The sequence below is a fragment of the Bos indicus genome, chromosome 13 (assembly GCF_029378745.1).
Source record: "Bos indicus isolate NIAB-ARS_2022 breed Sahiwal x Tharparkar chromosome 13, NIAB-ARS_B.indTharparkar_mat_pri_1.0, whole genome shotgun sequence".
Lineage (NCBI taxonomy): Eukaryota > Metazoa > Chordata > Mammalia > Artiodactyla > Bovidae > Bos > Bos indicus.
The window spans coordinates 60,790,847-61,079,204 of NC_091772.1; the positions used below are offsets into that span (position 1 = coordinate 60,790,847).

Here is a 288,358-nt window from a genome sequence, read left to right on the forward strand (position 1 = left end):
AAGCATCCCCGGAATTCTCCTTAGCCTCTCCCCATTCTCTTGTTCATTAATTGAATGTTTTTATTAGCATCTGTTATACCTGTGAGGGGGCTTCCCTGGTGGCTCAGTGGTAAAGAATCTGTTGCAGGAAGGGGGACTGCTTTCAGGGCCCGAAGCTGGGCTCTTGTCTAACATTCGGAAATGAATTGTCTGAGGAGACACATGTGCTGACAAGGCAAGAGATTTTCTTGGGAATAGGGCATCCTGGTGGAGAGCAGCAGGGTAAAGGAACCCAGGAGAACTGCCCCACCATGTGGTTCGTAGTCTTGGGTTTTATGGTGATGGGATTAGTTTCCGGGTCGTCTTTAGCCAGTCATTCTGACTCAGAGTCCTTCCTGGTGGTGCACACCTTGCTTAGCCAAGACGGATGCCAACGAGAAAGATTCTGGGAGGTGGTTGGATATGTGGTGTCTCGTTTTGACTTTTCCCGAACTCTTCTTGCTGGTGGCTTATTAGTTCCGTGTTCCTTACCAGGACCTCCTAACAACTCATGCAAATGTTTACTATGGTGCCCAGCCAGGGTGGGCTGTTTCAGTCAGTGTGCTTCCCCTAACAAATCTGCCTGCAAGGCAGGAGCCATAGGAGACGTGGGTTCGATCCCTGGGTCGGGAAGATCCCCTGGAGGGGGGCATGGCAACCCACTCCAGTATTCTTGCCTGGAGAATCCTATGGACAGAGGAGCTTGGAGGGTTGCAGAGTCAGACACTACTCAAGTGACTTAGCACGCAAGCATACCTATGAGGGGAAACTGAGACAGCAAATTTGAACTGTTTCTGGTTTTGCAACAAGTTTATATTGGGTGTCCATGTGAAAGGGGCTCCCTGTCAACTACAAATTGGCAATTGCCATCTGACTTTACAAGGATTAAGTCATATGCTGCTGTAGCTGACCCATCCCCTGAAAGGAGTTCAGTGTGGAGAGCAGAAATGAGGGACTCTGTGCTCAGGGGACAGCCTGGCAGAACAGGTCTTCAGATAGTTATTTCCCCCAATTTATAAAATGCCATGTAAAGACAGTTCATAGTTGCTTACTTCTTAGTTTTACTAAAATTTTCTGGAAGAGTTTAAGCAGGAAAAGTTTAGCAGGATAGGTTTAGTTTGCTGTGCTGTGCTTAGTCGCTCAGTCATGTCTGACTCTTTGTGACCCTGTGGACTGTGGTCAACCAGGCTTCTCTGTCCATGGGGATTCTCCAGGAAAAAATATTGCAGTGGGTTGTCATGCCCTTCTCCAGGGGTTCTTCCCAACTGAGGGATCCACCCCAGGTCTCTTGTACTGCAGGTGGATTCTTTACTCACTGAGCCACCAGGGAAGCCCCTAGGTTTAGTTTAGCTCGTCTCTAAACTTTTGGTAGAATTCGCCTGTGAAGCCATCTGGCCCTGGGCTTTGTTTGTTGGAAGATTTTTTGTTACAGTTTTGATATAAAATGAATTATGAGAATAGTAATTTAGGAGCTGTGTTTTTGGTTTGGACGGTGGAGTGGAATAGTATATTTGGGTTGAGAGGTCCCACAGCTCACTACAGAAAGGGTAGCAGAGTTTGCCACCCCAAAATATATCTCTTTGACAGAAGGATTACTTTAGGTTAATTGTTTTTAAGAAAGCATCAGACATATGAAAAGCTCTGAAAACTAAGAAGTTACCCTTTTGTAAGAGATATTTACAATTCTAAGGGAAATTTTAAGGGTATTTCCCGTCCCAGCTTTAATTACCTTTTAGAAGTAGCTCATACATATAAAGTGTACATGACATAAACAAACCAGAGATCTCATGGCTTTAGTAAAAGCTTAGATATGAACCAGGTATCACAATATTGATATAAACTTACTAGTTAATAAACAGTCGCAATATCTTAAAGTTGCTTGCTCAGATGATTAAGGCTTACTATCTGTAACAGGGAAACCTGGCAGGCTGAAGTCCACGGGGTCGCAAAGAGTGGGGCACAGCCCAGCAACTAAAGAACAATCATCTGTAATGTTTTGCAGTGGGAACAGTCTCAGTAATTTAGGTTTAAAATTGCCACTTTTTTCCCCCTTTGGTCTTTCAGGTCTTGCCTGCTTAATTGGGCTTAGTCTAGGTCCTCGTGGCCTATATTCATACTCTGGTTTAGACATTTGTGAGACAAAGGCAGTTGCTTAGTTTTTCAAATAGTTTTGCTGCCTAAAGTTACTAAAATCAGTGGCAAGATTTTTATCAAACTGAAATGTACTTTATGAAGTTCTATGTTTTATAACTTTAGAGCTTTAATTTATCACATCTTCAAAGGTTTGTATAAGTCATTTAGCAAAGATCTTTCTGAGTTTATAAATTAAATCAAAGCAAAATCATTATTTTTATTTTATGAGCCCCTGTATGTTAATTCTCAGTTTTTACTTATTTTGTATGGCTCAGGTTTCCTCAGTACTTTTAGTTAATATTTCCTCAATGCAATTGATATGCCTTATTTATCCCACAATATAATTAAATAAGAGCTGTAAAATTCCACCAACTTTTTCCATACCTTTAGTTTTCATAAGGAACTGATCAACAAGCTTTGGTCTTAGGGGAGCATTTAGAAGGCTTTTTCTTTTTGTTCCCTGTCTATTTTACTTTACTTTTATATAAAAGGCCCTGGGATCCCCAGAGTTGGGTAGAGTTGAGGAAGTCAGGCCTTTTGGCCTAACTGTCCCAAAATAATTGGTAGGATATCTCAGTGTAAATTTTTATAGTCCCTTAAATATATAAACTTAAACTGGGGTAATAGAACAGACTTGGTTAGTTTTTATTGTTGGGGACCAGTAGGGTGTCCCTCATGGCTCATTAGCTTTGGGTAGTGTAGTAATATCGAATCGTTTAATCACATAAATGTCTATTTATCCCATTCTAAGTAATCATCCAAAGAATTTTTTATTCATTTTAGGTAATGCCTTAAAAAAATTTTTTTTACCTCGTTGAAATAATAGCTAGACTTTTTTTCCCCCTCCAAGTTGTTTGTTGATATTCTTAATGCTCTTATTAGCATCTGTAAGGCCCATTGAGGGGAAAACCACAATGAGCTTCCTAAATCAATTTTTCTTCCTCAAGAAAAGTTCTTCAGTTAATTTGACTTTTATAGGTACCAACAAAACAGTTGTTTGCAACGAGAGCACTCTAGATTTAATAACTTGTTAGTTTCTCTAATTTTTAAAGACTGTATCATTTTACCACCAATAAATATCTCCACAGAGTTGCCAACGATTAAAAATGCAAAAAGACTTCTTATAGGCTAACACGGACAAACAGAACAACCTAGGAAGGTCAGATACATCTCAAAGACACAGAGACATCTGAGCTTTCCCCTAGAAGGCCTTGTTTAAGGTTTTACCGAGCCAGCTTTTAATTTTTAACTGCATACGCATTAAAGAGCCCCCTCAATATTTAGGGCGAGATTTAATCTCTCCCAGTTGTTACCTACAGAGTCCAAGCTCACTCTGCTCCCCGAACGATAGGCCAATGGACCCCAGAGACAAGGTGTCGAGGCAAGGAAGAGACTTTAATCGGGGAGCTGGCAAAATGAGAAGATGGCAGGCTAGAGCCTCAAAATTACCACCTTATTGGGGTCTGGATGCCAGGTTCTTTTATAGATCAGAAAGAAGCAATGAGGAACTAAAGTCAAAAGGCAGAATAGAGAGGGAGATGCAGTGGGGAACTAAAGTGAAAGGGTCTTCAGTCCTGCAAAACATCTCCAAGGAAATGGCCAGCCTTTGGAAGGGGGTGTGTTGATCTCTTCTATTCACAGGTTGGTAGGGACAAACTATCCCTCCATGAGATGAACAAAGGCACTTCAGTTTACAGTCAAGCAGAGGGGCAGGGTCCTTCAGGCAAGCCACTGAGTATGATTATAATAATAAAAGCAAGTCAAAGAAGCAGTTTCCAACAGGGAGTCAGAATTGGTTTCCTCCCTGTAACACAGTTAACTAGGTACTCACAAGTTCTGTCTTATGTCTTTCTACAAGGGAGCCACCGAGGTGTCTTCCAACCCAGCCTGGGGTATTTCTTGGTAACTTCCAACCAAGCCCCACCCAGTATCCAGACCTTGGGTGGATATATCTACCAGTGCCAGATATCTTTCAGCCAGGTCTCTCTTCAGTACTTTAATGGGAGGGAGCAGGTACCTGTTATACCTCATCAAATTAAAAATTCAAGATCTCAACTGTCAGGCGAGTGTATGCTCCTCGGTTCTGTCTCATCACAACAAAGATTTGGAGTGACGGACATTAAAGCCCTCGGCACGTCACAGCTCTTGGGTCTTGGACAGACCGTGTTATAGCTCTCAGGTCTCGAACAGACCGTGTTATAGCTCTTAAACAAATCAGTGTTACAGCTCTGTGTTACAGCTCTATTTTACTTAGAAAATATCAGGAAAATCCATCCTCGAGTTGTGAGGGCATGCTGACCCAAAGAGAAGCGCGTCCCTGCGCACTCGGGGCATGAGGGGGAGGTGGGGATGAAAGAAAGAGAGAGACAGATCCCCGGCCCTTTGGCTCCTCTTTTTATATGTATTTTTCCTCCCCCTGGGCCTGTCCTATGTAAATTGGGCTAGCCAGGAGTGCTTCTACCTGAGGTCCTCACTCCGGTCCTCGGACCTTCCTTTGTTCTATTTTCCTGGGCTTTTCCCTTCCTTGTCTTTTAGCCACCGCGCCATTCTGGACTCCTGTTTCCTATTCTAACTACCTAACATCAACCAATATGGGAGATCCTAGAACAAGGAGAGACTTACTCAAATCCATTTGGAACTCCCAAGGAAGCAGATGGGCACAAGGGGCCTTTGCTGGTACAATGGCTCTGGTTTCTTGTAAAGTTGAGACAGAGGAGAAAAATCTACTCTGGGTCCCTTCAGTTCAGTCACTAAGTTGTATATGACTCTTTGTGACCCCATGGACCGCTGGACCGCTGGACCGCAGGCTTCCCTATCACCAGCTCCCAGAGGTTGTTCAAACTCATGTTCATCAAGTCAGTGATGCCATCCAAACATCTCATCCTCTGTCATCCCCTTCTCCTCCTGCCTTCAGTCTTTCCCAGCATCAGGTTCTTTTCCAGTGAGTCAGTTCTTCGCATCAGGTGGCCAAAGTTTTAGAGTTTCAGCCTCAGCATCAGTCCTTCCAATGAATATGCAGGACTGATTTCCTTTAGGATAGACTGGTTGGATCTCCTTGCAGTCCAAGGGACTCTCAAGAGTCTTCTCCAACACCTCAGTTCAAAAACATCAATTCTTCGGCACTCAGCTTTCTTTATAGTCCAACTCTCACATCTATACATGACTACTGGAAAAACCATAGCCTTGACTGGATGGACCTATGTTGGCAAAGTAATGTCTCTGCTTTTTAATATGCTGTCTAGCTTGGTCATAGCTTTTCTTCCAAGAAGCAAGCATCTTTGAATTTCATGGCTGCAGTCACCATCTGCAGTGATTTTGGAGCCCCCCAAAATTAAGTCTGTCACTGTTTCCACTGTTTCCCCATCGATTTTCCATGCAGTGATGGGACCGAATGCCATGATCTTAGTTTTCTGAATGTTGAATTTTAAGCCAAATTTTTCACTCTCCTCTTTCCCTTTTATCAAGAGTCTCTTTAGTTCTTCTTCGCTTTCTGCCATCAGAGTGGTGTCATCTACATATCTGAGATTATTGATATTTCTCCTGGCAATCTTGATTCCAGCTTGTGCTTCATCCAGTCCAGCATTTCTCATGATGTACTCTGTATGTAAGTTAAATAAGCAGGATGACAGTATATAGCCTTGATGTACTCCTCTCCCGATTTGGAAGCAGTCTGTTGTTCCGTGTCCAGTTCTAACTGTTGCTTCTTGATCTACATACAGATTTCTCAGGTGGCAGATAAGGTGATCTGGTGTTCCCATCTCTTTCAGAATTTTCCACAGTTTGTTGTGATCCACACTATCAAAGGTGGTGGCATAGTCAATGAAGCAGAAATAGATGTTTTTCTGGAACTCTCTTGCTTTTTTGATGATCCAGCGGATTTTGGCAATTTGATCTCTGGGTCCTATGCCTTTTCTAAAACCAGTTTAAATATCTGGAAGTTCACTGTTCACGTACTGTTGAAGCCTGGCTTGGAGAATTTTGAGCATTACTTTACTAGCGTGTGAGATGAGTGCAATTGTGTGGTAGTTTGAGCATTCTTTGGCATTACCTTTCTTTGGGATTGGAATGAAAACTGACCTTTTCCAGTCCTGTGGCCACTGCTGTGTTTTCCAGATTTGCTGGCATATTGAGTACAGCACGTTCACAGCATCATCCTTTAGGATTTGAAATAGCTCAAATGGAATTCCATCACCTCCACTAGCTTTGTTTGTAGTGATGCTTTCTAAGGCCCACTTGACTTCGCATTCCAGGATGTCTGGCTCTAGGTGAGTGATCACATCATTGTGATTATCTGGATTGTGAAGATCTTTTTTGTATAGTTCTTTGTATTCTTGCCACCTCTTCTTAACATCTTCTGCTTCTGTTAGGTCCATAGGATTTCTGTCCTTTGTTGAGCCCATCTTTGAAAGAAATGTTCCCTTGGGATCTCTAATTTTCTTGAAGAGATTTCTAGTCTTTCCCATTCTATTGCTTTCTTCTATTTCTTTGCATTGGTCACTGAGGAAGGCTTTCTTCTCTCCTTGCTATTCTTTGGAACTCTGCATTCAAATGGGTAAATCTTTTCTCCTTTGCCTTTCACTTCTCTTCTATTCACAGCTATTTGTAAGGCCTCATCAGAAAACCATTTTGCCTTTTTGCATTTCTTTTTCTTGGGTATGGTCTTGATCCCTGCCTCCTGTACAATGTCATGAACCTCCATCCATAGTTCTTCAGGCACTCTATCTATCAAACCTAATCCCTTGAATCTATTTCTCACTTCCACTGTACAATCGTAAGGGATTTGATTTAGGTCATACCTAAATGGTCTAGTGGTTTTCCCTACTGTCTTCAATTTAAATCTGAATTTGACAATAAGGAGTTCATGGTCTGAGCCACTGTCAGCTCCTGGTCCTGTTTTTGCTAACTGTATAGAGCTTCTCCGTCTTTGGCTGCAAAGAATATAATCCATCTGATTTCGGTATTGACCATCCAGTGATGTCCATGTGTAGAGTCTTCTCTTGTGTTGATGGAAAAGAGTGTTTGTTTATTGATATGGCAGGACATATTTTCATTTCACACTGACAACATTAAGTGCTGGCAAGGATGTGAAGCAAATGGAAATCTCACCCATTGCTGGTGTTGACCTAAAACTGTTAGAGGAAACACTGACTGAAACCAACCACTCTGGCCATGCAAGATAGTAGCCACTTGCATGAATTACCTTCGAAAGGAGGTGCTGGTAAAGAATGAAGAACTAACAAGCTACCGCCAAGCAGAAAAATTCGGGATAGGTCAAAAGGAGAGAGGAGTCTCCAGTCCATTTGTCCTACCAACCTCCCAGAATCCTCTCTGGAATCCATCTTGGCTGAGCCATGCACACAACCAGAAAGGAGCCTAAGTCAGAGTGATCGGCCAGAGACAACCTGGAAATCAATCCAATTACCATAAAACTCAAGGCTGCAAGCCTCATGGGCGGAGTAGTTCCCCTGAGTTCCCTTACTCTGCTGCTCTCAGCCTGGGCATCCCTTCCCAATAAAGTCTCTTGCTTTGTCAACATGTGTGTCTTCTCAGACTATTCATTTCCAAGTGTTAGACAAGAGCCCACTCTTGGGCCCTGGAAGGGATCCTCCTTCCTGCAACAAAACAATAAAACAGCCAGTTGTTTTACAAGTAAAATGGGTTTATTCAGGAACAGCAAAGAATCACAATGTGAGATGCATAAATCTATTGTAAACCACAGGCAAGTCCAGAGAGCAAAAGTAGAGAAAACGTTCTTTTACAGAGAAGAAGGGGGAGTTGAGAGAGGCTGTTAAAACCAGTTTGTGGGAGTAAACTGGGCACTGAAAGGCCACTGAAAAGCGTAGTGGCTTTTTCATTGGCTGAATAGTGACAGTTTTGTCATTGGTAAGGCTATAGGCAGGCAAGGAGAAATTCTTTCCTTTTCCTGCTGGGCAGTAAAGTAGTAACGTATTAACTTTCTTCTTGTTGATAATGCAATTAACCTTGAGTGGTCGAGTATGAGAGCTCCCCCTTCTGACCTCTCAACTCCATTTTGCAAGATGTTTCCATTGATTAATTTTCAGGGGGTGGCAATGGAAAATGCTGCAGTCACTCTGGAAAAGGGTTTTCAGTTTCCTTTAACGTTAAACATACCTTTACCATAGAACCTAGCAGTCTTACACCTGGGTATTTACCTTAGTAAAATGGAAACTTTTAATAACACAAAAATCTATAAGCAAATGTTTATAGCAACTTTACTTGTGTTAGTCAAAAAACTGCAAACAAACCAAATGTCCTTCAGTGAGTGAAAGGATAAAAAACCAGTATTAAATGTCTAGAATACAATACTATTTAGCAGTAAAAAGGAACGTATTATTGATATTAATATATTTGGGAAATTTGGATGAATCTTAAAGCCATGTTAAATGAGAGAAGTCAGCCTCAAACATTCCATTTTTGTGATATTTTCAGATAAGGCAAAACTACAGGCAAAATAGATCACTGGTTGCCAGGAGTTATGGTGCAATTAGAGTTTGAATACAAAGTGGTATGTTTCAGAGCAATGAAACAATGTCCTGTTTGTGGTGATGGTTGCATGAATCTAAAGATGTTAAAATTCATAGAACTGTACACTGAAAGGAAAAACAGCCAAATTTACTCCATGATATTAATAAATTATGAACTTCCCTGATGGCTCAGATGGTAAGGAATCCAAGAGAATCTGCCTGCAATGTGGGAGACCTGGGTTCAATCCCTGTGTTGGGAAGATTCCTTGGAGAAGGGAACAGCTACCCACTCCGGTATTCTGGCCTGGAGAATTCCATGGACCATACAGTCTACGGGGTTGCAAAGAGTTGGACATGACTGAATGACTTTCACTTCACTTTTTATAATAAATTATAGAAAGTAAATAATTGCATCATCCTATACTTATTGTTCTTCAGCATCCTTTTAAAAATTTAACATGTCTAAGAGCTCACTTCATATTGAAAAATATAGATCTCCATTATTTTTTTCTAATTTTACATAACTTTTTATATATGAACATACAGTGGTTTAGTTAAACCCTTTTGATGGACCCTATTGAGGCTTCCATCATAGCTCAGTTGGTAAAGAATCTGCCTGCAGTGCAGGAGACCCAGGTTCTATCCCTGGGTCGGGGAAGATCTCCTGGAGAAAGAAATGGCAACCCACTCCAGTATCCTTGTCTGGAAAATCCCATAGACAGAGGAGCCTGGTGGGCTGCAGTCCATGGAGTCGCAGAGTCTGGCACGACTGAGCAACTAATACTTCCTATTGATGAACACGTATTTTACTTTTTCTATCTTTTCTTTTTACAAACAAAATGGGAGAGATTATTTCAAATATCTGCTACTTCAAATAGCTCTTCTGTTTGTGGTTATGCTATCAATTCAATACACACTTTACCTGTTTATATTAGGTAAAATGTTTAAATAATTTCTAAGTCAAATCTTCAAAACAGGATATATTCAGAGAAGTCTAGCTTCTTTTAAAAACCTCTCCTCGAGGGTGTGGAGAAAAGGGAACCCTCTTACACTGTTGGTGGGAATGCAAACTAGTACAGCCACTATGGAGAACAGTGTGGAGATTCCTTAAAAAAACTGGAAATAGAACTGCCTTATGATCCAGCAATCCCACTGCTGGGCATACACACTGAGGAAACAAGAAGGGAAAGAGACACGTGTACCCCAATGTTCATCGCAGCACTGTTTATAATAGCCAGGACATGGAAGCAACCTAGATGCCCGTCAGCAGATGAATGGATAAGAAAGCTGGGGTACATATACACAATGGAGTATTACTCAGCCATTAAAAAGAATACATTTGAATCAGTTCTAATGAGGTGGATGAAACTGGAGCCTATTATACAGAGTGAAGTAAGCCAGAAAGAAAAACACCAATACGGTATACTAATGCATATATATGGAATTTAGAAAAATGCTAACAATAACCCTGTGTACGAGACAGCAAAAGAGACACTGATGTATAGAACAGTCTTATGGACTCTGTGGAAGAGGGAGAGGGTGGGAAGATTTGGGAGAATGGCATTGAAACATGTATAATATCATGTATGAAACGAGTCGCCAGTCCAGGTTCGATGCACGATACTGGATGCTTGGGGCTAGTGCACTGGGATGACCCAGAGGGTTGGTATGGGGAGGGAGGAGGGAGGAGGGTTCAGGATGGGGAACACATGTATACCTGTGGCGGATTCATTTTGATATTTGGCAAAACTAATACAATTTGTAAAGTTTAAAAATAAAATAAAATAAAAATAGAAAAAAATAAAATAAATAAAAACCTCTCCTCTTTCTCATTTCTTCCTCTTTCCATAGATGGGCACTTAAAAATTTTCCTTCCATTTAAAAACAGATGTACCTAGTGCTTTTGTTTCTGTCTCCCCTCCCCTCCATCACTCTCTTCTCAATATGGAGAATTTCAGGTTACTTAAGGTTACTGAAGTGAGGAGCAAGATAGCAGCAAAAGCCAGAGGCAAGAACTTCTTGCCTGAAGGATGGGGACATGCCTGGGGAGAGTGCAGTGGGGTGGATAGGACAGAGCTACTTGTGTTACTTGCCTGGAGCTCCAGTATTTATTAAGACTTCAGATGAGATCTGAAGTTGGGCAGTGGGCAGATGATAAAGCAGAAAGCTCTGCCATCAGGTCACAGATTTGGTTAGACTGTCTAACTGGCTACTGGGTAAATTTACTGAGTACTCATAGAACATCTAGAAGATTAGCTCCCAGTCCTTGAAAATACGCCTTCTAGCTACTTGGCAAAGGTGAAGCAAAACAGGGACAGCTCTGTACTGTTCCTGTGACTTTAACTTGATACAATATACTTTAGAGAGCAGTTTGTTGATAAACATCCAATCTCCAAAGCAAAATTAAACAGAACAAAACTATGACAAACCTAGACAACATATTAGAAAGCAGAGACATCACTTTGCTGACAAATTTAAAGAAACAACTACCATACAGCTTTTATTTTCTAAATCTTCAAGTTAAAAGCATATACTGTCTTGAAGTTGTCTTTCTGATTGTGAATGCTTACCATAGATTTGCTGCAATAATCTTAACATAAAATCTTTTGTCAGCTAGATAGCCGATTGCAGCTGTTCCAAAAGCAATGATAATCACTGTCCTTTCAACTCCTAGTGCTTCCCAGGTGGCTCAGTGGTAAAGAACCCACCTGCCAACACAGGAGATGCAGGCGACATGGGTTCAATCCCTGGGTTGGGAAGATCCCCTAGAAGAGGAAACGGCAACTCACTCCAGTATTCTTGCCTGGAAAAATCCCATGGACAGAGGAGCCTGGCAGGGTACAGTCCATGGGGTTGCAAAGAGTAGGACATGACTGAGCACAATTTAACCCATATGCTGGAATTTGAAGTCAAACTCCAATTGCTGTCACTTGCAAAGTGTGTGTGCAGGGCACTGAGCACAAAGGGACTCCTTTATTTTCACTCTAAAACAGCAACTTTTGGTATTTATTAGTAAATTCAAACCCAGTTTGTGTGTAAAAATTCAAATTGTCTGACAATTATTAAACAATTATTCCATGCTTATTGCCTTTTACTATGCATTCTGTGGCTTTTATTCTCAGAGTTAACAATAAAACAGTCGCATCTTACTATGAAAGTGAATGAAAAGTGAAAGTCATTCATCTCTACACATCTTACTGTAACTTTATATAAACTGATATCTTTGATTTAAGTATACAAATTCTACTAAGGATGCTCAATTTTCCTTATTGACAAACCCAGAATGAAGGCAGAGAGGCTTGGAGTCTTTTAAGAGGCATCTGTTGTTCCTACCTTTAATTTTTACCCAGAGCTCAGCAAGAAGGAGGAAAAGGATATCATCTCTCTCTTACTCTTTTCAGTATTTATTTTTATGTATTTATTTGGCTGTGCTGGGTCTCAGTTACAGCATTTGGGATCTTTGATCTTGGCTGCAGCATGCGGGACATTTAGCTGTGGCATATGAACACTTAGTTGTAGCATGTGGGATCTAGTTCTCGAATCAGAGACTGAACCAGGGCTGCCTGCTTTGGGAGTGCAGAATCTTAGTCACTGGGCCATTAAGGAAGTCCCAATACCATCTCTTTATGACTCACTGGTCTGCTTGGGCTGCTATAACAAAATACCATAGGTTGGGTGGCTTTAACAACAGAGATGGATTTTCTCATAGTTCTAGAGGCTGGAAATTTAAGCCACATGGGACTGTCGAGCACTTGAAATATGACTAGTATGATGAAATATGCTGTAACAGTAATATACATAAGAAATTTCAAAGACGTACCAAGAAAAGGCAAATATTTCAAATAATTTTTACATTAATTGCATATTGAAATGTCAAGGCTTTGAACTTACTGCATTAAACAAAATGTATTATTAACATTCAATTCACCTATTTATTTTTACCTTTTTAATGCGGCTACTTGAAAATTAAAAATTACCTCCATGGTTTGCATTTGTGGTTTGTAGCCTGTATCCACTGGAAGCAGCACTTTACCTGTTGTCCCTTCAGGAATCTGGTTGAAAATGCCTTGGATCAGAGACAGAAGTCATATCTTCCCCCTCTGCCCGCCCCATATTTTTATCTTAAGTGGCCTCATGAATTTCTTCTGTGGAGAAGGTAAACTTGGTCTCCCCACCTTGTATGGGCCTTTCTATGGGAAAAAAAAAAAATCTATGGAAAAAGAAAATATGTCTGCTGTTTCCATTCCTATCACCCCAAGAAAAGCACATAATATGAGAACCATAAATTTTTGTTGCAGAGGCTTACTTTGGCTCTTTGACGGGTTAAATTCAACACAGTCAGCATTTCTGTTGCTCACTTTCTCCTGAGCATGTAAACTAGAATTCTCTTACTTTCTAGCTCTGTCTCCTCTGTGAGGCTCCTGTGAGAAAGATAAAATTATATAAACTGTGGGTGCTTGAACAGTGTTTATTGAATGACTGATAACAGAGGAAACAGTTCTGTCTCAGTTTATAGATAGAATAGATAAAGAGGAACTTGGTGTTTTAAGGGAGAGACCCGAATCCCTGCTCATCGGCTTCTCCAGCTCCAGTTATGCTGTCGGAAGTATATACGATGGAGGTGGTGCTGGTGGTGGGGAGTCAGTGCCTAAATCTCTTCTTTTTCTGGTAGAAGTAGCAGTGTGTATTATCTTCCCTGAGTTCACGGGGTTGGTGGTGGCAGAGTTCACAATGGTGGCATTTGGGATGATGATGGTGTTGATCTTGGCAAAAGCACTGGCACTTTTGATTTTGGGCAGAACAGATAAATTATGATGTTCGGTCTGCATCATGACACTAAAATTCTTGGTAATTTTTAGCACTTCCTGAGAGTCCTCTTTAAGCATATGGAGCATTTCATTTTGTATGTAGTTTTTTATCAGTTGAACCACTTTTGCTCTAATACAACATGTTTTCTTTTTGCATTTATCTAACTCTTTTTCATCCATGTTGCAGTGCTCTTTGCATCTCCCCAAACCCATTAGGCATCTTCTCAAGCCAAAGTATTCTGCACAAATAAAACAGAAAACAGTGCTAAGGTTAATAACTAGATGTGATATTAAAATTGGTAGAGCGAGAGGAATAGAGTCAGAGTGAATTTGTTAATGCTAAATTTAAAGTACAGTGGTTAGGGACGTTGATGGAGGCAACAGGCAGGCCAAGAGCGTCTTTGTACATCTCTGAAATCCAAAATAAATCTCTAGTCTTGTCTCATTGAATAATTAAAACCTTAAGAAGAAAAGGAAACTCATTTGCTTCAGGGTTAAGATTTTAGATCTCCAATATATAACATCTTAGACACTTGTTGAGTGTTATTATCTCTTCCCAGGATCCTAGGAAATACAGAGAAGAGTAAAATCTCTCATAAAAGTAACCCAAGGAAGAGTTTCAAAAGAGAATCAACTAGACTGTTCAGAAGTTCTGGCTTCTTGCCAAACTCAGTGGTCTACGACCTCACCCTCCTCAACAATCACTTGACCTGTGGTTCTTGCAGCATGGTGTTCTATCATTTTCGTCCTCTCTGGACACTGTGTCCGTCAGAGATCTTACTTATTAGCGTAGCCTTAACCTCATCTCTATGAAGATAATTCCTGCATTGTTATCTCTATCTCTAAATCCCCTGCTTAGTGTAGTATCTCATCTTCATCTGTTGAATGTTTTTCCATCCTAATGGTTCATCTATTTTTTTTTTCCAAATCCAGAAGCTTCTCCTTCACTCAACAATTCAACAGATTTTCCATAAAATACAAGAGATTTATGTAGCACCTACTGTTCACAGGCATTTTAATATTGTTTCTCACCAGAGGAAACACAGTAAAATATTGTATTTTAAGCAGCTACACTGATTAACCTTATCTTATGTGGGATTTGAGACTCAAATTTGACTTTACCGGAGATGACACAACCATACTTACTTATTTATAACCCTTTTCTTAGGGTCCCAAGATAAAAAAATTAGACACATCTTTGACTACTCTTTTACTTTCCCTTCCTTGACCCATTGCCCATTTAAAATCTGGAAGATTCTTGTATTCTGAAACAAGTCTCAATGCTTCTGTCTCCATTGCAGAAAACAGTGGCCAAACTTCTGACTTAGCCATTTGCCCTGATGTGTCCCTAGAGGCTCTTGTGGATAATTTGGGGGTTTCCAGTAAAACAAAGGCTGAGAAAAGGAATGAAACTCTGTAGAAGTCTGAAAAAGTTGAGATGGAGAACATAGACCTGTTCACTGAATCCTGAGAGTAGATTTTTTTTCTTGAGCGTAATTTTGAGGTCTTCCTTCTTGTTACACTGAAATATAAACTGATCAAACCTTTTACCTAGAGATAGTTTAAATTAGAAATAGAGCAAAAATGGGGTAGACTTGGCCTGAATCCCAGGTGATAGCTATGTAGGGGGCAAGGAGGCAGTTTTATATACTGAATAATTTCTGAGTTCACAAACAATACCCTACTTCCTTTGTAGCTCCATGTGTATCCCCATCAGACACAGTCTGGGTTTGGAGCCTGTGGGACTATGTGACGGATAGTGAATGACTGATGCAATATAAACTTTTCAGCTGTATCTTTGGGCATCTCATTTTCAGTGTCTCTTTGGGTTTCCGTTATCAAGGACTGCCAAATCTCTGCTTCCTCCAACCACTCCCTCTTAGACCCAGGATTTCACATTACCTGTGTTCACCTGCCACTGTAGCATGAGGCTGGCAAAGATAGGGAAAAGGAGCTTCATGGCTGGAAGCTTCTCTTCTTCCAAGAGAAGAAGCCTTGGATCTGGGTTCATATTCTTGAGCTCCAGCCTTTATTGGCATCTTCATGGCCTTAGGCTCTGAGCAGTCAAGTGCAGCCAAAGCTCACGGCAATTGTGTTTTCTATGATTCTGTTTGAGAATCAGTTCAGTTTGGTTCAGTTGCTCAGTTGTGTCCGACTCTTTGTGACCCCATGAACTGAAGCATGCCAGGCTTCCTTGTCCATCACCATTTCCTGGAGCTTGCTCAAACTCATGTCCACTGAGTCGGTGATGCCTCCCAACCATCTCATCCTCTGTCGTCCCCTTCTCCTGCCTTAAATCTTTCCCAGCATCAGGGTCTTTTCCAATGAATCAGCCCATCAGCTGTGGCCAAAGTATTGGAGCTTCAACTTCAGCATCAGTCCTTCCAATGAATGACTACCTGAATACCTCATTGAAGAAATTTCCTGTTCTTAATCCTGGGGGGAATTATAAGACACATAAGACATGAAAGAAAACACAAGCTCTTTACATTTCTTCCTCCTTTTTTTTTTTTTTTTCATTTCTTCCTCTTAAGATTTATTTAGGGTATCTGCTTTACCCTTTGTGAGCCTAGAGTTAGGCCTGAGGCATTTAATGTATGAGAATCAGAAGAACAGAGCTTGTATAGCCATAGACTCCTGGAGGATAGAGACTTTGTCTTTTCTGTACTGTTTTCTCCGTGGGTGCCAAATTAACATGAGAACTCAATACATGTTTGTTGAATGAGTTTGTGGGAAGCAGTTCTTGGCATAACTTTAGCTTCTTAAAAAAAAATGAAATGTAATTAACATATAACATTATATTAGTGTCAAGTAGAAGTGAAGATGTTAGTTGCTCAGCCATGTCTGCCTCTTCGTGACCCCATGGACTGTAGCCCACCAGGCTCCTCTGTCTGTGGAATTTCCCAGGTAAGAACACCGGAGTGGTTTGCCATTTCCTTCTCTAGGGGATCTTCCTGACCCAGGGATCAAACCCAGATCTCCTGCAGATTCTTTACTGTCTGACCACCAGGGAATGATTTGATATCTGTATATATCCTCAGAAGTGGAATTGCTGGACTGTATGGTAGTTCTATTTTTAACTTTTTGAGGTACTTCTATATTATTTCTATAGCGACTGAACCAATTTACGTTTCCACCAACAGTGTACATAGATTCCCTTTTCTCCTTGCCGTCTTCATCCTTGCCAACACCTATCTTGTTTTCTTGGTGATAGATATTCTAACCGATGTGAGGTGATATCTCATTGTGCTTTTGATTTGCATTTTCCTAGTGATTAGTGATGTTGAATGCCTTTTCATGTACCTGTTGGCCATCTGTATGTCTTCTTTGGAAAAATGTCTATTCAGATCCTCTGCCCATTTTTTAATCAATCTTTTTTTTTGGCATTGAATTGTCGACTTTACACATGAACATCACCAAATGGTCAGTACCGAAATCAGATTGATTACGCCCTTTGTAGCTGAAGATGGAGAAGCTGTACACAGTCAGCAAAAACAAGACCTGGAGCTGACTGTGGCTCAGATCATCAGCTTCTCATAGCAAAATTCAGGCTTCTTAATAAATAGTGGTCCAATATTTCTACAAGTATTCAGCTGGTTAGAATATTTTCTTTTTTTACACTTCTTTTTGGAACTTGATCCATTATTTTTCGCTGAAATATTTCAGAGTGAAAGTCGCTCAGTCGTGTCTGACTCTTTGCAACCCCACGGGATTCTCCAGGCCAGAATACTGCAGTGGGTAACCTTTCCCTTCTCCATGGGATCTTCCCAACCCAGGGATTGAAACCAGGTCTCCCACATTGCAGGTGGATTCCTTACCAGCTGAGCCACAATGCAGGTAAATTATAAATATAATATTCCATTTCTATACATTCTAGTAAATATTTTTTTGAAAAAAGGGTTATTTTCCAACATAGCCAACACAATATCATCACACTAGGCAAAATTAATAAAATTTCCATAATATTTAACAATTACTACTCAGTCTATTTTCAAATATCTTTAATTATTCCAAAACTTTTTTTAAAACAACTGATTTGTTCACACTAAAATTCACTCCAGGACCAGTCAATTTGAAGCTTTCTCTAAGTTAACATCAAATTTGCTTGACATGGGTGTGTCAAGAAGTGATTTTTTTTCTTTTTTTCTTTTGGCTGTGCAACATGGCTTTTGAGATCTTATTAAATAGTTCCCCAACCAGGGATTGAACCCAGGCCCTCAGCAGCGAAAGTTCTGAGTCCTAACCACTGGACCCCTGGGGAATTCTCTGATGTGATTTTTAATCTTGGAAGATACTGTGCACATGCATTTTTTTTTTTTTTTGAGAGTTGCCCACACAGGGTAAAAACTGTAACAGGCTCTACTTCCTTTTGAATTTTTAAGATTTTCCTTGATACTAGAGAATTCTTTGGCCAGTCTTTTGAAGTCTCTAGATGTACATGAGTCTTACAGAACAATTATGAAAGTGTGATGTTTGTCATTTCCTAGGAGTTCTCTTAAAGTTTTGAAACTCATGGTATTTGGATACCTAGTAGGAAAATTTGCTTTGTCCACTAGGTGACACTTGAAATCTGGAATGCCTGAATTTAACATGAATGGAAGTCAATGAAAACCAGAACTTAGCCATTCATGGAGCTTATGATTGAAGAAAAGGGGAAAAATGCATGACTGCAATGGATTTTTCAAAGTCTGCAGAAATATCAAATGGAGTATTTTAACTGGGAAAAATGCCTAATATCCTTTATTGCCTCTTAGTCTGATATGATGGGTAGATTAAGAACACAATTTTGACTAACCTGAAATTTTATCCATAATTTATGAAGTTTATTAATTTTATTGCTCCAAACATTTTCTAATTTGTTGTTGCTCAGTCGCTCGGTCATGTCTGACTCTTTGCAACCCCATGAACTGCAGCATGCTAGGCTTCCCTGTCCTTCACTGTCTCCTGGAGTTTGCACAAACTCATGTCCATTGAATTGGTGATGCCACCCAACTATCTCATCCACTGTCGTCCCTTTATCCTCCTACTTTCAATCTTTCCCAGCATTAGAGTCTTTTCTAATGAGTCGGGTCTTCGCATCAGGTGGCTGAAGTATTGCAGCTTCAGCTTCAGTCCATCCAATGAATATTCAGGGTTGATTTTCTTTAGGATTGACAGGTTTGATCTCTTTGCTATCCAAGGGACTCTCAAGAGTCTTCTCCAACACCACAGTTCCAAAGCATCAATTCTTCAGCACTTAGCTTTCTTTATGGTCCAACTCTCACATCTGTACATGACGACTGGAAATACCATAGCTTTGACTAGATGGACCTTTGTTGGCAAAGTGATGTCTCTGCTTTTTAATATGATGTCTAGGTTTGTTATAGCTTGTCTTCCAAGGAGCAAGCATCTTTTAATTTCATGCAGTCACCATCTGCAGTGATTTTGGGGCCCAAGAAAATAAGATTTGTCACTGTTACCATTTCCCACCCACCCCCCCATCTATTTGCCATGAAGTGGTGGGACAAGAGGTCATAATCTTTGTTTTTTGAATGTTGAGTTTTAAGCCAGCTTTTTCACTCTCCTCTTTCACCTTCATCAAAAGGTGAAACTAAAGAGGCTCTTTAGTTCCTCTTAGGCTTCAGCCATTAGGGTATGTCATCTGCATGTCTGAAGTTGTTGATATTTCTCCTGGCAACCTTGATTCCAGCTTGAGGTTCATCTAACCTGGCATTTTGCATGATATACTCTGCATACAAGTTAAATAAGCAGGGTGACAATATACAGCCTTGATGTATTCTTTTCCCAATTTGAAACCAGTCTGATGTTCCATGTCTGGTTCTAACTGTTGCTTCTTGACCTGCATACAGGTTTTGAAGGAGGCAGGTAAGGTGGTCTGGTATTCCTATCTCTTTTCCACAGTTTGTTGTGATCCACACAGTCAAAGGCTTTAGTGTAGTCAATGAAGCAGAAACAGATGTTTTCCCTTGCTTTTTCTAGGGTCCAACAGATGTTGGCAATTTGATTTCTGGTTCCTCTGCCTTTTCTAAATCCAGCTTGTACCTGTAACTATTGTTTTATACTTAAAAAATCAGGAGTAACTCTAACTGAGCTAAGTATTTTGTTGAGCCTGTCCTATGTACACAATTTTCCCTAAATGGATAGCTTTTCAAGATAACATATTTACACTAACATTATGTATTAAAAAATAATTTAATATTTTTGACTGTGTTAGATCTTTGTGCTGTGTGGACTTCCTCTAGTTGCAGAGGTTGGGGGCCACTCTCTAGGTGTGATGTGCGAGCTTCTCATCGCAATGGCTTCTCTTGTCGTGGAGCACGAGTTCTAGAGGCACACGGGCCTAGCGGCCCCATGGCATGTGTAACCTTCCCTGATCAGGCATTGAACATGTGTCCCCTGCACTGGCAGGAGGATTCTTAACCACTGGACCCCCAAGGAAGTAGGGAAATTATTTTTATAGAGAAAATATTTTCTTCATTTTCACCTATACCACATGAAGGTATATGTGGTCCGTCTGGAATTACAAGCTTTCCTCTCTTGTATCCAGCTGTAATTTGGCCTAGAGATAACTCTGATGTCTCTGGAGTGTCTTATCAAAGAATGAAATGTATCTCTGGTTTAGATTTTAAAACCTTAGGAAACTCTCCAGAAAGATCCCGAAACTGAGTTATCACAGAATTTATTTTCTAGACTAGAAGATATTGATTATCCTCTGTGAATAGAGTCTCAGTTCAGGTTTGGAAACTTGTGAAAAATATTGTCCTTTCTGACAATACATGTTTTTTTTTACTATCACTTGGACCAGTCATGAAGCTTTTCTAGGTCATTGTAAGGAATGTTGACATTTTGGTATGAAATTTAATGTTCTATTAATTTCTTATTGCTGCTGTTACAAGTTACAAAAGAAAATTAGCAGCTTAAAGCAACACAAGTTTATCATCTTATTGTTGTGAAGGTTATAAATCCCAAATGAATCTCACTGGATTTAAAAGCAAGATGTCAGCAGGGCTGTATTCCCTTTGGGGAGCCTAGGAGAAACTCTTTCTTTGTTTTTCCAGCTTCTAAAGGATTGAATATTTGGACTCATGGGCCTTTCCTCCATCTTCAAATCTAGTCAGGTGACATTGTCAAACTTTTCCTGACACTGATTGTCCTACCTCCCCAGTGATTCTTGTTATTATACTGGACCCATCCAGATAATCTAAGACAATCTCCTTATTTTAAGGTCAGCTGATTAGCAGCCATAATACCATCTACAGCCTTAATTCTCCCTTGCCATGTAACATCATGTATTCATGGGTTCTGGGTTTTAGAATGTGAACATCTTTAGGGGAGCATTATTCCACCTACCTTAAATATCAATATCAACACACTTTGATTTTTCTACACTTAGAACTGGCTCAAAATTGTACATATAACTTATTTGTTTTTACTGCTGTAAATTTTTTATTGTTGATATTTGTTTTAAATATTGTTTTAAATATTGTTAAAAATAAACAATATTTAATTGAGCTTAACTTGGGTTTCGATATATGGAGGCTGAAACATGAAGGCATCTGACATATCACTTGTTGATTGACAGGTCTGCTTTCTTCATGTTTTTATTTAACTAGAGTCCAAAATACAGAATTATTTAGAGAAACTAACCCTGGGCATAGCCTACCTGTCATGGACCTGTATGTGATTTTCTCTTCAAATCATACTATAAACAAAGTTAATCTAAGTCACCCAAGACTAATCTATGATCTTTCTCTTTACTCTGGCAACTTTCATCAGCCAGTAAATGTCAGGCAGACATGGGCAGACACACACACACCCCCCTCATCTCATTTTGAGAAAATTCGTACTTTGTTACGCTATGGAATTCTGCATCAAGGCCAAGGTGCTATCTTTTCTATTTTAGATCCACCTATCATGGTATTACTTAACTATCAATACATAAGAAAAACAAATCAAACCTTTGATTCATTTTGATTTAATGAAATAACCTGAAACCCACTGTAGCGTGGAGACAAAACCATGACATTGTGTATTTAAAATAGTTTAATCCTTCAATAGCTCTGGATGAAAGGAGAACAATAGTTAAATGGGGTGTGTGTGTGCACAGTCACTTCAGTCGTGTCCGACTCTGTGTGACCCTATGGACTAGAGCCTGCCAGCCTCCTCTGTGTGCACAGTCACTTCAGTCGTGTCCGACTCTGTGTGACCCTATGGACTAGAGCCTGCCAGCCTCCTCTGTTTGGAAAGATAACATCTTAAGTAGGATTCAGAGAATATCTCTGAGTAATGAAACACATTAAAGGTCATTTATAAGTAAGGTATTAAAAGCAATTTGTACTGCTACGGATTACAATGGGAGCTACAGTAAATGTGAATGGGTGATTTTTTTTAACTGATCATGACTAGAAAGCAACGTTTCATTATCCATTCCAGCCTACTCAAAGGGAAAGTCTATTGTTTAGCCACAAAGGACCTTGAAAATGAGGAGACTATGGGCTTTTTGTGCCTAGCCAAGATTGCATAAAGCCTCTTGGATATTAAAGAGTTGACACAGCTGAACAGATCAACAGACTTAGAAATCTGTTGAAGTAGGTAGGTGATACCATTTTCAGGAAATAGTAATGTCATCTTTGGAAATCATAAATGTTAATTCTCTCAATACAGATTTTTCTCTAAAGATAGGTTCCTCTCTGAGTTGTGAGTAGGATATAAGGAGACGGATGGGGGAAGGATGTCCTGCCAAGTGCATTACCAATAAATTTCGTGAACAAAGCAACATCTTGTATTTGAATGTTTTGTCTTCAGTCTTCCAAAGATTGACTCAAAGAAGGCAGCCAGCGAGATAGGTTGGCATAGGTTAGCACAATGGCTAAGACCTTTACTTTAAGGTTTATGCAGACCTGTGTTATCCTAGCTCATTCCTCACTACTTGTGTGACACTGGCCACATTACCAATTCCCTAAATTGTGGCTTAACAACTTTAAAAAGAGATGTTAATATTAATTCCTACTTCATAGTGTTCTTGCAAGGATAAAAGTAAGTAATGCACATAAAATGCATTTGTCATCCAGTAGACCCAGATTGGGGCTTCCCATATGGCACTAGTGGTAAAGAGCCTGTCTGCCAATGCAGGAGATGAGGGTTTGATCCCTGGGTAGGGAAGATCCCCTGGAGGAAGAAATGGCACCCCAGTCCAGTATTCTTGCCTGGAGAATCCCATGGATGGAGGAGCCTGGTGGGCTAGTGTTCTTAGGTTGGTCCTTCAGAGTTGGTCACGACTGAAGCAACTTAGCATGTGTGCATGCAGACACACACTAAGAGGTTGTGGACTTCTCAAACCCTCCAGGGACTTCTCTGAAGTCCAGGGTTTAAGGTTCTGTGCTCCCAATAAAGCGGCATGGGTTCCATCCCTGGTCAGGGAACTAAGATCCCACATGCCGTGTGATATAGCCAGAAAAAAAAAAAGAGGTGGAGCTGAGAAATGAGCTGAGACCAAGTGGGATACCAATGGGGCAAGTGCAAATCTGGTGGGGCCATTGGTCAATTCTCACTGCTCATTTTGACATATGAGCAATATTTGACAATCTTTCCTCCCTGACAAACTTAATTCACTCTGGTTACTGGTAAACATAATAAGCGATGTGCTGTGCTTAGTCGCTCAGTCACGTTCAACCTTTTGTGACCCCATGGACTGTAGCCCACCAGGCTCCTCTGTCCATGTGGATTTTCCAGGCAAGAATACTGGAGTGGGTAGCCATGCCCTCCTCCAGGGGATCTTCCCAACCCAGGGATTGAACTGGGGTCTCCTGCATTGCAGGTAGATTCTTTCCCAGCTGAGCTACCAGGGAAAACCATACTAAGCTATATGTAATACTTATTCTTAACCCTGATCCTAACTTTGTGCTATTATACTAGTTTAATCATCTTCAACATATATTTATATCACCTTCACAAATTTCAAAATTCTTCCAGGTAATGTTATAGAAAGATATTTGGATGGGCCCTAATTACTATAAATTCAAGCTTCTGGTGTCCACAAATTATAAAACAAGGTAAGCAACTTTCTTTAGGAAATTTCTAAAATAACTTTATTACTATCTTGGGGGTATTTTATTTAGCAATAATTTTTAAGTACTTTGAAATCATCTTGTAATTATATACTGAAAATATAGTGTGAGTTTTGTGCTGTGTATTGAGAACTCCAAACTGAACTAGACCAGTGACCTGCCTTTAAGGGGTTCATGTGCGTGCATGCTCAGTAGCACAGTTGTGTCTGACTCTGCAATTCCATGGACTGTAGTCCTCTGTCCATGGGATTTTCCTGGCAAGAATACTAGAGTGGGTTGCCATGCCCTCCTTCAGGGGCTCTTCCCTACCCAAGGATCAAACCCGAATCTCCTGCATTGCAGGTGGATTCTTTACTGTCCAGCCACTGAGGAAGCCCCTAAAGTGGCTTGTATTCATAGATTATTGCAAATAATTGGAACATGACATGGTGTGACCAGCAACAAAAATATTTACAAAACACAGTGGTGGCACAAAAAGGGAGTTTGCAGCTCTATTTCATTGGGCTAGGGAAACTTTCACAGATGTAGAGATAATTGCACTTGGTTTTAAAGGAAAATTAGGAGCTCAACAGGGACAATTAGGTAGATGAGATAGGGTAATATTTATAAAGAGAGATTTAAATGTGCTGGAATCAAATATCAACAATCTCAGATATGCAGATGATACCACTCCTAATGGCAGAAAGTGAAGAGGAATTTAAAGAGCCTCTTGATGAGGGTGAGAGAGGATAATGAGATAGCTGGCTTGCAACTCAACATTTAAAATACTAAGATCATGGCATATAGTCTCATCACTTCATGGCAAATAGATGGTGAAAAAGTGGAAACAGTGGCAGATTTTATTTTCTTGGGCTCCAAAATCACTGCAGATGGTGACTGCAGCCACAAATTTAAAAGATGCTTGCCTCTTGGAAGAAAAACTATGACAAACCTAGACAGCATATTAGAAAGCAGGGACATCACTTTGCTGACAAAGGTCTGCATAGTCAAAGCTGTGATTTTTCCAGTAGTCATGTACAGATGTGAGAGTTGGACCAGAAAGAAGGCTGAGTTGCTGAAGAATTGATGCTTTTGAACTATGGTGTTGGAGAAGACTCTTGAAAGTCCCTTGGACAGCAAGGAAATCAAACCAGTCAATTCTAAAGGAAATCAACCCTGACTATTCATTAGAAGGACTGATGCTGAAGCTGAAGCTCCAATACTTTGGCCACTTGATGTGAAGAGCTGATTCACTGTAAAAGACCCTGATGCTGGAGAAAATTGAGGGCAGGAGAAAAAGGGAGTGACGGAGGATGAGATGGTTGGATGGTATCACTGACTCAATGGACATGAGTTTGAGTAAACTTCAGGAGAGAGTGAAGGACAGACAAGCCTGGCGTGCTGCAGTTCATGGGGTTACAAAGAGTAGGACACAACTTAGCAACTGAACAACAACAGGTTATGGAAGTAACAAGTTGAGTAGGGGCACCAACACTAATTTGGCAGAAATGTAGCTGGTTCCATAAAATAAAAGCCCAAGAGAGGAGAGTGGGAACCAGTTCAGAGTGAGTTGAACACCATACTAATGAGACTTGATCTTTGAAAGATTTTAGTTGTGGAATTGAGTCTTGTTGTTGTTTTAGTCGCTAAGTTGTGTCTGACTTTTTTGGGACCCCATGGACTATAGCCCACCAGACTCCTCTGTCCTTCAGATTTCCCAGGCAAGAATACTGGAGTGGGTTTCCATTTCCTTCTCCAGGGGATCTTCCTGACCCAGGAATCGAATCCACATCTCCTGCATTGGCAAGTGTTTTGTTTTTTTTTCCCCAACCACTGATCCACCAGGGAAGCCCTGGAATTGAGCTTTACTGGATGGGTAAGACATTATGGGAAACTGAAATAACATCAATTCATCTAGTCAAGCCTAAACGCAATCTTTCTCTTAGAGAATTTTCTGAAAGTTTCATACATTAAAAAAATTATTCCCTGGTGGTCCAATGGTTAAGAACCCACCTGCCAATGCAGGGGACACGGGTTTGATCCCGGCTCCAGGAAGATTCCACATAAACCATGGGGCAACTAAGCTTGTGTGCTGCAACTACTGAGCCTGTGCCCTATGGTCCTTGTGCCAAAACTACTGAAGCCGTCACGCTCTAAAGCCTGTGCTCCACAACGAGAGAAGCCATCACAATGTGAATCCTGTGCACCGCAACTAGAAAGCATCACCCCTCACCGCAACTAGAAAAAGCCTGCAAGCAGCAATGAAGACCCAGCACAGCCAAAAACAAAGGAATGAATAAAATTATTATTGCACATGCTTGTGTTTCCCTGAATTCGTTAATGATTCAACTTTCCAGATGAATTACCTTTGTGAGTGAAAGGTGGTACCAGTTGGATGGGACATTGGAAGAGAAGGAATGAACTAGGACTGACCCACACAAACCAAGATGTGTAGCCAACCCACTTCGACCCAAGTGGGCTGATGGCCCAGGTGGAGAAATCACTGTTCTTGTTCTCTGGCAGCTCATATCCTGAGGAAGGGGGAGTAAATGTGATGTGATGAAACATTTGGTGACTGTGAACTCCATATTTGGGAATGAAAGTGGGGGTGGACTTGAATTTCATCTTCTTCCATGTGGGTTAAAATGAGAGCTCAGAATGCTCATAGCATCCAAAGCCGTGTCTCATCTTGAAAGACTCTCTGTGGTTGTGTGACACAGATCACTGGACAAAGAAATTCTGCTGCCTAGTTGTCTTGGGAGGTCTGTAAACATGAAGCTGTTTCTGATCCTCATTATCCTGCTGTTTGAGGTATCTGAAGGTAACTTGTCCAAATGCACCATGAAATTCGAGGAAATATTACTATTCACAGGACTAAGGGCAGGGCCTTCAAGATAGTTGATATCTTGCTGAGATCATCTAAAGGACCCACTGCCCTGGGTGCCTGACTTGAGTCTGTCTTAGAAGACAGGTTCCAGGAAGGTAAGAAATTGGGGCTGAACTCTCAGAAGTCCTCTCCTTCCATCATCTAGCATTACCTTTACAATGGTGAACAGTTTTCACCCAGGAATCTGGCCATCTCTTTTTCCATTTAAATTCATTTTCAGCCTATATTACAACAGTAATGTGAACAGTAGAAGCTGTGGAGTCCTGTAGATGTGAGGTTAAAATACATCTTCCTCATTGCCTAGTTGTATGACATGAGCTAATTATTCCCTTTGGAAATCAGTTTTCTCATCTATCACGTAAGGATAATGACTCAGTTCCACAATGATTGTACTTATGCAAGATTACATGAGTTTACTGAAGTGCAGCACCGAAGTCATGGTGGGGGCTCTGACCATGAGAATTCTCTTCCTTGTTGTAGGAAGGTAGGTTGTCTCTTTGTGGCCCTATAAATGTCCTTTTAACCTTCAAAGATGATCCTGGTTGTGGAATTTAGAATATGGAGAATCGTATCTTTGTTTTCATCTTTATAAGGGCAAAGAAAGAATTGGAAAAGGAGCTTTATAACCTCCGTGCAATACTCTGAATAGGTGACAATTTGAATGTGTGGGAAAACAGGCAAACATGGAATTGAGTTTGATCTGTGGACAACATATTTATCTGAGATCAAAAGGAGGATGGGAAGAGAGACAGCAAGAGTGAGCAAGCAAGAGAGAGAAAGAGAGAGAGAAGGAGAAGAGAGTGGATAGGAGGAGCCAAGTTGTGAAAAGAATGAAGGAAGGAGTTTTCAATAGCAATATGCTGAGACCCATGAAGTATCAGTCAAGGGAGACTTCTGCTGCCCATATCAATGAGTGTGAAACGTAACGACACTGTTAACTTTAAAAGTTCTATCTGTGATGTTCTTTTAAAGGTTAGTTTGACTCTGAATTGTGCCCTGGTGACAAGTTGATACTATCTAGGGCTGACGGGGTGCTGACTCTGAACGTTGGCTAGGAACCTGGGATTTTACATGTCTGAATTTGGGATGAGTGTCAAGGAGGAGACTCTGAGTTTTCTCTCATCATAAGGTTCACTTTGGGACCACAGGAGGCCATAGCTTGTGGGGAACCACATAACTCTTCTTCTCTGCCTCAGGAACTAATCTGGTTCATTGCTGTTTCCTGTGCACAGACTCAGCGCGGTCCAGAAAATGCTTTAGTACCATAGCAGGTTACTGCAAGAAGAAATGCATGTTGGGGGAAATATATGACAAACCATGTACAAAAGGAAAACTATGTTGCATCAATGAAAGCAAAAAGAAAACACATCAGCAAGCCGTACAACAACCTGAACCTGCAAGCAAGCCTGATCTGAAGCTGGACTATGTTATCTTACCCACTGTCACACTTGGCACAATTCCACAATAAACCAAGTGCTGTTCCACTGGTCTCCTCTCTTCTTCTTAAATCAAAAGGGCCACCTAATCCGATGGGGAGGGGCAAGAAATTGATGTACTTCTTTTGTGAACTTGATTTTCCACGTAATAAAGTCTTATACTTTCCCCTGGATTTATTTGTTCATGTATTCGCTCATTTCTTTCAACCCTCCAAACTTAAATGAATATTTTTCATGTTTTGGGCCTTATGCTAGCAACGTGGCTGATACAGATATGAAGTGAAGATATTGGTAGAAGTGGCAGTTAGTCCCTCCATTTTCTATGTGAGGTAGTATTTCATAGCATTTCGAGTATTACTGCTCTTTTTAATGAAATTTCTTAGGTCTAAACAGATCTGAATGTCTTAACTTTGTGTGTTTGGGAATGAATACTGAGTTTGACTAGCAACCAAAAATTTATTAGGAAAAGGCAAGACGTTTGAATATTTTCACAAATAGTTTTTGGGGCAGGAGTAATGGGCAGTGATAACAGCTAATGATAATTCCAATACACCATCTGAAGCTCGTTTAATGTTCATGTTCCATCTCCCTTTTTAGTAGCAATTTGAACATCCAGTTGACACAACTGGGAAAATATTACTCTTAGGATCTCTGAAAGAATTTCATAGTCTGTTAGTTTCCATAGTGTGAAATTTATAAACTTTTAGCTATTTGGATGAATGACGTCTGCAGTTCTAATGGAAAATACTGTGACTATAGTTGACAGTACTGTACTGTATAATTGAAGTTTGCTGACAGTGGAACATGTATTCTCACCAAAACAAACAAAAGAACATGAAGGTGATGGATATATTAACTAACTAGGCAGGAGATTCTTTTCATAAGGTGTACATATATCAAATCATCACAATGTATACTTTAAATGTCTTGCAATTTTATGTCAATTATACCTCAATAAAGCTGAAATTAAAAACTTTTAAAAAGGAGTGAAATTTAAAGCCTTATAAATTGAGAAGGACATATTTAAAAAGCTCTTCATGAACTAGGTAAAATTTTTAGTAAGTCATGCTTTCTAAATGAACAGAACTGAACCTTTTGTGGTGACATCCATTGATGTTGCTTGGTTGAAGTATTAGTCATAAGTAGCTTTCATGAAGCTAACATTTACTCATCTTGGATAAAGAAATCAATGAGCCTTATCTCTCCATGTGCGTGCATGCTAAGTCACTTCAGTCGTGTCCAACTCTTTGCAACTCAATGGAATCTTCTGTCCATGGGATTCTCCAGGCAAGAAGGATGGAGTGAGTTTCTGTGCCCTCCTCCAGGTGATCTTCTTGATCCAGGGATTGAACCTGTGTCTCTTATGAGTCCTGTACTGGCAGGTGGGTTTTGTTTTGTTTTGTTTTTTAGCCACTAGTGCCCCCCGTATACTGTCACTCTGCTTATTTAACTTACATGCAGAGTTCATCATGTGAAATGCCAAGCTGGATGAATTAAGATTGCCGGAAGAAATATCAACAAACTCAGATATGCAGATGATACCACCCTACTGGCACAAAGCAAAGAGGAACTGAAGAACCTCCTCATGAAACCAAAAGAGGAGAGTGAAAAAGCTGGCTTAAAACTCAACGTTCAAAAGACTAAGGTCATGACATCTGGTCACATCACTTCATGGCAAATAGATGGGGGAAAATGGAAACAGTGACAGATTTTATTTCCTTGGGTTCCAAAGTCACTGCAGATGGTGATTGCTGCCATGAAATTAAAAGATGCTTGCTCCTTGGAAGAAAAGCTATGACAAACCTAGATGGTGTGTTCAAAAGCAGAGACAGCACTTTGCTGACAAATGTCCATATGGTCAAAGCTATGGTCTTTCCAGTAGTCATGTACAGATGTGAGAGTTGGACCAGAAAGAAGGTTGAGTTGCTGAAGAATTGATGCTTTTGAACTGTGGTGTTGGAGAAGACTCTTGAGAGTCCCTTGGACAGCAAGGAAATCAAACCAGTCACTCCTAAAGGAAATCAACTCTGACTATTCATTAGAAGGACTGATGCTGAAGCTGAAGCTCCAGTACTTTGTGTGATCCTATGGACTGTAGCCTCCTAGGCTCCTCTGTCCATGGGATTCTCCAGGCAAGAATACTGGAGTGGGTTGCCATGTCCTCCTCCAGGGGATCTTCTCAACCCAGGGATCGACCTGGGTCTCCTGCATTGCAGGCAGATACTTTACCATCTGAGCCAGTAGGGAAGCCATACTTAACATTTACCTACCTGTTAGAAAATATGGATGTGCATTTATTGTAATGTTATACAAGTATGCAGTATACTATTGTATAGGTACAATATCACACAGGTCTTTACAACTGATTCATATTATTCAACTGAAACTTTATGCCTATTGTTTAGTAACTCATTTACCCTCTCCTCAGCTCTTTTTAGGGCTTCCCTAGTAGCTCAGCTGGTAAAGAATCCACCTGTAATGTGGGAGACCTGGGTTCGATCCCTGGGTTGGGAAGATTCCCTGGAGGAGGACATGGCAACTCATCCAGTATTCTTGCCTGGAGAATCCCCCTGGACAGAGGAGCCTGGCGAGCTACAGTCCATGAAGTCACAAAGAGTTGGACAAGACTGAGTGACTAAGCATAGCACAAAGCAGTATTACTGTATTTGTCATTACAATTAATTGAGAAAATTTCATGGTCAGTATTTGTCCCTATGCTGTGCTATGCTATGCTAAGTCACTTCAGTCGTGTCCGACTCTGTGTGACCCCATAGACGGCAGCCCACCAGGCTCCCCCGTCCCTGGGATTCTCCAGGCAAGAACACTGGAGTGGGTTGCCATTTCCTTCTCCAATGCATGAAAGTGAAAAGTGAAAGTGAAGTCGCCCAGTTGTGCCCGACTCTCAGCAACCCCACGGACTGCAGCCTACCAGGCTCCTCCGTCCATGGGATTTTCCAGGCAAGAGTACTGGAGTGGGGTGCCATTGCCTTCTCCATTTGTCCCTATAGTCTTTATGTAATCTAGGTTCTATTTATGTACTCTTATCTAAGAAAAGTGAGAAGGTTTTTAATATAATAATAAACATATACTATCTGCTACAAATTTGGATATTGTTAGTGCTTTGTAGAGAGGGGAATTATAGCTTTAAAATTCTCATGTATGGAATGAAGAAAGACTAAAAATAAAAGAGATAAACACTCATCTAACAATGTTAGGGAAAAAGGGCATATTAAAATTAAAAAAGTAGAAATAAGACATTGTATTTCACACAGGTAAAATGTAGTGAGGTGGATGAACCTAGAGTCTCTTATACAAAGTGAAGAAGTCAGAAAGAGAAAAACAAGTATCATCTATTAATGTATATATACGGAATCTAGAAAAATAGTGCTGATGAACCTAGTAGAGCATGGACTTGTGGACACAGAGGGGTGAGGTGAAGGTAAGATTAACTCAGGAAGTAGCATTGACATGTACACTGTCATGTGTAAAGTAGATAGATGGTGGGAAGTTGTTATGAAACATAGGGAGCCCAGCCTGGCGCTCTGTGACGACCGGGACGGGTGGGATGAGGGGAGGGGAGGGAGGGTCAAGACGGAGGGATTTTATACCTATATATACACATGTATAATTATGACTGATTTGTGTTGCTTTATGGCAGAAGCAAACACAGTATTTTAAAACAATTTTACACCAAATAAAAAATAAAAAACAGGTGATTTTATTGCGTGTGAAGTTGTTTGAAAAACAAGTGAAAGTAAGAACATAAGTAAAGACTTTGAAGAAGTGGAAACTCAACTAAAGTTAATGAAGAGCATTTGTTTAATAAGTGAACAGTGAGACGTGAGAAAAGCAAAGACATAAACAAAGGTCACACAGCAGACGTCAACCAGAATGTATCTTACAGATGTGAAAAAGACGAAGAAAACATTGCAAGTTGTTTTAGGCAAATACATTTGAAAATCTTAAAAACCAGGAAAAACAACAAAGCAAAAATACAAAAGCTGACTGAAAGAAATAGAAAATGGGAATTATCCTTTAAGTCATCAAGAAACAACCTATAATTTATACACTTCCTATACAGAGTTGAATCTTAGTTGATTCTATGAAATTATGAGAGGCCCTTAGACAAGTAGGAAAAGAGAGACTACTGTCAGATTGATTTTGTGTTTAGTGTTTTAATTGAAATACACTTGTAATTTTAGACCAACTTTCTATTTATAGAAAATTAATGCAAAGACAGTATAGGGTTTTCCCTGTTGTTAGCATCTTACACACCCCTGATGCATTTGTCACAGTTAAGTACATTGACTAAGCTCTGTTCTTATAACTTCAATAGTTTTTCTTTAACATTTTTTTCTTGTTTTAGGAGACCACACAGGATATCACATTACCTTTAGTTGTCTGTCTCCTTGATCCTCCTCTGATCTGTTACAGTTTCTCAGAAATTTTTTGTTTTTGATGAATTTCACAAGACAGCAAAGGTGAAAGCCTTTTTCATCACATCATATGTTCACGCTGTCATGCTTTTCCCATAAAACCTACAGCGTGATTTCATTAGGTTTACCCACTGTAAAGTGACTTTTTGCTGCTTTTCATTCTCTACACTTTGGAAGCAACTCACTAAAAACAGCCCATATTCAAGGGAGAGGGAGGTGAAGCTCCACCTCCTCAGGGAGGAAGTATTTATATTAATTACTTGGAATTCTTCTGTACAGAAAAATCTGTTTCTTCTCGTCTATTTATTCATACCAGTGTGAACTCATGGATGTTAACTTCTGCATTGTATTTATAATCCAATGTTATGTTATTTATTTTATTACTCAAATTGTCCCAATTTTGGTCATTTAAAACTCTTTCAAAGTGACTCTATGTCCCATTTACATGCCTCATCCTTCTGATTTTTATAGCATGTCCTTACTTTCTGGCACTACAAAATACTTTGGGGGCATCTTGTATACTCTGTGCTCCAGTCCTAGAATAGGAGAGAAGAGAATAATTGAGAGAACATATACCACAGATTCATGATGGATATTACAGCGGTGAAATAAGAAACAAAACTGGAAAATAGTGTGGAAAGGAGTTGGAAAGGAAATTTTTTGTGTTCAATTCAGTTCAGTCGCTCAGTCATGTCCGACTCTTTGTGACCCTGTGAACCACAGCACACCAGGCTTCCCTATCCATCACCAACTGCTGGAGTCTACCCAAACCCATGTCCATCGAGTCAGTGATGCCATTCAACCATCTCATCCTCTGTCGTCCCCTTCTCCTGCCCTCAATCTTTCCCAGCATCAGGGTCTTTTTAAATGAGTCAGCCCTTCACATCAGATGGCCAGAGTATTGGAGTTTCAGCATCAACATCAGTCCTTCCAATGAACACCCAGGACTGATCTCCTTTAGGATGGACTGGTTGGGTCTCCTTGCAGTCCAAAGGATTCTCAAGAGTCTTCTCCAATACCACAGTTCAAAAGCATCAATTCTTTGGCTCTCAGCTTCCTTTATAGTCCAACTCTCTCATCCATACATAACTACTCGTGTTACTCTTATCCAAAATGTATATCTTTAAGAATTAGGTGGAATGTATAAATGGATTGTCATTATGTCATTTTGCATATCGAGACAGCGGTAGGTCTCATACAACAGTGCAATTCAGACCAGTTCCTAGGTCCTTTACATTTCCTCCAAACTCATTAAGGGCCCCAGTCACAGAAAGGATGCATTACTAGTGGTAACACATTAAACAACGACAACAACAAAGAAAATAAAATCTTTAGTCTTGCAGTTACGTACTTGTGTCTGTCTCCTCCTTATATAGTGAGCTCCATAATAGTGGAATCTTGCTCATTTCCATCTTCCCAGTTCATTGCTTTTACACACTAAAGAAACTAGACGTACCCATAGTTCAACTTTGGGTACTCTATTCTTAAACCAAACAAAGTGCACGTATATTCTCCTAAAATGTCCTGTCCTTTCTAATTTCCTTCTATTTGTTGATTTCATGTTGTTCACTCAAATTACCTTCTTTACTAACACTCAGATGTTGAAATCCTACATATTTCACAAGGCACCACTTTAATCCTAAATTCACTCACCAATTCTCTTGAATACTCAGCTTCATATTTCTTCTCCTGAATTACATGTCTACTTGTCTCCTTCCAGTCTTCCATGTTATAGATTTTTTAGTGTATCCATTATATCTCCCTTTCAAGGGTAGGTTCTCTGTTGCCCTTATCAATTCATAATTTGATATATTGAGTTTTTAATCTCTGGTTAAAGAACAATGAGTCAGAAAACTGGCAATGAGCTTTATTAGACTGTTTTTTAAGGTCATTATGGGGATCTAGGAACAAGAAAGGAGAGGATGTGGACAACTGCATCTTAGATCAATGGAATAGGTTGAGAAACGAACAGGAAATTGTGTTTGATTTATGTAGGCTTTCTGTGGGAGTGTGTAGAATTCTGTTCAATTAAATAATCTTGAGAAAAAGTAAGTGCCAATGTCCTTAGCTTTGGACGAGGTGGTCTGGTGATTTTTTTACGTTCTTCCAGTTCCACAATACTGATGCAACAATATCTTCCATTTTCACATAGTACTTCACGTACTTCTGTTGTTCTGCATATTTTCCTGCAGTATCCGTGTATATGTTGATTCCAGCATCTCTTAAGTTGTTCGGTTACTGTGCACATTAAGAACAATAGGCCAAGGTCAGAGTTTGAGACAAAAGGCAATTTTGGTCATGGGGAAGACAGGGGATGTTTGTAAGGATAAGGTATATGGGAGACTCACAGAGCATATATCAGTAATGTCCCACAGATATTACCCTCCAAGAGGGTGAACCTTAATGTTTATGTCTAGCTGATCACTCATATTTTGTTCCTCTAGATTTCAGGGCTTCCACCCAACATCTGATGGACTTCACCAAGAGCAGTGGGTCTCATTTACAGAAATAAAGAAGTGGAATCCTTGAGTTCAGGCCATGGAACTATGCTATGCTCCATTTGAGAACCTCAGTAAATCTGCCTCTATTTGAATGCTTCTAAAGTACTACTTCCTGGAGGAGGAAATGGCAACCCACTCCAATATGCTTGCCTGGAGAATCCCATGGACAGAGGAACCTGGCAAGCTGCAGTCCATAAGAAGAGTCTGACATGACTGAAGTGACTTAACAGTAACATAGCAGTGTACCGCTTCTTTACCACTGCTCAGAATACAATCATTTCTTACTATGTATTTATGTCTGACTCAGACTCTGCTCTTGGTTCATACTTGCTACAATGATAAAGAATGACTTTTTTTGGTCCAGTCACATGTTTTCCCCCCTCAACATTCTTCCTCCCCTGTTGCTTCTCAGTATTGTACATTTTTATCAATGCATATCTTCCTTTGGCTTCTACGTCATCACAATAATTTTAGATTTGTTTTATTCCTCCATGACTCCCCATTTTCTTTCTAATTCCAGAGGAAGGAATTCCTCCAGACCTTTGCTCACCATGATATGTCTTCTATCCTTCAGTGATCCTAAATATTTTCAATAATCTAAGAGTTTAGGATGTTCATATTTTGGCTTCAGGGCTTGTCCTATCCTCTGGGTACTAACCCCAGAGAATGAAGGCTGAGAACAAAGATGCTGCCTCCAAAACCAAGTTCTAGAGTTCCTTTGACTGTTAGAAATTTAAGGGGCTAGAAGTAGGCCATTCTTACTCTATGCTGCTGCTGCTGCTGCTGCTGCTAAGTCGCTTCAGTCGTGTCCGACTCTGTGCGACCCCAGAGACGGCAGCCCACCAGGCTCCCCCATCCCTGGGATTCTCCAGGCAAGAATACTGGAGTGGGTTGCCATTTCCTTCTCCAATGCATAAAAGTGAAAAGTGAAAGTGAAGTCGCTCAGTCGAGTCCAACTCTTAGTGACTCCATGGACTGCAGCCTACCAGGCTCCTCTGTCCATGGGATTTTCCAGGCAAGCGTACGGGAGTGGGGTGCCATTGCCTTCTCCATTCTTACTCTGTAATAACAAGCAAATACAAGAGATCTGGTTGTGAAAGAGGAAAGGAAGCTAATTTTTAAATTTTTAAATTTTAAATTTAATAAAAGCATATGCCAAGCCTTATGCTGGATGTTTTATCACTTAATAAATTCCCCATGAACCAAAGGGCTTCCCTGGTAGCTCAGTCGGTAAAGAGCCTGCCTGCAATGCAGGAGACCTGAGTTTGATCCCTGGGTCAGGGAGATCTTCCAGAAGAGGAAATGGCAACCTACTCTAGTATTCTTGCCTGGAGAATCCCAAGGACAGAAGAGCCTGGTGGGCTATAGTCCATGGGGGTCTGAGAGACTAAACCTACCTACCATGAACGAGGTGTCATTATCTCCACAAATGGGGAAACTAAGGCTCTGTGAGTCTTCACCTTTTATCCAAAGTTGATAAAGTAGTAGATGTTGAAGGCATGTTTCTTAAGACGGAATCCAAAGTTTCTTCTTCTTCCACTATTCACACACGCTAGTATAATGTTGATAGATTAAAATATATGTATACAGTATCAGAGTGGAAGAAAATAAGGCTGGGTGCTAGAATAAAAACTCTGTATCCTAAGAAATAAGGGTATTCCCAGTTATTGGTCTTATGTCTTTCTGTAGTGAGTCTTTCTCAGAGGAAATTATGATCTCTTTTTAGCTCTATGAATACTCCTTTTAAGAATAGTACCATAGTAGAAGCACTCAGGAAGAGGGAATTTTTGATGATATTTGATAGACTTCAGCCATTCCTAGGGCCTTATCTTTTCCTACTGTGAGTTATAAAATTTCAAGAACTCAAGTTCTTGAAAGTACTCTATCCATTATTGATTTGAGTGAGCCCCTGGAAAGCAGCTACGCTCACCACTATACCACCAATGTGGTTTGAGTGAGCCCCTGAAAATCTCTGGATTACCTGTGAACTTCTGGAACAGCAGAATTGCAATGATCAGGAGGAGCCTCATGGCCAAGCTTCCAGAGGAAGTGACAACCAGGTCTCTTGGTCCACTATGTCACCTTCCTCAGAGACTTAGATTCTTATACAATGAACCAGAACAGATGGTATGATATGAAGTGTGCCCCCAAATTTCTGAATTGCGGATTTTGCAACATGTGGGCAGACACAGGAAATTTGGTTACTCACTTAACCCACACATGGGATTCAGAGAAACAGTGTGTTCCATCTCATCACACCTGATGCCATTCTGTAGGCTGTAGACTGCTGGTGAGAAAAGTCTGTGCTTTCTCTACTTTGGCTGTCTGCCTAGATAGACAGGTAGACCTATACTTACTTCTAAGAATGAATAAAGACATAAAATAAATGAAGCCTATTCTGTTGACTGCATTCATCTAAGTCTCTGACTATTGTGTCTAACACTTTAGCCAGTCCAAATGGTAGCCAATTTTTATCCCTATATCCTAGCTAAATTTAGTTACTCACAGACAAGCAATATGGGCTTCCCAGGTGGCTCAATGATAAAGAATCCACCTGCCAACGCAGATGCAGGAGATGCGGGTTTGATCCCTGGGTCAGGAAGATCCCCTGGAGCAGGAAATGGTAACCCATTGCAGTAATTTTGCCTGGAAAAATCCCATGGACAGAGAGCTGTAGCCTGGAGGGCTACAGTCCATGCTGTCACAAAGAGTCGGACACAATTTAGCGACAGAACATGCAGCATGACAAGCAATATACAATGATGGAAGAAAAAAAAGAATGACTACAATAAAATTTTCATTTAGGAACAGTAAAAATGGGGAGAAAATACAGAGATAACATAGCATAATGAATATATCATCTTGATGGACCATAATGGCAAAAGTTTCGTTCCTGCAAGTGTAGAGAATTCTTTAGTTAGTTTCTATCTTTCTGTTCTATTTTCTGGGGAGACTTCCCTGTCCATTGATCTCTGTGGAGGTATCTTGGAGGAGGTTGGGAGAGAATTCTTCTGGGGATTGTTCTACTTTAACAACACATTTCTTATTAATGCAGGTTTAGGAAACTATGTGAATGATTTTGTTATTCAGGCTTTGACTTCTATGACATTAAAACTCTTAGGAAAGATTAGCAGAAAGTTAACAGACTTTCCTTTCAATTGCTTTCAGTCATTTTCATGTCTAAGACCAACTCAGAAATCTTTTTGAATCATGGCAGCTCATTTTAGATCCCAATCAGGACACTAATATCATCTATGGAATAAGCTTTTGGAGATTATACTGTTTCTACCACCCCTAACAGTTTCTCACTCTGGCTCTGGCTGTGAGCAGATACAATATAATAGCTTCTGGACAGTGTAGATGAACTAGCTGAGATTGATTACCATTAATTTAAGCAGTTTCAACACATTCTTCTGTGTAATACCCCCAACAACACTTGTCTATCTAAACGCAGAAATGTACACAACAGATAGTTGGGTCAATACAGGTTTGTAGTGGGCCCAAGGACTCAAACGACTAAAAGAAGAGGAACAAAAGAGTTCTAGTTATTAGCTAAAGAGTTATTGAAGTAAATCATGGACTCTATTCTAGATAGGGAGAGAATATAAAGAGGGAGGGGCTGAAAAATGATCTTTGAGATTTGAAGGTGAAAGAGATTATTTATATTAATAAAATATACTGCCTCTACAATGGGGAGAACATTCTATATCTAACCTATGTTGTCTTATTCACCAACTTTTTGATTAGAAAACTCATATCCCTTTGTCCCACAGGTAACATTAAATGAGCATCTTAGAAAAAATGATGTCTCTTTACTCTCACTTCAATAATGTGTGTGTGTGTGCTTGCATGTGTAAATGCACATATGTCCGTCTAGTCAAGGCTATGGTTTTTCCAGTGGTCATGTATGGATGTGAGAGTTGGACTGTGAAGAAAGCTGAGCGCCGAAGAATTGATGCTTTTGAACTGTGGTGTTGGAGAAGACTCTTGAGAGTGCCTTGGACTGCAAGGAGATCCAACCAGTCCATTCTAAAGGAGATCAGTCCTGGGTGTTCTTTGGAAGGAATGATGCTAAAGCTGAAACTCCAATACTTTGGCCACCTCATTCGAAGAGTTGACTCATTGGAAAAGACCCTGATGCTGGGAGGGATTGGGGGCAGGAGGAGAAGGGGACGACAGAGGATGAGATGGCTGGGTGGCATCACCGACTCGATGGATGTGAGTTTGAGTGAACTCCAGGAGTTGGTGATGGACAGGGAGGCCTGGTGTGCTGCAATTCATGATGTTGCAAAGAGTCGGACACGACTGAGCGACTGAACTGAACTGAACTGATGTGTATATCTCAGAGAAGGCGATGGCATCCCACTCTAGTACTCTTGCCTGGAAAATCCCATGGACAGAGGAGCCTGGTAGGCTGCAGTCCATGGGGTCTCGAAGAGTCGGACACGACCGAGTGACTTCACTTTCACTTTTCACTTTCATGCACTGGAGAAGGAAATGGCAACCCACTCCAATGTTCTTGCCTGGAGAATCCCAGGGATGGGGGAGCCTGGTGGGCTGCCGTCTCTGGGGTCGCACAGAGTCGGACATGACTGAAGTGACTTAGCAGCAGCAGCAGCATCTATTCTAGTCCCTGCTGCCAGACAGTTTGTGTGCCTGGAAAATCTCCTAGTTGATCCCATAAAGTAGGGAGTAGTTGTTCCCATGAGTGAGGTAGAAGAATAAAGAAGATGACGTTTCTTAAACAGGAAGACATCACTGCTGCTGCTGCTGCTGCTAAGTCGCTTCAGTCGTGTCTGACTCTGTGAGACCCCATAGACGGCAGCCCACCAGGCTCCCCCATCCCTGGGATTCTCCAGGCAAGAACACTGGAGTGGGTTGCCATTTCCTTCTCCAATGCATGAAAGTGAAAAGTGAAAGTGAAGTCGCTCGGTCATGTCCGACTCTTAGCGACCCCATGGACTGCAGCCTACCAGGCTCCAGGCAAGAGTACTGGAGTGGGGTGCCATAAAGAGGAAGACATCACTAATCAGTACTAAATCTAAAGACCTTAAAGCCCAATGGGGGTTTTAAAAGTACAGGTTGTTTCAATATACTACTTAAAAAAGGACATGAGTGTAATAAATTTCTGGATAACTCATCCACCAAGCTCTACTGAATTAGGAGTTAAGAGAGCACATTTGATTGTTTAAGTGGGTCAGCCAGGAAGCATGTTTGAAGTTTTGTTTTGTTTTTCTTCTTATGTCAATTAAAATAGTATTTAAAGATAGTTTTATTGTGTAACATACATTATTAACAAGAATCTGGAAATATAAAGACAAAGAGAAGAAAGAAAACAACTAGCACCATTACTACTATCTAAAGAAAACACCCGGGAATATATTGTATACCATTCTAAATTTTTCTTTAGTTGAACTAAAATTGCTTTATTGTTTAACCTAAATATCAGTTTATGGGATTTTCCTGATTAATAGGAAAGATGCAATAAAACTGTCTCAACCTTCCACCAACTGCCTGACTTTTGAAAGCCTCTGCTAGTTTCAGACCTCTGCTAGTTCCAGAGATGTTTACATTGTCAGGGATACACTGGCCTTCAGAATTCTCTGTCTTCATATGTTAACTCTGATGTGCACTATATCCACCCTCCTTGATGTAAAGTTCTTTAACTTCTAGCAAAAATAAAATCACACATACTAAGCATTTTGGAATTTAGCAGAATTTATACAAGACTTTGGGAAGAAGAGCTACTGAGAAGATGATTACTTGGCTGGAGAAGGCAGTGGCACCCCACTCCGGTACTCTTGCCTGGAAAATCCCACAGTCGGAGGAGCCTGGTAGGCTGCAGTCCATGGGGTCTCGAAGAGTCGGACATGACTGAGTGACTTCACTTTCACTTTTCACTTTCATGCACTGGAGAAGGAAATGGCAACCGACTCCAGTGTTCTTGCCTGAAGAATCCCAGGGACGGGGGAGCCTGATGGGCTGCCATCTCTGGGGTCGCACAGCGTCGGGCACGACTGAAGCGACTTAGCAGCAGCAACATAAATAACTTTCTATAGGATGGAAGACATGATTGAACTTCTTTTTTTTAACCTGACAACTTTATTGTTATTTTTTAATTAAAAATTTTTATGAAGCTCGCTTTTTCTTTCCTTCCTTCCTTCCTCTCTCTCTTCCGCCCTTCCTCCCTCTTTCTTTCCTTCCTTCCTTCTTATTGAAGTATAGTTGATTACAGGATTATATTAGTTTCAGGTGTTCAACAGTTCAAAAAATTATTGAGATTTTTTTACATTACAAAATGATCACTGTGATAAGTTTCATTACCATTTGTCGCCAAAATTATTACCATACTATTCCCTAGAATGTACGTTACATCACTTATTTATAACAGGAAGTTTGTACCTCTTAATCTCCCTCATCAATTTCTCTAATCACCCCAGCCCTCTCCCCTTTGGGAACCACTAATTCATTTTCTATATCTGAGTCTGTTCCTGTTCTGTTTGTTCATTTGTTTTGCTTTTTTAGATTCCACATATGAGTGAAATAATATATCTTTCTCTGTCTGATTCTTATTATGACCGAGGAATATTCCTTTGCCTAGATATACCACATCTTCTTTATCCATCCATTTATTGATGAACACTTACGTTGCTTCCATATTATGGCTATTGTAAGTAATATTGCAAATAATGCTATAAATAACAAACTTGAGGTGCATATATGTTTTCAAATTAGTGGGTGTTTTTCCTTTTAAAAATGCCCAGAAGTGGAATTGCTGGATTGTATGGTAATTTGGTTTTTAATTTTTTGAGAAATCTCCATACTGTTTTTCATAGTGGTTACACTAGTTTACATTCCCACCAACAGTGTACAAGGGTTCCCTTTTCTCCATATCTTCACCAATACTCGTTACTTTTTGTCTGTTTGGTAATCTTTCTGACATCTGGTATCTGGTTGTGGTTTTTTTTTTAAGATTTTTAAAAAAAATTAATTTATTTATTTTAATTGGAGGCTAATTACTTTACAATATCGTGGTGGTTTTTGCCATACATCAACATGAGTCAGCCATGGGTGTACATGTGTCTCCCTGTCCTGAACCCCACTCCCACCTCCCTATATACCCCATTCCTCCCCATCGCTTGTTGTGGTTTTGATCTGCATTTCCCTGATGCTTTGATGTTGAATGTCTTTTCTTGTGTCTATTTGTCATCTGTACTTTTTTTTTGGAAAAATGTCTATTTAGGTCCTCTGCCCCTTTTTAAATCAGGTTATTAGTTTTTGTTGTTGTTGTTGAGTTGTATGATTTCTTTATATATTTTGAATATTAATCATATTAGATACATGATTTGCAAATATCTTCTCCCATTGGGTAGATTGTCTTTTCATTTTGTTACAGTTTGCTGTGTAGGAGTTTTTTAGTTTGATGTAATCTCATCTGTTTATTTTTACTTTTGTTTCTCTTGCCTGATGAGACATATCCAGAAAGTACTGCCAAGACCAACATCAAAGACAGTACTGCCTATATTTTCCTACGACCCAGGCTTTTCCCTGGACACCCTTAGCTGTGTCATACTAGCCCCCTCAGAGTATCTTCATAGCAGTCAATCTTGGTCCTCTCCCTGGGGTCCAACCTCCGAGGCCTGAATTTTATAGTTTTAGGTTTTACATTCAAGTCTTCAATCCATTTTGAGTACCTTTTTAAAATACGGTGTGTGATAGTGTTTCTACAGTTTATAATTTTTTTCATATGACTATCCAGTTTCCCCAATACCATTTGTTGAAAACACTATTCTTTCTGCACTGTATGTTCTATTCTCCTTTGTCATAAATAAATTGTCCATATATTCATGTGTTTATTCCTGGGATATCAACTCTGTTCCATTGATTTATGTGTCTGGTTTTCTTTTTCTGCCAATACTGTGCTGTTTTGATTATTAGAACTTTGTGATAAAGGAGTTTTAAAACAGGGAGTGGGATACCTTCAGCTTTGTTCTTTTTTTCAGGATTGCTTTGGCTGGCATATACATTTTAGAATTTTTCATCTATTTTTGTGAAAAATGTCCTTGGGATTTTGTTAGGGATTGCACTGAACCTGTAGATTGCTTTAGTTACTGTGGACATTTTAATAAGGTTAACTCTTACAATCCATAAGCATGGGATATGTTGTCTGTGTAGTTCTCACTCCATTCAGACTGAGAGAACTCACTTAGGGTGCTTGTGAAGGCAGGGTCCTATGTTCTGCAAGCACTCAGAGTTACAGGGTTCCTGGCATAGTGATCTCTTGCCTCTCTGGTGGACCCAGACTTTTCCCTGGACTCTCTCAGCTGTGTCATACTAGCCCCCTCAGAGTATCTTCATAGCAGTCAATCTCGGTCCTCTCCCTGGGGTCCAACCCCCGAAGCCTGAGCCTCAGCAGCCAGCCTCTACTTGGTGCGAAGAGCTTGCAAGCCACTTCTTGGCTGGGAAGTGCTGTTTGGCAATGATCCCTGTGCTGAATTCTCTCCACTTTACCACCTGATCACCTGTTGCTGCCTTCCCCTCTGAGGCTCTGAAGCTCCCCCCTGACCCCGTCCATGATCCGCATATGCTCCCTCCTTGGGGCACAGGTCCTTGTCTTGAAATGCTTTGTCTCTTTTTAAGATCTTTCTCTTCTGCCCTACCTCATTCTGAGGAGACTGGCTTGCCTTTTGGAAATCTGGGGTCTTCTGGCAGTGTTCTGAAGATGTTCTAAAGGAGCTGTCCCACAGTGCAGATGGATTTTTGATGTATTTGTTGTCGGGGTGGGGGAGGTGAACTCCCTGTCTTATTCCTCTGCCATCTTGAAAGTCTTTCCCATTGTATTACTTTCTATAATATATTTTACAAATACAAATAACCTATAGTTGTTTTTTTTTTCTGCATTAAGTCTGTGTTGCCATATGTGTGCTTCTTTAGTTAAGGCACATGGGCTTAGTAGTTGGGGTGTGTGGGCTTAGTTGCCCCCAAGCATGTGGGATCTTAGTTCTCCAACCAGAGGTCAAACCCACTTCCCCTTCCTTCTGCAGTAATCATACTTGAGAACTATGTGGCTATGCAGAATTTCAAGGTAAACCTTTGAGGATATCTTCAGAATTGGCATGAAATGGCTTAGAGATGTTGTACCTTGAAAGCAGGCAGAGATGCCTTCAATATGTGATTGTGTTTGTGAAAGATTCTCTTCCTCCATGAATCTCAGACTTTTCATATTTTAAATGGGAATAATATATCTCACTAGTATAAGTCTTAGAATTCCATGGGTGCAGGAGACCATGGTGTTCTATATGTCTTAACTATTTTAGTTTTCAGAGTGATTTTAGGATAGGTGTATGGTTATATCTGTATTACTAGTCCAAAAATTGAGGCAGGTGTTACATGATGAGTAAAAGCAATGTGAGCAAACCTAGATATAATCCTGCTGCTGCTGCTAAGTCACTTCAGTCGTGTCCGACTCTGTGCAACCCCATAGACAGCAGCCCACCAGGCTCCCCCATCCCTGGGATTCTCTAGGCAAGAACACTGGAGTGGGTTGCCATTTCCTTCTTCAGTGCATGAAAATGAAATGTGAAAGTGAAGTCGCTCAGTCGTGTCCGACTCTTCGTAACCCCATGGACTGCAGCCTACCAGGCTCCTCCTACCATGGGATTTTCCAGGCAAGAGTACTGGAGTGGGGTGCCATTGCCTCCTCCGAGATATAATCCTGCTGCTGATGCTGCTAAGTCGCTTCAGTCGTGTCTGACTCTGTGTGACCCCATAGACGGCAGCCCACCAGGCTCCCCTGTCCCTGGGATTCTCCAGGCAAGAATACTGGAGTGGGTTGCCACCTCCTTCTCCAATGCATGAAGGTGAAAAGTGAAAGTGAAGTTGCTCAGTCCTGTCCGACTCTGAGCGACTCCATGGACTGCAGCCTACCGGGCTCCTCCATCCATGGGATTTTCCAGGCAAGAGTAATGGAGTGGTGTGCCATCGCCTTCTCCGGATATAATCCTAGATATATTTTATTTCAGTTTATTCAGCTTTAATCATGTTATCATAGTTATTATAAAATGCCCTTGTTTAGATTGTATATCAACATGCTTGGCATGTTTTGAGTTCTCCTACTATGAAGACACATTTTCTCCCTCAAACGCTAAAGCAGTTAAAGATTATTTACCACCTTATTTCAAGCATGAGATGAAGAGGGAATGGACCGAGGGCATGAGACAGGAGTTTCATGTTGCAGCTCTAAGATTACATTCCTCCTCTGTAATCTCAGTGATCACAGCTCTGTGAGGTTGTCAAGGTAGTGATCAAGGTGATTATTGAGGAGAAAGCACAGTGAGTTCTACCACAAGCCTTTAAACCCCATCTGGCTGTTCAAAGAGACTCTATGAGCCTAACTTCTGTCACATTTTTCTCTGCATAGTAATAAACTTTCCCTCCAGGTGAAACATGGCTTATAATCACCCATAAGGTCCAGTGGGCAGGGCCCTCAGGCAACGTGTCTTTCTGTTCACCCAGGAATCAGCAACCTGCTACAGCTATGTCCCTATAATGTGAGTAAATTTGAAGATACTACTCTGCTGCTAAGTCACTTCAGTCGTGTCCGACTCTGTGCAACCCCATAGACGGCAGCCCACCAGGCTCCCCCATCCCTGGGATTCTCCAGGCAAGAACACTGGAGTGGGTTGCCATTTCCTTCTCCAATGCATGAAGATGAAAAGTGAAAGTGAAGTCGCTCAGTCGTGTCCGACCCTCAGTGACCCCACGGACTGCAGCCCACCAGGCTCCTCCATCCCTGGGATTTTCCGGGCAAGAGTACTGGAGTGGGGTGCCATTGCCTTCTCCTAGATACTACTCTAGCCACCTTCAAAGTACTCTGAGGAGGAGTAAATGTTTCAAGTTTGTAAACCGAGGCTCAAGGATGGAAAATCATTTGTCCATAGTCCAAGACTGAATACACTCATGGTGGCAACATGAAAGACCTAAATATATGTCTGAGCATAAAATTCATTATTTTTTCTACTATCCTTCTCTGCTACAATGACCTGCCTCTTGTCCTCCCACTTTTCAGAGTGAGTTCAAGACTTCTAGCTACTTATGAGTATAAAAGACCATGATGTTCTACTAATTGGGACAATTCATCTCTCAAATATCTTTTACTAGATAATGACATATCATAGATTTATCTCTTGAAGGAGGCAGAGGCCTGTTTCCTGGTGACAAGAATAAATGAAGGTGGTGTTTCATTCTGATTACCTTGTCTGACTTGTCTGTGCAGAAGTCTTATGAGAAAAGTCCTATGGCTAAATACAAGTGCCTATCCCAGTATTTAAGTTACAGTACAGAGCTCTTGATCTCCCTTCTGTCCTAAGTTGGCAATTTATGTGAATGTAGATTCTCAAGGAGAGAAGAGAATTGCATAATATCAAAGTTCTCTTAGTAGACAATTGAGTCTGCCTCAGTTTAATAGCTACAAATCAGTATTATTTTTTTTCTCTAAAGTGAGGTCACAATACCTACATCCTAAATTTTTCATGGGAAATCCAATTAGAAAGTAAATAAGAAAGCACTCTACAGAAATGATTTTGTATGATTACCCACTTCAAAAGTATGTAGCAAATGCCTTCAATCTGTAGGAGAAGGCCGTCAATTGTTCCATATTATGGAACAGTGGTTCTCCTAGTGTGGTCCTTTGGTCACCAACATCAGCATCACCTGGGAACTTGTGAGTAGTGCTAAGTCTCGGGCTCCATCACAGAATTAGAAACTGGAAGTGAGGATCATAAATTTGTGTTTCAGCATGCCCTACAGATATGTCTGATGCCTTTTAAAGTTTGATAATTACTGGTAAGGCAGCTTGTGGGCCTATGGACTGGGAACTGTTTTCAAGGATGACACCATTTCTGTCCATCAGTCAGACAGAATGAGTGTTTTATACTAATTTGTGCCTGGCTTCTGTCTTATTTGCATCCCTACCATGGAATTGTTGGTGCTACAGAGATGTGATGCCCTTCCAAACAGGGCTGAGCTCAGGGATAGTGGGAAGGGAGGTATAGTAAAAAGACTGACACCAAAATAAGGCCCTTTGCTTTAATAAATCGGGGATCCTAGGTCAGGAGACAGAGGCTGAAATGTTCAAGCAATGCCTGTTGTAGATCCTCCTGTAGCTGCAGATGTCATACTACTACCACCAGGAGGAACGGTTTTAGAACAGCCATTATCCAGAATACAGCATAATTTTTCTTTGCTGCACATCCCGGTAGGAGGATTTATCACTCTCTCTCCATTTCTGCATGTGCTTCTGCAATTTCCAGTTTTGTTTGCACACTTTCTCACATACCAATTACCTGCATAAAGGAATTATATAGATTGTTTAAGCCAGGGATCTATCACAAAAAGATTAAAATAACAATCAGTTCAGTTCAGTCGCTCAGTCGTGTCTGTTTCTTTGTGACCCTATGGACTGCAGCTCGCCAGGCTTCCTTGTCCTTCATCCTCTCCTGGAGCTTCCTCAAACTCATGTCCATCGAGTTGGTGATGCTATCCAATCATCTCATCCTCTGTTGCCCCCTTCTCCTCCTGCCTTCAGTCTTTCCCAGCATCAGGGTCTTTTCCAATGAGTCAGTTCTTTGCATCAGGTGGACAAAGTATTGGAGCTTCAGCTTCAGCATCAGTCCTTCCCATGAATATTTGGGACTGATTTCCTTTAGGATTGACTGGTTTGATCTTCTTGCAGAGTCTTTTCCAACACCACAGTTTGAAAGCATAGTTCTTTGAACTTTGATTATTCAAGGCCCTTAAGTTGTTTTATTATATTTTTCCAAAATAAAGTCCTGTTCTGAGAGTTAAATCGGATTTTATAAATATGTATATGTAGAGTTTTAAATATGTAAATTATGAGCCTTTAAGAGATAAAATTCTGCATACACAAACTCACCAGGTGTCTATTTCCCTTTATTTTAAATGGAAAATATATAACACATTATTACTCATGAATACAAAACCTCTAACCAGTTTCATAAGATGTACCTAAACACACATAAACACCTAAATAGAAGTAAAAAAGCCATAATTTTAAAATAAGAAATGCTCAGATTATTGCTATAATGCTTCTATTTATTACCCTAACCTACATGGATTTTGTTAATGTTCAGTGAGATTTTAAAAATATCTTTACATGTTTCTGAGGCCCTACAAACTGTATATGAAATATAACTCTAGAGTTGCCCTGTATATTGTCTTCTTAAATATAAATGTAAAAATTTCACATATATCTATATATAGACATCTATATATCTATATAATATTAAGACATAAATATATTCTGTAAATTTCAGGGAATAAAAAACCAAATATATTCATTAGGAAGGCATTCTGTAGGATGTTCCTGTATATTTTTACACATTATATACATATATAAAAATTGTCTCATCACAAGGTATAACACCGAGAAGGCGCTGAAGAGACAGTTGAATCATTTCTTTCCTTACTCTATAAATTAGTTGTCATTCCTATACTCAATCAACAAGTACATAATGCATGCCTAAGTCTTCCCTGGTGGCTCAGCTGGTAAAGAATTCACCTGCAATGTGGAAGACCTGGGTTTGATCCCTGGGTTGGGAAGATCCCCTGGAGAAGGAAAAGGCTACCCACTCCAGTATTCTGGCCTGGAGAATTCCGTGGACTGTATAGTCCATGGGGTCGCAAAGAGTCGAAAACAACTGAGTGACTTTCCTTTTCACTTTCACCATGTCAAGAACTTGGCAATATGATGAGAATAAAATAATGAACAGGAAGACAAGGTCAAGAAGCTTATATTAGAGAGGGTGAGAAAGAAAATAAACAAGCACATTAATAAACAAAATAACTACAGATTGTGGTAAGTGCAGCAAGTGAAAACAATAATGCTGTGTAATAGAGGGTAAATGAATAGAGTAATCATTTTTGAGTGCTATTGCTGCTACCATTATCTCTTAATTGCTGCTTCATCTTCCTCTGAGAATTAAATGAGATTCTCATGAATGATATTTACATACATACATTTATACCCATAGACGTACAGATGCATGCATGGGCCTCTCATGCCTAAAATCAGAATTCTGCGTACAGTCACTAAGGAAACTATACCACAAGAAATGACATTCAAACCCAGAGGTAAAGGATCAAAAGTTTCCACCTATATGAAGAGCTAGAAGAAGAGTATTTAAAGAAGAAATAACAAATGTGAAAGCCATGGGCCAGGTAAGAACTTGATATTTCTGAGAAACAGAAAGATTGCTTGACTTCTTTGTTTTCATGATTTTTCTTACTCTGTCTCCTCTTTTTATCTTGTGTATTCTGCAGTGTCTTTCCATAACGGTCCTTGGCCTTAAGCTTCCTCTCTAGCCATTCTCTCTGTGATCCCCTTCTGTCTCACTCTCCCAAACATCTCCATGGAAATGTTTTTCTTTAGCTTTCTTCAGCTAGGACTTGCGGATGGAGACCTCTGAACAAGGCTCCTTCCTTTCCATCCCGATTTTCTTTGGGCCCTGATGTTTGTCGATTCTTCCTTCCAAATGTCCTAAGAGTTGCCTTTCTAACGCCTTCAGATTTTGGATTAGACTTGCATACTTTTACAGAATAATTCTGAATTGCTTGTGTTTGTCTGTTAATAGAAAGGGAACTGAGGAATTTTCTTAGGGCTGTTTGTTTAGAAAGAGGACACCATGCAACCATGTATTGTACATAATCAAAATCCCACAGACAGAGGGAGAAAGCATGCAATCTAAACCCAGAATTTCAAGGATTCCATAAATCTGAACCATCTTCTGAGAAACCGTCATACTGTTACTAATTTTCTCTGTCATCAATTTGAATAGTTCAGCAAAAATCTAGAGAACGTAAAGCACTATCTCTAGAGGCAGGCTGTAGAGTTATACAACTTTCTACCTTCTAGTAAATTCTACCTCAGAAAAGTCAGTTTCTCACTCTATGTCATAATTAAAATGTGGGGCTGAGTCCAGTGTAAAACCCAGAATGAAAAACCAGTGGTGGAGCTTCCGTGGTGGTCCAGCAGTTAAGAATCTGCTGGTTCCCTCTCTAGTTCCGGAAGATCCCACATGTCATGGAGCAAGGAAGCCTGTGCACCAAGCTCTGAGCCAGTGCTCTAGAGCCTGTGAGCCGCAACCACTGAGCCCACGCACTGCAGCTACTGAAACCTGAGCGCCTAGAGCCTGTGCTCTGTAACGAGAGAAGCCACTGCAAAAAGAACCCCACACATAGCAATAGAGAGTAGCCCCTGCTTGCCACAACTAGAGCAAGCCCACAGGCAGCAACAAAGACCCACCACAGTCAAAATAATAATAATAAATAAATAAATCTTAAAAAACCAGCGGTAAACATGAATGAACAAACTCTTCTCAACATGAAGGAAAACTTCCGAAGATAATAGGAGAATGCAAAAAAGTACCAATAGATTCCATGTGAAAATAAAAAACTTGTTCCTTACAGAAATCAATAAAAATTTTTTAAGAAATAATCAGTATATTGCTAAATATTTGGAAGAAATATGAAATAGAAATACTGAAAATACCCATACACTAGTAAGATTACATACTAGTTTCCTAGGACTCATTTAGATACCTTTTGATCAAGCAATGGAACTTCTAAAATTTACCCATATAACCAGAGAATCTCACAATGATATGTTAACAGCATCACCTATAATAGTGACACATTGGAAAAAAATAATCCAAATGACAAACAATAAGGGATTCTCCAAGTTAATATTGGTACAGAAATATGACAAAATAATAGGCTTCTACTACCAATTGTACTTTCAAGAAATATTTAAAGATCTGTGAAAATTTCCCTGATAAAAAACATCAAGTTAAAAAAGGGCAGGTTCTAAACTTATACATCAGTTGGTCTCAGTTTTTAAAATTTAAGCAATGAAGAAATGGTGGCATTTATCTCTAAAATGCCCTCAGTGTTCTTAATTTTGTAAATATAAACTCTAGAACTTAGCAAGAAGAAATGTTCACACAAATAGAACTACAATCAGACATACAATTTCCAACAGTCTTGAATTCTTTCCCCATATTCACTCAGAATATTTTTCTTCCCTTTTCCACGTTATATTCCTATAGATATTTAGGAGTGAATTTCCCTGTTCTAATCAAATCCAGAGCAACAAAAAAAAAAAAAAAGAGAGAGAGAGAGAGAGCAGTCTTCTTTATAAGACCAAGAAAATTGAGAGAAGTAATATTACAGAATTGTAACTTTGGGAGGTTGTCATACAAAATGAAGTGAGACTGGGCTGGACCGAACTGGCCTTAGTGATAGAATAAAGGGAAGTTTGGAATGTTAGTCTTTGGAGGCAACTTGACAGGTTTCATCCTTCCCTCCTTCAGCTTCCATTACAGACACTATTCTATCATGAGAGTCTTGAGGTCTCTTATAATAGAGGTGTTCCGAAGAAGTAAGGCAAATTTCAGCCCACCTCCCCCTGACAGTGGAAGCCCTGCCTCACTCCCATGGATGTTTGGTAATAGGGACTCCACATGCAGGACCCTGGTTCAGACTAACATTTCTACTTCCCCAAGATTCAAACAGAATCTGTTTTACCTGAGACCAACTGGACCAGAAGGATAAAGAGTATAAGAGTGAACAATAGAGACTTCATTGCTTCTGAAAGACAGTAGGCAGTGGGTGCTATGGAATCCAGAACACTCTATATAGTGTGACTCTGAACACGGGTCTTAATTGTCCTCCCAAGGTGGGGTTGGGCTCAACCAGTGTACCAGAAGGATATAGGATATTGTGCCAAACATAACCTCAGTCCATTGGCCAGCAGCTCTAATTGAGGCATCACTATTCAAGAGTCCTGTTCTAGGCATGCCTTGGGGGAAAGAGAAAGACTCAGAAGAGAAGGTGCACTCGCTGCTGAAATGTGTGACAGGAGAGAAAGACACAGGAAGAATTTACGCAGATACCCTAAGGCTGGGTACCCCTATCTGTTTTGTTTTGTTTTGTTTTGTTTTGTTTACAGTTTCCTGTGTTGTTTCTGCCCGAGTATTTACTTTAGCACATTGTGACAATCTTGTCATCTGTCTCTCTCCCCAAAATGCAATGTGTTTTTGAACACTGACTACATATTATTATTTCCTGTATATTAGTTCTGGGCAATAGAGAAGTATCTAAGTCGTTCCCTGAATGATGAAAAGTTGATATTTTGTTGATAATCTGGAAATTTATGAAGTGTTTTATTTTTTAAAGAAAGAAACAATACTCAAAGATTATATGCTAAGATTTCTTTAAATCCCCACTTGGGTCTGGCAACAGAGCATCATAAATTGAAGTGCATCCATATGATATAATGCTGTGTATGTCGTAACATGAGTGCAGCAGGTTTTCTCTCTGTATTTCTGGATGAAAAAGCAATACTGGAGAACATGCATAGTCACGATTCAATTTATGTGAAAACGTTATGCGAAAAAGTATGCATTGTATTCGTAAATGCTTTAACTAGAGTGCAAAGCAGATATTCTAATAATAGTTGTTTTCTGACTGAGTTTAAGGCAGGCGTTTAAAGAGGATTTTATTTGTGTTGGAATTTTTTTAGGAGCGGGGGTTGCCCAGTGGATTGTGACTGGAAGACATAAAGTCCTAGAGATTTTATTCTTCTTGTGGTTTTTATTTTTCCTTTTAAAAATTACTGAGATGTAATTGGTGTACAGTTGAACTGAATTATTTAAAGTGTACAATTTGATGAGTTTAACAAATTATACACTCTTAAATCAACACCAGAATCAACATAATACATCCATTCATCCTCAAAAGTTTCATTATGTCCCTTAGATATTCACCCCTTCCTCTACCTTTTTCTCTTCTCAGCTCCATGACACCCAGTCCCCTCTGATCTACTCTCTGTCTTGTTTACTTTTTCTAGACTATTGTATAAATGAAGTCATACAGTATGCATCTTTTCCTGCCTGGATTCTTTCATCCAAGGTAATCTTTTTGAGATTAATTTTCACCATCGTGTGTATCAATAGGTCTTTCCTTTTTATTGTTAATATTCCTTTTTATAGCAATTTTATAACCATGTTTGCCATCTCTTAGTGGACGTTTTGATTGTTTCCAGCTCCTAGCTGTTGCAAATAAAGCTACTAGTGATCATTTTTGTGTAAGTTGTTCAGTGGACAAATGCTTTTATTTCTTTTTGGTAAATACCTAGATGTGGAATGACTGACTCACTGGTAGGTACATATTTCACTTGCTAAAATACCAAATTGTTTTCCAAAAGCTGTGCTAATTTACATTCCCACCAAAAGTATATGAGGATTCATTTTTCATCAACACTTGGCACACGTAGTTTCTTTCTTCTTCTTCTTTTTTAATTTTAGCCATTTAGTGGGTATGTAGTTAGTGATGAAAATATTTACTAGGTTTTCATGTAATGTTTATCATCTACATATCTTCCTTGGTGAATTCTGTTTATATCTTTTCCCCAAATTTTGCTTAGGTTTTAATTCTCATTATTATTGAATTCTAAGTGTCCTGTTTATTTTAGATAGAAGAATTTTGTTGGGTTATATAATATGTAAATAGTTTTTCCCAGTCTGTGACTTGTATTATCATTTTCACATCAGTACTATATTTTGATAATTATTTTTATTTTGATGAAATCCAATTTATTAATTTTTAATTTTATAGTTTTGTCCCTTTTTGTGTTATAGTTATGAAATTGTTGCTAAACCCGAGGTCACATACATTATCTAGATTTTCAGAAGAAAACTTTAGAAAGAAGTTTTTTCTCTTTCTTTTAAATCACCGTTCAGTTTTTGAGTTAATTTTTAAAAGATGTGAGGTAGGAATCAGGAATCTTTATTTTTTCATTTATGACTATCCGATTGTCTCAGTGTAATTGCTGATAATAGTATCCTTTTCCTATTGAATGTGTGGGTCTGTTTCTGTACTCTCTATTCTGATGTATATACACATATCTACCTATCATCTCTATTAAAAAGCCATCATAATTTCTTTATTATTATAGCTTTTGGGGATCTAGTGCTTCTATGATATTTTTCACATTTAAATATTTGATCCCAGGACTTCCTTAGTGGTCCAGTGGCTAAGACTCCGTGCTTCCAGTGCAGGGGGGCCGGGTTCTATCTCTGATCAGGGATCTAGATTCCCACATGCTACGACTAAGAGTTTGCATGCCGCAACTAAAGATCTCACGTGTTGCAACTAAGACCCGGTGCAGCCAAATAAAATAAAATAAATTTATTTTTTAAAAGTACAGGGAGAATAGTAGGAATTGAGCTATTCTGTTTCTTCCTCCTACCTCCTCTCCCTCACAAAATTTATTACGTAAACATTTAATCCAATTGAACTTTTTGTACATAGGATATAAGGTATGGATCAAAATTTATTGATTTTCCATTAAGTGTTTTTCAACCAAATCCATTCACTTAATATGCCATCTTGGTCATTTATTAGATTCCCATGTACATTTGGGTCTGTTTCTTGACTCTCTCATCTATTCTCATGATTCTACTTTTCTATTCCTAAACCAACAGCAGCTCATTATTTATGATTTTTACATGCAGAACTTTTGACTTTTTAATCTAAACTTATTTGATTTCTTCTATTTAAATATTTAACACATCTTTAAAAAAATTATTTTATTGTGGTAAGAATGTGCTGTGCTAAGTCACTTCAATTGTGTCAGACTGCAATCCTATGGACTGTAGCCTCCTAGGCTCTTCTGTCCATGGGATTCTCCAGGCAAGAGTACTGGAGTGGGTTGCCATTTCCTTCTACAGGGGATCTTCTCAACCCAGGGATTGAACCCAGGTATCCTGCATTGCAGGCAGATTCTTTACCATCTGAGCTACTAGGGAAGCCATACTTAGCATTTATCTACCCTGTTAGCAAATATGTGTGTGTACTTATTATATTGTTACAAAAGTGTACAGTATAATATAGCACAGGTACAATGTCATACAGACGATCTTTACAACTGATTCATCTTACTTAACTGAAACTTTACGCCTACGATAAGTAATGCCCCATTTACTTACCCTCTCCGCAGCTCTTTTGAGGGCTTCCCTGGTAGCTCAGCTAGTAAAGAATCTGTCTGCAAAAGCAGGAGACCCCAGTTTGATTCCTGGGTCAGGAAGTTCCCCTGGAGAAGGGATAGGCTACCCACTCCCATATTCTTGGATTTCTCTGGTGGCTCAGACCATAAAGAATCCACCTGCAATGCTGGGAACCTGGGTTTGATCCCTGGGTTGGGAAGATCCCCTGGAGGAGGGCATGGCAACTCACTCCAGTATTTTTGCTTATAGAATCCCCATCGACAGAGGAGCCAGGTGGACTCACTCACTCACTCAGTATGACAATCTCTAGGTCCATGCATGTTGTTGCAATTAGCATTATTTCATTCTTTTCTATCGATGAGTAATATTCTATTGTATATATGTACCACTTCTTTATCCATTCCTCTGGTGATGGACATTTAGGTTAGTTCCATGTTCTGGCTATTGTAAATAGTACTGTAATGAACATTGGGATATATGTATCTTTCTGAATTACGTGTTTTTCTCCCCCCAGGTATATGCCCAGGAGTGGGATTGTAGGATGGTATGGCAGCTTTATTTTTAGTTTTTTAAGGAAACCCCATACTGTTTTCCATAGGACCCGTACCAGTTTATTTTCCCACCAACAGTGTAGGAGGGTTTCTTTTTCTTCACACCTTCTCCGGCATTTATTGTTTGCAGATTTTTTGACAATGGCCTTTCTGATCAATGTGAGGTGATGCCTCACTGTAGTTTTAGTTTGTCTTCCTCTAATAATTAGAGCATATTTTCATGTGCTTTTTGGTCATCTGTATGTCTTTGATGTTCCTGCAGTGTTGGCCGTGATTTGTTTCCTAAAGACTCCATGAAACATTTGCATTTCCAAAAGCCACATGCGACTGTCTTGTCTTCATAATCAGCTATTACTCTGTTTGGAAAATCAATGTTTTTCTTTTTATGAGTTGGGAGGGGGATGGAAGTGGGGGAGATGTATTAATAACAACAGGTCCTTGTATGTGTAGCTGCATAGATGGTTTTTCCCCCCTGACTTCTGTGTGGAACAAAAAAATAAGAATTATCGAAGCTGTATTCTTTTATTTCCTCCTCTTAAAATCTTTTAGGATTTTTTTTGGAGGTGTTGTTTTCTCCAGAATAAATGCATTATTTTAGAAAAAAAAAAAGAAATGTCTATTTAGATCTTCCACTCATTAAAAAAAATTATATATATATTTATTTATTTAAAAAAATTTTTTAATTGATTTATTTTAATTGGAAGCTAATAACTTTACAATATTGTGGTGGTTTTTGCCATATATTGACATGAATCAGCCACGGGTGTACATGTGTCCTGAACCCCGCTTCTACCTCCCTCCCCATCCCATCCCTCTGGGTTGTCCCAGAGCACCGACTTTGAGTGCCCTGTTTTATGCATTGAACCTGGACTGGTCATCTATTTCACATACATGTTTAAATGCTATTCTCTCAAATCATCCCACCCTTGCCTTCTCCCACAGAGTCCAAAAGTCTGTTCTTTATCTCTGTGTCTGTTTTGCTGTCTCACATATAGGCTCATTGTTACCATCTTTCTAATTTCCATATATACACGTTAATATACTGTATTGGTGTTTTTCTTTCTGATTTACTTCACTCTGTAATAGGCTCCAGTTTCATCCACCTCATTAGAACTGATTCAAATGCGTTCTTTTTAATAGCTGAGTAATATTCCATTGTGTATATGTACCACAGCTTTCTTAACAATTCATCTGCCAATGGACATCTAGGTTGCTTCCGTGTCCTAACTATTGTAAACAGTGCTGCGATGAACACAGGGGTACATGTCTCTTTCAATTCTGGTTTCCTCAGTGTGTATGCCCAGCAGTGGGATTGCTGGGTTGTATGGCAGTTCTAGTTCCAGTTTTTTAAGGAATCTCCACACTATTCTCCATAGTGGTTGTACTAGTTTGCACTCCCACCAACAGTATAAGAAAGTTCCCTTTTCTCCACACCCTCTCCAACATTTATTGTTTGTAGACTTTTGAATAGCAGCCATTGTGACCAGTGTGAGAGGGTACCTCATTGTGGTTTTGATTTGCATTTCTCTGATAAAGAGTGATGTTGAGCATCTTTTCATGTGTGTTAGCCATCTGTAGGTCTTCTTTGGAGAAATGTTTGTTTAGTTCTTGGCCCATTTTTTGATTGGGTCATTTATTTTTCTGGCATTGAGCTGCATGAGCTGCTTGTATATTTTTGAGATTAATTCTTTGTCAGTTGCTTCATTTACTATTATTTTCTCCCATTCTGAAGACTGTCTTTTCTCCTTGCTTATAGTTTCCTTCATTGTGCAAAAGCTTTTAAGTTTAATTAGGTCCCGTTTGTTTATTTTTGCTTTTATTTCCATTACTCTGGGAGGTGGGTCATAGAGGATCTTGCTGTGATTTATATTAGAGTGTTTTGCCTATATTTTCCTCTAGGAGTTTTGTAGTTTCTGGTCTTATATTTAGATCTTTAATCCATTTTGAGTTTATTTTTGTGTATGGTATTATAAAGTGTTCTAGTTTCATTCTTTTTCAGGTGGTTGACCAGTTTTCCCAGCACCACTTGTTAAAGAGATTGCCTTTTCTCCATTGTATATTTTTGCCTCCTTTGTCAAAGATAAGGTGTCCATAGGTGTGTGGATTTATCTCTGGGTTTTCTATTTTGGTCCATTGATCTATATTTCTGTCTTCGTGCCAGTACCATACAGTCTTAATGACAGTAGCTTTGTAGTATAGTCTGAAGTCAGGCAGGCTGGTTCCTCCAGTTCCACTCTCCTTTCTCAAGATTGCTTTGGCTATTCAAGGTTTTTTGTATTTCCATACAAATTTTTTTTCATATTTCCATACAAATGGTGAAATTATTCATTCTAGTTTTGTGATGCTTCCTCCTTGGAAGGAAAGTTATGATCAACCTAGATAGCATATTAAAAAGCAGTGACATTACTTTGCCAACAAAGGTCCATCTAGTCAAGGCTATGGTTTTTTCCAGTGGTCCTGTATGGATGTGAGAGTTGAACTGTGAAGAAAGCTGAGCACCAAAGAATTGATGCTTTTGAATTGTGTTGTTGGAGAAGACTCTTGCGAGTCCCTTGGACTTCAAGGAGATCCAACCAGTCCATCCTAAAGGAGACCAGTCCTGGGTGTTCATTGGAAGGACTGATGCTGAGGCTGAAACTCCAATACTTTGGCCACCTCATGTGAAGAGCTGACTCACTGGAAAAGACCCTGATGCTGGGAGGGATTGGGGGCAGGAGGAGAAGGGGACGACAGAGGATGAGATGGCTGGATGGCATCACTGACTCAAAGGACGTGAGTCTGAGTGAACTCCGGGAGTTGGTGATGGACAGGGAGGCCTGGTGTGCTGCGATTCATGGGGTCACAAAGAGTTGGACACAATTGAGCGACTGAACTGAACTGAATAATGAGTGATTTGAGCATTTTTTTGTGTGTTTATCGGCTATCTGTATGTCTTCTTTGGACAAATGTCTGTTTAGGTCTTCTACCAATTTTTGATTGGGCTGTTTGTTTTTCTGATATTGAGCTATATGAGCTGCTTATGTATTTTGTAGATTAATCCTTTGTTATTTGCTTTGTTTGCAAATATTTTCTCCCACTCTGAGGGTTGTCTTTTCATCTTGTTAATGGTTTCCTTTACTTAAGCTTTTAAGTTTAATTAGGTCTTATTTGTTTATTTTTATTTTCATTACTCTAGGAGATGGGTCAAAAAGGATGTTGCCTAATTTATGTCAGAGTGTTCTGCCTATGTTTTCCTCTAAGATTTTTATAGTGTTTGTCCTCACATTTAAGTCTTTAATCCATTTTGAGTTTATTTCTATGTATGGTGTTAGGGAGTGCTCTAATTTCATTCTTTTACATGCAGCTGTCCAGTGTTCCCAGCACAATTGTTGAAGTTTTTCTCTTGTTTAATCTTGCCTCCTTTGTCATAGATTTATCTTTGTGTTTCTATTCTGTTGCACTGATCTATATTTTTATTTTTGTGCTAGTACCATACTATTCTCATGACTGTAGCTTTGTAGTACAGTCTGAATTTAAGGAGCCTGATTCTTCCATTTCCCTTTTTCTATCTCAAGGTTACCTTGGTTATTCAGGAACTTTTGTTTTTCCAAACAAACTTTATTGGTTTTTTTTGCTCTAGTTCTGGGAAAAATGCCATTGATAATTTGTAGAGATTGCACTGAATCTATAGATTGCTTTGGGTAGTACAGTTATTTTGATAATGTTGATTCCTCCAATCCACGAACATGGTATCTCTCTTGACCTGCCTGTTGATTTCTTTTATCAGTGTCTTATAGTTTTTTGAGTATAGCTCTTTTTCCTTCTTAGGAGGCTTATTCTCAGATATTTTATTCTTTGTGATTCACTGATAAATGGATTTGTTTCTTTAATTTCTCTTTCTGATCTTTGTTTGTGTATAAGAATGCAAGAAACTTTTGTATATTTCTGTGTATCTTCTGTGTATTTCTGTGTATTCCTGCAACTTTACTGTATTCATTGGTGAACTCTAGTACTTTTCTGATAGTATTTTTAGAATCTTCTATGTATTAGTCATCTGTAAACAGTGACAGTTTTACTTTTTATTATCCTATTTGGATTCCTTTTTTTCCTATTTCTTCTCTAATTGTCATTGCTAGGAGTTGTGAAACTATGTTAAATGAAAGTGGAGAGACTGGACATCATTTTTTTGTATTTTTAGATAGTATTTTTAGAATCTTCTATGTTAAATGAAAGTGGAGAGACTGGACATCATTTTTTTGTATTTTTAGATAGTATTTTTAGAATCTTCTATGTATTAGTCATCTGTAAACAGTGATAGTTTTACTTTTTATTATCCTATTTGGATTCTTTTTTTTTCTATTTCTTCTCTAATTGTCATTGCTAGGAGTTGTGAAACTATGTTAAATGAAAGTGGAGAGACTGGACATCATTTTTTTGTGTCTGATTTTGGAGGAAATGCTGTCAGTTTTTCACTGTTGAGAATGTTTGCTTTGGGTTTGTTGTATATGACCTACATTATGTTGAGGTAAGTTCCCTCTCTGCTTACTTACTGGAGAGTTTTGTTTTGTTTTTATCATAAATGAGTATTATATTTTGTAAAAAACTTTTTCTGCAGCTATTGAAATGATCATATGGTTTGTATTCTCCAGTTTGTTATGTGATGTATCACATGATTTGATTTGCATATATTGAAAAATACTTATATCCATGGGATAAATCTCACTTGATCATGGTGTTTGATGCATTTAATGTGTTTTTGGACTAGATTTACTAGCATTTTGTTGAGGGCTTTTGTATCTATATTCATTTGTTTTATTGGCTTGTAATTTTCTCTTATAATATTTTTGTCTGGTTTTGGTATCACAGTAATGGTGGCCTCATAGAATGTGCTTTGGAGTGGTTCTTTCTCTGCAATTTTTTGAAAGAGTTTCAAAACGATAGATTTTAACTTTTCTCTAAATGTTTGATAGAGTTCCCCTGTGAAGCCATCTGGTCCTGGACTTTTGTTTGTTGGAAGTTTCTTAATCTCAGTTTAAATTTCAGGACTCAGGATTCATCTGTTTGTAGTTTCTTTTTCTTCCTGGTTCAATCTTGGAAGGCTGTACCTTTTTAAGAATTTGTCCATTTCTTCCAGGTTGTCTACTTTATTGATGTTTTGTTGCTTGTAGTAGACTTTTATGATCCTTTGTATTTCTATGGTGTCCATTGTAACTTCTTTTTTATTTCTAATATTATTGATTTGAGTCCTTTCCTTTTTTTTCTTAATGAGTCTGGCTAAAGAGTTATCAATTTTGGTTTATGTTCTCAAAGAACCAGCTTTCAATTTCATTGATTTTTTCCTATTGCTTTCTGTGTTTCTACTTCATTTATTTCTGCTCTGATCTTTGTGATTTCTTTCTTTCTACTAACTTGGGTTTTTATTGGTCTTCTTTAGTTGCTTTAAATATAAGGTTAGATTGTTTTGCCTTCTCATACTGTCCATGGGGTTCTCCAGGCAGGAATACAAGAGTGGGTTGTCATTTCCTTTTCTGGTGAACCACGTTTTGTCAGAATTCTTCATTATGACCTGTCCATTTTGGGTGACCCTGCACAGCATGGCTCATGGTTCATAGCTTCACTGAGTTATGCAAGCCCCTTGGCTATGACAAGGATGTGATCCATGAAGGGGAAGATCAGTTTTCATTCCAATTCCAAAGAAGGGCAATGCCACAGAATGCTCAAGCTACAATACAGTTGCACTCATTTCACATCCTAGCAAGGTTTTGCTCAAAATCCTTCAAGCTAGGCTTTAGCGTTATGTGAACAGAGAGCTTCCAGATGTACAAGCTGCGTTTTAGAGGCAGAAGAACCAGAGATCAGATTGCCAACATTTGTTGGATCACGGACAAAGCAAGGGAGTTACAGAAAAACATCTACTTCTGCTTTGTTAACTATGCTAAATCCTTTGACTGTGTGGATCACAAAAAACTGGAAAATTCTTAAAGAGATGGGAATACCAGACCACCTTCCCTGTCTCCTGAGATACCTGCTTGTGAGTAAGAAGCAACAATTGGAACTTGTCATGGAACAAGTTCCAAAATTGATTGTTTCAAAATTGGGAAAGGAGTACAAGGTTGTATATTGTCTCCTTGCTCTTTAATTTATATGCAGAGTACATCATGTGAAATGCTGGGCTGGATGAATCACAAGCTAGAATCAAGATTGCCAGGAGAAATATTAACAACCTCAGATATGCATATGATACCATTCTAATGGCAGAAAGTAAAGAAGAAATAAAGAGCCTCTTGATGAAGGTGAAGGAAGAGAGTGAAAAAGCTGGCTTCAAATTCAACATTCAAAAAATGGAGTTCATGATATCCAGTCCCGTCACTTCATGGCAAATAGAAGGCAAAAAAGTAGAAGCAATGACAGATTTTATTTTCTTGGGCACCAAAATCACTGTGGAGGGTGACTGCCACCATGAAATTAAAAGACCCTTGCTCCTTGGAAGGATAGTTTTGACAAACCTAGATAGCATATTAAAAAGCTGAGACATTAGTTTCCTGGCAAAGGTCTGTATAGTCAAGGCTATGGTTTTTCCATATAGCAGTCACATATGGATGTGAGAGTTGGACCATGAAGAAGGCTGAGCACTGAAAAATTGATGCTTTTGAACTGTGGTGTTGGAGAAGACTCTTGAGAGTCCCTTGGACTGAAAGAAGATCAAACCAATCAATCCTAAAGGAAATCAACACTGAATATTCATTGGAAGGACTGATGCTGAAGCTGAAGCTCAAATACCTTGGCCACTTGATGTGAAGCGACGACTCATTGGAAAAGACCCTGATGCTGGGAAAGATTGAATGCAGGAGAAGAGGACAATGGAGGATGAGATGTTTGGATGGCATCACCGACTCAATGGACATGAGTTTGAGCCAGCTCTGGGAGATGGTGACGGACAGGGAAGCCTGGTGTGCTGCAGTCCATGGGGTTGCAAAGAGTTGGACGTGACTGAGGGACTGAACAACAACAATATATATAATAAAATAATGCCATTTGCAACAACAGAGGGATCCAGAGAATATTTTTACTTAGTGAAGTAAGTCAAACAGAGAGTAATAAATATCATATCTTCTATATATGAAGCCTAAAAATAATACAAAAGAATATACATACAAAACAGAAAGAGACTCATGTATGTAGAAAACAAACATGATTATCAAAGTGAAGAGGGGAGAAGGGACAAATCAAGAGTATAGAATTAACAAACTACTATATATAAAATAGATAAGTTCAAAGATATACTGTATAGAACAGGGAATTGTATTCAATATTTTGTAACAACTTGTGATGAAATATAATCTGGAAAAAATAACAATACTTTGCTGTACACCTAGAGTACATAGTATTACATATTAACTACTATAATTTTTATTACTCAGCCATTAAAAAGAATACATTTGAATCAGTTCTAATGAGGTGGATGAAACTGGAGCCTATTATAGAGAGTGAAGTAAGCCAGAAGGAAAAACACCAATACAGTATACTAACGCATATATATGGAATTTAGAAAGATGGTAACAATAACCCTGTGTACGAGACAGCAAAAGAAACACTGATGTATAGAACAGTCTTATGGACTCTGTGGGAGAGGGAGAGGGTGGGAAGATATGGGAGAATGGCATTGAAACATGTAAAATATCATGTATGAAATGAGATGCCAGTCCAGGTTCGATGCACGATACTGGATGCTTGGGGCTAGTGCACTGGGATGACCCAGAGGGATGGTATGGGGAGGGAGGAGGGAGGCGGGTTCAGGATGGGGTACACATGTATACCTGTGGTGGATTCATTTTGATATTTGGCAAAACTAATACAATATTGTAAAGTTTAAAAATAAAATAAAATTTAAAAAAAAATAAAAAAAAATAGATTGAAAAAGAAAAGTTCCTGAAACAGCAATAAGTATACATTTTTAGGAACTAACTTACTTTTGGGCATGAATTGAATCTGCCTCAAAGAATGAGGGAAATAAAATAAGATTGACATCTGAAATGCATGTTATGTCTGAATAATGTCAGAGAAACACTATTAAGCAAGGCGTTGTCTCTGCTGCTACTGCTGCTGCTAAGTCGCTTCAAACCCAGAGATAATGAAATAATTGTAACAATATTCCTCCATAATAATATCTTTATTTTATTTATTGGCTGTACCATGTGGCATGCAGAATCTTAGTTCCCTGACCAGGGTTGAAATCCATGCTGCCTGCGGTGGAATTGAGGGGTATTAGCCACTGGACCACCAGAGAAGTCCCCGTAATTATCTGTTTTATATGGGCAAGTACCATTTCTGTTGGGAAAGCATAGTTAAGATTTCTTCAATTCTTACTAATTTGTTCTGTAGACGAAACTAAATTGTATTATGATCTACTGTGAAGTGGTGTAACACTGGCATTGTTAATAATATTCAATTATCTTATTGATTAAATCATGAGATAATATTGATATTGATGATCAAATATATTGAGGAGTAGAGTTAAAACCTCCTGGGAATAAATTAGCAGTGTAATTTCACTCACCTGAGGGAAAACTGGATTTAGTTAACCATTGGCTAGTTTCTATGCTAAATAGTTCTGTACAAATTTATCATAAAGTAAAAGTCATAGATGAAGAGGGAATAAAGTAATAAATTAGTACAAAAATATGAAAATTTATGTAATGGATTTACAGAGTGATTGTTTGCTTCTTGAAGTTCATCCCTAACCCACGTTAGCTTCTCTGTGTTAGGAATATCCGTGCAAGTGTGCGAAGTCACTTTAATCGTGTCAGACTCTTTTCGACCCCACTGGACTGTAGCCCACCAAGCTCCTCTGTCCATGGGATTCTTCAGGCAAAAAGTGGAGTGGGTTTCCATTTTCTTCTCCAGGGGATCAAATTCCCGACCCAGGGATCAAATCCCCATCTCTTTCGTCTCCTGCATTGGCAGGTGGGCTCTTTACCACTAGTGCCACCTGGGAAGCCCGTATCCTGTTGTTATTTTTATGCTCATTAGGTAACTGTTAACCTAATTGTGGATGCTCACAGAATCAGGATCGTTTTTCTGTAAGAGGGCCTGCATAAAGGGCCATGGTTGTGAACTATGAACTAAATAACTAACTCAACACATTTGTGATTGCCCAAGCCTACACATTTCAAAAGCCATCAGAACTGGTCCAAAACCAGAATCGCAAATAATTTTTGAGCTCTTAGAATATCCTGCCTGAGAAAATGTCTCTGTAGAACTGTGACTTGGGCCATGCCGATCACATGATATATATTAATAATAAATACTTAATTTTATAAGACTAGGGCTTTTAAGCTAAGCTGTATCTGTATGAACACTAGAAGAAGGGTTTGAAGACTGAGTAGCTAATTTCACTCACATGAATGCTCCAAGCCTATGTAACTGATCCCCAGTAAAAACCCTGGACACCAAGGCTCTAGTGAGCTTCCTTGTCTGGGAGCACCGTACATGTGTTACCACACATTATGACTGGGAGAATAAGGCTATGTCCATGTGACTTCACTAAGAATCTCATACCTAGTTTCTCCTAGATGCATTCCATATCTTTTTCCTTTGCTGATTTTGGCCTGTACTCTTTAAATGTAATAAATTGCACACATGAGCTTATATAGATCTAATGAGTCCTGGTGAATCATCAAACCTGACAGGCGATGGGAACTATTCAAAACAACTAGATACATGTATCAATGGAATAGAATTGAGAGTCTGGAAATGAATCTTAATGCTATGTCAACTGATTTTCTATATTTTCAAAACAATTAAATGAAGAAATAATCATCTTTTTAACAAACAGAATTGAGGAAACTAGAGAACCATATATAAAGGACCAGATTTAGATTCTTATGTGATATCATACAAAAATTAAAATGGATCAAAGAGGTAAATGTAAGAGTTAAAATTAAAAGTTATCAGAAGAAAATGCAAGAGCAAATCTTCATGATCTTGAGTTTAGCAATGATTTTTTAGATATGACACCAAAAGCAACAGAAAAAAAAATGAAAGATCATCAAAATTTAAAACTTGTATTTTAAAAGTTACCATCAATAAAATGAAAAGGAAACCTTGAGAATGGAGGATGTATAAATATAAAATATGTCTAATGTCCCAGATCACATGTCTAACAAGTATAACTCAAGAGATAGAGTATTTCAGACTATAACTGGAATCTATGCAAAAGGGAAACAAATGCAAATACTGTGTTTCTAACATTTTATATGAAGTTAGCAGCAATTTGGAGGCCAATTCCCATTTAGAGAACTGATGGATCATTAAGCTACAGGGCATCCTAAACAGCAATGATGAAAAGCAAGCAAAAGCTATCACGCTGCACAATGGTGAATGCCTACAATCATGGAAAAAGAATATAGAGAAACATTTTAAAAAACATAATGATCAGGGTAATAAACAAACATCATCAGTCTGCACCAGGTGATGCATGAAGCCTGTTTTGAATTTTGAAGGTTAAGTGTTTTCTAAAACAATTTAAATTGAGACATAAAATATTCTATAATAAACTCATATACTAAGATGATATGATTACAGGTGTGTTATAAAAATCGACATGTAAAAATATTACAGATTTTCTTTTCAATTCAATCTGAATGCATAGAATCTGTTATTCACAATAATCCATTTAATAAATATGCAAAAATAGTCTCCTTAACAATTAGAAATATTACACAGTTTTTCCTTTTTAAACTTTAAGTTTGTTTATATTCTGCCATACCCATAACATTAGAATTTAATGCAATATATATTTTTTGAAAGTCTATTATTATTAATTCTATCATATTTCTCTGCAAAAAATGAATATATATTATACTTTTTATTGTGAAATCTGTTTAAATATAAAGCTGTAAATCTTTCACAACATATTCAAGGTTGAGTTGCTAGTGCAATATTTGGAACAAAATTGTTTAGAACCATATGCATGTGAAAAATAATTATTAACCTGTATGTTTTACTATAAATACATCCTTTTAGTAAATAGTGTTTACCGTCTATTAGTTTATGTGCTGTTGTTTAGTTTCAAACTCCTGTCTGACTCTTTTGCAACTTCATGGACTGTAGCCTGACAGGCTCCTCTGTCCACAAAATTTCATAGGTAAGAACACTGGAGAGGTTGGCATTTCTTCTCCTGGGGATCCTCCTGACACAGGGATTGAACTATGTCTCCTGCATTGACAGAAGCATTCATTCCCACTGAGCCACCTGGGAAGTCCTAGTTTATGTGTAGATAGACATATTATTTTTTATTGATAAAATGAAGGTCAGTACCAAATTCATTCTCAGTTTTCATTTTTAAACATGTAATCAATGAGCAACCTTATTCAATCAAAAAGTAAATATGAAGATTGAAAGATTACATGTCAGATATATAAATGATAGATATGCAGAGAGAGATAGAGAGGGAGAAATGTAGTTCTTTCAAGTCCTTACAATTTACAAATTCCATTGTAAGCTATTACCAAAACTTATTTACAAAGATCTATCAACCACCAGCTGATTTGCTTTGCTGTCCCTGCTTTGATAAACAGGAATTGAAAGTCACTTGATTTTCCAAAGGATTTATTGTCCAAAGTCTGTGATTACTTAGTTTCTGAATAACAGCACCAATCTTTCAGTTATCCACTGATTTGATACCTGCAGGTTTTTCCACGATGAACAATCCATGCTTGTTAGAAAAAAAGGGATGTGAGGTAAGTTTTCTTTCAAGAGTGAAAGAAGAGGAATTTAGAAAGTGGAGATAGAAGAGCCTGTTAAGAACGCTCTGAGTATCACAAGACATTAAAAAACTGAGGGTCAAAACACTATTTCCCTTAAATTATCAATATGAATATGTTTGAAAAAATGTTATATCCAGTATCCAAGATTGATGATTACTACTTTGTATTGTCCGGCCTTCTCATATTTGTTGAGATGATTACATGAACAGCAAATGCTCAAGTTTTTACTGAGCATCCACCATGCACAAGGCACTGGTCTACCAGCTTGGGACACAGTCAGGAACCAGAGCACGGGATAAGGACTCTGTGTACATTAGACTGGTGGTGACAGGCTATATGTACACAACTAATGAAATAATGCAGAAGGACAGCAAAGAAATCTACAAAATATTTCAAAGAGTTCAGGCGATAGGAAGAAGATGATGCAAAGTAGAGTGAGGAGTGGTCTTATGGATTGTTTCTAAGGAGGTGACATTTAAAGGAAAGGCATAGAAGAAGAATACTCTAAGCTAAGGCAGAGTGGTGGCCTCAGGATGTCTTCGTAGTGAAAGAATGCCTCTGTGAATTTGGCATGTGACCTGTGTGATGAGGTGTTTACCATACAAAAGAAATGGAGAAGAGCAACTCAGGTCAAGGTACACTAGAAAGAAGGTGATCAAGTTGCCCAGGCTTGCTAAAGACTTTCTTAGTCTCGGTACTCTAACTCCCATGTTCTGGGAAGACCCTCAGTCCCAGGCAAAGTACGATATTTGTCAGCCTAACAGGAGGCCCAAGAGCTATTGCAATATGAGGTCTACTTAAGGGTCAGTGGCCTGAGGCTGAATACCTCTTCTATAGCTAGGATCCCTGGCAACTTGACCCAGACAAACTAAAAAGAATTAGAGAGTAAACCTTCTTGATTCTGAGACCTTTAGGCATCTGAGACTGTGGCTCTCAGTAACACCCCAGCCGTAGGCCAGCATATGAATAATTAATCAACCTTGGAGTGAATAACTGCTTCTCCGTGATATCAGAGAGTAAAGTGGCAGAACCACCAGTGCATGGCAGAACCACCAGTGCATGACAGAGGCAGATGAAGCAGAGGCACCCTACACGTGATCAGTGTTCATGGACAAAACGGACATCTGGAGAGGCACTCAATGAAACGACCGCGGTTGGAGGGTTTTTTTTTTTTTAATTTTATTTTATTTTTAAACTTTACAATATTGTATTAGTTTTGCCAAATATCGAAATGAATCTACCACAGGTTTTGAGTAAATATCTAAGTGGAAAGAGCATTGGAAAGAAGCAGAATTTGTGATGTAGTTCTTAATTTAATAGGATGTGCTCTGAAGGCAAGTCCTATTTGCTCCTCTATCTAGCTAAACGTTTGTGGTGAATGAGTTTCTGACCATAACTAGGTTTGTTTCAGGTTGAAGTATTAAACAAAATTTGGCCTCATACAGGAAGCTTGGGGCTGGTACACTGGGATGACCCAGAGGGATGGTATGGGGAGGGAGGTGGGAGGGGGGTTTAGGATTGGGAACATGTGTACACCCATGGTGGATTCATGTTGATGTATGGCAAAACCAATCAACATTGTAAAGTAATTAGACTCTAATTAAAATAAATAAATTTAATTAAAGAATAATAAAGTCAGCATTTACAAAAATGGTGGGAACCGAGAGATAAGAAAGGGAGGACTTATCTGAAACCTTTTATGTGAATTCATAGGTTCTTCACATATGATATTAGTGTTTCAGGTATTATATCAAAATTTCTGTGTCTGCTTTTGAGGCAGCTCAAAACCGTGACATTTATTTGTTTATTTATTAGGGAAAAAGGTACAGACACACATATATCACCAAAGACCAGATATTATCACATATATATTAGTAGAGCAGATGAAAACAGAAAAAGAACTTAAGCCAAATATGAAGAATCCCTATATCCTCTATACATTTATCTTTATACATGTTGACTTGTAAGGTAACTCTTCGTTCTTGCCTTCGCAGTAGCATTATGTTCATCTCTAGTCATCCAATCCCTGATTGAACTTCCCCTAGTAAAATAACATCAGTAGAATTGTCTCCTGGCAATTAGTCCCAAGGCTTATATAAATATCCTGTCTCAGGGTCATCAGAAAATGTTGTATCCTCAATGCTCTCATGAGTAGGTGTCGAAACCTAGGAAGAATCTCTCTGGGAAGATCTGGCCCTAATTGCTGTGCTTTCTTGAGTCATTTCAATTGTGAATGAATCATCCATCCCAGATACAGGGGTAAAGGGAATATCATCCCGTGTAATGAATTCAGCAGTTACATCTTCCAGTAATGTGGGGTGGATTGGCCACTGAGTGTATGGATCATCACTGGTTAGTGGAATGCAGCATGATAGCTTGTTCATACAAAGGAGTTTGTACCTTTCGATATGGAAGCATCGTTTTCTGCAGTGTCCTATATTATTCTTCCAGCATCTTTCAACAAACCAGCCAGCTACAGTGAATAAACATACAGTTAATTTTTAAACTCTAGCAACAAGATGACAAACCCTAACTCAAAAATTTGACAACCACTACTGCTACCATCTAAAGTGTTAGTTGCTCAGTTGTGTCCAACACTTTGCAACCCCATGGACTGTAGCCCGCCAGGCTCCCCTGTCCATGGGATTTCCCAGGCAAGAATACTGGAGTGGGTTGCCATTTCCTTCTCTAGGGGATCTTCCTGAGACAGGGATCAAACCTGGATCTCCTGCATTACAGGATCTCCTGCATTACAGGAAGATTCTTTACCATTTAAAGGCATATGAGGAGGCAGGAGAGAGCCTAGAGAAGAAGGGAAGAGAAAGACAAAGAGACAGAGAGGATAGATATAAGTAAAGCTGATACTTAAGCCATGGCAAGGCAAAAATGATGAAAGGAGGCAACAGGGTATACAGAAGGCAAAGAGTATTTCTGGAAAGGACCAGCAAATCCTCAGTCCCAATATTGAGAAACAGTATAGTGTCTTTAAGGTAAGAGAAGACTCTAGAGTCTGTTGTATAATGTGCAAAGAGCAAAAGGGCATGAGACGAAATGAACTTGAAGTAGTGATGCCATCCCCTAGTTGCTTTAGATTATTATTAAGCATTTTGATTTATTTGAAACCATCATATGAGCTAATTTAACCTATGTTTTAGGTAATTAGGATTTCACATGGAAATTGGATAAGGGAAAAGAAGGAAAAGAATCTGGGAAACAAGTTAGGGGCTTTGACCAGGTAAAACATGATGGCGGGGACTTCCCTGTTTGTCCAACGGCTAAGAATCTGAGCTCCCAATGCAGGGGGCCTTGGTTTGATCCCTAGGCAGGGAACTAGATCCCCTGAGCCACAACTAAGAGTTGGCATGCCACAGCTGAGGATCCTGTATATTGCAACTAGAAATCCCGCATGCTGAAACAAAGATTGAAGACCTCGTGTACTGCAACTAAGATATGTCACAGGCAAATAAATAAATAAACATTTTTTAAAAACTTGATGGTGGCTGGAACTGGGGCTGTGAGAGTTGTAGAAGAAGAGGATGGATTTAAGACACTGATTATTTGAATATAAGGTCAGAGGATTATGCAGCAATCCAAGTAAATTATTACACTTCTGAGTTGATTTGGAGAGTTGCACTACCTGCCATTCATAGAATAGTAAACTGTGGAAAGAACAAGATTTGAAGGGATGAGGAAAAGATGGCTACAAGTATTCGTTTTGGGGCATATAACACGTTATACCTTAGATGTCCAAACAGCAGTGGGGAAATACCTATGGTAATTCAGTAAACAAGTTTGGACTCCAGATGTAAACTGTGGGGTCATTGCTTACCAAGGGTATTTATAATTAAAGTTAGAGTTAAAGTGAGTGTTGGATAAATATGAGACAAAAAGGGAGACCATAATTAAATTTTGGTGAATGTCAATAATAAGAGCTCAGAAAGGAGGAAAAAATACAGGAGAAACAGCCAGAAACATTGAAGCAAAACAGGAGAATGAGGCACTAGAGAATCAGATTAGCTTCCCCAAAAGAAACCTTGGGGAAAATTGTGAGTGTTGTATAACAAATGAGTTTAGAGGCAATTCACACCACCATGCCACACCTTTATTAGTTTGGAAATGTGGAAGTTAGGGAAGTAAAATGGCCTAAAAAAGGTGAGTGGTACAGTTAGTTACCCATTTGGTTGACTAGAGCATGATCCTATGGGGAACTCTGGCAGCAAGTGTATGGCTAGGACAAAGCTATCATTCTTGAGGGACAGAGGAGCTGGAATATTTTTTCCACCATCCTGCCTGCCAATAGTTGACAGATGATCCTAGACTGAACTGATAATTCCCTGGCATTTCTGGACTGCTTCCTACAGGGTTGATTTGCAAGCAATCAACCGTACTTTGAGGATACTGCTAGTGCAAGTCAGACTGGTGTGCAGGAAAACGGCAAATGCCAAAGGGACACAAGGAAAGTTGTATCAGGTACGACTAGATTGTGAAACCGTGGAAAATGTTTCCTAAAGGAAAATGCTTGTTGGTGAATGTGTGTTGGCAAAACATGTGTTGGCACACTTTGCTGGCAAATACTGCTAATAAGGCAGGTGCCTCTATTGTATTTAACATGATGAGTGTCACCAGTAATCTTCAGAGTGGTAGGAAATGGAGAAACAGAAGTAAAGTGATTGACATGTGAATGAGAGAAGACGTGAAAGTGGTACCTGGAGACCAAACTCTTAGGAAGTTTAGCTATGAGGAAGAGCAGAAAAGTACTGGGAGGACAATATGGAGTCCAGGGAGCATTTTTCTTCTTTTGAGTACTGGGAAGTAAGAGAGTACATTTGCAAGTATTAAGAAGAAACAAGGAGAAAGAGAGAAATTAACATAGAAGAGGGAAAAGAGACAAAAGTGTCTTTAAGGTAAGAGAAGACTCTAGAGTCTGTAGTGTAATGTGCAAAGAGCACATTGATTAGGTGACCAGGATCAGGTTCATATATAGTGTTTGACTGATTTGGAGAAAGCATACTTCCTCAGCTATGTCAAAAGGAAAAGAGAAGATGGGTGCAAAGCCATACTAATGTTGACTAAAAACACACAACTTAAAAGTTGAGAGTTATGTTTTATGTAGCAGAAAGTTTCAGGACTTAAGCCCAGGAGGCAGCATCTCAACTAACCCTGAAGGAACTGCTCCAAGAAGGCAAAGCAGCTAGCCAGATTATACAGAAGTTTTCCAATAAAGGGCAGGTAGTCAGAACATCAAAAGATTATTGTGAATTAAAGAAAAATCAGACATTTCAAGTTAAGGAAGTTATTGTTTTTCTATGCATGGGGAGATGCAAGAGTTCGGACTCACTGAAATCATTCCTTTGATATCCACTTCACCTATCTGGGGCCAATTATTCTGTGTTTTTACATCCTGAGTTTCCTCAGCACTCACCATGGGGAGTGGCTGCAGTCTAATGACTGCTAAATGGCAGATATTTTTCCTGAGTTCCATCAGGGCTCACCATCCATGGTGGCTGCAATTGCTGATAATTGTGGCATCCTTTGTTTACTGATATGGCAGGAAATTTTCCAGTTGTCACTGGTATGAGTGTTGGCAATGGTAAAAATAAAAGTGCTATTTGAGTTTTCAAAATCTTGAGATGTGGGATAAAGTCCTAAGACGGGGTAGGAGGGAGACACAGACAGGAGTGGAGCAGGAAAATAGAAGAGAAAGAATGTCAGTGCAAAATAGTGGTTAAGAAAGAAGAACGATGAGCTCAGGCAAGAAATAAAGTAGCCTTTCTAAGAAGCATCATAATTTATTGCAGGGAGGATGCGGATCTAAAGTGAAACTAGTCTGTTCCATTTATTAAGCAACTGCATGACCATCTTTCTCAGCAAACTACCCGAGAAGCACCCATGTTGATGTATTCTAGGAAACAACTAATGCAAAGGCTGTATGTTGGAGGAAGATAATGATGTGTGAGGAAGGTCAAGTAATTCTCAAAACAACTTTTCAATTTAATTTGGTAAAGTATGAAAAGTACTGTTTGTGGGTTGAGATAGAGAGAAAGAGAGATCATGATGAAAATTTGGCTCCTATTTCCTCCCCTGGTACATGTTGGTATTATGCCACTTCTCCAGTGATTCATTATTCTCTTCAATTCTTTCCCCTTGGTAAAATTTTCTGTAAGTTTCAAGGGTAACCATTCCACCTCCTTCATCCTGGACAAAGTCTAACATTGCTTCCACATTCCTCACGTCTACAAAGATTATTTCACCATGTGTCTTTTCCTACATGGTGTCCATCCTTGGAATCCGTGTCCTCTTAGCAGTATTTCTCTTCTGCTCCCAAACTTGTTAAATCATCTTGCTCTGTCAATTCTGCTTCACTCTTGCCTCTCACTTAATGCTCACTGCTACTCTTCAACTGTTACCTCCAGAGTTAAAATTCGTGTACAGCCCCTCAGTCAAGAGAGGTTTGAGCTCTAATTATGTAACAGACTATATTCTAGGCACTTGGGATATATTTGTAAATCAAGCAGACAAAATCACATGGCACTTACTCTCTGGAAGGGGAAACGGACAAAAAACAAGTATCCTGTATGTGAGAGGATGATAAATGGTTCTCAGAAATAAGAAAGAATAGATTGAAGTGGCATCTATTTGGCCTGTCATAGGAGTAGATGACAGTTCCTTCAATAGCAGTCAGCATAGGTCTTGATAGAAGGTGACAAGACACAATGACTTTAAGATGGTGAAGGAATTAGCCATGCCAGTATACGGGGCAAGCCCATATATTTGGATCTGCTAGGATATATGCCTGGAAAGTCCCATGGATGGAAGAGCCTGGAAGGCTGCAGTCCATGGGGTCGCTGAGCGTTGGACACGACTGAGCGACTTCCCTTTCACTTTTCACTTTCATGCATTGGAGAAGGAAATGGCAACCCACTCCAGTGTTCTTGCCTGGAGAATCCCAGGGACGGGGGAGCCTGGTGGGCTGCCGCCTATGGGGTCGCACAGAGTCAGACACGACTGAAGCGACTTAGCAGCAGCAGCAGGATATACAACTAATTGGTTAGATTACTTCATTGATTGATTCAGAGATTCTGAAAGAGAAGACTGAAGAGCTGTTATTCTAGGGTAGGAAAGACCTCTTTCTTAAACTTATATAAGCCTACTATTTGCTTGAAACTTTTTAATCAATTGAAAATATTATTTTTAACCAAAGTAGATGTTTCCAAAATAGCATTATTAAAAAAGAAGGCATAAGCTCATTCATTAGTGATCAGTTAGCAGAAGTTCCCTATTGATCATTTATCTTTTTAGTCTTAACTTATCCCCACTTCTAACTTAAATTTGTGTTATCTTTCTCATGACAGCTTTGCCAGTTCTACAAATAGTGTGATGAACTTGTTCACCTTGCCTCAGAAGGCCTCCTTTGAAAGCACGTTCATGACAAAAAAGAATTCTAGATGGTGGTAAGAGTTGGACTAACAGGACACAACTATAAAATAGGTGCAGCAATGAAATTGTTAAAATAGAAGGAAAGTGAAGTTGAGTTAACAATGGTTAGTTATAGACAAAGAAATAGAGGGCTACTCAGAAGACTGGGGAAATTCCTGCCTTTGGAGAAATGTTTCAGAAGTCACCCCAGATTAATAGTTGCCTGAGTCATGCTGTGCAGGGCCACCCAGGACAGGTCATAGTGAAGACTTCTGACAAAACATGGTCCAGTGAAAAAGGAAATAGCAACCCATTCCAGTATTCTTGTCTGGAGAACCCCATGGACAATATGAAGAATCATTGTTTGGAAAAGATGCTGGGGAAGGTTGAAAGCAAAAGGAGAACAGGGCAGCAGAGGTTGAGATGGTTAGACAGCATCACTGACTCAGTGGACATGAATTTGAGCAAACTCTGGGAGATAGTGGCGGACAGGGGAGCCTGGCAGCCTGGCGTGCTACAGTCCACGGGGGTCACAAAAGGTCAAACACAACTTAATGACAGAACAACCACAGCAGATTCTTAGAGAGTAGGACATGGAGTTGTTATCAGGAAAGCACTTCCACTGCTCTTTTTTGGCCCAAAGCTCTTCCTATGGACCCTCTTTCTCCCTCAAGACACCTGGGAACTCAGGGTCAACAACTCATGTTAGTTGCATCTTCTCTGCACTGTAGGGTTCCATTACCTTTGGTCACCAGGGTTAGTAACCCACATAGCATGAAGGTCAGCATCAGGAGATTCATGGCTTCTGGGAGAGAGGAAGGCCTGTGTCCTGAGGAGTGCAGAGCACTTTGCACAGCTAGGACTCTGAGTGGTTACCTTTACTGGCCTATCATGGGTGATGAACCAGAGAGGGGGAGAATGCCATGCCACCCAGAACACAAGATGATTAACTTGCACCATTGAGTATGCATGACAAAGTAATGCTTTGTTCTAGAAACTGTAAGAGGAAACTGAGACCTTATGACATGAGCCATAATCCTGGGGATTGTGGAAGTTCTGATGGAAAGAAACAATTCCCCCCAATGTCCTCTTAACCCTGGATGGGGCCCATTACTTTTCTCTCTGTATACAATACTGTGTATATATCCAAGTAGCAGAATGCTATATCAAGATCCAACTTGTTTCAAACCTACAGCTCATGACAGCTCATGACATCCAGTAGATTATCATCCTTTCCATCCAAGTCACCCCCATCCTTTTGTATTAATTTTTGTTTAAGTTGTGAAGTTTAGTTTGAATGGATTTTTTAAAAACTATGGATAGCCAATTTTTGCAGTAACCATTTGTTGAAGTACTATCCTTGCTTCTGGAGTAGGAAATGGCAGCCCAATCTCATATTCCATGGATAGTGGAGCCTGGCAGGTCCATTGGGTGGCAGAGAGTTTGACACAATGGAGGGACTGAGCACATCCTTCCTCCATTGAATTGCTTTGGCAAGTTTGTCAAAATTTAGCTGGCTATAGTTGGTACTCTATTCTGTTCCATGGATTATGTACTTCTTCCTCTGCCAATACAACACATTCTTGACTACTGTTGCTGTATAATATGTCTTGAGATAGTACAGTGATTCCTCCTGTTTTATTCTGCTCTCTAAAAATTGTTGTAGCTACCCCAGTTCCTCTGCCTTTCAATAACAATTTTAGAAGAGTCTTGTGGCTATCTACAAAAGATCTTACTGGGATTATGATAGCAACTGAATTACAGGTTTGTTTTAGCTTGGGGAGAAATGACTTGCCTACTATGTTGAGTCTTTCAATCGATGGGCATGGGTGTTCATACCATTTCATTTAAGTCTTTTTTTAAAATATATCTTTCATCAGCATCTTGTTGTTTTAAGTATAAGCCCTAATTTTTTTCAAGGTCCACTTAATTATTGTAATTTACAAGTGATTTTTATGATTTTATATTTTTGCTTTCAATTCTTATTTTCTATGACCACAAAAATCTTGCTCAGATTTTGATAGATATTTCGTTAAGCCTATAGATCAATGTTATGTCTTCCAGTCCATGACCACAGTATGATTTGCTGCACATTTGGGTCTTCTTTGATTCTTCCACCAGAACTTTTGTGATTTTCGGCATATGGATACTAAGCATGTGTTGTTAAGTGTATGCCTAAGGATTTCATTTCCTCTGGGAGTGGCTAGAGTTAGTATTGCTTTAAAATTTCCATTTCCACATGTTTGTTTCCACTGTATAGAAGTGTGGTTTACTTCTGTGCCTTAGTCTTTTATTCTGCAACTCATCTGAACTTGTTTGTCAATTTTTGTGGGCTTACTGATGAAAATTAAGTTATCAATCAAGTTAAGAAGAAAACATAGTTTTATTCAAGCTAAACTGAGGATTATAACCTGGGAGATAGACTCTCCTCTCAGCAGCTCTGAAAACTGTTCTACCTTCTAGACGTCAAGGATGCAGTCATATCGAGTTGTGAGACAAAGGATCATACATCAAAATGAAACATTGACCTTTTGCATATAATTCACCAAAGATACATGTAGATAGCAAGCAGTGAGTTGTTCCGATCCCTTACAGAGTTGGGAAAGAATGTTAATCAAATAAGTAACATTCCTAGCATCAGAAAAAATAAAAGAAACTGTTCTTTGTGGTTGGGCAGGCATTTCCCTGTTTGAGGTCTGGTTAATGTATAATGCACATTGCCCACCAAAGTGGGAGAGAGGAGGCCCAAACAAACAGAGAGAGAGAGAACTTGAAGTTTAAATTTTCTTATCCTGCCTTAAATATACATTTTATTTCATCAGGTGGGTTGGAGGGAGGATTTGTGGGTGTGTGTGTAGATAATCATGTCATCTGCAAACAGAGACAGCTCTTTATTCTTTTTCATTCTGTATGCCTTTTATTACTTGCTTTCTTGCAACAACTACAACTTCCATTAGTCTTAAGGTGAAAGCATTCAGTCTTAGACCATTAAATATGAGGGATTTTTTCTGTAGATGCTCTTTATCAAATTGAGGTAATTCCCTTTTCTTCCTAACTTGCTGATGATTTGTACCATGATTTGGTGGATTTTGTAAATTGCCTTTTCTACAACAATTGGTATCCACCTATTATTTTAATTATTTCCCTGTTGAAATGGTGGGTTACAATGACTTATTTTGGAATATTAAACCAGTCTTGCATACTTGAAATAAATTCGTCCTGGTCCTGGTGTATAATTATTTCTGTACATTGCTGGATTCTATTTGCTAACATTTTGCTGAGGTATTTGAGCTATCAGTCTGTAGTTTTCCTTTCTCATAATGTCTTTCTCTGGTTTTAGCATTAGGAGAAATGCTGACATCACAAAATGAGAACTGGTTAATTTCTTCTAAGTTGTAAAATTTATGAGTGAAAAGTTTCTTATAGTATTCCCTTTTAATCTTATTTAATACCTATAAGATTGTAATGTTATCCTTTGCTTCAGTGTTATTGTTGATTTGAGAATTCTTTCTTTTTATCTTTATCAACTTTGAAATTAGATTTAGCAATTTTTATAGTTTTTGGATAAGAACCTTTATGGTTTTTTTCCTGCTCTTATCTTTATTCTGTCCTTTCTTTTGCTTTACTTTGGGTTTGTTTTACTCTTTTTTTTTCTAGTTTGAAGTAGGATCTTGGATGATTGAGATCTTGCCTCTTTTATCACTTTAGATGCAGCCCACATACCGTGATAGATTGTGCTTTACTTTTCATTCATTCACTTCAGATATATCTGGGCTTCCCTTGTGGCTCAGCTGGTAAAGAATCCATCTGCAATGAGGGAGACCTGGGTTTGATCTCTGGGTTGGGAAGATCCCTGGAGAAGAGAAAGGCTACCCACTCCAGTACTCTGGCCTGGAGACTTTCATAGACTGTATATTCCATGGGGTCTCAAAGAGTCGGACACGACTGAGTGACTTTCACCGTGTGTAGTGTGTGTGTGTGTGTGTGTGTGTATTACTGGCATCACGAGGGCTCAGATCTGCCAGGTTATTGTTGTGGTCCGGGCGCAGGTTGGAAAAGAATTTCCAGACATGAGACAAAATGGGAGGGAAATAAAGTTTATTAAAGTGGGAGACACTGTTAGAACAGTGGGCCAGCTCAAGGGAGAACTGATGTTGAATAGGGGTCTTTAGTCCACTTTTATACCCAGGTACAAGGAGTGGGATCAGGGTCTTGCGGGTCATTTGCTGATTGGATGAGCCATGTATACTGGGTGGGGGGAGAGTAGGGCACAAATGCCTTCTCCCTATGGGGTAGGAGGGGAGACAGGTTATATTGCTCAGGAGGACCTGAAATCCGTTAATAGTTACAACATGGGGGAGGGGAGGACGATAAGGGTCTGGTTTCTCCATTCCTGTATTCCAAGACCATCTTTGGTTTTATCTGCTCTTTTGCCCTTGGGTCACCATAGTTATTATTTGTTTTCTTTCTTCCTTTTATTTTTTATTTCCCTGTTTTTCTTTTCTTGCTCATTTGCTAGTTAATTGAGGTTTTTAAGGATCTTGATTTATTTTACAGTGCTTTTAGTATTTCATTTTGTATAGCTGTCTTAGTGTTTGTTTTAGGTATTTGAAGACACATATGTAACTTACCATCACCTACTGGTACACACATTTTGCCACTTCATGTGAACTGTAAAAATTTTACTTCTATTTAGGTCTCTATTATCCCTTCGCCTTTAAAATACTATTGTTTTAAATACTTCCTCTACACACATTGAACACTATATTTAATGGTATTATGATTTTTAAGCATCAGATTGATAGTTTATGGTGAATGATGTCAGATTCAGATTTGAGATCTCTGAAGATTTAGCTTTGGGACCAGAGACCAGGCTTGACCACTCAGGGCTCTTGTGTGGCAGAAATTTTATTACAATGAAAAGGGACAGAGAAATCTTCTGACACAGACATCAGAAAGGGGCAGAGAATATCCCACTTGCTAGTCTTAGCAAGACAGCCATATACTTTTTTAATTAGTTACTACAATAAATCCAAAGACCCATGGACTCCAGCATGCCAGGCCTTCCTGTGCATCACCAACTCCTGGAGTTTACTCACACTCGTGTCCATTGAGTCAGTGATGCCATCCAACCATCTCCTCCTCTGTCATCCCCTTCTCCTGTGGCCTTCAATCTTTCCCAGCATCAGGGTCTTTTCAAATGAGTCAGCTCTTCACATGAGGTGGCCAAAGTATTGGAGTTTCAACATCAGCATCAGTCCTTCCAATGAACATTCAGGACTGATCTCCTTTAGGATGGACTGGTTGGATCTTCTTGCAGTCCAAGGGACTCTCAAGAGTTCTCCAACACCACAGTTCAAAAGCATCAATTCTTTGGTGCTCAGCTTTCTTTATAGTCCAACTGTCACATCCATACATGACTACTGGAAAAACCATAGCCTTGACTAGATGGACCTATGTTGGCAAAGTAATGTCTCTGCTTTTTAATATGCTGTCTAGCTTGGTCATAGTTTTTCTTCCAAGAAGCAAGTGTCTTTGAATTTCATGGCTGCAGTCACCATCTGCAGTGATTTTGGAGCCCCCAAAAATAAAGTATGCCACTGTTTCCATTGTTTCCCCATCTATTTCCCATGAAGTGATGGGACCGAATGCCATGATCTTAGTGTTCTGAATGTTGAATTTTAAGCCAAATTTTTCACTCTCCTCTTTCCCTTTCATCAAGAGTCTGTTTAGTTCTTCTTCGCTTTCTGCCATCAGAGTGGTGTCATCTGCATATCTGAGATTATTGATATTTCTCCTGGCAATCTTGATTCCAGCTTGTGCTTCATCCAGTCCAGCATTTCTCATGATGTACTCTGCATAAGTTAAATAAGCAGGGTGACAGTATACAGCCTTGATGTACTCCTCTCCTGATTTGGAAGCAGTCTGTTGTTCCGTGTCCAGTTCTAACTGTTGCTTCTTGACCTGCACACAGATTTCTCAGGTGGCAGGTAAGGTGCTCTGGTGTTCCCATCTCTTTAAGAATTTCCCACAGTTTGTTGTGATCCACACTATCAAAGGCGTTGGCGTAGTCAATAAAGCAGGAATAGATATTTTTCTGGAACTCTTGCATTTTCGATGATTCAACGGATGTTGACAATTTGATCTCTGGGTCCTATGCCTTTTCTAAAACCAGCTTGAACATCTGGAAGTTCACTGTTCATGTACTGTTGAAGCCTGGCTTGGAGAATTTTGAGCATTACTTTACTAGCTTTTGAACTGTGGTGTTGGAGAAGACTCCTGAGAGTCCCTTGGACTGCAAGGAGATCCAACCAGTCCATCCTAAAGGAGATCAGTCCCGGGTGTTCATTGGAAGGACTGATGCTGAGGTTGAAACTCCAATACTTTGGCCACCTCATGCGAAGAGCTGACTCATTGGAAAAGACCCTCATGCTGGGAGGGATTGGGGACAGGAGAAGAAGGGGACGACAGAGGACGAGATAGCAGGATGGCATCACCGACTCGATGCACATGAGTTTGAGTGAACTCCGGGAGTTGGTGATGGACAGGGAGGCCTGGCGTGCTGCAATTCATGATGTTGCAAAGAGTCAGACATAACTGAGCAACTGAACTGAACTGAACTTACTAGCATGTGAGATGAGTGTAATTGTGTGGTAGTTTGGACATTCTTTGGCATTGCCTTTCTTTGTGATTGGAATGAAAATTGACCCTTTCCAGTCCTGTGGCCACTACTGAGTTTTCCAAATTTGCTGGCATATTGAGTGCAGCACTTTCACAGCATCATCCTATAGGATTTGAAATAGCTCAACTGGAATTACATCACTTCCACTAACTTTGTTTGTAGTGATGGTTCCTAAGGCCCGCTTGACTTCACATTCTAGGATGTCTGGCTCTAGGTGAGTGATCACACCATCATGATTATCTGGGTCATGAAGATCTTTTTAATATAGTTCTTCTGTGTATTCTTGCCACCTCTTCTTAATATCTTCTGCTTCTGTTAGATCCATACCATTTCTGTCCTTTATCAAGCCCATCTTTGCATGAAATCTTCCCTTGGTATCTCTAATTTTCTTGAAGAGATCTCTAGTCTTTCCCATTCTGTTGTTTTCCTCTGTTTCTTTGCATTGATCACTGAGGAACGCTTTCTTATCTTTCCTTGCTATTCTTTGGAACTCTGCATTCAAATGGGTATATCTTTTATTTTCTCCTTTGCTTTTGGCTTCTCTTCTTTTCACAGCTATTTGTAAGGCCTCCTCAGACAGTCATTTTGCCTTTTTGCATTTCTTTTTCTTGGGGATCTTGATTCCTGCCTCCTGTACAATATCATGAACCTCTGTCCATAGTTCTTCAGGTACGCTGTCTATCAAATCTAATCCCTTGAATCTATTTCTCACTTCCACTGTATAATCGTAAGGGATTTGATTTAGGTCATACCTGAATGGTCTAGTGGTTTTCCCTACTTTCTTGAATTTAAGTCTGAATTTGGCAATAAGGAGTTCATGATCTGAGTCACAGTCAGCTCACAGTCTTGTTTTTGTTGGCTGTGTAGAGCTTCTCCATCTTTGGCTGCAAAGAATATAATCAATCTGATTTTGGTATTGACCATTCAGTGATGTCCATGTGTAGAGTCTTCTCCTCTGTTGTTGGAAAGGGTGTTTGCTATGACCAGTGTGTTCTCTTGGCAAAATTCTATTAGCCTTTGCCCTGCTTAATTCTGCACTCCAAGGCCAAATTTGCCTGTTATTCCAGGCATCTCTTGACTTCCTACTTTTGCATTTCAGTCCCCTATAATGAAGAAGACATCTCTTTTGGGTGTTAGTTTTAGAAGGTCTTATGGGTCTTTATAGAACCATTCAACTTCAGCTTCTTCAGCATTACTGGTGGGGGCATAGACTTGGATTACTGTGGTATTGAATGGTTTGCCTTGGAAACCAACAGAGATCATTCTGTCATTTTTGAGATCGCATCCAAGTACTGCATTTTGGACTCTTTTGTTGACCATGATGGCTACTCTATTTCTTCTAAGGGAAGCTTGCCCACAGTAGTAGATATAATGGTCTTTGAGTTAAATTCACCCATTTCAGTCCATTTTAGTTCACTGATTCCTAAAATGTCTACATTCATTCTTGCCATCTCCTGTTTGACCACTTCCAATTTGCCTTGATTCATGGATCTAACATTCCAGGTTCCTATGCAATATTGCTCTTTACAGCATCAGGCTTTGCTTCCTTCACCAGTCACATCCACACTGGGTATTGTTTTTGCTTTGGCTCTGTCTCTTCATTCTTTCTGGAGTTATTTCTCCACTGATCTCCAGTAGCATATTGGGCAGCTACCGACCTGGGGAGTTCATTTTTCAGTGTTCTATCTTTTTGCCTTTTCATACTGTTCATGGGGTTCTCAAGGCAAAAATACTGGAAGTGGCTTGCCATTCCCTTCTCCAGTGGACCACATTTTGTCAGAACTCTCCATCATGACCCTTCCATCTTGGGTGACTCTACACAGCATGGGTCATAGTTTCATTGAGTTAGACAAGGCTGTGGTCCATGTGATCAGATTGGTTAGTTTTCTGTGATTGTGGTTTTCAGTCTGTCTGCCCTCTGATGGAGAAGGATAAGAGGCTTATGGAAGCTTCCTGATGGTAGAGACTGCCTGAGGGGGAAACTGGGTCTTGTTCTGATGGGCGGGGTCATGCTCAGTAAATCTTAAATCCAATTTTCTGTTGATGAGTCTACTATAATCCTTAGTGCAGAGTTTAAACAGAGTTTTTTGTGTGTGTAATCATCAGTTCCAGGATTAAAGAAAAAAATGTTTTATGTGACTAAGACCAAGGAATGTAGAGAGGAAAAAAAAGATGTTTGTCCTTTTCTCCTCCTTGAGAATTCCAGACCCCATCTCCTCTTCAAGAGCCCCAGACCCCTCTCTCCTCCTTGGGGATCCTGGACATCTTATTAACCTACCTAGAAATTGACTCTCTCAAAACATTATATAAGAAATTCATGAGAAGGATAGCATATTATAGCTACCTTAATTTTACTCATACTGATCATCTTCTTTCCTTTCTTAAGGTAGGTACCTATTTCTTAATCATTACCTTTCTCATTAGAGAACTTCCTTTGAAGACTGATTTGCCAACAACAAATTGTCTTTGTTTTCCTTTGTGTGAGAATATCTTTCTTTTCTCTTCATTCCTGAGGGATATTTTCGTTAGATTTTGCAGAATTTGTAGTTGACTCCTCTTTTCTTTCAATATTTTTTAAATGTTGTGCTTTTTGTTTTTATTTTTGTTTTGGCCTACATGGTTTAAAAGGCAAAATACATATCTCTTAAATGATCAAACTGTCATTTGAAATTTGTAATCAAATGTAAATAATGATTTGCTTCTCTGCCTGCTTTAAACATTTTGTTCCTTGTCTTCAGATTTCAGAAGTTTAATTGGAATGTATCTTGGTGTGGATTTCTTTGGTTTTAATCCATTTGTAGTTTACTCAGCTTCTTGAATCTGTAGGTTTATATCTTTCATCACACTGGGAGTATTTCCTGAAATACTTTTTCAGTCCAACTCTTTCTTACCCACTCCTTCTTGACTATAATGATTCAAATATTAGCTCTTTTGTTAATATTCCACTGGACAACATTCACAGAGAGGCACATTTTTTTCCCTGTCCTAAGTTGGAATATTTTGTAGCACTCACCTGGAGTATGTGTGAAAACAAAGGAAACCCAGGAAACTCAACCCTGTGTAGTTTTTCAAGTCCTGGGGAGTATCTGAAGTCCACTTTCTTCTCCCCGCCTTTCAGACTATTGTGATGCCTGGTTGTTGTATTAAGTCCAAAAATGTTGGATGAGAGGAAGGAATGGGATACTCCAGTTTAGTGGACTTGGAAGTCAATTTTATTTATTTACTTAAAAAAAATTTTATTTTATATTGGAGTATAGTTGATTAACAATGTTGTGGTAGTTTCAGGTGGATAGCAGATGGACTCAGCCCTATATATACATGTATCCATTCTCCTTCGAACTCCCCTCTCATCCAGACTGTGTTATAACATTGAGCAGTATTCCCTGTGCTATACAATAGGACCTTATTGGTTATCTATTTTAAATATAGCAGTGTGTACATGTCAATCCCAAATTCCATATCTCTTCCCCCCATTCTTCCCCTGCTGCCAACCATAAGTTCATTCTCTGAGTCTGTGAGTCTGTTTCAGTTTCATAAATAAGTCCACTTGTATCATTTCTTTTTAGATTCTTCATGTTAGGGATGTCATATGATGTTTCTCCTTCTCTGACTTACTTCACTCAGCATGACAATCTCTGGATCCATCCATGTTGCTGCAAATGGCATGATTTCATCCTTTGTAATGGCTGAGTAATATTTCATTATATATATGTACCACATCTTCTTTATTCCTCTGTCAGTGAATACTTAGGCTGCTCCCACGTCCTGGCTATTGTAAACAGTGCTGCAGTGGGCTGCATGTATCCTTTTGGACCATGTTTTTCTCTGGGTATATGCCCAGGAGTGGGATTACAGGGTCATATTGTAGCTCTATTTTTAGGTTGTTTTTTTTTTAAACAACCTATACTGTTCTCCACTGTGGCTGCACCAATTTACATTCCCAACAATACTGTAGGAGAGTCCCCTTCTCTCCACACCCCCTCTAGCATTTATTTTTTTGGATTTTTTTTGATGATAGCCATTTTGAGTGGTGTGAGGTGATATCTCATTGTAGTTTTGCACTTCTCTAATAATTAGCCATGTTGAACATCTTTTCATGTGCCTTTTGGCCATCTGTATGTCTTCTTTGGAGAATGTGTATTTAAATTTTCTACCCATTTTTTTATTGTATTGTTTGTTTTGATACTATTAAGCATCATGAGCTGTTTGTAAATTTTGGAGACTAATCCCTTGTTGGTCACATCATTTTCAAATATGTTCTCCCAATCTGCGGGGTTTTTGTTTATTGTTTGCTTTGCTGTGCAAAAGCTTTTGCATTTAAGTAGGTTCCAGTTGTTTATTTCTGTTTTTATTTCCATTATTGTGGGAGATGGATCAAAAAAGATATTGCTGTAATTTATGTCAGAGAGTGTTCTGTCTATATTTTCCTCTAGGAGTCTTATAGTGTTCAGTCTCACATTTAGATCTCTAATGCATTTTGAGCTTACCTTTGTGTATGGTGTTAGAGAATGATCTAATTTCATCTTTTTTACATGCAGCTGTCCAGTTTTCCCAAACCCATGCACCTATGATCACCTAACCTATAACAAGAGGGAATACTAAACAATGTTGGAAAGATAGTGTCTTCAATTTTATTTATTTACTTTTGTTTTGCTTTTTCCTACTACACTCTTAATGGTCACCTTCAATTGGAGAACTCGGTTTTCTACATATATCTTTAAATTTCTCTCTATCTTTGTTTCGTATTTTGTCCACTGATTCAGTCAACATTAGTGACACTTGTCACTTGTCAACAGAGTTCTTCTATTTGGCCCATCTCTAGCTGCTCCATTTGTGGATCGTGACTGGAACACACAGTTCTTCCCTGAGCACTGTGATAATACACAAAACTCGTGGTATGCCTGCAAGCTATCAGCTTAATTAGATCTTGAAGTTCGAAGAAAGGGATCATTACGTCGGCCCTCCAGGGTGTCCCACCTTTCTTGGAGAACTGAGTGTACTGCCTGAAATCTGCTGAGGAGTGAGTGTTCTCTGGGCATTTGTACTTATTTGCTTCTTATTACATCATATCATGTCTGAATCATAGTTAAGGTGCAGCCATATGTCCACATAAACAACTTTTCCAAACTTTGCTAACATACAGTGGTGGAATAGGATGTTATTATGGTCAGTGAGATTAAGCAGAATATTTTTGGTGGAGTATCTGATAAGATATTTTAAAAGGGAGGGGCCAAAGATTCAAGCTACATGTACCCATTACCTTCTGCTGTGTGACTTCATTGTCCATGAAACATGATCATAGGCCTGGTGGCAATGCAGCCATCTTGTAACTATGGAGCAAGGGCATATACTAGGAATTGTGAAAAGAGGAGATACATTGCCAGGTGCCCAGTGTCATTGTGAAGCTCTTACAGCCTCCCTTGCCTTTATGTCATATGAGAAGACAAAAACCCTAATTTGTATGATATCTTTTTTGCATGATTTTTTTCACAATATAGCCTATTGTATTTTCTAACCAGCAGGTCGTGTGTTAGACACTGAAAGAAATGAATTAGAAATTGAGGAATATAGTCCTTTCTTAATGGTATAGACATGTAGTTTTCCTCCTTATTTTTCATTCTCTTTATGTCTCCAGATAGATATGAGAAGTAATCAATTATATCAGGGTATCTTGACTTAAAGCTCCAATGACTGGAGAAAAATTACCTGCTAACTATCAGAAGGGTGAAATCTTCAAATTTCAATTTGAAAAACAAACACACAAAATTCCCAAAATACAAATTAGATATGGAAGTCTATCTGGGGTACATTTCTTGAGGTTGTAGTTTTAGATTTTAATATACTTATGTTTTAACTTCACAAGACCATAAACTATTTCTTTTTTTCCTCAGTACTCTACCTTCCAGTACAGGAAGAGAGTAGGTGCTCCATAAATATTTGTTAAAAGAATAAATACAGTAGTATATCCATTATTACCTATGCAAACAGCCACATATACACACACGTGCTAAGTTGCTTCAGTTGTGTCCGACTCTTTGCATCCCTATGGACCGTAGCCCGCCAGGCTCCTCTGCCCATGGGATTCTCCAGTCAAGAATATTGGAGTGGGTTGCCATTCCCTTCTTCAGAGGATCTTCCCTATCCAGGGATCGAACCCAAGTCTCCTGCAGCTTCTGGACTGCAGGTAGATTCTTTACCACTGAGCCACTGGGGATTGAATTCAGCAATATATGAAAAGAATTAAAACCATGACCAGGTTGGATTTACTGCAGGAGGAAAGAGGATTAAGTATTTGAAAATCATAACTATCACCCATCAAATCAACATGGTAAAGGAGAAAAATCATGACCATTTCAAGAGATGCATAAATAGCACTTGAAGAAGTACCATATGCATTTATGACAAAGACTTTCAGAAAACTTAGAGTTGGAGAAAACTTTCTTGACTTCATAAAAAAAGCATTTACAAAATACCTATAACTAGCTTCATGCTTGATGGTAAAAGAATGAATGCCTCAAAGATCACAAAAATGCAAGGGTATTCACTCTCATTACTCTTATATAGCATATTCTGAACATTCTACCCAGCACAACAAGACAAGAGGAGGAAATAGAAGTCATGTAGACTGGAAAGTAAGGAAGAAAATTGTCCCATTTGTAGTTGATAGGATAGCCTACAGAGAAAAGATGAAAGAATTTGCAAAAATCTTACCAGAAAAAATACGTGATTTAAGCAAGGATCGGGATACAAGATCAACATATAAAAAATGAATTGTATTGCTATACACTAACTAGTGGCCTTCAAGGTAGTTCTGTGGAAAAGAATCTGAATGTCCATGCAGGAGAAATAAGAGACACAGGTTGGATCCCTGGGTCAGCAAGATCCTATGGAGGAGGGCATGGCAATCCATTCCAGTATTTTTACCTGGAGAATCCCATGGACAGAGGAGTCTGGTGGGCTACGAGTCCATAGAGTCACAAAGAGCTGGACATGACTAAAGCAACTTAGCATGCATGCACACACTTAATAACAAGCAGGGTATGTGGACACTGAAAGCAAGGGTATAAAATCATAAAAATCACTTAGGTGTACACTGAAAAAAAATTAGGGCTTATACTTAACAAGATACTGATGAAAGATATATGAAGAAGACTTAACTGAAGTGGCATGGGCACCCATGTCCTTTGATTGGAAGACTCAATATAGTAGACAAGTCACTTCTCTCCAAGTTAAAACACAGCTTTAACTGTTATCATAATCCCAGGAAGATCTTTTGTAGATATACACAAGAATCTTCTAAAATTGTTATTGAAAGGCAGAGGAACTGGGGTAGCTGTAACAGTTTTTAGAAAGCAGAATAAAACAGGAAGAATCACTGTACTATCTCAAGACATATTATACAGCAACAGTAGTCAAGAATGTGTTGTATTGGCAGAGGAAGAAGTACATAATCCATGGAATGGAATAGAGTACCAACTATAGCCAACTAAATTTTGATAAACCTGCCAAAGCAATTCAGTGGAGGAAGGATGTGCTCAGTTGCTCAGTCATGTTGGACTCTCTGCGACCCCGTAGACTGCAACCTGCCAGGCTCCTCTCTCCATGGAATATGGGATTGTGTTGCCATTTCCTACTCCAGGAGCAAGGATAGTACTTCAACAAATAGTTACTGCAAAAACTGGATATCCATAGTTAAAAAAATCCATTCAAACTAAACTTCACAACTTAAAATTTAATACAATAGGATGGGAGAGATCACTTGGATGGAAAGGACAATAATATACTGGATGTCATGAGCTGTCATAAGATGTTGGTTAGAAACAAGTTGGATCTTGATATAGCGTTCTGCTCTGTTGGGTATATACACAGTATTGCATACAGAGAGAAAAGTAATGAGCCCCATCCAGGGTTAAGAGGACATTGGGGGGAATTGTTTCTTCCCATCAGAACTTCCACATTCCCAGGATTATGACTCATGTCATAAGGCCTCAGTTTCCTCTTGCAGTTTCTAGAACAAAGCATTACTTTGTCATGCATACTCAATGGTGCAAGTTAATCATCTTGTGTTCTGGGTGGCATGGCATTCTCCCCCTCTCTGGTTCATCACCCATGATAGGCCAGTAAAGGTGATCACTCAGAGTCCTAGCTGTGCAAAGTGCTCTGCACTCCTCAGGACACAGGCCTTCCTCTCTCCCAGAAGCCATGAATCTCTTGATGCTGACCTTCATGCTATGTGGGTTACTAACCCTGGTGACCAAAGGTAATGGAACCCTACAGTGCAGAGAAGATGCAACTAACATAAGTTGTTGACCCTGAGTTCCCAGGTGTCTTGAGGGAGAAAGAGGGTCCATAGGAAGAGCTTTGGGCCAAAAAAGAGCAGTGAAAGTGCTTTCCTGATAACAACTCCATGTCCTACTCTCTAAGAATCTGCTGTGGTTGTTCTGTCATTAAGTTGTGTTTGACGTTTTGTGACCTCCATGGACTGTAGCATGCCAGGATGCCAGGCTGCCAGGCTCCCCTGTCTGCCACTATCTCCCAGAGTTTGCTCAAATTCATGTCCACTGAGTCAGTGATGCTGTCTAACCATCCCAGCCTCTGCTGCCCCGTTCTCCTTTTGCTTTCAACCTTTCCCAGCATCAGAGTCTTTTCCAATCAATGGCTCTTCATACTGTCCATGGGGTTCTCCAGACAAGAATACTGGAATGGGTTGCTATTTCCTTTTTCACTGGACCATGTTTTGTCAGAAGTCTTCACTATGACCTGTCCTGGGTGGCCCTGCACAGCATGACTCAGGCAACTATTAATCTGGGGTGACTTCTGAAACATTTCTCCAAAGGCAGGAATTTCCCCAGTCTTCTGAGTAGCCCTCTATTTCTTTGTCTATAACTAACCATTGTTAACTCAACTTCACTTTGCTTCTATTTTAACAATTTCATTGCTGCACCTATTTTATAGTTGTGTCCTGTTAGTCCAACTCTTACCACCATCTAGAATTCTTTTTTTTTTTTTTTGCCTTTTTTTTATTTTAAAACTTTACAATATTGTATTGGTTTTGCCATATATCAACATGAATCCACCACATGTATACACGTGTTCCCCATCCTGAACCCTCCTCCCTCCTCCCTCCCCGTACCATCCCTCTGGGTCGTCCCAGTGCACCAGCCCCAAGCATCCAGTATCGTGCATCGAACCTGGACTGGCGACTCGTTTCATATATGATATTATACGTGTTTCAATGCCATTCTCCCAAATCATCCCACCCTCTCCCTCTGCCACAGAGTCCAAAAGAATTCTTTTTTGTTGTGAAAGGGTTTTCAAGGGAGGCCCTCATTTGTTTATGTTCTGAGGCAAGGTGGACAAGTTCAGCACGCTGTTTGTAGTTGGCAGACCTGTCATGAGAAGGATAACACAAATTTAAGTTAGAAGTGGAGATAAGTTAAGACAGTAAAAAGATGAGTGATCAATAGGGACCTTCTGCTAACTGATCAGTAATGAATGAGCTTACTCCTTCTTTTTAATAATGCTACTTTGGAAACATATCTACTTTGATTGGAAGTATTAAAAATAATATTTTCAATTGATTAAAAAGTTTCAAGCAATCAATAGGTTTATATAAGTTTAAGAAAGAGGTCTTTCCTACCCTAGGTTAACAGCTCTTCAGTCTTCTCTTTCAGAATCACTGAATCAATCAATGAAGTAATCTAATAAATTAGTTGTGTATCCTAGCAGATGCAAAATTTATATGTCTCATGTTTTTAAAAACACAATATAAATTAATCATATGGATTCTTCTGCAATGTACCAGCATTGTATCTCAGAGACTTATCAGTGCATGAACCTACTTCATTATTTTTAATTTATACACCGAATATATGGCTGGGGTTGTAAACTTCCTTTCTTTTTAAAAAATGTTCTGCCATCTTTTATTTATGTTTTCCTTTATCCAATGCATACTTTTTTGGAATGATAGAATAATAATAATAGAATAGAATATTCCTATTTTTGTACTTGGAGTCTAATCATTTTACAGTGTTGTGTTACTTTCTGCTATACATCAATGTGAATCAGCTATAGATATACATATATATCCTTTCTTCTGAGCCTCCCTCACACTCTCCATCTCATCCATCACAGAGCAAAGACCTGGGCTCCCTTTGTTATACAACAGCTGAAAACCAGTCTTTAATTATTAGAACAATTTGGCAAAGAAAATTAGTAAGCAAATGCACGTCTTTCCACTTATGGCAATGCACAGACACACACATACTGAGAAGACCGTCAAACAACTGACCAAACAGGTTACACTCCTCCTCACTCTTATCACTTGCGTGTGAGAATGTCCGTCCCCAAACACTGATCACTCCATTTTTATCACATTCTTTCATATATTTCAATGAGTGAAACTGTTCTCTCACTTTTGTTTAAATTCATCACACTTTACTTGCAAAATGTTTGGACATTCGTTCATTCATTCCATTGTATTTCTGAATTCTTTCTTAGTAATTTTTAAGAGTTCTTTATGTACTAAGAAAATGGACTAAAAATTCGGAGATGTTATATCTCATTTAGAAAAGTATTCCCTTCCTTGAAATGGACATGAATGTGCCTATGAGTCTATATCTCGATTCGCATGGAGACAGTGAGGTAAAGAATTACCATCTTCACTCAATTCTGATTATGAACTACTAGCTGAAATTTTGGAAAGTTTTGAAATAATAAAGAAGGAGCAATATGGTTTTGCCTTATTGCTCTCTCTGAGATTCCTGGATACCATGTGGGGAAAATGTATATCATCCCTTTAAATTTTCTATTACATTATGAGTATTTTCTCATATATTAAGTATTCTCTAAAAACTGAATTTTTTATTACTACATAGAATTTCATGTAATTGGTGCTCTGTATCTTTTTAAAATCCACTTTCATAGTTTGACATTTATGCCCTTTTTATTTTTACTAAGTATGTTTATGTTTTATATACAAGTATATTCTTTATAATCATTCATAGACGTAAACCATTCAACATAATATTCCTAGAAATACAACTTATTCCTGTCTACTTAGTGCACTGTCAATTTATGAACATTGCAAACTTTTAGATAAAAGAAAATATTTACGTTTATAATATTTTCCATTATTTGACTATGAAGAAATCAACTTCAAATCAAACTTAAAATATATACATATATTTATTAAGTATTTTGATTTTTCTACAAAGCATGTGGTTCTGCTTGTTTCTCTCTTTTATGTTGAGGATGGTAGTTTTTCCTGCTGATTTGTAGATTTTCCACTTATAAGTTCTATTTTGCAACCAATTTAAAATTTTGAGTGTATTTTGTGTTTTACAGTGAGGCTGCATCTGAGGGTTTGTAAAGAAACTTTTTACCAAGCCAAACTGTCCATCAGTGGACTACTTTTAATAGCTATATTTAAGTTAATGCTATCTGATTCTGTATCTGTTTTTTTTCTTACAGGAGAATTCACACATGGTTCAATGTTTTGACAAGATGGCTTATTGTGCCTGTATTAGCGTCATTGTTATTCATATTTTAGATGAATGATTTTGAAATATTGGTGATGAAGGTCACAAATCCTAATGACATAATAATTCCAGGCTGAGAAACTTTGAAATAAATAACTGCTGTAATTATATACATATATATATACATACATACATATACAATGTTTACCAAGTTATAAGATTATTCCCAGTCATCATCATTGTATTGCTTAAGCCATATTCTTGGAATTATCTTTGATATTCTAAGCTGTGAAATCCATCTCTATCAGGAAATCTATTACATCTACCTGCAAATTATGCCTAGAATCAACCCATCTCACCACCTGCAGTGTTACCACTCTGATTCAAGCCACTGTCTTCTCTCATCCATTGCTGCCGTGGATTCCTCACAGGTCTCTGTCCTGCTATTGCCTCCTGCAGTCTTCAGTCAAGAAAACGTAGGGTGTGATCTGCTCACATAGAAGTCAGACTCTGTGCCTCTTCTGTTCAAATCTCTGCAGTGACCCCCTCTTCTCTCAGAACAAGGTATAGCCAGGGTCCTTACAGTGGCCCACCAGATAGATCCTCCATGGTCTGATGCTTATGACTTCTCTCACCTCATCTCCCACTACTCTAGTTACATTGACCTCAAGACCTTTCCTCTAACATGCCAGGCTTGCTCAACCCACAGAGTCCTGTTTGTTTCCTCTGCTTATAATGGGCTTGCCCCATATACTGGCATGGCTAATTCCTTCACCATCTTAAAGTTATTGTTTTTTGTCACCGTCTGTCAAGACCTATGCCAACTGCTATTGAAGAAACTGTCATCTACCCCTATGACACACCAAATAGGTTCCACTTCAATCTATTCTTTCTTATTTCTGAAAACCACTTATCATCCTCTCACATACAGGATACTTTGTTTCTTTATTGTCTGTTTCCCTTGCTAAAAAGTCTGCCTTGTGTTTTTGTCTGCTTGGTGCACAAATATATCCCAAATGTCTAGAATAGAGTCTGTACCATAGTTAGGGCTCAAACTTCTCTTGAATGAGGGGCTGTACACAAATTCCAACTCTGGAGGGAATAGTTGAAAAGGAGTAGTGAGGAATGAAGTGAGAAGCAAGAGTGAAGAAGAGTGGACAGAACAAGATGGTTTAACAAGTTTGGGAATGGAAGCGAAATGCTGAGAGGACACAGGTTTCAAGGATGGACACTCTGGAGGAAAAGACACATGGCGAAGTAATCTTTATAGAAGTGAGGAATGTGGAAGCAGTGTTAGACTTTGTCCAGCAAAAACAAAGTAAAGTAATAAAAAAGATGGAATGGTTACCTTTGAAATCTACAGGAAATTTTACCAAGGGAAAAGAATTGGAGCCAGTAAAAATAATTAACAAAATATGAAAAAATCACTGGAGAAATGATATCCTGGTGGAGGAAATAGGAGCCAAATTTTCACTGTGCTCTCTTTCTCTATCTCAACCCACAAATGGTACTTTTCTTACTTTATCAAATAAAATCCAAAAAAGGTTGTGTTGAGAATTATTTGACCTTCCTCATACATCATTGTCTTCCTCCAACATACAGCTTTTGCACTACTTGTTTCCTAGAATACACCGACATTGGTGTTTCTTGGGCAGTTTGCTGAGAAAGATGGTCATGTAGTTGCTTGATAAATGGAACAGACTAGTTTCACTTTGGCTTCCCTAGTAGCTCAGTTGGTAGGGAATCCGCTTGCAATGCAGGAGACCCCCACTGGATTTCTTGGTGGGGAAGATCCCCTGGAGAAGGGATAGACTACCTATTCTAGTATTCTTGGGTTTCCCTGGTGGCTCAGCTGGTAAAGAATCTGTCTGCATATCCTCACCCTCCAATGAATTTTGATGCTTCTTAGAAAGCCTACTATATTGCTTGTCTGAGCCGATCATTCTTTCTTAACTATTTTGCACTGACATTCTTTCTCTTCAATTTTCCTGCTCCACTCCTGTCTGTGTCTCCCTCCTACCCCATCTTAGGACTTTATCCCACATCTCAAGGTTTTAAGAATTCAAATAACACTTTTATTTTTACCATTGCCAACACTCATACCAGTGAGAATTGGAAAATTCCCTGCCATATAAGTAAATAAACGATGCCACAATCATCAGCAATTGCAGCCACCATGATGGTGAGCCCTGATGGAACTCAGGAAGAATATCTGCCATTTAACAGTCATTAGACTGCAGCCACTCCCCATAATGAGCACTGGGGAAACTCGAGATGTAAAAACCCAGAAGAACTGGCCCCAGATAGGTGAAATGGATATCAAAGGAATGATTTCAGTGAGTCCAGACTCATGCCTCTTCCCATGCATAGAAAAATAACAACTTCCTTGAGATATCTGGTTTTCCTTTAATTTGCAATAATCTTTTGATGTTCTGACTACCTAGCCTTTGTTGGAAAACTTCTGTAAAACCAGCCTCCCTGCCTTGCCTTCCTGGAGCAGTTCCCTTGGGGCTACTTGAGATGCTGCTCCCTGGACTTAAGTCCTGAAACTTTCTACCACATAAAACATAACTCAACTTTTATGTGTTGTGTATTTTTAAAGTTAATGTGCAGTATGGCTTTGCATCCATCTTCTCTTTTCCTCTTGACATAGCTGAGGTAGTGTGCCTTCTCCAAATCAGCCAAGTATTATATGTGGTCTTGATCTTTGTCACCTAATCAAGGACTATACCCTTCCTTTTCCCCTCATTTCTCTCTTCTGCTTTAATCTCCCATTTTCTACTACTTTTTTTCTTAATATTTATGGATGTGTTCTGTTATTTCCTAATCTTCACAACAAACCTGAAAAACCCTCTCTTGACTTTATATTGACCTCCAAGTACTTATCTATTTCTCTGTTCTTTCTCACAGTTAAACTTCCTAATAGTTTGGTCTCCAGGTTCTACTTTTACTTCTCTCATTCACATGTCAATCACTTTACTTCTGTTTCTCCATTTCCTGCTGTTACTGAAAGAGTGTGTGTGGTGTCCAGCTGCTCGCCGCTCAAAAGCCAGGTTGGTGGAAAGGAAAGCTTGCTTTATTTCAGGTGCCAGCAACTGGAGGGGAAGGTAGCAGACATCTGTCCAAAGGCTGACTACCCACCCTCTCCCCACACAAGCAAGGTGGGCACGAACTTTTATAGACAGAAGTGGGGGATGGCTGCATGCAGAAACAACACTGTCATCTCTAATAGTCATGTTCAAACTCGTCATCAGTGGTCTGGCCAGCATCATCATGTTTGTTTTAGGTACAGTTAATCTTCAGTCCCAGGGTCCATTTTTTCCTGTTTCTTTGAGACCAGTTCTAAGAATTGTGGCAGCTCACATCATGGGTACAGTCTGGTCATCATATAATTAACTTCTCCACCTGGTGTTTTATTATATATAAGACAACTCACAGGATATGGCCTAGACTATTATCTTTTAGCCCTTGAGAAAGAACTAAAGGTCCTTGACTATGCTTAATGATTACATTATTATTATTTAGTCTCCTTTGGCTGTTTTCCTTTGTTTCTGCATATCTCACTTCTCTGATTAAACTTATTCTTTGACTAAAGTTTTCCATGGACAAAAGGCAGGCAGAGGACATGGGTGGTGGAGGCAAGGACCATAGTGTCCTGCTTCATTTCACTACCACTCTGAAGATTGCCAGTAATGCTCATTGTGTTAAATACAATAGAGACATCTGACTTATCTTGCTCAACCTCACAGCAGTATTTACCTACAAATGTCCATGTGTTCTTTTAGGAAACATTTTCCTCACTTCCATAATCTAGTCATACTTGATACAACATTTCTTGTGTCACTGTGGCATTTGCCATTTTCATGCACACCAGCCTGATTTCACCATCAGTACCTCAAAGCATGGTTGATTGCTTGCAAATCAGCCCTATAGTGGGCATTTCAGAAATGTCATGGAATTTTCAGCTCACTCTGGGATCATCTATTAACTACTGGCTGGCAGAGTGGTGGGAAGAAATATTCCAGCTCCTCTGACCCTCAAGAATGATAGTTTTGCCCTAGCCATACATTTGTTGCCAGAGTTCCATGTAGGATTAAGCTCTAGTCAACCACAGTGGTAATTAATTGTATAACTCACCTTTCTTTTTATTTTTGCTGTTTTAATTCCTTAACTTCCCCATTTCCAAACTGATTTTAGGAATGGGGTCAGGGGTGGGGGGAGCGGAGTTGTGCTGAATGCCTCTTAATTAATTATTATATACATCATTCACAATTTTTCCCAAGGTCTTTTTTTGGGTATGCTAATCTAATTCTCTAGGGCCTCATTCTCCTGTTCTGCTCCAATTTATCTGGCTGTGCCTTCTGAACATTTTACTCTTATCTGAGCCTTCAATATTGACACTAATCAGAATTTAATCATGGTCCTCTTTTATGTCATATTATTCCAACATGCACTACACTTAATCTATAACTGTAGCTTTACATACTGGCCATAAGCAATGATTTCAAAACTTACAACTGAAGTGTAAACTTCTCTACTGAGTTGCTACAGTTATATCCCACTGCCCTTTGTACTTCTGAGCTATATTGTGTTGTTGTTATTGTTTAATCACTGTTTGTCCAGCTTGTTTTCAAACCCACAGACTGTAGCCCGCCAGGCTCCTCTGTCTATGGGATTTCCCAGGCAAGAATCCTGAAGTGGGTTGCTGCCGGGAGCCGGTGTGAGGAGCTCCGCCTGTAGCAAAGGTCATGAGGAAGGAGGCTCGGCATACGCAAAGGCAGGATCGAGCCTCAGGAGTCCCCCTGGAAATTCTCGAGCATCTACCCCCAAAACCAGAGTCTGCCTACTTTCTGCTTTGTGCTGTCACCTACACCTCTGACTTTACAGGGGGCTGTCCCCCACTACCTCTCTCTGAAAAAAAGAGTTAACTTATAGCTCCAGTTAATAAAGTTCCTGGGTGTGATAGTGTTTCAACCTACAAACTCCTTTGGAAGTCCTCTAGCCTGCTTGAATAGGTTTTTCCGGCCACATGTGATTGCTCAGAGCCTCCCAACTGTGACAGGCATGAGATGTTCTAAACTGTCTAAATACAGATTCCTTTGAGCAGTTAAAAGATTGATTAGAAATTGTATTGGTGAAGGGTTTTTCACTTCTTAGGCCAATGTTTGCTGCTAAGTCTCCATATCCCTTACCTGCTGTGTCCCTGGCAGTGTATTGATTAATATAATTGGTGTAAGTAGTAGCTTTAATGTTTGTAACCTGGGACCCTTGAGTTAATTCTTTTTCTTGTTATAGCCCACCACACCTTTGCCCTATAGGAATGCAACTTTATCTAATGCTTTTGGAGGGTGGCACCTGACTAATCACCTTTAGAGAAAAATAAGTTTTCTGAAACTTATTCTTAAAATGTTAAGAGGCCTCCGAGCCAGAAGATGATGCAAATCACCTAAACTTTTGCATATGATAAGTTTGCAGGAAGAAGGCCTGGCTTACTGCATGTCTCTACCCCTTCCCCCATTATCCTCTATGCATAACTTAAGGTATAAAAACTACTTTGGAAAATAAAATGCGGGCCTTGTTCACCGAAACTTGGTCTCCCCATGTCGTTCTTTCTCTCACCTTCTGGCTGAATTATCCAGCCTCTTTTCTCCACTAAATTTTCTCACTGAGCTATCCTTATTTAACCACTCTTTATATCTTTAATTAACATTTAAATAAGCTGTTGTTTCCTGATCGCCAATGCCATCTCCCCTTCGAAACCCCTGACTCCACCAGGGCTGGACCCTGGCAGGTTGTCATTTCCTTCTCCAGAGAATCTTCCCAACCCAGGGATAAAACTCATGTCTCCTGCATTGGCAGGCAGATTCTTTACCACTGAGCCACCAGAGAAAGCCCGTATTGTGTTAAATGTCCCAAAACAAATACTTGTAACCACCTTTTGCTCCTCCCTCCAACTCATATTCTTTCCTCAATTTACTATGCTATGAATGGCAAGCATCAAGAATCTCCCCTATATCTACTAAAAAATGTAGTAATGTACTTGGATTTCTCCATCTTCCATTTACCTTTTTATTCAAAGAATCAGTGTCTGAAATCTGTCCTCTTCATTCCACAGTTCTCACAGCTTCAGTTTCAGCTGCCATCAAGTTTTATCTGTCTGAACATGTTTCCCAAATTCTATTCTTCCTTTTCTCTTAACTAATTTCTGTGTGTTATCCTAGCTAACAGTCTAAAATTTAAAGTAAATTAGAACATATGATGGTTTGAAATAAATGAAAATGCTTCAAAATGGCCTGTAGGGACTAGGTGATGGGATTGCTACTTTAAGTTCATTTCGTCTCCTCTGCTCCTTGCACGTTATATTTCAGATTCTCAATACCTTAAAGACACTATGCTGTTTTTTAATACTGGGGCTGAGTATATGCTGGTCCTTTTGGAGAAGGAAATGGCAACCTTCTCTGTTATTCTTGCCTGGAAAATCCCATGGACAGAGGAACCCAGGGTCACAAAGAGTAGAACATGACTGAATTGACTTAGCATGCATTCTAAAACACTCTTTGGCTCCTGTGTAATCCTGTCATCTCTTTTCATCTTTCTTGCCTTCCATGGCTTAAATATCAGCTTTACATATGTGTCCTCTGTCTTATTTTCTTTCCCCTCCTTTTCTTTCCTTCTCCAGACTCTCTCCTGCCTCCTTCCCCTCCTTCACTCTGTCCCTCTTCCCACCCATAGCAATTTCCTTAATGGCACATGTCACAGTTTTTACTATAAAGTTTTAGCTTTCTTCTTTGTCTCTCCAAATGGCTTGTAGTATTTTTATCATATTATTTTAGATGGCAATAGTAGTGGTTGTCAAATTTTTGAATTGCTGTTTGTAATCTTTTGCTAGAATTTAAAAATTGACTGCTTGTTTTTTTTCCCTGCAGCTGGCTGGTTTGTTGAAAGATGTTGGAAGAATGATATAGGATACTGTAGAAAACGATGTTTACTTCTTGAAAGGTACAAATTACTTTGTGTGAACAAGCAATCATGCTGCATTCCCCTAAGAAGTTATGATCCGTACACTCAATGGCCAATCCATCGTACCTTCTTCAAAGATCTAAATGTTGAATATATTACTCATGATGATTTTCCTTTTTCCCCCGATTCTGGGTTTACTGATGAGGTAACAGTTAAAGCAACTATGACTCAAGAAAGCAGAGTAACTGGGGCCACTGCTTCCCAGAGAGATTCTTCCTAGACTTTGACACCTACTCCTGAGAGCACTAAGGATACAACGTTTTCTGATGAGCCTGAGACAGCAGATCTATATAAGTGCTGGGACTAATATGCAGGGAGCCAATTCTACTGATATTATTTTACGGGGGACAGTTCTATCGGGGATCGGATGCCATAGAGACGGACTTATTGCAACTGCCAAGGCAAGAATGAAGAGAGTAACCTTATAATTAGAACTATATAAAGATAAGTGTATAGAAGATACAAAGATTCTTCATATTGGGCTTAAATTCTTTTCCTGTTTTCCTCTGATATACTAATGTATATGTGCTAATATTGGGTTTCAAGTGATATTTGTGTGTCTGAATATTTTTCCACAATAAATAAATAAATAAAACAAACGTCACAGTTTTGAGTTGCCTCAATAGTTGAGACAGAAAATTTGATTTTATTAACACCTGAAACCCCACTATCATATATGAAGAACCTATGCAGTCACATAAAAATTTCCAAACAAGTTTTCCCTTCCTTGTCCCTACCAACATTTTTTGTAAGTGTTGACTTTAAACCCCTGTTTGTATCACGAGGTCGAATTTTGTTTAATGCTTCAACCAGAAACAAATCCAGTTATAGTTAGAAACTACCACACCCACCACAAACACTTATTTAACTAGACAGAGACGCAAGTCAGACATGCCTTGAGAACACATCCTATTAAGAACTACGTCACAAGTTCTACTTATCTTTCCAACGTTCTTTCCACTCAAATGTCTACTCAAAACCTCCAACTGTGGTTGTCTCATTGCGTGCGTGTCCAGATGTCCATTTTGTCCATGAATACTGATCACCTGTAGGGTGCCTATGCTTCATTTGCCTCTGTCATGCACGTGCTGTTTGTACAGCAACAAGTGGTTCTGCAACTTTACTCTCTGATATCACAAAGGAGCAGCTATTCACTCCAAGTTGATTGATTAGTCATGTGCTGAGCTATGGTTGGGGTGTTACTGAGAGCCACAGTCTCAGATGCCTAAAGGTCTCAGAATCAAGAAGGTTTACTCTCTAATTCTTTTTAGTTTGTCTGGGTCAAGTTGCCAGGGATCCTAGCTATAGAAGAGGTATTCGGCCTCAGGCCACTGACCCTTAAGTAGACCTCATATTGCAATAGCTCTTGGGCCTCCTGTTAGGCTGACAAATATCCTACTTTGCCTGGGACTGAGGGTCTTCCCAGAACATGAGAGTTAGAGTACCAAGACTAAGAAAGTCTTTAGCAAGCCTGGGCAAGTTGATCACCTTCTTTCTAGTGTACTACCTTGGCCCGAGTTGCTCTTCTCCATTTCTTTTGTATGGCAAACACCCCATCACACAGGTCACATATCAACTTCACAGAGGCAGTCGTTCACTATGAAGACATCCTGAGGCCACCACTCTGCCTCAGCCTAGAGTATTCTTCTTCTATGCCTTTCCCTTAAATGTCACCTCCTTAGAAATAATCCACTCCTCACTCTACTTTGCATCATCTTCTTCCTGTCGCCTGAACTCTTTGAAATATTTTGTAGATTTCTTTGCTGTCCTTCTGCATTATTTCATTAGTTATGTACATATAGCCTGTCATCAGCACTCTAATGTACACAGAGTCCTTATCCCATGCTCTGGTTCCTGACTGTGTCCCAAGTTGGTGGACCAGTGCCTTGTGCAAGGTGGATGCTCAGTGAAAACTTGAGCACTTGCTGTTCCTGTAATCATCTCAACAAATATGAGAAGGCTGGACAATACAAAGTAGTAATCATCAATCTTGGATATTGGATATAACATTTTTTCAAACATATTCATATTGATAATTTAAGGGAAATAGTTTTTTGACCCTCAGTTTTTTAATGTGTTGTGATACTCAAACCATTCTTAACATGTTCTTCTTTTCTATCTCCACTTTCTAAATTTCTCTCACTCTTGAATGAAAATTTACCCCTCTCCCCTTTTTTTCTGACAATCGTGGATTATTCAGAGTGGAAAAACCTGCAGGTATCAAATGTGGATAATTGAAAGATTGGTGCTGGTGTTCAGAAAGTAAGTAATCATAGACTTTGGACAACAAATCCTTTGGAAATTCAAGTGATTTTCAATTCTTGTTTCCCAAAGCAGGGACAGCAGAGTAAATCAGCTGGTGTTTGATAGATCTTTGTAGATAAACTTTAGTGATAGCTTACGATGGGATTTTTGGTGAGAATTGGACTATAAAGAAAGCTGAATGCAGAAGAATTGATGTTTTTGAACTGTGGTGTTGGAGAAGACTCTTGAGAGTCCCTTGGACTGCAAGGAGATCCAACCAGTCCATCCTAAAGGAGGTCAGTCCTGGGTGTTCATTGGAAGGACTGATGCTAAAGCTGAAACTCCAATACTTTGGCCACCTGATGCAAAGAGCTGACTCATTGGAAAAGACACTGATGCTGGGAAAGATTGAGGGCAGGAGGCAAAGGGGAAGACAGAGGATAAGATGGTTGGATGGCATCACAGATTCTCTGGATATGGGTTTGGGTGGACTCCAGGAGTTAGTGATGGACAGGGAAGCCTGGTGTGCTGCAGTTCATGGGGTTGCAAAGAGTTGGATGTGACTGAGCGACTGAACTGAACTGAACTGAAATGAACTGCATTTCTCTCTCTTTGTGTGTATGTATCACTTATATATCTGACACCTAATCTTTCAACCTTCATATTTACTTTTGATTGAATAAGGTCTCTTGGTAATTCCATTTTTAAAAATAAAAAGTGGGAAGACAGTTGATACTGACCTTCATCTCATTAGTAAAAGTAATATTTATCTATGTATATATAAACTAATATAAAGAAAGCACTATCTATTTACTAAGAGGATGCCTCTAAGTAAAATAAAAAAGTTTTCTTCATCAATAATTGTTTTTCACATTTTATAATACATTCATGTGGTTCTAATCAGTTTTGTTCCAAGTATTACAACAACGGTTCAATCTTGAAGTGTTAAAATATTTATAACTTTATATTTACACAGATTTCACAATAAAAATTATGCTTTGTTGCAGAGAAATATGATAGAATTATCAATATAGACTTTCAAAAATAAAAATTTATTATATTAAGTTCTAATTTTATGGGTATGGTAGAATAAAAATAAGCTACTGGAATTAAAGTTTAAAGAGGAAAATGATGAAATATCTCTATTAGTAATGAAATATTTCTAATATTTCTGTTACTGTAAATGTAACAGTGGTTTCAGACAATGAATTTTAAATCATTATAACTAGGCTCAAACACATCTTTATTCATCAAAATAGGAACCATCATAATCAACACAATTTTGACAATGAGAAATAAGTTTGTTTATTCCTGTAGCATAAAAATCGATGCTTCTGGATTCAACGAACTCTTGGAAAGCATTTTCTGCATCCTGCTGGTTGTGGGAACATTTTCCCTGCAAAAAGTTGTTGAGATGCTTGAAGAAGTGGTAGTTGGTTGGCAATAGGTCAGATGAATATGGTTGATGAAGCAAAACCTCATTCAAACTAGTTCATTCAACTTTTGAAGCATTGGTCATGTGACATGCTGTTGGGCATTATGGCAGAGAAACATTGGGCCCTCCAGTTGACCAATGCTGGCTGCAGTAGTTGCAGTTTTCTGTTCAGCTCATCAATTTGCTGAGCATACTTCTTAGATGTAATGGTTTCACTGGAATTTAGAAAGCTGTAGTGGATCAGACTGGCAGCAGACCACCAAACAGTGACCATGACCTTTTCTTGGTGCAAGTTTGGCTTTGGGAAGTGCTTTGGAGCTTCTCCTAGGTCCAACCACTGAACTAATTGTATAAAATCCACTTTTCATCACACCTCACAATCTGATCAAGAAATGATTCATTGTTGTTGTGTAGAATAAGAGAAGATAACCCTTTAAAATGACAGTCTTCTTGATTTGCGGTCATCTCATGAGGCACCCTCTTGCAACCCAAGATGGGCGGGTCATGGTGGAGAGATTTGACAGAATGTGGTCCACTGGAGAAGGGAATGGCAAACCACTTCAGTATTCTTGCCTTGAGAACCTCATGAACAGTATGAAGAGGTAAAATGATAGGATACTGAAAGAGAAACTCCCCAGGTCAGTAGGTGCCCAATAGGCTACTGGAGATCAGTGGAGAAATAACTCCAGAAAGAATGAAGGGATGGAGCCAAAGCAAAAAGAATATCCAGCTGTGGATGTGACTGGTGATAGAAGCAAGGTCCGATGCTATAAAGAGCAATATTGCATAGGAACCTGGAATGTCAGGTCCATGAATCAAGGCAAATTAGAAGTGGTCAAACAAGAGATGGCAAGAGTGAATGTCGACATTCTAGGAATCAGCAAACTGAAAGGGACTGGAATGGGTGAATTTAACTCATATGACCATTATATCTACTACTGCGAGCAGGAATCCCTCAGAAGAAATGGAGTGGCCATCATGGTCAACAGAAGAGTCTGAAATGCAGTACTTGGATGCAATCTCAAAAACGACAGAATGATCTCTGTTGGTTTCCAAGGCAAACCATTCAATATCACAGTAATCCAAGTCTATGCCCCAACCAGTAATGTTGAAGAAGCTGAAGTTGAACGGTTCTATGAAGACCTACAAGACCTTTTAGAACTAACACCCAAAAGAGATGTCCTTTTCATTATAGGGGACTGGAATACAAAAGTAGGAAGTCAAGAAACACCTGGAGTAACAGGCAAATTTGGCCTTGGAATAATGAATGAAACAGGGCAAAGACTAATAGAGTTTTGCCAAGAAAATGCACTGGTCATAACAAACACCCTCTTCCAACAACACAAGAGAAGACTCTATACATGGACATCACCAGATGGTCAACACCGAAATCAGATTGATTATATTCTTTGCAGCCAAAGATGGAGAAGCTCTATACAGTCAGCAAAAACAAGACCAGGAGCTGACTGTGGCTCAGACCATGAACTCCTTATTGCCAAATTCAGACTTAAATTGAAGAAAGTACGGAAAACCACTAGATCATTCAGGTATGACCTAAATCAAATCCCTTATGATTATACAGTGGAAGTGAGAAATAGATTTAAGGGCCTAGATCTGATAGATAGAGTGCCTGATGAACTATGGAATGAGGTTCGTGACATTGTACAGGAGACAGGGATCAAGACCATCCCCATGGAAAAGAAATGCAAAAAAGCAAAATGGCTGTCTGGGGAGGCCTTACAAATAGCTGTGAAAAGAAGAGAAGCCAAAAGCAAAGGACAGAAGGAAAGATATAAACATCTGAATGCAGAGTTCCAAAGAATAGCAAGAAGAGATAAGAAAGCCTTCTTCAGCGATCAATGCAAAGAAATAGAGGAAAACAACAGAATGGGAAAGACTAAAGATCTCTTCAAGAAAATCAGAGATACCAAAGGAACATTTCATGCAAAGATGGGCTTGATAAAGGACAGAAATGGTATGGACCTAACAGAAGCAGAAGATATTAAGAAGAGATGGCAAGAATACACAGAAGAACTGTACAAAAAAGATCTTCACGACCCAGATAATCACGATGGTGTGATCACTCACCTAGAGCCAGACATCCTGGAATGTGAAGTCAAGTGGGCCTTAGAAAACATCACTATGAACAAAGCTAGTGGAGGTGATGGAATTCCAGTTGAGCTATTCCAAATCCTGAAAGATGATGCTGTGAAAGTGCTGCACTCAATATGCTAGCAAATTTGGAAAACTCAGCAGTGACCACAGGACTGGAAAAGGTCAGTTTTCATTCCAATCCCAAAGAAAGGCAATGCCAAAGAATGCTAAAACTACTGCACAATTGCATTCATCTCACATGCTAGTAAAGTAATGCTCAAAATTCTCCAAGCCAGGCTTCAGCAGTACGTGAACCATGAACTTTCCGATGTTCAAGCTGGTTTTAGAAAAGGCAGAGGAACCAGAGATCAAATTGCCAACATCCACTGGATCATAGAAAAAGCAAGAGAGTTCCAGAAAAATATCTATTTCTGCTTTATTGACTATGCCAAAGCCTTTGACTGTGTGGATCACAAGAAACTGTGGAAAATTCTGAAAGAGATGGGAATACCAGACCACCTGATCTGCCTCTTGAGAAATTTGTATGCAGGTCAGGAAGCAACAGTTAGAACTGGACATAGAACAACATACTGGTTCCAAATAGGAAAAGGAGTTCATCAAGGCTGTATATTGTCACCCTGTTTATTTAACTTATATGCAGAGTACATCATGAGAAACGCTGGGCTAGAAGAAACACAAGCTGGAATCAAGATTGCTGGGAGAAATATCAATAACCTCAGATATGCAGATGACACCATCCTTATGGCAGAAAGTGAAGAGGAACTCAAAGCCTCTTGATGAAAGTGCAAGAAGAGAGTGAAAAAGTTGGCTTAAAGCTCAACATTCAGAAAATGAAGATCATGGCATCTGGTGCCATCACTTCATGGGAAATAGATGGGGAAACAGTGGAAACAGTGTCAGACTTTATTTTTCTGGGCTCCAAAATCACTGCAGATGGTGACTGCAGCCATGAAATTAAAAGACACTTACTCCTTGGAAGGAAAGTTATGACCAGCCTAGATAGCATATTAAAAAGCAGAGACATTACTTTGCCAACAAAGGTCTGTCTAGTCAAGGCTATGGTTTTTCCAGTGGTCATGTATGGATGTGAGAGTTGGACTGTGAAGAAGGCTGAGCACCAAAGAATTGATGTTTTTGAACTGTGGTGTTGGAGGAGACTCTTGAGAGTCCCTTGGACTGCAAGGAGATCCAACCAGTCCATTCTGAAGGAGATCAGCCCTGGGATTTCTTTGGAAGGAATGATGCTAAAGGTGAAACTCCAGTACTTTGGCCACCTCATACGAAGAGTTGACTCATTGGAAAAGACTCTGATGCTGGGAGGGATTGGGGGCAAGAGGAGAAGGGGACGACAGAGGATGAGATGGCTGGATGGCATCACTGACTCGATGGACGTGAGTGTGAGTGAACTCCGGGAGTTGGTGATGGACAGGAAGGCCTGGCGTTCTGCGATTCATGGGGTCACAAAGAGTCGGACATGACTGAGCGACTGATCTGATCTGAATGATTGTTAAGTGAGTGATTCTTTGCATATTCACTAAATGGATTATTGTCAATAACAAATTCTATGCATTCATATTAAATTGCAATTTTACATGTCAATTTTTATAGCACACCAGTATTCATAGCATCTTACTATATAAGTTTACAATGAAATATTTTGTGTTAGAAAAAACACATGCTCAAAATTGTAAAAAATTCAAGTTACTCTTCATACACTACATGGTGCAGACTGATGGTGGTTTTTCCACTACTCTGATCATTATGTCTTTCTAAAATTCCTATATATTCCTTTTCCTTTATTATAGACTTTCACTATCAGGCAGCATGCTAGCTTTTGCTTTCTTTTTATCATTGCTGCTCAGGGTCCCCTGTAACTTAATAGTCCATCAATTCTCTAAATGAGAATTGACCTCCAAATTGCTGCTAACTTCTTATAAAATGTTAGAAAGATAGTATTCGCATTTGCTTCATTTTTGCATAGGTTCCAGCTCCAGTCTGAAATACCCCATCTCTTGAGTTATGCTTGTTAGATATATGATTTGATGTGTTAGACACTTTATATTTATCTTTTAAAGTAGAAGTTTTACATTTTGATGAACTTTCTTTTTTGTTGCTTTTGCTTTTGGTGTCGTGTCTAAAAACTTCTCGTGATTCAAGATCATGAAGGTTTACTCTTGTGTTTTCATCTTAAGAGATTTTAGTTTTAACTCTGACACTTATCTCTTTGATCCATTTTAATTTAATTTTGCGTGATCTAACATAGGAGTCTAAATTTTGTCTTTTGCATGTGGTCTTCCAATTTTCTCAATTCTATTTGTTAAAAAGATGATTGTTTCTTCATTGAATTGTCTGGAAACCCTCATAAAAAAGTCAGTTGACACAAGAATTAAGATTCATTTCTAGACTCTCAATTCTATTCCATTGTTACATATGTCTAGCTGTTTTGGATGATCCCCATGACCTGTCAGGTTTGATCACTTACCAGAAGGACCTGGATAAGCTCACGTGCACAATTTATTACATTTAAAGAATAAAGACTGAAATTAGCAAAAGAAAAAGATAAATGAGCCTAGAAAAAACCAGATATGAGATTCCTAGTACAGTCATATGGATGCAGCTTAATTCTCTCAGCCATAATGTGTGATAACAAGTGCACAGTGCTGCCAGCCAAGGAAGCTCACTGGAACCTCGGTGTCCAGGTTTTTATTGGAAATCAATCATGTAAGCATAGAGCACTCACATGAATGAACTTAGCTTCATAATCTTCAAGCTCTGCTTTTAGAGTTCTGATACACCTTAGCCTAAAAGCATAGAAACCAGGTATTCATCATGTATCATATGGTCAGCATAAGATACCTGGCAAGGCTCAAGTCTCAGGTAAGCAAAGACCACTTTCTCAGGCAGGATGTTTTAAGGGTTCAGAGGTTATTTACCACATGCTTGTCATGGACCAATTCTGATGACTTTTACGATGGGTAGATTTGGGCAACCACAAGTCATAGAAACAGAGAGTAGAGAGTGGTTACCAGGGTCTGTGTGAAGGAGAAAATGAGGAAATGTTGGCCAGTGGCACAAAATTTCAGTTATGTAAGATGAGTAAGTGCTGAAGATCTATTATGCAACAATGTTTCTATAGTGAACAGCATTATATATTTCAAATTTGTGAGAAAGAGATCTTGTTATCACCACAAAAAAGAAAAAATTAACTGTATGAGGGAATGAATAAAAAAAAAGAAAAGGATTAGGAGAAAAACTACAGACTGAAAGATATTATTTGCAAACAAGTATCCAACAAAACCTCCTATACAGAGTTTGTAGCATTTAGAAAATGGAGAAAGGAAGAGACATCTCACCAAAGATGATTTGTGGAGGGCAAATAAGTACACAAAAGGATGTTTGACATCTCTAGCAGTTAGGAAAATGCAATTTTAGACCAGGATGAGGTAGTACTACATATCTGGATCAGCTAGAATTAAAAACCATGACAGTAGCACATGCGGATGAGGGAGACTGACTCCCTCACACCTTGCTGCTAAGAATTTATAATAACCAAAATCTAGAAACAACCAAAATGTTCTATAATATGTTAATGGTGAAATAAACTGCAGTATATCCATAAGATGGAATACTGTGCAGCAATAAAAGGCACAAACTATTGCTATAAACAGTGATCTCAAAAGTCATATACTGTATGATTCCACTTACAGAACATTCTCAAAAGCAACAAAATTAGAACGATGGAGAACAAATTGTTTATTGCAGAGGTTAGGAATTCTAAGGAAGTATGGGGTCACACAGAGTCTGACACGACTGAAGTGACTTAGCATAGCATAGCATAGGGGGTGGAATGTTACTATAAAGGGGCAGTACAAGGAATATTTCTGTGTTGATTGAATAGTTTTGTATACTGATTGCTTGCACTAATCAACACATATGATAAAATGAGGTTGAAATATACATGTATATTGTAGCCATGTCAGTTTCCTTGTTTTGATATTGTATGATAATTATTCAAAATGCTACATTTGGAGAAACTGGATTTCTCCAATTTGAAGTATATTAACAATGCTGTTAACTATAGAAACACTGTTGTACAATAGATCTTCAGTACTTATTCATCTTGCAAAACTAAAATTTTGTGCCACTGGCCGACATTTCCTCATTTCCTTCTCCACACAGACCCTGGTAATCATGCTCTGCTCTGTTTCTGTGAGTAACCACTGTCTACTCTCTGTTTCGATGACTTGTTGCCCAAATCTACCCATTGTAAAAGTCATCAGAATTGGTCTATGACAGTTCAGTTCAGTCGCTCAGTCGTGTCCGACTCTTTGCGACCCCATGAATCGCAGCACGCCAGGCCTCCTTGTCCATCACCAACTCCCAGAGTTTACTCAAACTCATGTCCATTGAGTCGGTGATGCCATCCAGCCATCTCATCCTTTGTCGTCCCCTTCTCCTCCTATCCCCAATCCCTCCCAGCATCAGGGTCTTTTCCAATGAGTCAACTCTTTGCATGAGGTGGCCAAAGTATTGGAGTTTCAGCTTCAACACCACTCCTTCCAATGAACACCCAGGACTGGTCTCCTTTAGAATGGACTGTTTGGATCTCCTTGCAGACCAAGGGACTTGCAAGAGTCTTCTCCAACACCACAGTTCAAAAGCATCAATTCTTTGGCACTCAGCTTTCTTCCCAGTCCAACTCCCACATCCATACATGACCATTGGAAAAACCATAGCCTTGACTAGACAGACCTTTGTTGGCAAAGTAATTTCTCTGCTTTTTAATATGCTGTCTAGGTTGGGCATAACTTTCCTTCCAAAGAGTAAGCGTCTTTTAATTTCATGGCTGAAATCACCATCTGCAGTGATTTTAGAGCCCCCCAAAATAAAGTCTGACACTGTTTCCACTGTTTCCCCATCTATTTCCCATGAAGTGATGGGACCGGATGCCATGATCTTCATTTTCTGAATGTTGAGCTTTAAGCCAACTTTTTCACTCTCTTCTTGCACTTTCATCAAGAGGCTTTTGAGTTCCTCCTCACTTTCTGCCATGAGGGTGGTGTCATCTGCATATCTGAGGTTAATGATATTTCTCCCGGCAATCTTGATTCCAGCTTGTGCTTCTCCCAGTGTTTCTCATGATGTACTCTGCATATAAGTTAAATAGGCAGGGTGACAATATACAGCCTTGACATACTCCTTTTCCTATTTGGAACCAGTCTATGACAAGCATGTGGTAAATAACCTCTGAACCCTTAAAATATCCTGCCCAGAAAAGTGTCTTTGCAGAAATACAGGATTTCTTTACTGTCTTTGCAACTTCCTGTCAATCTATAGCAATTCCAAAGTAGAAATTTAATGAAGTAAATAAATAAAAACATAAAGCCTGAAGATTTATGTATTTGGTGAGACAATATTCTCTGTTGTCAAGAGCTGTGGATTTAGAGTCAGATAGACTAAAGTCCCATTCCTGACTCCATGGCTTACCAGCTGTGTGGCCTTCAGAAAGTCAACTGACCTCTTTAGGCTTTGGTTTTCTCTTTCAAAGAATGTTCTTTATCTATTTTGTAGCCCAAACTTTAGCTTTCTATATGTTATCTTACAATTTTTTTTGCCTTATTGTCTACAGAATGTAGAATTATTTACTTCATATTTCTGTAGAAACCAACAGACCTTTTTCTTAAATCTATATTTGATCACATACTAAGTGATGTTATCTGTAAAATTACCAGGTCAAGTTCTAGTGATTTTTTTCTAAAATGAGTATTAAAATTAAAATTATGTAAAACACATACTGCCAGTACATGGGCAGTGACACATTCAAAAAACACTTATTTAGCCCAAATACATTACTCGGAGAAATTAAAAGACATTTTCATCATTTTCCTGGAGAAAAGTAAAAGTGAAGTCGCTCAGTCATGTCCGGCTCTTTGGGACCCCATGGACTGTAGCCTGCCAGGCTCCTCTGTTCAGTGATATTTTATAGGCAAAGAGACAAAAACAAACTTTCAGATTTGAATGACCTCTCAAAATGTAAGTCACAATTCCCTATCACATATCAAATAAATTACAAGGTCTTTAGTAGATTCCTGTATGATCTGACATACTATAGCTTTGCCTGCCTTTATCATTCTCGCTTTTGTTTATTCCCTCACTCACTCTTGTACTCCAGGCACACTGAATTTTTGCTCTTCTTAAAACACCCAGTACCTCCCTTCCTTAGAGTCTTTGTTCTTGGTGTTCTCTCTGCCTGGAAGATTCTGATTCATGCGGCTCTCTTCCCCAGTGCAGGCAGTTTTCTTCTCTATGTCTCTTCCTCTGAGAGCCCTCCCCTGGATAACCTGTTCAAAGCAGACACACACACAGTGTATATCATGTTATTCTCTATCTCTAACTCTGGTTTGTTTTTCTTTATCGTACTTGTCACCATCTTGTATTATATGTTTGTTGTCTCTCTCCCCAAACAGAGTGGCAGAACATTGCTCTCTTCTCCTCTTAGACACTGTGCCTAGTAAACAGATCCATATTCAGCTGATCAGTATACCAGTCTTCCCTAGATAATCTGAGAGAAGAGATCATGCTGACTCAGATTGCAGCATTTGGACACTAGGAACCACCACTTCTCCCAGACTGTCCAACTATTTCTAGATGGTTTCAATCATCAGAGATCTTTCCAGTTAGTTTAAACCTGCTGCTGCTCCCCCGCAATTTCCACCCAAGACTTTGAGTTCTGCCCTCTAGGCTTGCACAGAACATGCCTTTTCAGAAGATAACAACTATAACTCTCTTCAACCCATTACTGCTTTTCAGGTTGAACAGATATCTTCTTCCTTTGTTACTTGGGCATTGATCCCCTGGGATATAGGAAGAACATATGCTCTGCGGACAGGTAAACTGGATCTAAATCCATAGCTCAATCTAAGCACTGAAAAAGTGAAGAGTGAAATTGTTAGTTGCTCAGTCATGTCTGACCTTTGCAACCCCATAGGCTGTAGCCCACCAGGCTCCTTTGTCCATGGAATACTCCAGGCAAGAATACTGGAGTGGATAGCCATTCCCTTCTCCAGGGTATCTTCTCCATCCAGGGATTGAACCCAGGTCTCCCATATTGCAGGCAGATTCCTTACCATCTGAGCCACCACAGAAGCTACCTGAACAAACTCCATCTACTTTTAGGGATTCTGTGAGGATTCTAACAGGTCATGGATTAAAGTTCTTTTCACAGTCATAGACAGCGAGAGTTCAATGGATGGCTTCATGCTCACTGCTTTCCTGGAGAACATGCCATCTGGATATAAAGGGGAAACAGACTTCCTGAGCCCCATCAGGCTGTTCCTAATACCTGCCAACTGCACAGAGACTATACTAGAAGAACACTGGATCCATCAAAAGTTGTAAAATAACCATAAGGCACACCAAGGACTCAAAAAAGAAAATCCAGTGGACTCACAGGCAGACTTCCTGACAGAGACTCCTTGGAAATACCTTCTTTGTTGGTCTCTACTCAGGGCCAGAGTCCAAGAAAGGCCCAGAAGCAGTTAACGTCAAGGATTTGGAGTAGGAAATAAGGAGGAAAATGCCGAATTACGAAGTCCTGGACCATGAGTGGGTTATAAGAGCCCTCAGTTTTTTCTTTCTTGCCCATAGTGTACCCTAGGCAATTCTCTTCCACTTAGTGGATGTACATTTTCTTAGCTGAGAAATGCCAATTTTAAGATCTATCAGTGTGCATGTATGCTCAGTTGCTTCAGCTGTGTCTGACTCTTTGCAACTCAACATATGGATTGTAGCCTGCCAGGCTCCCCTGTCCATGGGATTCTTCAGCCAAGAATACTGGAGTGGGTTGCCATTCCCTTTTCCAGGGGATCTTCCTGATACAGGGATCGAACCTGGGTCTCCTGTATTGCAGGTGAATTCTTTACTGCTGAGCTGCCAGGGAAGTCCTAAGATCTTTCAGGCTACAAGTGAATACTATAATGAATTTATCCATTCATTGTTTTCAACAAATGATCACTGTACAGTCTGGACAAACAGAAATCACAACCAGTCCCTACTTTTAGGGTTCTCACTGTCTGTTAAAACTTGCCAGTGCTATCCAATAAAGATGAATTAGAAAAATACTTAGTGCCAACTGATTCCACTTCTTCAGGAAAAAAAAAAAAAAAAGGAAGCAGAGAGGCTGTGAAAATGTAAGGGAGGAGGCTCAACTATTCAAGTAAAGGAGTGGGAAAGGCTTCTTGGAAAGCAGGTCCATTGTCTCCACAATGCCTCAGTCTTTTGTAGGACTTATATGTCCTCTGCTAATGCCTTCCACCTTCCCAGATGGTGTCTAGAGAAGGACTCTGAACACTGGATGATCAACTGGCACTGTTGACTTATAGGCTGATGTCCGGGTAGTGGAACATGCTGTCCTTGTCTGATTTATTGTCCATGACTTAGCTGTACCCAAGTCAATAAAACACAGAGTGAAAATTGACTTTCCTTAGCACATTCAGTATGCTGCTGGATCATTCCTCATCCCTCTCAGGACATATTAAAATCTTGTTCCTGGCTGTAGCTGTCCTTGTGGTCCTGGATCAGGCTTCCCCAGGTAACAAGACCATGAAGAGGAGGGAAAAGGGAGTAAGAATGGGTCCAACTCATAGAACCATTGGAAAACTAAATCTGTGTGGGAGTGAGGACAGGGATGGCTTAGATCCAGTGAAAAGCCATATAATGAATATGCCCTATGATAAGGACAATCTGTCACCTCGACTATGATGGTTCTTCTCATTAGGGAACCTGGCAAATATCAATAGAGGCCAATGTTTCTTGAATGAAGTCCCTTCCATGTGCAAAACCAACCCCCAAATCCCTAATGTCCTTAATATCCTTATCCCAAATGTCAACAGGTTCGTATCTTAGGTATCTATCACTTTTATACCACCTCTTGCAGTAATCAGTCCTTTTCCTTTGTCTCTCCACTGTTGTTTGGCTTTGAATGCTCATTTGAATCAATCAGAGGAGGCGTCTTACTCTTGTCTTAGTGTGTATAGTATAAATTTTGTAGGTCGATGTTGAATGTCTACAGATTTGTAAAATAAGCTCAAGGTGTGGAGCTTAGACTAGGACAGAAGATCCTGGATTCTGGATTGAATATGGCCAAAGCACTCTAATAGTAGTACAACAGACTTTATGGTCAAGTGGTGAATGACTTTCTAACAAAAAAAGTTTTATTCTTGGGCTTCCAAGGGATTCTAAAGTTTATGATTTTAATCTCATGATTTCTCTTTTGGTCATTGCTATTGGAAGTTGCATCCTCTCTTGAATCAGCTTTTCAAACTGAAAGTGTTTGTCAACCACTCAGTTATTGTAGAAGCAAAAGCAGATAATCATGGGCTAGCCCTAAGTTGATATTTCTCCCCGCAATCTTGATTCCAGCTTGTGCTTCATCCAGCCCAGCATTTCACATGATGTACTCTGCATATAAGTTAAATAAGCAGGGTGACAATATACAGCCTTGACCTACTCCTTTCCTGATTTGGAACCTGTCTGTTGTTCCATGTCCAGTCCTAATGTTGCTTCTTGACCTGCATACAGATTTCTCAAGAGGCAGGTCAGATGGTCTGGTATTCCCATCTCTTTAAGAATTTTCCACAGTTTGTTGTGACCCACACTATCAAAGGCTTTGGCATAGTTAATAAAGTAGAAGTAGATGTTTTCTGGAACTCTCTTGCTTTTTCAATGATCCAACGGATATTGGCAATTTGATCTCTGGTTCCTCTGCCTTTTCTAAATTCAGCTTGAACACCTGGAAGTTCATGGTTCACATACTGTTGAAGCCTGGCTTGGAGAATTTTGAGCAATTACTTTGCTAGCATGTGAGATGAGTGCAATTGTGCAGTAGTTTGAACACTCTTTGGCATTGTCTTTCTTTGGAATTGGAATGAAAACTGACCTTTTCCAGTCCTGTGGCCACTGCTGAGTTTTCCAAATTTGCTGGCATATTGAGTGCAGCTTTTGAACTGTGGTATTGGAGAAGACTCTTAAGAGTCCCTTGGATGGCAGGGAGATCCAACCAGTCAATCCTTAAGGAAAGTCCTGAATCTTCATTGGAAGGGCTGATGCTAAAGCTGTAACTCCAATACTTTGGCCACCTGATGCAAAGAACTGACTCATTTGAAAAGACCCTAATGCTGGGAAAGATTGAAGGCAGGAGGAGAAGGGAATGAGAGAAGATGAGATGGTTGGATGGCATCACTGACTCGATGGACATGAGTTTGAGTAAGCTCTAGGAGTTGGTGATTGACAAGGAAGCCTGGCATGCTGTAGTCCATGGGGTGGCAAAGAGTCGGACACGACTGAGCGACTGAACAGAACCGAACTGAACTGAATCCTGAGTTGGCTTCTGCCTGCTTAAACTCTGGTGAAGGCAATTAGAATAGACGAGGGAGTATAGTCATCCCGATCCTAATTTTTTTCCAGTCCAAATGTTCTAGTGAGAAAGAAATAATTCAGAGTTATCTCCTAATAGAGGAGTTTGGGAGAAAAAAAAGTAGAGGTAATCATAATTTGAAACAAGATACTATGATCTCTCAACTGAACTTAATGTGCTGAGGAAGCTGAGTCTATACTCTGTGTTCCATTGACCTATGTAAAGCTTAGAAGAACTGTTTTCTGATCATCCACATAAACTGGTCGTTCAGTGCTCAATGTACTGCTCTAGACATCATCTAAGACATGAACCTAAAAGTGTCTGGCACATGATAGGCGCTCAACAAAATCGCTGTTGAGTGAATAATGAATGGAGAGAAGAAGAAGAAGAAGAAGAAGAAAAAAACAGTTAATTGAAGGCACAGTTTCATTCCTTGACAAATATCTAGATTTGGGGAAAATGAGGAACTAGTGTTGATGATACTGAAAAATGACAGAGATAGAAATATCCTAAGCATAAAAATAAAGTCCAATAAAAGCTTGATAGTCCCAAGGATGCCATTACATTTCAATATTTCATTGTAACCATTACTGCTACAATTACCAATGTGTAATCGTATACCAATTAGTATAATAGTCTTTACTTTTTCATGTATGTGCTTATTCATCTCTTTGTTTATTTTGATAGATGGATGGACCAGAAAGTGTGGTTATGGAACTGGCAATTGCAGGAAACATTGCAAAAAAAGTGAGAAGAAGAAAGAAAAATGTGGGTTAAGAAAGCTTTGCTGCATCCCTATAAAGCATAAATCATCAAAACTTGTCAGAAAAGAAGAGACAACATATAGGGTTATGGCAAGTACCACTAAGTATGAATTTATGACTTGTGACAAGAGGATTTTGGCAGCATTTTAATGAGGCAGTAAGATGGGTATCCAGGTCACCTACATGGTCCTTAGATCCTTAGTATCTAAGGAGATTGGGTCCTTACATGATCCATTAAAAATATATATGCTCATTCTAGGTAAGATGGGTATCCAGGTCACCTACATGGTCCTTAGATCCTTAGTATCTAAGGAGACTGGGTCCTTACATGATCCATTAAAAATATATATGCTCATTCTAGCTATCATTTGTTTCTATAGCCTAACATTCCCTAGGCTGTCACAGGATATTACTGGAAATCAGTTCTCATGGTAAACCAGTTTTATAGAATCTGAATCTTGAATTCCTAAGCCTCTGACCAAGTGCTATAGGTCTCTGAATGTGGAAGTGTTCCAGGTTAAGGCAAATTTCACCTTGATCACACATCCTTATCTAATGTCTCATCCTGGATTGTTGAGATAGGCCAGTGTGATCCAGAAGTCTTATGCCTCTTTGTGAAAGTGTTAGTTGTTCAGTCGTGTCTGACTCTTTGTGACCCCACTGACTGTAGCTGGCCAGTCTCCTCTGTCTATGGAATTCTCCAGGAAAGAACATTGGAGTGGGTAGACATTCCCTTCTCCAGGGCATCTTCCCGACCCAGAGATCAAATCCAGGTATCCTGCACTGCAGGAAGATTCATTACTCTCTGAGCCACCAGGGAAGCTCGAAGTTTAGCCTAAGGCTCTGTCTCATTGTCTCTCTCTTGGAATTTGTCCCTTACTCCAACCCCCTAATCACACTTGGCTGTCAACAGACTGGAATGCCCTCTGCACAAGAGATAACTACTCAGGCCCCAACCAAGTGGAAGGGGAAAATAGTAAAAAAAAAACAAGCAAACAAACAAAAAAAGAAAAAGAAAACTAATTAAACAACACCAACCAAAATTCCTCAAAATTTACTGAGAACAACAGTGTGCAAGAGCTTGTCCTAAACATTTTACTGTATGACCTCAACTTGCCCTAACAATAGCTCCATGAAGTAAGAAGTAGTGTTGTGTCCTTTGGCCAGAAGAGGAAACTAAGTCACAGACAGTTTAAGTGACTTGCTCCAAGTGGCACAAAAAAGTAGTTTAGTAGCAAGACTTTGAACCCATGATACCTGAACTCAGACATTATGCTTCCTCAAGATGGAAAAATCTTTGCTGCAGTAAGGAAAGCTTCCCTTTCCTCTTTCCACTCAGAATCTACTTCATTAATATGGAAGGTGTCATGAAAGGAAGAGCTTTGTGAGCCTCCTCTGATTAAAGGGGCTTCCCTGATGGCTCACTTGGTAAAGAATCCACCTGCAATGCAGGACACCCCAGTTCGATTACTGGGTCAGGAAGATCCGCTGGAGAAGGGATAGGATACCCACGCCAGTATTCTTGGGCTTCCCTTGTGGCTCAGCTGGAAAAGGATCTGCCTGCAATGCAGGAAACCTGGGTTCAATCCCTGGGTTGGGAAGATCCCCTCAAGAAGGGGAAGGCTACGCACTCCAGTATTCTGTCCTGGAGAATTCCATGGACTGTATAGTCCGTGGAGTCCCAAAGAGTTGGACATGACTGAGAAACTTTCACTTCACTCACTTTGTGGTCAAAATGTGCAACAAACCCAACCCTAAATGGTATGTGAGCCTACATGCTTAGTTGCTCAGTTGTGTCTGACTCTTTGCAACCCCATGGCCTGTAGACCACTAGGCTCCTCTGTTCATGGGATTCTCCAGGCAAAAATACTGGAATGAGTTGCCATTTCCTCCTTCAGGGGATCTTCCCAACCCAGAGATTGAAGCAGAGTCTCCTGAGTCTCCTGCTTTGGCAGGCAGGTTCTTTACCACTGAGCAACCTGGGAAGCCCCAAAATGGTATATCCAGACACAAATAGAAATAATTTCCAGTTGCAGTAAATGAGGAAGTTGTCCCTATGTATAGGCAGTCTTAGTTTGGAGGCCAATGTCAGTCAGTTCTAGAGCTGAAAATTATCCCTAGCCTCTGTTGACAGTAATTATCTGGAGAATGCAGTCTGAAGACACGGTACATCAATCACCAAATAATGGCAGCTTCTAATCCTTCAACTCATTTCTCAGAGTAATTTCACTTCAATTCTCTCATTTTCTCCCGCTCTAATAGTATAACACTGATGTCTCAAACCTTAAAGGATGTGCTTGTGATATCTGGGGAGTGGCTTAGTGACTGGATCTCAGATTACTCAGGCACAATGATTCCAATAAACACTTCAATTCTAACCCAGGTTACACCAATGGTTGCAGATAATACAAGCTACCTGTTCTTGAACTAAGAGTTTTTATTCATTTTTTGACAAGAGAAATTATGCCCACAAGTAGACCCAGGAGTCTTAGAGAGTTACATTAAACATGACTCCATATCCACAGTCCCAAAGAAATGAAAAGGTTGTGGGGAAATGCAAGTGTGTTAAGTCGCCTTACTACTCACTTTGTTCATCCCCCAAATGGATTTATTTGATTATATCATCCCAACCCAGGAATTGAACCCAGGTCTCCTGTGGCTCAGATGGTAAAGAATCTGCCTGCAATGCAAGAGACCTGGGTTTGACGCCTGGGTCGGAAAGATCTCCTGGGGAAGGGAATGGCAACTCACTCCAGTAGTCTTGCCTGGAGAATCCCATGAACAATGGAGCCTGGTGGGCGACAGTTCATAGGGTCACAAAGAGTGGGACACGACTGAGTGATTAATACTTTCACTGTCTTTCAAACTTTATATGCCTTTCAACTCTTAAAGCCTTCTTCACTCTTTAAATTATGATGAAAATCCATTCTTTACTCCTGACTTCAAAAGAGGCATCTTAGAGAGCAAAGACATAAAGCATGAAAAGAGACTGAGAAACAGAAAAGTGCTCTCAACAAAAGTTCTCAAACCGTAATCCTAAAATACATCTTAGATATCTCCTTCTTCCTCACTGCTCCCCACCCCTCCTCATCATGTCAGCCACAAAGACCTTCCAAGTCTGCCTCCATAGTGCCTGTTCTCTATCCCTGCCACTGCTATTCTAATTCAGTCGTCATTTTTCCTTGACCGTTGTCATGGGCCAAATCCTGTCCCCTCATAATTCATATGTTGAAGTCCTAATCCCCAGTACCTCAGAATGGGACCGCATTTGGAGATGAGATAAACAGGTAATTTAAAGAGCTAATTAAGTTAAAATGAGATCCTTAGGCCGAGTCCTGGGCCTTCCCTCATAGCTCAGTTGGTAAAGAATCTGCCTGCAGTGCAGGAGACCTGGGTTTGATTCCTGGGTAGGGAAGATCCCCTGGAGAAGGAAATGGCAACCCACTCCAGTATTCTTGCCTGGAGAATCCCATGGACAGAGGAACATGCAGGCTACATGGCCTTGGGGGTCACAAGAGTCAGACACTACTTAGCAACTAAACCACCACAGGCCAAGTTCTAATCCAAATGAATGGCATTTTTATAAGAAGAGGAGATTAGGAAACAGACACACCAGAGAAGGAAAACCATGAAAAGATACAGAAAGGAAATTCAGTACAGTTCAGCCACTCAGTCGTGTCTGACTCTTTGTGACCCCATGGACTGCAGCATGCCAGGCTTCCCTGTCCTTCACCATCTCCCAGAGCTTGCTCAAGCTCATGTCCTTCAAGTCAGTGATGCCATCCAACCATCTCGTCCTCTGTGGTCCCTTTCTCCTCCTGCCTTCAATCTTTCCCAGAGTCAGGGTCTTTTCCAATGAGTCAGTTCTTCACATCAGGTAGCCAAAGTGTTGGAGTTTCAGCTTCAGCATCAGTCCTTCCAAGGGAGGTGATATCTACAAATCAAGGAGAGAAACTTCAGAAGAAAGCAATCCCACTGATACCTTTAACTCAGACTTTTAGCTTCCAGAATTGTGAGAAGATAAATTTTTTGTTGCTTAAACCACATAGTCTGTAGTCCTTTGTTATGGCAGCCCTATTAGATTAATGAACACATGGTATAACATTTACATCCTATTGACCTCTTTGTCTCCCACTATGCCTTTGACTCACTCCAATCTTTCCATACAGTTGCCAGGGAATCATTTCTTTAAAAAAAAAAAAAATTAATTTGGCTGCGCCAGGTCTTAGTTGCAGCATATGGGCTCTAGAGGTTCTCTAACCAGGGATCAAACCTGAGCATGGAGTCCTAGCCACTGGACCACCAGGGAAGCCCCAGGAAATTGTTTCTAAAACCCAAATCTGACATTTTTGTTTTTCCTCCCAAACTGTCAAAAGCTGTACAGTGATTGCAAGAATCAATTCTAAACACCCTTTATGATAATCTGCTGCTCACTTTTGTAGTTTCCCTTTCAATTCCTCCCATGGACCTCACGAGCAACTTGTGTTCTTGGAAATTAATCTGTTTCTTGCCCTTTTCATAGGTGTCCCCTTGTGCTGAGAAGGTTCTTTTTGCAAACCAGACTTATGCTTCTCTAAGCAACACCTAAACAGTTCTTCTACCCTCTCTAAGCCATATATATTCATTTGTTTTTTCCCTCAAGAGGAATTTTGTTATTTATTTACTTTTTTATGAGTAAAAATTATATATATTTAAGATAACATCATGATGATTTGATATATATTTGTATAATCAAGTTAATTAACACATCCACCACCTCATTTTTTTATTGAAGTATAGTTGATTTACAGTGTTGTGTTAGTTTCTGGTATATAGCAAAGTGATTCAGTTATACATTGTATACATTCTTTTTCATAATCTCTTGCATTATAGTTTATTACAGGATATTGACTAGAGTTCCCTGTGCTATACAGTAGGGCCTTGTTGGTTGTCTATTTTATACATAGTAGAGTGCATCTGCTAATCCCAAACTTCTAATTTATCCCTCCTTGACACTCTCTTCTTGGTAACCATAAGTTTATTTTTTATGTCTGTGAGTCTGTTTTATCTTGTAAGTAATTTCATTTATACCATGTTTTAGATTCCACATATAAATGATGTCATGTATCTGTCTTTCTCTATCTGATTTACTTCACTTAGTATGATAATCTCTAGGACCACCCATGTTGCTGCAAATGCCAATATTTCATTCTTTTTATGACTGAATAATATTCTATGATATATATTCCATTATATATATGTGTGTATGTGTGTGTATATATATATATCACATCTTCTTTATCCATTCCTCTATTGATGGTCACTTGGGTTGCTTCCAACTCTTCACTATTGTAAATACTGTTGCTATGAACATTGAGGTGCATATATGTTTTTGAATTAGAATTTTTATCTTTTCTGGATATAGGTCAGGAGTGGACTAGCTGGATCATACAGTAACTCTATTTTTAATTTTTTGAGGACCCTCCATGCCATTCTCCATAGTGGTTGCAGCAGTTTACATTTCCACCAACAGTGCAGAACCAGTCCCTTGTCTCCATACCCTCTCCAGCACTTATTATTTTTATATTTTTTGATGATGGCTGTTCTTACTGGTGGAGAAGGTGATGGCACCCCATTCCAGTACTCTTGCCTGGAAAATCCCATGGATGGAAGAGGCTGGTGGGCTGCAGTCCATGGGGTCGCCAAGAGTCGGACACAACTGAGCGACTTCCCTTTCACTTTTCTCTTTCATGCATTGGAGAAGGAAATGGCAACCCACTCCAGTGTTCTTGCCTGGAGAATCCCAGGGACGGGGGAGCCTGGTGGGCTGCCATCTATGGGGTCGCACAGGGTCAGACACGACTGAAATGACTTAGCAGCAGCAGTTCTTACTTGTATGAGGTGACATTTCCCTGTAGTTTTGATTTACCTTTCTCTGATCATTAGTGATGTTGAGCATCTTCTCGTGTGCCTATTGGTCATCTATATGCCTTCTTTGGAGAAATGTCTATTTAGGTCTTCTGCCTACTTTTTGATTGTCTTGTTTGTTTTTTGATAGATTTTTTGAGCTTTTTGCATATTTTGGATATCAGCTACCGGTAAGAATATATGATTTTCAAATACTTCTCCCATTCTGGAGATGGCCTTTTCACTTGGTTGATTGTTGCCTTTGCTATGCAGAAACTCTTTAGTTTGATGTAGTCACACTTGTTTATTTTTGCATTAGTTGCCTGTGCTTTTAAAGTCAAATCCAAAAAAATTATTGCAAGAATATTTCATATAGCTTTCCACTATTTCTTCTAAGAGATTTACAGTTTCAGATCTTACATTTAAGTCACTGATCAATTTTGAGTTGATTTTTTTGTGTATGGTGTAATATGTCTTCTCTTTCTCTTTTTTTTCCTCTTGGTTAAATTTAGCTAAAGCTTTGGTATTTGTTTATGTTTTTTAAAAAGCCAACTCTTTATTTTGTTAATACTTTCTATTGTCTTGCTAGTCTCTTTTTATTTCTGCTATAATCTTTATTATTTCCTTCTTTCTGCTAGCTTTAGGCTTAGTTTGTTTTTTTTTCCCCCCAATTCCATGAGCCATAAAGAATATAATTGATTTTAGATATTTTTTTCTTACTGTAAGTAGTTGGTGCTATAAATTTTCCTCTTAGTACTGTTTTTGCTGCATTCCAAGAGTTTGGGTAAGTTTTGTTTCCATTTTTGGTTATCTTAGGTACTTTTTAATTTCCTTTTTGGTTTCTTTTGTGATCCATTGATTGTTCAGGAATGTGTATTTAGTTTCTATTCACTTGTGGATTTTCCAGTTTTCCTCCTGTTACTTATTTCTAGTTTTATTCCATTGTTGTCAAGAAAGCTACTTGATATAATTTCTGTCTTCTTGAATTTGTTGAACCTTGTCTTGGGGTCCAACATATGACTGATCTGTCATGGGAAAGTTCCACATGAACCTTATTTTAAAATTTCTAATTGGAGGATAATTGCTTTACAATGTTGTAAGGGTTTCTGCTGTACAACAACATGCCACATGCACTTTAAAAGAATATTTATTGGGGCTTCCCTGGTGAGTCCAGTTGTTAAGAGTCTGCCTGCCAGTGTAGGGGACACAGGTTTGATCCCTGGTCTGGGAAGACCCCACATATCACAGAGCAACTAAGCCACAACTACTGAGACAGCACTCAGAAACCACAAGCTGCAACTTCTGAGCCAAAGTGCTGTAACTACTGAAGCCCAAAGTGCTGTAACTACTGAAGCCCACAGGCCTAAAGCCTGTGCTCTGCAGTAAGAGAAGCCACCATAACGAGAAGCCTGCACACTGCAATGAAGTGTAGCGCCCACTTGCTACAGCTAGAGAAGGCCCGCACATGGCAATGACAACTCAGTGCAGCCAAAAATTAAATTAATTAATTAATTAATCCTTTAAAAAAGAATATTTATGTTGTTGTTGTTGAAAGGAATGTTCTGTTTGGTCCATCTGGTCTATCATGTTAATAAAATTTGGTTTTCTTATTGATTTTCTGTCTGGATGATCTATCTATTAAAAGTGAGGTATTTATAAAGACTTTCCTCCTGGCAGAGCCATCATGACAAAGATGCACCCACTGCAGAAGTGTCAGAAAACCCCAACCAGGAGTACGCAAGTATGTCTGGGACTGTTGTGCCTTGCAGAGTCATCAGAGCTATAGAGGCCGTGGACACAGAAGCAAAACCTGTTTCCAGAGAACTAGGTTGGGCAGATGGACCCAAGTTGTAATTTAGGCACAGCCCTGGGAGGCAAGAGGAACCTAAATTGTCTGGGTTTAAGAGTTTACCCCTGGAAGAACTGAAGGACAAAATAAATGTGTTGAATTACAGAAAAATAAAATTACATTTAATGGCCAGAAAAAAGTGAGGTATTTAAGATCTCTACTATTATTGTACTGCTGTATTCCTTCAGTTGGGATAATATTTGTGTAATACAATGTTGGGTGATTATATATTTATAGTCGTTATATCTTTTTGACTAATTTATCCCTTATCATTATGTAGTGAACACTTATGTCTCTTTGACTAATTTTTACTATAAGTCTAATATTTTTTAATATAAATAGAGCCATCTCTACTGTCTTTGGTTATAATTTGCATAAAATATCTTTTCTAGCCTTTAACTTTCAGCCTGTGTGTATTTTTTTCTTAATATATATATTTATTCTTTATTTTATTTATATATAATATATATACTTTTATTGAAGTATAGTTGACTTACAATGTTTCAGGTACATAGCAAGGTGATTCAGTTATACATATACACATATATTATTTTTTGAAATTATTTTCCATTATAGGTTATTACAAGATATTGACTATAGCTCCCTGTGCTGTACAGTAAATCTTTGTTGCTTGTTGTAGATCTGTTTTTTTTTTTAGAATTAGATATCTAACATTCTATTCATCCTAAGTCAAACAAGTAGAATAAAAATGTCATAAATTTTTTAGTTAGGCAAAATTTCATAAGTTTTCTAAAATATATATGTTATATGTATCATTTACATAAAACAATCCAAAGAGAAGAAAGTACAAGAGAGTTACCCAGTGAGCAAAAGGAACTGAAAATGATATTGACCAAGTAAAAACAAAACTAACTAAAACACAAACCAGAAAACAAAACCAAGGCAGAGTGCCAACTGGGGAACAAAGCAAAAAACCCAAACAAACTAACAAACATGGTGAAAAGAAGAAAGAAAAATAAGAAAAGAAAGAAAAAAACAGAAAAGCAAAGTTAAATAGAATTATAAACAAAGATTTATATGTATTAAAGAGTTACTATTGCAAGAATAGAACAATAAGAAAAACAAAGCAAAAAATGCTTTTAAATAAAGAGAAGAAAAAACTCTTGGAACCACACACACACACACACACACAAATATATATATATAAAAGGAATAAAGAGTGTAATTTTTTAAAAAAGTTCTCAACAGCATAGAGTTAATAGTCATCATAAAATCAACAACCACAGCAACAGAGAGGGGGGAAAGTAAAGAAGAAAAAAAATCCACAGCCAACTACAGAATAAACCAAAATATAAGAAGAAGAATAAATTTTTTTTGGCATCTCAGCTGTCAGCATCCTTTCCCTCACTGTGAGTCACAGTCTACCTCCACCTCCCGAGGATGCCCTCCAATACTCGGCTGGTCTCTGGACCTGCTGTGGGGACAGCTCAACTCCAATCTGGCCCTACTACTGCATGTTCTTGCCTCCAACACCCACAGCTGTGAGAGCTAGTGTGTTTTCTTTTGTGGGAACTCTCATTGTCTTTTTTTATATATTCCATAGACACAAAGTAGTAGTTGATCGTGTGGGTTGAACCCGCAACTTGTACAGCTGGTGGTAATGTTTTTGATCCTCTTCTTTAGCCACACTGCCCCTGGGACTCAATTGTGGTTTTATCTCCACCTGTGCATGTGGGTCTTCCACAGGAGTTTGCTCCTGAGGCTATGCTGGAGGGCTTTGGTCTGCCCTAGTGAGGACTGGGTATGGAGGTGGTACAGATGCTTGGATCATGGGGACCCTAGCCGTGCCAGGTATGCAGGCGAGCTGATGTCCAGGGGAACAGGAGATAACGGTGCTCTGAGGGCTTTCTCTAGGCTCTGGCAGCTCTGCCCCAGTGGGGATTGAGTGTAGAGGTGACATGGCTGCTTGGATCACAGGGACCCTGGCAATGTCAAGTATGCCGGGGAGCCAGTGGCAATTCTCACAGGACATGTGATGCTATTAGAGTTTTTATGCAGCCCCTGGCAGCTCTGTCCCAGTGAGGATTGAGTGTGCAGGTGGTACAGCTGTTTGGATCATGGGGACCTTGGTGGCACCAAGTGTGCAGGGACACCGGCAGCCTCTGTCACAGGAGCTATGGCATCACTAGAATCTTTTTTCTAACCTCTGGCAGGTTGCGTTCAAATGGCCTCTTTGACCGGGCCTTCTCTGTTGCTTTGTGCATCAGGCACTTAAAGGGGAACCCCTGGCTGGGGTCCTTTTCTCTTGCTCAGTGTGTCAGGCATTTAAAGGGCCACCTTCTCTGGGGTCTTTCTCTATTGGTCGCCTGTTGGTGCTGGCTGTGGAGAGAGAGAGAGAATATAATGATGGTTCCACCTCCGGCACATGACTCAGCATTATTGCCTTGCCTGGCTTTCCTCCAAAGGCATTTCCCACTGCCATCTCCTCCCTCATGCCCCCTTGGGCCATCTCCCCACAGTCAGTAGCAGACTTCTCCCTGGGATTGCTCTCCAATCGCTATACTCCAGCTCCCAGCTGCTGTGCATTCCAAGGACTTTTGTCCCTGTCCAGGGCATGTAGGGCTTTGGCAAGAATTGTCGGTGTGGTTCTTGTTCCATTCAGATTGTCACAGATCAGCTGCTGCACTCTCCAATGGCTTCAAGTCCTTCTCCACTGTCCCAAGGGCTTCCCTGGTGGTTCAGATGGTAAAGAATCTGCCTGCAGTGTGGGAGACCTGAGTTCAATCCCTGGGTTGGGAAGATCCCCTGGAGGAGGGCATGGCAATCCACTCCAGTATTCTTGCCTGGAGAATCCCCATAGCTAGAGGAGTCTGGCAAGCTACAGTCCACAGGGTCGCAAAGAGTGGGACACAACTGAGTGACTAAGCACAGCACTGTCCCAAACAATTGCCCCAGTCTGGGGATTTGACCCCTGCTTCAGTTCTCCCACTCCCTGGGTGCAGATCAAGTCCTGGTCACTCTGCTGTTTTTCCCCTCCTCCCTTCATCCTACTGAGTTTTACGTGGATATATATTCCTTTCCAATGATCAGAAGGAACTCTTGATCACTCTCAGCTGGCATTCTGCCAAGATTTTCTGTGTCTGAAGGTGTATTCCTGATGCATCTGTGAAGAGAGATGTAACCCACATCCACCTTCACCTCCACCATCTTCTCTCCTTCTTAAGAGTGGCTGCTGCTGCTGCTAAGTCACTTAAGTCGTGTCCGACTCTGTGTGACCCCATAGATGGCAGCCCACCAGGCTCTGCCATCCCTGGGATTCTCCAGGCAAGAACACTGGAGTGGGTTGCCATTTCCTTCTCCAGTGCATGAAAGTGAAAAGTGAAAGTGAAGTCACTCAGTTGTGTCCGACTCTTTGCGACCCCATGGACTGAAGCCTACCAGGCTCCTCTGTCCATGGGATTTTCCAGGCAGGAGTACTGGAGTGGGTTGCCATTGCCTTCTCCATCTTAAGAGTGGAGATTTTAGCAAAGAGGAGCTGAAACCCTGAAGATTATTCCCAGGAACTGAAACAAATGGATTTCCTGGAGAGATTTCAAAATTGGTTGGGATCTTTGACTCCTTTTTTTCCTCTTATTTTCTTCTTCTTTGAACTGGAATGTTTATAACTGTGATCTTATGCCTGCCCCATCACTGTATCTGGGGAGTAGGTAATTCTTTCTTAACTTTTATGGGTTTATAGGTGGAGAAGAATTGCACCCTAGGATGTCTTATACCCAGAGTCTCAATGACACATTATTTAGATCATGTATGTAATGAGACTTGTGAACTTTTGTTGATTCTTTATTGGGCTGAGATTTTGGAAGAGGTTGATATGGAATTCAATTATTTTCCCTGTGAGATGAAATCTTTGGGGATTAGAATGTGGACTTTAGTAGGCAGAAAAGTGCTCTCCCAGAGATGTCTGTGGCTTAATCCACGTAACTTGTGGATATGTTACATGGCATAGAAAAATGGAAATAAAGTTAAGATGGAAATAGGATTGATAATAAGTCAATCTTAAAATAAGAAAACAATCCTAGTTTATCTGGAGTGGGGGACTGACATAGTCGTGTGTTCTTTAACATGGAAGTGGAAAGCAGAATAAGAATTTAGAATAGTATATGGTAAGATTCACTGTTAATGCCTTTAAGATTCAATAAAGACAAGGAAAGTAGAAAGCCTCTAAAAGATGGAAAGGGCAAGGAAACAGCATCTCTTAGGGGTTCCAGTAAGAAATTCAGCCCTGGTTGATTTCACCCCAGTAGGATTCATTGTGAACTTCTGAAAAATGTAACTGTAAAAAAAGAATTTTTATTGCCTTAAGTTACTAAGTTTATTGTAAGCACCTGTAGAAAAATAAGACAGTAGGCAAAATATTGGACTTAGCAAAGAAGGACTTCCATGCAGTTATTGTAAATAGGTTCAAATAACTAAAACAAACCATGTTTTATATAATATAAAAAACTATGATGATAGTTTATCAAATTTGTTTGAATTCTTCTACTGAGTGCTTTCAGGGTCTTGGGTGCAGCAATAACTTGAGACTCGGTACACAAAAGCTTTTCAAACCTACACTTGCATTGTTTTTGTTAACATCCCATTGGCCTCAGTAAGTCGCTTGACCAAGACCGCAGTCTGGTAGGTCCCTCTAAATAAGAGGATATACAACATCCCACTGCAAAAGCATGACTGCTAGGAGGGAAAGAATTTGTAGGCTTTATATAGTCTTGTGTAGGAGGAGAACGTTTTCTTTACAGACCATTTTTTATCTTGAAAAATACACTATTTTTATTAATAATTCACTTTGGGGCCTTAATTTCTGAGAGATAAATATTTGATATATTAACACATTGAAGTTTCAAAGTTATTTTTTTGGCTTAACTGAGAAGATGTAGGATAAAGCCTTCCTCTCTTAGACAGATGTGTAACTAACTTGTATATCGAAAAAGCAAGAGAGTTACAGAAAAACATCTATTTCTGCTTTATTGACTATGCCAAAGCCTTTGACTGTGTGGATCGCAATAAACTGTGGAAAATTCTGAAAGAGATGGGAATACCAGACCATCTGACCTGCCTCTTGAGAAACCTGTATGCAGGTCAGGAAGCAACAGTTAGAACTGGACATGGAACAACAGACTGGTTCCAAATAGGAAAAGGAGTATATCAAGGCTGTATATTGTCACCCTGCTTATTTAACTTATATGCAGAGTATATCATGAGAAACGCTGGGCTGGAGGAAGCACAAGCTGGAATCAAGATTGCTGGGAGAAATATCAATAACCTCAGATATGCAGATGACACCATCCTTACGGCAGAAAGTGAAGAGGAACTCAAAAGCCTCTTGATGAAAGTGAAAGTGGAGAGTGAAAAAGTTGGCTTCAAGCTCAACATTCAGAAACGAAGATCATGGCATCTGGTGCCATCACTTCATGGGAAATAGATGGGGAAAGAGTGGAAACAGTGTCAGACTTTATTTTGGGGGGCTCCAAAATCACTGCAGATGGTGACTGCAGCCATGAAATTAAAAGACGCGTACTCCTTGGCAGGAAAGTTATGACCAACCTAGATAGAATTATGAAAAGCAGAGACATTATTTTGCCAATAAAGGTCCGTCTAGTCAAGGCTATGGTTTTTCCAGTGGTCATGTATGGATGTGAGAGTTGACTGTGAAGAAAGCTGAGCGCTGAAGAATTGATGCTTTTGAACTGTGGTGTTGGAGAAGACTCTTGAGAGTCCCTTGGACTGCAAGGAGATCCAACCAGTTCATTCTGAAGGAGATCAGCCCTGGGATTTCTTTTGGAGGGAATGATGCTAAAGCTGAAACTCCAGTACTTTGGCCACCTCATGTGAAGAGTTGACTCATTGGAAAAGACTCTGATGCTGGGAGGGATTGGGGACAGGAGCAGAAGGGGACGACAGAAGATGAGATGGCTGGATGACATCACTGACTCAATGGACGTGAGTCTGTGTGAACTCTGGGAGTTGGTGATAGATAGGGAGGCCTGGCGTGCTGCGATTCATGGGGTCGCAAAGAGTTGGACATGACTGAGCAACTGAACTGGACTGAACTTCAGAAGGAAAACTATATCCTTAAAGAATAGAGCCATAAGAATAGGAAGTCAGCATGATATGAATAGTCATGCAGAGAATTCTGGCCGTAACCCTAAGTCTCTTGGCTATTTTTTATTTTTATTTTTTGGCTGCATCACATGACACCTGGGATCCTGGTTCTCCAACCAGGGATTGAGCCCGCATTCCCCTGCATTAGGAGCATAGAGTCTTAACCATTGGACCACCTGGGAAGTCCTTCTTGAATCTTTTAAAAATCATTTTAATTGAAGTGCAACATACCTATAAAAGAGTGCAAAAGTCCTAAGTATAGCATATAGTCTAATGAATTACCACAAAAGTAACAAGTCCATGTAACAAAAACACAGGTTAAGAAATAAAACTACTAACATATAAATACTTCATTTTCCTTTGCAGAGTTAGTACTATCCTGATTTCTAATACCATAAAACTATTTTTCTTTTTTTAAACTCTCTATAAAAGGGAATTATAGTTTCCTTTACTCGTCACTGTATTATCAAGATTGATCCACGTTATCGTGTGGGGAAACAGTTTATTAGTTGTCACTGTAATGTAGTGTACTTGTTCTCTTCTTAATGTACTATACAGCTAAGATGATGCTTCTGTGAACATTCTTATACAGGCCTTTGGGTCACATTTGTACTTCTTTCTGTTATGTATCTGTATATGGTGAAGCATATGAAATGCATATGTTGAATTTTTCATTTATATACCTACCAGCTTCCCTGGTGACTCAGACAGTAAAGAATCCTCCTGCAAAGAGGGAGACCCAGGTTTGATCCTTGGATTGGGAAGATCCCCTGAAGGAGGGCATGGAAACCCACTCTGGTAACCTTTCCTGGAAAATCACCATGGACAGAGAAGCCTGGCAGGCTACAGTCCATGGGGTTGCAAAGGGTCAGACATGATTGAGCAACTTACCTACCAGCAGCATATAAATGTTCCAGTTCTTCCACATCCTTAGCAACATGTGAAACTATCATGTTCAACCATTTGGTGTATGCTAAGTAACATGTCTGTTACTCCAGGTGTTTCTTGACTTCCTACTTTTGCATTCCAGTCCCCTATAATGAAAAGGACATCTTTTTTGGGTGTTAGTTCTAAAAGGTCTTGTAGGTCTTCATAGAACTGTTCAACTTCTAACAGGCAAATTTGGCCTTGGAATACGGAATGAAGCAGGGCAAAGGCTAATAGAGTTTTGCCAAGAGAATGCACTGATCATAGCAAACATCCTCTTCCAAAAACACAGGAGAAGACTCTACACATGGACATAACCAGATGGTCAACACCAAAATCAGACTGATTATATTCTTTGCAGCCAAAGATGGAGAAGCTCTATATAGTCAGCAAAAACAAGACTAGGAGCTGACTGTGGCTCAGATCATGAACTCCTTATTGCCAAATTCAGACTTAAGTTTAAAAAAGTAGGGAAAACTACTAGACCATTCAGGTATGACCTAAATCAAATCCCTTGTGACTATACAGTCGAAGTGAGAAATAGATTTAAGGGACTAGACCTGATAGACAGAGTACAGGATGAACTATGGATGGAGGTTCATGACCTTGTACAGGAGACAGGGATCAAGACCATCCCCATGGAAAAGAAATGCAAAAAAGCAAAATGGCAGTCTGAGAAGGCCTTACAAATAGCTGTGAAAAGAAGAGAAGCGAAAAGCAAAGGAGAAAATGAAATATATTCCCATTTGAATGCAGAGTTCCAAAGAATAGCAAGGAGAGATAAGAAAGCCTTCCTCAGAGATCAGTGCAATGAAATAGAGGAAAACAACAGAATGGGAAAGACTAGAAATCTCTTCAAGAAAATCAGAGATACCAAGGGAATATTTCATGCAAAGATGGCTCGATAAAGGACAGAAATGGTATGGACCTAACAGAAGCAGAAGATATTAAGAAGAGGTGGGAAGAATATGCAGAACTGTACAAAAAAAGATCTTCACGACCCAGATAATCACAATGGTGTGATCACTCACTTAGAGCCAGACATCCTGGAATGTGAAGTCAAGTGGGCCTTAGAAAGCATCACTAAGAACAAAGCTAGTGGAGGTGATGGAATAGCTCCAGTTGAGCTATTCCAAATCCTGAAAGATGATGCTGTGAAAGTGCTGCACTCAATATGCCAGCAAATTTGGAAAACTCAGTAGTGGCCACAGGACTGGAAAAGGTCAGTTTTCATTCCAATTCCAAAGAAAGGCAATGCCAAAGAATGTTCAAACTACTGCACAATTGCACTCATCTCACATGCTAGCAAAGTAATTGCTCAAAATTCTCCAAGCCAGGCTTCAGCAGTATGTGAACCATGAACTTCCAGGTGTTCAAGCTGAATTTAGAAAAGGCAGAGGAACCAGAGACCAAATTGCCAATATCCGCTGGATCATTGAAAAAGCAAGAGAGTTCCAGAAAAACATCTATTTCTGCTTTATTGACTATGCCAAGCCTTTGACTGTGTGGGTCGCAATAAACTGTGGAAAATTCTGAAAGAGATGGGAATACCAGACCATCTGACCTGCCTCTTGAGAAACCTGTATGCAGGTCAGGAAGCAACAGTTAGACAGGACATGGAACAACAGACTGGTTCCAAATAGGAAAAGGAGTACATCAAGGCTGTATATTGTCACCCTGCCTATTTAACTTGTATGCAAAGTACATCATGAGAAACGCTGGGCTGGAAGAAGCACAAGCTGGAATCAAGATTGCTGGGAGAAATATCAATAACCTCAGATATGCAGATGACACCACCCTTATGGCAGAAAGTGAAGAGGAACTAAAAAAGCCTCTTGATGAAAGTGAAAGAGGAGAGTGAAAAAGTTGGCTTAAAGCTCAACATTCAGAAATGAAGATCATGGCATCTGGTGCCATCACTTCATGGCAAATAGATGGGGAAAGAGTGGAAACAGTGTCAGACTTTATTTTTCTGGGTTCCAAAATCACTGCAGATGGTGATTGCAGCCATGAAATTAAAAGACGCTTGCTCCTTGGAAGGAAAGTTATGCCCAACCTAGACAGCATATTAAAAAGCAGAGATATTACTTTGCCAACAAAGGTCTGTCTAGTCAAGGCTATTGTTTTTCCAGTGGTCATGTATGGATGTGAGAGTTGGACTGTGAAGAAAGCTGAGCACTGAGGAATTGATGCTTTTGAACTGTGGTGCTGGCGAAGACTCTTATGAGTCCCTTGGACTGTAAAGAGATCCAAACAGTCCATCCTAAAGGAGACCAGTCCTGGGTGTTCATTGGAAGGACTGATGCTGAGGCTGAAACTCCAATACTTTGGCCACCTCATGCAAAGAGTTGACTCATTGGAAAAGACCCTGATGCTGGGAGGGATTGGGGGCAGGAGAAGAAGGGGATGACAGAGGATGAGATGGCTGGATGGCATCACCGACTCAATGCACATGAGTTTGGGTGAACTCCGGGAGTTGGTGATGGACAGAGGGGCCTGGCGTGCTGTGATTCATGGGGTCGCAAAGAGTTGGACACGACGAGCGACTGAACTGAACTGAAGTAACATGTCACTGACGGTTTAATTGACTTGATAGTTAATGAGTATTGACACCCTTTTTAGTGGCCATCTAGATACCCGATTTCATGACGTGCTTGCTCATGCCTTTTTCACACTCTGTGGTAAGCAAGCAAGATATAAATTCCCATCCTCTGTACTCTACATCTACTGAACTATCACATCATTTTCTTTGCTTTTTTGACTGGAGCATTTTAGTAAATTCTATGGTTCCAACCCAGCTTTCCTCCTCGAATCATGAATCTTCATAGGATAAAAGACAGACAGAGGAGGCTGGGATGAAATTTTATAATGAAAAAAATTTGACATTTTGACAGGAAGGTTTTCAAAAGGGGCAAAGTTGATAATCTTCAGTAAACATGTTGACTTGAGGTGGTATGGAAATGTTTCATGTGAACAGTTTCCTTTTCTAGATAAGTAATTAGGGTTGAATATGTACTTATACAGCACATTTTGCCACTTAAACAGTAGCGCAGTTCAACTTCTTCGGCTTTGCATTTCTTTCTGCAGAATCCTTCGTTATTCTCACATTTCTTTTCTTTCTCCATCGTCTGTCTTCTTGGTAAATTCTTCATGCTTCCTGAGAAAGATATGACTATGGTTAATCGCTATACAACCATGATAACAAGACATAAAATGTTAAGGACATAGGAGCTATAATAGACATCATCTGGATTCAATTCCAGGCTCTGTTATTTGCTACACCTTGGTTTTTGAATAAGTAACTTTGTCTCTCTGTCTATCTATTGCTTTCAGCTCTATAATGTCAATAATAGTAAGCTACTTCTTGAAGTTTTGTGATTATTGAATGAGTTAATATTTTAAAATGCTTAGAATGCTGTCTGGCACTTACTAAAAGGGAAACAAACTTTAGGTTTTGTTGTTGTTTCTATTGTTATTTTTTTCTTGCAATTTTATTACTTTATTTTTTTAATTGGAAGATAATTGCTTTACAATATTGTTTCAGTGTCTGCTATACATCAACATGAATCAGCCTTAGGTATACATGAGTCCCCTCCCTCTTGAACCTCCCTCCCACCTCCTACCCCATTCCATCTCTCTAGGTTGTCACAGAACATCAGATTTGAGTTCCGAGTATCATACAGCAAATTCCCAATGGCTATCTATTTCACATCTGGTAATGTATATGCTTCAATGATACTCTCTAAATTCATCCCACCTTCTCCTCCCACTGTGCCCCCAAGTCTGTTTTTATGTCTGCATCTCCTTTGCTGGCCTGCAAATATGTTACCAGTACCATTTTCCTAGATTCTGTGTATATGCATTCATGTATGATATTAATTTTTCTCTTTCTCACTTACTTCACTCTGTATAATAGGCTCTAGTTTCATCCACCTCATTAGAACTGACTCAAGGCGTCCCTTTTTATGTCTGAGTAATATTCCATTGTATATATGCACCATAGCTTTCTTATCCATTCATCTGTCAGTGGACATCTAGGTTGCTTCCGTGTCCTGGCTGTTGTAAATAGTGGTACAATGTACATTGGAGTCCATGTGTCTTTTTTGATTATGTTTACCTCAGGTTATATGCCCAGTAGTGGGTTGTTCAGTCATACGATATTTTTATTCTTAATTTTTAAAGGAATCTCCATACAGTTCTCCATAGTGGCTGTATCAGTTTACATTCCCACCAACACAGCAAGAGAGTTCCCTCTTGTCCACACCCTCTCCAGCATTTATTGTTTGTAGGTTTTTGATAACAGCCATTCTGACGGGCGTGAGGTGATATCTCATTGTAGTTTTGATTTCCATTTCTATAATAAGTAGGGATATTGAGCATCTTTTCACATGTCTGTTAGCTAGCCATCTGTATGTCTTTTTTGGATAAATGTCTGTTTAGGTCTTCTCTCTGCTTTTTCTTACTTTCTTTTTTTTAATTTATTTATTTTAATTGGAGGCTAATTACTTTACAATATTGTAGTGCGTTTTGCCATACATTGACATGAATCAATCATGGGTATACATGTGTTCCCATCCTGAACCCTCCTCCCACCTCCCTCCCCACCCCATCCCTCAGGGTCATCCCAGTGCACCAGCCCTGAGCACCCTGTTTCATGCATTGAACCTGACTGGTGATCTGTTCCACATATGATAATATACATGTTTCAATGCTGTTCTCTCAAATCATCCCATCCTCACTTTCTCCCACAGAGTCCGAAAGACTGTTCTATACATTTGTGTCTCTTCTGCTGTCTCGCATATAGGGTCATCATTACCATCTTTCTAAATTCCATATATATGCATTAGTATGCTGTATTGATGTTTTTCATTCTGACTTACTTTACTCTGCATAATAGGCTCCAATTTCATCCACCTCATTAGAACGGATTCAAATGTATTCTTTTTAATGGCTGAGCAATATTCTGTTGTGTATATGTACCACAGCTTTCTTATCCATTCATCTGCCGATGGACATCTAGGTTGCTTCCGTGTCCTGGCTATTGTAAACAGTGCTGCAACGAACATTGCGGGTACACATGTCTCTTTCAATTCTGGTTTCCTCAGGGTGTATGCCCAGCAGTGGGATTGCTGGGTCATATGGCAGTTCTATTTCCAGTTTTTTAAGGAATCTCCATACTGTTCTCCATAGTGGCTGTACTAGTTTGCATTCCCACCAACAGTGTAAGAAGGTTCCCTTTTCTCCACACCCTCTCCAACATTTATTGTTTGTAGACTTTTGGATAGCAGCCATTCTGACCGGCATGAGATGGTACCTCATTGTGGTTTTGATTTGCATTTCTCTGATAATGAGTGATGTTGAGCATCTTTTCATGTGTGTTAGCCATCTGTATGTCTTCTTTGAAGAAATGTTTGTTTAGTTCTTGGCCCATCTTTTGATTGGGTCGTTTATTTTTCTGGTATTGAGTTTCATGAGCTGCTTGTATATTTTTGAAATTAATTCTTCGTCAGTTGCTTCGTTTGCTATTATTTTCTCCCATTCTGAAGGCTGTCTTTTCACCTTGCTTAGAGTTTCCTTTGTTGTGCAAAAGCTTTTAAGTTTAATTAGGTCCCATTTGTTTATTTTTGCTTTTATTTCCATTATTCTGGGAGGTGGGTCATAGAGGATCCTGCTGTGATTTATGTCAGAGAGTGTTTTGCCTATGTTTTCCTCTAGGAGTTTTATAGTTTCTGGTCTTACATTTAGATCTTTAATCCATTTTGAATTTACTTTTGTGTATGGTGGTAGAAGTGTTCTAGTTTCATTCTTTTACAAGTGGTTGACCAGTTTTCCCAGCACCACTTGTTAAAGATATTGCCTTTTTTCCATTGTATATTCTTGCCTCCTTTGTCAAAGATAAGGTGTCCATAGGTGCATGGATTTATCTCTGGGCTTTCTATTTTGTTCCATTGATCTATATTTCTGTCTTTGTGCCAGTACCATACTGTCTTGATGACTGTAGTTTTGTAGTGTAGCCTGAAGTCAGGCAGGTTGATTCCGCCAGGTCCATTCTTCTTTCTCAAAATCTTTGGCTATTTGAGATTTTTTGTATTTCCATACAAATTGTGAAATTATTTGTTCTAGTTCTGTAAAAAATACTGTTGGTAGCTTGATAGGGATTGCATTGAATCTATAGATTGCTTTAGGTAGTATACTCATTTTCACTATATTGATTCTTCCAATCCATGAACATGGTATATTCCTCCATCTATTTGTGTCCTCTTTGATTTCTTTCATCAGTGTTTTATAGTTTTCTATATATAGGTCTTTTGTTTCTTTAGGTAGATTTATTCCTATGTATTTTATTCTTTTCCTGGCAATGGTGAATGGAATTGTTTCCTTAATTTCTCTTTCTGTTTTCTCATTGTCAGTGTATAGGAATGCAAGTGATTTCTGAGTGTTAATTTCATATCCTGCAACTTTACTATATTCATTGATTAGCTCTATTAATTCATTGATTAATTTTCTGGTGGAGTCTTTAGGGTTTCTATGTAGAGGATCATGTCATCTGCAAACAGTGAGAGTTTTACTTCTTCTTTTCCAATCTGTATTCATTTTATCTCTTTTTCTTCTCTGATTGCTGTGGTGAAAACTTCCAAAACTATGTTGAATAGTAGTGGTGAGAGTGAGCATCCTGTCTTTCAATTTTTCACCATTGAGGATAATGTTTGCTGTGGGTTTGTCATATATAGCTTTCATTATGTTAAGGTATGTTCCTTCTATTCCTGCTTTCTGGAGGGTTTTTATCATAAATGGATGTTGAATTTTGTCAAAGGCTTTCTCTGCATCGATTGAGATATCATATGGTTTTTATCTTCCAATTTATTAATGTGGTGTATTACATTGACTGATTTCTGGATATTAAAGAATCCTTGCATCCCTGGGATAAAGCCCACTTGGGCATGATGTATGATCTTTTTAATATGTTGTTAGATTCTGTTTGCTAGGATTTTGTTAAGGATTTTTGCATCTGTGTTCATCAGTGATATTGGCCTATAGTTTTCTTTTTTTGTGGCATCTTTGTCTGGTTTTGGTATTAGGGTGATGGTGGCCTCACAGAATGAGTTTGGAAGTTTACCTTCCTCTGCAATTTTCTGGAAGAGTTTGAGTAGGATAGCTGTTAGCTCTTCTCTAAATTTTTGGTAGAATTCAGCTATGAAGCCATCTGGTTCCAGGCTTTTGTTTGGTGAAAGACTTCTGATTACAGTTTAGAGTTCCCTGCTTGTGATGAGTCTGTTAAGATTTTCTATTTCTTCGTGGTTCAGTTTTGGAAAGTTATACTTTTCTAAGAATTTGTCCATTTCTTCCAAATTGTCCATTTTATTGGCATATAGTTGCTGATAGTAGTCTCTTATGAGCCTTTGTATTTCTGTGTTGTCTGTTGTGATTTCTCCATTTTCATTTCTAATTTTGTTGATTTGATTCTTCTCCCTTTCTTTCTTGATGAGTCTGGCTAATGGTTTGTCAAGTTTATTTACCTTCTCAAAGAACCAGCTTTTAGCTTTGTTTATTTTTGCTATGGTCTCTTTTGTTTCTTTTGCATTTATTTCTGCCCTAATTTTTATAATTTCTTTCCTTTACTAGCTATGGAGTTCTTCATTTCTTCCTTTTCTAGTTGCTTTAGGTGTAAGTAAGTAAGTGAAGTCACTCAGTCGTGTCCGACTTTTTGCGACCCCATGGACTGTAACCTACCAGGCTCCTCTGTCCGTGGGATTTTCCAGGCAATAGTACTGGTGTGGATTGCCATTTCCTTCTCCAGTGGATCTTCCCGACCCAGGGATCAGACCCGGGTCTCCCACATTGTAGACAGACGTTTTACCGTCTGAGCCACCAGGGAAGTCATTTTGCTTTAGATGTAGAGTTAGGTTATTTATTTGACTTTTTTCTTGTTTCTTGATGTAAGCCTGTATTGCTATGAACCTACCCCTTAGCACTGCTTTTACAGTGTCCCATAGGTTTTGGGTTGTTGTGTTTTCATTTTCATTCATTTCTATGCGTATTTTGGTTTCTTTTTTGATTTCTTCTGTGATTTGTTGGTTATTGAGAAGCGTGTTGTTTAGCCTCCATATGTTGGAATTTTTAATAGCTTTTTTCCTGTAATTGACATCTAACCTTACTGCACTGTGATCAGAAAAGATGCTTGGAATGATTTCAATTTTTTTTTTTTTAATTTACCAAGGCTAGATTTATGGCCCAGGATGTGATCTATCCTAGAGAAGATGTGTGCACTTCTGTGTGCACTTGAGAAAAAGGTGAAATTCATTGTTTTGGGGTGAAATGTCCTATAGATATCAATTAGGTCTAACCGGTCCATTTTATCATTTAAAGTTTGTGTTTCCTTGCCAATTTTCTGTTTAGTTGATCTATCCATAGGTGTGAGTGGGGTATTAAAATCTCCCACTATTATTCTTTTATTGTTAATTTCCCCTTTCATACTTGTTAGCATTTGCCTTACATATTGTGGTGCTCCTATGTTGGGTGTATAACTGGTATATCTTCTTGGAGTGATCCTTTGATCATTATGTAGTGTCCTTTTCTGTCTGCTTTTTGATTGGGTTGCTTGTTTTTCTGCTATTGACCTGTATGACCTGCTTCATCTTTGTTGGTTTTTCTTTTGCTATTATTTTGTATCTTTCTGCCTTTTCACATTGTTCATAATTTCCCTAGACTTCCAAAAAGGCAAGCCAATTCCTCAGAATGAAGTAGGGCAAAAGATAGAGATGGAAAAAAGAGACAAAGGATTTCAGAATGGGGACTTGTGCCCCCAGGAGGTAGTCATGAAGGAGGAAAAGTATCCACACACTCAGAAACTCCCTCATCAGTGGGGATGGGGGAGAACCCTTCAAAACCTCAAAGGAGAATACCGCAACAGGTGCCTGGAAGGCAAAACAGAGAGAATTCACCACAGAGATAGCTGCCAAACAGCACTTCCCAGCCAGGAAGCAGCTTGCGTGTTCACCATGGTGAGTGGGGGCTGGGTGCTGAGGCTTGTGCTTCAGGGGTCAGATCCCAGGGAGAGGACCAAGGTTGACTGTCATGAAGATACTCTGAGGGGGCTAGTATGACACAGTGGAAGGAGTCCAAGCAAAAGTATGGGCCTCCCAGAGAGGCAAGAGATGATTGCCACGGGGACCCTCTAGCTCCCTGCACTCACAAATTGCAGGAAGCTGCCTTTGTGAATCCCAGAGGTGGGATGAGCAATGGCTATGGACTGCCAACACCAGAAGTAGACACTCCTGTTCAAAGCCAGTGCCAAAGTAGCAGGAGTGCCAGAAGTGTAAATAGATGCAACTACAGTTTCTATTCCCAGAGAATGCAAGCAGACAGGCCACTGCCAAAGCCAGGTAGAGTGCCTGAGGCAGCAAACGAAAGGCTGCCACTGTGGCCCTGACCCGGAGGTAGCAGCTGCCACCAAGCCATGAGAAGGCACATGTTACTGCCCACACCTTTCCAGGAGCCTATGCAGCTTGGTTCTTCCTAGGGACCCACGACCCAAAGCCAATACCTCTGGGAGAGTGCGTGGCCTGCCTCAGACTGTAGCAACATTTTGCAGGACTCTGCCTCTGCGGGCACTCCCCTATACATCCCCATGTGACAGTCGTATCCCTCCCTCTCTCCAGCCCAAATGAGTGAACCCTCTTGTCTGGGCAGGGAACAGACATCAGATGGCGGCCTAAAAGCAGAGACAGGACCAGAACCAAAGCAGAGCACCAGGGGCTGTGTGACCGAAGAAGAGGAAGGGAATTCACTCCTGCAGCAGCAGGTGCAGTGGATTAAATCCCCCATCCACCATTAGCTTTAAAAAAAAAGGGCTTCCCAGTGGGGTCAGATGGTAAAGAATCTGCCTGCCATGCAGGAGACCTGGGTTCGATCCCTGGGTCAGGAAGGTACCCTGGAGAAGGGCATGGCAACCCACTCTAGTATTCTTGCCTGGAGAATCCCATAGACAGAGGAGCTTGGCGGGCTACAGTCCATGGGATTGCAAAGGGTTGGACACGAATGAGCAACTAACACTTCATTAGCTTAAGATCGTGGACTTTAAGGGCAATTGTGGGCACTGGAAGTAAGAACAAGCTGGAGTAAGGCCAGATCTGAGTAGGAGCTGACTCCACAGTGTTCACAGCAGGCCCAGAGACCTTCCTAGAAATATTGGAAGGCTTCCTGACTAGGCAGACTGGCTGGTGCTCACTGCGTGGAGACTTCAAGGGAGGACTTAGGAAGATATTCTCACTACCACTCTCTCTATATATAAATATATATATATATATTTTTCTTTCTCATATTGTTCTAATGTAGTTCTCCCTTTATTATTCCTTTCTTTAAAAAGCATTTTATTTTTAAATAAAATTATTTTTTTACAGTACTCTTTAGTCATATTGCATTTTTTCCCATGTTTTTGGATTTTGTATTTTTGCAAGTCTAGTTTTTAGTATTCATTTACACTTAGGGCTTTGTTTTGGCTTGATTGCTCCATTCTTTTTTCTTTTTTGAACTTTTTATTTTATACTAGGGTATAGCCAATTAACAATGTTGTAATAGTTTCATGTGAACAGTGAAGGGACTTGGCCATATATATATGTGTATCCATTCTCCTTCAAACCTCACAACCATCCAAGCTGCCACTTAACATTGAATGGAGAACCATGTGTTATATAATAGGTCTTTTTTTCAGTTGTATTTATATTTGTTAATTATGGATATATATATATATATATCACAAAACTAGGTCAATAATGGATCGATACACATATATTCATGTATATGTGCTTTGTAATCCTTATAATATCAATAATTACCTCGAGTCATCTCCCAACTTATTACATACAAATAATGTAACCAAGAAACAAGGGGGTTTCCTTATTGAAATCAAACCACAATTATCCACTATTTAGATAATAATAGCACCTTTAAGACTTGTTCTGAGTAATAAACAATCTGACTGTTTAGTCACACCCTAATTTATTTCATATGTGAATAAAACTAGTCAAGGTCCTTGTTTATTTATACATGGAATTTAAAAAAATAAATACAAATGAACTTACAAAACAGAACAAGACTCACAGACAGACAATGGACTTATGAGGAAGGGCTAGTTAAGGAGTTGGGGACAGGCTGTGTTTAGAATGGAGCTCTTTTTTTTTTTTTTGATTCCTGTTTTTATAATTTTTTCTTTTTTTTTTTTTTTCTCATAGTAAGTATGTGAGTCTGGGTGTTTGAGTGTTGTTTTCACCCCACTCACAACAATGGACAGATCATTAAGATAGGAAATTAATATGGAAACACAAGCATTAAACAATACATTGGACCAGTTGGACCTAATTGACATTTACAGGGCATCAGCATTAATAGTAAAGAACCTGCCTGCCAATGCAGGAGACACAAGTGGTGCGGGTTCGATCCCTAGATCGGGAAGATCCCCTGGAGAAATGACAACCTACTCCAGTATTCTTGTCTGAAAAATTCCATGGACAGAGGAGCCTGGTCCCTCGGTCGCAAAGAGTTGGGCATCACTGAGCAACTTTCACTCACTCATTCATTCACTTGGGTTCCAAGTAGATCAAGTAGGTTTCAATTTTCTTATTGAAGTAGATTGTTTAAAATAGTTCCTAGGGATGAATTATTCCAGATGGATATATTAATCATTGGGCTTCCCTGATAGCACAGTTGGTAAAGAATCTGCCTGCAATGCAGGAGGCCCAGGTTCAATTCCTGGGTTGCGAAGATCCCCTGGAGAAATAGGCTACCCACTCCAGTGTTCTTGGGCTTCCATTGTGGCTCAGCTGGTAAAGAATCTGCCTGGAATGCAGGAGACTGGGTTCGATCCCTGGGTTGGGAAGATCCCCTGGAGAAGGGAAAGGCTATCCACTCCAGTATTCTGGCCTAGAGAATTCCATGGGTCCGTGGGGTTGCAAAGAGTCTGACATGACTGGATGACTTTCAATTTCATATTAACCATTAAGGAAATAATTCTTTATAATTCTTGATGAATAAAGCTCTGCCTTCCTTTTATTTGTAAACCCACGTGCAATGGCCATTACTATTTCAATGTACTAAGCACAGGAACAAGTATACCTCAAGGAAAAAGGTAAAATATATCAAGGAATAGGGAGTTGGAGGATGGAGAGAAAAAGAAAGGGGTGGTAAAGAAGAAATGTTGGAGTAGGAGATGTAGCAAGAGGGGAAGGAAAAGTCTAAACATAGTCATTCTGAGCTCAAGCCCAAGAAATAGGTAACAATCTTGGTTGTCTAACTATTCCAACAGTCTTAGAATAGTTAAAGCTTCTCCTATGTTTTTGTTGTAAACTGGTGTGTGTGTGTGTGTGTGTGTGTGTGTGAAGGGAGGGGCTACTTGACATGTTGAGGCTTGAAGGAATCTGGAAACATCAGAGATTCCTGGTTTTATTTACTTGCACTGCCTTCTCCTACCTAGACGTCTATTTATGGTTAATGAGACTCACAGTCAGGGAAGATTTTGAATGGTAAAGTAACATTGTGGAGAAGGCAATGGCACGCCACTCCAGTACTCTTGCCTGGAAAATCCCATGGACGGAGGAGCCTGGTAGGCTGCAGTCCATGGGGTTGCTAAGAGTTGGACACGATTGAGAAACTTCACTTTCACTTTTTACTTTCATGCATTGGAGAAGGAAATGGCAACCCACTCCAGTGTTCTTGCCTGGAGAATCCCAGGGACGGGGGAGACTGGTGGGCTGCCGTCTATGGAGTCGCACAGAGTTGGACACGACTGAAGCGACTTAGCAGCAGCAGCAGCAAAGTAACATTGAATACATTTAATCCAGAGCTCAATGACTGATATTTTAGTAACAGCCCAGCTGTAATCAACTCATGGAGTCTCCATCAAATCCACCCAGCCCATACCCCAGACTAATGCAAACTCTATCCATATCAACCTTACATTTATCCTCCTTGAAACAAACACTGGTAAAAAAAAAAAAAAAACTAACTCCAAACCCCAGCTCTATATTTATCCTTAACCCCATTCTGAAGACAAACACAACATTGACCAACTCAACAAACGCAACACTTAATACGTCTACCAACACCAATATCTAGCTTCAACTCAACAATCAGCCCACATAGAAACACCGTCTACTCCCAGCTTCACCCAACTTCACTGAAAGATCCATTAAATCACAAATATAATTTCCAACCCAACCTATCTCAAACCATCAGCCCAGCTTAATTGTTGTTGTTCAGTCACCCAGTCATGTCCAACTCTTTGTGATCCCATGGACTGCAGCACACCAGGCCTCCCTGTCCCTCACCATCTCCTGGAGTTTGCCCAAGTTCATGTGCATTGCATCAGATACAATCCCTCACTTCCAATTAATCATTATTTATTTTTCTACCATCACTCCAACCAAAAGGTCCTATCCTCTGTGCAACACAATCTACTTTCCAATCTCCAAAGTAACCTCTTGATTGATCTTATAATTTCTCACCTTGGACTCAATTCCTCACACCTAACCCACATCCCAAACGCTCATCTCAATGACAATGCTATCTTAATATACTCCATGCCCAATTTTCTCCACCATTATACCACCCAGGAGCACAAAATCCTTGAGTTAAACATAGCAGTACAAAGCCAGTAAGACTGGTATTGTCTCTGGTATTACATGAACTTGGACTTAACACCCTAAGCTGTCTGACACTAGGTCACCAAAATTACAAACCATATACAAGACCCCAGAACCTTTGAGAGTAGCTCGTGTTACCTGAAGTCTTATGAACCAGGATCAGAAGGATGACAATGGTCATTAAATAAGTCTTCATAACTGACAAGTTCTCAGAGAATAAAAGGTACACACAGTGGATAGAATAGAGATTTTTGTAGCAGGGAAGTGTCCTGCTTTATTAGTTTCAAAAGTAGGCCAAGGCTGTGGGCAGTTAACTGAGGAGGATGGGACATGCCTGAAGTCACTGAGGCAGAAAGATAATGTGTATGACATTTTATCTGGACACTCTGTGTGAGCCTAGAAACTTTGCCAGCACCCATGATAAGGCGAGACTTCCTTCCCAGTAAGAGACAAAGTAAAATTAGAGCCAATTTGTGTTTTGTGTAAGGCAAACTGGAATGAATGAGAAAATAAATCAAACAACAAAACAATAAAGTAAATAATTATAAGGGTTTAAAAAAGACTCTAAAAATACGTATTTCTTTATATTCCTGTAAAGAGTTTATCACATTAATCAACAGCACTTACTTCATATACAGCACTATACAAACCATCAAGATAAAAGAAAAGAAAAAAGATGGGGGGAAGTTGAAGGAGAGAGAAAAGAAAAGGGAGGGAAATATGAAAGATAAAAAAATAAAAGTCAGAGAGTAATACAGTAAGATGGCAGACTAAGCGATCATAGTAATAGTATTCATCCCCTAACAAAAACAGCTCTGGGAGAGCTCCAGAGTACAATGAAGCAGCTACAACTCAGTGGAGACTAAAAACAAAGGATATCATCATAGAAAAGTGCAGGTAGTTTCTTGCACCACCATATCCCCCAGCCTAGCAAAGTTTAGCAGAAAAAAAGTCTTTTAGTAGCAACCTGTCTCCAGAGGAAAAGGAGAGAAGAAGGACCCCAGAAGCCTTTGTCATCAAGGAAGAAAGCAGCCCTCACCACCAAAAAAATAAAAACAAAAACCACCCACACCTAAATGTTTTACTACTGAGGACTCCTGCAGTCTCTGCCAATGATAAACCTAGCCAACAGAACTGCCCAGAGCTCATACTGCTACAGGAATACTGTCCTCAGCAAAATTCTCTAAAAATGAAAAAGAGTAATTTCTAGGAGACTAGGGATATGGGGGCATGTCAAAATATCCCTTCTAAGGTGAAGGATAAGTTGTTGCATCTGGCCCCTCCTATAACCACAAAAGAGGTACATGCTTTAGCGGATCTCTGTAGAAGTTGGAGGCAAATGTTCCTTATTTTGGTGTGTTTCTGTGGCCTACTTACCAAGTGACCTAAAAAGTTGCTAGCTTTGAGTTGGGTCCCAAACAGGAGAAGGCTCCACAGCAAGTCCCAGCTCCTGGGCAAGCTGCCTGTCACTTGCCCTCTGTGGTCCAGGAGATTCAGTGTGTCATAAGTGTCAGTGGCAGGTGGGGAGGCTGTTTGGAGCCTTTAAAATAGATGATTTCATACAGGCCTTTAAGATTTGGGAGCAAGACCCCACCATCATCTGCTTCTGCTGACTGGAATAGTTTTAGAAGAACTTGGGGCTTTAGGATTCTCAGCTCACCCCTCCAAGTGTTTCATGCCAGATCAGAGAATTCAATGCTTTCCCTATCAGAGCCCTGGCTTTGACATGAGTCCCACGGAGTTCATGCATTTAGTCTCCTTTGCAACTCTGCTACCTTTATAGTCAGATCCTAAGCCTGAATGTCAGTGCAGTGTCTGTGACAACAGAAGGGAGTGTCCTTTAAATCTGGTTTTTAGAACATGGCTTAGTTTGACCATTAGTTGCCTTAAGCCTATGGCATTTTTTTTCAAAACTATTATTTCAGTCAGCAACCCTGCACCATAATCCTTCTAATTATCTTTCTAATCCTTCTAGTTACTGTCCCCATGCTAATCTAGTATGGCAGCCACTTGATCTTGCAATGTTTTATTGTTCATTTGTATTTCATTCCATGTAAACAGGTGGAAGTTTTAGTAATAGTGGTACCATTATGTGCCAGGGTAGTACCACTCTGCTTATCATTAATAATAAGATCCCCATTCCTTTCTAAAAGGTGGAAAATCCAACTCTAAATAACATCCAAACCTCTGCTTTCTAGGACTACTCCTGATATCAGCTGTCTTACTTTGGACTCCAAAGAACACTGGTTCTCAAAGTGTGGTTGATGAACCAGTAGTATCAGCATTACCTAGGAACTTGTTATAAACACAAATTCCTGGGCTCTATCCCAGATTTACTAATCAGGAACTCTCAAGGTGGGCCCAGCAGACTGTGTTTTAACAGGTTGGAGAACCACTGCCCTGGAAAGCACTCTAACACTTCATTTGGGATGTTAACCCAGAACAGAAATGGATTCAAGGAGGTACATTACCAAGCTGTCCACAGCTTCAAGAAAAAAACTAATCAATTGTTTGGTCATCAGGACAGTATATTGGTAGTTGGGGTGGGAGAGGGGACGAGAAGAGAGGAGCATATCTGCTGGTCTCTTCCTGTAGCAAGGCCTTTATTGCTAAAAGTTGTCCTCATGGACAGTTACTCCTCTGCTTTTCCAAGCTGCATCAGATAGCACCTGCCCCCCTAGCAGCCCCTAGAAACCAGTTCTGATTGCCCAAGATGTATCACTTCTCCAGAAACAGTGAAAGCAGTCAGAGACTCCACAAACTTGCTCACGTCAGGCTCATGTGCTGACGCTGCTGTGTTCCCATCACATTGGCATGATACCGGCATCATGCGGCAGCCAAGCCTCATTCCAGGTGGCAGATGTAGGCGCTGAAGTGATGGCAGGGCTGTCCTATGAGCAAGCGACCAAAGTCCTAAGAAGTAGATGGGGTCAGGAAAACCACAGGAGGCATATAAAAGTGGGTCCGTTTCCCTTGGTTCAGTTAAATGCCAAAAATAATGCAACGAAATTTAATACACTGCATATTTTTACTCAGTTATCCATTGGCTTAGTTCCAGTGCATCTTATTTTCTGTGTGTCTATAAAGAAAATTAAATCTTTCAGAACAATCTCATTCCTAAATTTCCTCATGTCATTTTGAAAGTATATAATAGTTCATTAAAATACTAAGAAGCTTCTAGCCCTTGGCATCATGCATAAGATCATGTCCCCAACCTTCTGTTTAGAACTTTTATGAGTGACTTTGACCTCTTTAACAAATTTGAGGTTGACAATACAATTTCAATGCATATTAAAATACCACAGTGCTGGTGGTACCTATCAATTTGATTAAGCATGAAACTTACAACTTATTTCAATGTGTAGTGATTAACAGGGTCCTCTTAAATTGATGGTACAATGCATCTTTAACATTGATTGCACAAAGCATCCAAATTTCGCAAGTGTTAAAATGTGCAAGGAAGTATGTGTAGGAGATACAAAGAAATAGTTATATATATACCAGACTTGGGGTTAGATATCTTACATACATATTATATTTATTGCCCACAGTTACTCTTTATACTCTCATTGATAAGTTTGAGTCAACATGGTTTTCCCTCTATTTCAAGGCATTAGAGACTGAAAACTAGCTGAACAAATATGAAGACTGTAGAAAATGTTGAAAATTTGGTGAAGAAAGGAAAAATGGCGTGAAAAGGGGAAATTTTTCTAGCAAGAGAAACCATGGGTTGCTCCCCAATAACCCCATTATTTCCCAGTAAAATCCACTAGCCTGCCCCTGTGCATCCTCCCATCAAATAGGCAACTCCTACAAGAAAATGTAAATTAAAAGTGATCTACCACATTCATTGGGGTTTCCCTGGTGGCTTAGCTGGTAAAGAATCTGCCTGCAATGTGGGAGACCCAGGTTCGATCCGTGGGTCAGGAAGATCCCCTGGAGAAGGAATTGGCAACCCGCTCCAGTATTCTTGCATAGAGAATCCCATGGACAAGGGAGCCTGGCAGGCTACAGTTCATGGGATCACAAAGAATCGGACACAACTGAGTGACTAACACTTTCACCTTCACCACATTCACCAGAATACACCTCTAAATGGAAATGGAACACCAGCCATCTGGAATGGACCAGATGATGAGGGACAGTGTCTCTGCCTTTGATTGGGATGCTTAGAATCTCCTCCACTGGCTATTTAATTTACATGGATTAGGATGATTAATACTAGTTACTGTGATAAATAATCCCCACAAATCTTGTTGGTTCAAGAAAACAAAAGCTAGTTTCTTTCTCACATCACACTCCCTTGCTGGTCATCTGAGAGCCCTGGAAAACTTAGGATGGTGATACCAAGTGATGACTCGGGTATCTTCATTCTTCCCATTTTGTGGCAGTGCCATCTTTAAGTCTTTCCTGCCATGAATTAAACATGTCCTCTCCCTCCCCAGAGAGGACAAGCCAGGGTCTTCACCACTCACTGTCTCCAGCTGAAAAAAAACAGGATTTCTAGGTAATCAGCCTTCACAATTACTTCTTAGTCCACTTCTGTGCAATTACTTCCTCTTAGTCCTGTAACCTATAAACCAAAGACAAGTTCTCTGCTCCTTACCCTGATCCACACACTCAATTTAAAATGATAAAGCAGAGACAAGACAACTGCAGCAAAAACTCCAATTCAAGAAAAGGAAGCTTAGAAGACACACAGCAGTCACTGGTCCATGGCAATGCAAATTCTGAATCCAAATAGCTCAGGCATGGTCAAGGCCTCTACTGTGAATGTGGGGATGTTTTTCTTATGAAGCACAAATTCTCAGAGGAGAGAGCTTTTCATCATTGTTCTGTATGGCCCCTGGATCCACACTTTAGGAGTCTTTACCTTGTCCAGTATTCTTCCTGGCCAAATCTGAAGTTAGGGAGCTAGACTCTGTCTAACTTTAAAGGTACAGCCTGTAAAACCCTGCCTCCTGCTCAAAGAGGGGGACCATTGGTTGTTCTAATTCTCAGAAAGTCAAAAAATTTTCAGTAAAACTTTAGTTTCTCGGCAATGCAAATATAATCAGTGGTATCAACACTTCCAGGTTTGACCATGAAAGGTCCTACCATTTTTCTCTTTATTAACACATTATTGACTGGAGACATATTGATGCCACAGATGTTAGTTACTGCAAACCCTTGTGTTAAGCTTGGTAAGCTTATTTTTTTTTTTTTTCTGGTTCAGTTCAGTTCAGTCCCTCAGTTGTGTGCAACTTTTTGCGACCTCATGGGCTGCAGCACGCCAGGCTTCCCTGTCCATCACCAACTCCCGGAGTTTGCTCTAACTCATGTCCATTGAGCTGGTGATGCCATCCAACCATCTCATCCTCTGTCATCCCCTTCTCCTCCTGCCTTCAATCTTTCCCAGCATCACGGTCTTTTCCGATGAGTGAGTTCTTCGCATCAGGTGGCCCAAGTATTAGAGTTTCAGCTTCAGCATCAGTCCTTCCAATGACTATTCAATTTTGTGTCAGTTTTAAGTGTACAGCAAAGTGATTCAATTACGCATACACATATTCAGCCATATACATTCTTTTTCAAATTTTTTCTATTGTAGATTATTGCAAGATATTAAGTGTAATTCCCTGTGCTATACCGTAGGTCCTTGTTTACTTATTTTATATATAGTAGTGTGTGTATGTTAATCCCAAACTCTTAATTTAGTCCTCCTCCCCACCCCACACCTGCTACCCCCTTTGGTAACCGTAAGTTTGTTTTCTATGTCTGTCTGTGTTTCTGTTTTGTAAATAAGTTCACATACAACAGATAAGTTCACATAAAATAAATTTCACATATGAGTTGTATCATATATTTTTCTTTCTCTACCTTATTTCACTTAATCTGATAATTTCTAGGCCCATCTATGTTACTGCAAATGGCATTATTTCATTCTTTTTATGGCTAATGTTCCATGATATATACTACATCTTCTTTATCCATTCATCTATTGATGGATATTTAGGTTCCTCCCATATCTTGGCTATTGTAAATAATGCTGCTATGAACATTGGGGGTGCATGGATTTTTTGGTTTTCTCAGATATACATCTGGGAACAGAATTGCAGGATCAAACTTGGAAGCTAAGTCTTAAGTTGGGTTTCCACTGAGAGTCACTGAAAGACCATAAATAATAGGAGAAATGCTGCTGCTACTGCTGCTAAGTCACTTCAGTCGTGTCCGACTCTGTGCAACCCCGTAGATGGCAGCCCTCCAGGCTCCCCCGTCCCTGAGATTCTCCAGACAAGAACACTGGAGTGGGTTGCCATTTTCTTCTCCAATGCATGAAAGTGAAAAGTGAAAGTGAAGTCACTGAGTCGTGTCCAACTCTCAGAGACCCCATGGACTGCAGCCTACCAGGCTCCTCCATCCATGGGATTTTCCAGGCAAGAGTACTGGAGTGGGGTGCCACTGCCTTCTCCGAATAGGAGAAATAGTCCATGGTTATAAATGTTGACATAACTTTGAAAGGTATTATTGTTTCCCAAATTCGTCTATGCATTTTACATAATGTCAATCAAAATTTCAACAAATTTTCACAAAATCGAGAGAAAAAAGAATAAAAAACTATACAGAGGCTAAAAGGTCAAAAATTGCTAAGAAACTTCTGAAGAAAAATAATCAGGATGGTGACTTAACCTACCATACGTTCAGTTCGGTTCAGTTCAGTTGCTCAGTCGTGTCTGACTCTTTGCAACCCCATGAACCGCAGCACACCAGGCCTCCCTGTCCATCACCAACTGCCAGAGTCTACTCAAACCCATGTTCATTGAGTCGGTGATGCCATCCAGCCATCTCATCCTCTGTTGTCCCATTATCCTCCTGCCCTCAATCTTTCCTAGCATCAGGGGCTTTTCAAATGAGCCAGCTCTTTGCATCAGGTGGCCAAAGTATTGGAGTTCCAGCTTCAACACCACTCCTTCCAATGAACACCCAGGACTGATTTCCTTTAGGATGGACTGATTGGATCTCCTTGCAGTCCAAGGGACTCTCAAGAGTCTTCTCCAACACCACAGTTCAAAAGCATCAATTCTTCCATGCTCAGCTTTCTTTATAATCCAACTTTCACATCCATACATGATCACTGGAAAAACCATAGCCTTGACTAGATGGATTTTTTGTTGACAAAGTAATCTCTCTGCTTTTTAATATGCTGTCTAGGTTGGTCATAACTTTCCTTCCAGGGAGTAAGCATCTTTGAATTTCATGGCTGCAATCACCATCTGCAGTGATTTTGGAGCCCCCCCAAAACAAAGCGTGTCACTGTTTCCACTGTTTCCCCATCTATTTGCCATGAAGTGATGGGACCAAATGCCATGATCTTAGTTTTCTGAATGTTTAGCTTTAAGCCTACTTTTTCACTCTCTTCTTTCACTTTCATCAAGAGGCTCTTTAGTTCTTCTTCACTTTCTGCCATAAGGGTGGTGTCATCTGCATATCTGAGGTTCTTGATGTTAGAGCTATTTATATCACTACAGTCATCAAGACAGAGAAATGTTAATACAGAGATAAACATAACCAATGGATATATAACCAATGTTGATACAGAGATAACCAATAGAACAAAATAGGAAGCCCAGAAATAAACTGTTTATACAAGGAATTTTTATATATGATTGACATAGGTGGAAAATTGGTAGAGGAAAAAGAGACTAGCCAATGATTGGAGCTGTAAAATTTGGTCATACTTAGGAAGATGCAATTATATTCCTACCACCACCCCCCACTCGCCGTACACACACACAAAGAAAAATATGCCCCTAGTTTAAAAATTTAGTACAAAAAATAAAAAATTTAAACTTGCAAGTGATGAAAGTAAAGCTGAAATTTCCTAGTTATTTTCAAATATTTACTGAATACCAACTGTTTCCAGACCTTTTGGGACCATCCCCCAAAAAAAGAAATGCAAAAAGGAAAGCTGGTTGTCTGAGGAGGCCTTACAAATAGCTGAGAAAAGAAGAGAAGCTAAAGGCAAAAGAGAAAAGGAAACAAATACCCATTTGAATGCAGAGTTCCAAAGAATAGCAAGGACAGATAAGAAAGTCTTCAGGATGGGGAACACATGTATACCTGTGGCAGATTCATTTTGATATATGGCAAAACCAATACAATATTGTAAAGTTAAATAAAATAAAATTTTAAAAAAAGAAAGTCTTCCTCAGAGATCATTGCAAAGAAATAGAGGAAAACAACAGAATGGGAAAGACTAGAGATCTCTACAAGAAAATTAGAGATACCAAGGGAATATTTCGTGCAAAGATGAGCACAATAAGGACAGAAATGGTATGGACCTAACAGAAATAGAAGATATAAAGAAGAGGTGGCAAAAATACACAGAAGAACTATACAAAAAATATCTTCATGACCCAGATAACCACGATTGTGTGATCACTCACCTAGAGCCAGACATCCTGGAATGCGAAGTCAAATGGGCCTTAGGAAACACCACTACAAACAAAGCTAGTGAAGGTGATGGAATTCCAGTTGAGCTATTTCAAATCCTAAAAGATGATGCTGTGAAAGTGCTGCAGTCAATATGCCAGCAAATCTGGAAAACTCAGCAGAGGCCACAGGACTGGAAAAGGTCAGTTTTCATTCAAATCCCAAAGAAAGGCAATGCCAAAAAATGTTCAAACTACCACACAATTGCACTTATTTCACACGCTAGCAAAGTAATGTTTAAAATTCTCCAAGACAGGCTTCAGAGTTCATGAACCGTGAACATCCAGATGTTAAAGCTGGATTTAGAAAAGGTAGAGGAACCAGAGATCAAATTGCTAACATCCATTGGATCATAAAAAGTGCAAGAGTTCCAGAGAAACATCTACTTCTGCTTTATTGACTACACCAAAGCCTTTGACTGTTTGGATCACAACAAACTGTGTAAAATTCTTAAAGAGACAGGAATACCAGACCACCTGACCTGCCTCTTGATAAATCTGTATGCAGGTCAAGAAACAACAGTTAGAACTGGACATGGAACAACAGACTGGTTCCAAATTGGGAAACGAGTACTTCAAGGCTGTATGTTGTCACCCTGCTTATTTAACTTATATGCAGAGTACATCATGCGAAATGCTGGGCTGGATGAAGCACAAGCTGGAATCAAGATTGCCGGGAGAAATATCATTAACCTCAGATATACAGATGACACCACCCTTGTGGCAGAAAGTGAAGAAGAACTAAAGCGCCTCTTGATGAAAGTGAAAGAGAAGATAAAAGTTTGGCTTAAAACTCAACATTCAGAAAATGAAGATCATGGCATCTGGTCCCATCACTTCATGGCAAATAGGTGGGGAAACAATGGAAAGAGTGTCAGACTTTATTTTGGGGGGCTCCAAAATCACTGCAGATGGTGACTGCAGCCATGAAATTCAAAGACACTTGCTTCTTGAAAGAAAAACTATGACCAACCTAGACAGCATATTAAAAAGCAGAGATATTACTTTACCAACAAAGGTCCATCTGGTCAAAGCTATGGTTTTTCTAGTAGTCATTTATGGATGCGAGAGTTGGACTATAAAGAAACTGAGAGCCAAAGAATTGATGCTTTTGAACTGTGGTGTTGGAGAAGACTCTTGAGAGTCCCTTGGACTGCAAGGAGATCCAATCAGTCCATCCTAAAGGAAATCAGTCCTGACTATTCATTGGAAGGACTGGTGCTGAAGCTGAAACTCCAATACTTTGTCCACCTGATGCAAAGAACCAATTCACTGGAAAAGACCCTGATGCTGGGAAAGGTTGAAGGTGGGAGGAGAAGGAGAAGACAGAGGATGAGATGGTTGGATGGTATCACGGACTCAATGGACATGATTTTGAGTAAACTCCAGGAGTTGGTGATGGACAGGGAGGCCTGGCGTGCTGCAGTCCATGGGATCACAAAGAGTCAGACACGACTGAGCAACTGAACTGAACTGAACTTGGGAAAGCTGGAGCTACAAATAATACAAATTTAAATATTCAGAAAATATTGGTTAATGTCTTTTGACCTCATTATGGGAAAAAAAGGTTGATAAATTTAACTATTGGGTGCACCTTGATTTAAGATCTAATACCTTGTCAGTTATTGACCTGTAGCTTGATAGATTCAGGGCAAAATTAAACTTTTCTTTATAATTTCATAACTCTACAGAAAAAAATATTATTAATCTAAAATCAGCTTAATTTGCATAATTTTTCATACTAAGACATTCAGTATTACTCTTACAAAATATCACCAAACCACAAATACAAATTTTATATATTTCATACTTTCATCATATATATATATTTATTGTGATAAAGAATAAACTATATAGAAAACTTGCAAAGTTAAAAACCTGATACATGTAAGAATAAAATGAACAAATGTAAATTATTTCATTCAACTCATAAATAATGAACAAACCACTAAGATATTAAGATTGGTTTAGAGGATCAGTGATGAAAGAAATTTAAAAATAAATTTGCAAATTGGTCTCAGTTCAGTTCAGTTCAATCGCTCAGTCATGTCCGACTCTTTGCAACCCCATGAATCGCAGCACACCAGGCCTCCCTGTTCATCACCAACTCCCGGAGTTCACTCAGACTCACGTCCATCGAGTCAGTGATGCCATCCAGCCATCTCATCCTCCATCATCCCCTTCTCCTCCTGCCCCCAATCCCTCCCAGCATCAGAGTCTTTTCCAGTGAGTCAACTCTTGGCATGAGGTTGCCAAAGTACTGGAGTTTCAGCTTTAACATCATTCCTTCCAAAGAAATCCCAGGGCTGATCTCCTTCAGAATGGACAGTTCAGAATGGACTGGTTGGATCTGCTTGCAATCCAAGGGACTCTCAAGGGTCTTCTCCAACACCACAGTTCAAAAGCATCAATTCTTTGGCACTCAGCCTTCTTCACAGTCCAACTCTCACATCCATACATGACCACAGGAAAAACCATAGTCTTGACTAGACGGACCTTTGTTGGCAAAGTAATGTCTCTTCTTTTCAATATGCTATCTAGGTTGGTCATAACTTTTCTTCCAAGGAGTAAACGTCTTTTATTTTCATGGCTGCAGTCACCATCTGCAGTGATTTCATCTGTTTAATATCCTAAAGGGTAATAAAGTATAACATTCAGTATTAACTCTCCCGTCAAACAAAAATCAAGGGCATCTAATTGCATCTTGTCTCTTTGCATTGTTATGCATGGGAATGGTTTGCATGACTCTGAAAGAAGAATTTTTGCAGTGATACTAGTTTTTTTTTTCAACTTAACCTTTACCCAAGTTTTGATACAACCTAGTCATTGGGAAATGGTTCAAAGATACACACCCTTATAAAATTATAGTCCCAGGAGAATCTACAAAATCATGTCCAGCTCACGATTGAAAGGACACCCATAATGTCTTATTCAGCCATAATGTCCTTTACATCCATAATGTCCATGGAATTCTCCAGGCCAGATTACTGGAGTGGGTAGCCTTTCCCTTCTCCAGGGGATTTTCCTGACCCAGGAATCAAACCAAGGTCTCCTGCATAGCAGGTGGATTCTTTACCAGCTGAGCTACCAGGGAAGCCCTACTTATTTCCAAACTTTGGACTTTTCTTAACAATTATTTGATATAATGGTGCCTTTATGAATATAATTTTATTCATTTATAAATTATAATATAATTTTAAATGGAGACACAGATGTAGAGAATGGACTTGTAGACAGTGGGGGAAGGAGCATCGACATACAGACATTATCTTGTGTAAAAGTAGCTGGTGAGAAGTTGTTATGTAACACAGGGAGCCCAGCCTGGGGCTCTGTGATGACCTAGAGGGGTAGGATAGGGTAAGGGGAGGAAGGCTCAAGAGGGAGAGGGTATATGTATAATTATGACTGATTCACATTGCTGTAGGGCAGAAACCAACACAACATTGTAAAGCAAATTTTCTCTAATTAAAAAATAAATTTAAAAAAAGCTTAAAATGCATGTGTAATGCTCCAAAATGTTTTTGCTTTTTTTCATCTTTGAAAGGAACAAATCCTTTTATCTATGAATTAGAGATTACTTTACATGTTAACATACAGGCTTGTTGCATCCACTCAATGCCTTCTTTTAGATTCAGTCTTGTTTAAAATACAGTCAATTCCTAATAATTGGTAATCCTAGACATACTTTGTAAAGAGTTCTGTCTTTTGATCTATTATGCTTTGAATAGCAAAAGAGTCAGTTTCCCTAAAACAGAGTGAATCTGGTGAAAAGTCTCTGATGTATTTAATCTAAGTGGAATAACATCTATTTCCTATTATTTCTAGCGTGTATTCTTATAAACACTAAGAAATTATAGTAAGAATGCTTTGAGGGCTTAATCTTATATTGAAGCAACTTCATAGTTTCTGAAATCTTTGTAGAAAATCTGGAGGAATATAGAAACTTTGGTGATGGACTTATTTTTAAGTCAACAATACAAATGGGGGGTTTTTTGGTGAGGGGAGTTTGAGCAATGTGTATCTGAAAAGGTTTTTTTTTTCCCTTTAGAATTCATAAATTATATTTTTCAATCTCTCATAGACATATCTGTAAAGGAGAGAGTTTCAAATTTTTATTTCCTTTTGTAAGTCTCTTCTTCCCATAATATCGTGACTACTTTCTGGCCAAAATGGAAAGTTTCCACATTTTTGTCTTACATATTTTGGAACATCTTTCCCCTAGAATAAAGCAGGAAAATTGATGATTGATAGGGCCCACATGGGGTCTCATTGATAATATGGCTCATTATGTCGATCTTGCAAACAAAGAATAAATCACAGTGATCTGTGAAACTGACCAAATTGCCCAAATGGCATCCTGTTATCTCACTGGCGCCTATCTTTCAAAGCTGCAAGACCACCAGATTCCAGACCTCCAGCTACGTGACCGTCCCTTCAGATAATTTTTCATTGGTGGGGTATAAGAAGGACTGTCAGAAAGGGAAAACGCTGATTCTCTTAAGAGCCAGTCACCCTCTCTTTTCCCACTAATAAATTTCCTTTTCTTGCTTGACTGCCCAGCTCCCTCTCTTTTTCTCTGCACTTGCCTTACAGTGATTAGAGGTAGTAATCTAATCACCAATTCTGAATTATACTAAGTGATATCACAGTGGTTTAAAATAAGCTAAAACAGTGATGGAACTTTCTGCTTGATCATTTGAGTAAGGACCACACAGAGTGGAGTCAATCCTGGAAAACAGTAGACATGATTTTTCTCAGGTATAGGCAATAAGGGTTAACAGACAGGTAAAAAAAAATGGTCAAACTCAATTCCTACCTGAAATACAAATGCTCTCTGAGCTCAGGTGTGGAACCATGGAATCTCTGGATCCAGAAGGGAGATACGGAGGAGGATCTAAAAGCAAGGAAGGCCATGTGGGAATTCAGTCCACATTCTGTACTCCTCCTCCACTTTCCTTAGGGTCTTAAAACTATGCCAAATGGTTGCACAAGAATGACCAGACTCAAAAAGTCAAAATATGTATTTGCCATTTATTAGAAATGTTTTTCAGGAAGGAAGGAGAAACATGCCCATTAGCCAGGGACAGAAAATTACTTCACACACATTTTAATGGTTTGTACATGGTGACTTGAGATGAATTGTGGGGGATCAAAAGTGACTCTCAAGTTTCTGAACTGAACAACAGAAGGGATTGTAGATGCCAATTACTGAAGATGAAAGACAAAAGAAAAGCCAGGCAAACAGATTCAGAATTCAGCTTAGGACGTTTTGAGTCTGAAATGATTGAGAAATCTAAGCGAACAAAATAAATATGTAATTTAATACATAAGTCTAGACTTCAGAGTTGTCTGAGTTGAACATATAAATGCAGAACTTGTCCAAGATCCCACAGCTTCTGAGCAGTGATGGGGAACAAGGGACAAACCCTTCTGACTTTAAATTCATGTTTCTTTCATTAATATATGTAGAAACCAGAGAAATGGGAATCTGGGCTTTAAACCTAGAATTCCACAACAATTTTCCCTCTACAAATATTGTAGAAAGTAGAAAGTCTAAATATATTGTATTTCAAGTACATGCTAAACCCAAGACCAACACTCTCTTCCAAATAATGAAACTTGTTTTTAATCACTCTACTTATACCAAAAATTTTCTGCATCCCTTCTTGAAATCTGGTTCTGCTGAGCCTCTATCCCTTCTTACAAACATGTCTAAATGTCATTGAATCTCAAAAATAGAAACATTTTTAAATTTTTCTATCGACTTCTAGGTCCCATAAAAGTTAAAAATTCAGCTGTATAAAATGGTCATTTAGTGAGTATATGGACTTTGATCCATTGGTTTGGGCTGGGATTGTCATTTGTCTAATAATGAGAAATACAGGTAAAGTGTTTATGGTAAAAAAGAGAGAGAGTAGGCAAGACGGCAACATATTATGGGGCAGAGAGTGGAAGAAGAAACCTCCAACAATGGCCAAAAGAACACCCAGAAATCAGAAGCTAAGGCTAACAAGGGTTTCAAGGAAGGATTAAGGGCAATGCAGTGAAAGCATGTCTAGAGGCAAAGTAAACAGTAAAACCTTAAAAATATTAAAGTTTTTCAACAAGAACGGCATTGGTGAGAAAAACCAGTGCCATTCCAGTGATGTGGTAAGCACAAAAGCCTAATTACTCTCAGCTGAGGTGAAGCTAGGAATCTGGAGCTTAGAGAATTTAGTTGAGAACACTTGTTCTAGAAGTTTAGATTCAAAAAAGAAACAAAGCGTGCTCAGGGATAACCTAAAGGGATAGGGTGGGGAGGGATGTGGGAGGGGGTTCAGGATGGGAGGACACATGTATACCTATGGCCATTCATGTTGACGTTTGGCAGAAACCATCACAATATTGTGAAGTAATTATGCTCCAATTAAAAAAAAGAAAAAAGAAACGAGATGAGACACCCAAAGAAGATTAGTATACCAAACACAAGGAAAATGCCACAGCATGTCAAATATTTGTGACTAAGTTTAGAGTGGGAAAACAATATTCCTCAGTTCTCAAGAATGAAAGATCTTAAAAGTCATCAAATAAAATGTTCATCCCAAATCCCTCTCTAATGCTACAACTACCTTCATCTCTGCCCCACAACCAGAAATTTTCCTCCAGCCTCAAAATTGGAAAAGTGCCCAGGGACAAGCTTGCTTATTCCACTTTCCAACTGCTATACCACTTACAGAATTTTGTCCTAATTTGTTCAAAGGATTCCTACACTCAATTCTAACCATCCATTTGCCTGATTCTGGTTTTCCTGAAGACATCATGTAATACCAGACATAACAGGATATTCCTAAAGTGTTTACTCAGGGGACTCAGTGATCTCCCTTACATGCTCACTGGATCATCCAGACTCAATCCAGTTTTTATCGTCCCTCTTGCAATCTCTAGAACAAATCATAACCTTCCTCGTAGTACCAAAGAAGACCAGAAATGTGGTCCCCTCCCTTCTTCAATATCTACCGAGCTACCCTAGCATCCTATTTGCTTCTTGGGTCAGTGCGCTTTCCTACACTACATGTCTCCCCAGCCCCCAGCCTAACCTTCCCCTGTCCAATAATGACTGCTCACAGATGAAAGACACACGCATGAGAAGGAATGCATTTTTATGGGAAGCATGTTCCAGACGGGAGAAGAACTACCCCAGGAGGGGGTAAAGTTGGTGACATTCAAATCTGAGAATAGTTTGAAAGCGTTGTAACTGACAAACTGGGGTTGGAGTTAGACTCCTGCTTCACATTGTTTGCACTTTGCACTTTCACAAAAAATTTTAGGCAGCACTTTTCGTGATTTAGACAGGTTAAGTATTGAAGTTCATTTTTTCTGCAGGCATTTCGGCATGTGCCTTGGTGAAGCTGGCATGGATTCCAAGACTCTTCTTGGCTCTTGCCATAATAGGGTCTGAACAGGCCACCTGGGAAAAACACAGCCATATTAATTTCTATGCAGCAGTGGTAATAATAGGAGTAGAGAGGCGTAATTTAAAGACAAGACCTGCAAATATTAAGAGCATAGGATATGGAGTCAAAACCATCTCAGTTCAAATCTGGACTCTTTCATCGTGGCTTTTCATCCTCGAGCAAGGTTACCTCCATTTTTTGGCTCACGCTTGCATCATCTTCACAATGGGCATAGTAACAGAGCCAACTTCTTAATAATTTTATGATGAATAAATTAACATACATCATATGCTCAGAAAAGTATCAGGCACATAATAAGAAGGAATTAAACATTAGGTAGTGTGGTTGATATGAAAGTCTTTTCTTGAGGGTCCAGGATTTCAAGACTGCCACTGGGAGCATGTATTGGACATGTTTTCAAATGCTCATTTGGATGTATATTCCTCACATACAGGTCTCATCAGAGTTAACCAGCACCTACTTTGAGGCAAAGAACACTTATTTGAGCAGCTGCACACCTTTGTAGTCTGAAACATTTGAGCAAATATATACATGTCTCTCTTTGTACTTTGGCCCCACAGAAATAGATACTGTATGTACATGGGCAGCACACACAGAGGCACACTTGCACAATTCATTTTACTCACACATCCACATTCACACATAAATTGAGCATATATGTACACATGTATATGTACACGTGTGGATACACGTGAGCATCTATCACACACTTTGCACATATGGCTAAAGCCCATTTGTGAATAGTGATAGCTATGTATTAGTCATTGAGATATGTGCACGTGTATATAGGCTCTTCAGCTGAGAAAGTTCTTGACACTTTGTCAGCATTCTGTAAATATAAGTCATGAAGTGGTATTAGGGCTTCCCTGGTGGCTCACACAGTAAAGAATCCGCCCGCAATGTGGGAGACCTGGGTTCCATCCCTGGCTTGGGAAGAGCCCCTGGAGAAGGGAATGGCTACACACTTCAGTGTTCTTGCCTGGAGAATCCCATGGACTGTATAGCATGGGGTCACAAAGAGTCAGACCCAGCTGAGTGACTTTCAGAATTAGTTACCTGTTGGATCTCCCAAGGACAAAGGAACTGCTAGAAAGAATACTAACGATCACGACCATATATGTTCAGCATCTACAATATATCAAGCATTTTGCAAATCACATTTCACTGAACCCTCATCAAATCTTCTGTTATCGCCATCATTTATATGAAGACATTGAGGCTCAAAGAGACCATTGTTCTGTCCACATTTCCATAGCTTGTACTTCAATTTCGGGTCTACACAATAGACTATGCTCTTTCTTCTCTGTATCACATTCATGGTGTTAGTCGCTCAGTCATGTCCAACTCTTTACAACCCCATGGACTATAGCTTGCCAGGCTCCTCTATCCATGGAATTCTCCAGGCAAGAATACTAGAGTGAGTAGCCATTCCCTTCTCCAGGGGATCGTCCCAACTCAGGGATCAAACCTGGGTCTCCTGAATTGCAGGCAGATTCTTCACCACTGAGCCATCAGGGAAGCCTCCAATTTCTGGTCTACATGATAGACCATGCTCTTCCTTCTCTGTATTACATTGCCTCTTTTATAATAGGATTTCTAGGACAGGGTAGCATCTTCCTGCATGACATCTGCAGGCAGAAGGCCTTCCACAGCTTTCAACAGATAGTTCAAAATCCATAGCTTAGCATTCAAGGACTTTTGCAACCATTCACCTATCCTCTTCTACATCAGCTTATCAGCACTCACTGTGCACCAAGGCACTCATTCAGTGCTATGTATGCAGAGGTCCAATGCCCACCCACATTAATAAAAATCAGGAAAAGCAAGTTTGATGTTATTTCCTGCAAAGAAAAGTTTCTTATTAATTTTTTGACAAGAAAAAGTAAAATTTTCCAGGTATAGGTGATGTAAGAGAATGGAAGGGGAAGGAATGAAGAAAAATGCCTCAGTGGCAGATTTCCCATAGCACTGGGGTGCTGGCATATGTATAAACTGCACCAGAAATGGGCACTTTAACCCAGAGAAGGCACTCAGTTGCTGCTACGTCAGCCAGCTTGCTGGTTAACCAAAGGAAGGAGATAAAAAATGGCCCCCCTTCATCCATGCTCCAGCATTATGGTACCAATGTATTTCCTACAGTGGCCCTCACACTCATCATGAAATCTCTCTTTTGGCACATCCTACTTATAGGAGGAAAGGTGCTTTGGGGGTTCTTTCCAGTTACATCTACCCTCTTTTGTCCAACATCTGAACTGGAGGACTTCCTGCTTCTCCCAAATCCATTGGATAGAAGGCAAGACACTCAAGATCTTCTCTTTCTAGTCACCAGAGTGGATAGGGACATAGATATCAAGAGGATCAGGCAAGCCGATGTTTCCTATGAAAATCAGGTCAAGGCAGCCCCAGGAGAATTCTACTTGTTGTTCAGTCACTCAGTTGTGTCTGACTCTTTGTGACCCCATGGACTGCAGCACACCAGGCTTCTCTGTTCTTCACTTTCTCCTGGAGCTTGCACAAACTCAAGTCCATTATAGCTTCTCACTCCTTCAGCTGTTCTGACTCTGTATTGCCCTGAAGCATAATAACACTCACGTCAAGTTAATGTCACTGTTGATGATCCTTCCATCTTCAAATTGAAGTCAGAAGAGACTTGGTCTTAAATGCCAGCATTGTCCCTGATCTCTGGATCTCTAGCCTGAGTCTCCCCATGAAAGAAATGGGAACAGAAGAGTTTGCACCTGATCAAGAAATTTCAACTGCGTTTGTGCAGAAGGAGGTTAATTAGATGTGTCATACTTTGTAATAACCTAGAGTTTCCCAGAAAACACTCTTCAGGGCTCTTCCTTAAGTGAGGGACACAACCCTGCTGACCTCACATTCACCCATAGATGTTGCCCAGCTCATTTTCCTACACTGGACTTATTTTAAGAGCAAGTTAAATATTATAAATTTAAAAAACACCACTTATGTTCCTAACTCTTCTGAAGAACTCCATCCGGAGTTAAAATCAATATGATAAACGATTTCTCTGCCGTGTGTGCTCCCTAAACATCCCTCTTCCATCCATCTTCTAATGTTCTTCCTACTAATACATATTTTTTAGACATAAGTCATTTATATGTCCATTCACTAAGTAAACATTCATCAGGATCTACTCTGTACAAAGCACTCAGATAAATACCAATAATACAGAATTTTAAAACAGAGTCCTAGCTTTCACAAAGTTCAGTTTCAGATGCATATGTTTGGGGGTGATGAAAGGAAAACATGACTTTGATTATTCCAGAAAAGTTTGTACAGAACTGTTCCTGCCCATTAATTCTGCCAGGTGAAAGTTTTAAACAGTTAAAGAAACAACGCTATGTACAACTTTTGAAGCATAGAGTCCTGTCTTCCAGGCTGTCTTCCTTCCTTCCTTTTTTGTTGCTTTTTTGGGGGCAAACCCACCTGTGGTTTCTGCTATTACAACATGGAAACTGAGCTTTAACAAACATGAGAAGAAGTGTATTTCAAGTAGGTAGGATGAAACAGGACGGGAACAAGGGGTAGGTAAGTGAGAAACAGGAAAAATAGGGGGAAGGGAAGGAGAAGGGGGAAAGAAAAAGGAGAGGGAGGAAAAGAGGAAGAGGAGAAAACACTAAGCACATTGACTCTGAATTCAATCCCAAGAAAGGAGAGACAGCCTTGGTATTCTATAGGGTTGGGTTGAGACTACTGCTTTGTCTCTCTGTACCGTCCAAAGTTTTACGGGAGAGCCTTGAAGACATTCCAGCCTCCTGATTTCATTTATCCCCTCACTGCCTACAGTTATATCTACTGTTCTTCAGTGCCCCTGAAAAATCATAAGCAAGAAACTTTTTAAAAAAGAGTTTGAAAATATTACTGCCTATTTTCCATCCAGCATCTGTCCTCCCCATTTAAACAGATGCAGCTCTGCTGTGATAAATTTGACTGTCTTACTCAACTTTATTCATTGCCAAATTCAGGCTAAGCCAACCTCTTCCTAGATAAAGCCTGCATACACTCTGCTTGAATAACACACCTACATGAACCAAACACTTACCTAAAACTCCCAGCCCTGTCTCTTCTGAATACTGATCTAAGGTTCAGTTATAAAACTTAACACACACACACACACACAAAAAAAACTTAACACAAACATAACACTGGCCAAGCCATTCAACCCCAATTCACAGTGTCAATCCAAAATATAGCTCAACTATGAACTTCACTCTACCCTAGCTCCCAGTTCTACCCAACTTCATCCCAGCTCAAAAAAAAAAAAAAAATTTAATAATAATAATAAAACCACAAAAAACCACCATTCCTTCTCCAGCCTACAGCAAAATATTAGTCCAGCCCAATTCACTTATAGAATTTATAGAATTGCTCACCCCCTGCTGATCCCCACTTATTTTTTCAACATTCCTCTATCTCTAAGGTCACATACTATCCCCACTACAATGCACTCTCCAAACTCCAAATTATCATTGATTCCTCCTATAGCTCCCCAACTTGGATCTAATCTCTCACACTAAATCCATGAATCAAACTTCCATCCCAATTACAGCATTATCTGAAATGCTTTGTTTGACACTTCACTATCCCAGGAACAACAAGAACAACAATCTTAAATTTGTTTTGGCAGAACAAAACCAGGGTGATCTTGACATGAGATGAATCTTGGGAGTAACATTCTAAACCTGAGACCAGAAAAGGCTTTAGGTAGTGCCTATTATATGTGAGTAGGAGTCATCTCAGAAGTTACCAAGAAACCAACAGCACAAGCAAGACCCCAGAACCTTTGAGAGAGGTCTGAGTTACCTGGAGTCTTATGAACCAAGATCAGAAGGATGGAAATGGTCATTAAACAAGGCTTCATGACTGATATATCCAGAGAGAATGGAGGGTTGTGTTGCAGGGGACTGAATAGATATCATTGCAGTAGGACAAGGCCCTCCCTTTATTAGTTTTGGAAATGAGCCAGGTTTGTGTTCAGTGAAGTAAAAGAGATGAGACATACCTGGGGTTAGCCAGGCAGAAGGATAACACATATCCCATGTCTAGGCTGAGCACTCTGTGTAAATGTGGAAGATTTGCCAGCAGCACCCATGTCAAATTGGGATTTCCTTTCCAGTCAGAAAAAATAAAGGCAAATGAGAACCAGCTGGCATTTTGTGTGAGATAAATTAAAATGAATGAATGAGTCAATTAAACAAGCAATCAATGAGAAAATTGACACATCACTCTAAGAAATAAAGATTCCTTTTTTAAACATATGTCTTTATTTTATTAATAGTAGTATGTCCCCCTCTATCAGTTATACTTACTGTATACCCAATCCTATACTAGGCATCATGGAAGAAGGAAGGAAAATGAAGAAAGAAAAGATAGAGAGGAAAAATTGAACGGGAAGTATACATGGATGAAGAAAGGAAGAGAAATCAGGCAAAAATAATGAGGCATATTTACCATGAATCTACCATGTGCCAGTTTCTATACAAAATACCATGGTATAGACATGAACACTTACTACAACACTATGAAGTTAGATAGCATTTTCCACTTCACAGATGAGGACAAGAAAATTTGAAAAGATGTTGTAAGATCCCAAGACCGCATATCTAAAACAGCATAGAGTCTAGAAACAATATCTGCTTTTGAAATTCTGAATCTGTGAGTGGAAGGGCAGAAAATGAGAAATAAAGCAAAAGCACATGCAAGTTGCTAAAAACAGACTAATCGCTGTTTTAGACAATACAAATTTAGTTTGAGGAATTCAACGCTCTTCCCTTGAGAAATGGGAACGAAAGGATTTTCTAGAGGAGGTCACGTTGACTTTTTACTCCAATATGTCATGTGGAAGATGAATGGATAAAGTCTAGTGTTTTGAACAAAAGCTTAGAAATAAGGGAAAATGTTCTTTGAAAAGCCTAGGATAGGATTTCCACAGCTTGACATGAAAAGGCAAATGAAACTGGACTAACCCTCCCAAAAGCAAATGGAATTGTAGTACTCTTCCCACTGTAAGCAATTATTACACAGGAAAAAATATAGAAAGAATAACTGTGCTTCATTGAATTAAAGACAGAGCAGAAATGAAAAAGCAACCTACGAAATGTGAGGAAATATTTTCCAACCATGTATCTAATAAAATTTAATATGCAAAACATATAAGGAATTCAATAGCAATAAAATAATCCAATTTTTTAGATGGACAAAGGACCTGAATAGACATTTTCCCAAAGAAAATTTTCAAATGGCCAACAGGTACGTGAAAAGGTGCTCAGAGTTACTAATGATCAGGAAATGCAAATCAAAACTCCAATAAGATATCACCTCACACCTGTGAGAATGGCTATTATTAAAAAGATAAAACAAGTGCTGTCTAGGATGTGAAGTAAAGGGAACCCTTGTTCACTGCTAGTGGGAATATAAATTGCTTTAGACACTGTGAAAAACAATATGGAAATTCCTTTAAAAAATTAAAAATAGTGGACTTTCAATGGCAAAGGAACAAGAGACAGAGAGGACCTTCCCCTACATCAAAATTCATCTTGCATGTGGAACAAATTCTACAGGACACCTTCTGAATGCTGACAGAAGACCCCAGACTTCCAAAAAGACAAGCCAATCTCTTCAGAATGAGGAAGGGCAAAAGATAATGATAAAAAAAGAGACAGAGGATACGTGACCCATGAAGTTCCAGGTGTTCAAGCTGGATTTAGAAAAGGCAGAGGAACCAGAGATCAACTTGCCAGCATCCGCTGGATCATCAAAAAAGCAAGAGAATACCAAAAAAACATCTACTTCTGCTTTATAGATTATACCAAAGCCTTTGACTGTGTAGATCACAACAAACCGTGGAAAATTCTTGAAGAGATAGGAATACCAGACTGCCTTACCTGCCTCCTGAGAAATCTGTATGCAGGTCAAGAAGCAACAGTTAGAACTGGACACGGCACAACAAACTGGTTCCCAATCAGGAAAGGAGTATATCAAGGCTGTATATTGTCACCCTGCTTATTTAACTTCTATACAGAGTACATCATGTGAAATGCTGGGCTGAATGAAGCACAAGCTGGAATCATAATTGCTGGGAGAAATATCAATAACCTCAGACATGCAGATGACAACACCCTATGGCAGAAAGCAAAGAACTAAAGAGCCTCTTGATGAAAGTGAAAAGAGAGTGGAAAAGCTGGCTTAAAACTCAGCATTCATAAAACAAAGATCATAGCATCCAGTCCCATCACTTCATGGGAAATAGATGGGGAAACAATTGAAACAGTGACAGACTTTATTTTGGGGGGCTCCAAAATCACTGCAGATGGTGACTGCAACCATGAAATTAAAAGGCGCTTGCTCCTTGGAAGAAAAGCTCTGACCAACCTAGACAGCATATTGAAAAGCAGAGACATTATTTTGCCAACAAAGGCCCATCTAGTCAAAGCTATGGTTTTTCCAATAGTCATGTATGGATGTGAGAGTTGGGCCATAAAGAAGGCTGAGTGCTGAAGAATTGATGCTTTTGAACTGTGGTGTTGGAGAAGACTCTTGAGAGTCCCTTGGACTGCAACGAGATCCAACTAGTCAATCTTAAAGGAAATCAGTCCTCAATATTCATTGAAAAGACTGATGCTGAAGCTGAAACTCCAATACTTTGGCCACCTGATGCGAAGAACTCACTCACTGGAAAAAAGACCCTGATGCTGGGAAAGATTGAAGGCGGGAGGAGAAGGGGACGACAGAATATGAAATGGTTGGATGGCATCACCAACTCAATGGACATGAGTTTGAGTAAACTCTGGGAGTTGGTGATGCCTGGCAGGCTGCAGTCAATGGGGTCGCAAAGAGTTGGACGTGACTGAGCGACTGAACTGAACTCAACCTGCACCCAGAGCGGGATTTGAGAGGGAGGAAAAGTTTTGGTACACTCAGAAACCCCCTCAGGGGAGGGGACAGGGGAGAGCATCGGAACCTCAGAGGGGAGCACAGCAACAAGTGTTCAGAAGGCAGAAAGTGAAAGTCACTTAGTCGTGTCCGACTCTTTGCGATCCTATGGACTATACAGTCCATGGAATTCTTCAGGCCAGAATACTGGAGTGGGTAGCCTTTCCCTTCTCCAGGGGATCTTCCCAATCCAAGGATCGAACCGAGGTCTCCCGCTTTACAGGCGGATTCTATACCAGCTGAGCCAAAAGGGAAGCTGCTCAGAAGGCAAAATGGAGAGAATTCACCATAGAGTCACTACCAAATAGCACTTCAGTCTAGAAGCAGCTTACATGGCCACACCACCGCAGAGAGTGGGGACAGTGTGCTAAGGCTCAGGCTTCAGGGATCGGACCCCAGGGAAAGGACCTGGTTGACTGCCCTGAAGATGCTCTGAGGCGGCTAGTAGGACACAGCTGAGGGAGTACAGGGAAGCCTGGGCCTCCCTTAGAAGCAATAGATCCTTGCCATAGGAATGCTCTAACTCTGAGTGCTTGCAGAACCTGGGACCCTGCCTTGGCTGACGGCCTTAGGGGGATGAGTCAGCTGTGGTCTGCAGCTCCAGAGGTAGAAAAGCCATGGAAGTGCCAGAGGTGAGGACACGAGGCTGCTACAGCCTCAACCCCAGGGGCCACAGTTGTCACCAAGCTGTGAGCAGGCACGTGTCACTGCTCACATCTTCCTGGGAGCCTGAGCAGCCTGGTTCTGCCAAGGGACTCACAACCCAGGGTCAACTCCCCTGGGGAAGCTGGCCACCCGCCTCAGACTGTGGCGACCTCCCTCCCACAGGTCTCAGCCACAGCAGGCACTCTCCCCACACACCCCAACTGTGTCTGCTGTACCCCTCCCTCTCCTCACCCCAACTAAGCAAGTGACACTGGAGGGCGGCCTAGAAGCAGAGGCACAGCCAGAACCAACGTAGAGCACCAGGGGATGTGTGACCAAAGGAGAGAAGGGGAAATCACTCCTGAGTTGCAGGTGCAGTGGTTAAATCCCTGCAGCTAGCCTGAGACTGGGTTTTAAGGGCAACTGCAGACTTTGGGAGGGCTTCCCAGGTGGCGCTAGTGGTAAAGAACCTGCCTGCCAACGATCCCTGGGTCAGGAAGATCCCCAGGGGGAGGAAATGGCAACCCACTCCAATATTCTTGCTTGGAGAATTTCATGGACAGACAAGCCTGGCGGGCTACAGTCTATAGAGTTGCGAAGAGTTGGACATGACTGAGCGACTTGAGCATGCACATACTTACGAGTGGGATTGCTGGATCATATAGTAACTCTATTTTTCATTTTTTAAGGAAACTCCATGCTGTTATTCATAGTGGCTACACCAACTTACACTCCCACCAACAGTGTAGGAGGTTTCCCTTCCTTTTTGTCCACACCCTCTCCAGCATTTATTGTTGCTAGACTTTTTCAAGACAGCCATTCTGACTAGCATGAGGTTTTGACGTGCATTTCTTTAATAATTAGCAATGCTGGAGCATCTTTTCCCCGGCCTGTGGGCCATCTCTATGTCTTTTTTGGAAGAAACATCTATCTAGGGTTTCTGTTTCTTTTTTCTTTTTTTAGTTTAGCTGCATCGGGTCTAGGTTGCCACACACGGGATCTCCCTTGCATCATGCCAGGTCTCCTGATGTGGCACACAGGTACTTTAGTTGTTGCCTGTATGCTCAGTAGTTCTGGTGAATGGGCTTAATTTCTCTGCAGCATGTGGGATTTTAGTTCTCCAACAAGGGATGGAACCCACGTTCCCTGCATTGAAAGGTGGATACTTTACCAGTGGACCAACCACCAAGGAAGTCCTTTCTGTTTGTTGACTGAGTTGTTTGTTTTTTTTATATTGAGCTGTATGAGCTGTTTGCATATTTTGGAAATTAAGCCCTTGTCAGTCACATTCTTTGCAAATATTTTTCCCCATTCCACAGGTTGTCTTTTCATTTTTTTAAAAAAATGTTTTCCTAATCCCACTGCTGGGCATTCACACTGAGGAAACCAGAAGGGAAAGAGACACGTGTACCCCAATGTTCATCGCAGCACTGTTTATAATAGCCAGGACATGGAAGCAACCTAGATGTCCATCAGCAGATGAATGGATAAGAAAGCTGTGGTACATATACACAATGGAGTATTACTCAGCCATTAAAAAGAATACATTTGAGTCAGTTCTAATGAGGTGGATGAAACTGGAGCCTATTATACAGAGTGAAGTAAGCCAGAAGGAAAAACACCAATACAGTATACTAACGCATATATATGGAATTTAGAAAGAGGGTAACAATAACCCTGTGTATAAGACAGCAAAAGAGACACTGATGTATAGAACAGTCTTATGGACTCTGTGGGAGAGGGAGAGGGTGGGAAGATTTGGGAGAATGGCATTGAAACATGTAAAATATCATGTATGAAACAAGATGCCAGTCCAGGTTTGATGCACGATACTGGATGCTTGGGGCTAGTGCACTGGGATGACCCAGAGGGATGGTATGGGGAGGGAGGAGGGAGGAGGGTTCGGGATGGGGAACACATGTATACCTGTGGTGGATTCATTTCGATATTTGGCAAAACTAATACAATTATGTAAAGTTTAAAAATAAAATAAAATTTAAAAAATAATAAAAAATAAAAAAATGTTTTCCTTTGCTGTGCAAAGGCTTTTTCTAAGTTTGATTAGGTCCCATTTGTTTAGTTTTGCTTGTATTTCTTTTGCCTTGTGAGACTGACCTAGGAAAACATTGCTATGATTTATGTCAGAGGATATTTTGCCTATGTTTCCTTTTGAAAGTTTTATGGAGTCATGATTTATGTTGGGTTGGCCAAAAAGCTGGTTCAAGTAACTTTTTGTTTAAGTCTTTAAGCCATTTTGAGTTTATTTTTTGTATGGTGTAAGAGAGTGTTCTAACTTCATTGATTTACATGCAGCTGTCCAACTTTCCCAACTACACTTGCTGAAGAGACTCTTTTTTTTCCTTGTATATTCTTAACTCCTTCGTCAAAGATCAATTGACTGTAGGTGTGTGGGTTTATTTCTAGGCTCTCTGTTCTGTTTCATTGATCCATATGTCTGTTTTTGTGCCAATACTATGCTGTTCTGATTACTAGGGGTAACTTTTTTGAATCCAGCTGTTCAATTGCCAGATCCTAAACAAGCAGTAAACATGACTGCCTTCCAGTTCTAAAAGATACTCAGCCTCAGTCTGCTAAATCTGATACTTGTATTCCCAAGGCTGACTTAATATAGTTCATTAATGGATCTTGTATGAGAGAAACACAGGGAAATATAAAAGCATTTATGCAATAGTCAGTCCTCATGAGGTTTTAGAGGCTTATGTTCTCACCAACATAAAATCAGCCAAGCAGCAGCACTCATGGCTATTATGTGAACTTTTGAATTAGCCTCCAGTCTTAAAGTGAGTATTTATCCTGACTGCCAATAGGAGTGAGGGTCCTGAATACTAAAGACCAAATTTAGAAAAATGGAGACTATCTAACGTCAATAAGAACTATAGTATCACATAGGAATTGACTGCTGATTTATTAGTCATTGATATTTCCCATTCAGATTTACATAGTTCATTGCAGACTCATATAGGACTAGATAAAATATCTAAAGGAAATGAATTTGCACCAAAATGTCTAAGGTTTGGACTGAGGAAACTGCAGTTCCATTACTTCTATCCAGGGACTCATATTCACAGTTTAAGAATTACATAATTAACTCCTCCCAAATTGGAAAGTTGGAATTCAAGGGGAACTAAAAAGAGCATAGGAATGTAGGATTTACCCGTTGGCATTATTTCCCTGTGCCCCAAGTGTATGCATCCATGGCTTTTCATGTAACCTAAGCAGCAATATCTTTTAAGTGAAATGAATATAATGAAAATCTTGGAATCATACCACTTCTATATAAGGACCAAATGTTTCAGTAAATAATATAAAGATGTGCTGATTGTTAGAAATTAAAAAAAAATTTTTTTCTTTACAGGGAATACTGAGGCCCACATCACCTCAGACCTGATAGCAAATGAACATTGTCGAGCTTTTGCCATCAGAGGGTAAGAAATACTATTCAGTAATAGAATGCGTGGTATCTAGATGATGAGAAGTGTTCCCATTGGCTAAAGCAGATCCTCAAATGGTGATCAAAGCCCTACTGAATTATACCATCCCAGTCCTTGGAATTCCTGAACATCTAGAATCTGAGACAAGGTTTGTTTCAATGGTAAATCGGGGACTCTATAACACTTTACAGATACCAGTGCTTATCATACTCCTTATTATTCCCAGTTTCCTGAACAAGTAAAATGAATTTTACCCTAAAGAATTCTTTGGCTAAATTGCACAACTTGCTTAAGATGACCATCAGACTTATTTTGGTTCAATGAAAATTAATTTCCTTTAGCTAGCATGGTATTTAAGCCCTTATCTGATAACAATGGTAAACACCCCTGATCAGAGACATAATGGGTTTGCTTGCTTCCTTAGGCTCATTCTGCCATCATGTGGCCAGATGATGGAAGGATCCCCCTGAGAAAGTGTCATCAACATAAGCCAGGAGATAACGCGTGCATAAAGTGTTCTAGTGGCAGGCTAGATTGTCATTTATGCTGGGGAGTATAATGACACCCCACCAGGTATTGCTGATAGCTCACACTGTCAAAGTGAAGAAGAAGCACAGTTGAATACATGCTTCCTATGTGAGACCAGCACCCAAGACTGAATGGCTTGTAACTCTCATTACATACCAAGGTTATATTCTCCAGCAGTAATTTATCATAATATACAAGATGAAGGAAAAAAGTCTCTAAAGGACTTATGGTAAAAGAGACAGGTTAGTGTTACTTTCTTTTTAGTTATCTTTTATAATTTTAATATTTTATTTTGTACCAGTTAAACTTGAAGCTTATAGTTTTATTCCTCCTTCTTTTAAAAATAAGCAGCTCAACATCATGAAACTTTGTACTAACTACAATTGTCCCAAATATGAAGTAAAAGCTCAACAAATCATTTGTCTGTAACACTTCAGACCTACGAACTGGGTGGTTGAAATGTAAAGGAAATGGAAAATTTCAAATTTTCCACAGACTGAAATCAATATTACTCAAATAATAAATAATTTAATGTTAAGCATCACCTCCTATCGTATTACTAAATATACCAACTAGGAGGAATTGATTATAATTATACTCAAATTATATTCCCCCTGATAAAGTGTCATCAATATAAGCCAGGACTCCCACTGCTCATCTTTCATAGCCACTGAGGCCTGGTTTATATGAGAAAATAATTTTAAAAAGATCGGAATTTGTGAAATGCCGGGCTGGATGAATCACAAGCTGGATGTTAATGGAGATATTTGGGAAGGTGAGATTGAAGACTAGTTAACTCCAACTGCTTAAGATGTGGAAATGGAGTAGTGCATACAGATGTTGAATTATAATTCTGTATACCTGAAACTTATATAACAATTTTAAAAATATGTGCAAGTAAAATGATTTGCCTTAATTTTTTGTCAGGCACACAAAGCAACTTTGCAGGATATTAAGGTGGCATTTATTCACTCTTCAGATGTAGATTATATGAAAGAAGTAGGTTTATATTTTCATGCATCACTACTAATTGACACATTCATACATTTTTCAATGTAACATAATTGAGAAATTTATAAGACAAAAAAATTTCAGAAAATGAAAACTAGATGTTATACTTAAATATTAAAACATGTCTGAAGCTCTGAGTAGTTAAAAATTATATATTTTCCCCAAAGCTTTGATTAAAGGGAGAATTCAGAGCTAAATTTACAGACTATTTTATCTCTGAGAACATCCCTCTAAGATATTCTGTGGGATCCCCACTAGTACTACTCCTCAAAGCTGAGGTAGGTAGAAGCCTTACTAGAATGGTACTGAGAGCCTGATGTCGTCTACTCCATGTTATAGTTCTTCCAATCTAAATTTCCGCTAAGGTAGTTCTCTTTGGAGGGTTCCCTCTATAACTGATTGGATAACTTGGTGTCATTTTGACCTGCTGCTTTTCAGAATAGAATTTTATAGATAATTAAAAATTTTTTATTACCACAAAAATTGTGGGTTACTTGATATTTATTAATGGTGTATAGTCCACTGGTTTTGAGTCTAGGATATAATGATACTGACTCGGAAGAATTTTACCCTATTCAACTTTCCTGAGCAGGAAATATATATATGTAAAATTTATATATCATTACCAACAAGAAGGTAGGGTTGATAATGATATATAAATTTTACACACACATATATATATATATTTTTTTTTTTTTTTTTTTTGGTCTGTGCCAATCTTAGTTGCAGTATGCCGGATCTTTCAGCTGTGGCATGCAGGATCTAGTACCCAGACCAGGGATTGAACCCCAGCTCCTTGCATTGGAAGCACGGAGTCCTAGCCACTGAACCATCAAGGAATTTCCTGTAACAATAATTCTAATATTAACTCTATCAACTCATATTTTTAATTCCTCTACTAGAATAAGAGAAAGCTTAATATATTCTCAAGCTGAATAAGCTGAACATTCTTTAATTATTTGTTTTTTGAACCTATTCCCACCATTGTAGTTCTAGTTCTAACTTTCTCAGTTCTTTCTAAAGGTCTTCTCTAATGAGCTATGGGGGTTGGTTTCCTATTGTTTTTTGCAACAGAGGGTTTTGAGGTATAACTTTGGCTTTATATCTAGATCTCTTTTGCTGGGTTTTGTTGGCATTTTGAAAAACTATCTTTCCTTATGATTTGATGAGTGGCTTGGTTGAAAGACTTTTTGAAAAAGAAGAGAAGGAAATTCAGCTCTGGTCATAAAATCATTATTTTTTCTTCCCTTGTGATTTAGAATTGGAGAATTATTTTTAATTTTTTTGCATATGTGTCCAAAGAGTCTGCAAGAATTGTTTCTGCGTTGTTAATAAGGATGCTTAATCTTAGAAATAAAAATGAAAGTGAAGTGAAAGTGTTAGTTGCCCAGTCGTGTCTTGACTCTTTGTGACCTCATGGATAGTAGCCTGCCAGGCTCTACTGTCTGTGGAATTCTCCAGGCACAAATACTGGAGTGGGTAGCCATTCCCTTCTCCCAACCCAGGGGTCAAACCTGGGTCTCCTGCATTGCAGGCAGATACTTTACCAACCAAGCCACCAGGGAAGAGCCAGAAATAAAAATAGTTTTTAAAATTGTCTTACTTAACAGTGTGGGGAATCTAGTCAATAACTCTGTGGTATGATGACAGTGCAACTAGACTTCTCTTGGTGGTCATTTTGAACCATATGTAAATACCAAATCACTATGTTGTGTCACAGGAAATAACATAAGGTTGTGGGTCACATACTTCAAAAGGAAATTCCTAGAAAAAGAAAAAAATGGTCTTACTTAAAAAAGAGTAGATGCAATCTTCACTCTGTAGAAACCACCAGACATCTCTCTCTCTTCTCTATGTTAGTAAGAGGAGTGAAGAGGAAGAAGGACACTGATAACAGATTGTAGTTATCAAATCTCCCCCTGGGTGAGATTTGGAGAAAGATACAGTGAGATTGTGGCACTAAAACAGAGAGGCATGATCAACATTTTTTGATCATGAGTTATTTCTGGGGGTCACCAGGAGGCCAGCAGCTGAGCAAGCTGCATTTCAGGGTTACTCTAGAGATTTGTCCATCCAAACTTGTAAGTAGAGGATCTCTGGTACAAAAGCACTCATTATCCATCTGTGGGTAAGATCAAAGAGAAACATTATTCCTCCTCTTTCCTGTTTTGTTTGGCTTAAGCAAACTCGTTTTCTCTATTAAATTAGGAGAATTGCAGAAACTACTATGAGGAATATGTGAATGCTACATACTCACTTTGCATTTGATTCATTAACTAGTTTGGGTATTGAGCATCTCTGTGTGCCTAGCAGGATAGGTAAGGCCAGACAGAGATAGAGCCTAAGTGCTATTAAATATAGGTTGGTAAGCAGTTGGAAGCATGAATTGTGGAAGACTTTAAACCCAGGTGGCACTAATGGTAAAGACCTGCCTGCCAATCCAGGAGACACAAGAGACGTGGACAAAAAGTCCATGCTCTTTCCACTGAACCGCTTTTCCCCTCAGTGTTGGGACTTTGTATTGTTTATGCCTAAAATCCAAATTCTTTAATCTGATATTTAAAGTGAGTGAGCTAAGTTGCTTCAGATGCGTCTGACTCTTTGTGACCCTATGGAGTGTGGCCAGCCAGATCCTCTGTCCATGGAATACTCCAGACAAGAATACTCGAGTGGGTTGCCATGCCCTCCTCCAGGGGATCTTCCTGTGCCAGGGATCAAACCTGTGTCTCTTACATCTCCTGCATTGGCAGGCAGGTTCTTTAACACTAGCACCACCTGGGAACCCCTTATATTGCTGTACTTATTGTTAAATATTTATAGTATCACACCTTGGTATAGATATTGATAATACCTATGATACAATGCAAAGAAGGAGAATATAGATATATGTGTATCATATAGCTCATAAATATGTTACATGTGTAAACCATGTGTGCTGAAGAGACAATATTCGTAAGGAAAAATCCCCGTCTTCCCTCGTCTTTCTCAAACTTGACTTAGCTAATCATGAATCTGTACTATTCCAAAACAAATCTTAGAGAAAACTTCTTGAGCTTGCCCAGAAAAACTAACTCGAATTTTTACTAGAAATGTATTGAATTCATAGAATATTTGGGAGAGATGGACATTTTGTGTCATCTTATCCAGGAACACAGGTGTCTCATCGTCTGTTTCCTGTATTAGTATTTTAAAGTTTTCCCCATGCAAGTCTTACATATGTATAATCAAAATAAAGTTGATAGACTTTACACTTTTGCTGCTATTGAAAATTATGTCTATTTTACATTGTATTTTCCACTTGATCATTGGTAACATGGAGAAATGCTGTTGATTTTTGTAAGTTGATTTTATGTCTAGCAAGCCTACTAATCTCTTTTTTGAGTTCTATTAGTTTGTCTTTTGATTCTATGGTTTTTCCAGGTTAAATGATTGTATCATCCACAAGTAATGACAATTTTTATCTCCACCTTTTCAGTCCTTGCACATGTTTCTTATTTTTTAACTAATTAATTTATATTAATAGGAGGATAATTAGTTTACAATATTGTGATGGTTTTTTTCCCCAACAGCATGAGCCAGACCTTCCACTGTTACAATGTTTTCAATGTTAGTAGGAATCCTTGTTTCCTTCCAATTTTAAAGAGAAAGTATCTAAAAGTTCCCTGAGTAAATAACAACAATTTGTCCCAAGAATTTGGCATATAATCTTTAATGCATTTAGTAAGTCCCCTTCTCCTCCCAATTTCTTAAGATATTCTACTACAATCGGTTTTAGAAATTTATAAAACACTTTATTCTGGATCATTGAATGTGATCATATAGTCCTTCTGCTTTTATCTATTAACATAAAGAATTACATTGCTAGACTTTCTGATTAACATATCATCCTCACATTTTTAGATATACCCTAATTGTTCATGAAGCAACAGTTAGAACTGGACATGGAACAACAGATTGGTTCCAAATAGGAAAAGGAGTACGTCAAGGCTGTATATTGTCACCCTGCTTATTTAACTTATATGCAGAGTACATCATGAGAAACGCTGGGGTGGATGAAGCACAAGCTGGAATCAAGATTGCCTGGATAAATATCAATAACCTCAGATATGCAGATGACACTACCCTTATGGCAGAAAATGAAGAAGAACTAAAGAGCTTCTTGATGAAAGTGAAAGAGGAGAGTGGAAAAAGTTGGCTTAAAGCTCAACATTCAGAAAACGAAGATCATGGCATCTGGTCCCATCACTTCATGGCAAATAGATGGGGAAACAATGGAAACAGAGGCTGAATTTATTTTGGGGGGCTCCAAAATCACTGCAGATGGTGACTGCAACTATGAAATTAAAAGACACTTGCTCCTTGAAAGAAAAGCTATAACTAACCTAGATAGCATATTCAAAAGCAGAGACATTACTTTGCCAACAAAGGTCTGACTAGTCAAAGCTATGGTTTTTCCAGCTATGGATGTGAGATTTGGACTATAAAAGAAATCTGAGTGCTGAAGCATTGATGCTTTTGAACTGTGATGTTGGAGAAGACTTTTGCGAGTCCCTTGGACTGCAAGGAGATCCAACCAGTCCATCCTAAAGGAGATCAGTCCTGGGTGTTCATTGGAAGGACTGATGTTGAAGCTTAAACTCCAAAACTTTGACCACCTGATGTGAAGAACTGACTCATTTGAAAAGACCCTGATGCTGGGAAAGATTGAAGGTGAGAGAAGAAAGGGAGGACAGAGGATGAAATGGTTGGATGGCATCACCAACTCAATGGACATGAGTTTGGGTAAATTCTGGGAGTTGGTGATGGACAGGGAAGCCTGGCGTGCTGCAGTCCATGGGGCTGCAAAGAGTGAGACACGACTGAGTGACTGAACTGAACTGAATTGTTCATTTTATATTTTAACACATTATTAAATTTGGTTATCTACAATTCTATTTGGAATTTTGGCACATACAGAGATACAGAGAGATATGGTCTATTTTCTGTCCTTTGTTATTCTTATCTGGTTTGAAATCAAGATAACACTAAGCTCCTAAAATCATCCAAGCAACTCTTATGTTTCCTCTATTTTCTGGAACAACTTGTGTAAGAGAGGAATTGACTGTTCCTTCAGGTTTGCAAGATCTGAGGTGGCCGTAAAATTCATCCATAATTAATGTGAACAGGACACATTCAAGAATAAAGGAGACCATTATTAATAATTATGCCAGGGCAAAAGAGCGTGAACAAAGACTAGTCTAAGCAAAACAAACTAGAACTCAATGTTAATACTTTATGGGTATGGGAGTTCGTGGGAGAAGAGGCCTCTTCGTACCACGTCAATGTCTTCATGCTTGGTTGATCTATGCAGGTTTGCGTTTCTTTCAGTACTACTCTTGATGGATCGCTTTTCTTTGAAGTATTTTTTAATACTTATTATGCATGTTCGCTTATCATAGAGCAAGATGTTCTGTAAAGTTGGCATGCCCAAAGCACTGTATGTAAGTTTCATATTCCTCCAATCTCTTTCAAGCTAGCACATTTTGTCACACACTAATTTGTTGAAAACATTGGGCCAGTTGTCCTAACAGTGACTCACCTTCTGTTTTATTTATTTTTCTTTAGCTTGTTCACCAATATATCAGGTAAATTGGAGGCTAGTTCTAGGGGCTTTATTAAGTCAAGTTAATATGTTTGGCAAAAATGCATCAGAGATGAAGCTATGTTCTTCATCAGGATTTGACATCTGAACATCATCTAATATTCAGATTCACAATGAAATTAAATTGATAACGAATTTTTTTATTGAACAGTGCTGGTTTCTCCCTTTATATTCAACATAATCAATATGGTGCTACTTTTGTATTTACAAATGTCTGGTTCCATCTCAATCATTCACTTTGTGGTTTTAACGCTAATTTTAGTCCTTGACGGAGTCAATAGTTTCTTTAGAATTTGCAAGATAAAACTCAGTAAAATAGAACTTTCCCTTACGAACTAGAGCTATTTGTTTACTAGAAATACAGCTCCTATTAGAGAGGCAGGATAAACACATAATTCATTCAAATTAGTTACCAGTTTCCAAAGAAGTTTGCTTCGTGGTTGCTTCAAATCATAAAATATGAGCTTTCCTGGTTTATCTTTGGGCATCACTAGGCATTCATGTCTCTTCATTGATTAAATGTATTTCAACCCATTATATTTGGCTTTATTTTTGAAGCTCAAATCGTCATAATTTTAACAAGTAAAATTTCTTCCAGCTGGCTCCTATGTCCTCTTAAATGATCCCTTTACTTTTTTATTGAAATAAAATTATAAATATTTATTAGTGTCTTAAATAAGTCCAAACAGTAAGTCTAATAAGTAGTGCAATTTCAAAATAGTGGTGAACATAAATGATATCTCAAGGTATATGCAATATTTTTAATATGATATAAAATTATTTTTCTTTTGGTGATAGAGTCAAGAGAATAAATAATAACTAAAAAAATTGTTGACCATATTTATAAATCAAGGAAATGCTCATATTGTAATTAGAGATTAGTGATAATAAAGACATCATTTCTCCATTCATGTACATAACTCTCAACTTATGAAAATGTACCAGTGGGAAAAACTTTGGTCTCAGAGTGAAAAAATAAACTTAGTTTGGCAATCTAGTGCTGCACATTCTCTCTCCCCACCCCCCCACCCCGCCATTTTTGTTTAGATTCAATTGACATACAACATTGCATTAGTTTAAGGTGTTCAACATAATGCAGGCTTCCCTGGTGGCTCGTGGATAAAGAATCCGCCTGCCAATATAGGAGATAGATTCAATTCCTGAGTTGGGAAGATCCCCTTGTCATTCAGACGCTAAATTGTGTCTGACCCCAGGCTTCCCTGTCCATCACCAACTTTCGGAGTTTGCTCAAACTCATGTTCATTGAGTCAGTGATGCCATCCAACCATCTCATCCTCTGTCACCCCCTTCTCCTGCCTTCAATCTAGCCCAAATTCAACCCACTACCCTGCCTAATCCTTATGAAACCGTTTACCACAGATTGGGACTTGAACACACAGTGCCTGGTTTCAGGACCTAATGAAGCTCAGGTTCTTGATGTCTCATCGCAGAAAGAATTCAGTGAGAGACACAGTGATAGGTAAGGAGTGGATTTATTCAGATACAGAGAGAAGCACACTCCACAGACAGAGTGTGGGCCATCACAGAGAGTGAGTGCGGCCCTGAAGTTTGGCATGGTTAGTTTTAATAGGCTGTGTAATTTCATATGCTAATGAGTGGGAGGATTATTCCAACTATTTTGGAGAAGGGGTGGAGATTTCCAGGATTTGGGCCACCACCCACTCCTTGGAACTGTCCTGGCACCTCTGGGTGTGTCATTTCACTTGCTGATTGAGGATCAAGGTCTTGTCTTGTCTGCCATCTTGGTCCCATTTGATTCTAATGGGTTTTATGTTGTGTCCTTGGGCTATGTCATTCTTTCCAAAGTTGTGCCCCGCCCCTTTCCCTCCTGTTACACCTACACCCAGATTCATTTGTCCTAAAATTCCATCCTTTCTCCAGACCACCCCACCCAATCCTATCTTCCCTAATACAGCTCCCCACCTAAGAATCATCCTGACTCTATCTCCCTTAACTGTAAGCTCTTCCACCCACTGTCCACCTCAATTCATCCCTTAATATACAATATCATCTCTCAGAGATCCCTCCCCTTTGAAACCTGGACTCAATTTCTTGCCCCTAACCATAAATCTCAACTCAACAATCAGAAAACGAAGATCATGGCATCTGGTCCCATCACTTCATGGGAAATAGATGGGGAAACAGTGGAAACAGTGTCAGACTTTATTTTTTGGGGCTCCAAAATCACTGCAGATGGTGACTGCAGCCATGAAATTAAACGACGCTTACTCCTTGGAAGAAAAGTTATGACCAACCTAGATAGCATACTGAAAAGCAGAGACATTATTTTGCCAACAAAGGTCCATCTAGTCAAGGCTATGGTTTTTCCAGTGGTCATATATGGACGTGAGAGTTGGACTGTGAAGAAAGCTGAGTGCCGAAGAATTGATGCCTTTGAACTGTGGTGTTGGAGAAGACTCTTGAGAGTCCCTTGGACTGCAAGGAGATCCAACCAGTCCATTCTGAAGGAGATCAGCCCTGGGATTTCTTTGGAAGGAATGATGCTGAGGCTTAAACTCCAGTACTTTGGCCACCTCATGTGAAGAATTGACTCATTGGAAAAGACTCTGATGCTGGGAGGGATTGGGGGCAGGAGGAGAAGGGGACGATGGAGGATGAAATGGCTGGATGGCATCACTGACTCGATGGATGTGAGTCTGAGTGAACTCCAGGAGTTGGTGATGGACAGGGAGGACTGGCATGCTGCGATTCATAGGGTCACTAAGAGTCAGACACGACTGAGCGAATGAACTGAACCATAAATCTAATTAAATTTTAAATCAGTCAAAGTCCTATCTGTTATTTTGACAGAGAAAATGTAATACTTAAATAGAACATTAATATTAGCTAATTTAATTTTAAATGTAATATACAGAATTGCTAACTAAGCATTTAAAAATTGAAAAACATTAAAAAGATAAAATTTTGCAGAGACGGCAACTGCAGGAATCCGTTACCACTCCCAGGGATGAGATAACAAGAAAGGAGATTGGAAGCATTAAAGCTTTGAAACTTGGAGGAGAAATTGAAACTTGGAGCAGAGCTGAAACTCAAACCTCTAAGGCAAGAGCTCTGCTTAGCTAGAGCTGATATCTCTGTGAGGCATAATAAGACTGGCTTTGTAAATGTTGGAAATTACAAACTGAGTCCAGCTGCTGCTGAGGGAATGCCCTGCCAGTGTTGGGGTGAAGAAGCAAGGCTAGGGTAATGCCAGTGGCAACAGGAAATACATAGGAAGCCCTGAGGAAGCAAAGAGGATGGAGCAAGTCCTTCTTCCTTCTCCCACCTGGTAGTGTCCCTCTAGCAACCCCTCCTGGCAGAGCTTAAAGAAGTGACTAGCAAAGGAGAAAAATGTTTTGCAGCGTGCTACCCTCCGCAATGCAGAGCAGACACACCAGTGCTAGCCTTGACTCTGACACATGCTCAAACCTTCAACCATTCCACCACTGCAGCTGCACCAATAAATCTAATTTGGCAGGAAAGAATCAGAAAGAGATGCTAACATGTAATGAATATGGGGGGAAATTCATCAAGATGCCTGAAACCAGGCTTCAGTTGCTTGCCATCCTAATATAAGACTAGTATCTTAAAACAGATCAGGACTACAGCACTACTGAGACAGTCCCATATTATTTGAGTTTCATGGGCAATTTTCCATGACAAAAATGACTTTCCATGACTTTTCCATGACAAAAATCAGGATATGAAATTCCATGACTGCAGGACCCCAGAAGTAGTTGGCTGATTCATGAAGGATGGAAAATTGTTTCTGTGGAAAAGCTGAACTCTGGCATTATTAACTGCTGAAGCAAGCTGGGTTTGTGTCAGTGAAGTACAGAGAGGGAGAAAACTTATCTGAGGCTGACTAGCAGACAGACAACATTTAATATATGTCCTTGCTAGATCCCATTTGGAAAGAGCTGGACATTGGCCAACATCCCTAACAAAAGGAGGCTCTCCCTCTTATTAAAGCAAACTGAGAAATGGAAACCATCTGTCCTTTATGTGAGACACAAATAATAATGGAAGTATTTTTTAAAGAAAAGAATTTTAAGTATTAATAATAAATTGTCTTTGTCCACCTGAAAGGAGAGAGCTATAAAGGACTTCATATGTACTCAGGCTCGTGCTAGGCACGTAGGAGCCAAGAAGACAGAGAGGCGGGAATTAAAACTGTGGGAAAAAGGAAAAAAAGGAAAGGGGGAAAGTGAGAAGGTCAATTAATATTTATCAAGCAGTTATTTTTTGTCAGGTTTTGTTCTAAACAACATGTGCAGTAGATACAGATAAGGGAGGGGATGTTCAGAGACGGGTATTAACTTTCCCAAGGTCATCAGCTCCTGAGAATAAGAATGAGAATGCAGATATTTCTGAAGTCTTAAACAAAGTATATTTTCTTCATAGAGATAGAGTGAAAGAGATATTTATAAAATGATACTGCTGAATCAATTATTAATGTGTGTGTTAGTAGCTCAGTCATGTCTGACCCTTTGTGATCCCATAGACTATATAGCCCACCAGGCTCCTCTGTCCATGGGATTCTCCAGGCAAGAATACTGGAGTAGGTACCCATTTCCCTCTCCAGGGTACCTTCCTGACCCAAGGATCAAACCCAGATATTCCACCTTGCAGGCAGATTCTTTACCGTCTAAGCCAATTTTTATTAATAGCCATCATTAATCCAAATATATCCAACTTTGGGTTTAGTAAGAAACCAGTGGGGTCATTTTATTTTTTTTGTTTCATTGTATGAGAGGAGTTGGAAGATCCAGTGATCCCCTTCTGACTTTTTATCTTTAAGAAAATATAAAATAGAACTCTTTTGTGACCCCATGGACTGTAGCCCACCAGGCTCTTCTGTCCATGAGATTTCCCAGGCAAGAGTGGGTTGCCATTTCCTTTTCCAGGGGATAGTCCCCAACCCAGGGATCAAACCTGCATTTCCTACATTGCAGGTGGATTCTATACCACTGAGCTACCCAGGTCTCCCAAATTGCAGGTGGATTCTTTACCAGCTGAGCCACAGGGAAGCCCAAGAATACTGGAGCAGCCTATCCCTTCTCCAGAGGATCTTCCCAACCCAGATATCAAACCAGGGTCTCCTGCATTGCAGGTGGATTCTTTACCAACTGAGCCACCAGGGAAGCTATGACAAGTATCATCAGTTCAGTTCAGTTGCTCAGTTGTGTCCAACTCTTTGAGACCCCATGAATCGCAGCACGCCAGGCCTCCCTGATCATCACCAACTCCCAGAGTTCACTCAAACTCATGTCCATCGAGTTGGTGATGCCATCCAGCCATCTCATCCTCTGTCGTCTCCTTCTCCTCCTGTTACCAATCCCTCCCAGCATCAGAGTCTTTTCTAATGAGTCAACTCTTCGCATGAGGTGGCCAAAGTATTGGAGTTTCAGCTTTAGCATCAGTCCTTCCAATGAACACCCAGGACTGATCTCCTTTAGAATGGACTGGTTGGATCTCCTTGCAGTCCAAGGGACTCGCAAAAGTCTTCTCCAACACCACAGTTCAAAAGCATCAATTCTTCAGCGCTCAGCTTTCTTCACAGTCCAACTCTCACATCCATACATGACCACAGGAAAAACCATAGCCTTGACTAGACAGACCTTTGTTGGCAAAGTAATGTCTCTGCTTTTTAATATGCTATCTAGGTTGGTCATAACTTTCCTTCCAAGGAGTAAGCATCTTTTAATTTCATGGCTGCAATCACCATCTGCAGTGATTTTGGAGCCCCCCAAAATTAAGTCTGACACTGTTTCCCCATCTATTTCCCATGAAGTGATGGGACCGGATGCCACGATCTTCGTTTTCTGAATGTTGAGCTTTAAGCCAACTTTTTCACTCTCCTCTTTCACTTTCATCAAGAGGTTTTTTAGTTCCTCTTCACTTTCTGCCATAAGGGTGGTGTCATCTGCATATCTGAGGTTATTGATATTTCTCTCGGAAATCTTGATTCCAGCTTGTGCTTCTTCCAGTCCAGCATTTCTCATGATGTAATCTACATATAAGTTAAATAAGCAGGGTGACAATATACAGCCTTGACATACTCCTTTTCCTATTTGGAACCAGTCTGTTGTTCCATGTCCAGTTCTAACTGTTGCTGCCTGACCTACATATAGATTTCTCAAGAGGCAGGTCAGGTGGTCTAGGATTCCCATCTCTTTCAGAATTTTCCACAGTTTATTGTGATCCACACACTCAAAAGCTTTGGCATAGTCAATAAAGCAGAAATAGATGCTTTTCTGGAACTCTTTTGCTTTTTCCATGATCCAGTGGATGTTGGCAATTTGATCTCTGGTTCCTCTGCGTTTTCTAAAGCCAGCTTGAACATCTGGAAGTTCACAGTTCATGTATTGCTGAAGCCTGCCTTGGAGAATTTTGAGTATTACTTTACTAGCGTGTGAGATGAGTGCAATTGTGCAGTAATTTGAGCATTCTTTGGCATTGCCTTTCTTTGGGATTGGAATGAAAACTGATCTTTTCCAGTCCTGTCGCCACTGCTGAGTTTTCCAAATTTTCTGGCATATTGAGTGCAGCACTTTCACAGCATCATCTTTTAGGATTTGAAATAGCTCAACTGGAATTCTATCATAAATGTAACCAATTGGAACTACAGACCTCATGGAGGTTACGGTTAATTTCACAGGACATAGCAACAAACTTAGAAGTCCGGGTGGTTTACAAAACTTCTTTGTTAGCATTAATCCTCATAAGAATAGCTTTATCAAACTGGATATTATCTGCTTTCCTAGTAGACTGTGAGGGAGGAAGGAACATTTTCTTCTTATTTTGTTGAAATTTATTTCACCAACAGTGAGTAGGATTTACGGTTGCCAGGACAAGTGCTGGAACCTCAGTGATTACTGAGGAAGGGAGGGAAAAGCAAGTTTAAAACTTACAGACAGAGACAAAAGAAGTTTTTTAATAAGTAAAATATGGAGCATATAATGTTTTACATTCACAATTCCATTCTCTGTTGCCACAAAATTTACCCTAGCCTTGAATTTGCAGTAAATGCCTTAGCATCTTTTTACAGGCCTTCTTTTTCTAGAATGTATTGGAATCCATGTGAAAACATTTGTTACCTATTAGTTAAGGTTGCAAATAATGCAACATTCCATAAATGTCGTTGCTTAATAGAAAGTGTTTCTTTCAGCACCATTACCATCCTTCAAGTATTGGGTCTTTTTTTTTGTTTGTTTTTTTAAGGGATTACCCTCTGTATATACTTTCCTTTTACCAGACTTCCAGATATCCTCACTCAGGCTCCCTTACACTTCTTTTCCTCCTCCACTTTCCCTTTTATACACTCAAACGTTTCTGAAAATGTCTTAATTGTCTCTTAACCAAATGATAAGAGTCATTGCTATCTATCATTTATACATGAATTTGTACAAGAAATCAATGAATGGCAAGCCTCAATTCCCCTTCAAGAAACCCATTTTGAGTAAGAATTTATAAATTAAGGCTTCAAAGCTAACTCTTACCTGCAAGACTGATACCTCAGTCCAGCCAATAAATTGTTACCTAATAAATTACTGTTTGCCTTTGAAAAGAAAATAGAGTTTAATCTTTGAGAATCAATTTCTCCTCTTAGTCTTCTTTCAGGCTCCTGGACAGCACAAGTCTAGCAACTCTGGTTACCCACAGCTTTTTTGATTTAACTGGTCAACATGCAGAGGTGTCCAGAAAGATCTCAAAGCATACATCTCTTGGTGTATACTCTGTTGCACCATCTAGAATCCCCATCAAGACTGAAGCCATAATTCCCCTAGCTTCCAAGAGTGTTGGCTGCCAACAGCTGAGTCTCTCTCTGGCCTTATCCGCTATGGAAAGAAGCTGCCATACACAAGGTAAGGTTATATGTCAATTATACCTCAATAAAATTGATTGATTGATTGATTGATTAAAGGGAAAATAGAAAGCTATTCTAATAAAGAGGCTTTTGTACAATTAAAAAAAAATGTTTATCTGGGCCATACTTCATGTATATATTTTTAAAAATCTGTCTAAATATTAACAATAGGCCTTCAAATGTAGGGGCTCCCCTGGTGCTGCAGACGGTAAAGAATCCACCTGCAATGCAGAAGACATAGGTTTGATCCCCGGGTTTGGAAGATCCCCTGGAGAAGGGAACGGCTACCCACTCCAGTATTCTGGCCTGGAGAATTCCATGGACAGAGGAGCCTGGTAGGCTACAGTCCATGGGGTCACTGAGTCAGACATGACTGAGAGACTTTCACTTCAAATGTAAGTATGAACTGCTTTCTTTACCTGAAAACTATAAAATTAACCACGTTTTAAATAAAATAAATATACAATACGGTTGAGCAATTCTGAAAGAAATCTGAAACATACTAATCAAGACTAAATGCTAAGATATTCTTTCTCTGTGTGTATCATGTTATAGATTACATAAGCAAAGTGAGAGAGTAAATCTTTGGTGCAAACAAGCAGTTAGTTACTTATAAATACCAAAGCTGATGTGCATACAAAAGATGCCTGTCAGTTTCTGAAGGTCTGAATTGAGTCCTGATTTGGGCGAGGGTAATACCTGTGAGCACCGTCACAGGAGGTTTGTTAGTTGAACGTAAAAGCATAGGTTTTTAAGAGAAGGATCTTTGGAAATTTCAACTTCACCAGAAGTGAGGGACACTTTATTATTTTTACAATTGTCTAAGTCATAAGATGCTCTGAATCATAATGAGTCATTGCTCTTTTGAAATCAGAGAAAACACATTTGATGAAGGGAGAAAGGCTGTCACCTATACAAAACACCCAGGTAGCAAAATTTGCTAACTCATATTCAGAATAGACTATGGATGTGGAGTTCAACTTTCTCTTCTCAAGTCTACCAGTCTTCCTCCTTTATTGAATTCAAATGTCTTTTTTCATTAGTTTTAATATACGTTAATATATACTTATGTGTAGATATACAGTATATACCTAACCAAACAATGCATTGCATGACAATGTGTACTCTAATGTTAAAACAAACTATCTTATCAAGTATATTTTACAACAATGTATATAATACTTTGATTATGATATCCACCCCAACTTGAATGGTTTGAAGAACAAATTTATTTATATCAGTAAAAATACATAAGTTTTAAAAGATTAGAACTGTGTGGTAACTATAGACTCTATTTCCTCTCTCTCCAAATGTTAACTTTTTTTTAAGTATCAAGATAAACAAGGGTACCTACCCAATTGCCATAATTCTAAAGATCCTAATTCAATAACAGATTTCAGGAAACATATTTAAGTTAACTTTAAATCATAGTTCATAATTTGACAAAGGAATAAGGACATCATAAACTATACCCAGATGCTGTAAGTGGTGAAACTATCAATCCACATAAATGGAATGTTATCTTAAGTTTACAAAAGACAAATTTATAAACACTATATGCTTAAATGAGTAAGTAAGTATTAGTCACTCAGTCATGTCCGACTCTTTGCGATCCCATGGACTGTAGCCCACAGGTTCCTCTGTCCAGGGACTTCTCAAGGTGAGAATACTGGAGTGGGTAGCCATTTCCTTCTCCAGGGGATCTTCTTCATCCAGGGATCAAACCCAGGTCTCCCACATTTTGGGCAGATTCTTTACTGTCTATGACTTATTTAATTGAAGACCTAGGTTTACATTTCATATCTTTAAATGTTATTATAATTAATAAAAACTGATCTACAAAGTATAAGGAATTTAGGTATTTAGTAAAATAATAAAAAGTCTTAGATAAACTAAAAATTTCATTTTTGTATTTTCATTTCCCACTGAAACAATTCAGAGAGAATAAGTATTGAGTTCTTTTAAACCAAAACTTATCAAAAAATAAAAATATTTTCCTGGCTTGGGAGTATTGATGGGAACTGGATGTAACTATAAAAATCTCTCTCTTAACTAAGCAGTGTTAAAAACTTTACAGGTGGTGAATCTTGTAATGCTGAGGGAGGAGGGAAGCAAATTGTTTATGATTTCTTTATACAAATATAATAGATATTTTTCTCACAGCATAGTTCCTAAACATAGGCAAGCTACTTCAACTGATTTCAGCTGAAAACAGCAAACTCTTCCACGTTACAAAATATCCTTCGCTGTGTTGGATTTATTGCAAGATATTATACTACTGTACTTTGTGGATAATTCAAAGTATTCCCAATGTTATTTTGAATTGACGTAATTTTTTGCTTTGAATGAGATTAGAATCTCTTGGAAAAAAGACTCTTTAGCTAAACTAAAAAAAAAAACTTTACAGAAGGTTTCATAATGCCTTTTTATGGTTACTCATTATTAGGCTAAAGTCAATTTGCATATCTTTTGTTCCGAATATTGTACTCAGCAGGAACACTTAGATCATTTAACTAAAATTAGATTTCCCCTTTTCTCATCCAAAAACATAGTTAAGTGAAAGTATTTATATTAGAACACAAGAAAACCATTTAAATCATTTTTAAGAACTTTGTGATTTTGCACATTTCTTCATACATTTTTATTTGTTTTTTTTTTTTAATTTATTCCTGAAACAGTATATTATCCTTCTTGGCCAAAATATTTTAAACAACTCAATGATTTAATTTCTTCACTTGCAAAGAACATTTTCAAGAAGAAATCCATTATGAGATTCAGTCCTCAAAGATAGATTTCGTAAGTATTTAATGTACTTAATGTATACCCACATGTTACAGGTTTAACTGATGTCTCAGTTCCTCAAGCACTTGCCACTTTCTCCTAGGCTGGAGAGCTTTATCTTGAAGTGCTAGCAGATTTAACACAATAGATTTTTCCTCCCCAGTGTTAACAAAAACCTTTATACCCTTTCCAATAACTTCCTTGGGCAACCTCACCTGTCTAATGTCTAACATCTTAAAGGAAACTTCCTTCTTTTCTCAGTCATGTCATATCTACGTCAGCATTTAAATATATGTGGCTTCTACAACTGTGCATACTGAGGTAGCGTCAGAAAGTATCAGAAAGACTCTAAAATTAAAGAATCTTATTGGATTCTCCACTCCTGGTCTCTCAATTCACATCATCTCACATATGGGGGAAAAAAAAATCTCACGAACAACAGAAGAAGATATAAATTATTGGCAAGCTGGATGTTGTAGAGCAACTCCTATTTTTCAAGGAAAAGGGGAAAAAATGAACATCTATTCAGAAGAAAAAACACACAAAGCTGCTTTGAGCTTCAGTTCAGTTCAGTTCAGTTCAGTCGCTCAGTCATGTCCAACTCTTTGCGACCCCATGGACTGCAGCACATCAGGCCTCCCTGTCCATCACCAACTCCCGGAGTTTACTCAAACTCATGTCCATTGAGTTGGTGATGTCATCCAACCATCTCATCTTCTGTCATCCCCTTCTCCTCCCGCCCTCAATCTTTCCCAGCATCAGGGTCTTTTCAAATGAGTCAGTTCTTCGCATCAGGTGGCCAGAGTATTGGAGTTTCAGCTTCAACATCAGTCCTTCCAATGAACATTCAGGACTGATCTCCTTTAGGATGGACTGGTTGGATCTCCTTGCAGTCCAAGGGACTCTCAAGAGTCTTCTCCAACACCACAGTTCAAAAGCATCAACTCTTCGGCGCTCAGCTTTCTTTACAGTCCAACTTTCACATCCATACATGACTACTGGAAAAATTATAGCCTTGAGTAGACGGACCTTTGTTGATAAAGTAATGTCTCTGCTTTTTAATATGCTGTCTAGGTTGGTCATAACTTTTCTTCCAAGGAGCAAGCATCTTTTAATTTCATGGCTGTAGTCAATGGCACCCCACTCCAGTACTCTTGCCTGGAGAATCCTGTGGATGGAGGAGCCTGGTAGGCTGCAGTCCATGGGGTCACTAAGAGTCGGACACAACTGATCGACTTCACTTTCACTTTCACTTTTCCCTTTCATGCATTGGAGAAGGAAATGGCAACCCACTCCAGTGTTCTTGCCTGGAGAATCCCGGTGGGCTGCCGTCTATGGGGTTGCACAGAGTCGGACACGACTGAAGTGACTTAGAAGCAGCAGCAGTCACTATCTGCAGTGATTTTGGAGCCCCCCAAAATTAAATCTGTCACTGTTTCCATTGTTTCCCCATCTATTTGCCATAAAGTGATGGGACCAGATGCATGATCTTAGTTTTCTGAATGCTGAGTTTTAAGCCAACTTTTTTACTCTCCTCTTTCACTTTCATCAAGAGGCTCTTTAGTTCTTCACTTTCTGCTTTGAGCTTCCTGTGAATTAAAACGTGGCCTCTAGGGGGCAGCAGTTCCCTAATACTGAGGACAGGCGACATTTCAGGTTGAGGGCTTCATTGCTGGGATGGTCCGTACTCCAAACTTTGTTTCCCAACAGTAGAGGGGTATTCTCACAAAGTAAGAAAACTTATTTGCTTGGAGGAAAATAAAATGCAACACTAATCCGTGCTCAAACTTACAAACATTCACTGCAGGAGAACAGAAACAGGGAATCCTTCTCTAAGGCCATTGTTGATGGCTTCTCACGTAAAACTCTACCGATATGCCACAAACAAACGTGGGGCAAAAGTCATAAACCCGCAATCAGCAACAATTACAACATTTTAAAAAACTTTCCAGTGACTTTATAGATTCTTGGGAAATGGTTCTTTACAGTGTTTGTAAGACCCAAGTGGAAATAAATCTTACCTCTCTTTAGACAGCTTATGAAAGTGAAGCTTAGTCACTCAGTCATGTCTGACTCGTTGCAACCCCGAGGACTGAGGCCAACCAGGCTCCTCTGTCCATGGAATTCTCCAGGAAGGAATACTGAAGTGGGTAGCCATTCCCTTCTCCAATCTTGGATGAATATAGATACAAAAATCCTCAACAAAATTCTAGCAAGCTGAATTCAACAACACATTAAAAAGATCACACACCATGATCAACTCGGGTTTGTTCCAGGGATACAAGGATTCTTCAATATACACAAATCAATCAATGTGACGTGCATGCATGTGTGCGTGCTGTCATTTCAGTCATGTCTGACTCTGTGCGACCCTGTGGACTGTAGCCTGCCAGGCTCCTCTGTCCATGGGATTCTCCAGAGAAGAATACTGGAGTGGAGTGCGTTGCCATGCCCTCCTTCCTGACCCAGAGATCGAATCTGTGTCTCTTACATCTACTTGCATTGGCATAAAAACAGATGCATAAACCAACGGAACAGAATCAAAAGTCCAGAAATAAACCTTTGCATATACAGTCAACTAATATTGAACAGGGAGGCAAGAAGAGCCAATGGTGAAAATACAGACTCTTCAATAAATGGTGCTGGGAAATTTGGATATTCACTTGCAAAAGAATGCAACTACACCCTATCTTACACCACTCAAAAAATTAACTCAAAATGGATTAAAGACTCAAACGTATAATCTGAAAACATAAAACTCCTAAAAAAAGAACATGGGGTGGGGGAAACTCCTTGACATTGGTGTTGAGAAAGATTTTTTGGAATTGACCCCAAAGATATAGGCAACAAAAGCAAAAATAAGGAAATGGGACTAAACTAAAAGGTTTCTGCACAGCACAGAGGATATTCTCTTTTTAAAAGAACGAGTGTTTCACAGCAAGAATACTGTAGGGATTAAGACCGAAACCAAACAGACCTGGGTCTGAATCTGACTCTGACATTTATTACATGAGGGGCAGTATGGTCATTCATCTGTTTTAGATGCCTGAAATCTGCATTGACTTATATTCGAGTAATTTCCTACCATATGAGACAAGGTGAGAAAATACCTCTCTCTCTCTGCAGCTGGGAAGATCACAGTTTTGTTTCGTAGTCCCGCTAGGGTAAGGGCATGTGATCTCTAGCGCCAGTGTTCTCTTTGCTTAAGATCCTAGTTCCACTCAGAAGATCAATTCACCAGTTATTGGGTTATGGTTTTGTGGTTAGCGAGTCCAAGGGAGGCAGTTCGTCAGAGGGACATGCTGTACAGACAAAAAACAGTTTACTTCTACAACATTCTCTTTGAAGTGAAACTAATAGAAGAATCAGGTGAAATTTTGATTTTTTGACATAATGAAGACTTTCAAGGAAATAAAAATGGAACACAAAAAGAACCCTCTAGAACTCAAAGCAATATGATTGATTTAAAATTGTATTAAAGTAAGTCAAGAATGGTCACAAGAACTGAATTGGTGATCTGTATGATGAAATAGAAGAAATATTTCACAGTGCAAAACAAAATACGCTGAAATGAACATTGTTAGCTGGGGGATGCTTCCTGCACTTTCCTCACGCTTTCATGAAAAGACTTCTGCTACACACTCCAAAAGGGAAAAGTACCTCTCCAAATAATGAGCTCAAGAATTAGAAGGAGGACACGTACAAGTTATAATTGTTATAATTAGAAATTTCTCAAAACTGAAGAGAAATATGAATTTTTACATTGAATGGATTCACCAAATCCCAGGCATATCCATGAGAGAAAACATTTATCTAGATACAAAATGGTAGAACAACAAAAAATTCCCAGGACAGAAAGGCATTATTAGGAGATCTAGGCAAAAGATACAAGTTCCAACAAACGAAAGAGTATCAAGCTAACATTAGACTCTCAAACTAACATTTGATCTTAATATCAAACTAATATCTGCAATTCTGGAAACTGGGAATGCAATACAATAACTTTTTTCTTTTGCTGCGCTGAGTCTTCGTTGCTCTGACATGGCTTTCTCTAGTTGCGGGAGCCGGGGCTACTCTGCATTATGGTGCACAGGCTTCTCATTGCTATGGCTTCTCTTGCTGTGAAGCCTAGGCTCTAGGGAGGCAGGATTCAGTATTTGCAGCCCACAGGCTCAGTAGCTGCAGCATGCGAGTACAACAATTTTTATGAACTTTTGAAGGAACTTCAACTTTGAATCAGATTCACAGACAGAGTGCAATTTCTATGTTAACACAAAAATTAAAGTGTAATTCAAGGGCAAGATGAAGTAAAATAGTCTGAAAGGGAAATGTCACACTCTACAGAGAAGCTGTAATGACTGATGCCATAAAATAAAGCAACAAAATGAATTTTAGTGTTAAATTTAATATAAAAAGAATTTGATTAAATGCTTAATCATACTTGGGGGATTTTACTGCAATTATCTGAGTCTTTCACAGTTCATGTAAGTAGAAATAAGTAAGAATATTGGAAATTGATTAAGAGAGCAAAAACTTAATTTAGTAGGGAACATGGTCCTAGATTATACCCCCTAAACCCCCAGTTCATTAGCAAAAGGAAACCTTTACAACAGTCCCCAAATTAAAGAATAGCAGGCTCTGGTTTCTGACCATGATCCATTGAGACCAGCAATAAACTACAAAAATAATAATAATAATAACCAAAAGAAATAAACCACCTGGAACATTCAGAACAAGAATATTAGACACTTCCTATGAAGATTTATTAGAACTTCCGTGGCCAAGCAGGCATGTGGTCATAAAGTTATATGACTGTTTCTCCAAGGGCTGGCACAGGGCAAAAATAAAGCCTAAGAAAGACACGATTGAGCTGGATCCAGTATGTCAGCTGGGTCCAAAGCCAGAACTTTAGGTCAAAGTATTCAGGGAAGTTTCTGTGCTTTCCCAGGATGCCCGTGTCACAAGCAGTGTCGTCATTACACTTCATCCACTCTGTGTGTCCGTATGTGTTAGTCCCTCAGTCGTGTCTGTCTCTTTGCAACCCCATGAGGTATAGCCTGCCAAGCTCCTCAGTCCATGGGATTTTCCAGGTAAGAATACTGGAGTGGGTTGGCATTTCCTTCTTCCTGACCCAGGGATCAAACTGGGTCTCCTGCATTGCAGGCAAACTCTTTACCATCTGAGCCACCAGAGAAGCCCTCGTCCACCCTGAGAACAGTGAATTTCTGATCATATCGGGCCCTCTGGAAGGGGGCCCGATATACAGTTGGAAGAGTCCTCTCTGCAACTCCTGTCTTGACCTCAGTGTTCCATGGATAAAATAAATAATTCTGACTACTTGATTCCAAAGATCCTAATTGTAAGAGTCTTTAGGATGTTATAATTTGTACTAAAAATGTATTTACTTACTTCATTAAACCATTGTTTTCTGTGTCCCTCTTAATCTAAGACCCTGGCCCTGGGAATGCAGTAGAGTCAGTTTCTGCCCACAATGCATTTTTCAGTTGGTTTAATGCAGTGTGATGAGGACCTGGATAGTGGAGGAGGGTCTAGGAACAGAGACTATAACACTCCAATGAGCGGGGTGAGACGGGGGCAAGGGTGAATCCTCTTGTTATATACTGCCATGATATTTTAGCTTTTTCTTCTGTTCTTCTGCCTTCCCTCAGAGTGCCTAGGATAAGGTTCTGAGTTGTAAGTAATCAGTTAGTGCTACTGACTAAAGTATCCATGTTCCTTTATGCCTCTTGTTTCACTGCCAGTGCCCCAGCCCCCTGAGCCCCGCCCCATGGAGGCAAATAAAAATCTGAATCCAGAGCTCCATCCGAGAAGTTCTGGACTCTTGGATCTGACACTTCTTTTTCAAAGATCATGAAATTCTTGCTCCTTACTGTCTTTCTGATCCTGTTCCAGATGTTGCCAGGTAACCAGAACCAGGAAAGAAGGAAAAGAGCACTAGGGTGGGGAACTGCCCATGAAAAGGATAATATCTTTCTGTCCATTCAGACAGGGTTTTCAGAGGCTTCTGAAATCTGCTTGACCTTATCAGAATTTACCTTTCCCAGGACAAGCCTGAGGTTCCATATTAAGAATATGTGTTTGGCCAGAATCCCCAGAGCCATGGAAAAGGGTTGGGTGGTACCACATAGTCCTTCGGTACTCAGGTGTAACCTTCGCAGGCAAAATTGACTTTGATACTTTGCACCAATCAATGTCCCAAGGGCCCGACTGAGCAGCTGTCTGGTTTCAGCTGTCTTTACATTCTCTGCCAGATCATGGGTCCTGGAGCGTATCTTAGACATTAAGTTCTATTATCCCTTCATGTGAAAGCCTGGGATGATAATAATGGAGCAGTCATGTGGAAGTGAGCACAGGTCCTTTCTGCTCCTTTCCAACTACTAAAGTCTATAATTTTGTTAATGATTTATAATGAGATTACACAAACACATGGCCAGAACTTTAAACTCCTGTTTATGAAGGTCTGAATAATTTTTAAGCAAGGTACCATTTACTTCATCTGTCTGATATTTGTAACCTTTTTTCTGTACATTTATAAATTTATATAAATATGTATGTACCTATAGTTCTTTCTTAGCCAAAAAAAGTAGCTATATATTGCTCTAAAAATTTTTTTTCAACAGTATAAGGTGAATGTCTTTCTTGTCAGCACATAAAAATTGACCTGATTGCTCCTAGAAGTCTCTTAGTCCATCTTATGAAGAAATCATAATTTGTACATCCAACCCCTCCAAAGGGTAAAATGTGATTTTTTCCCCCCAAATCTTTGATAAGACTAACAAAACTGCAACTGACTTCTTGCACATATATTTTTACTTACTTAGACAAAAGTTTCTAAATAAGTTCCTAGAGGTTAACTTGCTAGGTAGAATAAAAACAAGCTCTTAATTTAATTGATCTTGTCTGTTGCTTTTAATCTCCATTTTACTTCCTCATTGATCTTTATGTTCTTCCTTTGATGGGGTATGTTTTTGTCTGTTCTTCTTTTTCTAATTTTTTAGGTAATAGTTTAGGTTGTTTATTTGAGATTTTTCCTAATTCTTATTAAGCCTGCACCACTATGAACTTCCCTATTAGGAAGGAACTTCCTCTTAGGGAATTTCCTCTTAGGGAACCTTTTAGGGAAGGTTCTATTTTCATTTTCATTTGTCTCCACGTATTTTCTGGTTTCTTCTTTGATTTCATTTTTGACCCATTGTTTTTTTAATAGCATGTTGGTTAGTCTCCATGTGATCATTCTTTTCTGCTTTTCTTTCTCTGATTGATTTCTAGTTTCATACAATTGTGGTCAGACTTCCCTGGTGGCTCAGTGGTAAAGAATCTGCCTGCAATGCAGGAGGCACAGGAGATGTGGGTTCAGTCCCTGGGTTGGGAAGATCCCCTGGAGGAGAGCATGGCAACTGACTCCAGTATTCTTGCCTGGAAAATCTCATGGACAGAGGAGCCTGGGATACTACAGTCCATAGGGTTTCAAAGAGTTGGACATGACTGAGAGACTGAGCATGCCTGCACAGTTGTGGTCAGAAAAGATGCTCGAGCCAATAAACACATGAAAAGATGCTCAACATTGCTTATTATTAGATAAATGTAAATCAAAACTACAATGAGATATCACCTCACATCAGTCAAAATGACCATCATCAAAAACTCTACAAAGAATAAATACTGGAAAGGGTGTGGAGAACAAGGAACCCTCCTGCACTGTTGGTGGGAATGTAAACAAATACAGTCTTTTTGAGAACAGTATGGAGATTCCTTAAAAAACTAGGAATAAATCTCTAACATATGATCCAGTAAACCCACTACTGGGCATATACTCTGAGAAAACCATAATTGAAAAAGACACATGTACCCCCCAATATTCATTGCAGCACTATTTACAGTAGCTAGGACATGTCGATGTCCATCAGCAGATGGATGGATAAAGAATATGTGGTACATATTATACAATGGAATATTACTCAACCATAAAAAGTAACAAATTTGAGTCAGTTGTAGTGAGGTGGATGAACCTAGAGCCTCTTATACAGAGTGAAGTAAATCAGAAAGATTAAAGCAAATATCATATATTAACACGTACATGTGGAATTCAGAAAAATAGTACTGACAAACCTATTTGCAGGGACAAAATGGAGACGCAGATGTAGAGAATGGTCTTGTAGACAAAGAGGGGGAAGGAGAGGGTGGACAAATTGAGAAAATAGCATCAACACATATACACTATCATGTGTAAAATAGATAGTAAATCAACTATACTCCAATATAATATAAAAAGTCTTTAAAAAGAAAAAAACCAGAAATATAGCATGTACAGTACCTTGCTTTGCTTACAGAATCTCCTTTAATAGATAGGGTTATTATGAAGCTTACAGACATGGTTGCTCTAACTGTTATGACTATCTTCCTCAGTATCTGGAGATAATTGCCCTTTTTTCACTCTTTTTAGTCTGCAGGGGCCGAAAATCTTGTTGGATCATTAAAGGACACTGCAGAAAAGACTGCAAATCTGGTGAACAGGTTAAAAAGCCATGTAGAAATGGTGACTATTGCTGTGTTCCAAGCAAAACAGATTCTCAACCACACAGACCAACTCAAGCAACTGCCAGAAAGTATCAAACTTTTACTGATAAGATGAAAAGTAATGCTCTTTTGGAGCAAATACCAGTAATCTTCCAATAGAAAGCAGAAAGTAGAATAAACTGGGGACTTCTCAGACCAGGGATTGTTAACTTCAGTCTCTTTTACATGAGTCCATTAAAGCACATGAAAAACTCCCTGCTATCATTCGTCTCTGTCCTCACACGGCTGAATTTAATGGAAGAATCAATGCAAGTACAGCAAATGATATGTAAAATTGAGTAGAGAGGTTTTTACCTTTTTCTTTATAGTTATTGTCATCACCTTTTCCTAGAACGGCATGAGGATGGTGAAGCATTCAGCAGTCACTTCCATCCATCTGCAGCAATACAGTTTTATGTCAAACAGTTTATGCTCAAGTCTGAAATGAATTATATTCTATGCCTGGGATTTAATAAAAGGTTTTTGATCATTCAAAAGAAAAAAAGATGTGAAGGTGTCCAAAACACTGAAAATACCCTGATGTCCCACTCCCACTAATAAATAATTCTAAACCAAACAATGATAAACAAATTAATTAGAAGGAAATTCAGAAAACTTCCAATATTTCCCATGAAAATTTCTTCAAAGAATTCTTTTGAAAAGATCAAGCATCAAATTACTTCAGCCAATAAAAACACATTCCATTTCTTTCGCACCTGCTTCAAAAGTGCCCCATGTCAGTGGCGCTGTTCTCTCCATTTGGGCCTTGCCTTCCCAAAACAAGTTTGGGAAGCCTCAAGGAAATTCCTGGTTTTATGCTTGCCTTCTGGTTCAACATTAATACCTCCTTTGTTTTACTTTATTTTGCCAATAGCTACCAGGACACTAAGAGTTTTTTTCATAAGTTAAAAGACACCTCAGATAAATGCATCCTGTTTATCACTCAACTTTGGTTGTAAACTTCTCTCTGACACAGGCTAACAGAGAAGAATACAGAGCCAAGAATTAAAACCCCTCACATATGATTAACTAATAATTCCACAATGGGGCCAAGAATAGTATATGCGGAAAGGATAAGTCTCTTCAATAAAAGAATGGTATTGGGAAAACTGGATAACCACATGCAAAAGAATGAAATTGGACCCCTCTCTTACACCACTCACAAAAATTAACTCAAAATTGATTGAAGATTTAAATGTAAGAGATGAAACTTTCGGAGAAGGCAATGGCACCCCACTCCAGTACTCTTGCCTGGAAAATCCCATGGACGGAGGAGCCTGGTAGGCTGCAGTCCATGGGGTCGCTCAGAGTCGGACACGACTGAGCGACTTCACTTTCAAATTTCACTTTCATGCATTGGAGAAGGAAATGGCAACCCACTCCAGTGTTCTTGCCTGGAGAATCCCAGGGACGGGGGAGCCTGGTGGGCTACTGTCTATGGGGTCACACAGAGTCAGACACGACTGAAGTGACTTAGCAGAGTGGGAGTGCAAACTGGTTCAACCACTATGGATATATACCTAAAGGAAATGAAAACAAGGTATCTAAGAGCTATTTGCTCTCCCAAGTTTATTCCAGCGTTAGTCACAATAGCCAAGATACAGAAACAACCTAAGTGTCCCTCAAGGATAAATGGATAAAGAAGATGTGGTATACATATATAATGAAAAAGAAAAAAAGTCCTGTCACTTATGACCTCATGGATGGACCTTAAGGACATCATGCTAAGTAGATAAGTTATATAGAAAGAATGTGTTAGTCACTCAGTCATATCCAACTCTTTGTGATCCCATAGACTGTACCACACCAGGCTCCTCTGCCTATGGGATTCTCCAGACAAGAATACTGGAGTGGGTTGCCATTCCCTTCTCCAGGGAATCTTCCTGACCCAGGGATCAAACCCAGGTCTCCCTCATTGCGGGTAGCTTCTTTACCATCTCAGCCACCAGGGGAACCCTCAAATAAGACATATAGAGATAGGAGGATATCACCTATGTGTGGAAACTAAAAAAAGTCAGACTCATAAAAACAGAGAATAAATTGGAGGTTACCAGGGGCTGGGGGTTGGGAGAATAGGAGAGATGTTGTTTAAGGGTGCAAATTTGCAACTAGTAGACAAATAAGTTGGAGAAAGAAATGGCAACCCACTCCAGTGTTCTTGCCTGGAGAATCCCAGGGACGGGGGAGCCTGGTAGGCTGCCATCTCTGGAGTCGCACAGAGTTGGACACGACTGAAGCAACTTAGCACTTAGCAGTAGCAGACAAATAAGTCCTAATGTATAGTATAATTAATATAGATAACAGTAGTGTGACGCTTACTCCTTGGAAGGAAAGTTATGACCCACCTAGATAGCATATTCAAAAGCAGAGACATTACTTTGCCAACAAAGATCTGTCTAGTCAAGGCTATGGTTTTTCCAGTGGTCTTGTATGGATGTGAGAGTTGGACTGTGAAGAAAGCTGAGTGCCAAAGAATTGATGCTTTTGAACTGTGATCTTGGAGAAGACTCTTGAGAGTCCCTTGGACTGCAAGGAGATCCAATCAGTCCATTCTGAAGGAGATCAGCCCTGGGATTTCTTTGGAGGGAATGATGCTAAAGCTGAAACTCCAGTACTTTGGCCACCTCATGCGAAGGGTTGACTCATTGGAAAAGACTCTGATGCTGGGAGGGATTGGAGGCAGGAAGAAAAGGGGACAACAGAGGATGAGATGGCTGGATGGCATCACCGACTCGATGGACATGAGTTTGAGTGAACTCCAGGAGTTGGTAATGGACAGGGAGGCCTGGCGTGCTTCGATTCATGGGGTTGCAAAGAGTCAGACACGACTGAGCGACTGAACTGAACTGAACTGAGTGTATTATAATTATCAAACTTGGTGAAAGACTAGATCTTAAATGTCCCCATTACCAAAAAAAAAAAAAAAAATGATAATTATGTAACATGACAGAGGTGCTAACTATCACTATAATGGCAATCATATTACAGTATATAAATGGATCAAATCAATTTGATGTACACCTTAAATGTGCACAGTTTTACATGTCAAATACATTTCAGTTAAAAGATAAAGTTAAAACCTCCCTAAATAAATAAGTAACTTCTGTATGATGTCCTGCCCTAGAAAGAGGTGAGCCAGGGGTATGTGATCCTTCTGTCTCCTTTGCTTAAGGACCAGAGAACAAAAACAGCCTTGTTGGTTTACAGGCTCCAGGGCCTTATTTCTTGAGCCAAGCTCTAGCCATATTTGTGGATCCAAGAACCTACACGGGAAGTAGCTAACCCTGTATGACACTTGCTTTCATGAAGACATAGGCGTTAGGGGAAGAGGACTCAGAAAAGAACCAAAAGAAGCTCTAATTTATGTCCCAGCGTAAGCACCAAAGGGAGGAGAAGGCTCAATATCAGTTTTATTGTGTACTTTTTGTTACCTCTGTTAAGAAGTTCATTCCCCAGGTCCATGCCTCAAGGATTCTGGATTGGTTTTGATCTCTGCACATGTCTGTTTTCTTAGAGACTCAACAAAGTGAGAAGCCTTGAGTTCCCCTTCATGGTCTGAATATGTGATGATCTCACATTATGGGAAATTGTAGGAAAATCTTATCCTGAATAAAACGAGCTTATTTATGGCTGCTCCACGTGAGGTTAAGCCCGGGTGTGCTGGCCACAGTCTCGCAGACATTTCCTAGCCCAGTAGCCCTCGTTGAACCAGTCCTTGTTAAATCATTATAAACTCCCAGCTGATGTGATTCTCTCTAAACTTCAGATGTTAAAGGAGCTCTATTTCCCTTTTGAATTTAACAACAATTAAATTTGAGTTCTAAGAACAAATCACTACTCAAACATAGCAGCACTAAAAAAATTTTGTTTTTAAACTGTGACATGGAAAATTGATACTATCACACTTTATAGATGAGAAAACTGAGGCCCAAAAAGTTCCATTTGGTTAACTTATTTACAAATGTTTTCCAAACATCTATCATTTTGAAAGACAGTGTGGTTGACACTGGAGCTACAGTGTTGAACATGCCAAGCTTGGTATCTGATCTTGTAAAACTTGCTTTCTAGTTAAAAAAAAGTGGAAGGTAAACGAGTGAAAAATAAATATTTTGTGATTGCTGCTATTAATGAGATAAGAATGGGACTTATACCGAATAACAACTTGAATAAGAGTGCTGACTTTAGGTGGAGTATTCAGAGAAATCCCTTCTGAGAATGTGACAGTCAAGATAAAACCTGAAGCAAACACCCACACAAAAAAAAATATTGTAGGAACAATGTTCTAAGAAGAGAATATAAATATATATATATATATATAATAGATGGTATATAGTCAGGATAGGATAGATTATATTGCAATAGCAAATAAACCCTGAAATCTCAGTGGCTTAACAATAGCAATTTATTATGCAAAGTTTAATGTGGTTCACTCAGACCTTCTCCTCTCATAGTTACTAATGGCATCTGAAAAATGTGGCATCTAAGATGAACACAGCAAAGAAAAAGGGGGCTGGATAACCATATAAAGTGTCCTTAAGTAAGACAGGAAGGCTTACATCATTTTTCTTGTTATTCTATTGGTCAGAGCCAGTCACATGACACCCACTTAGCTGCAAGAATGTCTCTAAAATGAAGAAGCCCATAGATATTCAATGAGTCTACCATGGTCTCAAATGGTCAGATCCTCTTAATCTCTTCTTCCTGCATATGGAACACATTCAGTTCCTTTCCAAGAGGCACAAATCAAAGTTCAATCCAGCTCAAAGCCCAGTATTCTTGAGTGATGCATGGCTCTCACCATCAGATCCGAAAGTGAGTTTTCTCAATCTGACAGCCTATGAACTAAAAAGACAATCTGCATGACAATTCACACATATAAATGCTAGATCAGAAATAAAGTAACTAGACTTCCCTGGTGGCACAGTGGATAATAATCCTCCTGCCAACGCAGGGGACACAGGTTCAATCCCTGGTCTGGGAAGATTCCATATGCCGCGGAGCAACTAAGCCCGTGTGCCACAACTACAGATCCCGCACTCTAGAGCCCAAAAGCTGCTACTACTGAGCCCCCACGCCACAAGTACTGAAGCCCGCACACCCTAGAACCAGCAAACTACGACTACTGAGCTGGCGTGCTACAACTACGGAAACCCATGAACCCAGAGTCTGTGCTCCACGCAAGAGAAGCCACCTCCATGAGAAGCCCATGCACCACAAGTAGAGAGAAGCCCTCACTCTCAGCGACTAGAGAGAGCCCACGTGCAGCAATGAAGATCCAGCACAGCCAAAAATAAATTAAAACAAAATTTTTTAAGAAATAAAATAACTATAATAAATATTCTCTCTTAGAAAAGACCAGCAGCCTTTGGTCCATACCAATGCTGACATGCCTTTAGGCCTAAATCATAAGGCTCTCACCCTGTGCCTAAGGGAAAGTCCTTCCCGACACCATAATTCTGTACTCTGAGATGAATTCCCTTGCCCTTTATTCTCTGTGATTCCTAAATCCATTTCTTTGGATCTTCCTTCACAATTGTACATAATTATTGTACATTCTTCCTCCTTGTGCATAATTCTTGGTCATGTCCAAAATTGTGTTCAAAAACTTGGCTTTGAAGCCTGCGTCCATCAAGGAAATCAATGGAATTACTGAAGATCAGGATCTTCGGTGGAAGATCAGAGAATCAAAGATTGTTTGCCAGCTCAGACAGAGGCTTTGTTGATCTGGGGTTAATGGTTTCTTTGGCAATATGGTAGTATTAGAGATTTAGTAGCTTCCTAATCCATTTGCTTCCAGTCAGTTCCATCTGCAGCTAACCGAGTCCAATGTCTATCTAAACATATGCTTCTTTGTGCTATTGTCTCTCTCTCCCTCTCTCTCTCTCCTTCAGTTGAGTGGCAGCTACCTTGAGACTCTCTGGCTTCAGTTACAAGTCCACATCCCTAACCTTAATTGTTTCTCTCACTTAATCCAGAAATGAAACATTTTGCTAGATTTAGTTGTTCAGTGTCTTTTTAAAGTCTATCCCTAAATACTTGGGAACCCAACATAAGTCTACTTTTCTAACCCTTCAAGGCCCTCAATTTCTGGACTCCCTTTATTCCAGATTATTTCTATTTGCAAACTGGCCAGTTCTTTCTTGAAGTTGTCCTCTGGGAATACCATACCAAACTCAGACACTATCACTATGTACCAGCATACACCAGAAGATGTGTTTGTTCTCCATATTTTTCCCCTGCTGCTGCTAAGTCGTTTCAGTCATGTCCAACTCTGTGCGACCCCACAGATGGCAGCCCACCAGGCTCCCCCATCCCTGGGATTCTCCAGGCAAGAACACTGGAGTGGATTGCCATTTCCTTTTCCAATGCATGAAAGGGAAAAGGGAAAGTGAAGTCGCTCAGTTGTGTCCGACTCTTCACGACCCAATGGACTGCAGCCCACCAGGCTCCTCTGTCCATGGGATTTTCCAGGCAAGAGTACTGGAGTGGGGTGCCATTTTTCCCCTAGAGGTGGGAGATTAGCAGACATGTGATCTCCAGCCCTTGTTACAGGTAACAGCTTTACCAAATATTCTGCCATGTCACAGTATGGATAACCACCTTTCCAGCCTCCAATGTCAGTTTTCTCCCTGCCTACTGCTGGACTATTGAGCCAAAGCAAATATTTTGAGTTCCTGTTAGAGTATCAACTTATTTCTTATAACAATTCCTAAATTAGTTAGGACAGGAAAACCTCTACCATGGTAACAAATAAACCCTCAAAATCTCAAATAAAGTTTTATTCTCATTAATGCAGAGTCCAGTGGGCCTTAGGAAGCATCACTATGAACAAAGCTAGTGGAGGTGATGGAATTCCAGTTGAGTTATTTCAAATCCTGGAAGATGATGCTGTGGAAGTGCTGCACTCAATATGCTAGCAAATTTGGAAAACTCAGCAGTGGCCACAGGACTGGAAAAGGTCAGTTTTCATTCCAATCACAAAAAAGGTAATGCCAAATAATGCTCAAACCACCACACAATTGCACTCATCTCACACACTAGTAAAGTGATGCTTAAAATTGTCCAAGCCAGGCTTCAGCAATACGTGAACCATGAACTTTCAGATGTTCAAGCTGGTTTTAGGAAAGGCAGAGGAACCAGAGATCAAATTGCTGACATCCAATGGATCATGGAAAAAGCAAGGGAGTTCCAGAAAAAACATCTATTTCTGCTTTATTGACTATGCCAAAGCCTTTGACTGTGTGGATCACAATAAACTGGAAAATTCTGAAAGAGATGGGAATACCAGACCACCTGACCTGCCTCTTGAGAAACGTGTATGCAGGTCAGGAAGCAACAGTTAGAACTGGACGTGGAACAACAGACTGGTTCCAGATAGGAAAAGGAGTATGTCAAGGCTGTATATTGTCACCCTGCTTATTTCTTATATGCAGAATACATCATGAGAAACGCTGGGCTGGAGGAAGCACAAGCTGGAATCAAGATTGCAGGGAGAAATATCAATAACCTCAGATACGCAGATGACACCACCCTTATGGCAGAAAGTGAAGAAGAACTAAAGAGCCTCTTGATGAAAGTGAAAGAGGAGAGTGAAAAAGTTGGCTTAAAGCTCAACATTCAGAAAACTAAGATCGTGGCATCCGGTCCCATCACTTCATGGCAAATAGATGGGAAAACAATGGAAACAGTGGCTGAATTTATTTTTCTGTGCTCCAAAATCATTGCAGATGGTGATTGCAGCCATGAAATTAAAAGACGCTTACTCCTTGGAAGGAAAGTTATGACCAACCTAGACAGCATATTAAAAAGCAGAGACATTATTTTGCTGACAAAAGTCCATCTAGTCAAAGCTATGGTTTTTCCAGTGGTCATGTATGGATGTGTGAGTTAGACTATAAAGAAAGCTGAGCATGGAAGAATTGATGCTTTTGAACTGTGGTGTTGGAGAAGACTCTTGAGAGTCCCTTGGACTGCAAGGAGATCCAACCAGTCCATCCTAAAGGAGATCAGTCCTGGGTGTTCATTTGTAGGAGCAATTTTGAAGCTGAAACTCCAATACTTTGGCCACCTGATGCAAAGAGCTGACTCATTTGAAAAGACCCTAATGCTGGGAAAGATTGAGGGCAGGAGGATAAGGGGACAATAGAGGATGAAATGGTTGGATGGCATCATCAACTCAATGGACATGGGTTTGGCTGGACTCCGAAAGTTGGTGATGGACAGGGAGGCCTGGCGTGCTGCAGTTCATGGGGTCGCAAAGAGTCAGACACGACTGAGCAACTGAACTGAACTGAACTGAATGCAGAGTCCCACATAGATCAAATGGTTCATTCACAACTTGTAGCTATAATATGTGGAACACAGGGCCCCCAAGTTCACCACAGCAGGGGGAATGAGGACTGACTAGACACAGGGAATGTGCCACATGCCAGGCCTGGAAGTGACACACAGCACTTATATGAATCCTATCAGCCACAGTCCAGTCAAATGGTCCCAGGAGAAGCTGAGGAGTGCAGAGGAGCGCTTGAATATTTGGTGAACTCTAACAATTTCTCCTCCAGTAGGAAAGAGATTTTGTGTAGCTATTGTGATGACTAAATTAAAGTTGGGAAACATGGAAAAAGAAAGATGATTTAGGAGGCATTTGAGGTGGCCTGGTCAGGATGTTCATGGTAGGGAAAAAAGAAGTATGTAATTGTGATATCTATTTTATTTCATTTTTTAATTTTCATTTTATATTGGAGCATAGTTTATTAACAATATTGTGTTAGTTTCAGGTTTACAGCAAACTGATTCTGTTATACATGTACATGTATCTATTCTTTTTCAAATTCATTTCCCACTTAGGTTATTAGAGTATTGAACAGCATTCCCTGTGCTATATAGCAGTGTGTACCTATCAATTCCAAACTCCCAATCTATTCATTCCCCCTACTCTTTCCCTCCAGTAACCGTAAATTCATTCTCTAAGTCTATTTCTGTTTCGTAAATAAGTTCATTTGTAGTTTTTTTTTTTTTTTTTTTTAGATTTCACATGTAAGCAATATGTTTTGGAGGTGGAGGCACAAAAGGAATGATTTGCTAAGAGACTAGGTGTGAAAAGTGAAAGTGAAGTTGCTCAGTCGTGTCTGACTGTTTACGACCCCATGGACTGTAGCCCACTAGGCTTCTCCATCCATGGAATTTTTCAGGCAGGAGTACCAGAGCGGGTTGTCATTTCCTTCTCCAGGGAATCTTCCCAACCCAGGGATCAAACCCAGGTCTCCCACATTGCGGGCAGTCGCTTTACCCTCTGAGCCACCAGGGAAGCCTTGTGTGGATTAGGTGTAGTTAGAAGAAATGAGGCAGAGAAATGTCAGGATCAATAATGACTCTGAACATTTAAGCACTAATGTGAACAGTGATGCCATTTACTGAAATGGGGAAGACAGAAATGGAAGCAAGTAGAATGGGTTTAGGGACAGAACTATGACAAATCCAAGTGGAGTTGACCCACATACAATTTGATATGTGAGACAGTAGCTCAAATCAAATTTGAAGCAAAAGATATAAATTTAGAACTTTTCAGGACACATAGCTCATCAGAAATGTAACTACAGGATTCCTCCTGAAACCCTTAATAAGTTAACATGTTTGCAGTTTATCACTTAATTGCTAGGTATATTTTGCAGTAAAAATTTCCAATATAAACTTAAGTATTCATTCTACCTATCTTTTCCTTGAAATCTGGTCTGAGATTCATACTTGGAAAGTGTTTTCCCCACTGAAAGATTATAAAAATAGCTATGTATATGTTCTAGTACACTTGTGGGTCCTAAGAGAATGAGCTTTCATTTGCAAGATGATTGACTTGGATAAGGTTATTATGTTGTTGTTCAGTCGCTCAGTTGTGTCCGACTCTTTGTGACCCCATGGACTGCGGCACGCCAGGCTTCCCTGTCCTTCACCATCTCCTGGAGTTTGCACAAAATCATTTCCATTGAGTCGATGATGCCATCCAACCATCTCATCCTCTGTCGTCCCCTTCTGTCTTCAATTTTTCCCAGCATCAGGGTCTTTACTAATAAGTCAGCTCTTCGAATCAGGTGGCCAAAGTATTGGACCTTCAACTTCAGCATCAATCCTTCCAAAGAATATTCAGAGTTGATTTCCTTTAGGATTGATTGGTTTGATCTCCTTGCAGTCCAAGGGACTCTCATGAGTCTTCTCCAGCACCACAATTCGAAAGCATCAATTCTTTGGCACTCAACCTTCTTTATGGTGCAACTCTCACATCTGTACATGACTATTGGAAAAACCATAGCTTTGACTATATAGACCTTTGTTAGCAAAGTGATGTCTGCTTTATAATATGCTATCTAGGTTTGTCATAGCTTTCCTTCCAAGGAGCAAGCGTCTTTTAATTTTATGGCTGCAGTCACCATCTGCAGTGATTTTGGAGTCCAATAAAATAAAGTCTGTCACTGTTTCCATGAGTACCTACATGTCAAAATTATCAAATTGTATACTTTAAATATGTACAATTACGGTTTGTTAATTATAACTCAATAAAGCTTCCACAGGTAACTGTCAATGGCCTTTAGGGTGGCCTTGTCAAAAGTAACATCCCAAGCTACCATGGAGCTGCCTTGGGTAGAAAGTATTTCTGGTGACACTGGGTAACATCCCCCTTTTAGCCCTGTTTTAAACAATCTCCCCAAACTCTGCAGCAAATCAGCTTTACTATCTTATACAAGTAACTTCCCCAGGTAGGCACATATGTGAGGGACTAGAAATTGACACATGTTCACTACATTTTATTCCACAAATCTTTACTGAGAATATGGTTTGTATCTTGAGAGTTCAAAAATGAGAGACACAGTCCTTATTCTCTGGAATCTCACAATCCAGCTGGGAGACAGACACAACTAAATAGTGTAAAAGCAGGCTTATCCTGGAGTGAGAGGGACTGTGACCAGAGAAGGCAGGACCCTGATGAGAGGTGTACGGAAGCCAGGGACAATGTCTTGGTGTCCAATTCCTCTGTATCCATTTCTCCAAACACTTCTTAAAAGCCTATAACTTATTAAACCTCTGCATGCCCTCCCCGCGCCTGTAACAGATGCTTGATTGATGTACCAGCCAACAGACTGATGTTCTGCATGGATTAACATTTACATATCTGCCCAGTTCAGTGCCCCATCCATCTGCCCCCACTCCAGAGAGGCCAATAAAACTCTATTTCAAATTCATACTGCACAAAGTGTTCTTGACTCCTGGATCCACTGCCTCCAACTTCCTAAGGACCATGAGACTCCTGCTCCTGACTTTTACTGTCCTTGTGTTGCTACCACAAGTGACCCCAGGTAATCAGAACCCAGGAAAGCTGCAAAAACGGAGGTAGACTAGGTTCCGGTCCATGTAAATTTCCAGTGTGGCATGGTACTCCCCCAACCTGAGCAGCTCTGTGGTCCCCATGTCGGAACCATGTCCCTGGCAAGGGTCGACCCTAAGGGGAAGACAGGTTGTCTGCTGTAGACAGGGGCGATCCCCAGCCTCCAGCGCTGTCCTTGGTTCTGTGTCCCAAGTTGCTACCTAAGGAACCAGGTGGCAGCTTGACTCAGTTCAGTTGTCCTTCGAGTTTGTGCCAGCTCTTGAAAATAATTCCCCAAGTCCACTTCCTGTTTTCCTGACCCTAAAAGTCCTGTTATAGCTTTAAATGAGTTTCTTTTTTTCTTTTCATAGTCTGGAATTTGGCAAACAGGTCAGAAAGTATCTGCAGAGCTGTTATTCAAAAAATAATACTGACTTTCATTCTCTCTTCTATGATTAAAGTCTAGGCTTTTCATAATTACTGCTTTAAGATATAGAGAACAGACTTGTGGACACAGCAGAGGAAAGAGAGGGTGGGACAAATTGAGAGAGTAGCACTGAAATATATATATTACATATGTAAAATAGATAGCTAGCGGGAAATTGCTATATAACACAGGGAGCTCAACCCCGTGCACTGTGTCAATCTAGAGGAATGAGATGGGAGGTGGGGGGTTGAGGGGGGGGAGGGAGGTTCAAGAGGGAGGGGATATATGTACACTTGTGGATGATTCACACTGTCATATGGCAGAAACCAACACAATATTGTAAAGCAATTATCCTCCAATTAAAAATAAAATTTTTTAAATAAAAAATTAATTACTGCTTTATTAAGTATATCTAAAGTCTGATTAAAACTTTGAAATTGTGACTGAAGGGTTTTTTCTTAATTAATTTATTTTAATTGGAGACTAATTACTTTACAATATTGTAATGTTTTTTGCCATACATTGACATGAATCAGCCATGGGTGTACATGTGTCCCCCATCCTGAACCCCCCTCTACCTCCCTCCCCATCCCATTCATCAGGGTCATCCCAGTGCACCAACCCTGAGCACCCTGTCTCATGCATGGAAACTGAACTGGCCATCTATTTCACATATGGTAATATACATGTTTCAATGCTATTCTCTCAAATCATCCCATCCTTGCCTTCTCCCACAGAGTCCAAAAGTCTGTTCTTTACATCTGTGTCTCTTTTGCTGTCTTGCATATAGGGTCATTGTTACCACCTTTCTAAATTCCATATATATGTGTTAATATACTATATTGTTATTTTTATTTCTGACTTACTTCACTCTGTATAATAGGCTCCAGTTTCATCCACCTCATTAGAACTGATTTAAATGCATCCTTTTTAATAGCTGAATAATATTCCATTGTGTATATGTACCACAGCTTTCTTATCCATCCATCTGCTGATGGACATCTAGGTTGCTTCCATGTCCTGGCTATTGTAAACAGTACTGCAATGAACATTGGGGTACACATGTCTCTTTCAATTCTGGTTTCCTCAGAATGTATGCCCAGCAGTGGGATTGCTGGGTCATATGGAAGTTCTATTTCCAATTTGAAATTGTGACTGAAGAGTTTTTATACAAAGTACACTACTTTCTACTTTGTTGTATATCTCTCAAGATATACATGTATGTCTTGTATACATGTATACACAAAGCTTTGTATAAACAAAGCTTTATAAAAGTTAATCTATATATTTATTTTTATTAAAAAAGCAAACACACTATATGCATAGTTATGTGGTGTTCATCTTTCATTAATAATATTTTGTGACCATCTTTCCCTGTCACCACCTAAAGATCTGCCTCATTCTTTGCAATGTTGTAAAATTCCACTGTGAGATAAGCCATAATTGTTGAACGGTTATTTGGGAATTTCCTAACTTTCTAATGAACACATCATGAACATACTTGTATACATATCTTTACATATTTGGGTCAGGATTATACAAAATAGATTCCCTGATGTCAAATGACCTAGAAGTCAAAAGGTAAGTGTAAAAGATCTTATTCTATTAATTCCTTCCTTATATGTGTGGGGGTGTTAAGACCAGGAAAGAGACAGAGGTGAAAGATTTTGTGAAAGCAATCCATAAATCTTGGAAACTTAGAGCACGTGGGGAGTGAAGGAAATATTACATGTTCTGAGGTTTTAAGTCTGAGTGTTCTGGTAAGAGATATACATTTAACACCATCCCTTTAGAGGGAATAGTTGAGATGATAAAGGAAGTATGAGGTCTTCATGTTTTATCTTGGACAGCCTCTATGTTTAGAAGAATAAAAATCAGTGACATTTATAGGAACGGGAAATCCTTCTACCTCTCACCAACATTGTACAAGGGTCACCATATCACCATAATCCCTCCAGCACTACTTTTATCTGAGTATTAGCACTCTGTTGGGTTTTTATGGGTTTGTTTGTTGTTGTTTTTTTTTTGCACTTCTCTTATCCACATCACCAGATGGTCAACACTGAAATCAGACTGATTATATTCTTTGCAGCCAAAGATGGAGAAGCTCTAAACAGTCAGCAAAAACAAGACCAGGAGCTGACTGTGGCTCAGATCATGAACTCCTTATTGTCAAATTCAGACTTTAATTGAAGAAAGTGGGGAAAACCACTAGACCATTCAGGTATGACCTAAATAAAATCCCTTATGACTATACAGTGGAAGTGAGAAATAGATTTAAGGGGCTAGATCTGATAGACAGAGTGCCTGATGAACTATGGATGTAGGTTCATGACATTGTACAGGAGACAGGAATCAAGATCATCCCCAAGAAAAAGAAATGCAAAAAGGCAAAATGGCTGTCTGAGGAGGCCTTACAAATAGCTGTGAAAAGAAGGGAAGTGAAAAGCAAAGGAGAAAAGGAAAGATATTCCCATTTGAATGCAGAGTTCCAAAGAATAGCAAGGAGAGATAAGAAAGCCTTCCTCAGCAATCAATGCAAAGAAATAGAGGAAAACAATAGCATGGGAAAGACTAGAGATCTCTTCAAGAAAATTAGAGATACCAAGGGAACATTTCATGCAAAGATGGGCTCAATAAAGGACAGAAATGGTAGGGACCTAACAGAAGCAGAAGATATTAAGAAGAGGTGGCAAGAATACACAGAAGAACTGTACAAAAATGATCATGACCCAGATAATCACGATGGTGTGATCACTCACCTAGAGCCAGACATCCTGGAATGCAAAGTCAAGTGGGCCTTAGGAAGCATCACTACGAACAAAGCTAGTGGAGGTGATGGAATTCCAGTTGAGCTATTTCAAATCCTAAAAGATGATGCTGTGAAAGTGCTGCACTCAATATGCTAGCAAATTTGGAAAACTCAGCAGTGGCCACAGGACTGGATAAGGTCAGTTTCCATTCCAATCCCAAAGAAAGGCAATGCCAAATAATGCTCAAACCACCACACAATTGCACTCATCTCACATGCTAGTAAAGTGACGCTTAAAATTCTCCAAGCCAGGCTTCAGCAATATGTGAACAGTAAACTTTCAGATGTCCAAGCTGGCTTTAAAAAAGGCAGAGGAACCAGAGATCAAATTGCCAACATCTGCTGGATCATGGAAAAAGCAAGAGAGTTCCAGAAAAACATCTATTTCTGCTTTATTGACTATGCCAAAGCCTTTGACTGTGTGGATCACAATAAACTGTGGAAAATTCTGAAAGAGATGGGAATCCCAGACCACCTGACCTGCCTCTTGAGAAATCTATATGCAGGTCAGGAAGCAACAGTTAGAACTGGACATGGAACAACAGACTGGTTCCAAATAGGAAAAGGAGTACGTCAAGGCTGTATATTGTCACCCTGCTTATTTCTTATATGCAGAGTACATCATGAGAAACGCTGGGCTGGAAGAAGCACAAGCTGAAATCAAGATTGCCGGGAGAAATATCAATAACCTCAGATATGCAGATGACACCACTCTTATGGCAGAAAGTGAAGAAGAACTAAAGAGCCTCTTGATGAAAGTGAAAGAGGAGAGTGAAAAAGTTGGCTTAAAGCTCTACATTTAGAAAACTAAGATCATGGCATCTGGTCCCATCACTTCATGGGAAATAGATGGGGAAACAGTGGAAACAGTGGCTGACTTTATTTTTCTGGGCTCCAAAATCATTGCAGATGATGATTGTAGCCATGAAATTAAAAGATCCTTACTCCTTGGAAGGAAAGTTATGACCAACCTAGATAGCATATTAAAAAGCAGAGAGATTACTTTGCTGACAAAAGTCCATCTAGTCAAGGCTATGGTTTTTCCAGTGGTCATGTATGGATGTGTGAGTTAGACTATAAAGAAAGCTGAGCACGGAAGAATTGATGCTTTTGAACTGTGGTGTTGGAGAAGATTCTTGAGAGTCCCTTGGACTGCAAGGAGATCCAACCAGTCCATCCTAAAGATCAGTCTTGGTTGTTCATTGGTAGGACTGATTTTGAAGCTGAAACTCCAATACTTTGGCCACCTGATGCAAAGAGCTGACTCATTTGAAAAGACCCTGATGCTGGGAAAGATTGAGGGCAGGAGGAGAAGGGGACGACAGAGGATGAGATGGTTGGATGGCATCATCGACTCAATGGACATGGGTTTGGCTGGACTCCGGGAGTCGGTGATGGACAGGGAGGCCTGGCGTGCTGTGGTTCATGGAGTCGAAAAGAGTCGGACATGACTGAGTGACTGAACTGAACTGAAATGAACTATCCTGTATATATCCAAATATTTATGAACAGCCTGCTTTCAAAGACCTGCAAGACCTCGTGAGATCTCAACCTCCATTACATTTCTCCATTACTCTCCACCTAATTTATTCTACAGTCACCATGACAACCTTGTCTTCAAAAACTTTGAAATAAATCCTGCCTCTGGGCCTTTGTTCTTGCAGCTTCCTCTGTCTGGTACACTCTTCCTTCAGTTAGTATCAAAAGCTCACTTTCTCACTTCCTTCTCAATGAGGTCTTTTACTACTTCTCTTCCAAACACATGCCTCCTATTCCACTTTCCCTGTTACAATGCTCTTCAGAATACTTTTCATCTATATCTAATGGCATCTTAAATAAAGAACATTTTACTTTCTTCTCTTACTTACAGTCTCATTGATTGTTTTTCGAAAAGACAAATCTCCATGACAGCAGAAAGCTTAGTTTATTTTGTATCCTGAACGGTGCCTTCAACGTTTGTTGAATAAATAAACAAGTTACATTTGTTGAAAGAATAATCAGATTCCACTTCTGTTAATTGCCTATTTATATCCTTTGCTCATTGTTTCTATTTGGCAGATGATGCTTTCTTGTTGATAGGCAGATCTTTATCTATTTTTTATATTATTCCCTAGTCAGGTTTAGTCACTGGGTATTATTCCTTATCCTGTCATCTACCTATCTATGAACTTTGCCCATTACATGTCCTTCAACTGAACAGAAAACTTAATTCTGGTATAATCAAATTCAACAATATTCTGCCTTGTGAGTCGTGCTTGGTGATTTTCTTAAAGAAGTTTTTCCTCTTCTTAGGTCTCAGAGGAAATCTCTGAGGTTATCTTCTAATAACTTTTCAGCCTTGCCTTTCACATTTAAATCTTTAAGCCACAAGATGGAATGTGTAAACCCACTTTTATTTTTCTCATGGAGTTGACCAGTTTTCCCAGTACTGTATGCTAAATAACGTATGCCTCTTCATTGACTCACAATGTCATTGTTAGAGCGTATTAAGCTCTCCATGGGTCTATTGCAAACTGTCTCCTCTGTTCTATTGGTTTATTTGTTCTGGTGACAAGCTGCTATGTACTTTTTATTACAATGGCTTGACAGGCTGTCAGTGCCTAGAAGGGCAAGATTTTGTCTTGTTTGTTTTTTAAAGTAATATTAGCTATTGGTGGCCTCTATTCTTAATTATAAATTTTAAAATAAAACAATGACGTTTCCCAAAAATCCCACTGGGATTTTGATGAGAATTTCATTAAATTTGTGGATTAATTTACAGGAAAGTAAATCTATATAATAATTGTCATCTCTTTCAAGATCACACTTTCTGCTATGGTTTTAAAATATATCCCATAGAGGTCTTGGATATTCTCAGTTTAAAACAAGATATTTCACGACTATGACATATATTTTATTATACTTTTTAGTCAGTTACTGTTGGTGTAGAAAAGTGACATTGAGTCTTGTAAGTTGATATTGCATCTGACATAATTACTGAACTCCTGTTAATTGTAAAAATTTGTTGGTTACTTTTTTATATTATAATCATGACTGCTAGAATGAATGACAATTTTCTCCCTTTTGTTCCAATCCTTATACTCTTGTTTGGTTTGGGATTTTTCCTTAAAACATTAGCCAGGCCCCCCACTATTATTTCAAAAGATAGTAGTAATAGAAGAGTATCTTTGTTTTCCTTATCTCAGAGGGGATTAGTTTCTCCAATAGATAATGTTATCTCTAGAATTTGATACATAACCTTCACCAAATTAAGGAAATCTCCATTACACTTGCTTTGCCTAGTTTTCATCGTAAGTAAGCACTGAACTTTACCAAGTAATTTTTCTGTATAAAATAAAATAATTTTATTATTTATCTCCTTAATTCTATATAGGTAGTGAATTTCACTGGAGGATTTCGAAATGTTGGATGGTAATTTGGCTTTTGGGGTCAAACTCTCCTTGATCATGCTATATTTTAATACATTGCTGAATTCAGTTAACTAATACTTTATTTAGGATTTTTTAAGTCTATATTTAAAAAGAAAATAGACCTATTATTTTCTAGTTTTGGATTATAGTTGTCTCATAAAATGATCCAGACAGCTTTCCTTTCTCCCTCCACCTCTATTTTGTGGAACATTTTATACAAGATTAATACTTGGATCTTCTGTGAAATTAGTAGAAGTCACCTTTAAAGTCATCCAGAATAACAGCTTTACTCACAATAGCTAAAAGGTGGAAGCAATCCAAATGTTCATTAGTTGGCGAATAGATAAGTAAAATGTAGTACATATATGCGATGGAATATTATTCAGCTTTAAAAAGGAAAGGATTCTGACGCCCCCTGCAATGTGGATGAACACTGAAGACACAGTGTTAAGTGAGATGTCAGTCACAAAATGACAAATACTGTATGCTTCTACTCATATGAGGTATTTAGAGTAGTCAAACTCATAAAGCAAAAAACAAAATGATGGTTGCCAGGGGAATGGGGATGAGGGTTTTAATGGGTACGAAATTTCCACTGCAAGATGAAAAGTTTAGTGGGTGTATGTTGGTGATGACAACACAACGAAGTGAATTATACCAATGTGGGTGTGTGTGTGTGTGCACGCGCACGCCCACACGCGGGCGATTAGTCAGGTCCGACTCTTTGTGACTCTGGACTGCTATCCGCCAGTCTCCTCTGTCCATGGGACTCTCCAGGCAAGAATACTGGAGTGGGCTGCAATTTCCTCTTCCAAGGGATCCTCCCGACCCAGGAGTCAAACTCCCGTCTCCTGAATTGGCAGGAGGATTCTTTACCACTGAGCCACCGAGGAAGCCCTGAATTATACCAAACTGTACTACTTTAAAATGGTTAAATTGATCAATTTTACGTTATATGTATTTTACCAAAATTGTAAAAATCATCTAGGGCTGAGTCTTTGGGGAAGAAGAGTTTTTTCACTACAGTGTCAATTTCCAAACACCTTTTGATTTATTGAGGTTTACATTTTCTTCCTGGGCCATCACTGGAATATTTTTAGAAATTTACGCATTTCATCTAGGTTTTCAATTTTATTAGCGTACAGTTGTTGATCATTCCTGTTGTTTTTAATATGTTGTATCTGGTTTTATTTCACCATTTCACTAGGGATGTCATTTTTATTTTCCTCTTTTTTTTCTTGATTGTTCTTTCCAGTTTTCTGATTTCCTTAACTTCTAACTTTATCATTTCTGATTTTATTACTGCCCTTCTAATTTGTTTAATTTTTATCATATTGTTTAATTTTCAAATACATGGGGTTTTAATTCTGATTTTATTGCATTTGATTGGGAAACAGATTGTCTGATATTAAGCAAAAAGAACTTAATAAGGTTTTTTTAATGGCCTGAAACCTTGCTACATAAGATGTAGTCCATGGACTAGTAGTACTGACATCTTCTAGAAGATTGTTAGAAAAGCAGAAACTCAGGTGTTTTCCCATCAACTGAAATAAAAATTGCATTTTACCAAGACTTCTATGATTTGTATGAAAATTACAAAGTGTAAGAAGTACTGGCCTCAAATTTGAGCAAATGAAGCATCTCACTTAGGAATATCTACACTGTTCTGAGGTCCTATTTCTCAGTTGCTCAGTCGTGCCTGACTCTGCAACCCCATGAATTGTAGCCCTCTGGTCTCCTCTGTCCTATCCCTCTGGTCTCCTTCCTGGGATTTCCCAGGTCAAAATACTGGAGTGGGTTGCCATTTGCTTCTCCAGGGGATCTTGCCAATCAAACCTGCATCTCCTACATTGGCAGGCAGACTTTTTACTACCGAGCCCCCAGGAAAGCCCATTCTAAGGGTCTAGTAATGTTCTATTTCTTAATCAGAATGCAGGTATATGGGCATTCATTTTATTATTTTTAAAGTACAGAGATACATTTTATATACTTATTTGAATGTATATTTTGAATGCATTCAAAGAAATTTAGCCGCGCGGGGTATGAGCAATGCAAATAACCCAATCACACCTACGACAGGATGAACTTGTGTTATGCAGATTGCTTCACGCTGCTTTTTATTTATGAGATGCAAGATGCATCTCTACATTCAGAAAAAATTTTTAAATGGGCAGATATGAGGTTGGGAACAGGTATTTTTAGAAACATGGTATTTACCAGGCCTGAGCTGGGAATCTTGCAAGTTGCTGGTTGCCAAATATACAGTCATGCTTGTTAAGTTGAAAGCCTCAAACCTAAAATCAGTGATCTTTCCTTTTATTTTTCAGCCTATGGTGGTAGAAGAAGATGCTGGAACAACTCAGGGCACTGCAAGAAAAAATGCGCTGCTGATGAAGTAGCAACAGCAGTATGTAAGAATCGTCAATCCTGCTGTGTTTCACGGCAAGGACTAGTGGTTTTCGTCAAGGAAACTATCACTTCTTCCCCATCCACGAATGGTTGGGAAGAAGAGGCTATGGATAGAATTGTATCAGTAGCATCTACTTCAACCTACTGGGAATAAATAACAGGAATAAAGAAGATTAAAAGTCTGACCCAGCCCTGGAAACCATATTTCTCTCCCATATGTTCTTCAAAGCTCACGATTTCCTCTTGACCATCACTCTCCCTATCTTCAAAGTGATAGCTTAAGTCGTATAGATCAACACACTGAAAAATATCACAGTCACCCACTCCCACCTTCCATCAATGTGTAATTCTAGAGTAAAAGGCTGGGTAAAGAAGTCCCCCAAATCTCCAGCATTTCCAGTGGATAAACTCTTTGGTGCTTTTCTTGAAATTTCAAATTATTTCCACAAGTTTTAATCAATTTTTAGTGTTTCTAGTTTGTAGTTTACCTATGCACAGCCTTAATTACTTGAAGTATTCCAACTCTGATCTTTCCATTTGTCCTTCTGCCTTCTCAACAAGTGTTTTGGAATACCAGAGGCATTCCTTGTGTTAGTCCTGCCTCTTGATGGCCCCATAAATGGTGACAATAAAAATTCCAAGTCCTTGTGTTTAGGAGAGTAGTTCTAGGACACCAAAGGCTTTCTTGATAACAGCAGATACCTCAGATGAAAGGATGCATTTTATAAATGCCTTAACATTATCACTCACTGTAGGAAACTGGCTAGCTCAGGTATGAGCTATGAGAACTCCTTTTTACCCCAGTTGCTTGAAGGTTGGAATAGAAGTTATTGAAAAGCTGGCTTCATAGACCCGTTTCCTTAACCAAGCCTTATTCACATACGGACATCCAAGGACTGGGATGATCCCTTAACTAGGGGTGAAAAGGTGGGTCCTTTTGTCCACCTTATTGCTGAAAGCTTTGTCTCCCCCTGTTGGCACAAACATATATTCACACCCTATCTCTTCTCAGAAAGGTCCATGAAAGTACCACATACTTCTACTTCTAATATTTTAAGTCTTTGAAAGGCTGAATCTCTGGCCTTTGGTTTCTGCTAACTGAAATTCACGGTGCCTTATTTCTTTGTGTGTTTTACAATCTGAGGGGCTTCCCTTGTGGCTCAGCAGGTAAAGAACTACCTTCAATGCAGGAAACCTAGGTTCGATCTCTGGGTTGGGAAGATCTCCTGGAGAAGAGAATGGCTACCCCCTCCAATATTCTGGCCTGGAGAATTCCATGGACAGTATAGTCCATGGGGTCACAAAGAGTTGGATATGACTGAGCAACATTCACTTTCCCTCCCTTTTTACAGTTTGGGGCTCTAATCTTTGCATTTTCCTGTATCTGAGTAAATTAGTTGGATAGTGACCTAAAAGACTTCCCAGGTGTTTCAGTGCTTAAAAAAGAAAAAAATCCACCTGCCAATGTAGGAGCCACAGGAGACATGGATTCAACCCTTGGATTGGGAAGATCCCCCAGAGAAGGAAATGGCAACCCAGAATAGGAAAGATATCTTACCATGCAAAACTTAATCTCTCACTATATTTTCCAATGGATGAGAAACACACAAGAGTGGCAGGTGCACGAATTTTAATAAAGGAGTATTGGCAGCAGGTTGAGGATAGTGGACCACTAGCACTCAAGATACTTTTGGCCAGCGATTCTCTCGGCTCCAGTCATTTTTCCCTTCTTTGCCAGAAATGTCTATCCTTACATAGAAAGGGAGGCAGCAGGGTTGATAATTTCTGCAATAGAGGTAGGGCTCTTCAGACTGTCTGCAAGCAGGTCTACAGATTCCCAAGTCACCCATGCATCGAAGCATGTGACGTCTGCCTGGCCAAAAAAAAAAAATACAGATAGTTAATTTCTATTTAGCAGTAACAAATCTGACAAGTCAGGGAGCATAGTGAAAGCATAAAGAGCTAAAACAGTAATAAGTATCATTTCACACCCGTTAAAGTGACCCAAACTCAGACTATTGAAAACAGTAAATGTTGGCAAGGAAGTGGAGCAATAGGAAGTCTCACTCATTGATGGTGAGAAAGAAAAATGGTATAGCTTGGTGGTTTCTTACAAAACTAAGCATATTCTTACCCATGTGATCCTACAATTGAACTCCTTGTTCTGTACCCAAAGGACTTGAAATTTTATGTCCAGACAAAAATCTGCACACAGCTTTATTCATAAATGACAACATTTGGAGGCAACCAAGATGCCCTTCAGTAGGTGAGAAGATAAACTAAGACACATCCAGACAATGGGATATTGTTCAGCTCGGAAAAAAAAAAAAAAAAAGAGCTATCAAGCTATGAATAGACACAGAGGAAGCTTAAATGCACATCACTAAGTGAAAGAAGCTGAACCAAGAAGCCTACCTACTGTATAATTCCAGTTATGTGACTTTCTGGAAAAGTATATGATTAAAAGGTCATTGGTTGCCAGGGGTTGGAATGGGGGAAGAGATGAGTATGTAGGGCACCGATGATGTGGGGGATGGTGCAAATAGTCTATAGTGGATTCATGTCAATATACATTTGTCCAGATCCACAGAATGTACAATCCCAAGAGTGAATCTTCATGTGAAATTATGGACTTGGGTGATTATGATGGGTTAATGTAGATATGTCAATTGTAATAAATGCACAACTCTGGTGGCAGATGTTATAATAGAGGAGCCTTGAATGAGTAAGGGCAGACAGCGTATGGGAAATTTCTGTCCCTTCTTCTCAATTTTGCTGTGAACCTAAAACTGGCTTAAAAAAATAAAACCCATTTTAGTGAATACCTTAAAATAAATAAAGCTGCTATAAACACTTGTCTATAGGTTTTTGGAACTACATTTTCATTTCTCTGGAATATATGCCCAAGAGTACATTTGCTGTGTGGTATAGTTATTATATATTTAGTTTAGTTTTTTTTTTTTTAAACTGCCAAACTATTTTCTAGAGTGTGGTTGTACCATTTAACATTCACTAAAGTGATGTATAAAAGAATCAGTTTCTCTGCATTATGGCTGGCATTTGGTATTGTCACTATTTTTAATTTTAATTGTTCTGATAGATATGTAAGGAATCTCATTGTGGTCTTAATTTAATTTGCATTTTTCTAATTGCTAGTGATGTTGAGCATCTTTTCATGTGCTCCTTTGCCATCCGTATAACCTCTGTAGTGAAATATCTTTTCACGTTTTTCTTCCAATTGATTTGTGTACTTTTTTCTGTCGAGTTTTGAGAGTTGTTTCTATATTCTAGATACAAGTTCTTTGTCACATATGTGGTTTGCAAATATTTCACCCAATTTTTTTTCCAATTTTTAATTTGTCTTTTCATCTGTCCTTTTCATAGGATCTCACAGAATGAAAGTTTTAAATTTTGATTGAATCTATTTTTTTTCTTTTATGGATTATGCTCTTCATCTCTAAGAACTCTTCACCTAGCCCTAGGTCCGAACATTTTTCCTGTGTTTTCTTCCAGAAGTTTACATTTTACTTTTAAATCTATGATACACTTTGGGTTAATTTTTGTGTAACTTGTTAGGTTTAGGTTGAGAGCCTTTTTTCTCTGCCTACAGACTTCCAATTGCTCCAGCAATATTTATTGAAAAAGACATTTTCTTCTATTGAATTACTTTTGCACGTTTGTGAAATATCAGTTGGTTGCCCTTGTGTAGGGCTCTTTCTGTTCAATTGAACTGTGTGTCTATCTCTCCACCATGACCACACAGTCTTGGTTACTTTAGCTATGTAAGTCTTGAAATCTGGTAGAATAATTTCTCCACATTTGTTCTTTGTTTTAGCCATTCTCATTCCTTTGCCAATTTCTCTACAGATGAAATATAGAACAGACAATCTTATCTATATCCACAATAAACCTTATTGGAATTTTGATAGAAATTGTATAAAACGGATCTATAAATTTAAGGAGAATTTACATCTTTCCTAGCTGAATCTTACAATCTATAATCACAGTGTGTCTTCATTTATTTATATCTTTTTTGATTTTTTATCTACATTCTGTAATTTTCAGTACAATTTCTGTACATGTTTTATTAGATATTCACTTAAGCATCTTATTTTTTGGAGTGATTGTGACTGATGTGTTTTTAATTTCAGTGTTCATATGATCTGTGATAGGACATAGCAATATAACTAATTTTAAAATTTTATTTATTTTTAATTGGAGAATAATTTCTTTACAATGTTATGTTCATTTCTGCCACACATCCACAGGAATCAGCCATAGGTATACACGTGTCCCCTCCCTCTAGAACTTCCCTCCCACCTCCCACACTATCCCACTCCTCTAGGTTGTCTCAGAGCACCATGCTGAGCTCCCTGTGGTATACAGCAACTTCTCATTAGCTATCTGTTTTACAAATGCATGCATGTATGCTAAGTTGCTTCAGTCGTGTCCTACTCTTTGTGACCCTACAGACTGTAGCCCGCCAGGCTCCTCTGTCCATGGGATTCTCTAGGCAAGAATACTGGAGTGGGTTGCCATGCCCTTCTCCAGGGGCTCTTCCCAACCCAGGGATCAAACTTGAATCTCTTACATCTCCTGCATTGGCAGGTAGATTCTTTTCCACTAGCGCCACCTGGAAAGCCCATTTTACAAATGATAATGTATATGATATTTTACAAATGGTAATGTATATATTACAAATGTTAATGTATATAAAAATGAAGATTAATCCATTTTCTCTCATTCTGAGGGTTGTCTTTTCATCTTGTTCAGTTTCCTTGGCTGTGCAAAATCTTTTAAGGTTAATTAGACTCCATTTATGGGCTTCCCTGGTGACTCATATGGTAAAGAATGGCCACTCTTTCAGTTTGTCCCACCTTCTCCTTCCCTCACTGTGTCCATAAGTCTGTCTCCATGTCTGGGTCTCTATTCCTGCCCTGCAAATAAGTTCATCACTACCATTTTTCTAGATTCCATACATATCTGTTAATATACAATATTTGTTTTCTCTTTCTGACTTACTTCACTCCATACAACAGACTCTAGGTTCATCCACCTCACTGGAACTGACTCAAATTTGTTCTGTTTTATGGTTGATACTCCACTGTATATATGTACTACAACTTCTTTATCCATTTATCTGTCGATGGACATCTAGTTTGATTCCATGTCCTGGCTATTGTAAATAGTGTTGCAATGAACATTGGAATACATATGTATTGTTAAATTGTGGCTTTCTCAGCTGGGTCATATGGTAGTTTTATTCCTAGATTTTTAGGCATCTCCATACTGTTCTCCATAGTGGCTGGATCAATTTACATTCCCATCAACAGTGCAGGAGGGTTCCCTTTTCTCCAAATCCTCTCCAGCATGTATTTTTTGTAGATTTTTTTATGATGGGCATTCTGACTGGTGTGAGGTGATGCTTCACTATAGTTTTGCTTTGCATTTCTCTAATAATAAGCATTGTTGAGCATTTTTTTTTCATGTGTTTATTAGCCATCTAGATGTCTTCTTTGGAAAAAATGTTTGTTTAGGTCTTCTGCCCATTTTTTGATTGGGTTGTTTGTTTTTCTGATGTTGAGCTGCATGAGCTGCTTATATATTTTGAAGAGTAATCCTTTGTCAGCTGTTTCATTCGCAATTATTGTCTCTCATTCTGTTGTCTCTCATATGTTGTCTTTTCATCTTGTTTACAGTTTCCTTTGCTGTGCAAAAGCTTTTAAGTTTAATTAGGTTCCATTTATGGGCTTCCCTGGTGGCTCATATGGTAAAGAATCCACCTATAATGCAGGAGACCCCAGTTCAGTCCCTGGGTTGGGAAGATCCTCTGGAGAAGAGAATGGCTACTTACTCTAGTATTCTTGCCTGGAGAATCCTATGAACAGAGGAACCTGGAGGGGTTCCTCTAGCTTATGGGGGATCCCCATAGGCTTTGCAACCTATGGGGTCACAAAGAGTTGGACATGACTGAGCAATTAACACTTTCACTTTCAGGTTCTATTTGTTTATTTTTGCTTTTATCTCTGTTACTCTGGGAGGTGGATCATAGATGACCTTGCTATGAATTATGTTGAAAAGTCTTCTGCCTATGTTTTCATCTAAGAGTTTTATAGTTTCTGGTCTTACATTTAGGTCTTTAATCCATTTTGAGCTTATCGTTATGTATGGTGTTAGGACGTGTTCTAATTTCATTCTTCCACATGTAGCTGTCCTGTTTTCCCAGCACCACTTGTTGAAGAGACTATCTTTTCTGCATTGTATTGTCTTGCCTCATTTGTCAAAGATAAGGTGCCCAGAAGTGTGTGGTTTTATCTCTGGGCTTTCTATCTTGTTCCATTGGTCTATATTTCTGTTTTTGTGCCAGTACATACTGTCTTGATGACTGTAACTTTGTAGTATAGTCTGAAATTAGAAAGGTTGATTCTTCCAGCTCCATTTTTCTTTCTCAAGATTGCTTTGGCTATGTGGAATCTTTTGTGTTTCCATACAAATTGAGAAATTTTTTGTTCTAATTCTGTGAAAGATACCACTGGTAATTTGATAGGGATTCCACTGAATCTATAGATTGCTTTAGGTAGTATCATCATTAGAAATACAACTAACATTGTATGTTTATCTTGTATCCTGTGACCTTACTAAACTTACTCATTGGTTCTAGATTTTTTCATAGATTCTCTTGTATTTTCTGCATAAATCATTATGACACCTGCAAATACAGTTTTTTCCTTCTTTTCTAATCTATATACCTTTTATTTCCTTTTCTTGCCTTAATGCACTGTCTAGAACTCCCCAGAATTAAAAGGAATGAACCATTGATCCATATAATTTGGGTAGATCTCAAGAACATAATGTTGAGTGAAAAAAAAGTCTGTCTCAAAAGATCAAATATGATTCCATTTATACAAGTCTTGAAATGACAAAATTATAGAGATGGGAAACAGATTAGTAGTTATCAGGGATTAGGGGTAGTGACAGAAGGTGAGGGCAAAGAGGAGAGTCTGTGCCACTAGAAAGGAATAGCAGGAGGGAGATCTTTTTGGTGACAGAAGGGTTCTGTAATCTTGATCATAATAATGGTCACATTATTATGACCATTATTATGACTTGTGATAAAATGTCATGAAAGTAGGCACATTCATTGCACCAGTATCAGTTGTACTGCTGTACAAACAGAGGCTGACTTGAGCTGATGTTATACCAGGCCTATGTATCAACCTGAAAAAAAAGTCCAGGATGGACACCCAGTCTTCCTTGCTTTGGGATCACAATGCTTCTACAGCTGCCAGGTCAACCCCCCCACCCCAGGGGGCTCTGCTCTCCCCTGCCAACGTTTCTACTCTTCCTCTTCATCTCTCAGCCTACAAGGAATAAAAAGAAAGATTCAAGTAGGCCTTCCAAAAGCAAAAACAATTCTTTCTGCCATATCCCCGGAGAAAAGATCCCTTTCCATTTTCCTTGAGAAGAAGGGCCAATGTGAGATTTACACCCAAAAGTGTACACAGAAGAGTGCTTTTGACATGGTAAAGCAAGCAGGCCAGCCTGCTTCAACCTTTCTCCCCTGGAGAAAGGCCATGGCACTCCAGAAAGAAGTTTCAAAAGTGCTCAAACTACCCTCAAAGCTTTTGTTGGGGTCTTTGCACCTCTTAGCACCTGCACTCCTACTAGCCCCCATCACTGTGCCCCACCGCTCTCTTATCACCATGGCAACCTAACATCACCTTCAATGTCCCTGCAGCCCTCTCACCAGCAGCCAGAGAAAATCTGCATATTTATCCCAGTATTGTCTTGGACCCACTTCTGAAAATGGATCACTTTTCCTCCTTGGGCCTCAGTTTCCCAATCTGTGAAATGGGAAGACAGAGGAAAGTTGCCTAGGCCAGAGATTTTCATAGTTTAGGAGCTATATGGAATACAGGACGGGGAGTTGTGGGGTCTAGGGTTTTATTTCCCAAAAGAATAATCTAAGAGAATTTTCAAAATTTCACATGCCCAGACCCCAGAGACTCAAGTTCAGAGATTCAGACAAGGGAGTTATGTGTCTTCTGAAGACTTATGGTGACTCAACAGTGAGTTCCAAGCCCTTTTTTCATCCCACCATCGTATCACTCCCCATGGCTGTCTCTACCTAAAGTACAGAGGAGGTTCTTAATAAATGTTGTTGACTGAGTGAAAAAGCCATGCCTCATAGTGAATTAATTTGGTGAGAGTATGACTGTCTGTGTGTGAAGAAGTTAACACCAGGCCCCAGGTATTGGGGAATCCCTAGGCTCTTCCCTTTCTAACTGTGAAACCTGTGTATTTTAAGAGCAAACTAATGAATAAATTGTAAGAATCCCCTTGAGCAAGGCTCCAGAGCTGCTCTGCAACCTTCCTAATATGCCAGCTGGAGCCAAATTCACCTGAGACAGTGGGACTCTGATCCCTCTAACCCAGAAAGGATCCTACCCTGAATGATGCTTGATGCAGCAGCTATTTATAAAACTCCCCCCACACACCAAATCCACTTGTACTTTCACATGTGAATTCATAATTCACCTATTCATTCACCCAGGACCCACTATGTCAAATCTGACCCAAGTGCTGGGCTTAACAACAGGCATACTGATGTAAATAAGAGTGATCTCAACCCCCAAGGCTTTCCATCTGGTGTGTGTGTACTTGGGGATTAGTGAGAAGGGAACAGTGACGAATAATTACACAAGAACACAATGCGCGCCCTAAGAATGGCTTGCTGTGGGCATCTGGAAACAACCTGGGAAGAAAGGACTGTGTTGGTCCCCGCGGCTCTGCAGATACCAACCTCACAGAGTTATTTCAGAGGAGTGAGTTTGGTTCAAACTTTGATTTAAGAGTTTGTCAAGTAGTTATTCTTTTAAATAAAAGCAACATATCTAAAATTAAAAAGTAAAAAAAGATGAACACTTTGTGAAGCCAGTCAGAACTCAGTTTGAACACCTTCTCTATCTTAATGTTGCGCAACCTTGGCTGATTATATCACCTCTCTAGACCTGTTTCTGCAATGGTAAGATAGGGATACTAAGAGGGTTGTGTAAGAATAGGATGATTTCAAGTCTATAAGCACCCATCACTGTGCCTGGCACATAAGAAGTGTCAATGACAACTATTTTATAGCTACTGTTATTGTAATCGTTAAGAAACAGTGAGACAGAGCTCCTATGCACACTTTTAATGGTAGGGGCATTAGTTGGGCTTTGAAGGATGAGAAGGAGTTTATCACAGAGATGAGCCTAGTGATGGGGACAAGGTGAAGGGGAACCATGGACCAAGGCAGCAGGAGGGGCAGGGGAGGATGGTAAAAGCTGAAAGAGAAAGTCTGTGAGCAGCAGCCATGGGAAATGAAGCTGAGTTATCATTTCAATGAGTAAATTTATGTGCTTTATCCTTCTTTAGTACTTGGAAACCTTCTGATTCTTTGGGCTGTGGTCTCTTGAGCATCAAAAGGCATGTCAGCCAGCTTCCCTAGAAATCCAAGGATTTGGGCTCAGCTAAGTCCCTGTCCACCCCAGCTCATTCACTCTAAAACCAGGCCAACTGTCTCAGCCTAAAGAGGCTCCCACTCACTAGGGATTAAGTCTCTTGGCTTCCCACACATGCTCTTCAGTCCATTCCAGCTCCAATAGCCTTCCCTGCAGCTGGCAGATGAAGAATTATGTTCAGAACTGCAATAATTACCCAACTGCCGCAGCCAAGCCCCAGAGACATCTCTTTACTAACTCTTAACACCCTTCCTGCCATTTCCCCACCCTCAATCCATTTGGAGTATCATTCCTCATGATTGACAGACACAAGAAACAGATTTGCAAGTTTTAATGGAATGTAGGAACTAAAGAACAGGAAACAAAGTCATCTCTATCCACGATTTCCATGTATCTTCCCTGTGTTGACAAGTTTGGCCTTAACTGTCTCCTTCTTGTTTCACTTGAGGAGTGGTCCAAGGGAGGATTCGATCAATTGTCATTGGTACGATTGTCAAATAACGACTAAGGATACAGCATCGTTTATGATTTGAGCAGCGTGTGACACTGTCTTCATCATTTTTGCACACCAACCGGCATTTTCCCTTCATCCAACATTCTTCCTCTGGACATAGGAACACCCATTAAGTAGATGTTAGTATTCCTCAGCTGGATAGACAAGGGGAAGCAGAGGAGGTGTAGGAGTTCAGGGGAGGAGTGGAGGGAGAGAGTTAATGCTAGACCCAGTCCCAGGAAGGGAGAGAAGAGACCTCATAAGGGGAGAGAATTGAGGCAATTTTTCCAAGGTTGGGAACTCAAGGGTTTTAAGAAAGCCTTTTTCATAATCTCACATTTCTGTCTTCCTATCCCCCCACCTCCTGCTCCTAACTTTGAGATCAAATGATGCCAATAAAGTTCCCACCTAACAGAGCTTGGGAATGATGGGAAAAGAACAGTGAACATCTGTCTTATTAGGGAATGGAAGAGAGTCCCTCACATTTCCACAGATTCAGCTCTTTATCAGTTGTCTAGCTTGAACCCAACAAATCCCAACTCCAACCCAACTCAATCTCCAATCCTCCTTGACCAATTCAAACTCAAAATTGAATTCACCAATTCAAACTCAAATACCCAGGCCAATTTTAATTAGAACTCCCAGCTTTACCCAACTCAATGCCCCTGGAGCCCTAACTCCCGGTCAAACCCAAGTCTAATCAAGTCACCAACTTCAATCCTAAGCAGCATTCCATCACCTAGCTGAACCTCAGGCACCCGGGCACCATCCAGTACCAACTCTCAACCTCAGTCCAAGCCCCAATCTAATTCCTAACACCAAATCCACTCAACTCAAAATTCCATACCCCCTCCAGCCTACTCCAAACCATCAAGGAAGCCCAACTCCTCGCCTCTGGCTCTTCCTCATTTTCCCACTATCACTCCAATCCAAAGTCTTGCCACCCATCACAACTCACCCTCAACCTTCAATGTAATCTCCCAAACCCCTAAGAAGTCCCCAACCCACACCAGACCCTTTACCCCTAAGCCCTCCTCCATGATGCCAGCAGAATACCAGCCTTCCCTTCAGTGTTAGGTACTCCAAATATCTCCATCCCCCTACCTTGGCAAAAAAAAAAAAAAAAGAATCAGGGAGAGATGTGAACATGAGATGATTATGAGAAAACGTCCCAAAACCACATGAATTGAGAAAGGGCTTCAGATGCTGTCCACAGTGAGGGGGAAGAGGAGGGAGAGACATTTATGACCAAGATCCCAGACATTTGAGAGACACCCGAATTACCTGATACCACTGGTTCCATGGCCAGAAGGATGGCAAGAAACAGGAAAAGAAACTTCATGACTGGAAGGTCACAGGAGAAGGACGTGGTTGTGCTGCAGGCTGTGGAGAATAGAGCTATCCTCTGCAGGGATGAGTCTTGTTTTCATTGGCAGGACCGTGGGCAGTGAATTACAGCAGAAGAGGATTTATATCAGATCAAACAAGCCGAAGGACAATGTGTAGCAGATTCTGCAGCAAAGAACGAGACGAGAGCGTGGGAAACCGGCCAGCATCCGTGCCAAAAGGGCTTTTCTCTCCTAGTAAGGAGACAGGCAAATTAAAGCCGTTTGGCCTTTTGAGATCCACAAAGGGATTAATCAATTAATGCATATCAAGACACATTTAATTTTTTAATTAAATTTATTTGTTTTTAATTGAAGGATGATTGCTTTACAGTATCATGTTGGTTTCAGCCAAATATCAACATGAATCAGACATAGGTATACATGTGTCCCCTCCCTCTTGAACATCCCTCCCACTTCCGCCTGCATCCCACCCCTCTAGGTTGTTACAGAGCCCCAAGTTGAGTTCCCTGAGTCATACAGCAAATTCCTATTGGCTATCTATTTTACACATGGTAATGTATGTTTCCATGTTACCACTTTCCTTACTCCATGCCCCCTGCCCTGTGTCCCTAAGTCAAATATTTAATTTTTTAAAAATTCTTATTCTCAACTTTCTAACAGAAAATTCACACGTGTATGTCTTTCTGAACCTTGAACTTGCCAATCTCATTCTCAGCTCAGACCCTTAGCATTTATAACTTGCTCTTCCTATAAAGTTCTTCCTTCAGACTGGCTCCTCTTCACCATTCAGTCCCATCTTAAATGTCACTTCTCGGAGAGGCTTTTCCTGGTCACCTTAGATTAAGGGTACTCCCACACACACAGTCACATTGTATCATAATAACTTGTGTTGTGACCTTCATATAGTCACTTGTTCCTTTTCAATTTATTCTACATGATTAATCTTTGCCTCTCCCATTAGAATGTCAGAAATTTGCTTTGCGACTCCAGTGCCCATAATAATATCACCTGGTGTATTAATCAGGATATTAATTCAACTGTTTTAATACATTATCTCCCCAAACAGTAATTCTAAGAGGCAGACATTGATTTCTGTCTTATGTAAAAGAAATTTCTTTCTTATGTAAAAAGCTTCATCACTAAAAGCAAGGGCTTCCTTGGCAGCTCAATTGGTAAAGAGCCAGGCTGCAATGCAGGAGACCTCGGTTGAATCCCTGGGTTGGGAAGATCCCCTGGAGAAGGAAATGGCAACCCACTCTAGTATGCTTGTCTGGGAAATCCCACTGACAAAGGAGCCTGGTGGGCTACAGTCCAAGGGGTCACAAAGAGTTGGACACGACTTAGTGACTAAACTAAAAACCATGCCATTAAAAGTAGGGCACAAGATTCCTTCTGATTTGATGCTGTGCCATTCCTATCAGGCAGCTTCATATGATGCTCTGGTTCTCAGGAAGAAGAGAAAGAAGGAAATGAAGTGCACCATTTTTCCTTTAAGGATCCCATCCAGAATCTGCACACATCACTTCCATTCCAGTCCATTGGCCAGAGCTCATTCAAACAGATATATCTAGCTGGATGGTAGGCTGGAAATAGTTTCTTTATTCTGGGCAACCATGGCTAGCTGAAGTTCAGGGGTTGTCTTACTAAGAAGAAGGGGAAGACAGATACTAGAGAAGAGCTAGCAATTTCGGACACACTTAGCACATTGCAGGTGCTTCAAAAATGTTGTAGACTGAGTAAATATCTTACACATTGAATAAGGTTATAAGAAATAATCTAAAGGGGAGGCAACTCAAGTCATTCTAGAGTGTAGAGAAAGCATGTGGACTGTGCCCCTTCAGTCAAGCTTCAGAAGAAGCTGAATAAGAGCTGGACCCTTTAAGATACTATACACTGTTATAAACTAGATAACTAATAAGAACCTACTGCGTAGCACAGGCAACTCTACTAAATATTCGGCAATGACCTATATGTGGATAGAATCTTAAAAAGAGTGGATACATATATATGCATAACTGATTCACATAAAAGGTGTGAGAGAAGGAAAACACCACTGAAAGTTGGAGCCCTCAGAGAAGACACTCTCTCCCAAGCTATGGGAGTGGCCACAATAACCAGCTAATTAGCATTGACCCTCTGCTAGGTTGGGCTTCCCTAGTAGCTCAGACAGTAAAGAATCCTCCTGCAATGCGGGAGACCTGGGTTCAAGCCCTGGGTTGGGAAGATCCCCTGGAGAAGGGAATGGCTACCCACTCTAGTATTCTGGCCTGGAGAATTCCACAGACTATATAGTCCATGGGGTCACAAAGAGTCGGGTACAACTGAGCAACTTTCACTTTCACTCTGCTAGGTTGGTGACAAGTATTTCACAAGTATAGTCTCACTTCATCCTCACAACACCAATAGTGTTCCTGCCTCGTTGTTCTAGCTCGGACACTAAAGTACAGAAGCACAAGCAATTTGCCCAACTCTGACCAAATGGGGATTTCAGGATTTGAACTCAGATCTGACTGGCTCTCAGTTATAGTACTTCTATCCACAACCTGGTCTCCCATTGTTTCTTCAGACTTGGAATAGCAAGGGTCCTTCTAAGTGAGGAAGCCAGTCAAAAGGAAACCTCTAGTGATTCTTGCCTAGAAAAATTTGAAGAGCTTCTACAGAAAGTAGGCACAGGTAAGATCAGAGAAATGAGGGTCACTTTCTTGTGACTCTCCTTATTTTATAACAGGTTTATTGAAGTATAATTTACATGCCATAAAATCCACTCATTAAGTGTACAAAGCAATGAATTATGCAGATCTGTACCTCTGTCACTATAGTCGAATCTTGAAAATTTCCATCACCCCCAAAATATCCCTCACACCCATTTGTAGTTACTACCCTTTCCCACCCCCAGCCGTGATGGAATCACTGTTTATAAGAATACCATCAACTATGTATTAAATATCATCTGGGGTTAATCCTTTCAAGGAAAAGGTATGTATGACTATGGATGAAGCCATGGCTCGGGGGATAACATGAATAAACCAGGGCCACTGAGGCAGTCAGGATTCAAACTCAGAACTCTCTCCAAAAGGGTCCAGATCAAGGGGAAGATATTTGTAAAGAGTGGGAAACGTATCATTTTTTAAGCTGAGGTGAAATACACTGTATAACAAGAGATATTGAAAATACGAAAGAAAACAGGGTTTCTGGTGGAGAAAAATTCTAGACAAGCCAAAGGGAATGGAGTCAAAGAATTAGATAAAAACACTGGACCTTAACAGACTTTTCTTTCTTTTGAAAGAAAGGGGGTTTATAGAATGACTTCATAGCATTGCTCTTAAAACCTGAAACTTTTATGTCAAAAGTGAAAGTGAAAGTCACTCAGTTTGTGTCCAACTCTTTGTGACCCCATGGACTGAAGTCCATGGCATTGTCCCGGCCAGAATATAGGAGTGAGTAGCCTTTCTCTTCTCCGGGGGATCTTCCCAACCCAGAGATCGAACCCAAGTCTCCCGCATTACAGGTGGATTCTTTACCAGCTGAGCCACAAGGGAAGCCCAAGAATACTGAAGTGGGTAGCCTATCCTTCTCCAGCAGATCTTCCCAATCCAGGAATCGAACCAGGGTCTCCTGCATTGCAGGTGGATTCTTTACCAGTTGAGCAATCAGGGAAGCCCTTTTTTTGTCAAACAAACCTAAATTCAAATCCACCTCTGTGAGCTGCTCTCTATGTGACTACTGTAAAGATTTGTCTGGGGTTTTTTGTCTTGTCTACCGTTCATGACAGTCTCATCTTGTCTCATCTTCCCATTTGGAGGGAATCCTGTCACCATAGCGGTCTTGTGGAGGGACAGTGTCACCTCCCATTGTTCAAATACTTGTTTTCCTGCCTCTCTTGCAGCTGAGGTGTGAGCACGTGGCCTAGGCTCAGCCAATTAGATTCCCTTTTTGTTCTTTGAATCGAGTGCATGGGATTCCAGGAAGCGGTAACAGTGGAGGGCTTATCTTAGCAAAAGAACCCACCCACAATGAAAGCCAGTGCCCTGGTCAGTAGGGAAGCATAGTAACAAGGAGTGGAGTTCAGGGTCCCAAACAATGGTGTTCAACAGCAGCTCTATCCTCACTACTGGGTCTGAAGGCTGATTCTTCCCCTTGGCTCCATCTACCCCACCATTTTCTCAGCTTGACTCCATGCATCCTCTGAGCTGGCAAATAGTCAAAGTTTCATTCGCTAAAAACCCTAACTGATGCAGTGAGCATGGGCAAATTGTTTAACCAATTTGGGGATGATAATCATATGTACCTGATGGTTTGCTGTGTCCTTTAAGTGGTTAAAAGTGTCTATCCAGTGTTTAGTGCAGCGCATGACTGGTAATAACACACTTTACTTACAATTTCTTTGTTTTTCTTTTTAATATTTATTTATTTATTTTTGGCTGCACTGGGTCAGCCTCGCTGCACATGGGCTTTCTGTATTTGCCACGAGCAGAGGGTACTCTTCATTGCAGTGCATGGGCTTCTCACTGCAGTGTCTTCTCTTGCTGCAGACCATGGGCTTTGTTGTTCCATGGCACGTGGGATTTTCCCAGACCGGGGATCAAACCTGTGTCCCCTGCATTGGCAGGCGGATTCTTAACCACTAGATAGCCAAGGAAGTCCCAATTTCTTTGTTTTGAGGTGAGAGAGAAAGGAATGGGAACTTTGAGTGGATTCAGCTTCTACAGTCTCAGTAACAGTGGAGCTAAATTCCTCGGTGGGGTGGAGAGATGGGACTTGCAGAAAATGAATAGAAATGAATAGTCTTGAGAAGCCACCATGTGTGACGGAGTCTGAGAGGGAAAACCTGTGAGCAGAGCCAGGGCTGGACAGGCCCAATAGGAAAACTGTACATCCTTAGGAATCCCGGCAAGGCACAGGCCAAAGATAAAGTCAAAAAATCTGAAAACCTGTTGTCGCTTCAGCCTAAGAACATGTTTTGTGTCATTCTTCAGAAGTACATTCTTTTTCCAGAGTTGACTGTTGCTTGATTTTGAAAGCTACTTGGGCAGCACCATGGACTCTGTGCTTAAGGTCACTGGCTGTAGGTGTTGGCAGGATTTGCTCAGTGGGCAGTGGAGCTGCTCAGGATGAGGGAATGTGGGGGCAGTATCCAGCTATGTGATGGAGATGCCAGGGGTTGAGTTTGGCTCAGGGTTAGGAGCTGAGCACCTTACTCTGTATCCTCAATGATATCAGTCAGTGAAAAAGATGGTTTATTTCAATGCTGCAGAACTCAGCATTGAATGAGACAACATTGCAAAATGTTGACAAACTTGTAGTCTGAAATTAGATTCCTGGTTGCATCATCTTGGAAATTTTCATTAACTCTGTACCTGTTTCCTCAGCTATACAGTGGGTTAGTAATAGTATTTTTTTCTTAAGGTTGTTAATGAAGATCAAATGAATGAATACTATAAAGCACTTAGAACACCACCTGACATTTAGTGACTGCAGTATTTGCTGTGATTACTGAAATAAATCAGAGGATTCCAACCCAGATTCCAGGCCCTTCCTCTTTGCAATATTTCATAAGCCACCTATGAATCCTTGTATACACAGATTGTCCAAGAAGTTCTGCAATGATTCAGAGAAATGGCCTTGACTGAGATAAGGAGAAATTGAAAGAGTTGGTTTAATTGCTATGGCATATTCACATTTGGGTGTCTGCATTTATGTATTACATTTTTTTTATATTGTAAGTGGCTCAGGTGGTAAAGAATCTGCTTGCAGTGCAGGAGACGCAAGTTCAATCCCTGGGTCAGTAAGATCCCCTGGAGAAAGAAGTTGCAACCCACTCTAGTATTCTTGCCTGAAGAATTCCGTGGAAAAGGGGCCTGGTGGGCTACAGACCATGGGGTCACGAAGAGTCAGACAAGATTGAGTGACTAACAATTTCAATTTCAATGTGTACACATATAAAATCTAAAAATAGCTGTGTATGCTCAAATATATCTTTTATGTTTATTTTGTGCATGTGTTGTTTGTATTTTGTATACATGAGTATTTGGATGTGCAAGAATGTTTGTAGTTGCCTGCAGTTTGTGTGTAGATGTGTAACTGGTATGTGGGCAAGTGTTTGTGTACTTCTGAGTATATATGTGCTTCTGTGTTTCTTCTCAGATCTTCAAATGCCATGGCCTAGAACTCCATCCGTGACAGTTGCATGGTGATTTTTCTGCTGAGCTGGGAAATCTGGGCCATAGCTAAGGGGCTGAGGAGGAACAGGGAGCAGGGGCTGTCGAGGTGGCCAAGCTCAAGCCACTGTGGGAGAAGGTGGCAGGAGACAGGGAAAGAGGCTGGCTTTGGTCAGAGTCAACTTAGACCCCGATTATTGTATGGTATTACTGGGACCCGCCAAGACCAGAACAAACTGTAGCCTTGGCCTTTGTAATGCCTCCCACATGGGTACATTCCGGCCTGGCCAGTGCTCTGAGACTGGCACCACCCACCCCTGAAATCTTTACAAGTTACATTTTGAAGTTTTAAAGGGACTGCCCACTTCCTACAGCCTGAATCCCACAGTAGAGAGGAGGAGGGAAGTACCAATTATCAAGTTCCCAGGGCAAGTATTTTTACCTGATCTCATTTATTCCTCCCACCAACCTTGTTAATAACATAACAAAAAGGTAAAAGAAATGAGAATCATAGAATCACCACCTTTTACAGACATTTCTCACTCTCATACATTTATATCATTTCCTCATTTCCCCAGCAAGGAAGGTAAAGTATCCAGGTGAACATCTGTAGCTCAGAGAAAGGTGATGCCAATGCCAAGGCCATATGAAAGTGTGTGTTTAGGAGGCGGGCTACTAAAGAGGGTGTGGATGCTAGAGAAACCCCTACAGCAAGATAGCCCCAGCTGTGTCTCGTTTCAAGCAATGTTCTGTAAAAGAAATAGATACTAGTAAAAAATCTAAAATTCTTTAAAATATTAATAGTCACATACCAGTTATGAATGCCCCACTACATTCAAGACTTGGGAAATGCTGCACTTCTTTTTTTTTTTAATTTCACTCCAAGATACCACTTGCAAAGTAAGTGAGATGTCCAGAGCCAGTTGTTACTGGGGTTTCCTGATCTTCTCCACTTGTTCCTCGTGGTTCTGGGAAATGAGGAAGGACCTGATCCCTATTTCATGATGATGATGTTCATTTCTCTTTTCCTCATGCTCAGAATACTGCTGATGAACTCTGCCAGTTATTCACTGGGCAGCTGGAGAACTGCTCACCACCATGGCTTTCTCCACTGACCTCAAGTCCAACCTGGAGGCCTTTGCTGCCTCTCTCAGGACCACGAACCTAGTGGCTGGGTCCACAGCCTCTGCCTGCCATGCTGGCAACCCCATCTGAGTACCTGTCACCTTGGAGTACTTTATCAAACACCCATGAAACCAAACCCCATCTCTTCTCCCAGTCAAGGAGATTCAACACCCCCAAATGATGGGCTTCTCTTCCTCTCTTGACCCTAAGACAAAGTCTTCATCCCACTTCTGAGACAATCCAATCTAACTGTTCTCTTGCACCTAGGCCTCCCTAACAAAGATGAGGGCAGAGGGAGAGACAAGGTTGGCTTCAGAACACAAACTCACACACACACACACACACACACACACACACACACACACACTCAATTCTCCAGTGAAAAAGGAGGAACACAAAGTATCCTGGCTTTCCTTCCAATAACTGGGCAGAAAAAAAAATTATATTTGTACTCTTTTTGCTGATGCTTCAAGAAAATGGATAAATAAATTATCAGGTAATTGCTACATCAAAATCTTAATTTATCATTCTGCCACAATGTTTGTTTTAAAATTCTAATACATTTATATCGCTAATCTCATTAATGTGCAATAATGTTTCTTTTAGGGAAAGGCATGCTGTCCTCAAGAACTCTCGATATTCAGAGAAGATGTCACTTGACTCACAAAAGCATACCTTTCAATCTGCTCAGCAATAATAGAAGGATTGACCAATGTATGACAGCAACGGACAGTGTCACCCATTCCTGTTAAGCATCTTGCCTTATTATCTCAACATGTATTTTTCGTATCATTCCATGCTTATTCAGGGCTTCCCTGGTGGCTCAGACGGTAAAGCATCTGCCTGCAGTGTGGGAGACCCAGGTTCCATCCCTGGGTTGGGAAGATCCCCTGGAGAAGGAAATGGCAACCCACTCCAGTACTCTTGCCTGGAAAATTCCGTGGACTGAGGAGCCTGGTAGGCTACAGTCCATGGGGTCGCAAAGAGTCGGACATGACTCAGCAACTTCACTTTCACTTTCATGTTTATTCATATCAGACACTTACACTATTCTAATATGAAGCTATGCCTAAAAGAAGGAATTTTCTTGCAAGGCCATTTCTAATGTCTATTTTAAGCCAAACGTATAAGTAATTAAGTCAGACAATTGCTAAAATAATATTGGTTGAGTCCCCAGTTTATGCCAATTCTCTTCTGGGACAGAAAATCAATCAGCTGTGGTCTCTGTCTTCCTGGAGATTACTGCTGCTGCTAAGTCGCTTCAGTCGTGTCCAACTCTGTGCAACCCCAGAGATGGCAGCCCACCAGGCTCCCCTGTCCCTGGGGTTCTCCAAGCAAGAACACTGGAGTGGGTTGCCATTTCCTTCTCCAATCCTGGAGATTACAGTCTATCATAAAGACAAACATTGAACAAACATAAGTATAGGTGTGGTGGGTGCTGAAAAAGGGAAATGTGGGATGCCATCGACAAAGTCGGGATTAGGGTGAGGGGAAGGAGGTGCCTAGTGCGCAACATATAAGGAGACATTTGCACGACCTTGATGGTGAGTGCCTCCTTCTAGGTTGCACTCTGGGCACCTTCCTCTTCTCTCCCTTGTCCTGGCCTTGGCAATCAGAAAGATCAAAGTGGAAGAGAAAACACTCCAGGTAAGAGGAAATGGTTGAGGATAATAGTCCCTAGCAGTGACCGCTTGGTGCCGCATCTTTGGACACTCAGCATCTGAATCCCTTTTCATCTGGGAATAATTCTCCATTCTCTGGATCTTGACAGAAAGGAGGGCTGATCTTCTACTACAGAAAGTTGTTGTTGTTGTTCAGTTGCCCAGTTGTGTCCGACTCTTTGTGGCCCCATGGACTACAGCACACCAAGCCTCTCTGTCCCTCGCCATCTCCCAAAGTTTGCCCAACTTCATGTCCATTGCATTGGTGATGCCATCCAGCCATCTCATCCTCTGATACCCTCTTCTCCTTCTGCCGTCAATCTTTCCCAGCATCAGGGACTTTTCCAATGAGTTTGCTGTTCGCATCAGATGACCAAAATTCAGCCTCAGCATCAGTCCTTCCAATGAGTATCCAGGATTTATTTCCTAAAGATTGACTAATTTGATCTCCTTGCTGTCCAAGGGACTCTCAGGAGTCTTCTCCAGCACCATAGTTCGAAAACATCAATTCTCCAGCATTCTGTTTTCTTTACAGTCCAGCTCTCCAACCATATGTGACCACTGGAAAGACCATAGCCTTGACTATATGGACATTTGTCGGCAGAGTAACATCTCTGCTTTTCAACACACTGTCTAGATTTGTCATAGCTTTCCTGCCAAGAAGCAAATGTCTTCTGATTTCATGGCTGCAGTCACCATCCACAGTGATTTTAGAGCCCAAGAAGAGGAAATCTGTTACTACTTCCACCTTTTCCCCTTCTATTTGCCATGAAGTAATGGGGCCAGATGCCATGATATTAGTTTTTTTAATATTTAGTTTTAAGCCAGCTCTTTCATGCTCCTCCTTCACCCTCATCAAAAGGCTCTTTAGTTCTTCCTCGCTTTCTGCCATTAGAGTGGTGTCATCCGCGTATCTGAGGTTGTTGATGTTTCTCCCGCCTAACTTCACTCCAGCTTGTGACTCATCCAGGCTGGCATTTCTCATGATGTGTTTAGCATATAGATTAAACAAACAGGGTAACAGCAGACAGCCCCATCCTACCCTTTCTCAATCTTGAGAAAGATTGGGTGCTACAGAAAGTACTAAGGGTCAATATTTTGTGCCACCTTGGGAGTTAGCAGGCAGACACACAACCCAGGCTCAGCCAACTGGATGCTCCAATGAAAAAAATCTGAATCATAAAGAACTAAATCCAAACCACAGAGAAAGTGGAGAAAATACTCGTGTATGCACAGCAGGCAGAGCCACTGTGGGAGAAGTTCAGGCAGATTTGATGTTGGTGTCCAGTCCCAGGACACCAATGCTGGTGGCGGGACCCTGGTACATTTTTTCTGTTCCCCATACCCCCTTTGTCCTTCCGAGTACAATTGTCTACACTTCCAGTCAGTTCTGTGAGTTCCATGTTTTCCTTCCTGCTATCCTTCCTTTCTTTCTGCTTAAGTTGGTCTCTGATGAACTCTAATCATTATATCCAATAATAAATTTAAGGTGTTTTATCATCAAATATGTTGAGAAAACATTGCTCTATTATTCAACAAGGAACCCCTGTGAGGTTGGATGCCAGAATATGACCTGGCAGGGAGGTAAGAGATCAGCAGCAAAACTCAGGAGAGAAGGTCTGGAGAAAAGAGGAGAAAGGATGCTAATGAGAGACTGACGTGAAAGGGCAGCCCTGACAATAGTGAGGGAGAGTGGAATTTGTACAAAGATATTGTGGAGGAAGAATCAAGAAGCTGTGAGTGCTGACTTGACGTGAGAAGTGAAGAGGGCAGCATCAAAAGGCTTACATCTCAGACGATGGTAAAGCATGAGAACTTGGGAGGGGATACCTGTTCAAGTGAAAAGGTCACCTTCTTGAGCTTTAAATATTCATAGAGTTAGCAAATATTTATTACACTCCAGATGGAGTGAAGAGTGAAACTGACAAGAAATCCAAATTCTCCTGATAGACAAGAAACGGGTAAATGCACAAAATAATCACTGATTTTTGAGAAGTGCTAAGAAAGACATGGCAGTGACATGAAGAACTTTGTTAGCTATGATAATCAAGGATGATATTTAAACTTAAGACCTGAACACCCATGTCAGGTGGGAGTGATGATGTCAGTGATGAGTGATTAAGGAGGGCCAATACCTGGCTAAGGCTGAGGTCATGACTGGGGCAAGTATATTCCTGGCTCAAGTTTAGCTAGGGCTAGAGGGCGGGAGCGGGAGAAGGCAATGGCACTCCACTCCAGTACTCTTGTCTGGAAAATCCCGTGGACGGAGGAGCCTGGTAGGCTGCAGTCCATGGGGTCACTAGGAGTCAGACACGACTGAGCTACTTCACTTTGACTTTTCACTTTCATGCATCGGAGAAGGAAATGGCAACCCACTCCAGTGTTCTTGCCTGGAGAATCCCAGGGACAGGGGAGCCTGTTGGGCTGCCCGTCTTTGGGGTCACACAGAGTCGGATACGACTGAAGCGACTTAGCAGCAGCAGCAGAGGGTGGGAGCAGGGATTAATGGCAAATGACTACAAAGAAAATTTGGGAGATGATGGAAACGTTCTGAAAGCAAAAATCATTGAACCATACCACTTAGCGTGGATAAACTTTACATGAAATTTATGTAGTGGTAAAAGCTTCTTTTTAAAGCTATATGCAAAAAGGAAAACTTGCTAGGGTAGAAGAAAAAGTCTAGATCTACAGCTATAATGAGCTTGTCATGTCCCTGGCAAAAATTAATTTACTCCATCTTTAACTTGTCTTAGTAATAGTTTTATTTGAAGCTAACACAATATTGTAAATCAATTACCCTTCAATATAAAATTTAAAAACTAAATTTTAAAAAACATGTTGATGTATGGCAAAACCAATACAATATTGTAAAGTAATTAACCTCTAATTAAAATAAATAAATTTATATTTAAAAAATAATAATAATAAAAACTGTATAAGAAATATGATCTTATCCATGCAGGAAAAGAAAGTCAGACAGATTACTTGCAAAGAAAGAACAGTCACTCTGAATTCAAGCATCCCAGGTGCAAAAGTAAATGTTATAATAATAAAAGGAAGACATTTTTATAAAATTTTAGTAGGTCAAATTAAGCTCTCAAAATTATATGTCACGCTAAGATGTAGCTCTTGTCAAGGCAATAGAAATATAATCAAGTGTGCTCATTTGATATACAAAAGAGGTTGTTTATGGTTACAGTTGATTTCACTGAATAGCAAACTATATACAATTCAGATGTAGTTTGATTTATAAACTATATTTCCCCCAGTACTTCATAGAAACACATCTATTGCAAATTCAAAGCCCCGAGTTCAGTTGCCTTTGGGGACAGGCAAGTAACACAAATGAAGGAAGAAGGCCACATGTACTACCATGGTATATCAGAGTCATCATTTGGGGTTTTTTAGTACCACTCTTGATATTTAGCTTCTGCATCAGGGAAACTTTAGGTGAGGATTGTGGCAAACTGAGAAGGATTCCTGAAGATCGACACTTTTCAAGAATGAGAAACTGTTGCTGAGTCTTTAAATTTTTTAAAAAGAAATCCGATTATTAAAACCCAGAGGGATGGTATGGAGAGGGAGGAGGGAGGGGGGTTCAGGATGGGGAACACGTGTATACCTGTGGTGGATTCATGTTGCTGTATGGCAAAACCAATACAATATTGTAAAGTAATTAACCTCCAATTAAAATAAATAACTTTATACTTAAAAAAATTTTTTTTCAGTTTACTCATATGAAAATAGGGTTTGTCCAGAAGAAAAGACATAAGGCCTGGAAGATGAGACCAAAACACAACTACACACATATCAGAGGCAGAGCTTTCTTAGGCAGAAGGAATGGCACGCAGCAAGGCCCTAGGGCAGAAAAAAGATTGTTGACATGAGGGAACAGAAAGGAGGCCAGAATGACCTGATTGTAAGGAGGAAGGAAGATGCCAGAGAGGTAAGCAAAGTCAGATTGGGCAGGGCCTCACCAGTTATAGCAAGGAGCTTAGATTTTACTCTTCGGGAAACAGGAAGCCATAGTTTGGGGTAAAACAGAACAGAGTTGTTGTTTAGTCACTAAGTCATGTCTGACTATTTTGTGATCCCATGGACTGTAGCCCACCAGGCTCCTCTGTCCATTGGATTTTCCAGGTAAGAGTACTGGAGTGGATTGTCATTTCCTCCTGCAGGGGATCTTCCCAACCCAGGGATAGAACTAGTGTCTCCTGCATTGGCAAGTGGATTCTTTACCACTGAGCCACCAGGGAAGCCCAAACAGAACAGTTACAGGATATAATTTATCTTTTGGTTGTGTAGAAAATTAATTAGGGGATTAAACAAGAAATCAGTTAGGATGCTATTGTAGAAATTCAGATTAATAGTGGCTTCGTTGTAGCACTATTTACAATAGCCAAGACATGGAAGCAACCTAAATGTCCATTCTCAGAGGAATGGATAAAGAAGATGTGGTACATATATATGATGGAATATTACTCAGCCATTTAAAAGAATGAATGTCATTAGCAGCAACATGGATGGGCCCAGAGGTTGTCATATTGAGTGAAGGAAATCAGAGGAAGAGAAATATCGTATGATATCCTTTTATGCAGAATCTAAAAAGAAATAATACAAATGAACTTATTTACAAAACAGAAACACACTCACAGACTTATGGTTACCAGAGGTGAGGGGTGGAGGGAGGGATAGTTAGAGAGTTTGGAATTGACATGAATGCACTGCTATATTTTAAATGGATAACAACATGAACCTACTGTACAGCACAGGGAATTCTGCTCAATATCATGTAACAACCTAAATGGGAAAAGAATACAATACATACATCTGAATCACTTTGCAGTTCCCCTGAAACTGTCACAACATTGTTAATCAACTATACTCCAATATAAAATAAAGAGTTTTTTTTTTCAAAAAAAGAAAAACTAGGCAAAGAAGCTAATAATAGCTTGAACTAGATGGAAAGACATGGATGGTCTTGAGACACATTTTTAGGGTAGAGCCATAGGATTTGCTGATAAATTGAATGCAGTGAAACAAAGTAAGGAACCAAGGATGCCTTCTAGTTTGGAGCACCTGGGTACATATTGTTAGTATTTACTGAAAAGGGAGATAATAGGGTAATAACAAGGCTTGGTGAAGCGAAGTCCTCACCAAAAGGATACATTAGGCATCCAAATGAAGACGTCACTTAAGAAGGCAGATATATCAACTAGAGGTTTGAGAAAGAATGGGGTCAGAGATATGAATTTGGAAGTGATCAGCACGCGGAAGGTGTTCAAAACACCCAGTGGTGGGGGGGGGCGGGGGACAGAAGGAAGCCCTGTAATTAGGCAGAAGTGAAGGAGGAGATTACATAGAAGACCGAAAGGAAGTTGCTTGGCAAGTTAAAGGCAACCTAAGCATCCGGTAACTTAGACATCAAGAGAAGAAAGCATTTCAATGAGCAGGTAGTGGCCCCGATGTCAAATATTGCCTAGAAGTCAATGAAAGGAAGATAGGGATGCCTCTGTTGAGTTTGACAACATCAGTGATAGTTAGGACCTCTACAAGAAAAGTTTCAATGGCAAGGTTAAAGCCAAACTGAATTCATTTGAAAAGTGAATGGGAAATGAGGAAGTAGGAAAGTGAAGGTAGTCAGCATTTTGAGAAATTTTTCTTTGAAGAATTGCAAAGAAATGGGGCATAGTCCTGAATGGGACCAAGGGATGTTTTGTTTTAAGATGGGAGGTATGAGAACATCTTTGTATAGTGATATAAATGGTCCAGAAGAGAAGAGGGAGATGAAGAGAAGAATTGAAAATGAAATCCTTGAGTAGGGAAGGAAAAGAGGAATATGGACAAGTGGAGGGGTTGGTTTCTCAGGAGCAGGCAAAATTGTTCTATCCAAAAGGAAGACAGGAGTTATAGAATTGAATGAAAGAATAGGTAGATCTATTCAAGAAAAGTGGAGAAGGAAATGGCAACCCACTCCAGTATTCTTGCCTAGAGACTCCCGTGGACTGAGGAGCCTGGTGAGCTGCTGTCCATGGGGTCACTCAGAGTCTGACACGACTGAAGCGACTTAGCAGCAGCAGCAGCAGTCAAGAAAAGATAAAAGAGTTGTTGAGGAAGTAGTAGAAAATTGAGGAGAGAGAAAACAATCATGGAATAGTGATTTCAGAGAGTGAGAAGCCAAGCTTCCTAGAAGAAAAGAATAAATTAGGTGTAGGAGAGTTGAATGCTATTTGAGGTTTGAGGCCCTGAATTTCCTATGAAATCACTGAAGCCAGGTAGATAATTTTCTCCAAAAATAACCAGCTGATAAAACACACATATGGAGAAGCCAAACAAGTGGTTGCATTCTGCTAGACTGGAACTATTTCAAGCAGCGTGGAACATGGGTATTGAGACTGTCTGCAAAAGAACTGCTACAGGGCTAGATCATCATCTCCAACTTGAGCACAGAGGGACGTGAAATCAGGAGATTCAGATGGTCAGTGAAAACATAGTGAGGTTAAGGCTTCATTTCAATTTTAAGACTGATTCATTCTGGCAAGTAGGAGTTGGGACAAACTGGAGAAGGTGGATCTTAATTTTTGACAGGCAGGGTATTTCTATGCAGAGTCTAACAGGAGAAAATTAAGGAGTTAGATCAATCTAGATTGGAATCAAATGTGTGTTAGACTCTGTACTGGGCACTTTCCTGTTATTTTATTTAATCCTCCTAATAACCCCATGCTTTGGGTAAGATAAATGCTTGTTTTATAGATGAGAAAATAAATTAGAGAGGATCGAATGGTTTGCCCAGAAGCATCTGATAAGGATTTGAAGTCAGATCTTCTGATCCTGAATCGAATGCTCATCCTTTGACAGCAGCAGTAATACTTAGACTCTAGGGTTAGAAATAATCATCAAATAGGCAGGCTGGAGATGACTGAATCAAGCCATAAGGCCGAGGCCAGATTCAGTGTTCTCATATAAAGGGACTAAATAGTAGACAGGTAGCCCTGAATAGAACTTTCTGATTCAGGATAAAAAATCAGTTCTTTCTGATTAGCCAGATAAGTAGCAATGGGTTAGGGCTACTTGGACCATGACCCAAATCATGGAGCTGAAGACAGGAAAATCCTTGTTGTCTCAGTTCCAACTCAGTCCTGGAAAAGGACTGGCTAGAAGTTCAGTAGCAAGCAGTGCCAACCAGGGAGAAAGGGAGGGAAAGAGATGGAGCAGGAATCCACATTGGGCCCGATATCAACTCTCTCCAGTGTGAATGACACAATCCTGGAGTCCCAAACAGGACAGAACTGCAAGTATTATCAAGGGAGAGTTGCAGCCCTTGGCATGAAAATATAGAAAGAGAACCGGCAGGCTAAGAATGGGTTCTTATGTTCTTCGCAGATCCTAGCTGGCCTCCTTTACTTCACCTAAAATACCTGAGGCTGAGCCCCCAGCCTGTCTCCACTTTATATCTCTAGACTCTAAAGCTACACTGTCCAATACAATAACCATAGCCATAGTTGGCTATATACATTGAAGTATAGATTAAATTAAAAATTCAGTTCCTCAGTCACACTAGCCACATTTCAACTGCTTAATAGCCATATGTGGCTAGTAGTTACCACATTGGACAACACAAATAAGAAACCATTCTTTTGATGCAGAAAGTTCTGTTGGCAGTGCTGGTCTAGAAAACAAGAATCAGAGAATAGAATGAACATTCCTTATTTACATCATGTGGGACCAGCCGTGGGCCAGCAAGCCGAGAGACGTGCAGAAGACTGAAATTATTACCAACAGGTCCATCCTGTTCTCCACAATACCCATACGCACCTTACTCCATTCCTTATTTATTTCTAAATATAATATATACAAATTATATACAATATAATATATTTATTATTTCTAAATATAATATAACTGAATAGAACCATCAGACACAAAAGTACAGGCAAGAATGATTTACCAGAACCATAGGGTCCAACGATGTTAGACTCAAGTTTGGATAAGGTGTGTCAGACCACAAAAATTTATCTCCATCTTCCAGCTATGTTTGAAGATTCAGTTTCTGGCAGGCAGGTGCTTGGGAGATACACAGCACATAGCCTCATTCTTGCACATTATATAGAACACTTCATTCTGTTCACACGTTTCTCTGCATCTTCCCAACTTATTCCAACACTTCATGGCTGAAATTAAAAGGAAAAGGAGAGGGGTGGATCAGTCTAGAAATAAGCAGCAGGTTGGGGAAGGGGGAGGCCAAAGACCACCAGAAAAGACAGTTATAGGGAAATAAGGGGACATGTGAAGAAAAAGCCCTCCTAAGGCATCCTCCAGGTTTAAGGGAGATTATAGTCACTGTTTTTTCTCACTTGTGTCCCCAGTCACAATTCCAAAATTCTCCCCACTCAGTGACCTGGGACCTACTTGGCTGCTTCCCCACCCCAACCAGCTCCCTTTGGGGAGGCAAGAGGGCCCCTCTCTCCAGGGTTTCATCTCTCCCATATTATAAGGTACCCAGGTAGGGTTTCATTCCCCCCCCCTCCCCTTTATAAGGTACACAGGTACCCAGGTGTCAATTAACCATCTTTTCCCTTTACTTTTGGATACCCTCTCTGACCATATCAACGAAAAGGGACAGGAATCTGAAATACATCCATCAGAACATCTGCAAGTTTTCTTTGTTGTTCATTCTCTCGGTTGTGTCTGACCCTTTGCGACCCCATGGACTGCAGCTCGCCATCTATGGAACTCTTTTCCACATTCCAGAGCTTTTCACTGGTCTTGACAGGTCAAGATAATTAGAAACAGCTCTCTGGTACAACCTCAAGTAGCCCAGGTAAATTGAGGTTGCCTGAGAGAGTAGAATCAGAATCCTCAAACAATCAGAAATCAAGGAACCGTTTTCATAGAGGCAACAATACATCAAAATTCAAATTATCCCAAGGAATGTTTTTGGGAAAACTCCCATTTCCTCCATACTCTGTGTCCAAGTCTCTCCCCTCCGAGTACCCACCCTGTCTTCGCCATCATCTTGTTCAACTTCTCCAGAGCCAACCGTAGAGAGAAGGTCAGAGTGGTCAACTAATGCCACTGAAAAATCAGCACTGGGGAACTCAAACTTCCCCTTTTGAGTTTGAGAGATATCCTAAATATGGTTAGTGAGATATCCAAAGGCCATTCTCCCTGCCCAAGGCCATTCTCCCAGCCCAAGCTATTAGAGCCACCAGAATTCCCTAAATATGCATCAGGTTCCCTGACCCACTTTCTCTTGGGAAAGATCCTGGTTACCTGGGGTGACCTGGGCCAGGAGCAGGGTAATGGTCAAAATCAGAAGGAACTTCATGAATTATGGATAGAGATAGGAGGCTTCTAGGCTGGCAAGACAGTCAGAGGACTCCATGCTGAGCAGTCCAGACTGGTATTTATTGCCCCAATGAGCATGGTAGAGCCATGATCAGTGAACCAGAAAGGGAACAGTCATTTAAGATTAGACAGACAGATATGTAATCAACCACAGTAGTAGAATGGCTGTTGGACACGCCACCTTCTTCTGCTCTTCCAGCCATACATATATATATTTGTCCCACCACTTCCACCCCCAGAGTTTGGCAATCACCATTCTATTCTCTGTTTCTATGAGTTGGACTTTTTATTTATTTATTTATTATTTTTTTTTAGTGGAGTGCAGTTTATTACACCGGCGGGCCCAAGGCAGAGTCTCCTCTTAGCCAAGGAACCCGACCAGTTTTTTGTGAAAACCTTGTATACCCTAAGTGAATCGAAGTTGCTCAGTCGTGTCCGACTCTTTGCGACCCCATGGACTGTAGCCTACCAGGCTTCTCAGTCCATGGAATGTTCCAGGCAAGAGTACTGGAGTGGGTTGCCATTTCCTTCTCCAGGGTGAGTTGGACTTTTTAAAAAAAAAATTTTTAGATTCTACAAAGAAGTTATATCATGCAGCACTTGTCTTTCTGTGTCTTGTTCCCCAAATCTTTTGTTGAGGTAACTTTTTAATTGCATTATATACATTTTACATGTATTTTAACTTCTGTATACACTACAAGATGCTTACATGTACTACTGGAAAAACCATAGCTTTGACTATATGGACATTTGTCGGCAAAGTGATGCTCTGCTTTTTAGTACACTGTTTAGGTTTGTCATAGCTTGCTTTCCAAGGAGCAAGTGTGTTTTAATTTTGTGGCTGCAATCACTGTCCGCAGTGATTTTGTAGCCCAGGAAAATAAAATCTGTCTCTGCAGCTTCCACTTTTTCCCCTTCTATTTGCCATGAAATAATGGGAAGGATACCATGATCTTAGGTTTTTTAATGTTGAGTTTTAAGCCAGCTTTTTCACTCTCTTCTTTCACCCTCATCAAGAGGCTCTTTAGTTCCTGTTCACTTTCTGCCATTAGAGTGGTATCATCTGCACATCTGAGGTTGTTTTCTCCTGGCAATCTTGATTCAAGTTTGTGATTTCACATGATTATGAGGGTAAAAATCAATAAATCAGTAAAATACATAGGAAAAGGTTTTGTATAAGGCCAATGATGACAAATTCGTCATAATAACTGACCCAACCCTTGGCAGCAGAGGAATGAAAAAGAAAATGGTGCTCTATTGACAAGTGGCTTACTTCTAAGGATTAGTAGTGAGAAAATTAGCCCTGGAACTCATTTCCTCTCCTTCTAGAAAGGACTGTAGAAAAGAAACCTGAGGTGCCATTTGAGTTTCAAGACCAGAGGGCACAACTTTCTCCATTTTTGAGAAAGGAAATGTTTCCAGTTAGAAGAGTAGGACACTTGGCTAAGAGTCTTGAAGGACTGGAGACTGAGAAGTGGGGAAACTCACAGGGGCTCCACTCTTACAGAAATTTAAAGGGCTTCCTTTGTACATCCAAAGAACCCTTAGGGATACAGAGTTTCTCCTAGTATTGCACTCTTCTTTTGAGATCTACTTCTCCTTCAGTGAAGAACTCCATCATAGCCCTGCATGTTTATTCTTCTGATCGTTGATTAGCAGAATAAGGTAACCTAATGAAGAGATGACCTGAACCCATTATGTACATTATCTAACAGGTTTTCATCATTAGAGGAGACTCTCATAACAAATCCTTTCCCATCTGGCACAAGGTACTATAAAACAAAATGCCCTGGTAACTTCACAAGCTGAAAAGGGATCCCCCCACATCTGAGCTATATTCATCTCCATCTCTGGGGTATCCAGCATTCTTCAGCTTAGACATCTCCACTTCCTCATTTCTACTGATAGCCAATTATTTTGCCATGACTTTCATTCAAAGCTCTCCAAGAAAAATAATCTGACTGGCTAAAAAGAATCTGATTCACTAGCTAATAGACATAAACTATTGTAAAAGGACAGAAAACAATAGAACCACCTCTCTTACTGATATCTACAAATGTGAGATTTTCTCTATTGTCAAGCATGAAGTCATAGGCACCTGATGAGTGGGGTGAATGCCTGTCAGTAAGAAAAGGAACAAAGAAAACTGTGGAAGCAGAGCAAAAAAGAGAGAGAGAAATGAATGAAGATTAGAGGTAATCTTTGTGTGAATATGTGCTTTCCAGACGAAATTACAGATTTAGAAAGGAGGAATCCAGAGAACTCCCTGGTGGTCCAGTGGTTAGGACTCTACCAATTCACTGTCGAGAACCTGAGTTCAATCCCTGGTTTAGTAATTAAAATCTCACAGGCTATATGACAAAGCCAAAAAAAAAAAAAGAGGAGTCTATATATCTATTAATGGTCCACTGAGAATATTATCTGAGAGTGTGAAAAAGTAGGAGGCATTCAGCAGGAAGGGGTTCACACTGATGAGTGGACTTGGCTGTGAAATGTTCAGGAGCTTAAAGTCCCCATACGGAAGGTGTGGTCAGAAACCCAGCCCTGAGGCTAACTACATGTGCTTCACCTCTTTAAATAGGCTCCTGCAGTGCTGTGGTCCTTTACTCAACACCAGTTACCTCTTTCCAAGCCTGAAGTGGGTACCATTGCCATCTCTGGCCTAGTGCAAGATAGGGTGGTGTCTGAGATTCAGAAAACTGCATCTCTTCTCCGCCTGACCATTGACTTTTACTGTAAAAGTGAAAGTCGCTCAGTCATGTCCGACTCTTTGTGACCCCATGGACTATACAGTCCATGGAATTCTTCAGGCCAGAATACTGGAGTGGGTAGCCATTCCCTTTTCTAGGGGCTTCCCAACCCAGGGATCGAACCCAGTGGTCCAGTGTAAACTAAAGCCTCTCTCATTGGAGAGTGCCTAGCCTAGAAAATGAACTTTCTTATGTTTCCAGGGGATTTATCACATCTTTCCTGGGACCCTTCCACAACTTTTTCAGATTTCAGCCACCAGCCCCTGGTTTTTCCCTGTTTCTATCACTGCATCAAAGGAAAGGAAAATTCTACATTTCATTTCTTTATAGTTTTTAGGGGTGGGAGATATTGGAGGAAAGTGGGGAAAAAAGATGAACTACCTAGTTCAAATAATGCTTGGAAATTTGCTGTCTTTTATTACATTCCTACTCTGACTCCTCCTGGTGCTAAATGCAATTAGCAATGGCAATAGATACACTGGGTTTGTTTTTTTTTTTTTTTTTTTTTCAAATTACTTGAAATGATATTTGACAATCTAACACCAATGTCTGTGTGGGGTAATGAAAATAATATGAGCTTTGGAGACGGACAGATCTAGGTTCAAATTCTCACTTTGCCACTTATTAGCCATGTGACTTTGAATAAGCCAATTAATGTATCTGAACCTCATCACTGACCTCAGGAGCTTTGCTGTGAAGATTAAATGAGGAAATGCCAATAAAGCCCATAGAACAGTACCTGACATACAGGAAGCCCCCAATGTTATTTTCTATGAATTTCCAACTTTCTTGATTTCTTGGAACAGTTGACTTGACTTCTTTCCTCCCTGAAGCCCCCTTGGTTCTCCTTCCTTGTCAACATAGTCAATATTCAGGAAAAGGGACAAGAATTTTCAGTGATTCAGAGACCACTATGTTCACCATGCTTTTTAAAATCAAGACTGGAACTGTTGAAATTTTGGGTCTCAAATCTAAGACCCAGAGCACTTACTCAGAATCCAACCTCAAGGACACATCTCTCCTCTATGTCTGGAGTGTGTACAATGTAACTCTGACTGAGCTGTAGTGAAAGATGATAAGGAAGGTTCCCAGCATTTTATCAGAGAGTGTTTCCAAGCTTATCCCTGTTCTAGCTCTCCTTGTTCCTCCTAGGATGTCTCCCCTGGTTTCTTATTTTTATTGTTGCTTAAACTTTTCTAAAAGTTGTTCTTTCCCTAAATACTTCATTTCATTGTCTTCTTTCCCAGGAACCAACTACTGATCTCTCCATATCAGGTCATGTTTTTATCCCTCCTAGAATGTCCTTCTTTAACATCACCCTGTCCAAAACTACCCAGGCTATTTAGAGCTTCTTGTAGACTGCAGGCTAAAATGCTAGGAAGTGACGGAAGAAGAGCTGTCTAAGAGGGTTCCTGTCCTTAAAAAGCTTACACCTTCTTTAGGAAAAGGAAAGTAGGCAATTTTCAATGACCTCCATATCCTTTCAAAAACATTCAAGAATTTGCCAAATAAATTGAATCTCGCTTAAGTATACACAATATATAGGGTCCTCTGTTGAACACCAGAAATACAGAACAGTATAGAATACTGTTCTCTATTATCCAATCTATTAAGATAAACTAGGTTATGACGCAGTAATCAAAAAATAAATCTTATAAGAACAAAGGTTTAATTTTCACTCATGCTGCATATCAATTGCAGGTTTGCTAGAGTCACTTCTCCATATCTTCTCACTCTGGAACCCTGACTGATTGAATAGCCACTCAGTTGTTGCTGATCACCATGGCAGAGGGAAAGAGAGTTCTGGAGGGCTTTGAACAGGCCATTGTACACCCTGACCTTGGAAGTGATGTTCATAGCTCACTGCCTATGACAGTGACATGGCCCCATACAACCACAAGAGGGCCAAGAAGTGAATCCTACCGTGAAAGTAGAATGATGAAAGCCAGAAATGTTTGATGAAAAGCTTTAATGACCTTCAAATATATCCTCACTGTAGTCAGGCAGAACTGCTACATGACTAGAAACAATACAAAGTAACCTGTGCTGAGTCAAATCAAAAAACATATTATAGTAGGATAGAACATGGAGACAATCAACAAAGGGCAGGATTTTAGGGAAGTCTTCATGAAACTTCTTTAAGTCTTGAAGGAAGATAGATTTCAGAGAAATGGTGAAGAAGAAGAGAGGCATGAGAGGATACTCCAGATAGGGGAGTTATATGAACAGAGGAATGGTGGCTTGTAAGCCGTTTGGCAGAGAAGGCAATGGCACCCCACTCCAGTGTTGTTTCCTGGAGAATCCCAGGGACAGGGGAGCCTGGTGGGCTGCTGTCTATGGGGTCGCACAGAGTCAGACAGGACTGAAGTGACTTAGCAGCAGCAGCAGCAGCAAGCTGTTTGGAGGAATTCAGGCACCAAATAAATCAGAGAATTGCATAGTGATAAGATTTTAAGATCCTTGAGTGTAAATCTAAGATACTTAGACTGGGTTCTCAAGGCAAAATCAGGGAATTGAGATGCTAAGAAGGTAGGGCTCTGGTCCCTTCCTTCTCAGTTCTTACTTTAAGCTGAGCAGATTCATTCAAATCTGTTTGATACCTTGAGTCCCAAGTTTTTGTTTTTGAAAAGTTTTCTGCTAGTTGCTAAGAGAGTAAATCTTAAAAGTCATCATCAAAATGCACAGGGAAGTATCTCTGATGAATATAGATGCAAAAATCTCAACAAAATATTGGCATACTGAATTCAACAATATATAAAAAGGATCATGCACCACGATAAAGTGGAATTTATTCCAGGGATGCAGGGATGGTTTGAAAGCCAAAAATCAATCAATGTGACATACCACATTAACAAAACAAAGAATAAAATCACATGATCATCTCAATAGATGCAGAAAAATCATTTGACACAGTTCAACGTCCATTCATGATAAAAACTGTCATCAAATTTGGTATAGATGGGGACTTCCCTGGTGGTCCATTGGTTAAGAATCCACCTGCCAATGCAGGGGACATGGGTTCGGAACTAGGATCCCACACGCCACAGAGCAACTAAGCCTATGGGCTACAACTACTGAGCGCTCGAGCTGCAGCTACTGAAGCCTTCACAACTTGGAGCCTGTGCTCTGCAACAAGAGAAGCCACTGCAATGAGAGGCCCATGCACTACAATTAGGTGTTTTAAGCATATTTTCTTTTTCATAGCCCACAAATACATTTCTAAGCAATTTGCCAAAATGATTTTATCAATTCATATTTCTATCAACCCTGCAAGGAGAGTTGCTGTACCCTCTCACCAACACTTGACATTATCTCTGATTATACATTTTTAATAAATTGTTTTTCTTTAAATCAGCCAAAATTTATTTATTTGTTGGTTGGTTGGTTGAAACTCAGAACCACGTTTGATGCCAAAGGGGAGGCATAAAGATACATGGTCAAGAAAATGTGAGCAGGAAGTGTGACAGGAAAAGGAACACCAAAAATAAAAGTTAGTTTGTGTAAATAAAGTCTCAGAAAATGTGGGTACAGAGTCTCGGGGTGACAATATGGGAGCAAAGACACAAGAGAAATGATTGGAGAAGACATGAAAATGTAAAGGGAAAGTAAAAAAATGGAACATTTTCATATAGAAGATTACAAAATGATAAAATTTTAAAACACTCAGTAACAAATTTAAAGTACCTAAAATTTTTACTTGAAATTAATTTGTTATGTATAAGTGTAAACCATTTATGGAACGTTTTGTTGTTGTTGTTGTTGGGTTGCTGTTTTCTGACTCTTTGCGATCCCATGGATGGCAGCACACCAGGCTGTCAGTCCTTCACTCTCTCGCAGAGTTTGCTCAGACTCATGTCCATCAAGTCGGTGATGCCATCCAGCCATCTCATCCTCTGTTGCCCTCTTCTCCTGATCTTTCCCAGCATCAGGGTCTTTTCCAAAGAAAAGGTGGCCAGAGTATTAGAGCTTCAGCTTCAGGATCAGTCCTTCCAGTGAATATTCAGAGTTGATTTCCTTTGGGATTGACTGGTTTGATCTCTCAAGAGTCTTCTCCAGCACCACAATTCAAAATCATCAATTGTTCAACGCTCAGTATTCACTATGGTCCAATTTGCACATCCATACATGACTACTGGAAAACTCATAGCTTTAACTATATGGACCTTTGTCGGCAAAGAGATGTCTGTGCTTTTAATATGCTGTCTAGGTTTGTCTTCGCTTTTCTTCCAAGAAGAAGGTGACTTTTTTTTTTTTTTTTGCCACTTTATTTTTTAAATCGAAGGATAATTGCTTTACAGAATTTTATGGTTTTCTGTCAAACATCAACAAGAATCAGCCATAGGTACACCCATGTCCCCTCCCTCCCGAACCTCCCTCTCATCTCCCTTCTCATCCCCCCCTTCTAGATTGTCACAGAGCCCCTGTTTGAGTTCCCTGAACCATACAGCAAATTCTCATTGGCTATCTATTTTACAAATGGTATTGTAAGTTTCCATGTTACTCTCTCCATACATCTCATCCTCTCCCTCCTCCCCTCCCCCCATATCCATAGGTCTGTTCTCTACGTCTGGTTCTCCATCGCTGCCCTGAAAATAAATTCATCAGCACCATCTTTTAGATTCCATATATATGTGTCCGTATGCAATATTTATATTTCTCTTTCTGACTTACTTCACTCTGTATAATAGGCTCTAGGTTTGTCCAGCTCATTAGAACTGACTCAAATGCATTCCTTTTTGTGGATGAGTAATATTCCATTGTATATATTTACCACAGCTTCTTTATCCATTCCTGTGTCAGTGGACATCTAGGTCACTTCCATGTTCTAGTTATTGTAAATAGTCCTGTAATGAACACTGGGATACATGTGTCTTTTTCAGTTTTGGTTTCCTTGGGGTGTATGCCTAGTAATGGGATGACTGGGTCATATGGTGATTTTATTCCTATTTTTTTAAGGACTCTGCATACCATCTTCCATAGTGACTGTATCAATTTACATGCCTGCAGTCACTGTCCACAGTGATTTTGGAGCCCAAGAAAATAAAATCTGTCACTGCTTCCACTTTCTCCCCATCGATTTGCCATGAAGTTATAGGATCGGATGCTATGATCTTCGTTTTTTGAATGCTGGGTTTTAAGCCAGCTTTTTCACTCTCCTCTTTCACCTTCATCAAGAGGCTCTTTAGTTCCCCTTCACTTCCTGCCTGGGCTTCACAATCAGGTAGGCTACGGTTGTGGCCACTGTTGGGCAAGGTTGCTGGCCGGCTTTCTGGCCAGGAGGGGCCTACAGATGTATCCCACTGTGGGATGGGTCTGAAGACAATGCTCTATGACTGGGTGGGGTTCCAGGCTATGCTCCATGATTGGGTGGTGTCACTGGCTAGATTCTCTGCCTGGGTAGGGCCACAAGCTGTGTTTAACACTTAGATAAGGCCATAGGCTGGGCTGAACTATAGGGCAGAACTGTAGGCTAGACTCAGCCTTGGGTTGAATTCTAAGGCTGCCCAGGGTCACTGTTCAGGCTCTCTGGCTATGAAGGCCCAGAGGCAAAAGTTAACAGTTGGGCAGAGCTGATGGCTTGGCTCCCTGCCCAAGTGTGGCTGTAGAATGAGCTCTGTGGGTTCCCAGGACTCTGGTCAAGCTTCCTGATCAGAGGGCTGGAAGCTATACTCAGCGCTTGGACAGGGCTGTGAATTGGCTTTCCTGCCTGGATGGTAATAGAATGGGCTCCACGACTGGTATGGCTAATTGGCTGGGAACCAAAATCAGACAGAAAGGCCAACTGAGCTTGCCTCTGCAGATGATCAGCACTGCTGGTCAGGATTCCTGCCCAGGCTCTACTGCAAGCAAGAACGTAGCCACCAAAATCTGAGCCCCAGTTGCTGTAAGCCCTGGCTCCCTTCTCTGTCTCTGTCTGATCCCTTGTAGGCAAGCTCTGTAGAGTTCCTCAGTGATGCCCATGACCATCCCTCTACTATCGCAGCAGAAAACTAGAGCCTTACTGTCTAAGGAGACAAACAGTGTCTGGTTCAAGGGACAAGGGATACTATGCCAGTTGAAAGCAAGGGTATCATATTGAACCCGGGAGAGTCAAGTAAACTTTTACATATTTAAAGTTAAGACCCAGGACTTTCCTGGTGGCACAGTGGATAGAAATCCGTCTACTAATGCAGGGGACATGGGTTCAATCCTTGGTTTGGGAAGATTCCACATGCCACAGGCAACTAAAGCCCATGCATCACAACCACTGAGCCTGGGCTCTAGGGCCCAGCAGCCACAACTAATGAGCCCCTGTGCCACAACTACTGAAGCTTGCATGCCCTAGAACCCACAGGCCGCAAATACTGAGCCCGTGTGCTACAACCACTGAAGCCCGTGAGCCTAGAGCCTGTGCTCTGCAACAAGGGAAGCCACCACAATGAGAAGCCTGAACCCATGTGCAGCACCGAAGACCCAGGGTAACCAAAAATAAATAATAAATAAAGTGAAAACTCAGTTTCTCTCCCATCTCCATTTTGACGATAGTGACAAACTTATACCTTCTGAGCAGGACTGTGGAGGATCCTTCCCAGGGAAATTGGCACAATATCAGAGGAATAAACCTGAAGACATACACACCATGTGTCTCAATCTGTTCAGCCTGCTATAACGAACTACCACAGACTGGGTGGTTTAAACAATAAACATTTATTTCCCATAGATCTGGAGTCTGGGAAGTCCAAAATTAGTGCACCAGCAGATTCAGCTTCTGGTTCAGAGATGCCCTTCTCATTGTGTCTTCACTTGGTAGAAGGTGCAAGAGAGCTCTCTTGGATTTTTTTTTTAGAAGGGGCACTAACCTCATTCATAAGGTATCTACTTTTACAACCAAATCACCTCTCCAAAGGCTCTGCCCCTTAATACCATCATATTGGGGCTTGGGACTTTAATATTTGAATTTAGAGGGGAACACTTTCAGTCTGGGGCTTCCCAGGTGGCTCATTGGTAAAGAATCCGTCTGCCATTACAGGAGACAACAATTCGATCCCTGGGTTGGGAAGATCCCCTGGGAGGAGAAATGGCAATCCACTCCATTTATAGGCAATTCTTGCCTAGAACAGCCCATGGGCAGAGGAACCTGGTGAGCTACGTCGCAAAGAGTCTGACACCACTGAAGCAACTTAGCACGCACGCACGCGTGCAAGCAAGCTAATGTGTAATCTCAACACCTCCTCATGTTAGCTATGTAACTGGAGTTGGGTGAATCACTTCAGAACAGCCCAAGCTTCCCCAACCAAAAAAGTGATGACAGTATCTACCTCTTAGGTTACTTGAAAGGAATAGGTGAGGTAGTAAGTGCCTACCTAGCACATAGTAGGTCCAGGTTTCTCTCCAATGTTTACTTCCTTACCCACTTTTTCTACTGGAATTTGGTTAGGTATACTAAGAGACACACACAGAAGTCAGCCAAAAGCGTTTTAATAAAACTCAGGAATCCGCTGAAGTCAGGCTCAGGGCAACGTTGTCTTCATTTTTGTGCCCTTGGGCTTCAACCTTTAGTTAACTTTGGTAAGCCATGTGGTTGGTACTTGGGCTTGACACAGCACAGTTTACCACTCAGGCACAGAACATAGACTTTTTCATTCTTGTGACAGCTGTCACGGCAGTTGCCATGAAGATTCCAACAGTCTTCAGTGCTGTCTGATACAAAGAGAAAAAAAGAAGGAAGCCAGGATCAGTCCTGTGGGAAAACAGATCCTAGTTTGAGAGAACTAACAGCCATGCTGGAAAAGGGGAACCATTGGAAATGGAAAAGTCACCTCTAGACTTACATAGTGGTGGTATAGTCTCAGGGGCTTCCCTGCTGGTTCAGTCAGTAAAGAATCCCGGTGCAATGAAGAAGACCCTGGTTCGATCCCTGAGTCAGGAAGATCCCCTGAAGAAGGAAATGGCAACCCACTCCAATATTCTTGCCTGGGAAATCCCATGGGAAGAGGCTCCTTGCAGAGTACAGTCCATGGGGTTGCAGTGTCGGACACCACTTGGAGACTAAACCACCACCACCGTAGTCTCACATTCTTTTTGGACACCCCATTCCAAGTCCAGCCTGCCCCCAATGGTCCTTCTTTTAGAGTCAGTGGGTTATAATGATTAGGAGCATAGACTCTTGGAACTCATACAGATGGATTTGAAATCTGTCTACAACACAAGCCAAACCAGAAGACCTCAAGTAGGTCATTTAACTTCTTAGATCATCCATTTCCTCTATTTTAGAAAGAAAGTAGGGCACCTGTCACAAAGAATTGTTGCTGAGATTAAGTGAAATAGTGCATAAAAATGCAAGCATTAAATAAATTCACATATAACATTACAAGACCTCAGAAAGAGTTACAAATTTTAAAAATTATTTCATAAGATTAAACTAGAAGGCCCCCAAAATATAAGATGACATAAAGGAAAGAAAATTAAACTGTACTTGGACTTTCTGGCAGTGATGCTTTACCCGTGAAAAAAAATGGTGTCACATTTTTAAGATATTCAAGGAAAAAAAATGTTACATCCAGCAAAACTGACTTCTAAATACAAAGGACAAAAACAAGTATCAACACATTGAAACTCAGGAGATACTGCTCCCATGTGCCCTTCCTAAGAAATCTAACAGGGAAAGAGCTAAACAACCAAATGAGAGAGGCCATGACACAGGACTAGTAATAAACATTAAATATAGTTACTCATAGAATTATAATTAGAGTTTAAAAAGAGAGAGCAGAGTACGTAATGGATACATGTTCTGATAATACAGAAATGGCACAGTAGAAAACCGGGAGAATAATGGTGAAAGCCTATGCAAAAACTTTGACTACTTTGAGTAATCATGTTATACTGGTAGTGTTGGTTTTATTATACTGAAACTATTGTATATGTGATGACAGAGAAATCAAATGATTAATTTTGGGATATTCTAATTCTATAATCCTCTGTGACCTTAGGAAAAAAAATATTGGTTTCAACAGATATGAATGGATAAAGAAGATGTGATATATACAAATAAAGGAATACTACTCAGCTATTAAAAAAGAGTAAAATTTTGCCATTTGCAACAATATGGAATGACTTGGAGGACATTATGCTAAGCAAAATAATAAACCCCAAAAGTAAAACCAACTAGTGAATGTAATAAAAAAAGAAACTGACTCACAGATAGAGAGCAACCTACCCGTGGGAAGAGGGACCCGGGGAGGGCAACATGGAGGGAGGCGATTAAAAGGCACAAACTATTATGCATATAAAAACAAAGCTACAAGATTATATTGTATACCACAGGGAATGTAGTCAACATTTTACAATAATTTTAAAAGGCATATAACCTTTAAAAATTGTGAATCACTATGCCACACACTTAAAATTTTTATAATATTGTATATCAACTATACTTCAATTTTTAAGAATTCTTATGTGGTATAGATTGTTCTGAATTGGTATTTTGTATTTGAATTGGAAGTACCAGTATAAACCCACAAGTATTTTATTTCTAAATAGGTAGATGGATGAATAGAAAATTTTCCACTTCTAATCACTGAAAAAAAGGCTAGAAATACTGACCAACCAAAAGAAATCAGTATTCCTAGTACCCATATTGTAGTCTAAAAATACCATTGCCAACTAAAATAAAAGAAACCAATACCTTGGCAATATGGTTTTTCCCAGTTCCTGGGTAAGAAACTGTAAGATGAGCCTAAAAACATTCTGTCATACCCAGAGCTAAATGGAAGAGATTCCCATTGGTCAAAAATAGGAAATTTTGTGCTTCAATTGGAATAATTGCAATAGATTGGACTTGTGACTTAGAACCATGAGTTCAAAATAATACTTATGAAAAACCAATTGACTGACCTCAGAGGTACAGAAAATGAATTCATTAACTTGCAAACTGATAAGGAAAGATAGAGTCAAACCATTTGCCCTTCCTCTCCTCTCTGAACTCTTTAAACCACAAGGTAACCAAATAGTAGATGAAGGGAAGCATCTCTTTTACAAGTAGTTCAGCTATTAAATGAATGTTCTTCCCAGCATATCTGCATGGCTCACCCCCTCACTTCCTTCATGTCTTTATTCTAATTCATTTCAGTGGGGCATTCCTTTACATCCTTGCTTATTAAATTGCACATCCACTTCCCCTGATGCTTGCTATCCATTCCTTGCTTACTCTGTTCATTGCCGCCACACAGAGAATGTAAGCTCCAAGAGGACGAGGATTTTGTATAGTTGGTTTTTTTGATTGATTGATGGGTTCACTGCTCTATGTCCAGCACCTACTACAATGCTTGACACCTGGGATGAACGCTACAATATTTACTGAATAAGTGAATTCTTTAACCAAATAATAACATAGCTGTGTTGTGCTCTGCTTAGATGCTCAGTCGTATCCAACTCTTTGCAACCCTATGGACTGTAGCCTGCAAGGACCTTCTGTCCCTGGGATTTCCAAGACGAGCATACGGGAGTGGGTTGCCATTTCTTTCTCCCCACCCAGGGATCGAACCTGCATCTCCTGCATTGGCAGGTGGGTTCTTTACCACTGAGCCACCAGGGAAACTCAAAGTGACTAAATTGGAACTCAGAGAAGCCAAGTGGCTTGTTGGGGTTCACAGAACTAATAAATGATGAAGCCGGTTCTAACTAACCCAGGATTTGGAGATTCTTCTCCCATCGTCAGGTGATGCTGTTGACTGTGTCTACCATGAGCAGACATGGGTGTGGGTCCAGACTGCTCTCAGGCAATCCCCCCACATCCTGACACTGTGGAAGGTTAAAGAGATATCTGGAAGGTGGTGAGGGTAGAAACTTAAGTCAATTTAAAAGGAGGGTTTGGGCAAGTTTGAAGCGACCTTGTCTCTGCTTAAAACCTTTCCATGGCTCCAGTATCGGGGCTGGCACAGACGGGCAACAGTAATCATGAGATTCAACCTCACTTAAGGCAGGTGTGATTAGTGCAAATCCAAGTGGTTTCAGGGACACTGTGAGAAAAGATCACTACAGGCTTCCTTCTTTCCTGCTTCCCTTGTCCTCCCCCACCACTCCTCACACGTCTGACCCACTGCCCTTGACCCTTGGAGCTGACCAAAGAGAAGAGATTTGGGGGTATTGAGGGAAAATTCTGGAGGTTACAGTTGCTGCCTAAGACCTGGCACCTCTCACTAGCAAAGATGAGCATTTGGGTGCCAGATCCCCTCTTACACAGGTTTAGAAAATTAGAAAGCTCCATTTCCTACACATCAAACATTTAGTGTGTTTAATGCTGATCCCTCCACCTCATTATTTCAAGTGGATAAATAAGTACATTGAAACTCAGAGAAGCCAAGTAGCGTGCTACTAACTGGTGGGGTGGGGTCTCACCCAGCAATTGGGAGCTTTGTCCTCTTCCCCCAGATCAATGGTGTTTCATGTTTCTGCCTGCCAGCCCATCCTCCTAAGCTCTGGAGTGTCCCAACCATGACCCACTCTCCACCCCTCCATCTCTTCCCGGGAAAAAGCCTACGTTACCTGCGATGACCTGGGATGAGAGCAGCAGTGCAGCCAAAGTTAGCAGAAAAGTCTTCATGACTTCAGGGAGCCCAGAGAGTAGTCTCAGTTCTGGTGAAGAGACACCAAATGAAGAAGAGCTCTGGATTCTCTGCTCCTTCTAATCAACTGGAACACGTGTCAAGACACGTGCTCTCAGCTGCCCACGGGGACAGTTGGTCCTGGAACATCCTGCCTCCCTCAGGCTTCTCCTTGCTATCCCATGCCATGCATCCACCTTCGGACCACACACCCCTCAGCTGATATGCCTCCCTTTATCTACTTCCACCTTCTAAGGGACAGCAGAGGGAAATCATACAAGCCAGAGGGATTTTTAAAAATAGATCTCAGCCCTTGTTATAACTCAATCTAAAACTCTCCAAGACTGTATGTTGAAAAAAATGTGTAGTCTTTATTAAATTCTATAAAGTACCTCATTATCTGTCTTAGAGATCCACTATTATCATGTTTTAGTGTAAGTTGAGCAAACTCGTTTCTTCAAATGTAATTTTCCAGTTTGGTAGTGGAGGAGTAGAGAAGGGAAAGCATTCGTTCAGACTTTAGGAAGACTACGTTTATATAATTACTTTCTGAGAGTAGACCCCAGTACCAGAAATGCTCAGTTTGGAAAGGATTTTTGGCATTGAGGGTGAGCGAGGGAAGAGTTGAAAATACTCAGCAACATGTACTGGCTGTGCCACTTGCTTGCTATGTGACTTTAAGAGAGTCACCTTTCCTCTTGGACTTTAAGCTCACCAACGCACAGATTGGAATAGATGGGTCATAGAGATCAACTCAGTCCTTATAGGCTATGGTTCTGCTGCAGCTGCTCAGTTGCTTCAGCCATGTCTGATCTTTTGCGACCCTGTGGACTCTAGCCCACCAGGGTCCTCTGTCCATGGGATACTCCTAGCAAGAATACTGGAGTGGGTTGCCATGTGCTCCACTTGGGGATCTTCCCAACCCAAGGATCGAACCAGTGTCTCAGACATTGCAGCCAGATTCTTTACCACTGAGTCACAAGGAGGCCCATGCTATGGTTCTCTGGGTGCTAAAAAGGCACAGAAAATGGAATGGTGCAGAACTCCATGCTTTCACCACCAACACAGGCCATGCTGATTGAGTTTACACCTAAGGATCCCTAGCGCAACCTCATCAGATTCCAACTCTCTTTGTACATTGGGACCAGAGGCCTCTTCTCTTGGTACATACATCTTCTATGTTATTTGGCACTTATAAACCACAGTCCCACTTTGTGCCTGCTCCTTATAGAGTCAATGCACAAATATTTGCTCTGGTTACTATAAAGGCTTAAGTTCTCTCTAGGATCCTTGAATGGATCTCACCACACCAGGTTGTTTTAGGAGTAAGATCCATGGGATACTAATAAAGGAACATAGGAGACCCTGTTCTTACATGGTAAGACCCTATTTCCAGTGAAGTCACATTGTCAGGTACTTGGGTTAGGATTTGAGTCCATGGAATTCTCCAGGCCAGAATACTGGAGTGGGTAGCCTTTCCCTTCTCCAGGGGAATCTTCCCAACCCAGGAATTGAACCAGGGTCTCCTGCATTGCAGACAGATTCTTTACCAACTGAGCAATCAGGGAAGCCTATATTTGGAAGAGGGGATACAATTCAACCCACAACAGATGATTATGATTTATATTCTGAAAACCATGAGACATTGATGAAAGAAACTGAAGATGACTCAAACAAATGGAAAGATGTATCATGCTCACAAATTGGAAAAATTAATGTTGAAATGACCATATGACCCAAGGAAATATACAAGTTTAATGCAATTGCTGTCAAAACACCAATGTCATGTTTCACAGTATGCTGCTGCTAAGTCACTTCAGTCGTGTCCGATTCTGTGCGACCCCACAGATGGCAGCCCACCAGGCTCCCCTGTCCCTGGGATTCTCCAGGCAAGAACACTGGAGAGGGTTGCCATTTCCTTCTCCAGTGCATGAAAGTGAAAAGTGAAAGGGAAGTTGCTCAGTTGTGTCTGACCCACAGCGACCCCATGGACTGCAGCCTTCCAGGCTCCTCCATCTATGGGATTTTCCAGGCAAGAGTACTGGAGTGGGGTGCCATTGCCTTCTCCGGTTTCACAGTATAACCACAAATAATTCTAAAATTTGTATGGAAGCACGAAAGATCCCAAATAGCCAAAGCAATCTTGAGAATGAAGAACAAAACTAGAGGTATCATGCCCTCTGATTTCAAACTATACTACATGTTACAGTAATCAAAAGAGGGTGGTATTGGGACAAAAAAGGCACATAGATCAATGGAACAGAACAGAGAGCAAAGAAATAAACTCATGTTTATATGGCCAATTAATCTTTGATAACTGAAGCAAGAATATATAATAGGGAAATGATAGTTTCTTCAATAAAGTTTTAGGAAAACTGGACAGTTACATGCAAAATAATCCAACCATATTCTCCCACCACACACAATTAGAAATTAAAATATAGTATAAAATGGAAAAGTAATATTAACAAAAAAGCTAGAAAATAAACATGTTTCAAATTTCTCAGAAACTAATGGGGAAATTTTCAAAGGATTTGCACACCTATGTTCCTAAGTAAGATTAACTTTCTTAATCCAGACGACCAACCCAAGGGAAGACAGTACTCTACAGCTGCATGGCGCTACAGGCTATGCTCCATGATGGGGTGGTGTCACTGGCTAGATTCTCTGCCTGGGTAGAGCCACAGGCTTTGTTTAGCAATTGGATAAGGCCATCGGCTGGGCTGAGCTGCAGGGTAGGACTGTAGGCTAGACTCAGCTCTGGGTTGAATTCTAAGGCTGCCCAGGGTCATTGTTCAGCCTCTCTGGGTAGGTAGGCCCAGAGGCAAAACTGAACAGTTGAGCAAGATGCTGGCCTGGTTGCCTGCCCAAGTGGGGCTGTAGAATGGGCTCTGTGGGTTCCCAGAACTCTGGTCAAGCTTCCTGACCAGAGGCATTGGAGGCTATACTCAACACTGGGGCAGGGCTGTGAATTGGCTTCCGTGCCTGGGTGGTAATAGAATGGGCTCCACAACTGGTATGGCTAACTGGCTGGAAATCAAAATCAGTCAGAAAAGCCAACCGAGCTCAACTGAACTCCCTGGCCAGATGAGGTCACTTGGCTCTACAGATGAGCAGAGCTGCTAGTCAGGATTCCTGCCCAGACTCTATTCAGGCAAGACAGTTGTCCACCAAGATCTGAGGCCTGGTTGCTATAAGCCCTGGCTCCCTTCTCCGTGTCTGTCTGATCCCCTGTAGGGAAGCTCTGTAGAGTTCCTCAGTGATGCCCATGAGCATCCCTCTACTATCGCAGCAGAAAATTAGAGCCTTACTCTCTGAGGAGGTTAATACAAACAGTGTCTGGTTCAAGGGGCAAGGTATACTATGCCAGTTGAAAGCAAGGGTATCATATTGAACCCGGGAGAGTCAAGTAAACTTTTACATATTTAAAGTTAAGACCCAGGACTTTCCTGGTGGCACAGTGGATAGAAATCCGTCTACTAATACAGGGGACATGGGTTCAATCCTTGGTCTGGGAAGATTCCACATGCCACAGGCAACTAAAGCCCGTGCACCACAACCTCTGAGCCTGGGCTCTAGGGCCCACCAGCCACAACTAATGAGCCCCTGTGCCACAGCTACTGAAGCTTGCATGCCCTAGAACCCACAGGCTGCAAATACTGAGCCCGTGTGCTACAACCACTGAAGCCCGTGAGCCTAGAGCCTGTGCTCTGCAACAAGGGAAGCCACCACAAAGAGAAGCCTGAACCCATGTGCAGCAACGAAGACCCAGGGTAACCAAAAATAAATAATAAATAAAGTGAAAACTCAGTTTCTCTCCCATCTCCATTTTGACGATAGTGACGAACTTGTACCTTCTGAGCAGGACTGTGGAGGATCCTTCCCAGGGAAATTGGCACAATATCAGAGGAGTAAACCTAAAGACATACACACCATGTGTCTTAATCTGTTCAGCCTGCTATAATGAACTACCACAGACTGGGTGGTTTAAACAATAAATATTTATTTCCCTTAGATATAGAATCTGGGAAGTCCAAAATCAATGCACTAGCAGATTCAGCTTCTGGTTCAGAGATGGCCTTCTCATTGTGTCTTCACTTGGTATAAGGGACAAGAGAGCTCTCTGGGGTCATTTTTAGAAGGGCAATAAACTCATTCATAAGGGATCTACTCTCATGAACTAATCACCTCCCCAAAGGCTCTGCCCATCAGTATAATCATATTGAGGTTCAGGACTTCAATATATGAATTTATAGGGGGGACACGTTCAGTCTGGGACTCCCCTGGTGGCTCAGTGGTAAAGAATCCACCTGCCAATGTAGGAAATGACGGTATGGTCCCTGGATGGGGAAAGTCCTCTGGAGAAGAAAATGGCAACCCACTCCAGTGTTCTTCCCTGAGAAATCCCATGGACAGAGAAGCCTAGTGGGCTATACTCCATGGGGTCACAAAGAGACATGACTGAGCGACTGAACACATTAAGTCTATCTGGATTGCAGAGCATTCTTCCAGAGGAAATATAACTAGTACAAGACAGAAACCATGAAACAAGAAGAGGATGTTATTTTTAAAAGAAAAAAAAAAGAATAAAATAGAAAGAATGAGAAAAAACTTTAGAGACTCAAAGTACAAAGAAATGCCTAGGAATGAGAATAAAATGGCAGAGATAAAAGCAATAGAGACCAATATAAAACAGAATCATTCAGACAACTGTACATTTAAAAAATAAGAATTCCAGAAATAGGAAGCATGAAACCAAAGGGCAAGAAATCATGAAATAAATGAGTCAAGGAAAAAAAAATGTCCTAGAATTGAAGTTCATGAGTTTCCAGATTGACAGAGCCCATTAAGCACCCAGCAGAAAGATAGAGGAGCAATGCTTTCAAAATTCTCAGAGGAAATCACTTCCAATATGAAATGAGCAGCCAAACTACTAAACAAGCATGAGATTAGCACATGAGGTCAGACATTTTCAGGAAGCTACCAGGAGATGCCCTGCCAAAATAAAGGAATATATTAAGAAAGACTTCGAAACCCAAAAGCAGGACATTTATCTAAGGATAAAATCAAAGAGAACCCCAGGATGATGTAAATGGAGTTCCAGGATGGCAGCTGGTCACCAGGTATAGAAGCAACCAATTCAGAGCAGAGCAGATCTGACTGCCCAGGGAGAGAGGCCAACAAGAAGAGAAAGTGAAAGTGAAATTGCTCAGTCTGTGTCTGACTCTTTGCCACCCCATGGACTATACAGTCCATGGAATTCTCCAGGTCAGAATACTGGAGTGGGTAGCCTATCCCTTCTCCAGTGGATCTTCCCGACCCAGGAATTGAACCAGGGTCTCCTGCGTTGCAGGCGGATTTTTTTTACCAGCTGAGCTACCAATGATTCTGAATGTATTCAAAAGATATGAAAGACAGTTAAATTCTCATCTTCTGTAGCAGGAATTCAATGGATAACACCTGAAACTGAAAAAAAGAAATAAGTAGCAATGTAAGTAAGCATATCTCTTACATTAATAGTTAGAGAAGTAGAATCCAAAAAAACAAGTGGTTTTGTGAAAGAGGCAAGAAATGGAGAAAGGGAAATGGGTGACTCCTATATTTTACTAGTTTTTTATTCGAAGTTGACACTTAAAATCACATGGATGAACATTTTGGGGGTTGTTTTTAGTTTAAATAAATTCAAGTTTTAAATCATGTGGTTGTATGACTTTGATGAAAATTTAAACTAGATATAAAAAAAGAGAGATGTGATGGGGTAAGAATTGGATCTGGGGATTAACAGTTTCCTGCTTAAGAGTTTCTATAACAAACCCAGAAAACAGGACCCCATATAAGGCTGTCTAGGAGACGTGGGTTTGATTCCTTTGGTCAGGAAGATCCCCTGGAGGAGAAAATGGCAACCCACTCCACTAGTCTTACCTGAAAAATCCCATGGACAGGGAAGCTTGGCAGGCTACAGTCCATAGGGACACAAAGAGTCAGACACAACTGAGTGAATGAGCATGCATGTAATGCTGTCTACCCCAGTTTTTTCCTCTCCCTCTCTCTCTCTTTTTTTGGCCATGCTGGGTCTGCTGCCCAGGGGCTTTCTCTAGTTGCGACCAGTGGGAGCTACTCTGTGTGGCGCATGGGCTTCCCACTGCAGTGGCTTCTCTTGTTGCAGAGCATGGGCTCTATAGTGCAGGCTCAGTAGCTGTGGCCCAGGAGCTCATAATTGTGGCTTGCAGACCCGACAGCGTGTAGGCTTCTGTAGTTGTGGCACATGGGCTTAGCTGCTCCATGGCATGTGATATCTTCCCAGAACAGGTATCGAGCCTGTGTCCCCTGTATTGCAGGCTGATTTCTTTCCACTGTGCCACCAAGGAAGTCCTACCCACCCCCACACCAGTTTTTCATTTGAGAGATTCAAAGAAATACAATATGCCTTTGTAAGTATATTCATGAATGTCCAGGAGGCATGGAGCTAATTGCAAGCTAATATGTAATCTCAACACCTGCTCATGTTAGCTATATAACTGGAATTGGATGAATGACTTCAACAGCCTGAGCTTCCCCAACCATAAAATAAAAGTGATGACAGTATCTTCCTCTTAGTTTACTTGAAAGGAATAGGTGAGGTAGTAGGTGCGTACCTGGCACTTAGTAGGTCCAGGTTCCTCTCCCAGTGTTTGCTTCCTTACCCACTTCTTCTACTGGAGTTTGGTTAGGTATACTAAGAGACACACACAGAAGTCAGCCAAAAGCGTTTTAATGAAACCCAGGAATCAGCTGAGGACAGGCTCGGGGCAACGTTATCTTCATTTTTGTGCCCTTGGCTTCAAGTATTAATTAACTGTGGCGATGTATTTGGCTGAAACTTGGGCTTGACACAGCACAGTTTACCACTCAGGCAGAAAACATAGATTTTTTCATTCCTGGAACATGTGTCACGGCACTTGCCATGAAGATTCCAGCATTTTTCAGTGCTGCCTGATACAAAGAGAAAAAAAGAAGGAAGCCAGGATCAGTACTATGGGGAAATAAATCCTGGCTTGAAAGGACAGACAGCCAGGCAGGGAAAGGAGGACCATTGAAAACGGGGGCATCACCTCCAGATTTACAGTGGTGTTACAGTCTCACACTCTTTCTGGACACCCCATTCCAATCCCAGCCCACCCCTAATGGTCCTTCTTTTAGAGTCAGTGGGTTATAATGATTAGGAGCACGGACTCTTGGAACTCATACAGCTAGATTTGAAATTTGTCTACAACACAAGCCAACTGGAAGACCTCAATCAGGTTATTTCATTTCTCAGATCATCCGTTTCCTCTTTTCTAAAACGGAGATATAGCACTTGTCAGAGAAGGCAATGGCATCCCACTCCAGTACTCTTGCCTGGAAAATCCCATGGACGGAGGAGCCTGGTGGGCTGCAGTCCATGGGGTCACTAAAAGTCAGACACGACTGAGCGACTTCTCTTTCACTTTTCACTTTCATGCATTGGAGAAGGCAATGGCAACCCACTCCAGTGTTCTTGCCTGGAGAATCCCAGGGACGGGGGAGCCTGGTGGGCTGCCGTCTACGGGGTCGCACAGAGTCCGACACGACTGAAGAGACTTAGCAGCAGCAGCGCTTGTCTCAAGCTATTGTTGGGATTAAGCGAAATAGTGCATAAAAATACAAGCATTAAATAAATTTAGATATAACATTACAGAAAACCTCAGAAAGAGTCACGTTTTAAAAATTATTTTATAAGTAAAGATTAAACTAGAAGGAACATATGATCAAAAAATGCAAAAGATAATGGCTTAAAATAAATACAGGATGATAAAAAGGATTTCTTAATCAAAAAGAAAGAGATAAAAAGGAATAAATGAGTGTCACAAATATTCATGACAAACAAAAAAATTTCAACATACAAATAATAGAAACTACCAAAGAAGAAAACAAAATCAAGGGAATGGAAAAAATACTACAAACTAGGTTCAATAAATGTTCCTAAACAGAAGAAGATTTGAAAGCATGTCCTGCAAAAGTATACAGCATACCTGAAAGTATTGACCCAAGACAAGATACATTCTCCTAAAATTCCTGGACAAAAGGAAACAAAGCATTTAGGGCATTTAGGCCCCTAAAATATAAGATGACATAAAGGAAAAAAAAATTAAACTGTACTTGGACTTTTTGAGAGCAATGCTTTATCCCAGAAAAAAATGGTGTCATATTTTCAAGATATTCAAGAAAAGAAAAGTGTTATAATCAAAAAACTAACTTCTAAATACAAAGGACAAAAACAAACTGGTATCAACATACTGAAATGTGTAGTGCATATATGTTCTGACAATATAGAGACACTACAATTCAAAAATGGGAGAATACTGGTGACGGTCTATGCACAAATTTTGACTAGTTTGAGTAATCACGTTATTTGGTACTGTTGATTTTGTTATACAGTATACTTAAACTATTGTATATGTGACAAGGGAGACATCAAATGAGTAATTATGGAATATTCTAACTCTATCATCCTCTGTGATCTTGAAAACCAAGATTCTCAACACAAGGAAAAAATACTGGTTTCAACAGAAATGAATGGAAAAAGAAATGTGGTCTATACAAAAAATGGAATAGTACTCAGCCATTGAAAGAGTGAAATTTTGCCATTTGCAACAACATGGAATGACTTGGATGGTATTATGCCAAGTAAAATAATAAACCTAAAAAATAAAACAAACCAGTGAATATGACAACAACAACAAAAAAAAACAGATTTACATACAGAGAATCAACTACCACTGGGAAGGGGGACCAGGGAAGGCAAGATAGACGTAGGTGATTAAGAGGCACAAACTACTATATATAAAAAAATAAGCTGCAAGGTTACAGTGTATACCACGGGGAATATGGTCAATATTTTACAACAACTTTAAAAGGAATATAACCTTTAAAGACTGTGAATCACTATGTCATACACCTGAAACTTATATAATATTATACATCAACTATACTTCAATTTTTAAAAATACAATGTGGTATAGAAATTGTTCTGAATTTGTGTTCTCTGTTTGAATTGGAAGTACCAGTATAAACCCACAAGTATTTTATTTTCGAAGTATGTGGACAGATGGATGGATAGAAATTTTTCCAATTCTAATGAATGAAAAAACGGTAAGAAATGTTGACCAATAAAAATTAGTATTCTTAGGACTCATATTATAGTCTAAAAATATCATTTCCCACTAAAATAAAAGAAACCAATACCTGGGCAATGCGACTTTTCCAGTTCTAGTTAAGAAATTGTAAGATAAGCCTAAAAGTATTCTGTCATACCCAGAGCTAAATGGAAGAAATTCCCACAGGTCAAGAATAGAAAACTTTGTGCCTCAATAGGAATAATTGCAATAGATTGGAACTGTGGCTTAGAACCATGAGTCCAAAATAATAATATTTAGGAGAAACAAACTGTTTGTTTGAATGTTCTTCCCAGCATATCCACATGGCTCACCCCCTCACTTCCTTCATGTCTTTGTTCTAATTTGTTTCAGTGCAGCATTCCCTTACATCCCTTCTTAAATTCTACATCTCCCTCCTCTGATGCTTGCTGTCCATTTTCTTGCTTACTCTGTTTATTGCCTCCCCACAGAGAATGTAAGCTCCAAGAGGACAGGGATTTTTGGGTGGGTGGTTGATTGGTGGGTGGGTTCACTGTTCTATCTCCAGCACTTACCACATTGCCTGACATATGGAGTGAATTCTACAATATTTACTGAATAAATGAATTCTTTAACTAAGTAATGGCATAGCTACTGGCCCCTAAATCCAGCTGCCATCAAGGGAAGTAGAAAGGGAGAGAGGAAAAGGAGAAACACTGCGTGACTAAACATTTACCCAAAGCAGAATGAATTAATCCAAGAGACTGTTTCAAACCAGAAAAGAAGGATAAAATTGTATGTTGAGTTTACCTACAGCCCTTGGGGCCTTTCTAACCTCCAACTTTCTCACCAACAGAATGAAAGTTCCTGGGAAAACTCTCATGAGTTATAAAAAATAGAAAAGATACAATTGCTGCACACTAAAATTTCAGTGTATTCAATGCTGAACCCTAAACCTAATAATTTTTGTTGCTGTTTCAGTCACTAAGTTGTGTCTGACTCTTTTGGGACCCCATGGACTGCAGCCCGCCAGGCTCTTCTGTCCATGGGATTTCCCAGACAAGAATATTGGAGTGGGTTGCTATTTCTTTCTCCCCACCAAGGGATTGAACCTGCATCTCCTGCATTGGCAGGTGGGTTCTTTACCACTGAGCCACCAGGGAAGCTCAAAGTGACTAAATTGGGACTCAGAGAAGCCAAGTGGCTTGTTGGGGTTCACAGAACTAATAAATGATGAAGCCGGTTCTAACTAACCCAGGATTTGAAGATTCTTCTCCCATCGTCAGGTGATGCTGTTGACTGTGTCTACCATGAGCAGACATGGGTGTGGGTCCAGACTGCTCTCAAGCAATCCCCCCGCATCCCAACACTGTGGAAGGTTAAAGAGATATCTGGAGGGCGGTGAGAGTAGAAACTTAAGTCAATTTAAAAGGAGGGTTTGGGCAAGTTTGAAGCGACCTTGTCTCTGCTTAAAACCTTTCCATGGCTCCAGTATCGGGGCTGGCACAGACGGGCAACAGTAATCATGAGATTCAACCTCACTTAAGGCAGGTGTGATTAGTGCAAATCCAAGTGGTTTCAGGGACACCATGAGAAAAGATCACTACTGGCTTCCTTCTTTCCTGCTTCCATGTCCTTCCCCACCACTCCTCACACATCTGACCCCCTGCCCTTGACCCCTGGAACTGACCAAAGAGAAGGGATTTGGGGGCACTGAGGAAAATTCTGGAGGTTACAGTTGCTGCCTAAGACCTGGCACCTCTCACTGGCAAAGATGATCATTTAAGTGCCAGATCCCTTCTTATGTGGGTTTGAAAAATTAAAAAGCTCCATTGGCTGCACAACAAAATTTCAGCGTGTTTAAGGTTGATCCCTCAACTTCATTGTTTCAAATGGATAAATAATAAGTACACTGAAATTCAGAGGAGCCAAGTAGCGTGCTATTAAATGGTGGGGTGGGGTCTCACTCAGGAACTGGGGGCTTTTTCTTCTTCCCCCAGATTAATGGTGTTTCATGTTTCTGCCTGCCAGCCCATTCTCCCAAGCCCTGGAGTGTCCAACCAAGATCCACTCTCCACCCCTCCATCTCTCCCCAGAAAAGGCCTAGGTTACCTGGAATGACCTGGGATGAGAGGAGCAGTGCAGCCAAAGTCAGCAGAAAAGTCTTCATGACTTCAGGGAGCCCAGGAGGTAGTCTCAGTTCTGGCGAAGAGACACCAAATGAAGAAGAGCTCTGGACTCTCTGCTCCTTCTAATCAACTGGAACATGTGTCACAGACACGTGCTCTCAGCTGCCCACGGGGACAGTTGGCCCTGGAACATCCTGCCTCCCTCAGGCTTCTCCTTGCTTTCCAATGCCCATGCATCCACCTTCGGACCACACACCCCTCAGCTGATATGCCTCCCTTTATCTACTTCCACCTTTTAAGGGACAGCAGAGGGAAATCACACAAGCCAGAGGGATTTTTAAAAATAGATCTCAGCCCTTGTTGTAACTCAATCTACAATTTTCCAAGTCTCCATGTTACACATTGAAAATAATATGTAGTCTTTATTAAATTATATAAAGTACCTCATTATCTGTCCTAGAGATCCACTATTATCTTGTTTTAGTGTAAGTTGAGCAAACTCATTTCTTCAAATGTGATTTTCCAGTTTGGTAGTGGAGGAGTAGAGAAGGGAAAATATTCATTCAGACTTTCACTGAATGAATTTCAGTCTCCTCTTTCACCCCCATCAAGAGGCTCCTCTTCACTTTCTGCCATTAGAGTGGTATCATCTGTATATCTGAGGTTGATATTTCTCCTGACAATCTTTTTTTTTTTAGTTTTAAAACCAATCTTTATTTTGAATTGGTAATGTATATAAAGGGTAGAGAGTTTGAAAAGTATAAAAAGACAAATACACCAAAATGTAAGTCTCCCTTCCACTCCCTTCCCCAGATACCCATTTCTTTCTGGAAACAGCCATTGTTACAAGTTTACTATGCATGGATCTAAAAATGAAGTAATAATAATAGCCATCATCTGTTGAATATTCAACTCTGCACCAAGGTTCCTCACAAAAATCATATGAGACAACGATTATTATTTTCACTTTACAAATTAGAAAACTGAGTCTCCTAACAATCTTGATTCCTGCTTATGATTCATCCAGCCTGGTGTTTCACATGATGTACTCTACATAGAAATTAAATCAGAGGGTGACAGTATACAGCTGTTGTACTCCCTTCCCAATTCTGAACCAATTTATGCTTCATGTCCAGTTGTAACTGTTGCTTCTTGACCAGTACACAGGTTTCTCAGGAGACAGATAAGGTGGTCTGGTACTCCCATCTCTTCGAGAATTTTCCACAGTGTATTGTGATCTACACAGTCAAAGACACAATTGTGGGGTAGTTTCAACATTCTTTGGCATTGTCCTTTGGGACTAGAATGAAAACTGACCTTTTCCAGACCTATGGCCACTGCTGAGATTTTCAAATTTGCTGACATACTAGGAACAGTACTTTAAGAACATCATCTTTTAGGATTTTAAATAGCTCAGCTGGAATTCTGTCAATTCCATTAACTTTGTTCACAGTAATGCTACCCAAAGCCCACTTGACTTCACACTCCAGAACAGAATCTGGCTCTAGGTGAGTGACCACACCACCATGGTTATCTGAGTCATTAAGTCCTTTCTTGTAGAGTTCTTCTGTGTATTCTTGCAACTTCTTAATCTCTTCTGTTTCTGTTAGGTCCTTACTGTTTCTGTCCTTTATTGTGCTCATCCTTGCATGAAATGTTCCCTTGATAGCTCCAGTTTTCTTGAAGAGATCTGTAGTCGTTCCCATTCTATCACTATCCTCTATTTCTTTGCATTGTTCATTTAAGAAGGCCTTCTTATCTCTCCTTGCTATTTTCTGGAACTCAGCATTCAGTTGGGTATACCGTTCCCTTTCTCTCTTACCTTTAGCTTCTCTTCTTTCCTCAGCTATTTGTAAAGCTTCCTCAGACAATCACTTTGTCTTCTTGCATTTCTTTTTCTTTGGGATAGTTTTGGTCACTGCTTCCTGTACAATGTTACAAATCTACATCCATCGTTCTTCAGGCACCCTGTCTACCAGATCTAATCCCTTGAATCGACTTGTCACCTCTACTGTATAAACCTAAGGGATTTGATTTAGGTCATCCCTGAATGGCCTAGTGGTTTTCCCTACTTTCTTCAATTTAAGCCTGAATTTTGCAACAAGGAGTTCATGATCTGAGCCACAGTCAGCTTCAGGTCTTATTTTTACTGACTGTATAGAGCTTCTCCATCTTTGGCTGCAAAGTACATAATCAATCTGATTTTGGTATTGACCATCTGGTAATGTCCATGTGTAGAGTCATCCCTTGGATGGTTGGTAGAGGGTGTTTGCTCTAACTGTTATGTTTTCTTGACAAAACTCTATTAGCCTTGGCCCTGTTTCACTTTTCCAAAGCCAAACTTGCCTGTTACTCCCAGTTATCTCTGGACTTCCTACTTTTGAACTCAAATTCCCTATGATGAAAAGGACATCTTTTTTGGTGTTAGTTCTAGAAGGTGTTGTAGGACTTCATAGAACTGGTCAACTTCAGCTTCAGCACTAGTGGCTGGGGCATAGACTTGGATCACTGTGATGTTGAATGTTTTGCCTTGGAAATGAACCAAGATCATTCTGTCATTTTTGAAGTTGCAACCAAGTGCTTGCATTTTAGACTTTTGTTGACTATGAAAGCTATTCCGTTTCTCCTAAGGGATTCTTGCCCGCCATAATAGATATAATGGTCATCTGAATTAAATTCACCCATTCCTGTCTCCTTTAGTTCACTGATTACTAAACTGTCAATGTTCAGTACTGCCACCTCCTGAAACTCTGACATTCCCGGGTGAGCCCAGTCTTCAAGTGACAGATATGAGCAGAAAACCATAGAGTCTTTCCAGAAGAAGCCCCAGGCATTGTTCTTACATGCTTTTTTCTGTACATTTTGGGATTAATTAAATGATTTTTTAATGTCATGATCATTAACAATTAATCAGAAGTTACTCTGTTTTAAGTATTCTTCTAAGAACTGTATATATTTTACTCGTTTAATTTTTTTAACAATTCAGTGAGCTATGTAACATTAAGTCTTTTTATCCATGAAAACCTTAAGTCAGTAGAGGTTAAGTTATTTATACAATTTCAGAAAGCTAACAGTTTTGTAAAGTAATTAGCCTCCAATTAAAATAAATAAATTAAAAAAAAAAGAAAGCTAACAATTTGAAGGTCAGGCACTCAACCTAAATCTATCTGACTTAAAAATTCATGATCCTGGAATAGTATACAGCAGGGGCTTGATAAATTCAATATAAAGTGACATGAGTGACACAAAGGAGCCGATTACAAGAAAATTGATAAGAATATTTCAGGTGAAGGGCATAGCAAGTGCAAGCAGATATAGTGTGTTCAATGGAAAGAGTAAAGGCTAGTACGGCTGAAGAATAGGGCATGAGTGGGAACTGATATGAGATAAAGCCAGAGAGCTACATGGCAACTGGATCAGGTAAGTCAGGGAGAAGAGTTTGAATTTTATCCAAAATTGCAAAGTTAACAGAAAATCAGAATCAGGACTGTATGTTTTTAGCTCTGCTTCCTCCACCCTCCACACCAAAATTCTCTATGTATCCAGGCACTTTAAACAGTAGGGTCTCTTCTCTCAGCATCCAACAGATACATTTCTGCCCCATTCCCTAGCCACCAAATAGAAAACTGCATTTTGCAATTTTTTTTTTTTTGCAAATTGTTGAGTAGAAAAAAAACCTGCGTATATTTAATGCATACAATGTGATGAGTTTGAACATAAGCATTTGGTGCTGTTTTTGTAGCCCAAACTAGGATGAAATTACATTTTGCAATTCCTTTCCCTGTATGGAATCAAGTTAGGCTTTGCCACAAACTCTTTTCTCTCTTTTCTTTTTCTTTCTTTCTTTTTTTTTTTGGATGATATTGGGGGGTTGGAAATGAAGCAGCATCCCTGTGTTCTGAAGGCTGTCACTGGTTAGAGGCGGTAAGGGGTGTCTGTGAGTTTCAGCCTGTCTTCATTGTTTCCTGGTACACGTCAGCTCTCCTTTCCAACTGCCAGCCCTTCTGACCAAACTGACCCAGGTTCAGGCCCAAAACTAAACACCTCTCTATGAACTCAACAAAGGCCCATATAGTCAAAGCTATGGTTTTCCCAGTAGTCGTGTAGAGATGTGAGAGTTGGACCATAAAGAAAGCTGAGCATCGAAGAACTTATGCTTTTAAATTGTGGTGCTGAAGAAAACTCTTGAGAATCCCTTGGATTGCAAGGAGATCAAGACAGTTAATTGTAAAGGAAATCAACTGTGAATATTCACTGGAAGGGCTGTTGCTAAAGTTCCAATACTTTGGCCACCTGATGCCAAGAGCCAACTCCTTGGAAAAGACCCTGATGCTGGGAAAGATTGAAGGCAAAACGAGAAGGGGGCAGCAAAGGATGAGACAGTTAGATAGCATCACCAACTCAATGGACATAAGTTTGAGCAAACTCAGGGAGATAGTGGAGGACAGAGAAGCCTGGCATGCTACAGTCCATGCGGTCACAAAGAGTTGGACAAGACTAAGCAACTGAACAGCAAATGAATTAAAATAGGCCGTGGTTTTGAAGAGCAAGTAACCTTTCACAGGCTTCTGCACCAGCTCCTTCAGGACCCCAGAGAGCTCTTTACTTTCCCAGCCCTTCCCACAATTGAATAGTCTCATCCTTGTCGTAAATTCCTTAGCCCATAATGCTGATAGCAGTACTGCTGCTTCCCTAATTGAGTCTTAACTAACATATGTTTGAAAAAATGAGCTTCCTTAACAGAAATGAAGGGATTCCCAAGTGATTCAGCGATAAAGAACCCGCATGCCAATGCAAGAGACACAGGAGATGCAGGTCCTATCTCTGGGTCAGGAAGATCGCCTGGAGGAGGAAATGGTAACCCACTCCAGTATTCTTGCCTGGAGAATCCCATAAACAGAGAAGCCTGGCGGGCTACAGTCCTGGGGGTCACAAAGAGTCAGAAATGACTGAGTACACACACGCAACAGAAATGAACAGCAATCGTGGATTTCTAGGCCTTAGGCACTGAGTCCTTCCTAGCTACTGCCTTCTCTTCATCTTAAAGGCTTTAGAAAGAGCTGTTTACACTTACTGATCTCATTGCTTCACTTACCTTTCAGTCTTCAACCTCCTCAATCTGTTTTCTGTCCCTACAAAAATGGTTTTCAACGTTAATATGTCTCGTAAGCCATTGTTGTTGTTTAGTCGCTAAGTCATGTCCTACTCTTTACGACCCCATGGACTGTAGCCCACCAGGCTCTTCTGTCCATGGGATCATGCTTTTATACCCTTGACATCTGTGTCAAATAGGGTCCAGTCAAGAAATGGAAGTCACATAGCATACTTAATGTATGGAATCAGTTACATTGCTGTTGGAAGGCAGAAACAGCAAAAAGAGGACCCTGAGGAAACAGGTATTAGTAACCACAGATTTTTCCAGTAGTCATGTACAGATGCAGTGTGGAAGAATTGATGCTTTCGAACTGTGGTGCTGGAGAAGACTCTTGAGAAATCAAACCAGTCAATCCTAAAGGAAATCAACTCCGAATATTCACTGGAAGGACTGATCCTGAAGCTGAAGTTCCAATACTCTGACCACCTGATGCAAAGAGCCAACTCACTGGAAAAGACCTTAATCCTGGGGAAGACTGAAAGCAACAGGAGAAGTGGGCAGCAGAGGATGATATGGTTAGATAGCATCACTGACTGAATGCACATGAATTCCATCAAACTCCGGGAGATAGTGGAGGACAGCGAAGCCTGGCGTGCTGCAGTCCATGGGGTCACAAGAAGTCGGACACGACTGAGCAACTGAACAACAGCAACCAGAGAATACAGCTACTACCCTTAGGTAGCCGGAACTGAGGAAAGAGAATGGATTTTCAAATCCTTAGAGTTCAGAGGAGGGACCTCCCCACTACAATAGCTGGTTCTTGGACCTCTGAGGATGGGTCACAGCCTGGCCCCCAGAAGGCCTGACCACATGGGTAACCCTGAGATGGCAGGGGGCTACGGCTGCTAATACTTGTGAGAGGGCACAGCCAGACTCCTGCTGGGAGCTGCATCTCTTCCTTCCATTCTCCTGCCGATTTTAGCCCCAGTTACAGTATATTTCTCATGTTCAATACCAACAAAAGCCTCTGTACAGACTTCCCTTTGCCTGGAAAGCCACGAGGGCTCATCCACCTGGCGTTTTGGTCTTTGTTTCTCAAAACACGGTTCTCTGCGATCTTCTCTACGAAATCTTCCCTGACCTTCTGGGTTCCGCGTGTGTGGCGCCCCCTGGTGGTCCCTTGATTGGCAGTCGAACCCTATCGCGTGACCTAAATGAGAAAAGCCAGCAGGCCAGCTCAGGGCGTGCGGGGGCCGTGCCCGTGGGCGGTGGAGGGCACGTGCGAGTGACATCTGTTCCGGTTGGAGCAAAGGAGCGGGAGCCAGAGAGGCCAGAACAATCCATCATTAGCTTTGCCATCGCATCACATTGCCGAGCTGCTTTGCCATTGCCGCTTCCCTTGGCCACTTGTAGCCATGAAGCTCCTCTCGCTGATTCTGGCCGGACTGCTGCTCTTGTCCCAGCTCACTCCAGGTAACCCGGACCTCTTCAGGGGAGGAGCACAGGGTGCGGAGAGAGAGATCTGGACACAGAATCCCACGGGCGGGGAGGATAGGCTGCCGGGCCTCCTGCAGTCACCTTGTGGAGGAGGAGCCCTCCCTGGCGGCCAGGCAGCCGAGATCTAGGTACCAACTACAACATGGAGAGCTTCTTGCTCAGTCACCTCATCCTGCTGTCCCAGGGAGCATGCTAAGGGGGGTTAGCTTGTGAAGAAGAATGCATAGGAGGAGTAGGAGAAGCAGGAGGAGGATACACAATAGTGGCCATGTCACAAAATAGGCCCCAGAATGATCTAGGCTTAATACAAACCGCAACCACCTTAAGGAGAAAGCAAAGCTTTCTCTGTTACCGTCTCTGTGCCAGTCCTTGTGTTGGGAAGCTAGGACCACAGAGATAAATGACATGGCCTGGGAGGGATTCAGACTTCCCAGATGGCGCGGTGGTAAAGAAACCGCCTGCCGGAAGAGACTCGGTTTCGATCCCTGAGTGGGAGAGATCCCTGCAGCCCATGGTGTCGCAAAGAGTCGGTCATGACTGAAGTAACTGAACACCCGCACTGGGAGGCACTCACATGTGAAATAGCATTTACCCAGAGTGCCGTGAGCTGTGTTAGAGGGGATCTGGGGGTCCTGAGGTGCACAAGGGAGGGGCCAGCCCAGGCTGAGGGCCAGGAGAGATCTCCTGGAGGGATACTCTGAGTCCTGAAAAGTGGTTAGAAATTAGAAGGGGAGGGAGAAGAGGTGGAAAAGGAGGGGTGTCCCGGACGGAAGTCAGCTAATAGCAAAGATCCGAATGTGGGAGACAGCACCACGCCTTCAGGAAACTAGCCCATGATGGAAGGGTGGGTTAAGGGCGTGGCAAGGGGTAAGACTGAGAGTGTTAATCACTCAATAGTGTCCGACTCTTTGAGACCCCATGGACTGTAGGCCATCAGAGTCCTCTGTCCATGGGATTCTCCAGGCAAGAATACTGTAGTGGGTAGCCATTCCCTTATCCAGGGGATCTCCCCAATTCAGGTATCGAATCCAGCTTTCTTGCATTGCAGGTAGATTCTTTACCGTCCGAGTCACCAGGGAAGCCCAGGATCTGGAAGCCCAAGGTTAAGGGTGTGGCAAGGGTTAAGACTGCAGAAGCAGTCAAGGTCCAGGTCTTAATGAGCCTTGACTGCCAGGTGAGGAGCCATAGGAAAGCTTAAGCAAAAAAGGGCTATTCCACCAACTCTAGCATCGCTATCTGGCCCCTCTTGCTCAATTGACAGAAACTTCTGCTCAGCCAAGGCTTTCCCCTCACCTGTCCACAGGGCTGTAATGTATAAATTTCCTCACCTCAGCCCTTGTTCCTGCCTGTGGCAAATGTCTGAAATACTACTCAGCTGGGGATAGAGAGGAAAGCCTCAGAACCTGGGTTAAACACCACTCAATCATTTTCTAACTCTGACCTCCAGTAAGCAGCTTAGCGGCTCAGAGTTTCAATGTCCCCATTTCTCAATCTGCTACAACAAAGGCATGTGTATAGTAACGTCAGTTTGAGGGAACAACATTGAACACACTGAAATTTTGGTATGCAAAAAAAAAAGTGTAGCTTCTTCATTTTATGTAACTCATTTCAATTTTCCCAGGAAATTCCATCCTGCTGATGCAATGGCTGGGGAGAGGGGTGGTGGAAGGCGCTAAGGGACTGTGCCTAAACTCCACAGTTTAATAAATGCTCATCAGTTCTGATTTAAAACAGTTTCAAGTTAATTCAGTCTCTTTTGAATAAATATTTGAGTAAGTCTTTGAGAATTTCTCCTGTTCCCTTTCTGTTTCTGAGGATAGCACCTGGATTTAGAAGTTAACTAGATGTCATGATTTAATTTATTGGCTCATTCAATAAACATGAAAATGAAAGTCACTCAGTCATGTCTGACTCTTTGCAACCCCAGGGACTGTACAGTCCGTGGAATTCTCCAGGCCAGAATACTGGAGTTGGTAGCCTTTCCCTTCTTCAGGGGATCTTCCCAACCCAGGGACTGAACCCAGGTCTCCCACATTGTGGGCGGATTCTTTACCAGCTGAGCCACAAGGGAAGCCCAAGAATACTGGAGTGGGTAGCCTATCTCTTCTCCAGCGGATCTTCCTGACCCAGGAATCGAACTAGGGTCTCCTGCATTGCAGGCGAATTCTTTACCAACTGAGCTATCAATAAACATGTTGAACAAATTTCATATTCCAGGCACTGTGATAGGTGCAGGAGGTAGTGCAGTGAACACATGAGAACAAACAAGGTAAGCAAAGTCTTTAGCCTCTTGGAGTTTGCATTCTGTTGAAAGAAGCAGAAATTTTTTTAAATAAGTGAAACATATGAAATGTCACGTGGTGAGTATGATGAGCAGAGTAGGTGGGAAAGGGGATAGCAAATACCACAGGGATGTAAATTTGCTGTTTTAAAGGGGTGCTCATGGAATGGCTCACCCTGACCTGAGGGAGGATAAGAGGTGAACCCTATGGATTTATGGAGAATATTCAAGCTGGTGGGAATGTGCAGTGCGAAGGCCCTGGGGCAGGCTCATGAGGAGGTAGAGCCCAGTGCTGGACCTTCACTGACTTCTGCGGCAAGGTCCCTCGTTGTGTGTGATCCATGACTGAGGAAACTTCCTGGTCCTGTTGAGAGCCCCACTGACTCAGCCCTTCATCTCAGTCAAATCTTCCATCTAATCCCTAGGTTTAGGCTGTTCACACACAGCTCCTCCCACTCCCTTTCTGCACGGGGGTCTACTGCTGGCAGGTATCTCAGGCTCTCAGCTCATCACCTGTTCTGTTTCCACTGGAGACAAGAGGGAACTGAGGACTTTCCTGATTATGCCACAGGAGAGGAGAGGGAGATGCTCAACCACTTCCCTCAGGCATTTCTAGTCTAATTCCCCTCCAGATGGCACCATAATGTGTTGGTACTGTTAGCAATTTCCCTGGGCTACCCTCTGAGGGCAGAAAGTAAATCCCCTCTTCTCTAGTAGTTTCTCCAGGCCAGTCTGGGTGTTTGTAACAAGAGTCTCTTGCCCCCTGCCTTTCTTGCATGACTTATCTGTACTTCTTAAGTGTTCAGGTTGACCAGCAGGCCCTAGTCCAGGGGCCCTGGGACAGGGTGCAGAGGGGTGGGGGGTGTTGGAGGAGAGGAAGGCCTCTCTCTAGCTTGCTGGTAGATCCTTCATTGTCACACGGCTGGCAGAGACAAGATGTGGCTCTGGTGGAGCTCTAAGGCCTCCTGCTGCTGCTGCAAATTAGATTTAAGTGCCCCAGTTTCCTCTAGGGAGAATATTTCCTCTTCCTTTCTATTAGCTGTGGTGGTGGTAAAGGAGAGTGAATGGAAGTTTCTTTGTCCAGACCCTCAGCCTTTGCCTCCTGTGGCTTGCGATGAGGTAGTTTTACCTGAATCCACCAGGCTCAGCTAATAATATATAAAGGAATTCTTTGAAATTTGGAACCCCCTGATTCTTCTAAATACATTAGGTTCTTAAATGTGTTGTCTTTCTATAAACTACAACAACTCATCTCATTCAAGCTGAGCAATGAACTTTGTCATTCTATTGTTTACCATCCCCACAAAGGCCAGAAACTCTGCCCAATTCTGCTTTTCAGCAACCAAAGGGTCTCATGATTAAAGGGGAATGAAGTATATATCACTTTAATATTTTTAAATTTTTTAAATTAAGTTAATTGTGGAATCCAGGACATATGTATAAAGCCCAAGAACCCAGCAGAGATTAGATTTAGGTGGGGTATGTCACATCCTTTTCCGTTATACCTCCTCATAGCACCCAGAGTTCCTCCTTTATAATTTTCAGCCTAAGTCTAGTCAATCAAATATCTGGGTAGCTATTTCTTTAATAGTTGTTTCTCATCTCCTCTCCCCCACTTGAATGGAAGTTCTCTGAGGGCAGCTGTCTGTCTCTAACTTGCTTGTAACTGTATCTCCTGTACAGGCTTCTCAGTCTCCATGTGTATTTCCCTTGGATAGACATCTAGAAAGGAAATTGATGGTCAAGACTGCACCATCTGAAAATGTGCCAAGTAGCCTCCAGAGAGGCTGAAACAAAGTATATGAGACCGTCTTTCCTCTCACTCTCAACAACAGTTCATCTTGATATTCTTGAATTAAAATTTCAGATTTTATTGTTAAATTGTGGAGGGGAGTGCCTTATCTTTTTTGTAAAATAAAACACAGAATTATTCATATCCCGGACAAGCCCCCAAAAAAAGAAAAAAAAAAAAAAACACAGAATTACACATGGGCCCAGTAGTTCTGGGGCTTCCCTGGTGGCTCAGCCAGTAAAGAATCTGCCTGCAATGCAGGAAACCTGGGTTCAGTCCCTGGGCTGGGAAGGTCCCCTGGAGGAAGAAATGGCAACCCACTCCAGTATTCTTGCCTAGGAAATCCATGAACAGAGAATCCTGAAGGGCTACAGTCCACAGGGGCACAAAGAGCTGGACACAACTGAGCAACTAACACTCACTTTTTCACTTTCCAGTAGTGCTGGCACATGGGCTTAGCTGCTCCGTGGCATGTGAGATCCTCCTGACCGGGGATCGAACCAGCATCCCCTGCATTGCAAGACTGACTCTCAACCACCTGACCACCAAAGAAGCCCTCTAATTATAGTTTTATCTGGGTATTTGCCCAATTGAAAAATGGGCAGAGGACCTTAATAGACATTTCTCCAAAGAAGACATACAGGTGGCCAGTAGGCACATGAAAAGATTCTCAACATCACTAATTATTAGAGAAATGTAAATCAAAACTACAGTGAGGGGACTTCCCTGGTGGTCCAGTGGTTAAGACTCTGTTCTTTCATTGCATGGGGCACAGGTTCACTTCCTGATTTGGGAACAAAGATCCCACAGGTGTGGCCAAAAGAGAGCTACAGTGAGGTACCGCCTCACACAAATCAGAATGGCCATCATTAAAGAGTCTATAAACAATAAATACTGGAGACGGTATTGAGGAAAGGGAACCTTCCTACACTGTTGAGCTTCCCAGGTGGCTTAGTGGTAAAGAATCTCCCTGCAATGCTGGAGACACAGGAAATGTGGGTTCGATCCCTGGGTGGGCAAGATCCCTAGAGAAGGGCACGGCAACCCAATCCAGTATTCTTGTTTGAAGAATCCTATGGACAGAGGAGCCTGATGGGCTATAGTCCACGAGGTCGCAAAGAGTTGGACTTGATTGAAGCGACTTAGAACGTACACATACCTACACTATTGGTGGAATTGTAAGTTGGTGCAGTCACTATAGAGAACAATATGGAGATTCCTTGGAAAACTAAAAATAGAATTATTATATGATCCAGAAATACAATTGGTTTTTATATATTAATCTTATATCCTACAGCCTTGCTAAACTCAATAGGTTTCATAGCTTTTGGGAGGATTTTATACGTAGATGATCATGTCATCTTTAAACAGTAGTAGTTTTATGTCTCCCTTTAAAATCTGTTTTTAATTCATTAGTAAGTATGATAGTATCTGCAGAATTTTCACAGATGTTGGTAATCAGGTATTATGAATTCTGTCAAATGCTTTTTCTACATCTATTGAAGTGATCATGTGATTGGGTGAGGTGGGAGGGTTACTCTGCTGATGTGAATTATTAATACATTGATTGATTTTTCAAATGTTGAACTGATCTTTACATTTTTGGACTGATTCACATTTATTATGATGTATTATCCTTTTTATACACTTTGGGATTCAGTTCATTTTTTGTAAAGGATTTTCACATCTGGTTTATGAGGGATGTTAAGTCTGTAAGGGTTTTTACATCTAAGTTCATAAGGGATATAAGTCTGTAGTTTTATTTTCTTGGAATGTCTTTGACTTGGGTGTCAAGGTAATGCTGGAAGACTTTGAAAAGAATTGGTATTATTTCTTTCTAAAAGAATTGGTATTATTTCTTAATAAATGCTTGGTATTAATATAATTCACCAATGAAGCCATCTCAACCTAGAGTTTTCTTTGTGAAAAATACTTACATACAAATTCAATTTCTTTCAAAAAATTAAGGGGTTTAGAGTTATGTATTTCTTCATGTATGAGCTTCAGTAGTTTGTGTTTTTCAAATAATTTGTCTACTTTGTGTAAGTTGTTCGATTTATAGTCATGAAGTTTTCTCTGTTATGACCTTATTAATGTTGTAATATCTATAGAATCTATAGTGAAGTCCTCTCTTTCCTTCTTTTTCTGTTTTTGGCCACCCTGCACTGCTTGTGGCATCTTAGTTCCCAACCAGGGATCACACCCCCACGCTCTGCGGAGAAAGTGTGGAGTCCTAACCACTGGACGGCCAGGGAATCCCCTCTCTTTCATTCCTGATAATAAACAATTTATTTCTTCTCTTTTGCTTTCTTCCTGGGCAGCCTGCCTGGCTAGAAATTTAGAAAATTTTTTATGTTTTCAAGAAACCAGCTTTCAGTTTTAATTTGTCTGTTATTTTTCTGAGGTTTCCAAGGTGATGCTAGCAGTATCCAGTGGAATCCAGGACTCCACCTACCAATGCAAGAGACACGAGAGATGTGGGTTTAGTCCCTGGGTCGGGAAGATCTCCTGCAGTAGGAAATGGCACCCCA

At 40.1% G+C, this 288,358-nt stretch overlaps 7 protein-coding genes and 4 long non-coding RNA genes across 12 annotated transcripts in view; 5 read left to right on the forward strand and 6 right to left on the reverse strand.

Moving 5' to 3' along the window:
• Positions 1-13,090: 13,090 nt before the first annotated feature.
• On the reverse strand, positions 13,091-15,469 carry DEFB129 (defensin beta 129). The gene is made up of 2 exons (XM_019972855.2): positions 15,347-15,469; positions 13,091-13,683 (listed from the first exon to the last, which is right to left on the reverse strand). The coding sequence occupies exons 1-2, from the start codon at positions 15,453-15,455 to the stop codon at positions 13,229-13,231; spliced, it is 564 nt and encodes a 187-aa protein (XP_019828414.2). The 5' UTR covers positions 15,456-15,469; the 3' UTR covers positions 13,091-13,228.
• Positions 15,470-33,420: 17,951 nt separating this feature from the next.
• On the reverse strand, positions 33,421-35,017 carry LOC109567672 (beta-defensin 127-like). The gene has a single exon (XM_070800654.1). It carries the CDS (start codon positions 34,495-34,497, stop codon positions 34,237-34,239), a length of 261 nt encoding a protein of 86 aa, XP_070656755.1. The 5' UTR covers positions 34,498-35,017; the 3' UTR covers positions 33,421-34,236.
• Positions 35,018-51,514: 16,497 nt separating this feature from the next.
• Positions 51,515-99,735, forward strand: LOC139186550 (uncharacterized). The gene is made up of 3 exons (XR_011570168.1): positions 51,515-51,731; positions 52,677-52,738; positions 99,637-99,735. It is a non-coding gene; the product is annotated as an uncharacterized lncRNA (long non-coding RNA).
• Positions 99,736-113,980: 14,245 nt separating this feature from the next.
• Positions 113,981-124,517, forward strand: DEFB115 (defensin beta 115). Its single transcript, XM_070801454.1, has 3 exons — positions 113,981-114,114; positions 116,626-116,792; positions 124,266-124,517. Exons 1-3 carry the CDS (start codon positions 114,021-114,023, stop codon positions 124,440-124,442), a joined length of 438 nt encoding a protein of 145 aa, XP_070657555.1. The 5' UTR covers positions 113,981-114,020; the 3' UTR covers positions 124,443-124,517.
• A 36,194-nt stretch (positions 124,518-160,711) lies between these two features.
• Positions 160,712-165,973, reverse strand: DEFB116 (defensin beta 116; the record flags this gene model as incomplete). Its single annotated transcript, XM_019972860.2, has 2 exons — positions 160,712-161,036; positions 165,868-165,973. Coding segments are annotated over 2 exons (351 nt in total), but the record flags the coding sequence as incomplete, so codon positions are not given.
• A 5,744-nt stretch (positions 165,974-171,717) lies between these two features.
• LOC139186551 (uncharacterized) lies at positions 171,718-194,770 on the reverse strand. Its single transcript, XR_011570169.1, has 3 exons — positions 194,056-194,770; positions 192,967-193,116; positions 171,718-176,754 (listed from the first exon to the last, which is right to left on the reverse strand). It is a non-coding gene; the product is annotated as an uncharacterized lncRNA (long non-coding RNA).
• A 1,040-nt stretch (positions 194,771-195,810) lies between these two features.
• Positions 195,811-196,287, forward strand: LOC139186552 (uncharacterized). Its single transcript, XR_011570170.1, has 2 exons — positions 195,811-196,035; positions 196,109-196,287. It is a non-coding gene; the product is annotated as an uncharacterized lncRNA (long non-coding RNA).
• Positions 196,288-196,744: 457 nt separating this feature from the next.
• Positions 196,745-200,763, forward strand: DEFB118 (defensin beta 118). Its single transcript, XM_019972703.2, has 2 exons — positions 196,745-196,868; positions 199,410-200,763. The coding sequence occupies exons 1-2, from the start codon at positions 196,817-196,819 to the stop codon at positions 199,640-199,642; spliced, it is 285 nt and encodes a 94-aa protein (XP_019828262.1). The 5' UTR covers positions 196,745-196,816; the 3' UTR covers positions 199,643-200,763.
• A 20,783-nt stretch (positions 200,764-221,546) lies between these two features.
• DEFB119 (defensin beta 119) lies at positions 221,547-231,319 on the reverse strand. 2 transcript variants are annotated; one of them, XM_019972815.2, is made up of 2 exons: positions 231,211-231,319; positions 221,547-221,806 (listed from the first exon to the last, which is right to left on the reverse strand). In XM_019972815.2, the coding sequence occupies exons 1-2, from the start codon at positions 231,266-231,268 to the stop codon at positions 221,613-221,615; spliced, it is 252 nt and encodes an 83-aa protein (XP_019828374.1). In that variant the 5' UTR covers positions 231,269-231,319; the 3' UTR covers positions 221,547-221,612. The 2 variants fall into 2 exon arrangements, with proteins under 2 accessions (XP_019828374.1, XP_019828375.2); XM_019972816.2 differs by lacking the exon at positions 221,547-221,806 and adding an exon at positions 229,750-230,037.
• Positions 231,320-231,334: 15 nt separating this feature from the next.
• LOC109567837 (beta-defensin 121) lies at positions 231,335-249,547 on the reverse strand. The gene is made up of 3 exons (XM_019972851.2): positions 249,493-249,547; positions 248,168-248,390; positions 231,335-231,438 (listed from the first exon to the last, which is right to left on the reverse strand). Exons 1-2 carry the CDS (start codon positions 249,545-249,547, stop codon positions 248,263-248,265), a joined length of 183 nt encoding a protein of 60 aa, XP_019828410.1. The 3' UTR covers positions 231,335-231,438; positions 248,168-248,262.
• Positions 249,548-281,494: 31,947 nt separating this feature from the next.
• The window catches only part of LOC139186553 (uncharacterized), a 10,695-nt gene continuing 3,831 nt past the window's right edge, over positions 281,495-288,358 (forward strand). The window contains exon 1 of the long non-coding RNA XR_011570171.1: positions 281,495-281,730. This is a non-coding gene — a long non-coding RNA (uncharacterized lncRNA). The remainder of the gene's footprint in view (positions 281,731-288,358) is intronic.

Coding starts and splice junctions, on each gene's coding strand:
- DEFB129 (XM_019972855.2), bottom strand. CDS start 15,455: ATGAACCCAGATCCAAGGCTTCTTCTCTTGGAAGAAGAGAAGCTTCCA. Junction 13,684..15,346: donor ACAGTGGCAGGTGAACACAG/GTAATGTGAAAT, acceptor TTATTTGTGCAG/AATACTTTGGCTTGAGAAGA.
- LOC109567672 (XM_070800654.1), bottom strand. CDS start 34,497: ATGTGCACAGTAACCGAACAACTTAAGAGATGCTGGAATCAACATATA.
- DEFB115 (XM_070801454.1), top strand. CDS start 114,021: ATGCTGCTGGATCATTCCTCATCCCTCTCAGGACATATTAAAATCTTG. Junction 114,115..116,625: donor CCTGGATCAGGCTTCCCCAG/GTAACAAGACCA, acceptor TTATTTTGATAG/ATGGATGGACCAGAAAGTGT. Junction 116,793..124,265: donor AGACAACATATAGGGTTATG/GCAAGTACCACT, acceptor TCCTCCTGGCAG/AGCCATCATGACAAAGATGC.
- DEFB118 (XM_019972703.2), top strand. CDS start 196,817: ATGAAATTCTTGCTCCTTACTGTCTTTCTGATCCTGTTCCAGATGTTG. Junction 196,869..199,409: donor CCTGTTCCAGATGTTGCCAG/GTAACCAGAACC, acceptor CACTCTTTTTAG/TCTGCAGGGGCCGAAAATCT.
- DEFB119 (XM_019972815.2), bottom strand. CDS start 231,268: ATGAAGTTTCTTTTCCTGTTTCTTGCCATCCTTCTGGCCATGGAACCA. Junction 221,807..231,210: donor CATGGAACCAGTGGTATCAG/GTAATTCGGGTG, acceptor TTTTTTGGCCAG/GCAGACGTCACATGCTTCGA.
- LOC109567837 (XM_019972851.2), bottom strand. CDS start 249,547: ATGAAGTTCCTTCTGATTTTGACCATTACCCTGCTCCTGGCCCAGGTC. Junction 248,391..249,492: donor CCTGGCCCAGGTCACCCCAG/GTAACCAGGATC, acceptor TTTTAATTTCAG/CCATGAAGTGTTGGAATAAG.